This window comes from Motacilla alba, chromosome 6 (assembly GCF_015832195.1).
Source record: "Motacilla alba alba isolate MOTALB_02 chromosome 6, Motacilla_alba_V1.0_pri, whole genome shotgun sequence".
In the NCBI taxonomy this organism is placed as follows: domain Eukaryota; kingdom Metazoa; phylum Chordata; class Aves; order Passeriformes; family Motacillidae; genus Motacilla; species Motacilla alba.
The window spans coordinates 26,164,902-26,386,917 of NC_052021.1; the positions used below are offsets into that span (position 1 = coordinate 26,164,902).

General features: G+C 42.3%; 5 protein-coding genes and 1 long non-coding RNA gene across 18 annotated transcripts; 4 read left to right on the forward strand and 2 right to left on the reverse strand.

The window, feature by feature from the left end:
* Window positions 1–16,759: 16,759 nt before the first annotated feature.
* Window positions 16,760–26,796, forward strand: DUSP5 (dual specificity phosphatase 5). The gene is made up of 4 exons (XM_038141381.1): window positions 16,760–17,396; window positions 21,519–21,661; window positions 23,053–23,272; window positions 25,046–26,796. Exons 1-4 carry the CDS (start codon window positions 16,832–16,834, stop codon window positions 25,444–25,446), a joined length of 1,329 nt encoding a protein of 442 aa, XP_037997309.1. The 5' UTR covers window positions 16,760–16,831; the 3' UTR covers window positions 25,447–26,796.
* An 11,564-nt stretch (window positions 26,797–38,360) lies between these two features.
* SMC3 (structural maintenance of chromosomes 3) lies at window positions 38,361–65,333 on the forward strand. The gene is made up of 29 exons (XM_038140853.1): window positions 38,361–38,523; window positions 42,160–42,235; window positions 43,774–43,812; window positions 44,629–44,696; window positions 45,053–45,124; window positions 45,311–45,390; window positions 45,751–45,829; window positions 47,184–47,301; window positions 47,851–48,026; window positions 48,644–48,724; window positions 48,986–49,150; window positions 49,298–49,419; window positions 49,733–49,946; window positions 51,520–51,623; window positions 51,840–51,939; window positions 52,375–52,535; window positions 53,780–53,921; window positions 54,219–54,369; window positions 55,367–55,519; window positions 56,430–56,581; window positions 56,796–56,954; window positions 57,647–57,754; window positions 58,142–58,250; window positions 58,753–59,000; window positions 59,122–59,334; window positions 60,040–60,231; window positions 60,394–60,571; window positions 61,104–61,210; window positions 61,522–65,333. Exons 1-29 carry the CDS (start codon window positions 38,509–38,511, stop codon window positions 61,591–61,593), a joined length of 3,654 nt encoding a protein of 1,217 aa, XP_037996781.1. The 5' UTR covers window positions 38,361–38,508; the 3' UTR covers window positions 61,594–65,333.
* Window positions 65,334–82,860: 17,527 nt separating this feature from the next.
* Window positions 82,861–84,401, reverse strand: LOC119702311. Its single transcript, XR_005257320.1, has 3 exons — window positions 83,725–84,401; window positions 83,578–83,624; window positions 82,861–82,929 (listed from the first exon to the last, which is right to left on the reverse strand). It is a non-coding gene; the product is annotated as an uncharacterized LOC119702311 (long non-coding RNA).
* Window positions 84,402–87,419: 3,018 nt separating this feature from the next.
* RBM20 (RNA binding motif protein 20) lies at window positions 87,420–186,525 on the forward strand. Of its 10 annotated transcripts, none has more exons than XM_038140158.1 (15): window positions 87,420–87,941; window positions 91,714–91,818; window positions 163,109–164,276; window positions 165,905–165,966; window positions 166,124–166,215; window positions 166,564–166,661; window positions 170,495–170,638; window positions 171,562–171,693; window positions 173,492–173,571; window positions 174,376–175,057; window positions 176,913–177,011; window positions 178,420–179,089; window positions 181,463–181,582; window positions 182,282–182,403; window positions 186,290–186,525. In XM_038140158.1, the coding sequence occupies exons 1-15, from the start codon at window positions 87,808–87,810 to the stop codon at window positions 186,398–186,400; spliced, it is 3,819 nt and encodes a 1,272-aa protein (XP_037996086.1). In that variant the 5' UTR covers window positions 87,420–87,807; the 3' UTR covers window positions 186,401–186,525. The 10 variants fall into 10 exon arrangements, with proteins under 10 accessions (XP_037996086.1, XP_037996089.1, XP_037996085.1 ...); XM_038140157.1 differs by having other exon boundaries at window positions 87,423–87,941; window positions 174,373–175,057; XM_038140159.1 differs by having other exon boundaries at window positions 87,425–87,941; window positions 166,564–166,655; window positions 174,373–175,057.
* A 14,026-nt stretch (window positions 186,526–200,551) lies between these two features.
* On the forward strand, window positions 200,552–219,421 carry PDCD4 (programmed cell death 4). 4 transcript variants are annotated; one of them, XM_038140914.1, is made up of 13 exons: window positions 200,552–200,682; window positions 204,582–204,729; window positions 205,906–206,002; window positions 209,280–209,576; window positions 210,135–210,229; window positions 211,869–211,982; window positions 212,246–212,467; window positions 212,729–212,826; window positions 214,330–214,444; window positions 215,287–215,394; window positions 216,467–216,577; window positions 217,333–217,472; window positions 218,685–219,421. In XM_038140914.1, exons 3-13 carry the CDS (start codon window positions 205,963–205,965, stop codon window positions 218,743–218,745), a joined length of 1,401 nt encoding a protein of 466 aa, XP_037996842.1. In that variant the 5' UTR covers window positions 200,552–200,682; window positions 204,582–204,729; window positions 205,906–205,962; the 3' UTR covers window positions 218,746–219,421. The 4 variants fall into 4 exon arrangements, with proteins under 4 accessions (XP_037996842.1, XP_037996840.1, XP_037996843.1 ...); XM_038140912.1 differs by lacking the exon at window positions 200,552–200,682 and adding an exon at window positions 200,746–200,984; XM_038140915.1 differs by lacking the exon at window positions 200,552–200,682 and adding an exon at window positions 200,746–200,931.
* BBIP1 (BBSome interacting protein 1) lies at window positions 219,412–220,491 on the reverse strand. The gene is made up of 2 exons (XM_038140916.1): window positions 220,340–220,491; window positions 219,412–220,264 (listed from the first exon to the last, which is right to left on the reverse strand). Exons 1-2 carry the CDS (start codon window positions 220,383–220,385, stop codon window positions 220,089–220,091), a joined length of 222 nt encoding a protein of 73 aa, XP_037996844.1. The 5' UTR covers window positions 220,386–220,491; the 3' UTR covers window positions 219,412–220,088.
* Window positions 220,492–222,016: the final 1,525 nt, after the last annotated feature.

The window sequence follows — 222,016 nt, forward strand, 5'->3', positions numbered from 1 at the left end:
AGGACTCACCAAGCAGGAGGTGTGGAACAAATTCAGCCTGCTGTGAGGCTCCAGGGAAAACCTCCTCTCCTCTGAAGGGGTTGTAGCCCTGCTCTGGGTTATTGCTCAGTGCGTTGCTGGCTGTCCCCTTGCTGAGAGTGAGGGGGGAGCCGGGTGGCTGCATGCTGCGCACCTGGACAGGCACTGCAGAACACCTCTCAGAGCCAGAGCTCTGTGGAAAGCTGGTTATCTTCAGGTGGTGGGCAGGGTTTGAACCACTGCTCCCTGTCCCCCACACACCCTGCCCAGGTACTCTGCATGGGGGGGAAGCATGGGGTGCCCCTACAAAGCCCCACACATGGCAGGCTGGGACAGCAGCTGTGGGTTCACATTGTTCCAGTGCAAAGCAAATGGTGGGGGTTGGTTTCTGGAGCTTTTCATTACCTGAGCCCTGCAGTGTTTGCACAGTACTGACCTCAGTCCGGGTTCAGCTCTCCCACAGAGCCTGAGTGCATCATGAGTTTGTAGACACAACTGCCTGGAAACCAGGTACTCTCAGGAGCTTGTTGACTTTGCTGTGTTGTTCGTTTTGAATACCAGGTTTAAAAGGCAACCCGTGGCTTTGTGCTTATTTCCAGCTTCTGTTTACCTACCACATTCTTTCAGCTCTGAGAGCCTGTGTTTCATTCACCTTGATCTGCAAGTCTCCAGGTGACAGACTTGTCCCCTTCCAGAGTGCTCCTCTCTCTGCTAAGGTAGCCCTTTCTCTGCAGCCACTCATTTGCCCTGTCTCATCTGCTTTCAGAGACCTTCCCCATGTCCTTTTTGGCTAGTAAGTGTTGTCTCATCTGGGGTTTCAGTCCCCTGATTTAATTCTTAACACAATTGGAGCACGCAGAAAGCTAGACCACCCAGGAGATGGACATGCTGCCCTTACTGGTCCAAGTGTTGCCCTGGAGAGCTGTCAGTGCAATGCAAAGGGGCCCAAAACATCTCATTTCTTTGGGCAGGAGAGCTCCTTGGAGGGAAAGGACCTGGCTTTTATGGTTTGTTACTCTCCACTGTGCTTCACTGAGGAGGGGGAACCAGGAAGAGATCCTGCAGATCTGGGAAGGTACTGAGGTACCAAAGAGACATCAGATGTGCACTGAACTTTGCAGGGCCTGGGTGCTGGTCAGGTGGCAGTGTAGTTTTGATGAGTTAGGAAAAGGCATTTTTCAATGTTCAAACACGTTGGGCAGTCTGCTCATGGGCCAGCAGAAGGTGGGTCCTGTGGAAGACGTCATGCCAGACACCAGGGCTCTGCCTCAGCCAAGGCCCCAGTGCCTGAGGAACAGCCTCTTGCCACGTGGGGCTTCACAGGGTCTTGACTGGAAGAGCACTCAGAGAGCCCTGACACACAGCATGGCCTAAGGCAGTGTCACTGCTTGCCCTTGTGTTTAGGTACATCCATCAAGGACCAGTGGGAAGGGGATGCAACTGGCAGGAAAGAGTTGTACACACAACAGAAAAACACAAATCTCAGCAAAGCCTGAGACAGGAAATACTAAAAGAGAATATAAAGCTTATTTGGGTTTTGAATTCTTTAGTGGTGCGTTTCTCCATCTAATTAATTGCCCTAATGAGGGTGAGGCTGTTATCAAACCCATGAGTGAGTCCACCTGGGAAGAGTGGGGGAGAAAATGGAGGGTTGATTAACATATAAAGAGTGCTAGTGAGAGGTAAAGATTGTTGTTGACCACAAGCAAATTCAATCAGGCTGTGTCTTTTCCTCTTTGCTTTCATGTTGAGAGCTGTTTGCTCACTGTGGAGCTGTTGGGATCATGGCTGAAAGTGTGGAGGAAGCAGCATGCATGGCTCCTGCCTGTGCTGGTGGCATTCACTGGGAATGCTGCATCTGCACCAGTGATGTGACTGCATCTCTCCTCACTGGAACGAGGACTGAAGTTCTGGGAGCTGAGGGGTTGTCAGTCCCTATTAATAAACAGGTATAAGCAATGTCTCTAGGCCCAGAACTACAACAACAACAGCAGAACTGGTGATGCACAAGTTTGTTCTCTGTGTGAGTGTCCCACATATGCTCACAGCCAGAGCCCAGCCCCCCAAGTTGATTCTCAGCAAGAGCTCTGGTCCCCTGGGCAAGGAGGAGCAAGAACCATTTTGCCTCTGCCTTGAGAGATAAAAAGCCCAGGTATGAATGGTGAAAGATGGCAAAGGCTTCTTTCTCTTTCTTATATACTTCAGGGTTTTTTTAAAGAAGGTAATAAGGCTGTCTGACTATGATCTGTGTAAGTGCCAAGAGATGCAACTGTGGGCTGAATGCTCCCAAACCTGCTGATGTTTGTCTGTGCTGCAGGCGTGCTGGACCTCAGCAGGTCAGGGGCAGAAAATGTAGGTGGTATGTGGGTGTATAATGAAACCCCTGCACCCTTGTGCTGCTGTCAGGTTGCATCATATTTGCAATCAGACAAACAAATCAAGGGGCTGGGGAGCCCAGCCACTCGGCCTGCTGACTAATCTCCCCTCCCCACGCCTCTGGTTGCTGAGCCCTGCCGTTGGATTTTGGCACACAGGAGCCCTATGACTTGGTTTGCTAGGAGCTCAAAGGGGTTTGACTGCCAGGAGGAGCCCCCAAGATGGGGACTCTCCACTAATCCTTTTTTGCCCATGGTGTTTTGAGCAGGGTGTAACAGCAGCGAGAGAATCTCTGGAGAGTGTGATGTTACAGAATAAAAGTGTGGGTGGCAGGGGCTGTTAGCGTGCTGGCAGTAATTCCCAGCTCCATGACAGTGAGCCACTGATATCATCACACATGCTGGGCCAGATCCCACATTCCTCCTTTTGCCTGAGTACCTGATGAAAGCAGTGGGAATTGCTATCCAAGATAATGATTGCAGGATCAGGTGGATGATGACACCCTGTTTTTCTTATCGCTTTATCTCTGGCACTGCCTCTCTCTCTCTCCCTGTCTCTTTCCACTAGAAATGTTTTTATTCTGTGCTCACAAAGTGTAAGGAGAGCCCACTGGAGAGCTCCAGTATGCATATGATCCCTGGAAACTCCAAGAACTTTTAGGGAAAACACTCTTCTGCTTTGTGTCCAGCAATTAAGTTGCATCAGAAGATTCACACAGCCGTGTAATGTCTTGTTGCTGTTGCCCTGGGTAAGCAATTGCTGGGTGCTCTGTAGTGAGGAGCAGCTGAGGAGGTGGCTGGGCAGCAGCACGTGGGGAGGGGGTGCAATAAGATCTCCTGGAGATTACCTTTATTTGCAGACCCCCTTCATCTACACCCTCGAGATCCCACTCTTGACAGTTTACATGGCTGAAGAGATCTTATCAGGCACGATAAACTGATTCAAATGTTTGTATGATTGCTGCTGTGTCTGTGCCCCTGCCCTGGTAGGACTTCCATGTTCCAGGACTTCTCCCTGGATCTCAGCAGGCTGAGCTTCTCTGGCTCTTTTCCAAAGTAAGAAGACAAAGTGAATTTGTGTCATTTGGGAATCTGAAAGAGCCATGGGAACTAGGAGTTATACACACTGTTCAGACTCCAGCATCCCTGCAAGTTGAAGCCTTGGGGGCCTGGGAGAGCATGTCAGCCCTGCTGACAGGCACCCTGAATTAAAGTGAGGAGGGTTGGTGTTTGCAAAAAAACACACCAAAATACGTGGTCTAGGAGGTGACACAGCTCTGTAAGTAACACTGAGCTCGCTTGAGTGAAATCAAAGGTAACTGAGGTATCAGTTGTGGCCTACCTAAACTGGAATACATGCCCTCACAGCTGCTGGCACTGGAGGAGCCACAGGCTGGGGATCTCTTCTCCTGTGTGCAGGTTGGCCATGGACGAGGGATGGAGGAGGGCAGAGCTGCAGAGGTGTCTTGGTGCAAGTGCAGGAGCACAAACGTGGCAGCCAGACCTTTGGGTGGGTGTTAGTCAAAGCAAAGTTGCCCTTTATCCTGTCTGCTGGCTGAGGCTTGGTTGGAAGTGTAACCATAACCCAGCTGGGTTTTGTGTTTGTTTCTAGTATGGTAGTAGGAGATTTCTCCTACTTGATAGAGGAGAACCTGCTGAAGGATTTTACATTGGACCCACTCAAATTCTTAGACATGGGAAATTAGTGCAGATTCAGTTAATAGTCTGTGCACTAGTGATCTTTCTGTCCATGGACAGGCAAGAGACTTGTGTGCTCTCACATTTGAGTGTTCTTCACACCAGATGCAAGAGAAATAAAGTTGAGAGCATCACCTCCCTGTAAAGACAAAGCAGTCCTTGGTTTGGTGAAAGCAGAGCTGTACTTCAGAGACTGTTTTGACAGATGTTGGTCTCAAGTGGGCTGTAATCACAAGAGATATAAATATGCAACTTTCCCCCCATTTTTCTGTGTTGTCTGAGGATCTGAACTGCACTCCTCATGTTTGGGCCCTGGGGCTACGGAAGAGCAGGTAGGGGACCATGGGGAATTGTGCTGATGGGGACCTGCCAAGGACCAATCCCCTGTCATTCAGACATGCTGAGGCTGGAGGAATTTTTCAAGTATATTGTGTCAGCTGTATGTGAACCTCATCCTTTTAGGTGACAGTGGCCATAGAGAGGTGGAATCCTGACTTTGTAGTGTCTTTAGGGGCCCCCATTCCCACTGTGAGGGCTGAGGAGGTCAGCTCCTTCTTAGAAGATTGCTTATGGCACTGCTTGGTGCAGAGACCAGCATCAGGAGCTGTAGGATCCCTGACTCCAGCCCCACACCTGATCCCACTTGGTGTCTCTGATCCCTCCTCTCTCTGCAGGATGGTGTCCTTTTCCTTATCTATTTCCTTTCTGTAAGTGCTTTGATCTCTGGGTGGATTCAGTGCCAAAGCCAGGTGTTCCCAAGATACTTTTTTTTTGGCTTGCAAGTTATCAGTTACTTTGATTACATGTTGCAAGTTTGCCTTAAAAATATTGATTTAGTTGAGGACTGGTGTTGCAAGCAGGCAGGAAGATGCCCTGGTCAGCTTTTAAACACTTAGAGCTGTAAACCAGCAGCTTTCCTGGGAGAGCACACTCATCCCAGGATGTGCTCTCCTGCCTCCTCACTGCACACTGATACAGGGGCCAGGCTGAACTGGTACAAACACCTCATTTGTAAAACACTACAGCCTGCTGCTGATAGATTCCAACCAGTGTGTCTGATCAGGGGACACCCTGGGTGTGCACAGCACAAGCAGTTAATGGGTTTTAAGGTGTGATGAACTGGTCCAGCAATTCCTGGTTCAAACCCTGTGACTCCTACTTGACAACAGCATTTTTTGTTTTGTGGACATCAGGGTAGGGAAACTCCTCTGCTTTGGTAGTTTTTTCCAGTGGTTAATAATTCTTCCTGCTAAAAATGTGAGTCTCGTTTCTCATATGAACTTGGTTGACTTCTGCTTCCCATTGTTGTCTTTTATGTTGGTCTCATCCAGTGTGAGCAGTGGAAGTAGGCCCGATGACTGAGATCATCTCAAGTTCAAATTCTAGTAATCCTGCTAAATTTTCTGGAGGACTGCAATTTATTTTCTTCAGGGAAATGATGGACAAAATATTCTGCAGCAGCTGGTGAGAAATAACCCTTCTGACTTTAGAGAATTGACCCCCACGCTCTTCTCTCTCTCTGCCTCCAAATCTGTTCTCCAATCTTTTTCTGAAGCTGATTAAGAGGGAATCCCCTGCTGGAAGAAGAAACTGAAATAGCAAAATCCCTTTTCAGGAATGAGCACTCTATGGGTAATCAAGCTGGGATTGCATTGTTAGGAGGAACTTTTCAAAAATCAGGCCCACAGCAATGCACAGCAAGAGAATCTTTTTAAGGTCTGCAGAATAAGCTGGCTGGCAGCTTTATATAGAGATGCAATCCAGTTCTTGTATTTGGAAGCAAAAGAAAAATGCTTCAATGTAAGTTTAATTACAGTAGTTTTTATAAATCCTTTGCAATGCACATTTCAGCTAAAACAACCTTGCAATTAATCTTGTAGACAAAAGCCTGATGTAACCAAAATCTGTTATAAAATCTATCTCTACTTCCATGTCCCTTCTTGGGAGAAGAAAAGAGAAGAAGAGAAAAAAAAAAGAGAAGAAAAAACTTTAAGGAGCAGAAAGAGAGAATTTCTGTATCTGGATGTTTTTACAGTACAGTCATACAAGCCTGAGCTATTAGCATCCAACAGCAAGGAAATATCACCACAACTGTTGCCTGTTGATGGGCTATATCTCTCACTGACCTGTGCTCACTGGAGAATTGATGAGATGATACTTGATGAGGCAGCACCACTCTCATAGTGTCTCCTAATCCCAAATGTCAGAGTCAAAACTCCTGTCAATAACTATTCTGTTTTTTCTCTGACATATCCAGCTGACATGAGTGCCTGGGAGGACTGGGAATCATTTGCAGCCAAGTATTTAATGATTGTCCACCACCAGACAGGGTTTATTTGTGGCTGTGTGGCCACCTCCTTCTGCACTGAGCTCAGCATGTTACAACACCTCCTGCCTCCCCAGACAACCTCTGCATGGCAGCCAATGTGACAGGCTTCACTGTGCCTTCTCCTGGGGTGTCCAAAATGATCCAATCAAGGCTGACAGCTGCAACACACAAGAATAAATATGTATTGTGATGATCCTGTCAGTTGAGACTGGACTGAAGAAATGTCTTCCCCCTAAGTTTTGAATTTGCAGACAAAGAATTGAAGCTGAACAAATGGATAGAATTGCCTGCTGTGAAAAAATGGTAGGTACTAAATGGTCCTAAAGCCTGGACCCAATTAAATGCTTTGGGGTTGGTTTGGGGTGGAATTTTTTTTTTCTTTTTGGTAGTGGAAGGCTTTTCTGCGTGTCTGTGCGCCTGTGTCCAGGTACAGCCCCCTGGAGGATGTCAGGATCAACCTGTCCAAGCCATCATCTGGTGTGGTACAAAGATGCTCCACTTCTCGCTGGAGGAAGGCTTTTCTCACAACAGTTTCAAGACGCTGTCCATGCCAGATGCCTGTGTAGCTCCCTGAGCTCCTCCCTCTCCAGGATTGAATTAAGTCATCTGTGGTTGCACGTTCTTGCCTAACTTTAGACAATGCCACACTTCTCCCCTTATCTTCCTAATTTCAACCCTTTTTGTCTTTTTTAACCAGAGGTGGTGGAAAAAAGAGTCCTTTTGGCACTCCAGGAAGGCGGTCAAAGAGTCTTTCTTCTGTCACTGACTGACACGTGTGACTTGTCCTAGAAGAAATGGTTCTTTGTTTGGCTTTGGACATGGGTTTCCTCCTCCTCTCTTCTGGTCTGCATTCAGAGGGATGTTTGAATCTTCCCCATAATTCCTGTCTTGGTTATCTTGGTGCGTGACAGGAGGCAGAAGTTTCTGTGGTTTTGGAGCGCAGAAACCATTTGTAAAAAACAACACACTGTACATTGTCCTCTGAAGCAGGCAGAGCACTGCCAGCAGCAAAAAGCTGGAGAATCATATGTGACTTTTCCAAACATCAGGCCCCACTTTTCCTCTTGTGCACGAGGGTGGATATGCAACGCAGGAGACTTTTACTTAAATGCCAAGTGAAACACAAAATGAGTATATTCATGTCTGAAGCATCTGAAGTGCTCCTCTTGTTGAATAAAGCCCCAACACCTCCCACTTCCACACTGTCCCAGAGCACTTCCTGCTGAAGGCAGGCAGCTCTAAGCCCTGAGCACTTGTGCCTGCAGCTGACCAGCCCACTGCACCAAAATCCAAAGTGTCTCAGATAGGGAGAATGGGCTTTGGCTGCCTCTGGCCCCTTCCTGGTTTCCAGCTCTTTCACAGGGTAAATTGAGCCTTTGTCCTGCTCATCATCATGAGGCCAGGCTCCTGCCAGCAGGAACAATGCCCTCTTGTGAAGGAATAAGCCTGTAGGGAGAGGGCTGAGCCGTGCAGCACCTTCCAGCACCAGCCTCTGATGTGAACAGTGCCAAGGTAAGTGTTGATGGAGGGAGGGATTGCCCCCAGTACCCATCCACACCATCTCCCTCTTGCAGGTGTCTGTCCCCACAGCAAGAGCAGCAGAAGCAGACACATCTACCTCTCTCCTGGTGTGGCTTTTTTTTTTTTTTTTTTTTTTTTTTTTTTTTTTAACCTGGGGATTATCTTAAAATAGAGCCACCTACACCACACGGAGGTGAATGGCCAGCATGAAGCAGACACGCAAATTCATCACTCTGGGCTTGGAGCTGCAGCACAGAAAGGGCAAAGAAGGGCCAAAGTGTGAGCTGGTCAAGCTGAGGCCTCTGGAAATGTCAGCAGAATCTGTGTCAATCAGACAGAAATTCCGCAGCCTTGTCCCAAATCTACTGTAGATCTGCACTTGGCAGAGAGGACTCATCACACCTCTGCTCATGGTCCCTGCAAGGAGCTCTGTACTGCTCCAGGACATCCTGAGGAGAGGGCTTGGGCCCACGGTGGAAGAGGGGAGCAGATACTTAAACCTGCCTTTAGGAATGACATTGGGGTATTGCCAAAATAAGCAAATTGGTCTTCTGTGCTCCCCCTGCTGCAATGAGGATGATTTATCCCCTCTTTAAAGACATCAGGAGAAGATGCACAGTCCTGTCACGCTAACCTTGTGACAGAGTCACCATACAAGAAAGCCACGCTGAGCTGAGATTCTCCAGCCTGTCTCAGCCTCTCACTGCCCTTCTGTGGACCCTTTGCTGCCGCACCACCAGAAGGGACCAGGCAGAGGTGAGCCCTAAGAAGCTCCATTGTTTGCACATCTCTCTCTGCCTCTGGAGGTTTGTGCTCAGAGGTGTCACACCATGTATTGTGCTTCCTGGTGGGACACCTGGAGGGGCTGATGGTATTTCTGGCTAGCTAGAATGCACAGAGAGTGCTGTTCTGATCCGTGTGGAAAAGAGTGCCTGTCAGCATACATTCATAGCTCAACATGGTGCCAGGCACAGCCCCAGGAGCAGACTTGCAATATCACAAATGTGTCTTATTCCTGGAAAAGATTTAGTTGTTCCTTACGGGTAGGCACTTCTGGGGTTGTTAGGATAAAAAAAGGAGCGGCAGCTTGAGCAGCCTGTTTCCTGTAGGCTTGAGTAGCAGGACAGGAATGCCATGTCTGTACAGTGAACAGTTTCTCTAGGACTGACCTCCCTTGGTGGAATGATTTCTAAAGGAAAACCTGGGTTTGTGTATCTTTAAGCCCCTTGGATTCAGGTGCCCAAGGTCTTTCCAAATCAGTCTAAATATATATCATTCCCTTTCCTGGTAGATGAAGGATGTCTTGTAAACAACTGGAACTGTCAGTGATTCAGCTGGTGGAAGATGTGTCAGATGTCCCTATTCCCAAGGCAGTACTGCTGAGGTCTTGGTACCTGTGCCAGTAACCAGCCTTCCCAGCTGGGACACTGCCCCTTAATCCGTACTCCTGATACAGCACTGTCTCTCAAGGGGCTCCTGAGGCATCCCTGGGGTGCAGGAAAGGAAACATTCATGTCTGTGCCACGTTCCTGGAGGAGGAGGTTGGTGGGAAAAGAGATGAGCAACTGCCATGGAGGCTCACTTTGCCACCCACTCCTAAACTGGACTTCCAGTATCACTGTAAGCAATGCTGGACAAATGTTCTGGCAAGTGACAAATTGTTTCCCAGCTCAGCCCCGTTCTCTTCCCACCTTTTTTTCCCTGTGAGTCAACTTCTGCCTACACAGATGCTTCCAGAGCAGCCGAAATGCCCTCTTCGTTTTGTGCTGATGGGATGGTGAGTTTGCACTGAGGCACAGTTTCTACCCCTGGATTTCTAGATTTTCCTGCATGTGGGCAGAGAGCAGCATGATGCTGAGTGACTGAAGTCCCTGTTCACAGTTCATGAATAATAAAGACTGCCAAAGCTTGCAGCCCCAAAGCCACATTCCATGGGACCTGCAGCACACAGTCAGGCAGCAAACAGCTGTAGTGATATGAAATGTGATGTCTTTGTGCTGATCTTCAGCCAGAAGTTACACTCCTCACCCCAGAGCTGGAGTGAGGGATGGTGATGGATGGTCCAGCAGCCTCTGGCTCTGCTGGGACCTTTCTGCTGATGACTTGGCAAAGGAAAGCAAAGCTGAATCTGTTGGGTACAAAAGGGGTGGAGCAAGCAGCAGTCTGTAGTGGGAGCATTTTCCTCATGCTCTGAAGGAGTGGCTGTTACTTTCTTCATCAGGATTGTTGGAGGGGACCCTCTGCTAGCTGTAGGTTATAAGGCAGCCCTAGAGATTCTTCACTGTGAGCAGTCTCTGTCAGAACAGTCATTTCCCAGGAAAAACTTCAGCAGGGCAATGGGAAGAGCATGACTTTGAAGGTTTTTTTCTCTTTAATAAACAAGAGACTCTTAATAAACCTGGAAATTCCCTTTAAAATTTGATACACTGGCCTCTTCCAGACTCCCAAGCTTCAGGGAGGAAGTAATAGGAAGTGAGATTAAATGGGCTGGAAGCTGAAGGATCACAGGACTGAGGACCCAAGCCCTGCTTGCTGGGGTGCAGCTTGCACACCGATGGGCAAGGCGGTTTCTGGTGCAAGAGCTCCTGTGCAAGAGGCTGTTTGCCATAGCTGCAGAGGAAATCAGCTGCGTCACCCCAGAGACTTTCCTGTCACTAGGAAACTGTGGTGAAGGCTCCTATTATAAGCAGCAGCATTGTGTTGGCAAGGGTTCCCAATACAAAGTTGACTTAGAAGAAACCAAGGTGCTGCAGTGGTACAAATGTGTGTTTGATAATACCAATACAAATAATTCCTCATGTCCTGCTGGTCTCAGATCTTGTTCTCCCTACAGGACAGAGGTGAGCAAAAGCATGGCAGATATCAGCCATTATTTTTAACTTTTCTGTTTTTAAATGAATGGCATTGTTGCTGGTATTTACTTTCATTTTACCTTACCTTAAATATGATCCCCTCTTACTCTGCCTGTGACATACAGGGGTGGAATGTAGTCCTACTTGCACTAAACACTTTGGTGCAAAGAAAACTATAATAGGCCCAACGTGATGGGGAAGTCTTATTTTATAAAGATGCTCAAGTGAGCTATGCCATCAAAAGGATACAAAGTCGAAGCCACATCCTGCTGGCTTGGCTAATCCATAAAAGAGCTTTCAGTGTTTTCCCTTGGAGTAACAGCTTTAAATTTTAATAAGCTGTGGTGTACTTTCACCGGATGTAATAAGCTGATACAAAGTTTAAATGGGGTTAAGTAAGTAGATACCTAGGAGAAAGGAACATAAAAGACATAAAGTATTTCCTCTCTTTCAGAAGTTTATTTCACTGGAAAAAAATATTTTGTTCAAATTATTTTTTTTGTTCTCTGGATGATTCAGTGTCAGGGGAGGGAGTAATATTTGAAGTAACCACAGAGCAACATGAGCAGAGAGGACACTCAGTAGAAAGAAATAAATTTATCAAGTTATTAATTCAGGTTACTTTGCCATTTAATTTTAGGACAGTTACCAAGTCACAGGCATGTGTGCCTGAATGTGACCCACATAATCCTGTAAAACAGGGATTTGTAGGAAGACTCCTTGAAAGGTCATCCAGCCCACCTGTACCCCAAGGCAGGATGGGTTCTGTTAAGTCTTTCTGTACAGAATTTTGTTGAGCCTGTTCCTGGAGCCCTCAGACATGGAGAACTGCAGCCGCAGGGAGCGACCCCAGGGCTGGCACTCAGCTTCCCTGCTCCTGCAGCAGCTGTCCCGCCTTCCCCATAAGCCATTGCCCGTGTTTCTGCTGGAAAAGGCTTTATCTGCTTCAACTCCACTGCTCTGGGTGGCCCCAGCCTCCCCCAGCCCACGGGCTCCAGCTGCTTCCTTTTCCCCCACAGCTGCCTTCTAGACACCCTGAGCAGACCCAAACAGCACTCAGAAACACCATCTGGGCTGATGTCCAGAGGGCAGACCAAAGCCAAGATGTACTTTTTGTGTGTTTTCTGTTTGCAAAGGTGGGATAAAGAGCTTTTTGGGCATGGGATGTGCAATGCCGTGCTTGTGCTGGAGTAAGTGAGGTGGTTTGTAGTCTGCACCATGGCCCACTGGTTGCCCTGTCCTGACCGTGTCTTGCCTGGGGACCCCTGAAAACAGGCAGGGGCTGTAGGGTGGGAATTTTTCTTGTTACTGGAAGTGCTATTGATAACAGAGGCATATGGGGGTTTACTGAATGTGTTTGTTTGCTTATATCTGTGTAGCCTACTGAAATGGCTCCAAAACATTCTCAGCTAAGAGCGTGAGCTGTTCCATTTTGAGCTTAAAAAGTCATTTCTGTACCCAGGAGCTGTACTCATTCTCGGTGGAGTGGGCATAGTAACACACACTGTGCAGTGGATTATACTTATGTGATTATAGCCTCCAGGCAACAACCTGGTGCTTAAGAAATGAGTCAGTCAGAAAGACCAAGGCAGAGGGAATCAGATTCAGTGACGATAAGATTTGCTTCCAAAAGAGCTGGACTGAAGCACACAGCATTCCTTCAATATATGCTTGTCCTAATAGCCAATTAAACAGCATATGGAGGAATATTTTACATTACTTGGTGTCTCACAACAGTCTAAAGAAGCAATAGTCACACACAAGGACTTGCAGTATGACAGGTTAGTTGGGTACAGAAAGGCAGGAATAGCTGGGAGAAGTGAGTGAAAGGCCAGCCAGGCTGGTGATAGCTGTGTCAGTGCAGGGAGATCTGCCTATGCAGAATAGGAGCAGGTTTCTGGGAAGTACATCCAGGAAAAGGGAAGAGACAGGATGAGAAGACAAGAAATGCATGTTGGGAAGCAGTGGCAGGAAGAGAAAAGAACAAATGAGAACTGGCAAGATGATAAAAGAACAAAAGGGCTTTGTCTCTCATTAAAGGCAGCTAACTACAGAAATCATTTTCCCATGTAAGCAATTACTGCAGCTACCCCAGAGATAGTATGTGGTTGGGAATGGGAAGACAGGTTCTTTACATTCATAACTTGGTCTGGCAAGTGCTCCACCAGTATGGCTCATGGTGCTGTGGGCCATATCAAGCAAGCAGAGAAACTGAAACTTGGTTGTGCAGATAGATGGATTCCCTGTTTTAAAAATTGACCTCCATCTGTGTGCAGGGTTAAGCCACCAGCCAGTGGAACAGAAAGAACAGAGGCTTCTAAAAGGTGACAGGAGGTTTGGTTCATTCCTCTTTCACTGCTGACTGTGGCTGTTGACAGCAGCTTTCAGCAGTCAGAGCAGTCACAGTCACACAGGCATGAGTCAGGTAAAAATCAGACCAAGACTGAGATTCCCTTTCAGCCTGATTTTCAGACATGCTGAGTGCAGGCAACTCATGTCTGTGTCTGATAATGCTTTTCACCCTGTAGAATCAGCTTTTGGCAACAGGTGTTCTGTTGAGACTGAGAGAAATTCACAACGAGACAAATTATCATGATCTGATCTTAGATCCTAGACTTTATTTCATGAGTGACCAAGTCATGACACCAATGAGGTCTCAGGCTGACAATCTCCTGTTGCCACTGCTCAGCTGACCTTAGCCCTGGGTATAAATTTCAGTGTCTTGAGGCTCTCCATTTACTGGCACAAACCTTTCTCACTGCTTGTCCTGTAAGTGTTTTGACATCAGCCACTCCAAAATTAGAAACTGATGATATGGAAAGCTTAATAATATTAAAGAAATGCCAACCCATCTTCTCTGCTGCCTTGTGCTGTGCTTTGTTCATCTGAGGAATTTCTTGCATTTCACAACCAACAGAAGGATGTGGGTTCAGGATTGTTCCTCAGCAGGGATATGATGCAGCTCAAGCCCCAGACTAGGACCCCATGGCATTCAGTTACTCTCTATAACACCTTCCTGACCTACCTCCTGTATGATTTTTGGTCTTCTCCTCGTTCTCCTTTCCAGGAACTCACTGGCTTTCTCTCACCTTCAGTCTTGCTAATGTTTGGTCTTAACTCTTTGGAGTTACAAGCACATTTGTAACATCCAGGACAAGGCATCCCATGTCTCAGGTGAGGCAAGTCAAGCCCTAGAAACTTGGCTGAGCTTTTTGCTTCTCAATAAATGGTGTTCAGTTATTCATGTAAGCCTCCTTTTAAAACTCGTTTTGAGTTTTATTCTCTCCAAAAGGCATTTTTTTACTCTTGGGCAATACCTTCTGGATGCTGTTCCCTTTGCAGCGCTGAGAACAGGCAGAAACAAAGAGCCGAGAGGAGGTGGGGAGGGGAGAAGGGAAGAATGAAGCAGGTTAGGGAAACACAACCCAGAAGAAAAGGAAAGGACCAGCTGATCTGAAAGCCCCGATAAAGGCCCAAGACAAAGGCCGAAAGAGCCTGGGAGATTATCAGGGGAAGCGGGAGGAGGAGCAGAGAGATGCAGCAGAACCTAAGTGGGAATGATGTAAAATGCTGCAGGGAGGAGGGGAGTTTCCTACCTAAAGCAGAGAGTGGTTTAATTTACTCAGCCACTTCCATTTACAGGAACCCAGGTCCTTTCTTCTGGCTGGGAGCACTCGACAAATGAAGGAGCTGTTCCAGCAGGAAAGAGTATCCATGTCCATCCCATAGCCCTGCCAGCGTCAGCCCCGATTGCTCATCTGTTTCCAAGTACAGCTGAGACATTTTGCTGGTGGGCAGAGAAGTCAGGGACACTGCATCCAGCACCCTGCAGCAGAGGAAGCATTAGTACTGCTGTTGTTAGCCTTGTTATTTTCTCCTAATAAAAAGGTGGTCGTGACTCACTCCATTAAGAAACAAAAGGAGAGTTGTAATCTACTGAAAGGCAGTTGTTTGGATGCTCAGCATTAGGTGTGTTAAGGAGGAAGGTCAGCTGCAGGTCAGGTCTGGTGATATACACCCTGCCACCGGCACGGGCCAAACTTCAGGTACTCGCCAGAGAACCGATTTTCAGGGCTGGGGTAATTTGCCCTGGCTTCAGAGGTATCACTTCAGGCAGAAGTGTGGAAGGAGAAAAAGCTCTTTTTCTCACCCCTCCACATTTCAGTTGGGTTTCCTGAGAGGAAATGATACTGTGACTGTGCTGGCCCCCTCCTTCCTCTCAGGAGGGAGGATCAGGGCAGCATCTGCTCACAGCACCTCTTCCCCTCCCTATGCCCCACTGGGACCAGTTTGCCAGCAGAGCTGTTCCTGGGGTCTGAGTCCCAAGGGAAGCAGGCTGCTTGTCAGAGAGGAAACAGTGGCCCCTGAAGCTGGGGGCTGAGAGGCAGGAAAGGCAGGTTGTGTCCAGTGGTGTGGAGGTTTCTGTGTGAGCAGGACTGACTGGGTCACAGCACCTCTGCCGATGCCAGATTTCCCATCTGGTCCATGTGAAGGCTTTTGGCACGGCTGTGGTGATCCAGTTCTGACAGGAACCGTGCTGGCACGTGGGTCTCACCCAGCCATGTGGCTCTGACAATGCCCAGCTGCCTCCCAGGGTGGGTGCAGGGCAAGGGAAGGAGCCAGGCTGCCGTGGTGGCAGTGGCCAGGTGAAGACAACACCCACGCTGAAATGCGCTGTGAACATCTGCCCCTACCCACAAGCTACTTCTATTTTTGTTCCATCTCATACCCTAGCTGACTCAGAGGAGGGGAGTGGGGGGGAAGGGGGGTCAGGTTAGAAGGAGCCAGATGGGAGGACTGTAGGGGAATTGAAAGAGGAAGAGGAGGAGGAGTTGCTTCAAAACCAGTAGTTGCCATTCTTTCAATCAGCTTTTCTTTGCACAGTCTCTTTCGTGCTTCTCTGTTTCAGCTGCAGGCAATTTGAGGCAGGGATGGCACTTCCTGCCTGCTGTTGAGGTGAGCATTCTTTCAGGGCACCATCAGAATAAATGACACCCTGCTCTTAGATAGCTCCGCTGTAATCTGCCTGGGCTTTAATGAGCTTGACAGGAGTTCACCCTTTTGCTTAACTTCTTCTAGGAATTTCCACTCATCGTTTTTGTGCCTTTACAAAACTATCTACAATGAAAGGGCAAGTGCCTAATTTCCTAATTCCTGTGCATCTTAGTGTCATGACTTCTGGACACAGGCACAGTCACTGGTCTGTGGTGTAAATCTTGCAAGTCCTTGAGACATAATCTTGCAGCCACGTGGAAAGGGACCCTCCCCTCAAACAGCAATTTTTGTATCTTGAATTTATTGAAGCTGGCCCCCTCATCCTTGTCCCCATTGCTTCAGAGCTTTCACTAATTTTGCAGTAATGGCACATCATGCTTTGTCCCAGTCCACTACTCTTTCTTTGTCCCTTAGGCTGTAAACCTTGGGCTAAGTATCAGCATCCTCGGGGGTTGTTCCCCAGGCAACAACCTGGGAATCAGTGTTCTCGCTGATCACTCAGTTGCCAAAGCTGCCTTAATGCAAACCATGGCCTAAGCAGGGGCCCAACTCTTTCCGACGGGATCCAGGAGCGGGCAGCTCCCATCCCTCGAGCAGCAGAGCTCTCGCAGGCAGGTCTGCCTGGGCTCAGGCTTTTCTGGGGGTGGGGATACACAGTGAGGGGGGAGTAAAGGGAACTGAAACTCCATTCGCAACCCGGTGCTAGAAGCCTGTCCCAGCGCTGCCCTTCCTTCCTTCCTGCCTTCTTTCCTTCCTTCTCCTCCGTCCCCCCGGCACGCTTCCCTACTCTCCTGACGCGCTGGGGAGGGGGCGGGGGTGATGTCGGGATGAGCCCCAGCCGATGAGTGGAGAATTTTTGCAGCGTTTTTCAGCTTCCTCTGCCTCCGATGCTGACCCACCGCCGCTAGGGAGGGAGGGAGGGAGGGAGGGGATCCCCGCCAGGGGGCGGGCCGCGGGGCGGGGGATGTCCATGTTTGGGAGGCGGGCGCGTCACTCCCCTTATATGGGCAGTGTCGTCACGGCCCGGCCTCCCATTCATATAAATGCCCGGCGGTGCCGGCCGGGATTCCCTGCCCGGGCTCGGCGCGGCCCCGCGGTGCCTCCGTCCCTCCCGTCCCGTCCCATCGCCGCCGGCTCCGCGCCAGCACCGGGCACCCTCCTGCCGCTTTCTCCGCTCCTGCCCCGGCTGCGGCGGGGCGCGACCCTCGGCCGGCATGAAAGTCACGTCCCTCGACTGCCGCCAGCTGCGGAAGCTGCTGCGGAAGGAGCCCTCCCGCTGCCTGGTGCTGGACTGCCGGCCCTACCTGTCCTACTCGGCCTCCTGCCTCCGCGGCTCGCTCAACGTCAACCTCAACTCGGTGGTGATGCGGCGGGCCCGCGGCGGGGCCGTGCCGCTCCACTTCGTGGTGCCCGACGCGGCGGCCCGGGCGCGGCTGCTGCCGGGAGCCGAGGGGGCGGCGGGGGCTGCCCGCCTGGCGGCCGTGGTGGTGCTGGACCAGGACACGGGCCACTGGCAGAAGCTGAAGAAGGACAGCACAGCCCAGATCGTCCTCAACGCCCTGCTCTCCAGCCTGCCGGAGGCCGGGGCCAGGGTCTGCTTCCTGAAAGGTGAGAGGGGTCTCGGGGACCCGAGGGACAGGGGCTGGGAGAGACCCTCAAAACTCCCCTGGCTGGCGGTGGCCGCCCTGAGGTGCTCCCGTCCCCTCTCCTTCGCCCTGCAGTGAACCTGATTATTGGTGGAGGGCAGGGAGGTAACACCGGGATTTTGTTTCTTTTCCACCTACTGGAAATAAATCCCGGATAGATTCTGCGGGCTGAGCCGAAATGCCTTTCCGCTCACCCCCGCCACCCGTTTAAGAGGCCGAGGGGGAAAGCCGAGAATATCAGTAAAGAACAGCAAAAGTTGCAGATTATCAAAGGGGGAGAGACATCGGCGCTGCGTGGGAAACAAAATCAGCCCTGCGGATATGAGAGACGAGGCCACCGCTACTCGCTCTCCGCCCGGTGACACACGGACGCCCGCGTTGGGCGCCCGAAACTCTGGGACCGATGCCTGCCCCTCCACCGAGGGCGGAGAGGTTTCTCTCCGTCGGGCACATCGGGACTCTGACAGGGAAAACCTAGAGGCGAAACTCCGGGTCTCGCCGGGGGACAGAAATACCTCCTCCCCTCACGTGTATTACAGCCCTTCGATTGCGGTTCTTTGTTTTCCTTCCGTGTAACCCGGGCTAATAAAACGATAAATAGTATAGCGGGCATAGCAGCCCGCCCTTTCGCCGTCCTTCCGCCCCTGCCTCCCCCCACTTCTGGCAGCGCCTTTGTCCCTCTGCCCTCTCGGTTTTCCCAGCGCAGCCCCCACCTGCTCTGGGAGCGGGGCCGCTCCCGCCCCAAGCCCCGCACACGCGGCGGCCGAGGAAGGAGTTTCCAAAGACCCCCCCTGCCATACCATGAGGACATAAAAGGGAGGGGAAAACCAGGCGATGTTTCTTAAATAAAGCCTGCCCGTGTGTTCTGGCGGGCCAGGGTTAATTCCCTTTTAATAAGCCCTTTATCACTAGTTTTTGACCTGAGGTTTACCCAGTTTTAGCCTTCTGTAACGACCTCCCGCTGGGGCAGAGGCACCTTCAGCCTGGGTATTGCCTGGTAGGGGGATGCTCCTCGGCTGTTTGCCACCACCCTGGTTCTGCCCGGCCACTATCAGCCTTTGCTGGACCTGACAGTCACCCCAAAAGCACAAATTCTGCTGCTGGAGGGTAGGGATACTGGCACGGTGTCATTCAAATCCTTAGGGACTACACTAAACTAGAGATGAAATATCTTCAGGGTCATGGTGGGAAGTCAGTGGTAAACTAGGAGCCGAGTTAAGCTCTGCTGACTCTCAACCTGCTTGTTTGGCCACACGATCATCCTTTCCTCTTCATGTGCCAGCTCCACACTTTGAAGTGGTGACTGTGGCTGTGGGCAGTTTATCCGGAGTGAAGGGTTACTGTAGGCTCTGCTTTGTACATCTTGTGAGTTGTGAAGTGTCTTATCTTGAAAGCCTGTTGATTCGAGGCTAAAGACATTTCCTCTCAGTGTATGAGAAAGTTTCCTGCTGCAGTTTCCTTTTGCTTTTCTGGAAGTGCTTGGGGCAGCAGGTTCAGGCCCATGACTCAGTGGGCAGCAGTGGTGATTCACTGGGGCCACAGACCCCCAGGAAGCTGTTGGCCTGGAGGAAGATCCTTGGCACAGTGGGGATATAAATCACCCTGGAACACTGTGTTCTGATCAGGAGAAAGGGTCCTTTGGAGGCCTCTGCTACGAACTTTGCGAATAATAAGCTATAAAACCACAAGGAAAAATCCCCCCTTGAGGTTTCCCCTTATATTCCTGCTCTTCCTAGGCATGGAGAGCTGGGAGGAGGTGTTGGCTACTAAAGTGCTTAGGAGGTCTCGTGGCAATAAGATATGAGGAGGTCATCAAGACCACCAGGTCATCAAGATGCTGAGGATCTGGTCCCAGAGAGAGCAGCTGGAACTGAGGCATTGCTTGCCAGGCCCTGTTCCTTCCGTTGCTTTCTGGCTTGCAGGGTCACATTTTTCATCTGTGTAGGTGCAGTTTCACTCTGGGTGAGCTCAGCCCCAGCACGGTGAGAGTGGTTGTGTGTCAGGGGAAAAAAAAAGATAAGATAACGGATCCTCCCTTGGTGCTGATAACGATTCTATTATTTATCGATTAAAAGGGAAGTGCAGCTCAGCTCTCCATGATGAGCAACCGAGTATTTGCAGAAATGACCTCAGGGAAGGTAGGTTGAGTGGGGAGGGGGAAGAGAGGAGATTGCTGGAGGATGGGATGAGCAGATGACTCACTGTAAGAATGGCCTGCAAATATCCTGATCCCCAAGGCTTGTAATTAACCATTCACCAGCTGCATGTGTTAGCTGCCCCAAGAGACACAGACAGCATGTCTGTTGGAACACACATGCAAGTTTGGCTTGGGCAGATTTCTGTGTGTTCATTCAAGGGTAAAAACAGCAACACTGGGTGTAAATGGGGATCATGGCTGTTTATATAAACTGGACATACTTTTCCTATGTGATGGCAGTGACTGGGGGTTGGGGGAAGATAAGGTCGGCTATGCAAAACAAGAGGATTTAAAAGTTCACCCCATGAAGGGCAGCTGGAGATCAGGGAATTCTGTAGAGCTTCTTGTGTTTGTTGTTTTTTCACGTTGTGAGTTGCTAGGCATATCAGTTTTTCAACCCAGTTGTTGCGGATATCAATTTATCAAACACCTCCCACCACCACCATGGTCTCCACGGTGACCTGACTGCTTGGACCACTGCCTCATGCTGTGAGCTCTGGGATGAGCTGGCAGAATGTGGCTGGAGCTAGGAGGAAAGGTGCAGGTGCCGAGTGCCCGTTCGCTGTAAAGTCGCTCTCCTGCCCTCTGTCATGGAAAACAGACTTTCCTCACCTTAGCGGGCTTGGATCGTGCTGGCCACTTGCAACACGAGGACCCCACGGCAGGAATGAGTAGGCGACAGCAGCACGTCATGAGCTTGAGCACACAACTGCTCAAACATTGCAGACAGATGAGACACCGGCTTTGTGCGGCTGAGCTGTCAGAGGGGGCTGTAGCGGGCAGCCCTGGCAGTGAGGCTGGTGAGGGTCCTGCAGCTGCTCTGATCTTCTGCACTTCCCTTGATTCAAAATCCTCCCTTGCACCCGGGCCCCCACACCGCAGCTTATCAGGGTGAAACAGTTGCAGGTGAATGAATCACAACGGGAGGCTTTGCCTCCCAAGCCTTGTTTACTTGAGGGCCACACTGGAGATTATTGAATGGCGCTGCTCAGGAGCCGTTCATTTCTGCTCTGAGAAAGCACAGGTGGCAGACGTGTGGCACGCCGCTGACGTTTCTGGGCTGCTTCTGCTACCTGGATATTCCAGGTACTTTTTGGAGATGATGTTCTTCCAAGCAGAATATTCCCAGCCTGGAAACAGACAACAATTTAGCTGGCGACAAACTTTGATTAACAATGTAATAATAGGATTAATTCCTTTTCATTAGCAGCACACTGAATGAAATGAACGCAGTACTTAGCCGTGCAGAATAGCTCATGTGGGGCTATTCAGTTGTCAAATGCTGTCACAGGATTTCATTAAGTTTTATAGCTGTTATTTAACAGATTGGTTTCAGTGGGACCATCTTCATTACTTCACTGTCTTCATGCATTGTGGTGATTAATGAGACACATGCAAGCATCCCCCTCTTGTGTTTGTGTCCATTTAAAAATGCAAATAAAATATTCTGTGTGTTGTTGTAGTGAATATATTAATGACAGGTTTAGAAAATATGATCCTGAGTACAGAAATCTCTGCCTCCAATGCTGGAATTAGTGCTCAAGTGTAAAACCTGGGGGGAGGGAGTTTAGTCCCCACTGCACAGGAGTTAATGGTTGCTAGACTCAACAGAATTACATTTGCTAACAGCTTTAGTCTGGATTCACTGGGTTTTGGCAAGTTAATAATTGTCAGTGGTATCAGAGGTTTTTTCTTGGGTGCCCAAAGTCTTTTAAGCAAACCCATTTTCCCAGAGGAGCACTATCCTTCATTGACACTCCCCTGGAGCTCATTGCTGGGCACTGCTATCCCACTGCATTGCTGGAGCTTTGTTTGTCCTTAACTTGAATAAAACCAGTCCTTAGGAGGGCAAATATTCATATTTTCTTCTTTTTGTTGTTTCCCTAGGGGGATATGAAACCTTTAACTCTCAATATCCTGAGTGCTGCGTGAATGGAAAACTCATTTCCCCAGAGAGGACGGAAGCAGAGAGAAACCTTGCCAGCCACTGTGAGAAGCAGAGTGCCAACCACAAACCTGCTTATGACCAGGTGTGTGTCATGGTTTGGTGGGTGACCTTCCCCTTGGGACTTCTCCCTGCTGCCACCAGGCTCTCTTGGAGGCTGGCAGGGTGTCCGTGGGCCTGGTGCTGCCGTGGGCTGTGAATAAGATGTCACAGTCCAGGCTGACAGCCTGTGAGCTGAATAAGTTGCCCTTGTGTGCTGCTGATCACCTCCATCTGGCTTCAAAATTAGGCAGAAGGAGGCAAAACAGTCATCTAGCCCCCAAAACTATTTATGGACTCTCTTATCACACACCCAGAGAGCGTGAGCTGTCAGCAGTCACAGCTCCAGAGGAGACTGAGAATGGGCAGGGGAGAGGCTGCCAGGAGTGTCGCTTTTCCAGCAGACAAAGCAGCACATTTTGCCCATGACTCCTCTGAGATCTCAGGAAGAATTTGAGGCTGGCTAGGGGCCAGAGCCTCTGAGAAGCGAGACCCACCATTGCACTGGGGAAGTGGGGTTTCCACAGGGGAAGTCATGGTGTGCCCACCCAGCCCGGGGATGATGTGTGCTCCGAGATGTCACCCTGCGGTCAGGACGCTTCCGCCAGGGCGTGCATTTCCTGCTGCTCAGGGGAGTCCCCTTGTGATGCCTCCCTGCTCAGGGGAGTACCTCCTACACCAGGTGCCCTCCCGCCACCGTGGCTGGCTGCCAGCTGTCCCTGATGCATGGGAACCCACCACGTGGGCAGGTCAGGGGGAGCGGAAAGGCACTTTCTTGCAGCTGGCGGGTGGCAGCAGCTCCTGTGCATCATGGAAAATTACCTGCCAGCTCAGAAAGCTGTGTCACATGGTGGCTTTTCTTTGCCATCTCGTCATCCAACCTTTCCTTGTGCTGAGGAAGGAGGAACTGAGATGACATCTCAGGGTGGGTGATGCAGCAGAGGGGTGTGGGGTGAAGGGGAATGGGGAACCTATGTCCAGTTTATTTGCTTTGTTTCACTTTTGAAGATGTGACCAGAGGGGCAAAGCCCTGGCTGAGCCAAAGCAGCCTCTTCCTCTGTCCTAATCTTCCTCCCTGCTGGATGTGGCCTTGCCCCATTTCGGTAAAGCCTCAGTGGGAATGGGCACCACCTATGAAAGCACTTTGGGTGCACTGCACAGGGCAGCACTTTAAAGAAAGCCACAAACATCCTGCACATGAGTAGGTTGGGTCTGACTTTGTACCTTGCAGTTATGGACAAGAAAAGGAAAATGTTTTTCCTGCATGGGCTTGGCCATGGGACTGATTCGTTGGCCCTTGCTGTGGGAGCCACATCCAGCAGGGAGGAAGATTAGGAGAGAGGGAGGGAGCAGGCACTAACATGGGCTCTTTTGGTCACTCTTGTGTCTCAGCACCTTTGAAAAAAGAATTGCATGTTTCTGCTCCTTCTCTTCCAGGGTGGTCCAGTAGAAATCCTGCCTTTTCTGTACCTTGGTAGTGCCTATCACGCTTCCAAGTGCGAGTTTCTCGCTAACCTGCACATCACAGCCCTGCTCAATGTCTCCAGGAAAAGCTCAGAGTCCTTCAAAGACCAGTATTGCTACAAGTGGATCCCAGTGGAGGACAGTCACACTGCAGACATCAGCTCTCACTTCCAGGAAGCCATAGACTTCATTGGTAGGTACCAATAAACAAATTTTCAGATCTTCCTGTATTTTAAACTCATTTAAAACGTGAAATCAGCTAAAAATACATTTAATTAATTTTAAAATGAAATACACATTGAAGTCTGCTGAAGTCCCAGTTCCTTGGACTTGCATGCCAGAGTCAGTAACAACCAGGTGAAGCAGAGTCAGCTTATTACCTTACTGTGCTGAGATATCCCAAAGGTAGATATGGATTTCTTAGAAATCCATTGTCCCCCCTTACCACAGAGCTCTTCACATTCCTCCTTTCCATCATGCTGGTATCTTACCCTTTAATCAAATACCCCAAAGCAAAAAAATGAGGAGGCCTTTAGAAAAGTTTGTGCTATTCCGTTTCAAATCTTCCTCTGTTCAGCTGAGTGGTGAGCTGTGCCAGGGAGCACAGGAGAGAGGATTCTCCCTAAGAAGCACCACATGGTTTTGTGGGGCGGAGAAGCCTTAGCCTGGGTGGAGATCACGTTGAAATCGGTTCTGTTGCTCTCCAGGAATATTCAAGAGAGAAAGAGAATAAAACACAGTTACAGACTCGCTGGACTCATTGCTCAGCTGAGTTTGAATCCTTCAACAGTGCAGGCAGAATTACAAAAGCCTCACCTGAGGGTGCTCTCTGAGTCCTTCTCCTTCCCAGACATCTCACACCTTTCAGGGAAAAAATAATTTATGGCACCTTTCTGTCCTATCCTCAACCCCTTCTGACAGATGTGGAGTCACTTAGAAGTTTCCCAGATTTTGAGGACAACTTTAATTTTCACTTTCTTTTAAATTTGGGCATGTGGTGTAGATGCTGGGGATGACTCAAATCCATATCTTCCTTGTTTTGTGCAGTAGCTAAATATAACTGGTCGTGGTGGCAGTCCCCTGGCAGACAATTGAAGGCAGGCAAATGATAACTTCCTCAGCTCTGTGCGTTTCCCTGAGCACTACTCTCACATTTATCCATAAACTGGAGATTGAACATGTTGCTCAAGGCAATAGAGCAAAGACAAGTCTATTTTTTGAACAGTGTTTTTGTGTGGAAAGGGCTTATTTTAAGCACATTCTCTTTAATAACAATCATTGTGTTGTGTGAGTAACCACAGTGGCTCCTGTTGTGTAAAATGGGTGCTTTGCATAAGCCTTTTATATCCTGACTTAAGTCCAAGCATCCTTTAACCAAGCTATAATTAGCAGCTGCCTACCAGCTCTTGTGTGCTTTGTGGTGAGGCCCCAGGGACTGAGCTCAGCCTCTCCACCCGAGGGTACCTCCTGGTACTGCTGTTTGCTGCCGCCTGGCCAAGCAGGGAGTTCGGATTTTGAAGAAAAATCCTGTTTTTCTAGCAAAGATGATGACAGCCCCTGCAGGTTTTGAGCGAACAGGTAGTGGGAGGGCTGGCCAGGCTTAGCTTCACACAACATTTTGAGCTGCAGGCAGAGAAATGCAGCTACAGCATTGCCTGCACCACAGTGTTCTTGACTGTCTGTTGTTCCAAAAGAGAAGTAGGCACAAGGAAGGAGACAGGGATGGAGTTTCCTGAAAAATGCAAAAAGAACCAAATCAAGATCCACAGGTTCAGAAAGCACGCTCAGGTCTGTCACAAGCTGGGTTTTGTCCTCCTTGCCTTTTAATCTCCATGTCACCCTAGTACCCAACAGAAGAGCAGGCCTCTTTGCTGGTAGATGGGCTGTGCCCCCCCAGCCCTGGCTGTGTCACAGTGTCCCCTCCGTGCCCCACAGCAGCTGATGTCTGCAATGGCTTTTCCCCCAGATTACGTCAGGCGAACGGGCGGCAAGATCCTGGTGCACTGCGAGGCGGGGATCTCGCGCTCGCCCACCATCTGCATGGCCTATCTCATGAAGACCAAGAGGCTGCGCCTGGACGAAGCCTTTGATTACATCAAGCAGCGCCGCAGCCTGATCTCACCAAACTTCGGCTTCATGGGCCAGTTGCTGCAATATGAGTCGGAGATCTTGTCTTCCACCCCCAGCCCCCCTGTCACCTCGTGCAAGAGAGAAGCTGCGTCTTTCTTTGCAGAGGAACTGACTTTAGGCAAAAACTTTGAGGGCTCATGCTTTGCCTTTCCTACCTCAGTGTTGAGTTCTGTGCCCATCCACTCTCCCGTCCACCAGCTGAAGCTCAGCCCAATGACGGCATCCTCGTCCTGCTGAACGCCGTGGGGAGCCTGGAGCTGGTGTGGTCCTGATCCAAACTGTGATCCCCAACGAGAACATTTCATGAATGTGCAATAGAGAAACTTCATCCACTTACTCTGAGATGGAGCGGTTGTCGTGGGTCATACTTCCCATACGCTGTGACTGTAAGATGCAAGAGGTCTAAGCATGGCAGGTTTTCTGAACATTTATTGTCCTTTTTTTAAAAAAAGAATACAAAGTGCTTTTTTAGGGTTTTAACCACACAACGTGCACCCACTACTGTATTTCCAGATTCCTGGGGAACAATGAGAAATCCATTTAGTATGTTCTCAGTTCCCATCTCCTTCCAATCTTATTTTTGAAAAGACCCTTACTTAAAGTTTCAAGCAATAAACGGCAGCAGCAGGGAAGCAAGCAAAATGAAAAGCACTACCTTTGCAAGCACAGAGGTGGTGGGAGTGAATATTTGTTCAAATCTTTCTCTGGCTTTCCTCCTCCCCTCTCCTGTGTCATGTTTCAGGTAGCAAAGGGCTGGAGTGGGGAGAGGGAGCACCTTTTCCAGGACACTGCTGCACAACCAGGTGAACATCCCCTCCTGTGCTCCAGCCTCCGAAGTGCCAGGTATTGTCCACAGTGTAACTGGATACCAACCCCGACCAGTGGGTCCATTCAGGTGTGGCATTTCCTGTACTTCTGTATTTGCCTTTGTACTGGATGTGCTTTTAAGTGAAGCAGGGACTTAAGGTCCATCAGCTACCCTGCTGAGCTATTATCCTCCCATGGTTTTTTAAGAACAGCCCTAGAATACTTGAATGTCTCAACAATCCTCATCACATCCACGTCCCAACTGTAAAACACTGTAACTGCTGGACTTCACACCAAAAAAACCTGACAAGCTTTCAGCTCCAAAACAACTTTTTCTCCATCCCTTCCCAAGTGTTCCCACTGTGTATTGTGTGTGGTCAAGTGGTCTTTTTCAGTGTTATGTGACTTGCTTTAGAGTGTGTGGTCACCTCTAGTCAGCCTTTGTCCAGAAAAAAATTATTTCTGTCTTGCTCACATTGGCTTCTGTGTTCACAGGGAGTTCAGAATGAGTGTCTCTGTCTGTTGACCTTTTTAGTATTTTTTAATATGTAATATGTATGGGAAATGGCAATAATTTCCAGGAGATCTCGTGAATGTGAAAAAAAACCTGCAATGGTTTTTACGGTGTGTGAAAAATAATAAAGGAAAAAAATGCCAGGAAAATAAAGCTGTTTGTTATACTTGGATTGATCTGTGAGAGTGCTTTGGGAGAGCTTGGTGGCAGGAGAGGTCACCTGAGAAAAACACCATGGTGTAAAAGTGGTGTAAGAGGGTAGGAGAGATGGGAAAGTATCACTGTGCTGTGTGCTGAAAAGCCACCAAGGTGCATCACTGCAGAGGGGAGAAGGTGAGGGGGAGGATTGTTTTAAACAGAATGACATGAGTCACGGTGGCGTCACTTCCCAGCAGCCGGGCAGGCACTTCTGTTTTGATTCATGCGTGTTTTATATAAGATTTACCATCTTGCTGAAGATGAAAATCTGAACTAGGCACGGCACCCACTTCCTTCCAGCCCATGACAAGGGATGCTGCTTGCCCTGGTGCTTAGAGCAAAGCTTGTGTGTGACATGCAGCACCTCTGGGTGCCAGGAGCCAGGGCATGTGGGCGTTACTTGTCTCTGAAAAAAAAAAATTTAGAAGAACCAGCATGTCTGATGCATTTCATACCCCTTTTCTTCTGGAATTTTCTAGGCTTTTTCTCGCTCATCACTGCAGCACATTTATAATCTGCAATTCCAAATTATCGAGTTGAAAAATCTATGGCAAATATCTGAGTTACAGAGCATGTGTGCATATACACATCTGTTTGCAACTTCTTACCTCCAGGGAAGTAAATCTGACAGATGAGAAGGTCTTGCTGGAGATGTGCCTTGGATTTCTTACCCAGTGTCAGAGGGATGTGTCAGCAGCCCTGCCTGGGCTCTGGGAAACCTGAACATGGGAACCAGGAGGGAGGTAAGGCAGGTGATCTAGTAAGAGCAGATCAATTAATTTTCTGAAAGACCTGATTGGTCCCCTTGAGAAACTCTGGAAAGGGCTTTCTGCCTCTCAGCCCACACAAGCACCCAAGCAGAAAGGCTGTTGACCTTAGTGAGAGTGGCCATGTCCAGAGTACTGAGACCCACAACCCGGACAGAAACAGAGCAGCCAACAGTTCTCATTAAAACTGCACTAAACCCTTCCTGGGTAGACAACCAGCCTTGTTTCTTAAGGACTGGAAAGCTGGAACCCTCAGTAGAGTCAGTGATGGAATATTTGTAGGGCACAAGGCAGTGGCTGAAGGGGTTAACAGAGGGACTGCTGACCTTGACAGATTTGACCGAGGCAGCTGGAAAAGATCACAGGCCGGGGGAGGAGCCAGGTATTAGCAGAGAGGGAAGGGCACCGATTGGTGTTTGGGAGGCAGCTCTTATCCTGGGCTTTAAGCACGGTGTGTTGGTGGACAGTGTTAGTAGAGGGAGATGCTGGGCTGGGATTCAGCAAGGATAGAAGGCCGCAGCCTTCTCCTCTATGAAGAGGAGCTGTTGTCATGCCTGGACACAGCAGATCGATGTTTATGCTCCTGCTCAGGGCAGGGCTTCCCTCTTCTTGGCTGGAGAGGATCAATTCACCTCTCCTTGCAAAAGGAAGTCCCAGTGTCCAAGTCAGAGTGGGATGCAAGTGCTGCCTCCCAGAGGGTTCCCATGCTCATGCTGGTGCCTGCTCTGCTACCTCAGTGCTAGTGTGAGATCTCTGATCTGAGCCCTAATATATGAAGGTGAGTGTGTCAAATCGGGATAGCACCTTCCTGGGAAAAGGCAATGTGTTTGAAGCCACATATGCAGGGCAGGGCCCCTGGTTCTCTGCTTCCAGACAGCAGCACCCAAAAGATACCTTCATCCTTGGGGAAAAGAACAGTTCCACCCATATTTTGTGGTTTGTGCACTGAGGAAATTTACCAGATTTGGTAGGATGGGAGATTCATGAGGCTTTTATAGCCCAAATGAGCTTGGGTTTGAGTGACTGTTGCTAAGGATGGAAGCTCAGATCAGGCAGGTATGTGGGGAATGTCAGAGCTGAAGGGTGGAAGGCTGAACTGGCTGGTTCAATGTGCCTGTGTCCATCTGCCAGCTAAGCTTCACAGAGGAATAGGGGCCTCAAAAACGAAATTCTGATGGAAAGCAGAGACTCTTGTAGCTATAGCAGCAAAGGGAAGGCTGCTATCAGGATGCTTTCAGACTTCAGAAGAGGCAAATGAGGGAAAGATGGCAGGACTATACTCTGAGACAAAGCTTTAGTTAGAGCTTATCCATTATGATACCAGAATTCACAGAAGATGAGAGGAAATGTCAGAGAAAAGAGGATTTTGCGAGTTCTGTTGCCTATGGAAGTGCTAGCTCAGAGCTGTGCTGGGATGTGACATCCCTCCATTCACACTCCTGATGGAGCACTCTTGTGCCTGGACAGCTGAGTGTCTCTCGGGACCTGTTTCAGATCCAGGAGGGATCTGAACAGGGCTTGTGCCATGGAGCTTTTGGTCCCTTGCTTTTAGGCTTGCAAGGAGCAGTTATGTTGCATGAGAGCAGTTGCTCAGCCTCTGGCTCTGCACATGCTGCCTTTCCTCTCTGTCTCCAAGAGAAACAAGCATTCAAGAAACTGCCACAAAAATACATATCTTTACATCATTGCAAATCAGATTGTGAAGAAATCCAGGGTGGAGTTGGATGAGTGGGTGTTGTCCTTAAGTGTCCCTAAATGTCTTTTTAGTCCATACATTTGCTGGTGTGATTTGCAGTCTATTCTGGTTACAAAGCACAGGCTTTCTCCAGCTTCCTCCTGCCTAAAGAGCTGCCCAATAGGTAGAAATTGCATCCTTACCAGTAAAACCCAGGTAAAATTGACCTGCTCCATGGGGAGTTGATCCTGAGGTGCCCATCCCCTGTCCCTGAGCATCACAAGGTAGGCAGCTCTACTCAGCTTCTTGCCTTATGGTGGGAGCTTCTTTTTTTAGGAGACAAAGCATGAATGAAGAAGGTATTCTGCGGGCGTTTTCATTTGTATGCTAAAAACAACACTTGCCTTGCAGGGAAGTCAAAGGTCCAAATGTGCCTGTGACATGGGAAAAAAAATGTGTGAGGCCCCAGGTATGGTGAGTTTGACCCTCCATCTCCACTTTTCACAGCTTCACGTTAATTGGAGAGTAGACACACTGCCAGCTCACTCTCTGGGGAGAAAAAGGCAGGAACCAATTTGCAGAGCCACATAAATATGGAAGTAGGATTTTTTGTTTTACGTGGGAGGTGTTGCCAGTACCACACATTATGGTTTCTTGGCTTTATCGCATCATAGGCTTTTACTGAGACATGAGTAAGTTTGCTAAATAGGAAATATGAAAATAGCTTGTGAAATAGGTTGAGTCATCAGAGAAAATCAAATGGAGTTCTGACACCAGGGCCTCAGTTGTAAAGTCCTACTTTATTTTACCATTGCATTAGAAACTTTGGGGTCATTTCAATCTTTTTATTTCAGCTTCAAAATTCAAGGTACATTGACATCTAAGTAAAGCTTTCTAAATGCATTCATGTTTTCCATCAGCAGTGGTGATACCTCCCTATGTGTCCTGCCCATGAACACTTGCAGGGAATGTAAAAGTTATTAAGACAAATGGCTTCTGCAGCAATAGCTGAAATGCTCAGCACTTCTTCCAGCCTTGTCTAGCTATTGAGAAGTCTGGCCCCTAGATATCCCTTTCATGTTTCATCCCTTTTTGTTCTAATTGGAGCTAAGATTTGCTCCTGCATTGAAATGGCATTTGACGTCTCCAGGACTCGACTGGAACAAAGGGTATCTCCTCTCTGTTCTAATGCCTCCAATCACATTAAGTCAAGTTAACAGGAAAATCAATTGACACGAATTCCAGCATGACCATTAACTTCCATCCGGCCCCAAGCGGCTGGCCAGGGTGAAGAGATTCCTCACAGGGATGGAGCAGAGCTGTGCTCATCTCCTAGATATGCTTCAGCCCGAGGTCTCCCCAGCAATGCCCACATTGCCCTGAGTAATCACTGCGGCTAACAGAGAGCCAGGGGTCAGGCAGTCTGGGATCACTTGTGGCTCTCCCTGTGGATTTCCAGGGCAAGGGATGCAGCTGGTCCTGCTGGCACAGCCACATTTGTCAAAAGCATAAAGGAAGTGAGTGAGACCTGGACTGACCAAGCTGACCAGATGGGTCCCTTGAGTATATAGAAAAGGACTATAGCAGCAAAACTGTGTTTTCCACAGAACAGCTCACTTCTGCAGAGGTTATTTCTGCTCTGCTGGTAAAACACAGCTTTGCTGATGTGGCTTTGCTCATGCAAGAAGCATTTTGGTGCTAGAGCGAACCTGAAATTCTCTCTAAATGTTTCTCACAGGCTTATCTGTATGTCTCTGGATCCTGTCTTGCATCAGGGATAATGATATCAATCTCATTCTGAGAAAGGCATAAAGCTTTTTTCATATGTTTGCAATGCATATTAGACCCGTGACAAAGACTACTCTAAGCACAAAATCTTGTTACCATGATGTATTTATTGTACTGTGCTTGTAAGTCCATATGTTCCTTATTAGAAGAGAGAGTTTGTTGTGGGGTTTTGCCTTTTTTTTTTTGGTGGGTTTTTTGTTCTTTGCCCCCAGGATATAATGCATTACTTAGTTAAAAACAAAACCAATCGTGGAGCACTTTCAGACAGCCACTACAGCCACTCTGCCAGGCGATGGGAGCCCTGGGTGGGTGGCAAGAAATCTGTGTGCTACTGAGTGCTAAAGCATTGACATGGTTCAGTTTACTAAATCCAGCTGTGAAGAACAGCTGGTTTTCTGGCAGTCAGCATGACAGAGGCAGGCAGATAGGCTCAAGAGAATTGATCAGGGACCACCAGTGGAGAGAAGGGGAGGGTAAGTTGTTCCCTGTGCTACTAAGTGTTAAAGAGGCTCCTGGCAGTTCTGATTGCTAAACCCAGCTGAGAGGAGTTTTTCTGGACTTGTCTGTGAGATCTGGTGGGGATACACTTCACCATGAAGAAGGGGGAAGCAGAAGACTCCTGCACAGCCAGCTACTGCCATACTCAGTGCTGTGGCTTGTGGGATCCTGGGGAAAGGTTGTCGGGACACGTGGGAAATGTCTGTAGACAGCACAGGAGGCTGCCAAGAGGCTTCAGACAGTGTTCCCATAATGGTTTCTCTTCTCATTTCCTTCTTCATCCTCCCTCTGTGAGGGAGCAGGGGGTGAAAGAGGCAGCTGGCACAGCAGGCCAGGGCTAGGAGAGATCGTGTAGAATAAACGACACTTCCTTGGAGGGCTGGAAAAGATAATAAAGATGCCAGTTATCCCGACCGAACGGTGACAATTGCACCGGTGAAGCCTGCCAGCTTGGGTGTGATAGGACAACGTCCTGCTGTGTCCCTGGGCTCTGCCTGGGAAGAGCCTGGGAAATGCTGAGCGCTAATGGGGAGGGAGGCCCAAGATAGTCCCTAGGGCAGTGGTTTCAGTTTCCATGACAGAACTGGAAGTTATCTTTATTTTCCTTTGATCTTCAAAGCACAGGGGGAAATGTCACACTTAGGGGAGCCCACCCGGTGTCAGGTGAAGTTGCTGCAGCTTGTTAAATTCAGTCAGATGCCATAAGGTCAGCAACTCACCTGCCTTAGTGTGAAAATGCCTTGCAGAAAGGAGGCTGCCTTTTCGTGGGGCTCGTTTTGGTTCTCTGGTTAAAAATCACATCTGTTTGTGGGTCCCGAGGATGTAGGCGGATGGGTTAAGGAGGGAGTAAAGCCCAGGCAGTGTGATTCTCATCACTTTAGATATGTATTACTTTGTTGAATGGATGTGGTCAGCCTAAATAACTATTTTTGTTCTAACCTAATTACGAATTTACTGCAGTCATCTCCTTCCAGGGTGCTAATTAGGAGCGGAGGCAAGGGGAAAGGGTTTTTTTTCAGAATTTCAGGATGCTCTGTGGAAGTCAGATATCCAGCCGCCGGTCACCTCTGTCAGACACAATTTTGTTTGTACTGGCCACAAAGACTGAAAAAGCTGACCCAAAATGAGGCAGTCTGGGTCACAGACCTACACACTCTGCCCCACTGTCTGGCTCGTCACATGTGCTGAGTGCAGACATTCAGAGATTTCTCTGCATCCATCCCCCAATTTCTCCAAGCAGTTTCCATGACCCTCAGTCAGTCTCTGTCCTACCACTGCTGGGAACGGGTTGCAAAGTATCCCTTTGGTCAATTAAGTCATCAAACTAGCAACACCTCCAGGGCCAAGACAGGCACCGCTGCTTCCCCTTGGTTCCTCACCCTCTCTTGTGTGAAAGCAAGAATCAGTCCTCCTGCAGGCACGCCTTCAGAGCAAGCAGCCAGCCCTGCAGATGGGGGACATGTATTTATGTCTGTGTGGCTCTCCTACTGTTGAGTTGCATTTACCGCTTGCTTGAACATTAGGAGATTTTTTGGAAGTAAAACTGGCTAATTCACCTCCCTATTTCCTAGTCTTGCACTGTTGTCTGACCTGGCTATCTTTCACCTGGAGCTTGGGACTAAACGGGTCTTTAGATTTCTACCTTTGTTTATGATTTATTTTGATGAGAACCAGTTGATCTTGTCCTCTGTGGGCTGTCCCTCAGCCCTCCTGACGGATGGGCATGTGCTGGCCTCAGGAATGTCATACAGCCCCCTGAAAGAAGCCACCCCTTGCCCTGATGCCTGTGAGCTGGTGCCGACCCAGGCTCTCTCAGGGAAGCCCCTACTGAAGCCAAGGGATTCTGTGGGCTGCCACCCTCACTGCTAGGGCAGCTACTGGGTGCAACAGATCTGTGGGATCCAGCGCCCTGATTCGCTTCTCCTTCGTGTTTATCCATCAAAACCAGGTCTGGAGTTGCATCTATGGGTGCCTTCCAGCACAGCTGACCCCATAAACAGCTCAATGCAGGTCCCTTCCTTTCTCCGGAGTTTAAGGTAGAAAAAACAGAGAGCAAGGCTGTCTTTCACAAAATTTCCAAACGCAACAAAGCTGTTTTTTGCATCGCAGCAAAGGAAAGCATGGCTGGTTCCCCCTTGGGCAGGATGTGACCGGGTGGCCCCGCGGCCCCGCCGCCTGCCGGCCGCGCTCCGCGTGTGCGCAACGCCTGCGAGCGCTGGATCGGCGGGGCCAGGGAAATTCATTCAACCACAACCGCATTTCATTCACAGAGGGGCTCGGCTGAAAGATGATGAGCAAAACAACTGTTTTCCTTAGTAAACCTGCGGCAGATTTCATTTGTAATAACCTACGTTCTTTTCAAAAATAAGCCTTTCTCGGTTGTTCGTTCTATGCTGATGTTTTACACTGCCACTTTCTTCTTGACAAACATATTAGCTTTCCTGAAATGTTGTAGGATTAAAGGGTTTATGGATGAATACTTAACAGTCAACAAAAATTATTTAACTTTACACATTTAAAGGATCATAGTGATCAAGAGAAACTTAAAAAAAATTTTTAAAAAGAGGCTGTCTGATTGTTTTGAGTTGTTTAAAGTGACTAGAAACTGAGTCAGAAAAGGAGAAGCAAAAAAAAAAAAAAAAAAAAAAAAAAAACCCAAAAAAAACCAAACCCTCTGGTGCTTTTCATGTGTATTTTTCATATAGATGCCTCCCAGCCAATTCCCCACATCACCCTGGCACCCCTCGGGCACACTGTGGTCGAAGCAGGGAGCAGGAGACAAAAAACAGCAAGAAAAGGGTCTGTGTGTGGTGGAAACAGGTACCCACCATGGAACAGAGATGTCACTGGCTAATGCTGTGCAGCCAGCATCTGAACCTGTAATTACATCCCCCCCTAATCAAACTGAGATTCTTTCAAGGCTCTTGCAGGCTTAGGGCTCCCACTTCTAAGTTTTGTGGCAGGATGTCATCTCCCCTGGCTATCTGTAGCCAGGTGTGCCACTAATGGCTGACTCTTTACTTAGTTAAAATTTCTGAAATCCTGTGCCGCTTCCCCTTCTTCACATGTAAATGTGGTCAGGCTATGTCTGGTATGTGTATGACAATAGGTTTCCCAACCCCTACGAGCAACTTTCCTTAGCTTTTGGGAACTTGCCTGGACGAGCCTCCTGTGATAGTAAGACAGACCCCGATTTTTCATAACCACCCTTAACTTATTCCATTATTTCCACATCTATAACTATATTAAATTCATCATATTTTATTTTCTTATGAATTTTGACACATTTATAACAAAGACAAAAAGAAATTGTTGGAAAGGAAGACCATGTGTGGTTTCCTTGCATTTTTTTAACCATAAGTACTCCTTGTCCTTCAAAAGCTTGGTGGGTTGTCTTCATTGAGATGGATCTGTCAAGAGCGCACTGGTTTCTCTCACGTTGCCTGCTGGAATCTCTAGTGAGTTCAGAGGTGAGAGAAAGATGCAATATGGCCCTGCTGCCTTAGGATTCAGGCTTGGGTGTTCTAGGAGGAGAGGTATTCTTGGCTGTCCCACTGTTACCCTGCTTGACTTTGGGCAAAATACTTTCCCACTGCCTTTGTTCCCCAGCCTGGAAGTAGAACATCGGAATATCTGTGAGTTCCAAGTGCCATTGGACACTGGTTTCTGCAGAGTCTAATCAAAGTGTCAACCAAAATCCAAGTTGCCCTGTTTGCTCCTGAGATTCTGCTGCAACACCGGCGCTAAGAAGAACTGTCTCCAGGAGTTCTGCCTCCCCTAATGCTTTCACGTGATGGAGCACAAGAGATTGATGTTGCAGTGAACCTACTGATTTCTACAGGCATTTGAAAAAGGCAGTAAATACCTCAGTGATTGCAGCCATTCATGAATGAAAGCAGCCTATACACGTGTTGGTTCACAACTGAAAGCGGTAATAGAAGAGGTTAATAACACTTAAAGTGCTTTGTCCCTCCCCACAATAGGTTTAACATTTTTTTTCTGCGAGAAATTCTACTATTGGAGAAGAGAGAAAAAAATTCTACAGAACTGAAATCCCAGCTATGTGTTCCCATTAAGTTTCATGAAAGAAACGCTTGACATATTTTTATGCTGATGAAGACTAGATGAATTAAAGAAGTGCTCCCACTTCCTCCTTTCTGATGCTAATGTCTAATTCAAGCATATTTATACAAAAACTCTGCTTATAAAGCAGGTCCATGGAAAAAAAATCTCTGCAGCACCTACTGAAGCGAGGTGAACTCCTGGCGTAGCAAGCACTGATTATATGTTTGCAGGTTCTGAATATAGAGCGCTGTTTTACGAGCTGCCAGCTTTCTGCACTCCTACAGCCACAGCAACTTGACAGAATAAAAATGACATGCATCACACTTGGGCTGGAAGCATATTTTCAGCAAGCACTACAAAACCGAAAGAGTAACAGAAAATATAATACCTACCCCACCACTCCACTCCCTCAAGTACAATCTCTAAAAGCTATGTGGCAAAACCTGTGAGCAGGGGCCTCACTTGAGTATTTGAAACACTCTTTGAACCAGACAATCATTTGCCACTTAATCCTTAATGAATACTGTTGCTATTTTTGCAAGCACGTCACACTGGTGAGAATGTTTGCTGATGGAATATCAGTGGGAAGTGATTTTATTCTTATGAACAAATATAATGTGGTGTCTGTGCGCATTTGTATGCACACGAGCCCTCTCCAAACTGCCGGAGTGCGCTGTATATCCAAAGTCCTCAAGAGAGAATGAACACCTGGGGATAAAAGAGATCCCAGGTCCTTGTTTGTGCTTGTTCATAACAGAGTGGTGCACTTCTTGGTGCACCTCGACAACAGGAAGCTGTCTGGAGCACAAGATGTGGGTTGTTTGGCTTGACACAGAGTTTTCAAGAAGTCTTGGTGCATTCAGGCACAACAATGGCATTGCAGCAGTCAAGAGGAAAGGCAAATTTTCCTCAGCTGGTTTCTCTGAACCCCTTCTTTAGGGCAGGAAGATTAATTCCTTACTCTGGGAGTCGATGATTAAGTGAAAATAAGCTTCTGGACTACAAAGGAAATCTCTAAAACGTGACTCAAGGCGTCCTGTACCTCTAAAAGCAGAAGACAAAGAGGAATAAACTTTAGAACCTGCCAATTTAAAAACATTTCCATGCCTATTGCTGCCTTGAGAAACAGGGATGGTCTGTCCACATCCACCCGTGTCTTTAGCTGGAAAAGATTGTTAGTGAGGAGATATCCTGGCACAGGGTTTTCAAGAAGACTTGGTTAACATAAAAATGTTAACAACAAAATAGACGTAAATAAATCTTTTAACCAGGTACAAGATTGTTTAATTGTGTTGTAAGGAAAAGTGGGGAATCTGACTGTCGTTTTTTTTCCTTAAATTCTCTTCTCCCGCCTGCCAGGAGTCTCCTTGGATGGTCAAGGCATCTGGGACCTGAACTACCAGCATATCTAACTCACTTCACCCCAGAAAAAGCGAAGAAGAGTAAATTTAGTATCACAAACTAATCCCAGAAAGATGCTGTGAGACTTATTTGAGGATTTAAAATTCCCTGAAATCTTAAGATGAAAGGGATTTTGAAAATGCAAATAAAGAAAATATTTTTCCCTCAGTCACATTAAACTAAGCTATTTAAAAGCCAAATAAGACAGGCAGGAAATTTTCGTTTCGAATTTGTTTGTGGAGCAACCATTAAACGCTTTAGTTTTTTAAGCCCTATGTTTTCTGAAGAAACAATGGACCATTTCTTTATAGGTGCTGGTAAAATCTGTTACAATAGCCTTTTGAAGGGCTGTTAGTAAAACCATTTAATTACATGGCCCTTAAGAATGCCTGAGACTGGTGAGATTTTCCCATTAGAGAAGAGAAGTAATTCATCCATCTATTACTCTAGGAGAGGTAGAAACTAGACCTTTCTGTTTAAATGTAGTTTTTATTAGCGTTAAGAGGCTCAGAGGAGGAATTCTATTGCATGTGTTGAAGCGCTGGCTACAGCTGCAGTTTTGCAGGAGCACTGTCAAATCGAAAATTGCATTTTCTCTGAGATGTCGCACCCCGACTGCTGTCACAACAACACCTGAAATCAGCATAAGTGGAAGAGATTAAGTGAAAATTAATGTTTCTCTCCCACCATTTTGCTTATTTTCGTGTGTTTGACAGCTCCTCCGGGGAGCTGGATAGTGGCTCGTGAGGTAAAGGAGCGGGCACGGGCTCCAGCCAAGCTGTTTTTTGAGAATATTTCGCACCATCGCCGTTCGCCCAACTGACCCCGGGCACCTGTTTGGCTTCGCCCGGAGTTTTTCCCTGTGGATGCGGAGCTCGGCTCCCAGCCCTACACAGCCAGGAGCTGGCTGGGGGAACTGGGGCCCTGGGGCAAGGGGCGCGTCAGCGCAGCGCTAAGGTTGCTGATGCCTCCTTTTTATGAACATTTTTACTTTTAGATCATTTTTAGATCCTCGAACGGAAGCCGGGTCTTCAGACCGAGCCTTTCTTTGACCTCCCGCGCAAGCGGCCCCTCAGGGCGGCCCGGACAGCGCCCCCTAGAGGCGCGCGCCGCCACTCGCTCCGCTCGCCTCAACTTGCCTTTGGCGCCCAATCCGCCCCTCGACGGGAGAAACCACTTCTGCTAACGCCCCGGGGGGAACCCGGCACCCGGGAGGCAGAGTGACCTGCCTTCCTCGCTATGTAGCGCCCTCCAAAAGACCTCAGAGGCGCTTTAGAAGATCGCAAAAAGGAAATTCCCGCTGCTCCGCGTGGTGTCGCTTCTTAGGCGGTACAGGAGCGCGTTCTCTGCTCCGCAGTTCTCCCTCCATGTGGCGCTGAATGGTTCGCGCCAGGACGGGACGGGGAGGGTCCGCCGCCATTTTGTTTGCGTGAGGGGTGAGCGGGCCCTGTGCGGGGAGCGGGGGCGGCTGAGGGGGCGGGAAGCGGCGGCGGAGACCCGCGGTCAAGCCGAGCGCTCGGACCGGAAAGAGACGGCGAGGGCGGGCTGAACGACAGCCTGGCGGGCCTACCCCATCGTCGGCAAACATGTACATCAAGCAGGTGAGCCGGCGGGATTCGCGCCGCCCGCAGTGTGCGGTGCGGCCTGTGCCCGGCCTAGGGGGTTGGCCCAGCCCGCCCCGCTCCGGGGCTGGGGGCTCTGCACCTTCACATCTGCCCGGCCCGCAGCAGGGGACCCGCGGGCTTGCGGCGGGCTCGGAGGCCTTTGCTTCGATCTCTTCTGTCCCGGGGGGCGGATCGAGGTCCAGGCTGAGGGGGCTGCTCCCGGCCCGTCCATGGGTCAGGTCCTACCGCCGGCTGGGCTGGTGGCGCTTTCTCTCCTTCTTTGCTCCCCTTTCATTCATTGCAGGTGTGAAGTGGCGCTGGGATCTCTTTCGTGGACCCGAGACTTGTTCGCGGGGCCCCCTTTGTACGCCAGCCCCGGTGTCCCGGCCGCGGAAGGCTCGTAGCCAAACAAAGGGCTCTGCTCAGCTGTCAGAAGCATCTTTCAGCTGTTCAGGTTGTGGGGTCCCTGCCTTGGGGTGTTGTCTCAGGCCCCCGAGCATGAACCATTTCACCTGTTATGCTTCACCCTTGTCAAACGATCTGTGGCTGGTGCTCAGTTTAAAAGATCCTGGTATACACCTTTTTCAGTTTTTGAGGTCATCATTATATTCCTTCTGCAGTTTCCCTGCAGCTGCTTTAGCAGCAGATTTTTATTCCTGCTTTCGTGTCGCCGCATATATGTGTTCATACAAAGCCTACCAGGATTCTCATTTCCTGGTGGACTCGAAATTGCCCTGTTTCTCACACCCTGCGGGGGTTTTTCTTAAGAAGAATACTTTATTAGCTTTGAAGGTGCATGTTCTGCATTGATACCAGGTTTTCATCTGCTGTTTGGCTGACTGGGCAGTGTTTCAAACGCCTTTTGATCGTACTTTTGTAAATCACTCTTGATTAATCATCATAGATGGGCACATTGCTGTGAAGACTTTGAATAAGAGTTTTTGTTGTCTAGATTTGAATTACTTGGAAGCAGGCAGTAGTGGAGATCTATAGAGTAAGTGCAAATTAACTCAGAACAGGGGAAACGTTTCATTTTGAGGAAAACAAAAAGAAGGAAATTTGGGTGCCCAATAACCCATACTCTTATAGGAGCAATAGAAGAATGTGTGACAATGTGTGGATGTGAGAATAAAAAGGACAAGAATTAATTTGAGTCCATCAGTATCCCCAATTTTGTTGCTTCCCAGAAGTTGTTCCTGGAGTTTGAACATTAAAAATGTTTAAGTCTCAATCTGAGTCGATACAAGGCAATGAAGAAGTCTTGAGGTTTCAGAATGTGTAGGATGGATGAAGTGGTAAACCATCTAGGGGAAAGCTTTGGGGAGAAGGTGATGGCATTCAGAGTCTGCCTGTATCCCCCTCCCGTGGTGCCCCAGTGTGTGCCTGGTAAAAGTTTGTGCTTCTGTAGCAGTATTCCAGAAATAATAACTGGATGGGTTTATCATTCTGTAGAGACTCCCAGGTTCTTATGAGAATGAGGTAAATGAATTATTCCAATCCAGATATTCTTTATCTATTGTGTGAAAAAATGAGAAGTAGCAAGAGCAACTTTTTTGCCCATTTTTTAATTTCTCCCTTCCCCTTGAAATCTAGTGAGTTTGGAACCAGCGCTGTCTCAAAACGTTGGGTTTTTTAAAAAAACCTTTTTTTTGTTAAATATGCTAAATCAAAATGAATGAACATAGCTGCTGTGGCCTAGGGTCAGTGGCAAGACCTGATTGAGATATTCCATTCCTGCCTTTCCTTTGAAAGCTGGCACTGAGCTTGCTGCAGAAGTCTCCATCTGGCAGATGAGGGAGGCTGTTTTCCTAGGGGAGGTCGGGTGTTAGTGTTCCCAGCCACAGGTAGTCTTCAGTCCATACGTTGTCTTAAACTTGCTTTCTGTAGTTCGGACCATTAAATTCTGAAATCCTTGGTTGCTTCCAGTGCCGTGGATCCGAATACACTGCGGGTTGTTAAAGAAAACTGTATGTGGCCTAAGGAGAGGCAGCACAGACACTTGCAGTTCAGAAGGGAAAAGTTTAGGTAGGCAGAGTGTTGAAGGAAGCTGTATTGGAATGCTGTTCCTTTTCCAAAACAGCTTCTGCTTCACTCTGGTGTTTGATGGTCAGGGATTAGTAATTTGCTGCCTACCTGTATTCTTAGCTTCAGATTCCAGTAATGAAATAATTTTGCAAAGAAAATTTGACCAGAAAGCCATAGTGCCTAAGAAGAGAAGGGCTCTTGAGTTCTGACTAAAAGTTAGTTAATGCCTTAAAGTTTTATTTCATTTTGATTTTTATAAATTCCAGTGTTTGATTTGCTATCTGAAATGGCATTTTCATTCAATATTAGTGAGATGTTTTAATCCTTTAGTGCAAACAGGTGATAAGAAGAGTTTTCCACAGCAGTACTTGATAGTGGCCTGTCACATAATGGGAGAAAGACTGAAGATCAAGCTTGGCATGAATAAATATGGGCATTTTCTTCTCCCAGTCTTTTGTCCAGTACTTTTTGTGGGCAGGATTTTTCCCCCACTGTTTGTGGAACAACATGTTCAGAGAAGTAGAAAATGGTGATAGGACCATAGACCTTACAAACAAAAAATCTAAGTAATTTAAGATCTTAAGCTTCAGCACTAATAATATTGAGAAGTATCTTGCAAACTGTTTTTGTGTCTTCTTAAGAAGTAATTTTTAGTGTATTGTAGCTGTCCTAGTGAAACACTGTCAGTTGTTTTAACTGTATCCTGTTTCTGTTGGGAAAAGCTGGGCAAAGAACACAGCTATTCAATGGGAACTGTAGTCCTGTTTCAAGGGTTCTGCTGAGAGATCTGCAGATGTCAGAGCTTCAGGTGGCTGCTGCCTTTGTGTCATACTGAGCAGAGCAAAGCTGCTGTGCTTTCACTGCAGCTTTGATGTGTGGAACAGGTTGCTTGGTGCTGGAGGTTGGATCGGTTTTGTTGCTGTGCAGAGCTGAAGTTTTAGGATATTGTAACTGCCGGGTGTATTGCTAGACCTGGCAAACCTCAAAACACTGCTGAAGTTAAAGAGGTAAAGTTTGATGTGCTGCTTTCAGATGACTGTTTGCTGCATAGCTCTTGAAGTTTTTTGTGTACATTTTTGCCTCTTTAGGCTGTGAATTGGAGCCAAGACAAGCTTGCTTTTTTATGTTTCCCTTTAGATTTTATAGTAAAATGTGACTATTGCATGTGAAATAGGCAGTCTAGTACAGTTTTTGCAGCCTGCAGTGGCACTGCTTGGAGAATTTGCCAATAAAATTCTCACCCTGTAAGTAGATTGCATTATAAAAATTAAAAATAAGTGCTTGTTATACTCAGTTTTCTTTCCTGTATATGATACTTTAGCAAATACTTCTTTTTGTCTAGTTTGTTACAAAAAAACTTCCTGGAACTCTCTTGCTTGCCGTGCTTTGGGCTGCACAAGTACCAGCATCTCTTGCTGGGGAGAAATCTGTCCCTGAATCGATGCTTAGGTGGGGCAAGTTTGATGTAAGTTTCTGATCTCGAGCCAGAAAGTTGAGTGTGTGCTGGAAGGGTAGGCAAACAATAATTGATATAAATATTGTGTCAAACCTTGCAGTAGAAAAGCTTGAAAAGTTATTTTTGTTAAAATAACTCCCTCTTCTCCCCAGGTAATCATTCAGGGCTTTCGAAGCTACAGGGACCAAACCATTGTGGACCCATTCAGCTCTAAACACAATGTCATTGGTAAGTTCTGATACTTGTCTTTTATCACTAGTTAAAATTGCACTTTTATTTTAGATGATATTAATGTTAGTCTCCTTTATAGGTTTTAATATTCTGGTTACGTTTGACGATTATGTTTTCTGTTTTGGAAACTTCTGTACGGGTGTCTGTAATGTACCACAGCGTGTGTTCCACTTACAGCAAACAACTATTAACGTTCAGTTTTGCTGAGTCTTCAGAAACTGAGCGAGGTTCATAAACTCCTTCCTGGGTGCACATCTCTGTATCAGCCAGACCTCCTTTCTAGATTGTGCTTCCAGGAACAGCAGCAGAGAATTTGTATGGGATTCTTACTTTTTTTGGTCTGGGCAAATGTCATCATTTTTATAAATAAACACACCAGCAATTATAAACTCCTGCAGAGAAAGAAGATCATCTTTCTTCCAGTTTTAAAGGATTAATTTCTGGACTGTAGACTGTCAAAAAGTACCATCAAAAGTTTTGAAGTGCAATTTCTTGAATAATTCCTATTTTAATAGCAAGCTGTTGTCCATCATTCTAACACCTCTTCTATTTCTGCCTGTGGATGCCTGGGCCTGCCTTTTTTGTTTGCATTGATTTTAGTGAATGTGCAGCAGCTTTTGAGACTGCTGACCCAACAGCAAGCAGTCAATTTTGGGCATAAAATCTTAGTAGCCAGGATTTAAGTCTGGCACTAGGAAAAAAAACATGCATATGACATGAATAGATGTCTTGCTTAGTTATATTATTTCTGCAGGAGCTAAAACTTTATCCAGGTATTAATGTTTTTATAATACACTAAAAAATCTTTTCACTGAGAGTTTTTTAGCTTTTTTTTTGAAGACTCCATAATAGTTTTTGGAATGAAGTGAGTCTGGATGCTATGTAGGCAGGCAGAGATGAAAAGCCTGGGATGTTCACTGCTGCTGGAAGACAAATGGATTTGAAACTGATCCAGCAGGTGCTGATCCTACAGAGAAGACACTGGGCCTTGCTGAAACACTGCGGTATAAACATTGAGATTATATTGGTGCAGTGCTCTGTTCTTACCTCTTCAGTGTTCTATATAGAGATAGTTCTTACTCCAGTCTTCTCTGATGAACGAGTGGAGTATTACGAGTTAATGTGCTGCATGAAGTTCATACTGAAGTCAACCTGAATGTATAGGCAAGTGGTTTCCTCTGGATAAATGTTCTGGAGCCAGGAGAATTTGATTAAGGTTTACTGTTCTTATCCATCAGATTGTCAGTATAAGAACAAAAAAGATGGCAATAAGTAGGATTGGTTTAACTATTATTCTCATTGTGGAGTAGTTTTGGAGTTTGTAAGTCAAGGTAATGTGTTTGATTGGGCAAAGGGCTGCTGTCTTGTACTCAAGTGATCCATCTACCAAGTTCATCTCATTCCCTGGAGATTTCATTTGGCTGTGTTATATTTGGGTTCTGATCTTGAATATTTTTGTGTAGCATTTAAGTTACGTTGCACTGTTAACCTATGTCAGCTGTAACTTATGTCATACTTTGTGTTTTAATTTTCAGTGGGAAGAAATGGATCTGGGAAAAGCAACTTTTTTTATGGTAAGCATGGATTTCTTGTTAGCTAAGGGATGCTGAAGATATGAGGTTTCTTTGCTTGTTTTTGCTAGAACTTGGTTTAACAAATGATCCTCCTCAATAAGGAGTGGCAGACTGGAGATTACTTGACAGTGATGAAAGGCAGATCTCAATGCACTTGTTAATTACTTAGTCCAGGTTTTTCCCTAGAATTCAGCTTCTCTTACTAAGGGCCTTCTAAGACTTTCAGCTGGCAAATGTATTTACAGGAAGAAACGGATTCTAAAAGTTGCCCTCCATGAAAGATGATTATGATATTTGCAGTTGTTTTAGACATCCTTAGTGGCTAATTGCTACTCAATAGCAGTTTGGCACAGCTTAGACATTCTTTTAATATAAAGGTTATGAGGGGGATTTTGTGAGGTGGGAGCATTAATGAAGGAGCAAAGATGCTAATTAAAGGTGTTAGTAGGGTTTGTGACAGTTGTGTTTATAAATTGTCTGATGCTAAGTATTTTAGCAATATTTTTAGCCTAGCCTGTGTGCTGTGTATATGTAGAAGGAAGCTCATGAATCCCTAATTGTTCAGCATTGTTAATGATTATGCAGTGAACCAGTAATGTGGCAACAATGACTTCCTCAGATAAATCCTGCTGTACAGCAGGTTGAGGGATAAAGATCCAGCAGATTAAGGTTTTTAATGTAGAAATAGTGTAAGATTTAGCAACAGCTGGGTTGTATTATACAACAGTAAACCAGTGTGTTTTGAGTTAATGAAACTGTTGCATGTCTCCCTGAAGGAAAGAATAAATTTTCTGTTTCTTTCCTATTTTATTACAGCAATTCAGTTTGTCCTCAGTGATGAGTTTAGTCATCTTCGCCCAGAGCAGAGACTGGCTTTGTTGCATGTAAGTGAGCGTATATAGCAGCAAAACTAAAGAGTAAGCTAATGCATTTGAATGGTACAACAAAAATGTTAACTTGCTGGGCTGTGGATATTTTAAGCCAATTATTCTGCAAGTAATTTTCTTTGTTTCAGTTGGCAGAAGGGAATTTATTACACAGTAGTACATTATGTTGATAATGCACACCAGTGAATGTGTAGCCAAGATTATCAGAAATAAAAATGTGTGCTGGATCTTATGTAGATGCTCTTGCATCTCTAGTGCTTGAAAGTAAAGGGGAAGTGGGATTGTCAGGGAAAAGAGGAGAAGAATGAGTTCAAAATCTGGCAACTGTCTAACCAGAACATCTCTTCTCTTAGGAAGGTACAGGTCCTCGTGTTATTTCGGCATTTGTGGAGATTATATTTGACAATTCCGACAACAGATTACCGGTAAGTTCAGTCATCTGCTTTGGACAGAGATTATCATTTCAGATTCAAGTGATCTCAGTCTTATGGAAGGCTTCAGCACAGTACCTGCTTTTGAGTCATTTCTTCTAAAAAGTGTCATAAACATTCTGGGTTTGTTACAGCTGCTTGCAGTGGGTTTGTGTACTTACTGGGTTTTGTTCTCTTAAGATTGATAAAGAGGAAGTCTCACTTCGCAGAGTCATTGGAGCCAAGAAGGACCAATATTTCTTAGACAAGAAAATGGTGACGTAGGTACTTCTTTTCCTTGTCTGGATGAGAACAGTAGTATTTCTGTAAAATTCTATAGGCAAACCCAACACTTGCATCCCTAGCATGAAATAATTTATTTCTGTTGTGTAATACTGAGTGCCAGTAGTCTGATAGCTGGAACATCAATCCTTGTGCAATAGACAGCAGACTTTGATATTTACCATTTTTATTCTCTCATTTCATTTTGGAATTAGCCATTTTCAAATAAAGAAGGTTGTTCAAACAGAGCATGCATTGCACACTGTGATATTATGTGATGTATATTGTGATACTTTACTGCATTTTTATAGCTCTCACTTTTACTGTAAGTTTTTAATGGATTCATAATAACATTTCAGGAAAAATGATGTAATGAATCTTCTTGAAAGTGCTGGATTTTCTCGCAGTAATCCCTACTATATTGTCAAACAAGGAAAGGTAAGGTTCTTTTTCACAAAGTAGAAGAATCACTGTCAAGGCTGTCATGTTTCCCAGATGCCAAACTTAGTTCAGTTATTTCAGAAGTAAACCGAAATCTAAATCTACCTCAGTTTGAAATAGTTCTTGTATGTCAATGCTTTTTTGGCAGATAATAATGTTTTAGTACTTTATGTTGATTTAAAAAAAATCATGTCTGTAAGTGTTGATATTTAGCAGAGGATTTTTTGTCATGGTGATCTTTACAATCAGGTTTTTTTTCCATGTACTTAAATACAAAGCAAACTTGATTCCTGTGAAATAGTTCAGTATAAATGCAAAGATCGCTGGGCCTATAGATGAGGCAGCAAAGTAATGGTAGAGAATTTTAAGAGTTTGAAAATACTGTCAATGGAGATTGAGTGGAAAATGCAGAAGTACCAAAAGTGAGCACACATTAGGAAAAGGGCTCATGGCATGGGCTGTCTTAACCGGTCTTCAAGACCCAAGCAGCTTTCTAGAGCTTTCAAAGGACGCCCACCTCTGGAAACAAAGCACAGACTACTTGTAATGGCTCACAGGATGGATCATCAAGGAGACCGGGAACTGTCATCTACAAAGGTTACAGGAAGGCATACTTGGAGAGGAATGCAAGAGGAGAAGACTTGAGGAGTACTTGATGTCAGGAATGCTAACCCATACTACAGTCTGCCAGATTTTTATCAGGATAAATTTTCCTATACAGTTGATTGTGTGCCTTTGAAAGAAACAGCTTGAGCTGGAAAGTCACTCGTAGTGGTGCACGCTACTTAACAGCCAAAATACACAAACTGGTTTTAATATAAGACAAATTAGAAACAGTTACCTTCTTAGAAAAGCATGCAGCCACTGAAATTCTATTGAAAGGAAGGGAGTTTTATGTTGGGTGTAATTGTATGACTGATTTGATGTCATATTAATGAGTGTTTCATGATGTGAATTACTCTAAGATTTATAACCCCTGCATTTTAGTGTGGTTTTATGGAGGCATTTAAACTATTTGATTTAGCACCAGGACTTAAAAGCACAATCTTGAGTTTCTCTAAATACAATTTTGAGTCGTTTATGATTTTTTCAGTGTACATAGTACTTGTATCCTGAGTTTTAACAACAAATGGTAGCATTTGAAAAGCAACAAATTTCATTACAAGCAGAATACTTGCTATCCTGAAGTAGTTGTCTCAAAAGGAAAGCAATGTTGTGTATGCTATGTGTCTGAATCTTCCTGCCAAAACCTCAGGCAAGCAGGCAGAGCAAAAGAGTACAATCTTTGCTCTGTTGTGGTCAGCCATACATCCAGAGCAGGTTATTGAAATCATAGATCTTGAATTTTCAGATCAACCAGATGGCCACAGCTCCTGACTCTCAAAGATTGAAGTTGCTACGAGAAGTAGCTGGTACCAGAGTGTACGATGAACGTAAAGAGGAGAGTATTTCACTAATGAAAGAAACAGGTAAAACTTTAAGAAATTATTGCTTTATGCCACATTAATTCAATTAACTCTAAAACTTCAGGCTCTTTCAGTAAAGCTAGATAGATGTTATTTGTGGTATGTTAAACAATGCAGAGCTTGTCATATTTCTTCCTTGAATTTCCAATATCTCAAAAGGTTTAATAAGTTACTTTCTGTGTGCTTTTAGTAATAAAACCTTTTAGCTAAGCTAATACAGATAAATTTACTGTTCAAAACATATGAGTGATGTCAGCTGGCAGTGATCCAGAAATCAGGATGCCTACTGCTGTGCAAACACTAAAGTTCATGTTGTGCAGTCTGTATCAAGTGTGTGAGCCAAGAGAGTACATGCTTGTGTTGCCTTACATAACAAGTATCAACAGTTCTGCTGTTGAGATGTTTTTTTTGAGAACTTTTGGACATGGGGTGTTTTTGCATTTCATGTATGTTGACAAATTGTGAATCACTGGAGTAGAGTCAGTGGCTGTAAAGATGGGGGATTATATTACAGTGTTTAACTGAATTTCAATCGTGTCATGTTTTCTAAAGAGGGCAAGCGAGAGAAAATCAACGAGTTGTTGAAATACATTGAGGAGCGATTGCATACTCTAGAAGAGGAGAAAGAGGAGCTGGCACAGTACCAGAAATGGGATAAAATGAGGAGAGCATTGGAATACACCATTTATAATCAGGAACTTAATGAAACCCGAGCTAAGCTTGATGAGGTAAAATATCTTGGCTAGTACAAAATGTAATGAGCTCTTGGTTTGTTTTTGCTACCATCTCCTTGTGATCCTTGATAGAATCCTGGCAGTGTTAAGGAAACTTTCCTGTCCAGCCCTCCAGGAGCCACTCTGGCAGTCAGAACTGTTCCACCTGAGCTGGGACTGAAACCCCTTCCTAGCGCAGGTGCCTCGCTTGACTCCCTGCACCACATTCACAGTCAGACTGGGTTTCCCATAGCAGAGTCTCAGATGTCTTGATCCTTAAAATCATTTCATCTTCATGCAATAACTAAATAACAAAGGAAAGTGGGACCCCCAGCAAAGGAAACTGGATTTTTATCCCATCACAGTAGAAGCGTGGGTCTTCTGTTGCTGCTGTGTCTCTGAGTGCCACAGGTTCCCATGCTCTTTGTTTTGCAAAGGGACATTAGTTCTCTTGCCTGTGGCTTCCACCACCCAGAACTTAACTTGCAGCAGTCTGCAGCTGCACACTGAACTACCTGCACTGTATGTACTCCTCAGCATCACTGTTCTTCACTAAATAAATTATTTTCTTTCTGGAACCACTGCTAAAGCAGAATCTGGCTACTTAAGCTATTGGTGATATTTCCATACAGCTTTCTGCTAAACGAGAGACAAGTGGAGAAAAATCGAGGCAGCTGAGAGATGCACAGCAAGATGCTAGAGATAAAATGGAGGTAAAGATACTTTGAAAAGGGCTGACCAGAGGTGTTTTGCTTTGTGGTTTTGGGGATTTTTTGGAGGAGGTGGGGAGGGAGAGGATGAGGGCTGATGGTGTCTATATTAAATTCAGTTGCATGCTTTTATCCTGTTTGGAAACTTGGGGTTTTTCACACATCTAATGTATTGTGATCTACAGAATAATGATCTTGTGAGTTTTGATTAACAGTGAAATGTTCATTCGGTGTTTAAGATACTGCATACTTAAATTTGCATAGGAAATAGAACGGCAAGTTCGAGAACTGAAGACAAAGATTTCTGCAATGAAAGAAGAGAAGGAGCAACTTAGTGCTGAAAGACAGGAGCAGATTAAACAGAGGACTAAATTAGAGCTGAAGGCAAAAGATCTACAGGACGAATTAGCTGGCAACAGTGAGCAAAGGGTACGTAACACCAGTGAAGTCTTAAAATGCCATTGGAACAAGGAAGTGTTCATGTACACTGAAGTTTTGGTTTTAGACTGGAACCTGTCACTATTTTGTAAGGTTTGTTAAATACTAACTTTAAATACTGCTTTGTTTGACTTTCAGAAAAGACTGCTAAAAGAGAGGCAGAAACTTCTTGAGAAAATCGAGGAGAAGCAGAAAGAATTGGCCGAAACAGAGCCAAAATTTAACAGCGTAAAAGAAAAAGAAGAGAGGGGAATTGCTAGGTTTGTGGCATTTTATGCAAATTTTATCAATGCTGTCCATCTGCAGTTAAAAACTTGGAGATGGTCTGTAAAAAGCTTGCTTTATGTTGGTTGGGGTGAAAACAGTACGTGGCAAAATGATTTTCTAAGCTTAACCACTTCTAGTGGATGATTTTATTGTTTATACATGATCCTTTTTGCTAGTGATTTGGTGCTCAGATTTGAAGGCCTGGTATGACACTTCCTGAAAATTCCAATAGTAATTCTTAATGCTTGCTCTTAATAAATTCAAGATTTCTTTATAATACAGCATGTCTTTCCCTTCTCAAAACAGACTTGCACAGGCTACACAAGAAAGAACAGATCTTTATGCAAAGCAAGGTCGAGGGAGCCAGTTTACTTCCAAAGAGGAAAGGGATAAGTGGATAAAGAAAGAACTGAAGTCTTTAGATCAGGCCATCAATGACAAGAAGCGGCAGATTGCAGCTATACACAAGGATTTAGAGGATACAGAGGCAAACAAGGAGAAAAACTTGGAACAGTACAGTGTAAGTCTATAGCTTATTCTCAGTCTTGTTGAGAGAAGGGTTAAATACTCAATCTCGGACAGTCAGACTTCATTGTCTATTTATAAGGGAGATGTGACTTTGTGGTTGGATGTGGTCTTTGAAAAATGCTTTGAAAACATCTACAGATAAACTTGAAACTCCTTTAGCATTGCACTGTCTTCACTCTATTTGTTGGCTTTGCCTTCTGGTGCTTTCCCCAATGTGTTTTGCCTGAGTTATCAGGAATAAGCTTCTATCTGCCTTGCTCTTGTCTACGTTGAACATAGCCATTTCATAGAAAATAATTTGTTACATTCTTATAGATGTCTGTGTTGGTTGTTTTCACTTCTCTCATTTTCCCCAACCAACAGGATCTTTTTGACTATGAAGCAGGCACTGCACCCTTGTACCATGGTTGCAGCTAGTTAGAAGATACATTCCTAGGTGTATTAGAAGATTAATCTTTTACCTGCATAACTTAGATTTTAATTTCCATTCAGAAACGGCTCTTACATTGCAAGTACAGCAAAATAATCCAAAGGTAGCATTCTTGCTTGGAGCTCTAGCTGTGAAAACCCTGCTTTTGTACTGAGAGAACAGACAGTGCCAATGCTGATGGGCTTGCTCTTTGTGTAATATACCTACTGAAATTGAGGGTCAGTCTGACACCGTGTGGGAGTGTAGTTGTACAAAGATGGTGTTCTGCTAAAATACTGCTTGATTGGGACCCGCATTAGCAAACTTGTGCTTCTCTGAGTTGGTGAATGAAGAAAATAGCATTTACCACTGACTGACTGCAATTGTACTGTACAGCTCAATGGTAATTCTGTAGAATTGAAGGGATTGAATTTGTTGTAGATTTTGATTCCTTTCTATAAGCATGTCTCAAGTACGGTTGATTTATGCTTAGGTGAGAAGTTGTATCACTTTGTTATTCTTGGATGGCTGGGATTGAAAGCTTGGAAGGTTAGTTTGGAACGAGCTGGCTGTGTTTTTAGAACACAGTTATTCCTCCTTGTACACATGTAAATACGTAAACACTGCGAGTGCTAGCCCTGAACTGCTTTGAAAATGGCAGGTGTTAAGTGAGCAAAGGGGGAATATCTGTGCATTGGCTTAAACAGCACACTGTTGACAGCAGCTGTCTTGAAAGTCTAGTACTGCTGGAGAGCAGGTTAAGGCTTTTGACTAATAGCAGGTTGACATGGTACACAAGATTAGTTGTACTTATCACAAATGTCATTTCAGAGCATGATTACACAGAAGTTAGATGTATGTTAGTGACTGTTTTGATTCCTGTTCTTGCTGTGACTTACGGGGATCCATTTCACTGTAATGCCCAGAGGCACAGTTGAACTCGGTGCCTGCCTTGCCATCTGTGTGGCACCTAGACCTTGTTACTCCTTCTTTACAAAGCTGTCTTTATTTCTAGTGCTTTTGCAGTTTGTTGTAAGCTGGTTCAAATGTTTGTAGGAATTTTCTGAATTTTTAGTAGTTCAGTATTGAATAAAATAAAGTTTTTTTTTAAAATATAGAGAGCTGTAGTTTCATACTGTTCTTTTCTTTGTATTAGAAACTGGACCAGGATCTTAATGAAGTGAAGGCTCGTGTTGAAGAATTGGACAGAAAATACTATGAAGTGAAAAATAAAAAGGATGAACTACAGAGTGAAAGAAAGTTAGTAATTAATTGAAATATGTCTCAGTCTCACTTAATGTGAAGGACCCCAACTGTGTAGTTGTTAACATGGCATGTAGGTATGTTTTTTAAATGTGGCCATGTATGAACTTCTGCACTTTGCCTTCCCATTAGATTAGCAGTCTTTTAGAAAATAATAGTAAAACATTCAGATTGCATTCACACTTAAAAAATTTTACTGGTTTTGTTCTGTAGTTACCTGTGGAGAGAAGAGAATGCAGAACAACAAGCTCTTGCTGCAAAGAGGGAAGATCTAGAAAAGAAACAGCAGCTTCTCAGAGCAGCAACAGGAAAGGTAACATAACCTCCCTCTTGATAATTCCTTGTGGAATCTCATTCTTAAAGGACAAGTCAGTTTTATCTGACAGATATGATAGTTACTTTTACAATTATGGTCTTTCTGTCATAATTAAGATGGACAAATTATATTCTGGGATGGATTTTTCAAATATTTATAGTCCTAGCACTACTTGAAAATGAGTTTTGTGAGCTCAATGAGGAGACTAGGCAGAAATGGAATATTTTTAAAATTTCCTCTGATATTCTTTTGATTAAAAAAAACCCAAACAAACCTAAATAAGAAACCATCACTTTTCAGTTATCTTCTGTTAGAGATGTAGATTAGTTAACAGGAATTTGGCAAAAAAGGAGGGCACCTGTCACAAAGCTAGGATGAGTATTATGCCCACGCATTTTAACTGCAATACAGTAACCAGCTGTATTTTAACAGGCCATTTTGAATGGTATAGACAGCATAAACAAAGTTTTGGAGCACTTCCGTCGAAAGGGCATAAACCAGCACGTTCTGAATGGCTATCATGGAATCGTGATGAATAACTTTGAATGTGAACCAGCATTCTACACCTGTGTTGAAGTCACTGCAGGGAACAGGTAATTAAGTGTGTGCTATTTAGTGCAGTGTCACAATTTAGTTGTTGTTGCAAGCTTCTGCTGAAATTCTATTCTTTTGAACTTGATGTCTTGCCTTTTTTTTGTCAAACTGCTATTTCTTTGTGAAGGAACTAAGAAGAATTCTGACTATTTAAATTATAATCATTGCTACTCCTGATTTTGTCTAAAAAAACCTTAAACAAAACCAGAGAGAAAAAAAAAACAAAAAAGGCCCCAGACCCACACTCCTGACACTTGCCAGGGGGATTGGTGGTGACACTGGATTATATTGAATAAAATGGACAGCATCTTCCAGTGTGAGAATGCTACAGTGAGCAGGGCTGATAATTCAATAAAAGCAAGAATTATTTCACTTGTGCTAGAAAATCTCATTGTTCAGAATGGTCTCTAAACTGTCAAAAACTGCTGTCTAAAAGTTATCTGAAAAGATGCTGAGTGTTAATGAGTCTGTGTAAAATGTTTTCTAGAAGTAAATGCCTGTTGGGTGATCCACCACTTGCTGCAACATCTAACACTTCAAATTAATTAAGATCATCTTTTTGTGTGATCAGTCCCTGTTCCAACTCATGAGTAGTCATAAAAGGTCTTGTTCTAATGAAGTGTAGATAATGGCATAAGAGCAGGAAAGAGGACAGAGGTGACATGGTCTTGCAAATTGTCACATAGAAATGTTGATGCTACTACAATTGGAATTGCAGTCTCTTCTGAAACTTGTGTCACTGTGAACAGGGGTGTCTCTTCCAAGCTCTTCACAGTTCTCTCTGAATCCTGTGTCCCATAGTTTGGAAAATGCTGTAACAAGCAGCCATAATTCAACTTGCAAAGGCAAAATCACTTATTTCAGTCCCTCATAGTGCACAGGGAAATGAGGTGTCTGTGTGTGGTGTATGGAGGCAGCAGAGGCAAACTTTGGAGATCCATGCAGGGAGCGGGGCTGAATGTTGTGTGATGGAAATGCAGGACAGGTGTGGACACAGTGGCACTGTACACATACTGAGCTGCTCCTGGCGGGACAGTGGAATGTGAAGTTGTTGCCTAATCCTATTTTAACCAAAGTGAAAAGAGTATCCACTTGCTTTTTCTAAGGCATGGAATTGGAAATGCAATGCAACTTTATAGTGATGTGTTATGTAATGATAGCTGCATGAATACTGTCTGTATACAAATACATTTGTCCTTTTAGCATAGTAAAGTTTTGCCTATTTGTTTGGCTTGTTAAACAGGTTATTTTATCACATTGTGGATTCTGATGAAGTCAGTACAAAGATCCTTATGGAATTCAACAAAATGAACCTTCCTGGAGAAGTTACTTTCCTCCCTCTGAACAAGCTGGATGTTAGAGATACTGCTTATCCTGAGACTAATGTGAGTTAGAATTACTGTTGAACTTACCTTTGCTTCATAACTACAAAGCCTCATGTTTTGAACTGTGTACGTTGCTTATTGCCCACCACTTGCTTTTCTGTCTGCAGTTAAATGCTTCTTCAAATGTATACTTCTGAACATAAAAAACTATGCTTAGAAAAACTTTTTTCTACAAGGTATCTACTCTTTATTAACTGCACTTTACAAGTCAAAGAGCAATACTAACAAGTAGAGTTTTATTGTGACCTGATACTCAAGAATTACTTTAATTGCTGATTTGTAATTCTCTCACTTTAGGATGCTATTCCTATGATCAGTAAACTGAGATACAATCCAAGATTTGATAAAGCTTTCAAACATGTTTTTGGGAAGACTTTAATTTGTCGTAGCATGGAAGTGTCTACCCAGCTGGCCAGAGCTTTCACAATGGATTGTATCACTCTGGAAGGTAAATACTGCAATTTTTTATAGGTTATTTATTGCAAAAAGAGGATTCCTGGCAACATGGGGGTCTTTAAACATGGTCTGTTCAGTGCTGTTGAAATAAGATTATTAAAAATAATAGTGTACTTGACTGAGGTGTATGTACAAGGTTGCACTTGGTTAAGTACAGTGCTTAAAAGTACAGGATTTCTTGACAAGGTATGGAATTTTATTATGCTCTAAATTTTAGTAGCAATGTTTCTCCATCCTGAGAATTACAAAGCAGATTAGGTTTGCATTCATCCAGGTTTTTTATCCAATTTAACAGGTGTTTGTTTTCCTTGTTTATGGTGTTTTCCCCAAGCTCAAACCAGTGTTTAGGGTGTGAATGAATGGCCTTAATTCCTTATAAAGGCAATGTGAATTCTTCTGTGCAACAGATATATTTACATCTTATCTTCTCTGAAATAATCTATTTTTTTTTTGTTAATTGCCTGTATTAAAGAGGGCAGATTCCCTGCAGGCTTATTGTTGTCTCTTTATGTCTTAAAGTCAATCTGAAAAAATTCCTAAGGGTGTCTGAAGAAGAAATTACTCATTTTTCAGTATCAGCATACTCTATAAGCCACAGATGCTGCTAATTACTTCATCTCTTTATTTACTCATAGACTTGAGATTTTTTTCAAACTGGTAGTGCTAGGCATTTGCATTTTCCCCTTAATATAAGTATTTTTTTCCTTCAGGCTACATGTTTTCAGAAGTTAATTAAAACCAACAAAAAAAATAAGCCAATGCTTAAAGGAGATCCTAGCCATGATGATCTTGAGAAAGGAAATAGCGCTTAAATTGAATATAGAAATAAACATTCCCTAATTACTGGAAACATACGTGAGACCTTCAGTGTTTTTGTAGCTTAGTTGAAATGTTCTGGTTAACCTGCTAAGTTGTGCTGTGGAGTCTGTGCTGGACTTTATGGCAAGCGTGTAGTGAGCATTTTACATCTCATTCTGTTCTGCTCTTAGGTGATCAAGTCAGCCATCGAGGTGCTTTGACTGGAGGTTATTATGACACCAGGAAGTCTCGACTTGAATTGCAAAAAGATGTTAGAAAAGCAGAAGAGGAACTTGGTGAACTCGAAGCAAAGCTCAATGAAAACTTACGTAGAAACATTGAAAATATCCTTTTGTTGTTAATGGGGAAGGTTGTGTGATGACAAAGCTTTTCTTTTGTGGACACAGTAATAGGTGGAAAACAGGAGACTGACTTGTTACATATTATCTGTGGCATTTGTTTTGACTGTTTTGTGTGCAGCCTGGTTCTTTGTGTTACTGTATTTGATATTGTTCTTTAAAGCTTAGAGGTGAGGTTAAACCCTAGATTATGAGGCTTTCTATTCCTTTTAGAGTCTGTTGTAGTAACTGCCATAACCAGATATTCTTGTTATCTGTGTTAATCTTCACTGCTTCTTCTGACTCAGGCTATATTTTTAGTACTTGTCTCCTGAGTTGTTGTGTTACATAGTCCACTTATGCTGTGGAGGGAGGTGGGACAGCATTGTGTTGTAATAAGCTCTGAGTTGCTTGACAGTTTGGTCTTTCCAGTCTATTTGCACTGTGTCCTTTTGAGATCCAGTATCTACAATGCAGGGGTAAGGGAGGTTTATACGCTTTTCTTGTACATCACCCTGGTTATTGTGTCCTTCAAACTGAACTTCTTTGCTTTTGACTTGCATCAGTGCATTAGAGACATCTGTTCTGTATTTTCTAAGATCTGAACTTTCCTTGTTTGTTCAAATGTATCCCGATGGTCTTCCGAATATCATGTAGTAAAATAAGCAAGGAAATCTTCAATTAGCTTAGTTCCTGGTATTGATAAGTTACTTGATAAGTTGATAAGCTGCTCAAGCTATTTTTGTTGATGATTCTTGATTTTTCCTCTACAAGTGATCATTATGGTATGGTGGAATTTTGATTTGTTTCCTATTTTGATGAAAGATTAATATGTCAAATAGAAAAAAAATGAAAGTACTAGTAGGAATAAAATTATTTTTAAAACAAGGACAGAATTTTCCTTAGCCCACAGTATGGATTAATAATGAGATTGACCAGCTAATGAACCAAATGCAGCAAATTGAAACACAGCAGAGAAAATTCAAAGCCTCTCGAGACAGTATTTTGTCAGAGATGAAAATGCTGAAGGAGAAAAGGCAGCAGTCTGAAAAGACATTTATGCCTAAGGTTGGTATGGAGATATTAAAAGCTGTTGCTTGGTTTATTTTAATTGTTTCATTAATGTTACTGATAAACTTGCATTCCCTTCTGGTTACCGTCATAATATGAAATATGAAAAGATAACTAGAGATATGTCACAAACATATGTTGGTATGAACAGGTGAAATTCATATAAATCCAGGGATTGCTTTGAGGAGTGATTCTGTCTATTTGTCCACAGCAACGTAGCTTGCAGAGCCTGGAGGCAAGTTTACATGCCATGGAGTCAACTAGAGAATCGTTAAAGGCAGAACTGGGCACAGATTTGTTGTCTCAGCTCAGTCTTGAAGATCAGAAACGTGTGGATGCTCTTAATGATGAAATTCGACAACTACAGCAAGTAAGGAAATGAAAATATCTTGCCACTAAATGTGGTTCCTTTCTAAGCAATAAACTTTTGTCCTTTTGTATGAAAAATCACTTATGAATATAGTGTCAGTAAATTAGGGCTTCATCAGTAGTAGGTAGGTGTGTTTAAAGTTCTGTCATTTGCAAAGGGTATTTGCAAGCTTTTCTCGAACACTAGGTGAATTTTGCCAGTTGACTGTGTGAGAATTAAGGCTATTTGTGTTGGAATCATCATAATTTTCTTGCTCTTGCTATTGACTTTCCAACAGTAAATACAAATAGATATCATGTGAAGGGAGGATGCACAGTATGAGAAAGGTAAGTTTCTATATGTGGGTGGTAGGTGAGACAAAGCTAAGCTTTTGATTGACACACATGTTGCTGGAAAAATACTGCTTCTTAATGTGCTCTCTGAAGCATTTCTGGGTTTAAGAATTGGGTTCAGATACAAATTAAGATTAATAAACTCACTGTTCTGTACACTTGACTTTTACACATGACACCTCTTGTTTTTTTTCTGTCAGTTAAAATTAGAGGAACAGTCCAGAGAATGGTGAGATTTTAATACACAGAATTGTGTGGAGAGGGGTTTTTTGTTGTTGTTGTATTAATTTCTTTTCTATAACAAGGTAAAAATAGTCCTAGTCAGATAAGGCAACTACTATACTTCTCTACTTTCTTCAGGAAAACAGACAGCTTTTGAATGAGAGGATTAAATTAGAAGGCATTATCACAAGAGTTGAAACATACCTCAATGAGAATCTGAGAAAACGCTTGGACCAAGTGGAACAAGTAAGGATTTTCTTTTAAATGTACTTTTGCAGTCTGGGTTTGGTTTATTTCTAAGGCTAACACATATAAATTATAAATACTTATTTGTTACACTCATTATCTGTGGTGGGGTTTCCTCCCATATGTAGAAACTAAGTATTCATTTGAATTTCAGCAAGTTTTTGACAAAAACTACTGTGAATACACAGCCTGTGTTTCAATAGGACTATAGTAATGACAGATCTGTTTGAAAATCTAACTATTCTCTTAAAACATCACAAAAATACTGAATAGTATATGTATGTAATAGTTATATGTAGCTATACGTAGAGTAGCAGAAGATAGCTTGTTTGTCTGGCTTATGTTCCCATTCATGCTGAAGCCTGGTGGCATTTATTTATCCCATAGGAACTGAATGAGCTTCGAGAAACAGAAGGTGGCACAGTTCTTACTGCCACAACATCAGAACTTGAGGCTATCAACAAACGAGTGAAGGATACACTGGCACGGTCAGATGGTTGGTAACATGATGTTTTGGAAAAAAAACTCTCCAGGGTTTTGAAAGTTCACACATACCGTATTTGATTCAGAAATAGACCACAATGTAATTAACTTGTGTTGGTGGTAATGGGCTTCCAACTTGAGGGTGTGGTACTTGTAAGGCAACTGTCCTACAGCAAGATCTTGTATAATTGTTCCTGAATTTTGTCTAGCCCGTTTAAAACTCAGCTGCTGTCAAATAAGCTATCAGATCTGTTTGGCTTGAAACTTTGCTTCTCTTTCTAGACTTGAACAATATGACTGTAGTACATTTGTGTGGGGTTTTTTTAAGCCATATACTCATGGGGAAGAAAAGAGGGATTTTCAGCCTTCTGCCTGAACTTTAGCCTTCTGTTTCTTATTAGATCTTCTTTAGTTTATCTTTTTGTTTCATAAATACTTTATTGGATAATTGCTGATCTTATAGAGGCGTGTAAAACTTACAGCTTTGGGTTTTGTACTCTTGCTCAATATTGCAGATCTGGATAACTCTATTGACAAAACAGAAGCAGGAATTAAAGAACTTCAGAAGAGCATGGAACGCTGGAAGAACATGGAAAAGGAGCATATGGATGCTATTAACCATGATACAAAAGAACTTGAAAAAATGACAAACAGGCAAGGCATGCTCCTCAAGAAGAAAGAGGAATGCATGAAGAAAATACGAGAGTTGGGTTCACTTCCACAGGAGGCTTTTGAAAAGTATCAGACTCTAAGTTTAAAGCAGGTAAATAGTGTGCTTGGTTTCAGGTTTTATGACCTGAAACATTAGTGTCACCTGCATGTTGAGTGTCAAGTGTGGCTAGAATTGCAAGTCACTTTGATGTGTTGATGTTTTCCGTTTACAGTTATTCCGCAAGCTGGAGCAGTGCAATACTGAACTGAAGAAATACAGTCACGTTAATAAAAAAGCTTTAGATCAGTTTGTGAATTTCTCAGAGCAGAAGGAAAAATTGATAAAAAGACAAGAGGAACTGGACAGGGGCTACAAATCCATCATGGAGCTGATGAACGTCCTTGAGCTCAGGAAATATGAGGCTATTCAGCTGACTTTCAAACAGGTAACAAAATAGGAACAATTATAAAGGCACTGGTGCTGAAATCAATCAAGTTGTCCCATGGTGTTGCAGCAATATGAGAAGAAGAGGATGCTGAATAAATCTGTACTAAGAGAAGGCAGTGTCACATAACTTAAGGCTTGTGGGTTTTTTAGATACTGAAAAGTAAATAAGGCTACCATTTTCAGTATGTGCCCATCTCCAATACAACTCTAGGTTTGCTTTAAACTTCTTAAATATTTCCTCTCAAGTGAGTTCCTATATGCTTATGTACAACCCTTTCTGGGAACTGTAGCAAAAAACTGCACCAAATCCCTTCTCCAGATTTAGTGAAAGTAATTCTAATGTTAACAAAGAATCTTAATTACAAAATGTGGGAATTTTTCTCTTTAAAGGTTTTTTGTTTAACTGAAGGTTACTAAGTAAATCTTATTTTTGCTACAGGTCTATGTTTTAATTGTACCATTTTCTTGAAAAAAAAATTTGAAAATTCTCACACTATAAAAACAGTGGTTTTGACTCTTGTTTTGAGCCAAGCTTTGTACAGCATACATTTCTCACTTCTGCTTAAGAACATGAATCTTTTTTAAAGCAGATACTTTCGGTGTTCATGCAAAAGCACTTGTCTGCATTTGATTTCACTCTGTAAAAATGAGTAGGTTTCACTTTGTTGAAATGAGTAGGTAAAAATGACTGTTTCTTTTTCAGGTGTCAAAAAATTTCAGTGAAGTATTCCAAAAGTTAGTACCTGGTGGCAAGGCCACATTGGTGATGAAGAAAGGAGATGTGGAGGGCAGTCAGTCCCAGGATGAAGGTGAAGGCAGTACTGAGAGCGAAAGGGGATCTGGATCTCAGAGCAGTGTTCCATCTGTAGATCAGTTCACTGGAGTTGGCATAAGGGTAAAGAAAAATATTTGGTTTTTAGTCCCTTGAATGTTTCTTTGGGTTATCTTTTAATTATGATTTTAAAAGGCAGCATTTAGTTGATCCTGTTTGTTTAATAGCAAGTGATGCTGTGGTTTAGTGTTTTGAAATCATCTTGCTGTTGCATTGTTTTCTTAGGTATCATTCACAGGAAAGCAGGGTGAAATGAGAGAAATGCAGCAACTTTCAGGTGGACAGAAATCTTTAGTGGCCCTGGCCCTAATATTTGCCATCCAGAAATGTGATCCTGCTCCATTTTACTTGTTTGATGAAATCGACCAAGCCTTAGATGCCCAGCATAGAAAAGCTGTGTCAGGTACTTGTCTGCCTTTTATAATCTTCATTGTGGTTGAAGGTGATAGTTAGTCTTCTTGTCCCTGATGTTTAAGAAGAAAGCTTTTGATCATAAAAACACATTTTTGAGAAGCCCAGTGTGTGTTTGGGGAAGTTCTCATGAACTTGATTTTAGGTCAAAGCTCTGTTCTGTTACTGCATCTGAAAGGTCTCCTTACTGCACGTCAGTGTGTTGGAAAACAGTCCTGTTTTGAAGTCTGTTTTAATTTTTAAAATTAATAGAAAAGTGCTTACGCTGTTTTCATCACAGAAGTTTAATATCATACTAGCTTTGCTGAGTGGCTGGACTTGTCAGAGCTCATACTGGAAGTAATGAGAATACTTGTATGTATTGTCTGGGAAATAAAACTGGTATAGATACTTCCTTGAGTTATGGGGTTTTTGCTTCATTAACCAAAACCTCATTTTGAATAAGGCAAAGAGTTTGCTATTTTTGTCTGTCTCACTTTATTGAAAATACTACATTAAAAAAGAATTTGTGTGTTCTTTTTTAGATATGATTATGGAACTAGCTGAACATGCTCAGTTTATTACAACAACTTTTAGGCCGGAACTGCTTGAGTCAGCTGACAAGTTCTATGGTGTAAAATTCAGAAACAAGGTAAGTAGTATGATAGGCTTCTCAGTAAACACCATAATTAAGATAAGTTGCACATTTGAGACTTAGTAAGAATTCAGAGTAAATCAGACTCACTTCAGCTGATTCAAATTTCTCTTTGTGATACAGTCTTCTATAAAATGTTCTCTCGTTCTTGAAAGAGAATTTAAATACCTGCAAATGTCCCAAATGACATTCTTTAAAGGGGTTATAAATTGATCATAGACCTGTTGCTGAGTCCTGGAGCCTTCAGAAATGTCTGTCTTATTCTGCAGGAGGTACTGTAATAACAGAATGAATCTTTGTTCCACCAGGTCAGTCATATTGATGTGATCACAGCAGAAATGGCCAAAGACTTCGTAGAAGATGACACCACGCATGGTTGAAGGAACTTGTAATTACTGCTTATTTGGAAGATGTGTATAGTGCTATGTTTATGCCAGGGACCTGTACATTTAAAAGATGAAGTATTTAGTCCTTGTTTAAAATAGTTTTTGAACACACATTTTAACCAAGACCCCAGAAGGCTTAGTTTCAAATGAGCTTGAGTATCCATTTTGTCTCTGTTGCTGTATTTTATAAGATAATTGTTAATGTTACCTTTATACAAACCTGTAGTTTGGAAATTTTATTCTCTTCCTTCAAATCTTTTGTAAAGTGTTTGTTGCTGTTTTAAAGCTTTTCAGAAAGTGCTAGCTATTTCTTCTTAAGTATAGTTTTATCATTTATATTGCCTCACACTTTTTTTTTAATGGCTTCAATTAAAATGGTTGGTTTTATGGCTGTAACTTGTATATATTAAGTTTTTGGGCTATATTGTCTTTCTGAAGAGGAATCCACTGAGATGGAGTAAACACTTCAGTCATATTGAAGTGGCATATTTCAGGATATGAGACAAAGCAATTCTCCCAAGCCACTCTTCTTATTTCCCCTCTTCTGCACATTACCAGTGCCAGAAAAAAACTGCCCCAAATCTATGCTTGTCCAAATCTGTAGTGTTCTGGTTATTGAACTGAAAAAAGGTAAGTATCAGAGAATCCTGAAAAGTCTGAAAACACCCTAGAACTGTGTCAAAACAAATCACAGCCCCTTCTTTTCCTGCACACTGTCCCGTGTAAAAAACCCTCCATTACCTCCCATTACAAGACCAGCATAACTTGAGCCAAGTGACAGTCCCCAGTCAAAAAGTGAAATAGTTTCCTGTTGTCTACGGTTTTGGCAAAGGGATATTGAATAGTTTGATGTGTTCTCCTGGAACACTTAAGGGTTTACCACAAACCATGAATTTTGTGGGTAGCAAAGCAGTTGTAAAAAGAGAATGGTAAAATAGTACACCTATAAAAACATAATAACCTTAAAGAATAGCTTATGTGACTTTCAGTAGTACAGTGAGAAACAGTGAATTTGTATGTTGCATTTATTCTGTGTAGGGCATGTTCAACAAAGCAGAGGAATAGAGCTCTCTGATAGGTTTTGATCTGCACACACTGTTGCTCCCCACTGAGAACTTCAGGAAGTGCAGGAAAGGAGAGCATGAACTGATGGCTGGACTCAGGAGTGCTTATCCTTGCATCACAAGGTAGGGTGAGAGAAGAGTACTGAAGCTGATATGGAGCAACTTCCCCAGGCAGTGATAGACATGTGGGAAATTCCTATTTGCAGTAAATCTTAAACCCGGAGGATGTTGTGACATAAAGCTTTCTATAGTTCCAGGGACTCAATAACTGCAGAGAAGACTCCTCTCGGTGAAGAGAGAAGTATAAAAGGTGAAACAAAGTGTCCCAAATGCCCCCAAAATTTCTAGCATGGAAAGAGTCTATATTTGAGAACCCTGAAGAATCTGAAATTTGTCCTCTTCACACAGAGCTCTCAATATGCACGTTAGGCTGGCTGCTGCAGACCAGATTGTTCCTGAATTACTCAAAGCCAGTGAGTTCAGAGAAGGACCCAAAGAATGTGGCCAGAGGTTAACACCTCAGGTTACTGATTTGGTGTTGTTTGGTCCCGTGTGTGTAAGGACACACTTGATGTGTCTAATCCATGACCCCCAGATACATAACTTGCTGTAGTAGTAGCAGGCTCTGCTCTCAGCTAACTGATTCGGCTTGCTAGTGCTAGGATATCAGCACAACAGTTGTTTGAATTTTGGAAGAGAGAAGTAGTTCACATGCCATGAAGCTAATTACTGTGCTTATTAAGAAGTGTCGTACTAAATCCATCTAAGACTGATCATGAATTTTATCACATAATCTCATTAAAGTGGAAGTAGATTAGAGCAAGGGGTTTTGTTGCGGTAATGTTGGGTTTTTTTCTACAATGCTCAGCCTAGAGAAGCCTAAATACAGCTGAGTAACTTGAACAATTTCAGCTGTGTTAGGAGATCTCTGGGTTGAGCGGAACATTAAATTGGGTTAACAAGCACAGTAGGAAAATGGGTAACCAGCAAGGTGGTGGAAACAACACTATGTGGGTAACAGTGCAGAGGAAGAGCAGGCCTTTAGCTATCATTCAGTTTCTCATCTGCTAAAGAATAAGGTTTGAAATACTTGTACAAAATTTGTGAGATTTATCAAGATTTTCAGGATCCCTCTTCAAGGTAAGTTTGGAGGGAGGTGGTGGTTGTTTTTTATTTTTTTAAGTGCTGCTAAACTTCATTCTGTCCTTCAAAAGGCATTTTTAGAGAGGCTACTTTCTAAGTTGGCGCTTTGCTGCCTTGTGAGTATACTCCTTCCCACGTGCTCCTTTTTAATGCTGTGATGTCTCTGTTTTGTAGCCAGTGTGAAAAAACATGAGGTCACCAGTTGTTTCATCTGGTGTACTGAGTGTGTTGTAGTAAAATTGGTACATATGGGACTGGAATGGGAAAGGCTGAAATAACAGCACCTCCTTGAGATGTCTGAGTAAAGCCTCTAAAGTGCTGTGAATGCCCTGCAGTGAGCTTGGGTTGCTAAATTAGAAGCTACAGTTAGAATTAAAGAGGGCCTCAAACAGGGATGGAGTCAGGCAGATTATGCAGCAAAATCCATGTCAGCTCACTGTATTGAAAAATTATTTGCATAGGAGAGAATGGCATGAAAGTAGGAAAAGTAGAACCTCATTTGTTGCTGAATTTTTTTAGGAAAGTTCTTATACAAAGTTGAAGGTATTGTTGTGAAAAAAATACCAGTACTTATAACCTAAAGGAGGTTTTCTTTTCCCCTGGACTGTTGTTAAAGTCAGGAGCAGCAGAGAAGTTTTCCTTGCTGTTTGCTTCAGATTGCTATGGAATGCAGTGATTGGAGTAACGTTTCCAAGGTGGATGATCCTGTGTTCTCTTTGTGATGGTTCATATCTGCTCCATACAACATCAGAATTTATAAGATGCCTTTTCAGTATGTCAGTGCTTTAAATTTCCTAGAGTTTTAAAAATAAGCTTTTTTGAGAGTTACTGCCTCCCTGAGTTTCTTCCGTGTCCTGTTTTTTCCACCTGTAATTTTTAAGGCAGAATTCAGTGAAACTACACACTTGCTTTTAAACGTAGGACATCTCAGGAATTGTAGATATCCAGAGTGCCACTAGTTTCACCAATATAGGTGTTCAGTTGTTCTTTTTCTTAATTATCAATATGTGAAACTTAACACCTAAGTCACTGATCACTTCTAATATCTTAGGATAGTTTTCATCTCTAGCAAACATTCTTCAAGTACTTTGTAAGATTAACACCTTTGAGGTTCATATTTTTAAGCTTATCTAAATGTTACAATATGTAGTTTGTAACTTTGAGCAGGAGATGGAGCCAAACTGGACTAAATGCAAAATGGAAGTTTGCTTTATTGTTAAAGTTGAGGGTTAAATCATAGCTTTCCTATGAGGATTTTTGGAGTTCCAGAGACTCTTACAGTTGTTGTGAGGATTCTGAACAAATTGAGAAATATTAGTTATAGATAGTTTTACATGGACATGAATGTAAGTAAAAGGAAATAATTCAGCTTTTGCTTTTAAATTTTATAAAAGCCTTTAACATTTTAATAATTTGCTAAAATGTCCTTATTGGGTAGAACTTCGCCAATCTAGAAAAAAGTATATATAAATTTATGTAAAAATAAACATTGTTCAAATAAAAATTGGAAAGAATATCACAAAGGTACATGATTCTGGTTTCTCTATGAGACATTACTAATAATTTTTTCTAGTGAATGAGATCCTTGTTCTCTTCATGCTGATGAGTTTGTGGGTGTGGGAGGTGATGATTCCCAAGGCACCGATGATCAGAGGGGGTGGGCTGCTCCTGGTAAAGTTCTTCTGTCAAATTCGAGGTATGAAATGAGTTACCCTGACTGCTGAAGTCAGTAACTGCTGGGATCTTCTCACCTGCTCCTATTTGAGTGTATTTTTCCATAGGCACACAAGAGCATAGCCAAAGAACAGCTGCTCTGTGCTTGGAGCACCAGGTTCTGATGGATAACAGTTCTTCATCTGGGGGGAAATAGTTGTTGACTTTGCAAGCTGAGAGTCTTCACTGATCTTTATTTCCAGCATCTGCTTGCTTTCTTCCTTGGACACAGTGGATGCTTTTACAGTCTCACTAATAGCCAATAAAAGTATTCCCAGTAACAAGATGAAAATATTTTTTCACATGTGTGCTAAAGTTCACTTCACCAGTGATAGCATTTTAACTTCCAGGAGGGTAATAAAAGAGGGGGTTTGGTTTTACAGAAAAGCAAATATGTTGCCACTTCCTTCAAGTGCAATTATAAATGTATTTGGGGACTATTTTAGTTGGAGGTATTTCTCACCTCAGTCCTGGCATTGCATCCCTCTTCTCCCTCTTACAGTCTACTGAAGTGTAGAGGGAAGCCAAATTAGGCTGAGATCCTTATTTCTAGTTACTCTGCTTTTTTCCTCCTTTAGTGTCATTTTTACTCTTTCCTTCTCAATCTCTTTAGTTCCCCATATTTTGACTGCAAGAGGACAGTTCTTGGATTTGATCACCTTGACTGCCTTGAGTTCAGCTTTTTGATTTTAGTTTTCTGCCTATATATTTTGTCTCAGGCAAATGTTTCTTACATAATGCAGCAGTAGTGAAGAACAAAAATCATTGTTCAGTTGTCCTTGACATTATTTTAATTTTTTTATTAATTAAGTACCTCAAATTTCTTTTGGCTAATGCAGATAAGAGCTTGTAATTTCTTACTGTACTCATGGCTTGCATTTGGGATGGCTTAATTCCTCTGTGGGGAAATGTAATGATGAGAAATGACATGCAGGTTCTCAGGTTCTGATGCCTGACAGTTCCCACCATTCTAAAAATGAGATTTACATCGGGTGGGATGAGCATTTCGACCTCCCTTCTGCAGCTATGCCTATTAGATGTTTGTTGGGTTACGGGATGTCGATGATATAGAATCTGCGTGTACTGGGCTTTAAATAAGAGGCATTCCAGACAGAGCATGTGTTTGAGTCAGAAGTACATCTAATTGCTGTTGATATCGTTAAAGGTTGTAGGCAGATGCTGCTGGAGCTTTGAGCACAATGAAAATCTGCCTCTGTTCCTTCAGAGGTTTTTCTGCTTACATTTTGAAGGATAAAAATGCATCTATGACCTTCAGTGTTCAGATCTGGCCAGCTGGATGCAGGCCCTCACAGTGCAGAGGAAAACACCCCCTTGCTTAAACTGGGGGAAGTCAGCTTGTGAATGAATTTCTGGCCAGTTTTAGAATTCACACTTGTAAATATTGAGTAGCTGGGATCTCTCAAGTACAGCTGTAGTTTGCAGCACTGGTTACTTGGGAATAAATTTAATTCAGTCTGACAGTACAGACACAAACAACTTCTGGGGTTACTCTATGTTACTTCCATGACAGCTAAGAGGGATTTCTAAATTTCATATATAAATTATAAAATATGTAATATTAAAAGGTATAAATATATAATATCTATAAAGCCATCTAGAATATATAAAGACATAGTATGGAAATAGTCTTCTTAAGTTTAGCCTACAGCTGTATTCAAAATTTTGTCTGCATTTGGACAGAACAGCATAGGATTTGCTTAGATGGTAAAAGCACTCTTAACGCAGAGGAGGCATTCACACAGTTCTCACAATGCACAGTGGTGGTATCTATGACCTACTTTAAAAACCACTTTTTATTTAAGAAGGCTCAAAAAGACATGTGCCATGTCAGTTCTGGGTTTGAACATTTATTTCCCAGTTGTGCTTGCCTACAATACTATCATGTATATTTGCCCCTAGATAACAACTTTGGGGATATTTGATGAGTTATGTTGCAGATTATTTATCTTGAGAGGATACCAAGAAAATCATTGTTATGGCTACAGCCCCTTTCAAACAGTCTTTTGTCAAGCTTCTTTCTTTCATGCATGACAATTTTTTGACCACCTTCTAGTCAGTGCTCCAGGATTTTTGATCCCTTGTAATTTTGTGTGAGCCATACCAGACACAGGCTGAGGATGAGGTTCAAGCTGATCTTCCTTGATTGGTGCTGTTCTCTGGTTCATTAAGAGAACAAATTTCCAACAGAAAAATACTCTGGAGGACCAGCCAGTGCTTGTGAGACCAAGTTTTAAATTACTCAATCTCATTGCCTTCATGAATCCTCTCTTACCCCACAAAGATATTTATGCTAAAGCTTGTCAGTTGGCTTTGATGCTAGAAAAAGATTCAGATGGGTACCTGGGTAGATGCATGCACAACTTGGAAGTGTGGCAACATTAAAATCTCTTGTTTAATAAGGGACACTCTAAAAGGTGTGTTCACAACTGTACTTTCAGAATATATCTCAAAGCTTTCAATAACAATGGTCTGTGTATCTAGATGAAAGGTGTCTTGCAAATCTAGTAAAAGGCCTCTTGCAAATTTGAGGGTGAAAAAGAGAGGGGAACCCCTACAATTGTGCTTCTGCACAAGAAGGAGGGGAAATAAAACAACTGGGGTTGTATTAGTGTGAGGCACCTGAATCCAAAATTACCCATTTGGTGTCATGTCCTGGGAAGACATCTCAATCTGCTACATCAAGGGTCCAAGCCATAAGAGAACCATTCCTAGATTGGATGTCAAGGTTGATCACATAAATATTCCCTCAGTGTCCAATATAAGGGTAAAGCAGAGATCACAAGCTGAATGGAGGAGGAGGATTTGTTTTCATGAAGAAATAATCTGGTGGATAGCTAGAGTAAGAGGGAAAACTGGAGAATATTTGCCTTCTTTCTGTCTTGCAGTTCCTCCTCCCTCTTCCTCAGGAGGCTGGGTGTAGAGCAGTTCTTCAGTGAATAAAATGTTCCCTTGTCAGAATGGGATCAGCTGGTGATATTCAGCACACTACACCTGGGCTTCATTGTATAATTCCTCTGTTTGAGTTGCTGAGTGATGCAGCTTGGGCTTGTTTCTGGAATGTGCAGTGAGACGAGGGAAAAACATGGATGCATACAGCTGGTGTGATAAAAGGAGACAGCCAGGTTTTCAGGGTGGTTTTTATCTTGACTGTGTAACAGTTCAGAAGAAGTGTCTGTGGTGGCTCTGAGGTAGCAGGGGGTGTGTTGTGCTGGTTCTCTGACTCAGAACCAGCTTCTAGGAGACCCACCCAGAACCACAAACTTGGAGACTGGCAGTCAGATAGGGATACTTGAATTGTTAAATGCATTTTTCTTGTGGAACCTACTTGTACAGAAGGGAATTCCTTCTCCTGTCTGATCCCTCCAAGGTCACCTGGCAGCAAAAGGAAAGGCTGCTCCGTGGGTTGCAGTTTCAGATTAGTGACAAGAATTTGCAGAGTTATCCATACCATGTGCTCCTAAGGAACCCCTGAATGGAGCCCTCGGATCTATGTGTGGGTTTTTACAGTGGCTGAGTGTGGAGGTTGTATTAATAACTCTGTTGTGTAGAGCACAGATGTTGGACTGTGTAGAAAGAGAGCTAAAGGGCTGGATGAAGGCCATGGTCAAGCTCTCTGGCACTTGCTTGGTGACATTCAGTAACTCAATGGCTGCTGTTGTCTTTGTAGGGAAGCTGTGCTCACGACTGAGCACAGCTCACTTTGAGCAGTCAGCCTGTGCAACAAACACCATTACTGATGCCACTCTATTTCTTTCTCTCTGTGGATTTCTAGATGCCAAAATTTGAAAGACAGCATCTGGGATGCTCTATTGCTCTTTCTGCAGAGAAACCAAAATACATGATCTGGGAAAAGCTCTAGGTGGTTTGCATTCCATCCTCCCAAAGTGGCATCACCAGCCTTGCCAGTTCCTATGAGGTACTCTGCTTGGTGACAAGAGAACTTTATTTAGCAGGACATGCCATCAAATAGCTCCAATTTGGAAACTATTAAGAGCAAAATAAATTTTAAAAATTATTACTGAAAGAAGCTTATTAGGTATAAAATACTTAGTATCACATCCACAGACAACTTATGCATTGCATTAAGTGCATTGTTTATAAATAACCTGTAATATCACATCAGTCACAAACTTCTGCATGCTGTTTTTCCACTAGGGCTTGGATGATCATTTTATGAACCAATTTCCTGAGATCTCAGCACACTTCATGCTTTGCAGTTTCTCCTGAGCTCACCTTTCAGGAGCTATACCCAGTGACTGAAGTATGGGTATGTGTATAATGGCTTGGCAGGTCTCCACAGTTGTGGAATTTACAACCATTGCTGTGCATGTAAAGCTTGGAGCAGCTTTTTTTTTATTGCTTATTTCTGGTGTATGATGAATTAGGCCATCTGTCTCCAATGTCTGCTGACCCTTCTCCCCCACTCTCCTCTTGCCTGGTATGTTGGCACTGTCACACAGTCAGCCAAGGTCAAGGTCTGGAGGCTGGGTCTGTGACCTTCGCTGCTGAGCCCTCGAGGGCTCAGTCCTCAGTTTCCCAGGGTAATTCTCCAGTATGTTATGCACCCACTGGCCTGAGATGCCATGCAAGGAGCAGGGATCTGTTTACAGTAACATTAAGAATGCGATAATAGGAACTTCCTTCACACACAGAGCCAGTGCTTGCAGAGTGCTTTTTTTAAGCCCAAAATTAACAAGAGGACTAGTTCTTCAAATCATAAATTAGACATTTCCTGGTTTGCATCTAAAATGGCAGAGGACACTTGACCAAATGAACTGAACATAGGTCTTAAAATGTTAAATGCAGATGCACTTAGACATACTGAGACAGAGGCTAGCTTTGATGAAACAAAAATAGAAAGCCAAGTAAAATTATCTTGGCTTATCCCATTGTGCTTCTTGCCTGAAATAAAAATATATGATAGTGATATAAGTATCAGCAGTCAAACAGGTATGAAGGTCAACCCTTATAAACTAGGCTAGCACTAGTAACTCTAGAACTTGATCCAAAGATTTCTGAGATTAATGGGAATTTTTCTATGGAATTTAATTGTGCTTTACATTAAGTGTGTAGATGCAAAAGACTTTATTGTAACAGTAAAATGTCTGCAAGTACTTGGGGAATCTTTTGGAAGATTTCCTGTAAACAGCTAGATCTTTAGTATGAGTGTAAGACTGGAAAGTTTATTTACTGCTCTTGGCAGCCATCACAGGGATATACAAGTGCCTGGGCAGCTCCTCAGGGAAGTGACTTTTGTAGTATTGCCAGTGCTGTTACAAGATGATGAGTCAAGTATTAAAAAAAAAAAAAAGTGAGAGTGTATGGAAATGATGGGGCTTTGTTTTTAAATAGAAGGCTGTAGGTCCGTTTTGTTTGATGCTGTAGGTCCTTTTTGTTTGATATTTCCCTTTTGGTCTTTAAAGGTGCCTGCAAACCATATTTCAAAGCAGTTGTATGTACCCGAAAGGGCCAGGAACAACTTCCCAATCAGAACCTGAAATTGCCATGCAGTGGTATGACTAAAAGATGGTACAGAGCATTGTGGATTTACATGAACGCCTCTGGAGGAGGTGATACTGAGCTAGCAGAGGGATTGGTGGAATGAGATTTAATGAAGTTGACCAGCAATGAGGAAGAGGAGAAAATTCCTCCATGTAGAAAGTAGATGACAGAGCAGATGTAGCATGTGTGGAAAATAAATAACTCTTGTGTTATTCTAGAGCAGGATTACCTCTGAGAAGGAAAAGTTATGTGTAGTGCTATGTGAATTCTATGCACAATATAATTTAAACCAACAATTCCAAAGAGTTGTTTATTTTCTCCTTTTTTTTTTTTTTCCAGCTTGACTACATGTCTTTGCAACTGTTTTGGCTGCAGTGTTCAGAGGTTTGTCTTGTGGGTCCAAGCAGTCCTGTCTGGATGTGAAGTAGCTGAAGAGGTTGATGCTGAACGCTAATAATCAAATACAAATAGCTGTTCTCACCCCTGTTCTCACCCAGCCTCTTCTAAAGATCAGAGCCTGCCCAGACTCAGCTGTGTTTGTCTATTAACAGATGAGATTACTGCTCTGAGATGAGGTCCTGCTTATGCTGCACTAAAAGGTTGGTCTTAGAGCAGTCACAGGTATGTGAGGCCACATGACTGCCTGCCTTGGCACATGAAGCTGGATGCTGTGCCACCCCCTCACATGTGGCCCAGAGTGTACATTCACAGGCACTTATAGGACCATACTGTAGAGAATTAGTAGATCTGCCATGAGGGAGCCTTGGCCCTTCTGTAACAGGCAGCACAGACATAGCCTTGGTTCTTCCTGCTGGACTTTAAGTTAAAAGTCTCCTTAAGTCTCTCTCAGTGACTTTACCAGGAGTTATTATGGAGCGAACTAGAGGAAGAGTAAATGAATCTACTGCATGTAACCTCACTGTGGGGAAGTGGGGGTTTGGTGGTGGAGTGACTGATAAAAAGTTTAGTGTATTTTCCTGGTTCTTTTTTTAGTGTTGAAGTGTTAATGAGCCTTGGAGACAATTTTTGATCAGTTCTCGGTGTATGCCACAGCATAAGGGATCATAGTTTCAAGAACAGAGATGGACTTATGAGTTGAAATGAAAATCAAACATTCCCTTCATTGTTGTTATAATAGTTCCTCTGTACTAATAATCCCTCAAAGACCAAAGCAAAAAATTGTTTGCTCCTTGTAAGGGAGAAAAGTTCAGAACCATAAAATTCAGATTACTTTGAGACTTCTGTCTCTCGGACTTTACCAACTGGCAGAAAATTAGATGACATCAAAGAATTACTGGAAAAGAGATCATTTAATTTTGAAACTAATTGGAAATTGTCACATGTTTGTAATGCTAACAGCTGTTTTCATGCCACTTTACTGCAAAAGAGAGCAGCATTATGCCTGGATAAGGATATAGAAGATGAAGCTGTGAACTGTGATAGAAATACAAGTCGAACTTAATGGGATGCACAGTCAGGTATTTCTGCTGCCTGTACTGCACCTGTTAAGTGTTTCATTTTCCTTTGTTTTGGAGATTTTTTAATAGTTAACTGTTAAAATGAATAAAATTAATTCTTAAATTTAAATAAATAATTTTACTTCAAAACCATTCAGATGAAATACGCAAATAACAATCCTGTCCTAAAAAGGAGTTGGAAAAATATCTAGTTTTTCATGATTGTTTTTGTAAGATGATGAAAATACCTCTATGGGGAGCTCAACCCTTCTGTAATTTCTTACACATTGATCTAGGTCATATATTTTTAGGGAAGGAAACAAAGACAGAAGGTAGTTGCAGTAAAAATCAGCTGCAGGCAAACATGGATGAGTGTTGGCAATGAAATCTACTTCAGAGTGGTTTATTCGTCCTTTGCTACCTCTGATTAGTGTGGCTTACCACACAGCTATTGGCTGCCTTGAAAGATTTTTGGTAAGAAGACTGAAGAAGTATGGTTCTAATGAAGCAACATTTGATGCTCAGTGTACATCTGAAGGATTATCACAGGCCTTGGGTGTACAGTGAGATACAACCCTGTGGGCCAAGTGCTTTCAACCCCTATCAGTGTAATAATTAATACAAAATGTGCCATTTAACCTATCTAATCGTAGAATTTGCAGGGAAATGAAAGAAATCCAAAATAAAACTCTTCAGGGTGTAATAATAGCTGATGTGAAAAGCAAAATTATTTCCAGATTTGCATATCTGCTCTGACCTAAAAACACAATGCCTTAAAAAACACATTTAAAGCCAAACAAAACTTATGGAAGCTAACAGTTCTTCCTGCAGCAAGACTTTAACATTATCCAGGGTCCATTAATCATGTTCATTGGTGTGATCCCAATTGCAGTTTCTGAGATGGCTCTCTGGGTTTGGGACTTGGGTGTTCTCTTTGTTTTAACCTTCTTTCCACCAAAATGGACATCCTTATAAAGGCACCACAAACTGCCCTTATGAAAAATCTTGTCAGGATCATGGAAGACCTTTTTAAGGCTAGTTATTTGTTGCTCATTTAAAAGAGTCCCATTTCTAGCAGCAAAAGTCCTGTCCTGTAGCCCTTGAGCTAGACTCGTGAGAGGAAAAGACCTCTCACCCACTGCTTAGACTGTCAGGAAAATAGTCTGGGTTGTGGGAGGACAAATACAGATTGAGAGCAGCCTGGGAGAAGGCCTGCAGCCACACAGTGCATTTGTCATAATTTTGTAGTCTGCCCATGCCTTGCTGTTGAGCATAGGCTGTCAGTACTACGGTTTCCACTGTCGTGGAATATTTGGTGAAGATGCTGAGAAAAACAGCTTCCCTGAGTATATTATGCAATCTATTATGCAGAATTAGAGGTGAAACAGCCCATTCAGTGGGAATGGGTTTGTTTTATGTCATTCTTCCAGCACAGGTTTATCTGTGTGGACTGGAAATTGCAATATTAAATGCCCAGCACAGAAATTTTGTGTGAGGATTATCAGACCTAAGTTTTCTCAGTGTACTGCAGTCTGGGCTTCCTGCTGGCACAGGAGCTTCCACTGCCAAGGTTTTCAAACATTAATGCCTGGAATTACGAAAGGAGGAATAACAGAAGAGAATGTTTTCTCTGTTTCACTCCTTCCGCACGACAATGGCTATTAAAAACTTTTGCTCTTCTCTTACTTCCCTCAAGCAATTTCTTTTAAGTTTCCCAGCTGAAACAAAGCCATGGCATTTTTCCACCTGAGTAAAATTGCTCAGTTTTCTTAAACATAAAGACATAAGCCTTGGATACCAAAAAGTTATATTTTTAATGCTGCTTTTATTTTCCCTTCTCCAGATTTACACATAAAATACATGTACACAGAAGATTTGAGGTGTTTCAGATACTGAGTGTATCAGCTTCCTCTCCTGAGCTGAGTCAAGGATGGTTATCTTCAAATGAAGCTGAGGGAGCTGCACAGCTGCTGCATCCTCTGAGTTGCTTGCTGTTGCCATCTCTCTTTTGCTGGGTGCAGCTTGGCACATTCAAGGTCAGCCTTTCTCATTCTCACAGTGTGGTTGTGAGCGCTTGCATCTGACTCCTCTAGTGCTGAGAACTGTCCAGGGGTGCTACATGTCTAATCTTAAAATAGATCCACCAGATGTTTAGTATCTGAGTGCAGTGTGATTATTTAGTGAGGATTATATTTCTCTAAGTTTTAAACAGTAATGCAGTTGTGCTGTGTTTTTAATTATTTCAATGAGTGTAGCCAGAGCTGCAGTGGTGGAAGGCAGTGTTTTTGAATCCATGTGATGCATCACCACCACGTGCTTGGTGCCTTGCTGCTGGCCTGATCTTGTGAGGTGTTCATCACAGTCCAAAAATAAAACTTGCTCACAATGTGATGTATGGAATAGTCTTACAGGGGAAGGTAAGGGAGAGTTTTATTGCTTGTATCACTTGACATTGGGACTGCATGGAAACTGGAAAATATTATGCCACAGCAATAGCCTTTCAAATTGCCTCTGGCTTTGCAAGAAGCAATTACAAACAGTTATAATCCATTATATAACTTTCTTTTCTTCATTCCATTAGCTTAGTCCCATAGGATTTCTTTCTTTTGGTGAATGCCAAGTAATCCCAAATGGTAAAGGATTTTGTTGGAAAAACTGTTGCTCACATTTCTATCTTAATTCTGATGTTCCATTAAAAAGTTATATTAATAAACAAATGATTGTTATAAACAAATGAAATTCCAGCACCTAACTTCACAGACCCAGCATTTCACTGCAATCAGTCTGAGCTACAGCTAGACCTCTTCAGCCTCCCTTGCCTGAGGCTGCACTGCTCCCACTATAAAGCAATTGGTCACACCTCATTATTGAGGTTATTTGCAATACTGTGCAAAGGACCAAGTAACAGATGTTTTGAAATGGCTAATCAATTTTTATAGATTAAATTAGGTTGATGCCTGCACATATTTCCAATGTGCTTTTTCACCAAAGGTAGGGAAAGGATCTTAATTACAAATTGAGTCAAGACTTTGTGTGGCTCAGGCTTCAATGTTAGAGCATAAGTATTGCTTGCATGCTATTGCCATATTCTATTTTGGCCACTTACAGTGGAGATGTTTGTCTCTGAACTTCACTCTTAGAAAGTTACATTTGGACTTAGATGTATGACACTTGTTGTTTGGAGTGACATACACAAATCCCCATACACCAGAATGAAAATTCAGCCCTAATCATCAAAGGGAAGTGAGGACTAAATGAATGTGTCATGCATATCCAATTTCTCCACTGATCATCCAGAGAAAATAAATCACAGTGGATGTCCTTCCATTTCTTCTTTGTTTCAAAAGCTAGAAGGAGTTCTCTGTTAAAGTCACCCTGGGTTTCCCTAGGGAATACTAAAATAAATTAATATTGTCTGATTAAATGTTTTGACCCATATTTAAACCACTGGAAAATGATAGGCCCATTTTATCATGGCATCAAGCCAGCTTTTTTTTTTTTTTTTTTTTTTTGGTGTGCTACTGGAATCACAGGATAAAACTGGAGGATCACATCTTAACTGAACTAATAACCAATTTCATTCTTTTTTTTTTTGGAACTGTACTTTTCCAGATAGATTTCTCATGTATCAATCTCTCAGCAATGTCTGGTGTCATCTGTGCTAAGATCTCCTGTCTTCTTCCCATTATACATCAGAAAATACTGCAAAAGTGATCCACAGAAAAGAAAAGAGATAAAAATGGGGAAAGGCATTGCAGAAAGGTGTGGCCTGATTAAGTGGAAAATTTTAAATGGCACACATTGCAGATAGGTATCCAAGTCACATTGATTTCAATGAGAATAAGATAGCTTACAGTCCCTCATCTCTCTGAAATGTTCCCTTGCACCCTAAGGCAATTTGGCAATTTAATTTGGAAAGAATTGTTGGAAGAAATATGATAGGTGTATACAATGAGCAGTATAAAAAGCATGCTACCACAGCAAGGGCAGCGCCATGAGATTCAGAACCTGCTCAGAGTTAATTGAAATCAATTGGAAAGACTTCTGTTGACTTAAATAAGCTCTAGATCAGCCCTTGTGAGAGCTACTTTCAACACCCAGGTCTACCACAAATTTTTTGAATGGCTTAAAGCAAGTCATTCAGAAAGGGGGCCAGATATTGTAATGGGATTGCTCCAAGTGAAGAGAGTGTGAAAGGTTCTCTATGCAGCCTCACACTAGGGCTCTTTTCAGAAATGTGTTACAAGCTGCTAATGTAAAAAAAAAAAAAGATTTGTATTTAACCTGTGGTGCTAAAAGTTGTAGGATGTTGTCAAGACAATTTAAAAACATTGAAAATATTAGGAGTAAGCATTTAGGATTTAAAAAACAGCATCTGTAGTCAGATTAGTTTTGATAAAATGTCACAGGCCACCAATCCTCATGTTTCCCAGCATAAACTCACTAGCAGCTGGAATAATGAAGCAGATACCTCAAAGGAAAAATAGGTTACTGTTAAGCAATTTATTGTATCACTTACATATTTTGTTATCCAGCCTTTATGTTGATCAAAAGGGGATCTGTTCTCACTGCCTGGAAAATGGCAGAGTTGTTTGTAACTTGTGTAACTGGGGCCATTGCCTTCAGGTGATGGAGGTTCCTGGTGACTTCTGCACTCTTCAGACCCAATGAGCTGGGTCTTTCTGGCTGCTCTAACCCTTCACAAGCTCTAGCAGTGTTTTTGGTGCAGTCAAGAAAGCTCTGTAAGCACAGGAGCTGGGCAGTACTCTGTGGGATGGAGCCTTAGCCATCTGAAATGATGAGATCAGCTCAGATGGTCAGAACGTGGTGTTAATAACACCAAGGTTGTGGATTCAATCCCTCTATGGGCCATTCACTTAAGAGCTGGATTTTTAATACTTTGCCCTCTAATCATATCCTAGGAAAGGACAGACAGTTTAGCTGGAGATATTATAAAATCTCATCTGGAAGCAAACATTTCAGCCAAATAACTGCTTCTGATCATTGTTCAAATTCCATTTTGTTTATGCTTAACCCAAACCAACTTTTATGTGAATATTTTGAGAATTGAAGGAATTTGTTTTATGTTTACATGTTTACTCCAAAAAAAAAAAGAGAACAAAAAATAATCACTGATCTTGTGAAACCTTCTCCAGAGTCAGACTTAGGGAGAGGTAACTTGCATTTGAACTGAATTCATATTACTTTGCCTTTTATATATTTATATTAGCTAAAGTAGCTTCCGTACAAAAGAAAGAGACCAGTCCCAGAAACTCAGAAGACTGGAAATTAAGGTAACTTTGGAGAGATGGAAACATGCAGTTCAACCTCATCCTCTGAAAAGGCAGAGGAATTTGAACTTTCCTGACATTTCTCTTTACTAAGAATTTATTTTCAATTACTTAGAATTTTATTGAACAGGAACTACTCAAGTTTAATTTTTCCCTTTGGATTCCATCTTACCTTCCTCCTGCCTGGCCTTATTAATGGGGTTTTTTTGGTTGTTTTTTTTTTTAATCACAGGGATCTTGAGAAGTTGTCTTGCTTCTTTCAAGCGTTGACCTCACTTGTAATGTCTGTTCCTCTGCTTACAGTTTTAGTGTCTCTTGAAACTGAGAGGGTAAGGACACAACTGTGCTTGTGAGAAAAATCAAGACAAATTATGTAATTCTTTCAGGACTATTACCTTTCTCCTGGGCTGAGTTCAGCGTGAGCTGATTGATAGTTTGCCTGAGGCTACATAATTTTTGGCAATTGATCAGCTTACTGGAAAAGACTGGGTGACATGTCAAGTTCTCTATGAAAAAACAAGTGGAAAGGGGAAAAAAGAAAGAGGAAAGATAAGATTTTAAAAGCTTCTTTTTCTTTTTATAGCTTTTTGCCCTGTTAAAGAAAAAAACAAAATTGATATTTGTAACTATGGCCTAATAGATTTCTCTGTCAACTGTGAAAGGTAAGGGAGCTTTCAGTGCCCAAGATGGATTATGTGTTCTTCGGTTTAAGGAGACCACTGTGAGGTTTTCAGAAATGAGCATTTCCAGAAAGCAGAATTAATTTCATATGTTATTTTCAGTAGACTTTAGGCTTTAGCATTTTCCTGGCTGAATGCTGTTTTTGTTTTCCCTTGTATTCCAAGCATGAAGTAATCAAATGGCTTTGCCTTGGTCTGTTTGCAGACTGCATGGTAGTCCTTGCATTCCAGATTGTATGTGTGCAATGTTTGGAAGATTAGTAATGATGTGCTATCACAGCCAAGGGCAGTCCAAGTAAAAGCTTTGTGGACTGTGACTGATGGGTGGGGCTTATGCCACTTCTTTAACCCTGGCATTGCTAGCCACAGTCTCATCACACATCTTTTTTTAACAGTGGAGGGAAAAGGGCCTGTGTTTATGAATGGATTAAAGCATCTGATTTTTCAGACATGACTCTTTAAGTGCAAAATATCCTGATATGATCAAATTTATTTTATATTTCGTATGTAGAGACATGCCTTCTTCAAGACTCTTACTTGAACTGTCTATTAGACAGCCAAAATATTTAATAACTTGGATTTAAACTGCATCAGTTAAACTAAGATTTCCTTAGCCTCTGGTTCAGGGTTTCCTGAATGGGGCTGAATTTAAGGGTCACTCCACATGTGAAACCTTATTTTCTGTTTAGGGCCTGTGTTTGTAACGGCTTCTGTGTCTGGGAGAGTGATGCATTCATTCCTCACAGACATTATATGACTTCCCTTTCACTAGGAACAAATACAAACATTCAAAATGTTTGTGTGATCTCTGCTTCTCTCTCTCTCCCTAAGAAAACAGCTTTTTCTTCTTCCCTACTTTGACTGTATCACTTTCAAGACACTCTTTAGGTGCATGGTCCTGCCTTTTATTAATATAAATTCTTGGCCGTCTTCAAGCCACCTGAACCATGGACCTGTGGGGACTATGAAGACTTGCTGGACCTGCAAATTACATAAGTTATATTAACGTTTGTACTTCTTGCTTTCCAATGGATTTTTCATTGCCATTCCAGAGTTTGCTTGCTTCAATAATCATGAATAATGGGACACCTAGGTGTATCTAATCCTTCCTCTTGCCCCAAAGTTGGATCATGTTTAACTCATTCCTGACAGATGGTTTGTGCAACCAATTTTTAAAGCTGCTATGTCAGGTGTTTCAAAATTTGACATATTTGCAAATAGCAGATTTAATCTGAACCTCTCTTTCTGTGATTCAAATCCACTTTCCTCTATCTTCTTCACCCTGGGGATCAAAACCAATTTATTCCATTCTTTTTAAATGCTATTTTCTGCTTTCAGTCTTTTCATTTCTAGACCAAACAATGCCCTTTCCATCATCCATTTTTTGTTACTCTTCTTTTGTAGGCTTTTGGTTAGTCCTATTCTTTCTTCTGAATTTTTCAATCCATTTCCTAGTGAAAGTACCACTGCCAGAATGGATGTAGTGTTCTTACTGAGGCCTTATCACCACCAAGAAAAATAAGGGAATTATATCAGACAAAACTCCTATTTATATAGCTTAGGTTGATGGATGCCTTCCTTGCATGATATTGTTGACTCATGTTCAGCTGTGATCCTCTGTAATACCCCCAAGCCTTGTTCAGAACAATTGTTTTCTGTCTAGTCATTCCCCATCCTGTACTTTCCCAGACAATATTTTCCTTTCCTAAGTACAGGACTTAACACCTGTCCTTCCTCAGCTGAATCCTGTGTTCTTCACAGTTTCTCTGATCTCTCCAAATTGTTCTGAAGACTCTTTCTGTGCTCCAATTTGCCCATAGCACTTTACCCCACACGCACATTTCAGACGTGTGATCTGTACCGTTACCCAGACCGTTGAATAACAATACAGGAAAAGGAATTAACCCTTCCAGATTTCCAAATTATACGCCTTTCTAGTTTGACAGCAGACTACTCACACCAGCTGTGAGTGAAGGTTTCCAAGAAGCTATGCATTCATCTTCTTGTAGCCTCATCTACAGTATGCTACTAGTTCTCTTTTAAGATTATTTTCTGTGATGGCGGAGCTTTTGCTGTATTACCTGTGAGCATGAGTTATTGCTCTTTAATTCATGTTTATTTTTACCCCAATATTTATCTTTGCTGTTTGTTTTCTATGCCTTTCCTCAAAAGTTGCTGATAAAGCGGTAAACTCACTACTAAAGTGGGAAGTAACAAAGGAGAAGCCCTCCAGAGATCAAGTCAAAACATTTTTATTTTTAGTATTTCCCTATCCTAGATGGCACATTTCAATAAACTAATTTGACATTACAGTAATAACAGTTACGTGTTTTCCTCCATGGTTACAATAACATTTTTGTGGTTTTATCCCTCCATAATTTTCTTTCAATACTGCTGTTTTATTTTTCAGTCCCTATGATAATTATTTACAAAATTTATTTTACAATCATATATATTGCATATTCTTTGGCTTCCTAATAGGGAAACTACCTTGAAAGTCCTTGTAGATTTTCTAAGGGGAAGGAGCATGAGAAAGGTTAGCAGCTGTGGTAGTTCAGTGAAACAAAAAAGAACTGCAGGTTCTAAACTGAAAGGCTGATTTTAGATGACCTCAACAGGTGAGCAGATCATTTCAGGTAACTTCAGAGTCCTTTGCTTCTCTGCATTAAATGTCAATGTGCATTTCTCTGTTGACTCTTACCCTGAATATATAGATTGCAGGAGCTGAGTTAGATTCCAGATCAGCAAGATCATGTTTTCCACTGGAAGTATTCCAGATGATGATAAACATCATCAAATAACTTTGGGCTCACCATGAATGTTGATGAAAGCATATCTCAGACTTCAGGGACACATAGTTTCACCTACCTTATCTAAATGCCATGAGAGTTGTTTGAAATCACTGTAGTATCTGCACAGCAAATGCTATGTAGCTTTGGCACACTTTTGCAAGACTTCTTTTCTTTCAACTGTAGAGCTGGCCTTGCTGCACTGGACTGGTTACATGGCTGCAGGTCAGAACGTCAGTGGATTCCCCACTCCTGTTCACTCAGGGCCCACGGTTCCCTCAAGAAGGTTGTCTCAATGTAATGGCTCAGAGCCACTGTCTGGCATGCAGAACATTCCTGGTTTGTCTCCGGAGATCCGCGCTGCAAGTGCTGACATGTAACACCACAGCTGTGCAATTTGTCAGCGGACAAGGGGGAAGGAGCCCTGCCTCGCTCCGTCAGGAGGCAGTGCAGCTCTGGCCTTGGCTCTGCGGAGCCCCGCAGCCTCCCGGAGTCAGGGCACCTCGGCAGCTCATGCCAGCAGGCGGGGCTCGCACATGTGGTCTGTCAAAAACTCAGTCCTGCAGAACATCTTTCACAAGTGAGAGGACCCAGGAACGGATTTGTTTGCTATAGAACAGACCGCCATATCCTCACCATAACCAAACATCATTTATAGGAGTGTAAATTGTGCAGTCCTTGGTGCTGTTCTACTTAAGCAGACTTCCAGAAATCACTTGTTTTCATATAAAATATTAAAAGACCCTACTTTGTAATCTAATTTATACTCAGTTTATCTTTGTGTGTCAGTAGTAGTTATCATTATCAAATGATACTCAGCAGTTATGCAAAAATCAGTTTTTTACAATGGACAAAGACACCATTACGTTTAGACTTTACCTCCAGTTATGCATATACCCTTAGAACTTGCATACACATAAAGAAGAGTTAGTATTTAAAGGCTTGACAAATTAAGCTTTTTGAGGTCTGGATATTACTTCTAATATAGAATCTTTAAAATTAAAAATTACTGAAGTAAAATCTGTACTAAATATATTACTTATGGGTATTTTTATTAATAGTGAAAATGTGATAGTTATTACCTACCACTTTGGCGATGAGAGGAAAAACTCCCCATGCATACATTAGAAAGGAGTGGGGTAAACAAATAAGCAATTATTGTTAATTGTCTTGTGCTTATGGGGCCACGAAGGATGAGAACCAGAAGTGAGGATGACTGGAAGCAGACCAGTTACACCATGATACGAATGGAGGTATGTAATAGTGAAGGCACGGAAAGATAAGTCAGGTTATTAACATGCATATTTCAGTTATCTGAAGAGATGAGAGTAACATCAAGGATTGTTTTAAAAGTCCTTTTTTTCCTCAGAGTAGTTTAATATTCATTTTTTACTGTTGCCATTATGTTTTCTTTAATTACATTCTGCTGTTCTTTAAGCAGCTAGCTAATATAGTTAAAATAGCAAACATTTGCAATTTCTGCAGCTAGAAAAGAGCATGACACAAGCCATTAATGACAAAAGCCAGTATTCTGGGATCAAAGAGGGTGTATACTTCCTAGGTATGATCAGTTGCACATTCCAATATTTTCTAAATTTATAAAATGTGAATTGAGGATTATATTGTCATTGGCTCAAAGTGCTGAGGGAATACACAGCTTCTCACAGTACCTGCAAAAAGACATCATTAGTTTATTCCACACTGTTCTGCATCAGGCTTAAAATTCTGCAATGTTTGCCTTTCATTAGCTGGCTGTCCAAGCATATTTGAAAGTCTCAGCTATCCACGATTGCGTGTTTGATAGCTTATCTCCATAGGTTATCCTTCAGCATCTTGATCTGCTTGACTCTTGAAAGCACATGATCTGCACACTGCAGCATCCAGAATTTTGTTTTTCACCTTTCAGAAGTCTGGAACCAGGCTGTATCTCTTGGTGAATCATTTGTAAGTTTCATTTTCTGGTTACTCATGGGTTGATTGTTTTGCTCCTAACGTAATGTGCTTAATCAAATTCTTCAGGTGATTCTGTTCTCCTACAAAAACATCTGCTCTATAACCACCTAATTCTAAAGGACTAGATCTCCCCTGTATTTTCCTTTCAAACTATTAGAAAACTTTCTGCTTTCAAAAATTTTGAAAGAAAATTTTGTTTGCTTGCTTATAAAGCAACTTGCAGGCTTGAGCTAAATTTTAACTGGTCCTTTATAAATGTAGCCTGGTTTCTGAACACCACCATTTCAATGACAGGCAGTCATGAGCAGCAGAGCCCACACAGGTGCAGGAAAATGCAAAGCCAGAGTAACTGCAAAAGAACCTACCAGTTGTGGCCACCTGTTGCCATTCACATCCAGTGAAAAGAAAATCACTGAAAAGAAAAAAGTCAAAAGTGGTGCTGACTGAAATATTTTTCAGGAGAAGCTGATAGAAGTAAATAGAGACTTACCCAGAAGGCAAATTTCACATACCCAGGCACTGGAAATTTCTGCTTCAGTCTTCAGCTTCTCTATCCAAGCAATGATTGGAAAGAACAAGAAAACACGTACAGCAAGCTCCAGAAACAGGGTTCAGGGTAAGCTGGGAAAACCTGATACATTGGTAACCGTAAACTGACTGAACTAATGTGTTTTTCATTTTTTTAACCTGAATTTTCCTTCATTAGTTTTGGAAGTTGGGTAGGAGAGGGCTTTTCTACCTCTCTCCGCAGTCTGTTAAGGAGTACGATGTTGCCATTCTTCCTAGATGAAGTCTTTTATTCCTGCAACTGGATACTTGTGTTACTTCAGTCCTATTTCAGAGATGACATCTCATTCTACATGAAATCATGTTTGTATTTTAATGACTATTGCTGCTGCAAAACCATCACAACACTATCTAGATCACACTTTATAAATATGAATTGAAGTACCTGTGCACAGTAGTAACAGTAAAAATCAGAGTTTATTCTCCATTGAGTCTGGGTCCCTTACCCACTTGGGGAATAAACCATGTTAGACATGCAGTGGTACCTAAACTGCTGCTGCTCTTTGCAGCTTAAGTGAGCAGGACATTTACACCAGGGCACAACATGCATGGCTGGGCCAGCCCTGACCCTGAGGTACTCACATTATCTAGGTTTTCCATTTTTCATTTTTTCCCAACTACTTCTTTTCCCTGACAATGAAGAGTTGATTATATATTAATTTTCAGAATATTAAAATTAGGCCAATTAATTCTCCAAGGATTAAATTTCAGGTCACAGAATAACAGATTTAGGCATGAACTAATGAAAGGCCTTAGTCAGACTAAAAGGCAGATTGACATCTTTTATTCTTAGATGTGTTTCCTTGCTACTGTGTAACTCTACAGTTAAATAAGCTCTTAAAGCAATGAAATCATTGCTGTTTTTGTTGTTTGATGCTGAACTATTTGGGGACACAGTATCTGTGTGTGCCTGACTCCATCACTGCCCTACTTTATGATCCCTTTCTTTTTCTCTGGGTTCTGCCTGTGCCTTTCTTGATCTGCTCCTAAAAATGGAATATTCTGGGTGTCAGTTCATTTACACCAGAGAGCTGCTTCTGATTTATCCTCATGCCAGTTAGAACAGCAGTTAGATCAGGACTTCAGTTTTAGCATGGAGGCTGCTACAACTGGAAACTCCAAAAAGGCATTGTAAGAGGTGGGGTTTGTATAATTGTATTGGGAGATGCAGTAAAAGTATTAATCTCAGCTGAAATTATTATCCAGGAGTGGTTTTTGCATGAGCTCTCATTAATACCCATGGCACAGATACCTAAAAAAAAAAAAAAAACCACCAAAAAACCTCAGCAGTTTTAATCTAAAATCATAGATATTTATTACATACAAAGTCAGCAACAGGAAAGTCAGTGTTTTGCCAATATTTTTAACAAAATCTCTATTAGCTGACAGTTACACAAACACAGAATATGTCTCTAGCCAAGTGGAAAAAACCTACAGTTCTAATTTCTCCATGTGCATAACTATGTTCCATATTAGGAGAATAGGAACTTGTATAGCTGTTAGCACTTGTTCAGTTCTACTGCCAAACCTAGACTCTAAAATTGTGGTTTTTGGACCATCCACTGTTGTTTCTCTCTCATGGCAGTGCTCCAGAAATACTGTAAGGTTTGGCCAGAAAACTGCTTATATTGATTTCTTGAATAAGAGAGTCCATGAACATCGGTCAGTCTGTGCCTGCTCATACCCACCCACTTATTTCACTGTAGGACAACCTCTGAGGGAGCCTTTGCTACTGCCTTATGGTAAGGCAGGCACCAGCTGGTGCTGAGGGGTCAGTGCTTTTGTCACACCAGATCATGCCAAGCCAAACACTGGGATATATCAGAAAAAGAGAAAGAAAACCCCCAAAAAACCAACAACAATAACAACAACAACAACAACAACAAAAATCTTGATAAGAAGCAGACATTGGGGTGAGAACTGTTAAAATAAATGGTGAAAATCTTTGCAGAGTTTTAGGACCCCATGCTGAGACTGAATGCTGAGTTGTACAGTGGATGTATTAAGTGCAGAAATAGTAGTGCTTAGTAAAACACACTTGATCCATTATTGCAAGTGATGTAATACGTCTGTGCGAAGTAACACGTTCTTGTGACTATCCACCTCCTAATCCAGGGCCGTGCATTAGTGTCATAGCTGTGCTCCCGTTGCCCTCTGAGCCATGAGTCACCATCTTTCACTTCCTCAAATAATTGCAGGCAGCAGTTGGCTGTTGCGTGGTCTCAAGGGCTTTCACTGCTGCTCAGGAAATTTACACAAAGCCACTTTTCTGTGGATGATCAGAGGACACCTGGATTTGCTTTAAACCTTGGGCAGAGATGGTCCGACATGTTAAATATTTTTTCCCATGAGTTGCCTCACCTGTCTGTGAGACCATACCTTTCCTTTGTTGGAAGATCAGGCATCTTGTAGCTACACAGTACTGACTACCCCTTGGTCCTCACTGAACCAGAAAACACATAGTTGCAATTTTTTTTCCTTATAGGAAAGGGTGTGAAGCTCCATTTTTTGTATTTCTCAGAATATAGTGTAAGTCAATGTGTCTAACCAAGTACTGATGGCTATTCATTTTTAGAAGGTGCATTTGGTGTTACATTACCATTAAGTAACTGTGCAACTGAAATCTGGCCCAATTCTCCACTGCCCTGCACCTGGTTGGTGCTCTCCATCTGCAAAGTGTAAAGTACGTGATTAATGCAACTAACTTAAAATTTTCCAGTCACCGGAGGTGGCATTTTGTTCCCATTTAGAAGGCTACATATTTGTAAATGACTGTGCCAGGTGCAGGGGAGGAGAACCTGACCCCTTCAAAATTTGTCTTCCTGAATTAGGATTAATTTTTCAAAGAAGCCAGGATGTTTCTGCTTTCCTCGGGGGGTGTGTGTGTGTGTGTGTGTGTGCATGCTGGGGGGAGGGTGTGCGGCAAGCAGAGGTAGTGCAGGAGCAAGTACTGAAATGGTCTTTGACTTGTCCGTCTCTAATAAACAGCGCCTTACAAAGGGAGCAAGATCTGGAGGAAACATTCTCAGTGTTACTTGTTTAATGCAAGAGTGCAATTTCTGCTCCATTGGTCATCTGAAATTTCCTCCCAAAACATGCACAGGCAAACCTTTTTTGGTCACATTTCAGGCAGCAATTCCACTCCTTAGTCTTGTGTTTTTACAGCAGCAGGTAAAGCCTTCCTGAGCAGGTCTTGATCGCACAAACGTATGTGTTTGGAAGCCAGGGAGCCCAGGATCGACATCCTTTATGAAAAGCCCATCGTGGTTGGGCCCAGACGGGGGGGTCTGCTGTAGAGATTACTTGCTACTCGAGAAGGTTTATTAATTGACTCTCCTCTCCCGTTTTATACCAGCCGACAGAGCCTATGTCTGATAAACGTCTAATTACATTTCTTCAGAGCTGCTACCAGCGAGGAATTAGAACAGTACACACGCTTTTCCCCTTGTCCTTGGCGTTTGATGATGGTAAGTTATTGCCGGAATGTGAAGGGGCTGGTACTGCTCACTCTCTGCTGTACAGCCCGTCCTCTGCCAAGTGCGGCCCCCGGGACCATCCCGGGCAGGGCCAGGTGCGCCCGAGCTGCCCTGCCCCGAACAGGTGCGCCCGAGCCACCCTGCCCCGGCTAGGACACAGGGCAGAGCCGCCGGGCTGTCGCGGGGCGTGGGTCCCTCCCGTCGGGCAGGTGCGGGCGGAGGAGGGAGGGAACGGGCCCGGCGCCCAGGTGGGGCCGGGCCGGGCCGGGGGCTCCGCCCGCCCCTCCCTCCGGCCCCGCCAGCGCCTCTGGGGCTCCGCGCAGCACCGGCCGCCCCCGCCGGTGGCCGCAGCCCTCCGGCAGGGCGGGCTCAGTCGCAGGGGGTTGCCTGTCCCGCCGTCGCCAGCCCGGCGGGGGGGCGCGGGGGGAGCGCGGTTGTCTCCAGGGCCGGTCCTCTGCCCCCTCCCTCCCTTCTCTCTGCCACCCTCCCTCCCGCCGCCGCGGCCGAGGGCTGCGCGGCCACCCGCGCCTCCCGCCGCAGGGGCCGCCCCGCATGGTCCCCGCCGCTGCCATGAGCCAGGCCCCGGCTCCCCGCGGCGCTGACCCGCCGGAGAGCGATGCCCGCAGCGGGGCCCCCAGCCGAGGGATGCCGCCGCCGCCGCCCAGCCTGCCCCAGCTCCTCCACAAGTAAGAGCCGCCCCGCGTTCCGCCGCGCCGGGAGGGCGGGCGGGCAGGCGCGGGTCGTTCTCCCTCCCCGGTGGCGGTGCCCCCCTTCCCTCCCCCCTTCCCAGACTGACAGCCGGGCGGGCGGAGGGTCGGCCCGGCACCGGCCCTGGCCCTGGCCGAGCGGTGCCCCGCGGGGCTGAGCCTGGCTTCGCCGTGCGTGTGGCGGCGGGCCCGTCCCCGCTGTTAGGGGCACGGACTCCCCTAAAGACCGGCAGTGGCCTCGCTGCCCTCAGAAGTTTTCTGCCCGAAAAGCCGCTCGTGTCGGCTTCCCGACTGTTCGCCCCGGCACCGTGTCTTCCGCGCCCGGGAGCTGGGCCGGGGAAGTTTCCGTCGCTTGCCCCGCGGCGGTGCGTGCCGCCTGCCCGGCCGCCGTTCCGCTGCTGCGGTCCCCCCGGCAGGCCTGGAGCGAGGGGCTCGTGGGGTGCCAGAAGCGATCGCATCTCTGCAAAACTGTCACGGGAAAAGTAACCTGTGCGGCTTTGGAAGTCTCATTAGTGAGTGCAGTGATGCGAGTGGTATTTTGCTGTTTTGTTTTCCACCCAGAAAGAGGGGGAAAAGCACGTCTGCTACACAGATGCAGTGGTGCCAGTGATACTTATCTGGCTAAATGAGAAGCTTGAAGGCAAACCGAATGCTCTGTAGCTAATAGGTGAAGCATGAGTAAGGCCTAAGCTGATGTCTCTGCTGATTCAAGGTGGTTAAGTGCATTATATCTGATTTTTCCCCAAGTCATAACGTATTAGAGAAGGTAAGGGCTTTTACTCTGCTAACAAATACCCGGCTATGGAGCTGTTAGAATTGCCTTCTATTACTTTAAGATTTGAGTTGACGAGCAGGACACTGGGTGCTGCGCAGTGCTGAAGGTTGAGAACCGCTTTCGATATCATGTCCCAGACCGCCAAGTGGACTGTGCGGCCCTCAAGCAAAGCGCGGGTATGACAAAGCACCGAGGAGCTGCCACGGCCTTGACGCTGGGCTTGAGCTGCCTTCCTGCAACAACTCCTTCAGCAAAGGCGCTGGCTCAGGCATCTCCATTATCACCTTCTTAACAAAACCCAACAATGTAATTAATGGAGGAAATGCTTTCAGTTCTCTCACGTTTGCAAAATACACCCATGTGTAGAAATACTGAAGTGCAATGTGTTGATGTTACTGCACATTTAACGTGTGAACGTTATTTTGAGTTAGGAATCACATCAGCTTTTAATATGTAAATAACTGGACTTTCAAACTTTCTGCAGAATGTGGCCCATAAATTTGATGCTCGATTTTCTTTCAGTCTGTTTGTTTTTAAATCATGGTTTGTAGCTTAATCGTGGAAACATTCAAGGTTCTTGTTACCTAAATTTTTATTTCTGATTGGAAATACAGACTTGGAGATTTGCACTGAAATTGAAATACTAGCTGTCTCTTCCTAAGTCCACTGGGCTGTTGCTGTGGTACATGTAAATTATTGTGCAACCACAGAGTAATTTACACTTACTCAAAATCAGTCTTAAATTTTAAACTACATTCTCTAAAGATGACCCTTATTTTCTCACAATTACCAAGACTATGTGGCTGTGTATTGCAAGTCAGATAGGTAGATCTGTTGAGAATACTTCACAATTGCATTTCTCATGTGGTGTGTTACATATGAGGGCATCACATTCTTGCTAGTCACGCTTCCTAGCAGATTATAGATAGGAAAACTTGAAATGGTTTCCTTTTGACCTTACCTTTAATGGAAAAATTTGAGAGAGATGCACTGTTCTGAGTGTTCTTTGTCATGTTAATGTGACGTAGGGTGGCCACCACCGAACATCTCCATCTAAGGTCCTGCAACTTGATCTTACAGTTTTGTAACCGTGTGGCGTAATTTGGTGTGCGCCCGTTTACCTGACAATTAATAAATGCACTGATTTGGAAATGCAGGCAAATTGTACTTTGTTTTTCTGATAATAACTTGGTATTTTATTATCTAAACTGAATATACAGTGAATAATTGAAAGGGAGATGTTAGGGAATATCCAGAATTGCTCTTCTAAGTTTATTTCTGACATGCTAGAGCAGGTATTGCAACTGGTAGAATACAATGGAAAGGAAAGCAGTGATTCTTCTACAAAATGAAGTCATGGTTTCATTATAGGAAAGAAAATACTGATCTTGTTTTCTGAGCATTTTGTTTTTCTTGACTTTTTTCAACAATTGCCATCTTTTTGCTTTCCGAGCTGCAGTAAACAAATGTGCAGTTGCAGAGCCAAGCAGATCAGAATATTCTGTGGTGTTTAACAAAACACCTCCCTGTTTGAAGTCTTTCATTATAATGTCATATAAAATATACATTTTTCATTATTCCATTTAAACTTTGAAAGCTCTCTGGATTCCTTCTTTCTTCCCCTTCAGTAGTTTTGCTAGGAAGGTTTACAGATGTTAGGGGAAGAGCAGTGTAATTTTTAAAAATGGCTTCCTACATGGGCAGGTGATAAAGATTCATTGTGAGTGCTGAGCTTTGAACAAGGATTAAAATTTAGTGAAACCGGAGATCTGAAATGTCTTAGCAGCTACATTGGCTGAACTCATGCAACGCAGGTAGCATGTACTATATTCTTTAAATGCCCTTCTGCTTTAACAATTATAATGTAATTTTAATATAAAAGTATTACTGAACCTCTAGTTTGAAATTCTCTGCTGATAGTATCCAACTACAATAAAATATAAATTGAAATATGCTCTCTACATGTTGTACTTTTTCCCCCTGAGTGACTACGTCAGTTGCGTTGATAGTAAAGGTCCAATGATAAGATTTACAGAGTTAAAGCATTCTATCTATGCAGGTTGTTGTGATGTTTGATGGGAAAATACTTCTTATTTTCCAAAACTAAAAGCTTTATTGCAGTTAAAGCCCTCAAGCTGTAGAGCTGAGAATGAGAAATTGCTGGGAAAAGGAAACCTGAATTTACATGCTTCAGAGGATGACTTATAAAAACATACCCTTCTGTATGAGATAAAGCAGAAGACTGTGAAGAACGGTTGTAATGGTACTGGCCAGTGTTCATAACTGGTTTCTGCTGCTGTTGTGTGGAAGGAGTGGAAATGCAGGGTAGGGTCTGTAGTGTCAACAAGTGAAACACGTATTGGATATCTCTGCAAAGACCAATGTGTGTTTGGAACTGTTTGTTGGCTTGGGGTTTTTTCCCCCTCTCTCGGTAAGTCTGCTCTTATGAGAAAATTTATATGGTTTGAAAGTTTTGTTTATAATTTGCGGTTGCACTGCAAAATGTAAGTTTTAGATGACAGGTCAGTGTGTGACAAATTTTAGTACCTGCTGTTAGATTGGCTGGAGTGGCTAAGCAGCATGAGAGAGTGGAGACTCCTATTAATAATTCCAGGTGTGTGATTCATTGCAGTCTGACAGAGCAACTGGCTGGAAATAACTGAGAGAAAGAACTGAATGGTGGCTGTGGGTTAACTATAGAGATGTTGCATGAAGAGTGCTTTCTATGAGAGTTCTTGCTGAAAACATTTGCTATGAGTAAACTCTGTGATTGTAGGAGACCTCATTGTATTGAAATCCAACTCTTTGTATGCTTTTGGTTCTAATGATTTGTCATGGGTCATATCTGTCCAGTGAAAATAGAGCAGTTTTTAACTCCCTGTGTTGATATAGGAGTTATGTTTGGTTTACAAATTGAACAAAAGGCACCTTAAAACAATGGGAGGAAAGGCAAATTATTTTTTTTTTTTTCCTGAGGGGCTGTGCCCTGGAGATTTTGAGCTCCTCTGGAAGGAAGATGGAATTTCCAACATCTGCGCCCAAGTTGTCATCAGTTTGTGCCAGTTCTGGGGGCAGAGAGGAGGAAGCAGGCTGGTGCTGACTGCTTTGTGTCCTTTATTCCCCTATAGCAGCAAGAAGAAAACTTGCTGAGAAAAATTATCTCCAGTTTATATTTTCTTAAACTCTAGCCCATTATGTTAAACATGTGGTTTTTAAATTTGCATCGTCTGTTTATTTTGTGTAGTGTGAGATTTTCTTTTCCTTTCTTTTTTTTCCCCTCCCCAACTCAAAGTCTCTCAGGAGAGATAAAATATGAAATGTACTCCCATTATATACATTAGTCATGGCAAATAGTTTGGCATATATGGCAAAGGCTAAGCTGATACTTAACAAGGAGAAACACTGGTTTTACTGTTTGTCTTCTTACTGTTACTGATACAGGCTTTCCATACTTATTTGCCTTTTAAAGTACATCTCCAAAATCTCAGTTTCTTCTCTACCTGATAGGGCTCTGAAAACTCACGGAGTTTGTGTTGAAACAAATCTAACAGCCCTGACTGGAGATGAAAACAAAACAGAGGGGGCTGTAGTTGTCTTAGCTGAGCAGCTTTACCCAAACAAGGGACAGGAGCTGTGAAAGCAGCATGCTGTGGGACTCGCCAGGGAATGTGGGAAGTAAACCCACATTGTTAAGCTCCTCCTTGTGTTTGCCATTTATTGTCTCTGTATATTATGAAACAGGCAGTGGGGGAAAATGCAGTTTTCCTGGAATTGTCTGGCTTCTTGATGTATAATTACTGAGACTTCTTACACCTCATCTGAGACTAGAATCAGGACTTAAAATTCCAAATGTGTGTATCAAATGTGTGTGTGAATGGAAGGGGCATGGACAGGGACAAACAGAGGGGGATTCACTTTTAAGTTTAATCATTTTCCAAAATCAGCATCAGTGATTATAATTATCTTCAAGTCATGTAATTCAAATTTCTTTTTTATTTATTTCTTTTAAAATTTATTTTCTTTTTTTGATGGAAAACAATGACCCCTCCTTTATATCAGCTGTGACCCAAAGGTTTAAGACTACTTAATCACATGTAGGTTCTCTCTTTTAAACAAGAATGACTGAAAGTGTGGAGTTTGGGACTTGGGTTTGTTCTGTTTGGTTGATTTTTTTCTTTAATCTCTGATTTAAAACCCAACAGCTTACTGGCAGAAAGGCAAAATAAAAAGATTGAAGAGAGAGCACAGAGGTACTAAAACAGAAAGGCGTCAGAACAAAAAAATTTAGAAGGAATGTGTTGCATGCAAACATTTCCAAGTAATCTGACTTTTATTATCAGTTATCAATCAATTCTTAGTTGCCTAGAACTGTCAAATTTTAGTGGAGAGAGACATAATAGCAGTGATTCCAACTTTAGTCAAAACTTAAATAATGCCTAATTAATAAGAAGAAATATACTAAGTGACTTTTGGAATACAACACATGACAATGGAGTACTCTTTAGTAAAACTCAGTTGCCTGGATGTTGCTTTTTATTGGAAATTTAATATACTGTGTCCATCAATGGAAAGGCTGGAAAATATGTTCCTTTAGTTTTCCTCTTAATTCACCACTTGTCTTTTCAGAGCTGTGTGCACTTAACAGTAAGAGTTGTGTGTGACCTGCTGTGCTACTGCTATTGCTGTGGTGCTAAAATCTTTCTGATCTAATTTGGAGGAAAGTAAAATGGAGATGGGAAAAACCTCAGTAACCGGTTCTGATCCTTTCTGGTGGCTATCAAAATGGGAAGAACTAGATCTTCAAAGATACATTTTTGCTTCATAGAGACTGTAGAAATTTATTTAGGAGGGAAAAATGGGTTGTTTGCATGAAGTAATAATGTCAATCACTTTAAAATACTCCTTCAAATAGAATCTGCTTTCTCAGAAGAGTAAGTTGTATTGATTTTTCTCTTATTTAAATGAATTCATTTCATGTGATTTGCAGTTAGACACTTTATCAAACCGACTTTATTCCCCTGAATATACTCCTCCCTTTTTTCCTCCTCTTCATCCTTTGTAACATTTTATAGTTGATTTAGGGATGTAATCGCTCTGTTAGCCTCTGCCCCTCTCTATGTCCAGCTGCTTTCTCTTTGTCACGCTAATGACCCATCACAGTGGAGCTGTCACTTGACACAGAGGGGGAAACCAGAAAACGTCTCCCTTTGGGCTTTAGAAACGTTTAATATCTGTTCTGTTCTGACAGCTCAAGCCTAGCCCGTTTTACAAATGCCTCTTGCCTATTTAGAAGAAATGTGGAATGAAAGCATCGGGTATTCTGTTGCAGGAAGGGAGCAAAGGCTTGTTTTCTTAAAGGATCAGTAGGTACAAGTGCACAAGAAGTTACTTTGTATCAGGCTAACTGCGTTTCTGGGTGTGTGTATGCAAACTTGTGACATGGGAGTTTAACTAATATTGAATATGCTGCTTGTGGTACAATTATCTTGTGCATCTAAGGGACTACAAGGAGGATGAATTGTTGTTCGTTTTCTCCATGTCTGTGTTGGGAGATGAGCTGAACAGGCAACGAGCAGGACCAGGGTGGAGTTGCATGAATGATGCAGTTCAGATTCATTCTTTGTCATCTTAGTTGTTTAAAGATGTGCAGCTGTCTCAGCAGCTTCTGCAGAGTACTCCAAAGATGCCATGAGAGCTGCCTGATCTGGGGGTGGCAGGAATCTGTAGGTATGCTGGTTGTGAGGAGCAGTCTATCTCCAGCACACTGTTAACTCTAAAGCCTGTGTTATGTGAAATCTTAATGACAATCACTCCTTGGAGAGAGATTCCACTTCTGGATTACTTCTTCTGAAGAAGGCAGGGACAGGATAAGGAAGTCTTTAACTTGTGTTCCCTTGAGTAATACCTTCTGCTGGCCAGGAAGAACAGAGAAAATGTCATTTTGGGCAGGTTATGAGCAAGCTCCCTGACAGCTTTCTGATCACCCGGTCCCTTCTCTGACTCAGCAGCTTTTGAGATAACAAAAGCATCTGGTGTTATCTAGTCTTAGCTTTCCTCAACTTGCCATAAAACTTGTGATTTTCTGTAGATTAGGATGCAGAGTTTTAGAATTCAAGCAATGTCAAATGTCTTGAATTTGGCAGGGTCAGAAGCTACAGTTTTAAGTGTCATGGCTTTGCTTTTTTCCTGGATGCACAGACATGTGTGAGTTGATGGTGTCTGTGAGTTGGGGCCACTTGGGAAATGTGCAGGAGTTGTAGTGCATTTTTACTTATATTTTAATATTTGTCTTAGGAAAACGGGCTTTAAGTACCTCTTCAACAAGTGGTTGATGGCTGGCATTGCCTTTACTGAGATAACAAATACTGTCTGTTTCTGCAGGAACAAATCTTATTTCTGTCTCTGCTGATTAACATGTTTTCCCTCTAAGGGAAGATGCACCAAGTAGTTTTATTAGGTTGATGACACATGCAGTCGCTCACGCTGACAAACTTCTACTATTCTAATTTTGGCTTCATTTTAAAGAAAATATTTTAATAATGTCTTTCTCACCCTTCTTTCTGTTCTTCTTGGATATAGAGTGAGAGCAGATCAAATTCTGGTACAGAGAAGGTTGCTCCAGTCCCTCCAGCAGAGCTGGGCACAGCTATGGGTATTTGTGGAGTTTGAGGTTTGGATGCTATTCCAGTGATTGTGAGAGGTCTCCTCCACATAAAATTCTGTCTGAGATTATGCACAATTCAGACTAAGGATGGTATTTGGAGAAAAGATGACTGTCATCTCCTGAAACCATAGAGAGAAATATTAGCGAACTCGGATGATATTTTTTTCAGCCCTAGGCTCCTCTTATCTTTCAAAGTCTTCCATTAACACGTCTTAACATTCACACCCTTGCTATCCATGTACTCTGCACCATCCATTTGTGTTCCTCTCATGGCACATTCTTTTAAGGTCACCTACAATTTTCCACCGTCCTGCCAACTCACAACCAAACACTGGCCTCTTTTCTTTATTTACTGCTTCATTCAAGGTCACTGTTGTGTTGTGTAGCAACACCTTCTCATGGTGCAGACAGGGCTGACCCTTTTGTTGGCATCTTCTGTTGACTCTCAGATGAACCTCAGGTCTGCCTCAGGTTACTCTGCCATGCATTACACTCAGCAAAATGTCATTGTTGCATCTAGAGATGGACATGTTTGTAAGAACTACAGAAGAATACTAACTGAGATGGTTATATAGGTACCTCTGTGGGTGGCATGGGCAAAGAGGTTCATAGGTAAAGTGTTGTAATAAAATAATCAAAGTTCTGTGGTACTAGAGTTCAAGTCAGCTCATTTTCTGCACTTGAACGTACCTCCTCTTTCCAGCTTCTGGTGAATAAAAATGTGCTAACTAAATACTCCAAATTTGACAATGAAATTTAAATTAATCACATGTCATCTATCTTTGGTAGATCAGACTTCTACAAGGCTTGGAATCATTACTGTTCAACCTAGGTTTTGTGCACTGCAGATTACTAGAAGATTGAATTTCCTTCCAAGAAAAACAACAATGTTAAGTTGAAATTTGCAAGGGCTAGAAGTGACTTCGTCATCTTGCATAGGTGGTTAAAGTATATCTGTGCAGAGTAAAGCAATATGTCTTTATATTATAAATATATAACATAATTTATAGCATAACAATGTTATAAATTGCATAAATAATGTTAGGTGGCCAAGAGTTTGCTTGTCAGTGGTAAATAGGACTTGAATTCCTCTTTGGATATAGTGAATATGCTTCTAAAGCCTTATTCATACACATGAGGATTATTTATGTGTATAAGGCTTTAAAGGATCAGATCCTATCATCTAAATTTGCAAGGCTTCATGACTCTTTACTGTTTGTTTTTTGGGTTAATTGCTGACAGAAGAGAGCTAATGTAGTTGAAGCCAAAGTAAATATCAGAAAGTTGACTTACACTGAAACATTAAAACTTCCATTTTTAAAGAGTATGGATCTGTGCAGGGAGGAGTAGGGGACTGTGCTCCTTTGTGGTGCTTAATAGCATATTAGAGGTCTGACATGTTTTCAAACCAGTACTCTGGAGTGTTGAAGCCTCACCAGCTGCAGGGATTTGCAGAGTTGGAGGTGGAGAGGGGTCTACAAAGAGCCCATCAGCTCCTCTGCACAGTTCTGCCCTTGCAGGGGGCCATCACTGCTGTCTTCTCGTTTGTGCTGAGCATTTGGGAGAAATAAGGCATGGTCTTATATCTCTCATCTAAGCTACTTGCTTTGCTTTCTGTGTAAGTTCTCAGGATTTTTTATTTGTTATTTTTGCTGCCCTTTTAAAATGGAATGACATGAAAATAGCAGATACAATTTCAGAGAAGCTTTTACAAATTTTATATCCCCATCCATGTGGCAGAAACATAAAATACCAGCAAATAATATTATTTTCTGGATCCCTGGCAAAATGTATGGAGGGAATCTGCTCTTAAACTGGAAGACAGCAGTTTGCAGTCTTTTCTGTACAACATACTGTCTCTTACTGTGTATTTTGGCAGCACTTGTAATCTCCTCCTGCTCTGTAAAAATATAAGACCCTTTTATACAAAGATACAAACATTCAGAAGGGAGCCTCTGCATGCTTGTCTTATTGGTCTGCTTAGTATGACAGATTTTTCTGGTACCCTTCTCTGAAGCATTAAAACCTACTGTTTTGCTTTGACATTTCTGTAATTTCAAACTGTATTATGTAGAAGTTGGTAGCAGTGTTCAAAGCCAAGGACTTGATTGGCAAGTTTTAGCTGTGAGTAAATTTTCACAGCTGATCCATAAATCCCCAACAGACCATTAGGAGCTTCAGAGCGGCTCTGGCAAACTCCCCTACAATAATTGTAGTTTTAAGTTTGTTATATTTAGTTTTCTCACCTCTTAGCTGGATGCCAGGGGGACCTCACTAGAAGTAAACCAGCTCTGTATTTACTTTTTTTCTCCAAGCTAGCAGTTTGCACAAATAGCACAGTGTGGGAGGAGGGCTTGCTCGTTGGCTCTTGGTGGACGAAACAGAGACTGACCAAGAGTGTGACTTGTGACAAATGGACCCCAGATCTGAGGTTAGACATTTTAGTAAGTTGAGGAGACTTGGAGTACATAATTTTTAGCCTTCCACCTCCAGCCCCTGCTCTTAAGAAATAACAAAACCATCAAGGGAGCAGGAAAAAATGCATCTTCAAGCTTGAACATGACAGAGTTGTATATAACTGTGTGAGACAGAGAGGCAGCTCTTAATTTAAGTTCCTTGAGGTAATTGTTCTTATTTATCTGTAGTGAAGCTGGCAGAGTGACCAGCTTTTAGGAGTTAGCACTGCTCTAAGAACAGAACTGCATGGGTGGCATCGGCGGGGGCAGCAGGCGTTGATGGTGGGAGTATTGCTGGATCACCTGGAAACTTGGCTTGGAGGACACATCCCCCTCTCATGCAGGAAAGCCAGTGCTGTAGGGACTGCATTGCATCTTTAGTAAGTCCTGGAGAATGCTTCTTATATAGCACTGCCAGACAGCCTAATAAAGCCAGAGAGATTCCTGTCGTTCCCCTGCATTTAGATCCTGCTGGGCAGGCTCTGAAGCAAACTCAAGACTTGAGTGCTTGTTTGAGCAAGCAATGAATATTTTGTATGTTTCCTTCTGAAATCAGAATTGCTTTACCAAAAATGTACTTGTCCCTTGATGGAGTCTGGTGTATTACCTTGAGAAGGAAGGTGTGTCTGCATGGTAAACTCTTTCAAAGGGTATTTTTCGTTTTTCAGAAGATAAAAAAATAAGTTGAATGTCTCTATCTTCTGCCGCAGAAAACCAACCTCTCGTACCTAGAATCCATGAAGGATTTGTTTACACAGGAGAGTGAAAGAGAAGCATTATCTGAATGATTTAGGAAGGGAAATGAAGAAGAATTGGTCTTTGAATTTTCAATTTTTTTTTTTAAATTTAGAGCAAGAAAAGCAGAAATCTCATTTATATTAAAAGCTCTTTCAAACAAAAATGACTTCATGTTACAATTTTAATTTAGGAGGATCAGAAGCTTTGTTGATTAAGGTCTTGTTAGGATAACGATAGAGTAAGTAACTATAAATAGTGATGCAGTGAGTGATGATCTCTTCCTACAAACTTCGTGTTGAACTTAAGCAGGAGAAAGTAAAAATTTTAGCCGACAGCCTTCTTGCAAGGAGCATCTCTGAAATAGAGGGGTCTGCAGTAAAACAAAAGGACTTGGTCATCTCTTCAGGCTTTAATTTCAAGTGCTTTAACTTCATTTGATGCAAGAAGTCAAGTGGAAGTTGTCATTCCAATGGTGGGGATAGAGTGCTCTTGATGCCTGGGCCTGTTTTGGTATCTGACACTTAAACTAGAAATGCTAGGAGTGATAAGAGTAAATGAGCTCGTTTCATGCGTACAAATGAAATGCAGAGCATGCTTCTGCTGGGAGAAAAGACAGTGACCTTCATCTGAACAGCATAATGGAAAAAAGTTTTCAGAACTGTATGGAACTTCTAACATAAATTGGGTTTGGGTTAGGTAGGACTGTGGGAAAAAAACACATTGTGGTAATTAAAAATGCCAAACTGTGTTAAGATTAAAAACAAAAGGTATCAGTTATATGGATGTAAACAAACTACACATCTTCCTAGGCTCAGCTGCCTAAGTGTTGTGCTCTGCTTTATTTCCTCAAGAGCTGAATGGATAGGAAGCAGGTCACTAAAAGGGATGGCGTGGTCCTTCTGTGCTTTTGGGGACACGGTTCACTAAGGCAGTGCACTAAAGATCATAATGGCAGGGCATCCTCACCTAGGAAGTGCTGACCGGCAGGTTGGTAATGCAAATTTCACTGACTTGCATTTCACTTCCCTGGCAAATAACATTTGCAAATGCTTGTTCACAGAAGGAGCTGGAGTGAATCAATGACCAGTATAAATGCATAAGAAATTTTACAGGTGGAGCCTCAGATGAATCTGGAAATAAATGCCAAACGTAAGAGGGGGGATGTTTCTGATTATTGCTCTAAAATACAGGCAAGGGAATGTAACTGTGGAAGAGGATGGCAGACTTTAGCAGGCTTGTTCTCACTGCAGGATTAACTTGGACTCCTGCCTTGGTTTTAACCACTATCATCTATCAAGAAATTGAGTCTTACTTTAAAATGTGCTTTTGTGACCCCTGAGGATTTGAGGGAGAATCTGATCTTCACTTGCATAGCTGACACTTTGGGAAGAGGTTGTCAGAAAAATAATCTACAAGCTGGTTAGCCTTCATTTCCACCATTCTCTGAAGGACAGAAAAGTTTTCAATGTGATGATATTGAACAAGAAGAATTTCAATCCTGCCCTGCTGTCAAAATTTGCCATCCTGAAACAGTGTTGGATGGGCAGAGACCCAAAAGGGGGAGCTTTTGCTTGGATTAGGTTAATCAGAGAAGTGTCAGGAAGGTGAAATGTATGAGGGAGCCATACCAGGAGGAAGAATCTTCCTTTATGTGGGAAAAGTCTGTGTACTTCTCCCAGCTTCTTTGGGAGTGCCTAGGCATTATGCCAGCATTAAGTCAAACAACATATCTTCCCTCCTGCACCCACCCACCTTTCTGGTTGGTGTTGACATTTTTTTCCCAGCTCTTAATTAAAATGAGAATGAAGTTAAGGAGCAAGCTCAATCATTTGCTTTCCCCTCCTCATGATAGAAAACTACAGCTTTAGTAATTGCAATAAGTGACTGATGGGAAAACAAAATGTCTGTCCTGTGTGGATGTTATTTACCTGTGAAGTGGCCAGAGCAGTAGGGACATTCTCTAACTTCTGTGTTTGTCTTTGAAAGTGAAGTGATTTGAAGAAGCAAACCAGAATTTTTTCTTGGTTGAAAGGGTGCCTAGGCTTATGTACAACCACAACAGGATATTAATAGAACATACAGCATTTCCTTCACATAAAAATACGAAGGGCACTTTGCTGAGAAAAAATCCTGCTGTCCCTTTCTGTCTTTGGGACCAGCTCATCACCCAGCTAAAATTAAAACATGAAGTCAGGCAGTTCTTGCTCTCTATTTTTAAACTGCTTCAGCATATGAATGTGAGTGTGAAATCTTTCTTTAGGCCTCTCTTAACTTAATTACCTACTTATTCAAAATATTCTCCTCTCAAATTGCTGAGCTATAATTATATTAATCTTTCCTGTAGACACACTTTTGCTACTTGATATTTGTTTAATTAGTTTTATACTTAATTTGTAGTTTTGTTATTATTTACAGTGATGGAAACCTCATGGTAAGTGTTTAAAATCTATTTTGATATGTTAAAATTTAGCAAGTAGATAAGGTTTTTGTATATATGTTCCATGTGTTCTTCTGGAAAATATAATGAGAAAGTGCACTTCAAAAAAAGGTATTCAAATTAAATTAAAGGGAATGTCTTTTTATTCTTTCATTTCTTCACATCTTTTGCTTTGTGCGAGCTTATTCCTGTTTTATTTTGGTTTTATGTCTTGTCTTTTGTTTGTGTGAAAGGGGCGATGTGATCCCAGAACAGGAAGTGTAGTGGAACTGCTTAAATACCATAGATTTGTAGCGTTTTTCTGCTGATTTAGATATACTGATTTTTTCTTCCTGCGTTTCAGTGAGTTTGATAAAAATCCGTGCAACTTCCTTTCAAACTGAGCTACCTTTGCTTGCCTTGAGCACTGCTGTTTTCCAGTGGCACAGTCTCAGCCTGCAGAGGGTGTGCTTCCTCCTGCAAACCCTCTGCTCCCAGCACAGTGCCCATAACACCCCATCCATGAACACGGTGTTCGGAACCCAGCGTTGCACCCAGAGGTACCAAGGAAAAGGCTGTCTCTGTTCCCTGTGGCATTTGTCCCTTGACTTCTTTGACTTTCAGCTGCTTGAAGCACAGGCTGTGTGGCTTATTCCCAACTGACCCCTGTCACTGGAAAGGACACTCCTGAGAGAACACAGCGCTTCCTTGCGTACTCGTGTAACTGTTCTTGATCCTAACCAAAGTGCTAAATGGAAGAAACCTTCTCAGTGTTTTCCTGGTTCATTTGCTTTTGTCAATGGGGAGTAGCCGTGGTGTCAGAGATTTTAGGAAGAGTTTTCCCTGCAGTTTCCTGTGTCTGGCTAAGCAGTGAACAGGCTCCACTGCGCGGGGTCTTCTGTGTTCTGTCAGGTAGATGAAGTTGGGTGAGGTGATCGGTTTCAAAAGGCATCACCTTCAACATCCACATACTCCTGCAGCATGCATATGGGAGACTATTTGCACTCCCACCCTTGACAGCTTAATGAGTGAATGGCCTGCTACAAACTGTCTTTAGGGTGGCTGGTACCTGGGCATGGCAATAACTGTGATTACATCTGCCCAGGCAAATCCCTCTTTGGGATTCAGCCTGTTTTGACTGCTGGACTTTCACACATCTTCTACTTACCAGAAATACTGGAGATTTCACAGATTTGGGTATTGGATGACAGCGCATTTCTATCACTGGTGAGAAACATGTTGCTATTCACAGTGGTTCGTGTCAGTATAGTTAGATAGCCAGACAGTGATGTTAAGTAACACAAACCTGGAGTCACAGTGATTTGGACACGTCTTCCTGTGCCAATCTTGGTGCTTGGAACAGTTTGCCCATTAATTTGTTCCAAGCTTCCACCCCCTCCCTGCCCTCTCCAGAAAATCCTTGGCAAACCATCTCTTCTGTAAATCCTCCTGCCTTGGCTGGCTGCTGTCTCTCTGTTCATGCTCTCCTGTACTGTTGCCCATTTTTTACTTCGGATTGAAAATTTGTCAGCACAAAGATTTATGTGAGCGTATTACGTCCTGTAAAGAAATACACAGACCACTTATTCTTTGAGAAATGTAAAATTTAATTTTCAGACTTCAATACAGATGTGATGTTCACCTAGACAATTAAAAAAAAAAAGGTAATTACATTAATAGATTGTCTTTTCTCCAACTGAGACTGTAGTCCAATGTTAAAAATGCCAAACTAATAGTACCTGCAGAACTTCTGCTTCTGTCATCTTTGTCTGCATCTTCAGCTGCTGTTTAGCTTTCTAAACTGATTTGTATTCTATGTTTATTTTTGTAAATGAATTAGTGAAACACATGCTTGACAAAAGCATCTTGGCAAAATCAGTGGGTTTTAATGGTGTTCACATACTTCTGTGCTTGAAATGAAGCCTGAAAAATGTGTCCTCTGGAATGTTACATTATGTTTTGGCCACTGGAAATGAAGCACCTGACAGCATTAAGCCATCAGAAGGATTTCCAGTCATGGGCAAGCAGCCATTATGTATATGTTGATCCACAGTAGGAGATCTGGACAGCTTTTGATTTACTGGTGCTCATCTGTTCAATATGAGCTGGCGATCAGGACAGCAATTACTTTCAACATTGATTGAAGAGTACTGAAAAGGAAAGGAGAATTCTATGCATGCAAGTCTAGAAGAATTGTTGATTGTTCTTCTAGATTATCTTAAAAGTGCACTTCTCAAGGTGGCAAAAAGAACTATTTTTGTTATAGCTATGCCTGTTTAAAAATATCTTACCAGCTTTATCTTATTTTGAAGCAGACACTTTGAATTCTCTAATGTCCTTTTAAATAGACGGGGTTAAATAACTGGAGAATTAGAAATTCTATCTGGTTTTTAGCAACTTGAGCATTTATCCATTTGTTTGAATGTTGCAGAGTTCAGATGAACAGATTTATTAGATGAGCTAAACATTTGGTTTTAAAAAGACTATAAAAATTCTAACATTTTCTTCATATTTGGGCCTTAAATAGTTGTAATAGTAGCCTTAATTTGAAGAATTTGAAACATCCTCCTTTTTATTCCAGAAATGGCGCATGATTTTTATTTGTTTAAGTGGGTAATAAAACTAAGGAGCCAGGTCATAAAGCACTTTTCACTGAAATGAATAAAAATAATGGCAAAAGCCCTGTCATGTGATGTGATAATGAAAGCCGACTTTTTTGTGTAGCATATCGTGCAGGTGGAATAGAAAACATCTATCTCAGTAAAAGAGATGTGTGTAATACATTAATATTTTATGTGTGCGTGTGTTTTTTAGGGTGTGTATTCTTGTGCACTTATATACAGTTTTATTTTTGTAAGGAGCTCTTGTTTTAGAGATTATGCACAATTTTAGCTATTAATATTACTAACCTTTCCCAATGTATAAATACTCCTGGTCTCCCACACAGCTGCTGTGTCATCCAAAAAGGCCTGCGCTCCTTTCACCAGTCAATTGCCTAAGATCAGTGGTGGAACAAGGATGTACATGATAAACTACATTGTCCAAAAGATCTCTTGGTTTCTTGCCAAATTTCTGAGGCTGCCTGGGTCAAAGCATTGATATGGTGGAAACTGACTTTATATTTTTAGGGCACAATTTTAGAAACAAATGGTTTGCTTTTCTCCAGTTGAGATTTCAGATTTTTGCATGACCTGTCACATAATCTAACTTTTATAGTAACTTCTAGAAAGTACTCCTTCTATAGGTTTTACCACATTTGTAATAAATTTGTGACAAGTTTAGCATGACCCGATTGTTTGAAGAGCTGGAGATCATGGAAGAGTTGAGATTGTTGTATCAATGTGGCTTTGTATGGAGAGTGTGTGTGTTTATAAATATATATATATACAGACAGAGATATAGTTTCTTCAACTGTGGATAATCACTCTGTTGAATATCTCCTTAGGGATACTGAAGTCTTGGAAGTAAAATGGGAATGGCTGCCTGGGAAAGCCAATCCAGAGGTTTCATTTACTGAGTTCTCTGCAGGTTGCCCTGTTAAGGGCTTGGCTTTATCTTACTGGAAAAAATATCTTAAGGAGCATGATGGGATTTGTCAGTCCAGGGCTATTTGTAAAGGGGATTCACTGTGAAACTAAACTGCTGCGTGCTGTTGACCCCTGTTGGCTTTCAGCCGTGGAACAAGTTTCACAGAAATGGATCTAAGGGCTGTTGTGCGCTTTGCTTCGCGTGTCAGAAACTGTGCTAGTCCCTTGCTGGCAAGGAGCAAGGCTGGCTTCTCTGGTAGTGAGAGCGAGCCCTGCAGCACGTGCATCCTGGGCCAGGAATAAGCTAGGATGCTGGACATGCATCCTGGGGAAAGTGGGTGACACTAAAGGCAACTGTGACCATACAAAACACAATGTCTGCTGAGTTGCTCTGTGGTGCATTCTTCGGGCAGCATTTCTCTTCAGCAGCTGACCATGAGCTGCCCATCAGCACAGGGGTAGTGGATAGAGCAGGAATACCCTATGGCCCCTGGGACTGCAGTGGCTCTGCCCACTGCCAGCCCGTCCCACACACTCCCTGAGCTGTGACCCAGCTTTCTGTGTTGTCTTACACCATCACTCTTTAGAGTCTCTCTGTTCACCTAATAGAGGATGCTAAGCAGGCCCTGGGGAGTGTTCAAATCACCTTGCTGGCCTGGAACGCTCTATGCCTCTATGGTTTCTCTGAGCTAACTAATCCACTGCAAGAATGGATTTAGCAAGAAAACTTACCAGTGGAGATATGCATTGGTACATAATTGGTTAAGGATATAAGCTGAAAATTGAGTTTGTACTTAGGTATGGTTTTTATTACGAACAATATCCACTTAGGATTTCAGTAACATATTTTACAAATCACTCTTCAGATGCTCTTTCTGGAACTCAAACAGTCGCGTTGTAAATGAAGAACGGATTCAGGAGGCTTCACAGTATTAGTGATTATATTGTAATGCTTTCCAGATGGTAGAACATGATGTAATCCATACTGCCCAGTTTGTTTCACTGCACTGGATACTGTTATACTCAGTAAGTAACCAAGAGACTCTAAGAAGCTCATCAGGTTGTTATGAACAATAGCTGGTTAATCCATGTGTTCTTTATTATGTTATGAAAACTGCAGATTAACAAATCACTTGGTGAATGCAGGAAGATTGATTGCTACTCAAAGCTCTTCGAGAACTGGGTATGCAACTCAGATTAGTTTAGCTCAAGCTACACATTGGTAAATGAATTCCATTTTCCTTAGGGCTATGAAGTAGTTTGCATCTGTTCAATTGCAAATTCCCCTAGCTGCACTGGGTAGTTTTGATTCCTCTTTGGAGAAATGGCAGGAATGTTGATTTGATGCTGTTTACATTGATCTGAAATAAAATCACAGCATTAGCATCACTGGTTGTGTGGGCATGGTAGCTAGGTCAAATTAATTGCAGCTTGCAGTTGCTCATAATTCTGCCAGTGTTCGTGCAGTAATGTTGTTTACTAACTGGTGCTTTTATTAGGCTGACAGACCATCATTTGAATGGCAAACCCATCAAATTTAAGTAGGCACTTAACTCAGGATTTTCTCAGCATTAATTGAAGGCGCCAGGGGTACTGTGCTGGGACAGGTGCAGTGTTGCTGTGAAGAGGGAGGATTTGAGGAGTACATGGGGAAGGAAAACTCCCTGTGCATCCTGACATTCAGCTGTGTAGGGTTTCTCACTTGAACCCACATACAAGAAGTGTTCAGGGGAGATTAGGGCTGGGGTAGGAGGTTTCAGTCTGTTGGCAGTTATCCTGTGGAGTGGGTTTTGTAGGCACTTCAGGCTCTCCTACCCTTTGGTTAAATCCAGAAAAATGGGATGGAGAGAAGAATAGCAAAAGAGACATAAATATATGGTTTTAACTAGCTTCTGGAAACCAGAAAATTTCCTGAGGTGGGTTTAGTATCTTGTGGTTGTCTAAATATCCATGGACCATCTGCCCATAGGCAGGCTCAGATCATTGGGTTAGTTGATCTGATCTGGCATAGCACTTTCTACCCTGTCTGTAGGCTTTCAGGCAAGAAGGGTTGGAGCAGGAGCTGAGAAACACTGGAGAGAAGAGCAGTTTCCAGCACAGTTGTTTTTTTTAATGGTTGTGTGATGCTGTTTTACCCAATGACTCCCTCGTCTGGTTTTTATCATGCATGGCATTGATTAGCTGGTATCTGTTTTTACTTCTCCTTTATGAAGTCTCTGGGGAATTCCACAGTTCAGTGTCAGATCCATGCCTTGTAAGGAAGGATGGAAAGAGGAGAGATTTGCATGATGCACTTGTCTCATTTTATGGTTTCCTGATGATCTTCAGTTGCTCCTTACAAGCCGGGAGCGTTTGTTGTTTGTAGTCACTCAGCCAGGCTTGTTTATTGACTTAGGTTGTCTTTGCTCACTGCAGTGTTGCTGGTGATTGAAGCGCTTTGCCATTCTGATTGCTTCAGCCTGTCCTCTGAAACAAAATTAATGACAGTGGCTTTTGGAAATTGAAGGGTAGCAGAGGCCTAATTACAGTTTTCATTAAATATTCCTCCGAGCCCAGGGGAAGAGCTGTGATGCTCAGTTTCATGTAACCTCTTTGCTTCTTTTTGCAAAGAGTTTGTGGTGAATGGGCTCACCAGTGATTTAAGGGCTGAGAGAGGGGACAGAGGTGGGAAAAGGTCTTGAAAGGATGCTGTTTTCATGCCCTTCTCCCTTTCTTCCTCTGCTCCTCAGCAACTTTTTCATCAGGTTTTCTCCCACTCAAAATCTTTTTAGTCTTCCTGATGTCCTGCCATGTCCAAATCTGCAATATTCCTAGTTTCTTCTCCTTTACCAAGCGTTCTTTGATTTTAGATTTTTTTTTTGGTGTAATAGTTGGCTGCTTCTTCCTCAACAGCTGAACCTTGTATATAAAGCACAAAGTAGAAATATTCATTGCTTCTTCCTGTTTGCAAGAAATGCCATAGAGAATCACAGCAGATTGGACACCTGGAAGAGTTTTTGCACAGAAATCCAGCCCACTGAATTGGTTTAAGATGGTAGGAATAGAAATTCAACATTTGTTTGACTGAGAGAGACCAGAGATTTTCAGACTTGATAGAAAGAGAAAACTTTATGTTCTGTAAAGGTAACATTCATCTAAAGCCTGAAAATGCTCTATTAACAGCAGCTTTCTAGCATTACAGGGTCTCTCCTCAAAAAAAAAAAAAAATTGCTTTCTTGATCAAGGAGGGAGCAACTGTGAAAGACATTACTTTCCTGAGGAGTGGGGAACCTTCTGTGATTCCAGGAACCCTTTGCTGTATTTTAAAGAGGCTATAACCTAAATGGGGATCCTGCCTGGGAGGATTGTTGGTGTGCAGAGCGCTGCTGTAAGCATAGATTTTGTGTTGGCTCAGCGCACAGACTGCAGGGCTCGCAGCCGTAAGCGCAAAAGGTCAGGATCACATTTAGCCCATAACTATCAACTCTGTGATACACTATTAGTCATAGAAACTTGAGAAATTTGTTAGATACCCTGAGTTTGATTTGGATATCTCAGGACAGTTTTTAAAATTCCATTGCAGTTTAAAGCGGTACTGCCAGTAGGAAAATCAGTTGATCAAAAGACATTGTTTTTAAAGAATTTTACTTCTCTTCTGCTTTTCGTGTATTTATTATCATCTTCTAATTTTAAAAGAAAAAAGTTATATGTCAGTGTAAAAGCTTCTGTCTAGAAGTAAATTCTTTAGGCATAATATGGCTAAAATTCTTTCATGCATCTATTCAGTTGCAGTAGTAGTACAGGATCATTTTAGCACAAATAGGTTAAAAAATTATTCAGATACAAGTGAGGGTTTTTTTTTTATGGTGCAAATGTTCCTTTAAAATTCTTAACTACATTTTTCTTCCCGCCTCAGCTCTCAATTTCTAATTAATCCAAATAAGGCAATTTTTGTTAATCAGTAGTGCGGTACCGTATTTTGTCGTTGTTTCGTAGGAGCTGTGTTTATCTAAATCTGCCATGTCAAACTGTAACTTTTATAGGAAAGCTACAGAGCAAACCATAAACCATTTATCCTGCATAAATCACTTCAGTCATTAAACATCAGGTTGTGCATATTAACCTTGCCCTTTTTCTGTTTAATGGGAGTGGCTTTTATGAAGCAGTCACAGGATATGGTCTTTTGTTCTACTTACAGAAAAAGCTTTTTATTTGCAGAAATCGTAGAACAGGATATCAAACTATAGTTTATTTATTTCCATTGATAATGGATAAGATCAAACCAATAACCATGCAGAAGTCTTGTCCTATGCAGAGACTCGTTTGAGTAGGTTAGTGGGAAGTGATGTGCAACTGCCGTGTGAATGGGACAAGCAAAATGGGAAAATCACTGAAGTTTATCCATTGGTCAACAGTAACATACTGTGGCACATCAGACAATTTTGTTGTAATTAAATATTTTCTATTTAGATTTAACAAAATAACGTCTCACATTTGTTAATATTGTAGCTCATTCTTGCTTACTCTATCAGTGTATTTCTTCCCTCTAAGACGACTGCAGAAATGTCCCATTTTTGTGCTTGTTCTCTAGATATCTAGAGCACAGAAGGTGAAATCATTAGCTCAAGAAGCCAATACTTTATGAGTAAATTTAAAATTGTTTCCCATTCTTGGATATATATCTGTAGTGCAGAAAGAGAACACATGTTTTTACTTGTATCCCATCAAGAAGATCGCGTGTCACTGAAAAAACCCTCTTCCAAAAGCTGGAGTTAATTTTTCTAGCAAAAGAAATTCCTGTAGGGTTAGAATCTCGGATTGGAGACAGGCAGGTCAAATTCTTTATCACTTCTAAACTAAACATATATAATATTTCGCTTAGAATTTAGTTTAATTTATATAATGAAAGCTACTTAGGCATGTCTGAATCGTCTTAGTGGCATTTTGAATTATTTTTTAGAGTATATACAGGAAAAACTTTTTTTTTTTTAAACATTAAATGACTCTTCTTTTTTTAGGTTAGGCTTAGATATAATTCGTGAATTTAATTTAGTTCAAATTTGTGAATACAAATTTTTTACAGAAGATGAAGCCATCTTCAAGAACAAATGTAATTGAATAATGTTAATTTCATTGGTTTAGTGGGTGTTTTTGTTCTGTTCTACACACTGATACTTTGTCAAATGTGATTAGTTAAATACTACTTAATAATACCTATGCTTTCAGTTACTATTTACACATAATTTCCCCCCTTGATTTAGTGAAATTATTGTTCTCTCTGCAACTATTCAATGTCTTAGAATTCCATTATACCTGAAGATTTTGAAAGACAAATATTAATTATTTTCTGAAGCTTTCTGATCTTGAATTTAAAGCATATTATGAAATTTATGTTTGTGTATAGTATTGGAAAACAAGCTTTCAGTACTCAGTCTATAGAACAGATGACTTTAGAATATATAGTTTTAAAATAAAAGCAAAGATTTTCCTTAAAAAAGAAGAAAAAAAGTTTCTTATGCAAGAGAGCCTTCCACTGGAAAATGTTTTTCCTTCTGTTGGTTTGCAAGGAAATCTGCATGTCTCAGCTAAAAAGCATCCCACCACTTTTTTATTAATCAAACTGCATATTTCAGAATCTGGTTTATTTAATTTTATTATTAAATTATGAAATTCTGTAGTGGAGAAAGTGTGGATCCAAAATCCCCCTATTTGAATTAGATAAAATGAATTGATTTGTAATTGGGAACACCTAGTGGAACCTGACAGATAATCTTCTTCAATGCATTTACTAGGTCCTTCATCTACAAACTCTAGTTTACATTTACTTACAGATTGTCCTGACCTTAAGTTCTGTTTTAAGCACCCTGTTCCCTTTCAAAAGATAAATTTTCCGTAGCCAGTGCTTATCTGCCTGGCTTCCTGGCTGACTGGGATTTAAGCTATACTGGCTTGGACAACACAAGCAGTTGAACCATGTGAACTCACATGAGTGCTCAGCAAGAACATGGGGAATTACTGAGTTTTTATCAGAGGAAAGCAGACAAAATTTTGTAAGAGGAGAAACGCAAAGCCAAAGATAATGAATCAGAAAAGGTAGTGTATTCATTTGACTTGATGATACTGGCTTGTTAAAATTGCTTGGAATAACATTTGGTAGTTAATGCTATTTTTTCCTCGATAGATAAGAAGGAGAACACAGTGTATCTCACTGCTGTGTGGCTATCCAATCCTTTGTTAAGCATTTATGCCTTCAGTGTGGGATATTGTGTTGAGTAAAAAAGGCAGAGGGTGGTCTGTGGTGTTTTGGTTTTAATTTGCAGTGGAACGGGTTAGTGGTGGTTTTGTGAAGACACAGATTGAAACCATAATGTACAAGAGAAAGGACTTCGGGGTAGGATTTATTTTTCTTAATTGCTTCTATTGCTCTTGAAAAACATGCTTTTTCTTAAATATCTTAAACTTTTAAATATCTTACTCATTCAGAGTTATTCCCAAATGATTCCACAACAGCTATGGGTGCTGTTTTTCTGAAGTGCCTAATGTGGTTTGCAAAACGACTAAGAATGAGATAGCTGTGGAAATGTTCTCTGCTGCTTTCAGATGCAGACAGTCTATTTTTGACCTGGAGACCAATATCAAGCCCTGGGTTTTTGTTAGGTCAAAGGGGGGGGCACAGAAGGCCTTATCTCTTTTTTCCTTTGTTGACAACATATCCTTATCCTTCCTGGGTCTTGGGGTGTCTGCTTGATAGTGCTGGCATTTAAAAGACCTAGATAGGAGAAGTCACAAACTTTTCTCTATTTTTAAGGATGTTCATTAAAGTCTCTAGCAAGGCTTAGTGAGCTACAGGGCTGTGGGAGAACACTGCTAGTGAGACCAGGAAGCCATAGGAAACCATGCTTCCTTAAACAGATCTGTTAAAAGAATTAGCGGAAACAATTTGGAAGTATAAAATTTTTTATAAACATCTTCATGTGTTTATTTATTGGTTTCGTTCTATAGGTGTACTTTCAAAGTGTATTTTTCTGGTGCATTTGGGATTTTTTAAAATTAAGCACTTAATTCCCGTTAATTCCTTTTGAAGAACGGTCACTGCAATTACGTAATGGTTTTTTTAGGGAGAAGTTATTTATGTGGATTATTTGAAAGATTTTTTGTTAGATAAGTGGTAAAAACTTAATACAGGCCCTCATAAAGGAAAGACATTGAAGGAAGCTTTAGAAGGATCACATCAAATTCTGTGCAAACTGTTAGAATGCATAAAAAAGTGCTTTGTCTGTGCTGGCGTGTAGTGGGCCAATTCACTCACATTATGTTAAATGATGGGTTTTGTTTAAACACTTAGTGTTTTGGCTTGACACTGCCCCCTGCCCCAAATTCTTGGACCCTGCAGTGTTGAAAGAGCAAAGCAGCTTAACTGCAGTTGCTACTCTGTCTCTGTTTGTGGGTTGATAATAAAGAATTATATCTCTGAGAAACTTCATGTTTTGATTGGCTTTATTTATGTTGGTATTTTAAAATATAATAGAATAATGTAAATAAAATGTAATTGTGAAAATTTATTTTTTATTTTTAGCTATAAATATTGCACAAGAAGAAAATCCCATAAGAGACTGTGCATTGTTATCACTATGGATAAATACAGGTGGTTTTGGCAAAGTGGTAGTTTTTTCTCTGTTTTCAGTCTCTTACATATTATAGCAACTTCTTTTACTGGAAGGGAAGGGGCAAAGAGAAGGAACAATTTATTCAATATAGGCATTTAACTGGCGAATGGTTCCCTATCTAAAGACACATTTGCAAAATTTAAGCAGAACTTTGAAGGCGGCAGTGAGAATTCATGAATTTCTGTGTTAACAGAAAAATGAAATGTTCTTTTTGTGTATTCAGACTGTATAAAAATGTAATTGTTAATAATCACTAAGTTGCCTTTGTCTCTTCAACTTAATCATACCATGGAAAATACATTACAGGAATACTTTCCTCATGGTAAATACAGAGGTATTTTCAGGGGTTATGCCAATTGTTGACATGCCTACCAACATGAGCAATTGTTGTGTGATTGGCAATAGTGGTAAATTGTACCTGAAAAAGAATATTAAAGTGACAAATAATATATATTTGACCTTGTGCTAGTGAAGCCTTGCAGAAACTAGTATTTAACACCTGCATCTATGTAATTTTATTAGTCAATGGGTGAAAATCTCTGTATGAGGGGAAAATATTGCTGTGAACAAAGGAAAACTGAAATTCTTTCAAAATGAGTTCTTAATCATAGAAAACATAGTTATCATAGAGGCAGTTCACACAGTCCAGTAGTGCCTGTATAAGGTCTTCTCTGATCATCTTCAATGTATTGACTGCTTTCTGTCTAAATGTTATTTATCTGCAATATTAATCTTATGGACCTGGGCACACTGTTTTAAAACTATTAGAATTAGTTTTATGAAATCTATCTCAGAGTATTTTTGTACCAAATGAAAAAAAAAGTGCTGCAAGTTGGAGTAAAGTTAAAAAGTAATTAGAAGAGCTAAATAGATATTTCCTTGATATCACATTTCTTACTTATATCACTATATAATTTCTGAATGTCAGGTGAAAAACAGAAGTTGAAACTATGGAATAAATCGTAGCCTAATTAAGCCCCTGTTTTTCCCGAAGCCACAAAGATCTTCATATCCTGCAGGAGAAATTTGTTGGTGTATCTCATTAATTACTATTACCATAAATAGTTTCTGTTGCTGTCATCCCCACAAGTGATACTCCTATATTAACTACAAACAGTCCTAGTTATTAGCTAAAAAATCCGAATCAGACAATGCGGTCGCTCCTTGTCCTGGGAGTTTGTAATTCTGACTACACAGATTTGTGAAATGCTCTTATAAAAAATTACAAATGTAGCAGCATAGGCTGCTCTGAAGCACTCCCAAATCCTATGGACTGTAAATGCAGATTAATGCCCAGTGACTCCTAGGACTCGATGAGCAGATACGAAAGTGTTTACCTGTTGAATACTGTACTGTCGCTTTTCTCGGTGGATTGTACGCGGCTCCTGGTTAGAGATCTGTGGAGTTGTCGAATGAAAGTGTCAGCGATTTTTAGTGTCATTCACCACTATTGCAACTGTTGAAAAAGGAAAAAAAGCATAGAAGAAAAATAAAAAGCTGAAAAAATGAACTCTGGTAAATAAAGAGCTGTTTTGGTCCCAGCCAGGTCCTCTCCACCTCTGCAGTTGGAGAATTGGGATTATTTCTTTAAACCGCCTATCTTGAAGGATTTAAACAGCCAAAATATTCTGCTTGACTAGTAGAAATGGCTTAACATCTGCAACACATTGATGTTTTTTATGTTAAAATTTGTCATGGTGACTTTTAAAATTTTCCAAACCCCAGCTTTCAGGCTCTTCATGTATCAAACAGGTAATACAAGACAGCGGAGTATCAGAAACAGATTCCTTCAGTGGTATTTTGCTGTCCTTTACTTGGAGTTTGCTTTCTAAAGCAATGACCCATGTGTTTTTATTTTAGCTGGAGTAAAAGCTAGAAAGGTTACTTTTTAATCAGATCTAACTTCTGGTGTACAATAGGGTTTGAGTAAAATTGCTTCCCAGTAAAATGGAGTAGCAAAGAAAACTCATAGTCTTGTCACTGTTGCAGCATTGTGTGACTGAAAACTGGAGCTGCTAAACTGGAGCAAAACTTTTCAGTACTGGCAGTGACCTGCTGTGTCCAGCACTGGGAGCAAACCTGTAAAGAAAGGAGTTTAAGGTGCAAATTATTCATTTGCACAATATATGAAATACCACATCGATGTGACATGAAATTTGTTTATCTCAAATACTCCAAAGCCATTGTTAAAGTACACTTAATAAAATCAGAATGGAATTGTATTCTGTAGGAATAATTAGTTCTTTACATGTGCACTTAAAAAGTGCCTTTTTACTCAGTGCATATATATTATAGACATATAACTAAGCAAACCATGCTGGTTTAGAACTCCAATAAATTACCAAATTATCCAATAAGTTATACCAATAAATATACCCTGTCTTATTACCCTCAAAGAGCAGGAAGCAGTATGAACCTTTCCATTTCAGGGGCATGAAAATACATGTTTTTATTCATTTTATTATCTTCATCATATCTCTCAGTGAGATTGTACCAAAAATTAATATTTTAGAGACTTCTGTTCAACTCTCTCAGAATTTTAGTTTTATGCCAAGTTTCAAAAATCAGTTGGCTTGAGGTTTTCTGTATATTATTCATTAGTCCCCCTGGAGCTTAAAAATTTCTATTTTAGAATTAGCAATTCTTTCTCTGAATCTTTCCTTCAGGAAACCTCCCAGGGAATCCTCTGCATGCTCTCTGGTATCTAAGCAAAATAGGTGTTCATATCCAGTATTAAGTTTGGTTAGACAAGCAGCAGAGGGAATAAATGCTGTATTTCTCAATAAAATGGCTAAAGAAATGGAATGTTGGTTTTGTTGCATAGGAAAATTATCTTATTGCACTCAGATAGTGATTTCAAATACTCCTTTATGAGTAGATGGCATGAGACAATTTAAAGCCCTAGCCCAATTAATTCTCGTCAATAGATCTTCAGTCCTAGAGACGTTATTCATGAAAATCCGTTCACTTTGTATTTTTGGGCTTGAGAGAAAAACAATACAAAAAGCACCTGAAAATGAGCCAACTGTTAAACCTGTGGAGATGTTGGTAACCTTGACCACTCTTATCAAGAAGAACCCCCTAAAGAGCCAATGGAATTAGAAATTTTCCTTCTTTCCTTCTTTCCTTCTTTCCTTCTTTCCTTCTTTCCTTCTTTCCTTCTTTCCTTCTTTCCTTCTTTCCTTCTTTCCTTCTTTCCTTCTTTCCTTCTTTCCTTCTTTCCTTCTTTCCTTCTTTCCTTCTTTCCTTCTTTCCTTCTTTCCTTCTTTCCTTCTTTCTACTGGGACAGAGAAACCCCGTTTTCTGTAGCGGGAACACTTGGATGCCCTCCAGTCAACTGGGAACAAAGAGTTGTCTGTCAGGGTCCAGGGAGCCCCCACATCTGCTCTTTAAACAGGATGTGGGGAAGGGTAAAATCCTCTCCATTTGTGACGCTAATATGGCTTTGAGAACACCTGGAATTACTGGACCCAGCATTTGAATCTTATCTCTGGAGCTGATTTCTGATAGACTAAATCCCTTTAGAGGCCAAGTTTCTGTGTTGTGTGGGAGATTGGAGTTTGGGCAGATTTTCCACTGAAGGTCCTGAACCCTAAAATCTGAACCCAGTTCTCCCTTGGAAAACTGTAAAATCATTTAAACAAATAACTTCTGGGAGACTGTTTAGCCTGATTCTAGTTTTTATTTTAGAAAAACCAAAACAAAGGATAAACCAAAATAATCAAACAAAATCTTTGAGTAGTTTTTACTGTATTTCATTGTCCACTCAGAATTTTGTAAGCAAAAACAAATTTATGGCTTCTTTTTTTGTTGATTGCTTTTTGTTGATAGCTGATTTAATTTTTGTGAATGTCCAGTGAAACAGAGAACATTAAACACATAATCAGGTTCTTTAAGGAAGTTCTTTCTATGCTTGAAAGAGTGCTAAAAAATACCTGTGCATTTTCAGTGGAGCATGAAAGTATTTCCTCTGGTCAATGTGCAGTGAAAATGGCCCAAGTACATCATATTAGCAGTCAGCTTTTAGCAGAATGTATTTCAACAGTTTCTAAGATAAATGGCTAGTTAATAAAAGGAAGAAATATTTTGGTAGGCAATTGGTATTTCTATGCTTCTTCATATTAATTCATCTCTCTCTTTCTAACTAAATATGCTGTCAGAGATTGCTGTCAAAATTTTACATAATAGTGCTGTTTGCCTTTGTTAAATTCGGGGGGGGGGGGGGGTTCTTGTGTATCATGTCAAAAAGATTTGTTGGGTATATATTATTTTGTTTGTTTCATTTGCAGTGAGGAAACCATTAATGGGCTACTGTGGCCTGACTCCTAACACTGCTAGACTTACGGAATAGTTGTTACAAAACTTGTCTGGAAACTCAGAGAAACTCTACTTTCTATTTCAAAGATTTTTTTTTAAATTAGTGGCCTAATTGCCTGCGTATTAAGTAGTAATATCAAGTAAATTGCAATATAAAAATAAACAATCTGCTTCAGAATACACATAGCGGTAAATTTTACAAAACAGTGGTAATAAAAAGATGTGGTTACAGTCATCATTATTTCAGGAATTTTAAAGTTTGTAAGAAAGCTCTGAAAGTAAAAGGTTGACAACCATAATTGAAATTATGTGTTAATGAAACTAGTAGATAAGCATATTAATGACTGCTTTTTGTATTCATTCCTCATCATGTATGATAGCATATAATCATAAAAACATATCAGCTTGTTTGTGATGTTTTTAGTATTGCAAAAACCCTGCAATTAAGGGGGTGATGCAGTACTTGTTGAGGGGCAATTGGGTGTGTTTATTCTTGCTCTTTCATTTTTGTGGTAAATCCCAAAAGTTAAGAATACTCATGGATATTTCAATCATCGGAGTTTCTGCTGGTTTTCTTGAGTACAAGTCTCAGTGATGTGCTCAGAGTATTAAAATTCGTTTGTATTCAGCTTTGGTTACTAAGAATGAATGCTCAATTTCACCTGTTGTATAATTGTCATCTTAAAAAAATCTTTAAGAAGCTACAAATTACAAAAGAGTTAATGTCTCAGATGGGTTTGTTACATCCTTCTTAGCAGAGAAGTCTGCAAAATGCTGAAACTATAGCACTGGACATATCATAAGTTCAAGTAAAGATAATTATAAGATTGAAGGATTAGTTTTAAATCTAAAAAGAAAAGAAAAAAAGTATTTTAAATGTAAAAAGTTAGGTGCTGGAAGGAAAATCCTGGTGACAGCATTGGTGTTAATCTGGCCGGTTCACAGTTTGCCTTCACTCTTTCTTCTGACAGTCTTAATGCCGTGTAATCCTTCATAATCTAAAACTGGCTATGCACTTCCTTTTGCTGTGAAATAAAATATCACCTAGAGGTAAAAAGAAAAGAAAGAGTAACTGTTATAAACAAAAACCCAATGTAAATAACAGATGTTTTTCTAATTGCTTGGGAGAAAGTATGATAGTTGCTATAACTTGTAGAATCATTTTCCATTATTATGCTGCTGGCAATCTCTTCAACATTTAAGAAATTTGATTTTCTGAATTGCTGTTCTGAAATGATTGAGTTGCACATAGCAAGAAGCTGCTATGCTGTTGGCTTGTTGGAATAAAGCACAATGAAAATAATCCTAGGTGTTGGCTGTCATAGTAGGAAAATCTTATTTAAAACACTCATTCTTTGTGAGTGCTCTAATAGGAAGTTTTCTTATGTTAGAAGCTTGTTTTTAAAAATAGTGATACCTAGCTTGAATTGATGTTACCCTTTTCAAGTCAATTTTAAAACTACTTTTTTAGTAAATTTTAAGTATATTTCTAAGAAGGACAGTATAAGGAAAGTATAGCAAATATGAAGGACCATTGATTGGTAATAAGGGAAAAATTATATGTGAGAGTAGTTAAAATGTTACATGATTTCTGTGTCTCAGAAGTTAATATATGTGTGTCAATACTGGCAATGAAGAAATTTTCTTGAAATTCTCACTGAGCTCAGAAAGTTCTGTGATGTCCAGAGTGTACAGGGAACAAGTGCAAAAATATTGTACTACAAAGATTGAATAATATAAGCTTTTTGTGTCAGAAAATTCTTTGATGTGTTTGACATTAGATTTTTGTGGGGGATATATATATAAAAGATAATCACATAAATATTTTTAATTACTACTAGTGCACATTATAAAAGAGAAGTCAACTAATGGTTATGCTTAACTATTACAGTGGGTTTAAGGGTACATTTTAAAATTTTTAAGGATATAAATTTGTTTTTCTTTGCATGTGTTTCAATATCTTGAAGGTAGATTGGTTTTCATTCAGTTGTATAACTGTACTTCTTCAAGCCATTTCTATTCTTCTACCTTAGGGGAAAGTGTTTGCCAAACAAAAAATATCGTAGTGTGTTACCCACACACTTGAATATGAACTGGAAATAAAGAGGAGTCGTGTGTATTATGAATTCCCTGTCTAGAAACACACATATTGTGCAGTCTCTCCTCTTTCTTTTTTCTTTGAGTTTAGGAGGCTTGAAACTAAATGGCTTTTTAAAAAAATAAAGTTTATATTAGATTACTTTCAATTTTTATATCCAAACCAACTACCAGTGCTTTCTTTTCAAGTACTTTTAAGGAACATGCCAAATAAAAATACCTGACAATTATTTTGTAACTCCTGTAAGATCTGGAAAAAGTAATGGCTGGAATATAGGGCAGATGAAATTACTGACATGGCAGTAATCTACCATGATACTGCAATAATGAATTAAAAATGTAATAACTAAGTCAAAGCATGAGGATGTTCCGTTTCCCACGGTATTTGGGGCGGGAGCAGCCTGTCGGTGCTAGGACAGGAGCGGGCAGTTGCGGAATGTCCCACCTGGCTCAGCCGCGGGCGCTGCTCGCCCCTCGCTCCCCGGTGGCGCGGCCGCCGGCGGGACAGTCCCACGGCCACCTCGGAGCCAGAGCTGCCACCCTCGGCACCGCCGCGGCCCCGAGAGCTCCCCGTGCCGTCCCCCTGCGCGCATCTGACAGCGCTGGGTGTCTCCACCTCAAAGACTTTGTTAAGGATTAGAGGGCTTTAGCGTGGGTTCTGTGGTTTCATTGCCCCGAGCGCTGGGAAATGCAGTTGCAGTTTACGCGGGTAGAGGTTACAATCCGTTTTGAAAAATGAGCTACTGGAGGTCCCCATTACACTGTGGATTAAATAATGTGATTTGAAGCACCGAAAAAAACAAAATAAAGGTGGAGAGAACAAAGGGGTGGAATAACACCGACGGGTAAACTGGGCACACGGACTACTTCTGGGAAGTACTTGGGTTGCCTTGACACAAGAGTAAATAACTCAATAGTTATTTGCCAGTATATATTTGGCTAGTGGCAAGGCTCTGCAATATCTTGCATCCTTTTAAATTTACATATTAATTAAAAATGGAATGTATCATTCCCATGTGAATGAACTGGGATGCTCTCTGAGTGCAGTTTAAAACATCAGTATTAAAATTTAAGCCATAGAAAACACAGGTGCAGAGAATATAAATAAGATTGCACATGTTTTAGCCATTCCATATCATGAACTGTTTAATTATCCTTCTTTGCTTGTAATTGAATATAGCCAAACCAGGCTTGTGTTTATGAACAGCAATGAGTGATATTTCTTACAAGGTTCCTTTATGAGATTGCCGTCTTAACTGACACTCTTGACCAAAAGTCATTTTATTACCTTTAAGCCTGTCAAGATCAGTAGGTGATTCTTTTTTTCACAGCTTGATATCAGATGAAATGAGTGTGGCACATGGAAATATTATTTGTGCTAAGATGTAAATGATTAAGTTTTATAGCAGAGAGTCAAGAAAGCTTGCAGCTTTTTCTTTTTAAATAGGCATGAAAAGCATTGATGTGCGTCATCGATGGTAATAGTCATCTCTAAGGAAAAAGCACCTGCCAGGAAGCTTCATGGGGCAGGGAAAGACTGTCTGTGTTCGCACCATGGTTTTTAGTGTAAAGCCCAGTTGGAAGTATGAGCTTGGATGTTTTTGTTGACATCTGCACAGCTAACTGATATGTCCGATTTTTATTCCCAGTGAATAAACATCTGTAGCACCACGCCTACCCGTTGTTCTCAGCAAACGGAGACTGCATTTCTTCAACCTCTGGAAGAAGTCAGCATTACCATGGTGTGGAAGCTACATTTGTTTACTTTATCCAGTTCTGGCTGTGTTGCTGTTGCTTGGTGCATCAGTAGGATGAGGGTGGTTGGGATGGCTGTATTTTCCAGTAGTCTGAAGACCTCTGGGTTTCAGCTTTCTTGACAAGTGGGATTATATGTGGCTTTTGGTGGCCTTCTCAAGCTGCTAAAATGGCCACATTTTGCTGTGAGTTTGCCCATCTTGGTCATGTAGAAACTGTTGGATGGAAAGAAAATATGAAAGGGGTGAAATTCAGTGTCCGAATTGCAGTCAGCATGTTTACTAGTAATTAAGAATAACACTTTAGAAATAACCATCCCTCAAAACAGACTTGCCATCACAAACAAGAAAAGAAAATATCATTTTTCTTGACGTTCACTACATGGAAGCAACATACAGAGTTTTATATGCATTTTTCAGTTTGGGGAGGAGCTAGCTTTTTTCAGGCCAGTGTTAGGCTAGAGAGAGGTTTTCAAAGAGGTCACCAAGCTGTTGGAAGGATTACTCTGACATTGCTGCAGTTAGTGAGTTTGTCATGTTGGGGCACTGGAGTGACATTGAGGCTGGTTGATCTCTTCCAGAAACGTCTGAACTCTGAGAATAAGTTTAGAGGTGATTGTAGTACGCTGTATCATTTACATAACTTATCTATCAGTAACACTTCCCATATTGTCAAGTGTGTGTGTTTATATATATGCCTGCTGAAAGGATTGGGTTCAAAGGATAAACTCTGACAGTGATGTGGACTCTATTTGACCTTGTCAAAAGGTAAGTACCTCCTCTTTGGTTGTACTGCTTTTCATAAAAGAAAAACTAAATGCCTGCAGGATCCATTTCTTATTCCCCTACACAGGCTATGCAGGACTTGTAAGAAAAAGGAGAAAGTCTGATTATAACCCTTAAGCTTTTGATGACAATCTATTTTAGTTTTTGTTTATAAGCATTTTATGTTGTTAAAGACTTTACTCAAGTTTAGGATAAAGGACTGAAATAACAGGGATTTGGGTCACTGTTGATAGTCAGCAATGTCTGTAAGTGTGGCTTTTCACCAGTTTTCATGCTATATTAATCACAAAATTTGAGAGCAGTGGTGGGACCTGTCTCCTTGCCATCAGTCCTCAGCCTGTGTGCCGGATGTGTCAGCACAATGCCGCTGGCAGATGGAAGAGTTGCAGTAAATATGCACAGTTATGGTTTAAGTGAAAAAGCTGTGGGAAAGGAAATACATTAATCCACTGCGGCTGTTTCTGCTTTTATGTAAGCCTCTGTAATAAATGGTGAGTTTTTCCTGGAGTTACCCTTTAATTTTCTAGATTCCTTTCTTGATTGGAGGAGGGAGTAGAGTAAAAATTGAACTCTAGCATTAAAAACCTCCCAAAAACCAGAAGCAACTGAAAATTAATTAGGTTGTGCAGGTGGAAAGAAGTCCTCTTCCATGTGGCCGTTTTCTTGAACACACTTCAGGAAATCTTGGTGTAGCAGATCATAAAACGCACTCTTGCATACAAGTGCATTGTTTGTTTAGGTAGTCTTGTGGACGTGATGCTTAGGAAGTGCTTTAAAGCCAGAAAAGATCACATTCCTGAATCTGGGAAGAGATAAACTTGATGAGGGATTGAGTATGAACTTGATGTTTGAAAGTATACTAAATGTTTGGTCTTTTAACTCTTTGCGGTTTTGATACTTTCTTCCTACATAATCAGGAATTTAACTGAAAGAGTGTATCTGATTCTCTTTCTTTGATATTTGCAGTTTTAATAACATTTAGCATAAAATTGCTCAGGCCAAAAAGGAGAGGAAGGAGGGGACATTGAAAATTTTACACAACTTTTTTTTTTTTTTAATTCAAAAGTATTAATATAGTTTTGTGTCTCAGACACCTAATTTTTGTTCTGATTCTTATGTCATCATCTTGTTATTTTTTTCAGTCTCTACAGTTTTTATATCCTGAAAGGACCTGGTATGCTAAGAAGGAAATTTCATGTGCCATACAAATTTGGAGGAAAATAGCTTTTCCTGTCCCATTTCTCCTCCTCCACTTGTTGTAAATCACCTTGGAGGTACATGAAATCTTTATTCCTTACTTTTAAATTGACACCTGCCCAGTGTGGCAGCAGTGCCAGGATACCAAAGTGGTTGTTCCAATGCAGGGTCTCCCGTGTCTCCATAGGGTTCTGAGGGAAGGGTTTAGACTCCTGCTCTCTGCAGGTGCCACAGCTGCTGTTGTGGCATGTGGCATGGCTGGTTTGCCTGTTTGATGTTGGTGTGGGTGTTGCTGCAAGGGCTAGTGACAAGTGGCTATGCATGGAGGACATGGGTAGCAGGAACCTAAGCTTTCTCTGCAGAAGTGCTGTTAACATGGAATAAAATGCCTGCTCAAAAAGGGGCAGGAGTGGCAAAGGTCGGCACTGATCCAAGCCTAATGTATCTGCAAGCTGTGCCAGTTGCTTTTGGTACTTGTTGGGATGGGTGAAGCTGTGGGCAGAGCTCTGTGTTGTTACATCTCAACCCATTTCTTGTGCTCAAGCCAGTTTATTTTAAGCTATCTTGAAATATCTCTATGCTGCACCATAGTGGGTAATGTATGCAAAGTCATGCATCTCAGTGCTATCAGTTGCAAATTACTCTCCTATCACATGGAATCCTTACAAGGAAAAAAAGATAAATAGATGTAAATAGTGTAAGACTCAAGTTAAACTGTTGCTGACTTTTAAATATTGCTCTCTTGCTTTCCAGAAACTTTTGTGGAAGCTGGAAATACTCTAGGAAAAGGTGGCACCTAAGGACACTGCTGAATTAAGCCATGGCTTATGTGTGTTCTGTTGTGTCAGTAATTTCATATCCTCCTAAGAGCTTGTCGATCTTACCAGGGTTTGATGTGAACAACGTCAGGGCAGAAGCTGATGTAGAATATGTATTACACAGCCAAGTCATGCACAGTGAAATGGGTAAACCCACATGCATATGGCCTATGGGCGCCTCCTCACTGGTTAAATGTTATTTTTGTCAGGTCTCTCTCATGGTGCTTATGTACATGATCAGTTTTTTTCACCTACTTGTGGCTTTTCACTGAAAGTGCGTGGAAAAAATGCAAATATTACCATAATAAGCTAAAGATCAAGAAAACTGCATCAGAGATAATTTTTAAAAAATGTTATTGAAGTACATTGTAAGCAGAATAACTTCAAGTTCAACTCTCAAAGCAGCTTTTGTCCTTAGGAAAAAATCCTTTCCAGAGGAAAATTTTGTATTGGCCAGCGCTAGCTCTGATGCAGATGGGGCACCTAATTCCCTTGTGAAGGAGACATTGTAGCCATGTAAAAAGGAGAAGATGCAGATGTTTTCCTTGTTCAGATCCTCTCCTCAGTTAATGCCATACTATGCACCATGTGTGCACGGTGCCATGTGGATCCTGCAATTCTAAGAAAGGCTTTCTTTAAACAACACTGCAGCATTCCAGAGCTCTGGCGACACGGATCCCCATCACAACCTTTCTCCTTCATGCGTCTTTTCTAGTGCTTGACCCGTGCCAGATCCATAAGTATCTTAGGAATTAAGTTTTACGGACTAATTTCCCTTGCTGCTGTTTCTCATGTAAGAGGTCTTTCTTTTCCTGCATGAGTTGCATTTCTTTGTAGTTAGATAAAAGGTACAATTTCTTGTTCACAACCACAGGATAGCAATCCGAAGTTTCATCAAAGTTGCACAACTTTCTGCCACCTTTGCATTTTGAGATACAAAATGTGAATCTCTTTTACCCCACAAGCTGACAGATTGCTTTTCTTCTTAAGTGTTTAATTGTTCTGTGACTTGTCAAAGTGAAATATCCCAGATGTTTCCATTCTACTAGAGTAGGGAAGAAGTTTTTTGACCTCAAGAAAACAGACTGAAGAACAGCCTAATGTTTAGTTCAGGCACTGTGGATCCAGCCTCTTGTCTGAGTGCCTTGTAATCCGTGTCCCTAATGGAAATATCCACTGGCATATGTAGAGACTGAGAGGACGGATTATACCGTTTTACTGAGTCTATTTCAGCATCAAGTAAACGAACTCATCAGCTGGGGGAATGAATTCCTCAGTCTGTTGTGTTTTAGAAATAACCTATTTCATTACTTTAGAGCATTTTTAAAGTAACCTTTGTTGCATCAGAGGATGATGCTGTCTTTGTGATAAATGTCTCTACACAGACTACCACAGGCCATGACATTGTTCTTACCCCATCTTGATCATCTGAAAATCATCTGTGCTGGAGCATCTGCTCCAGGACAGTTACATAGGAATATCAAATAAATTCTCTGTTTTGTTCCCTGGTGGATACATTTGCCAGCAAGTTATACAATAAGATTGTGTGAGAAAAAGGCGTTACATCAAATCCTAATGGGATCTCTTCCCAAGGAATAAGAAAATATATTAATGACAGTGCAAAAAGGTATTGATGACTAGAAGAAATGGGACTGACTCTTGACATAATTTTGTTATCTAAGAAAGAAATCTTACACTAATCTTCAGAAAGAGTATTGGAAGGCCACTGTTTAATCCCTGTACATTATATCAGAACCCTAGGTCTGCTGCACTTGAGCTGGAGAGCTTCCATTCTCCTGGGTTTGTAGCAGCTTTTCTTGGGCTGTCCTGAAATTTGGGGCCTGATTGCATAATGAGATAATTCTTCTAAATTTGGGGATCATCTGCTGTTTTGTTTCCCAAAACACACAGTTCCTCTACCATAATTTTAATTCACATTTTACTGCTTTTTTTTTTTTTTTTTTTAATATGAACATGAGGGAGTAGCGCCATTTTTCTGCTCCTGCCCCAAAAGCAGCAGGAACCGTGCATGTTCACCTGTATAGCATTGTCCCTTTTATCTTTACCTGAGCAAAACAGAAAGCTTGAAAATGAGTTTAAAGGGGACTAGAGAGGCAGGGATCTGATGTACAGGAGATACAGATTACCCTCCACATGCAAAGGTCACACTGCCAAAAGGGCTTTTAATCTCTCTTCAAGACATCGTGAGAGTCTGAGGAGATGTGCATCAGCCAGTTGGACATAATCTTTAAACAGCCAATTTCAGTTTCTTACCTTTGGTTATCTTGGTGTATTTTAGCATGTTCATCAGAGGGCTGTGAGGCTTTCAGCCTTCCCCTGAAGAAGTGATTATTGCTGACAAATGCAATGGAAGGTTTGTTCATCAGTAAGTGAATATTCATCGTGATGAATGACATTAAGTATGCTGATTAAATAGTAGTGGCAATCAGTAAGTTCTGACAAAATTAGCACAAAGTGCCCTGTTTTATCTCTTGATGACTCAGATCTCTGAAAACCTTTTAGAACTCAATCTCTTTCTAAAGACTTTCCCTGATTGTTTATGAAAGCGTACCTCAAGGCATCAGCGACATCTTGTCCTTGTTCACCTCCCCTCTGCTCTGTTAGTCTTCAGATGCTCTCCAGAGCTCCAGGCATGGCTCTTCAGGGGGTTGTTCAAGCGTGCTGGAATGCAAAGTGACCTTTGCTATTAACCAATGCTATGGAGATCAGTGGGAATGCAGCAGAATATCCCAGTGGTAAATCTGGAATCCTTAATTTCAGTTGTGTGTTTTTCTAAATCACTTGTGCAACCAGGCTGAAGGTTGGGCTCCCTGTGGCTCAGCAGTGTAGGCTAATTCAAGAATTGTGAACAAGTATTACTTTTCAAAGTCTTCTGCAGTTCAGGCTGCATTGTCAGGAATATGAATTGGGAAGATATTTAGTGGCATCAATAAGCAATTGAATGAAACTGCCTAAAATTTAATTCACTTCAAAGATTTTTGTATCAAATTTGACATCTCACACAAAAGCTTCATAGCACAAAAGTATGTGACAGTGATGCATAATGAAACATAATGTTGTTACACAATCCAAAGTGTTTGCCAGGGAGTAGAGAACTATAATCTTCACAGAAGAGAGAGATAATAAGTTGTTAATCTATTTATTGTTCTAGCTACTACTGTGAGCAAACATCAGATTATTTTGAGAAGTACATATGTATCTGAATATTTGTAATAAATAATTTCTTCCACATTCCATTCCAGGGCAAGATTATTGTAATGTGCTGACTTTGGCACAGAATGTGAAATCATTTAGAAGATAAAGCCAGTGCACAATGTGTCAGCTTGCTTGTTAAAGCAGTGTCCGTCTGTGAAAAAATACAGCAAGTATTGTGTGGTCATAAGTACTGGGCTGCTTCTTGCAAGCATTTAAGATATAAAATTTCTGACTTGTTATTTTTTAATTCTCAAATGAACCAAGTAGGAGCTTCCTTTTTGAGAGAGGCACTGGCTCTGAATCTGTTGCTGCATTGCATCTGAGGTCTTTGCTCAGGAGGCTGAGCTGGAGGAGCTCTTTACAGAGGAGCAGGAGCTCCTGGCAGTTTCAGCAGCATGTGCCTGAGTTCCTAGGATGGAGCCAGTAGTGGAGCCATTGCTTCATGTTCCTGCCTCCACAAATGCAAAATGCAGTCATGCACTGCCCAGCACCTTACTAAGATCCAGCAGACCAGCCCCAAAAGCCCTATCCACCGCCAGCTCTGCCAGAGCTTGCCAGGTTAGTGGTTGATGGTGGAGAAGCAGAAGCCCAACCTTGCAGACTTTAGTGGTCTGGCAGGAAACCCCAGGAGACCTGCCAGGGTTGTCTTGCCCTGTACTTTTGCAAAGAATATTTTGATTGCAAGTGAATTAAAGACTCAGAATCAGAGGCAACATTTTTAAAGCCATGAGTATATAGTTAAAATAATTTATTGGTTTTGGATGTAAATAGAAATCTTTCTATTGGTTTCATCAAAGTTTGGAATAACAGCAGGATAGTTGCTTCTAATTGCTCTGAGTGTGCTAAGGACTGACATGGAGGAGGTCATGGTAGTTATTTACATGATAGATAATCACTGTGTAAAATTATTAGTGTTAGTATTCATCTAGGCATGACAAGTGATACAGACTAAGCTTGGGTTCTCATGGGACATTAATTGCAAGAAGACTTGTGTTCACCCAAATAACAAATGAGAATTCATCTAGAATAATTTGTATGGTGAACTGGAGTTGGTGAGGAATGGAGTGATCATTCTGTTTTGAAATTCAGATTTCAGATTTGTTTTCTGTGCTTAGAGAATGGATTCCAGGTGACACTGTGCACGTGGTTTAGACACAAGATTATTTATGGATTATTTTTCATTAATTGATTATAAAGAGGGGGGGAAAGCTCTATTCTGTTCATTAGGCTTATAAAAAAGTACTAAACTGGTTTTTGTTTCTTGTGGTAAGAAGTTATAGAGAAATGTTATATTGTTCCCAATCTAGGCAATCCAAAATCCAAATTATAAGCACCATGTGACTTTATTTGTTGGTACACCACAGTTTTATCTGTTGACTGTAGAGGAAACCAGGGATAATTACAAATCTTAAGTTTATCATATTTGTATTGCTGTAGGTAAATATAATGGTCGTATTCCCGGGGAGAACTTCCTTGATTTGAAAAACCATTAATTCATTGTTCCATCCTTTCTATTATTACAGGGTAGAGCAGGTTTTCTGGGCTGAGATGCAGTCACTGTTTAATAGAGCAGAGAAGAGCTGCAATAGAGCCACTGAGTCCTGATCCTGTAGATCACTATCTCTGATCAAATTCTTGTATTTGCCCAAACCTGATCAATTAAGATCTTGTTGCCCTTTGCAACTTCCTTCAGCCTCCTACCCTGAGCAGTCAGCAGGGGAGAGGTGGGCCAGGAGACTCTTTTAGGAACAGCTTCATGAATTTGCCACAGGAGCATGGAGTGACAATGGCAGACCACAGGAAACTAAAACAAATATAATAGGTAATAAAGGCAGTAGAGATAATTGACAATACTGTGCAAAGTAAGTGGCTTTGGATTTCATATCTGAATATTTCACAGAGACTTATAATTATATCTACAAGGTTAATTTGAGACTAAATAATACTGAAATTGATAAAATGTGAAGTGGTGGATATACAGTAACATGCAGTTCTCAGGTCTGAGTTCTCAAGTTCTTTCCACTATCTTCTGCAGATGGGCTTGTTTTGCTTTCCAGATAATTTGCCTGCTGTTTCTTGGAGGTTTCCTGAGAGATTTTGGCCCTGCATGGCCAATTGGGGCTTCCCTTTTGATCTCAGCAGTAAGAAAAGCCTCTAAGTCTGAGGGCAACAAGTCCCCTGAGTGTTTCCAGAGGCACAAGGGTGGAAAGACACTCTTGAGAGACACACCAAGGTCACTACTGCAGTGTCCATTCAAGAGCTTTATGGCTCATAGAGTAGGGTTAAATGTATTTGCCTATTGGAGAGTAATACCCAGTTGTCACTGATCATAAATAATCTAAACTGCAGGTGGTCTTTGGTATCCACAAATGCAGACTTTATGACCTATGTTCAAGCTAGTAAACACTTCAGTGCGTCTCTGTGCTAGTTAGGCTAAAAATAGCCCCTAACTCCAGTGACATCTACTTTAAGGATTTCTGTGTTAGAATAGCATTTCTGTTTTACTATCTGCACTGCAAGAGAGAATGAGTAAGAGGCCATAATCAAAATAAGTAAAATCCTTATGGAAAATAAGAAAAATTTAGGAGAGGAGTGGTTACAGCAGCCATGTGTGAAGGCTGAAGGCCAACGCTATAAAGATGTGTTTAGATTTGTGTCTTAAAATTATGGCAGTGCTAGAAGCAAGGAAGCAATATCCTTGCAACATCTGTAAAATCTCAGTCAGCAAGACTGCCATTTGCTTGAAGTTTTTTCTCTGTGTTTAGATTAATTTTATGCTGCAGGATAGTTACTTTTATATGACCATGATTCCAATTAATGATTAGAAATCAGGACTTCTGCATATAGTTATGAGTTGTAGCTGCAAGACAGAGAAATGCAACAAATCCTAGAATAGACAAGCAGTCCACCTTTCCTGGCATGTGTCTAGAATTTGCAGTTATTTAACCTGTGCATAGTTTCAAACAGTAGCTACCTAAGCTTCAGTGAGCAGTGAACCTCTCTGCTGTAGAGCACTATTGATTTAACTTGTGGAAGGCTTACTGAAGTCATGTGTGTTAATCTGTTTAGATTTATTTAAGAAAATGCCAGTGTCATGGTCCTGCTTTGGGTGGGTTTGCTCTGCCTTCTCCTTGCTCTTCTGTAAAAAGTACATTGTACTCAATAGCTGACAATCCAAAACAGCAAAACATCACTAAGCAGATGTACCAAAGCACAGAGGAGTTCTTGAATAAAGAAAATATTTTGCAGATTGAAATACCAAAAACTAATTATGGGGAGGCAAGACCAGCAATAGAAGTCTTTAATGTGGTAAATCCAGACTGAGGTGATTTCTCCCTCCAGCTTTTACAGTGTTGCAGGATGGGAGGGAGCTGAACAGCAAGAATTGCATAGTACATACCAAAACCTCTACATTTTGGGGTGATTGCCAGGCAGTAAGATATGATAAAATATTTTGCCTGGAATTTGTAGCACTGGAAAGTGCTATCCCCATGCAAGCAGGGATGTTAGTGGAAGGCGTAGGATTCACTTGCATAATTTTTCAACATCTCAAAGCTGTTGCTTGTTCCCTGGTGGGAGTGGGAAGGAAGAAGGAAAGTTACTAAAGACCAGTGTGGAGAAATGCTAAGAATATTTCCAAAGAGGTGTTTGGTTTTGATTTGTCATTGGTTTGTGGGGTTTTTTTGCATTATTATGAATTCATATTTATCAAACTGTTTGGCCTGACAGGTAGGTTTGTCTACTCACACTTATTCTGAAAACTCTGTAGCTGCTAAATTGACATTTTATTCATTCCAGTGTCCAGCAGAAGTGAATCCATGTTGTCCCTTTTAATTAATGGCATAGGATACCAGTAGTTTTGGACAAGTGTGGTCCAGTGTCCTGTGGATCTCAGTAATCTATGCCTATCTTCAACCAGGGAGCTAAGTCATTCTTTTGTAAAAGCAGAACAAGCAATAAAAGTTTGTATAGAGTTAATTTAAGTCAGAATGATTCACAATGCCTTTTTTCTGGAAGCATGTGTGCATATCTGCTCCAAGAAGGACCTGTAAGACAGGTTGTGGTAATAAAATTATTCCTTGTTTTTATCTTTGCAGGGTCTGGCTCTAGGTATTGAACCACTTGCAAATGTGTTTAAAATAACCCAAAGGGAAGAAAGGAGGTTGAGTGTTTCTATTGTAAGGTTGGCTACAGAGAATTTTTTGTAAGGATTACTCATACCAAATTGTAGCAGACAGAGTATTTTCTCTTTCTATAACTCTTTTCTCTTTCTGTAGCTACTCTGAATGGGGAAATGGAGAGAGAGGAAAAACGTTCCTTACATACATTCTTGGATTTATGATTTTCGGTGTACTGAGTTAGGTTCTGTGCTATGCTCTGCATCTTGTAACAATCACCTCCTTCCCTTCATGTAGCAATGTACAGCCCAGTTCTGCCAGAACTGTTTTGACTCCTGGGAATTTGCACATCCACACATAAATGTGGCAAACTGCAAATTACACAGGAGCAAATGAATCCCTTTTTGCATCTGTTTCTGTGAAAGGTTTGATGTTCATGTTTATTTATATCCCACAGTCCTTGCCAAGTGTGTGATGTAATTTCCTAACTTGTGGCCTCATGACTACTTGCTGATGTTATTCCATTTCAGAAATAGCATGAATGAAACACAAACTTTGTACACCTAAAAGAAATCTTGTCTTGTCTGCTTCTCCCACCTGTCGTGTCTCTGTATCTAGAGAAGATGCTGCTGCCATTACTGGCTTGAGAGATCATGTGGTGAACTGCTGCTCCAAGGACAGTTCCTGTATAAATAATTTTGTGAGAAATACAGAATACCTTTTCTCTTTTGTGCATAAATATATATATTGTAGCTTCAAGGTTCAAATACATCCCGAGACACTGGTGTAAATGGTTTCATCCATTTACATGTGCATTTAAGTTGGTGCAATAGCCTCCCATTTCTTCACTTGAAGGGCTTACGCAATTTTAAATCCACTGCCCTTGTAAAAACAATAATTTTATGGTTTGGAGCTATGTGGCGTGTGCACAGTAGGCTAAGCTGATTGGTAACACCAAGGTTTCCCGTGAAGCTGGTGGGATTGACAGCCACAGCTTGATGATGAAGACAGATGGAAATCTGCTGTGTCTGCAGGCTGTCGTGCCCAGCAAATCTTAAGGCTGCAGCTATGTGAACACCAGGCACACAGCAAAGCCAAGGCCCCAAACCCCTGGTCCCTGGAACTGGTGGGATATGGAGGAATGAAGAGAGTTTTCCCTAAATGCCTGTTGTTGTTAAGCTTCTTGGCTTGCTGCTTTGGAGAGCTGATGCTGATATTAAGACAAGCCACAATTAGTGCAGCAATCCCATGGAGACGAGGAGTTAATCTAGGTATATTTCTTGTGCTTTCCCCAGGGAAGGTCTAAGCAGCATCTATTTCACTTGGTGCTTCTGCTGAGTGTGTGTCAGGTAAAACTGCTGTCAGTTGACATTGCTTCTGTGGAATGGCTGTTCCCTCCCTCCATCAGCTGTGCCAGGGCAGGCGATGGCCAGGATTAGTCAGTGGCTGGATTTGGTCTTGTATTGTGGTTGTCTCTCCTGAGACAACTGGGATCTAAGTGCCAGTTTTAATCACTATGAAGAAGTTTTCCCTTACTTGTCTGTTCCTTTTCTGACAGATATCTAGAAGTGGTACATTTTTTTCAACCAAATATAGAGAAAATGTTGTTTCATGCTCATCACTCATGTGCAAGAACATTTAGAAAAATATGTCATTCTCATTTTCCTTTATGTTTCACATATTTTTCTTTTTATTTTTTTCCTTTTCACCAGTTTTAAATCCAAGTATGGACCATGTAAATATCAAATATGTGTTTAATTCCTTTATATTATGTCCTTTTTTAATCATGCAGGTGTAGTCACTAAGTATGAGAGAGTGTAATACAGTTGTTACCTTTACATAATAATATCCATGTTTTGGTAGCTGGCTTTAGCTTCTCCATCACAATTTAACTTTAGGTTTGGAGTTTGGACTTCCTTAGCTTTTTACTCTTACCTGTACAAGATGTCTTTAGATGTAATTAAGAAAAACAGTCCTTGTTTTCATTTTAGTTCAGAGCTATAACCAGAAGATGATTGTCAGGGGAAGGAAGAAAAGTATACAGCACCTTATGAGCTGTTTTCTTATAAACCAATAGAACTTACCCTAATAGCAGAGCCCTGGCACAGCTCTGGGCTGTGTTCCAGGGAGCTGCAGAGCTCTCTGCGTGCAGCAGCCTTGTACCTTGCAAACTGGAAGGCAAAGCATGTCTGACATTACAAGAAGCAGATGTAAAGGCATTGAATTAACATTTAATTTACTGCACTGGGTGTTATTGCTAAGTCAAATGTACAAACTGAGCTCGGCTTGCAGTGAACAGATTGATCCCCTAATTCAAAATATGTGTGCTCACATAGCTCTGATGGGCTGTGAGAGACCAGCAGGAGGGAGCTGATATTCTCAGTGATTTTAAGAAATGTGAATTACTAAACCCTCAGGGAACTATTTGTGTGACGAGGGTCATAAAACTCATGGGATACTTCAGTGGCTGAATCAGTGCCAGGTCAGGCTATTGTGACTGATCAGCAGCTTTGAGTACTCAATGCAACCCTTGCAAGGGATCTCAGCAGCCCTTGCAGGTTTACAGAGCTCTGTCATTGTGCTTTCTGGTCTCTGCCTTGCTGTGTGGTGCCTGGTCACGTCTCATGCTTTCAAAGGCCCTGGGAGTGCATGTGTGTAGTGCAATGCAGAGTGACTTCCCTCTCTGCTTGTGTGCTCATCCAGACTCTTAGAAAGGATGAGCACAAAAAAAAAAAAAAAAAGAAATCAAGTTGGATGTTATTATTAAAGAACTGATGAGTAATTCATATCCACTGAGTTTTGACTGCATGAGGATTAATTTGATAATCAAGATCTGGAAAAGAATCAATTAAATAAAGCCAGAGAGCAATGGGAACTAGTCTGTTGTATGGCAGTATGTGGGAGGAGAAGGAAAGCAGATATGGAATATTTAAAAATGGGCCATTCAATGTGCCAGAGATCTGATGCAGCCAATAATAACTCACTTAGCATTGCTAAAAACAGATAATAATCTTCTAATGCAAAAACCACAGTACACAATACCAGCTGAACCCATTTCAGACGTCATGAAGAGGGATGCAGATGCATTGATCAAGGGAGTGAGATTTGGTGGTTGCTTAGGGACCACTGAGCCTGATCTACTTCCCAAAGAGGAGGCATATGCTGGTTTGGATGGCTAACATGCTGATGTGGCATTTCAGAAATGCTGAATTTCATCTCTCTGGGGAAAATTCTTCTGAGCAAACTTGATTGAGAATAAAAAATTATAAGTTAATAAATTAAATTGAGATTTTGTAAAGAAACCTTGCAGAATATTTACTGCACTCTTCCCACTCAATAATAGAAAAATCAACAGGGGTGTTCTCTCTGGGAAGTTTAAAATAAAATCTATGGCTGATGGAAGAATTTAGATGTTTCAGGAGAATGTCACAAGAAAGGACGGAGACCCAGTACCAGATAAAGACTGTAAAGGAGCTAGAATTGATGCAAAAAAAGCAGAACTGTTTGAGAAATATCTTGCTTTCCAATAAGTACTTAATTTCTCTTTGGAAAAGAGCAGGATAATCTTGTTGTATCGAATCAGAAGGATACAGTACACTGAAGTCAATATTTAGTGAGAATATGGTAATGTTTTTCCTAGTAGAACTGCACTAAAAATCAACTCATCTGGTTACCAGCACCAAAGAACCTGAAGTTGGATCCAGAAATTCCCAGAACTTTTTGCCATGAGAATTTAATTAAAAAATCATGGAATGTGGCAAAAAAATTCAAACTGAGGAAGAAGGGATAAGTGTTGGAAAATGATGACTGGAATTGTTTGTGTAGCTCTAGTGTGATTAGTCTGATACAAGCAAGGAACAATATTACAGGAATTTTTAAGATGAATACAATTGATAAAGACTGAAGAGGATAGAAGTGTAGTTGTTTCTGTCAGTGTAATCTTCTGTTAAAAGGAGTTAGCTGTTTTTTTCCCCCCAAGATTTTTAGTTCTGTTTGTTTACATTTGTATATAGATAATGAGATTTCATGTTTGCCATGTATTTTGCTTCATATCTCCCTGGCCTTTTATTTTTAGGGAAGAACCACATCATCTGTACAGCAAATTGTTACTGTATTAAAAGCCCCAAACTCTGAAATGTCTGAGAAACATTGGCAGTAGTGAATTTCCTTCAGATAGAAGTCTTTTCACAGGGGCTTGGAAACAGTCTTATTCAGCAATTCCACCAACAGTTTGGAGTAAACCTAGATGCTGCTCCCTAGAAGCATAAAAATTGCTGCAGTTTTGAATAACAATATTGTAACCTCAGTTTGTGCAGCAAGCTGGGCCCTTGTTAACACAGTATGTTCTAAAGCCAAATCCAAACTAGTAAGTACAGAAAAGGATATTTGAGTTAAAATTGCACTGCAGTAGTAAGGGAAATGAGATCAAAACAGTGGTGTTTTGCAGAAAGTCTTGCTTCCACTCAAATACCTGTTACTGGGTTAACAAGGTGAAGCCTCCTAGGCTGTGGCATGCAGGGTAATGTGGGGTAAGCCAGTGGCGTGTCCAGATTTGAACTTGGCAAACCTGTGATTTTATGCAGCATAATGAGAGGAGGAATGGAAAAGGCTGATGAGGCAGTGTCAGGATTGAACCAAAATTTGCAAAAGGAGAAGATTGAAGAAGCAGTTTTCAGGTAAAGATAGGAACTCAAGTTGCATTTATGCATTAGGGAGGCAATGAAAGGATTAAAAAGGGAGAAGTGGTGAAAAGTAAAATCTCTCATCATTCCCAACTGCTTTGCTCTCTCCTCCACTTTGATTTCTGGCTCATAAGCAACCATTTTTGCTAAAATCCTTTTTCTGTTCCTATTTGTGTCATGGAAATAATCTGATCACCAGTAGTCAGCTGTGAGTACTGGCTCCTCACTCATACCATGGCATCATTTCCTTTTGTGTGTCAGAACTAAAATCAAGGCAGGTTGAGGATAACCCTGATTTGTCTGTCTTGCTAGAGCAAAGTGAGCACCATGTGAGGAATGCTGAGATATTTGATGGTTCAGGCATGCTGGGCTCCAAGCTCTCAGACAGGGGATAACTTGCAGGGGTTTGATGATGCCATAAATAGGGTTGTCCACATGCTGGTGAGCAGCCTGTGATGGGCTGTGATAAAGGTCACAAGTCTGTGAGCGTCTGGATCCTGTGTGTTCACTGTGGCAGTATCACAGGATTGCCTGTGGTTCTTTCTCAGGCTGAAGATATTTAGGCTCTGTAGGGGCATTGTCCAGTGCAGAAGTGGACATCCTGTAAATACTGCACATGACTCAGCTGTTTTGTGGTGTTGTCTTTGACGTGGAGGAGGCTCATAACTTACCGGAGTGTGAAGAGATGTTCATCTAGCTCATTTGGTTCATACTGAAAGATTATCTTCTCCAAAGTGAGTCAGTACATGTCACCACAAGAATTTTTGCTTTCTTTTCTTGAACACTTTATCCTATGGTGAGGGTGAAGCAAATGCTTCTTTGCAGTAATGTGTAAATATAATTCCATACTAGAGAGCTTCATTGATGTGTAGTGTCTGGGGCTTAAACTGACCATGGAATTGCTTATACTGGAAGCAACAGAAATGGTTAATTGATTTATTCCACGACCTTAAATCCATCAATAACCCACTGAAAAGCAGACATATGCTTCAGTGGCTGGGCAGAATTAGTGGGTAAGAAAAGAGTGACATGATTTGATTTTTTTTAAAATTAATTACAGTGTATAGCCTTTTCTTCAGCAAGTTTTCAGCTCTAATCATGGATTATAATGCCTCTTTGAAGATACTAGATTATCTTTTGAGGGGGTTTTATAAAAATTTGACCAGGAAATCTTAAGTTTGTGGCCCTATTAGGTGTCCAGTTCAGCATTTGAGAAGGGAGATGTTCGTATACTGTGAAACATCAGATTACAGTTGATAAGGTTCCTCTGTGCTTCACCTAAATCAAGTTACATTGAGCTGAATGAGAGTCTTGGGCTGAAATTGCTCTGGTGGTATAGAGGATCCTGTGCTTTTGCTGAGGATGTAGATAATGTGAAATAGTTGAAGCCAGTGAGCTTTGCCCTGGGGCTGTGAGGTGAAGCATTTGCTGTTGATAAACCAAAGAGGTAAATTTTAATTCAGAGCTTTGAGACTTTTCATAGGTACAACCTCAATGTTCTTGTTAGGCTTCTTGAAAACACTGAGATTTTTTGCATTCCCCACTAAATCGGTGGATTTAAAGCAGATTCTTCCTCTTTCTTCTTCTAACAATGCTGTGAGCATCTAAAGGAAAATTTCCTCTTAACTTTTTTCCCTGGGTTCAAGCAGTTTCAGCTTGAGCAGATACTGCACTGCATCCAGCTCATCTGTGTGGTGCTGGGGCTTTTAGGCAGCTTTCTCTTTGCCTTTTCTTTCTGCAGTAAATGGCTGCTAGGCCTCCCCGATGGGGTCTTTTAAAAAATAGAAAAGATCAAATGTGTGTACAGAGTACTTCAAAATCACAAGAGAAATGAATCTACAACATTATTCTGTTGAAGAAAAGTTGTATTGTTGGTAAGCACTCCCCACTCCCTGCAAGAAAGTCCCACGCTGGAGCAGGGAGGGTACAAGGGCAGTATTGTTTGTGAGTCCTGGCATAAATCTCTGTCCTTGCTGCCCCAGCACACTGGAGCAATGCAGAGGCAATTGCTTTAGTGCAGCAGGCAAATTGCTTTGTGCAAGCAATTCAGCTGCTGCTCATGAGAAACAGAACTGCAGGAGCTGTTTGATGGACTTTCATATAAATGAAGCGTGATCAGAAGATGTTTCTGGTGGAGTTTTGAGTCCCAAAGATTTCACACTTCTACACTGCCCTGTGCAGATGCCAGGGTACTGATCCTGAATGCTAGCCCAGAATTCCCAGAGAGTCAGTGTTCAAGTGCTGGATGCAAGCTAAGAGATCTCTACAGATGGTTGCAAGGTGGTTTTTTAAAACACTTTTGGGAATGTGAGAGCTGGCACCAAAATTATTTTGGAATGCAGTCCGTCAGAAAGATGTGATGTAAACCAGATTTCTGTGTGCTGTTACAAGTCAGTACCATATTAATCTGGTTGAATTAGTATCATCATTACTTTACAAAGAGAGACTGTTTTATGGCTTCTCACTGATTTTTATGGAAGTCTCTGAAACATGACAAGGCATAACAATATTTTTTGGAGATGAGCTGAATTTGTACACTGGAAGAGAAGGCACTTAAAGGGCTGCCTTCCTCACTGGTGTGAATTTTACAATTTCACTGGAAAAATGGCCACTTATCTGACTGTGAACTTGATTAAAATGCTTGTCTAGCAAATCTTCATTCATTTTGATGATGATCCAAGAACCAAGGCAGGGAACTGGAAATACCTCTACCAATTCATGTCCTGGGTAAAACCCTCTATGAGTGCCATTTCTTGGCTCAATTTTTATGGCTTCATGAGTCCTAGAAATTACTCAGACATATTTGTAGCTGTAAAATTATTTAGCAAATGTACCTTTTGTGAACTGGGACGTGGAGTGTTTTAAAACTTGAGATGGCATCTTTGGTGGAAGAGGTTAAATGCTGAACATTAGAGAACTTCAGGGAGATTCAGAACTTTGCGGAGGTTTGGCAGGAAGAGGATGCTCTTTTATGGCACAAAATCTAAATCAAGCTGTATTTCTGTGTCCCAAAGTGTCATCCAAATCACATGCTGCAGCTTGTCTCTTTCCAGTAATGCTGTTTGACATATTGTCAGTAACACCGAGTATGTTTTTCCCCTTCCTCACTCTCTGTGTGTCAGCACATTTACAGCTGTGATTAAGAGTCCGCTGTTTAACATTTCATAAGTTTTTGGGTTACCTCACACTGAAATAAGCCAGTCTTCATCTGAGAGCACTAAACTGCATGTACATCCCATTGCTTTTTCAAAATAAAAGAACTCTTGAGAATGAACCATGTGTGAAATAATAGGATCATGTGTGTACACATAGGGAAAAACTTGGTGAGAAGGCTGAAGTTGTGTAGCTGAGTGGGAGTTTACTTCTACAGTATGTTAAAAATGTCATAAATATATTCACAAATTGTTTAAATTCTTAAGTGAGGCTGGAGGGTTTCTAACATGGCATGTGAAGATTTACTGCCATCTACTGTGCAGTTGAACACTAATTATGTGTAACAGATAAAACAAAAGGAATGAATTGGGTTAGTGTACATTTTTTGGAAGGGGGACATGGGTTAGGATTTCAGGTATTATCCCAAACAGACTGTGGGGTTTGAAGTTCTGTCTGAGCAAGGGCAGGGCGATGATGCAGAGCAGAATCCAGTGCATCAATTTCCAGACTGTGTGTATGACCAAGTGGCCAGGCACAACCCTGGGCTCTCCCACCCGGCACTACAGCTACACAACCGAGGGGTTTCTTTAAAGATGCCCTGCAAGTGTTGGAAGAACCTGCAGCTGTTTCCAATGGATCTGACTTTTATTATCTTCATAAGGTAAGTACTTATTCCTAAAAACCCTCCTGGAGGTGATACCTCTTAGCACATTTGTACGAAATAGACTCTTAACCAGAAATAGAGATTTTTAAACCCCAAGTAGGGTGGTTAAATTGCTTTAAATTTCTGCATGTTTTGTTAAGGTAAAAGGCAAAATGCTGAGTGAGAAATAGTTGAAGTATCTCAATGCTCTGGCAGGGAGGGGAAACCTAGTAATTGTTAGTTACTGCCTTCCCACCTGTAATAAGGAGCTTTTGAGCTTCTCTCACACACGTTTTGCCATGATATGTGACTTTTTACTCCAGTGTGAATCTCTCCTTAGTACATAACTGAACGGGCTTCTGAGCTCTTGCATACTGCAGCTGGGGCTGTAGGTCCCTTCATGTGGGCCAGGAATGCAGCCCTTCAGATTGCTGAATTCCCGTGCCACTCTTAGGCCAGCTGTCTGCCTCCTTAAACCTGCTTCTGGTTCTGCCCTGCCTCCTGTTCCTGCAGGCTTGCTCCAAAATTTGGAAGATGCTGGTTAGGTGTCTGTGCTGGCTGCTGAATCCATAGCAGCTTGGCAGTGGAGGGAAGCAAGTGGGTGTTTAGATGTGGGTGCTGCCATTGAGACTTTCCTTTCAGGATCATTATTGTGCTTCAAACTTTTGCTAGACAAGTCTTTGTAAGCTAAGAGAGAGATTAAATGGTCCTCCAGCATTAGTGGATCTTTTCCTTACATCAAAACCATGCATTTCTTTTAAGAATTAAGCCTACAATTAGAATTGCAATTTAAGGCAGTTCTAGGCAATGAGGAAGCGGTGGTGAACTGATCAAGAAACTCAGGCTGTTGTTAAATCCTTTTCTTTCCCAAGCAGAAAAGTCCCAGGCCTTCTTCAATTAAATAGGTCTTCACCTATTTAGATTCAATGTTATTTGGGATAAAAACTTAAAGCTGAGTTTAGTATATAGAAAAAAGCCCAAATACGTTTATATTGCTGCAGTAGAAGGAATCATTAGGGAAGTATTCAGAAGACTTTTTCTACCTTTTGCTTCTTGCAAGATTGTAATTTTTTTCTGGAAAATTCTTACACTAGAGCTTGCAAATGTGCCATACCTCAGTGCTGTACCTTGTAGTGTTTTGGCAGTGTGGGGAGTTCTAATTTTCTGCTGTATAATTTTCTTCTACTCTATAGGATCACTGGTGTTGGTCTTATTACAGCTGTGTACAACCACAGCTCTATTGCATCTAGTTTTATGTCCTTCACTGTAACAATGCACTAAATTCTGATAGTAATAATGCTAATTATATCAGGAAGGAAAACAAACAGGGTGGCATTAGTGAGGAGTTATTTTTCACACTTAAAGACATCATTACAATTATCTGAAATTTCTTATTAAAATGCCTGAAAAAAATTGCATCTCTCTCTTCTCCCCCTGTTTACCATGTTGTATTATCTATTCATCATAATTTTTATAGCAGTTTGCTACAATTAGGAAAGATTTCCAGGAGGATAAAATTGTCTGATCTAACTGAGGCTGTTCCCTTCTTCCTATAGAGAGTTGAATGATATGGATATGATCTTTGTAGTCCTGTTGCTGAATATATGACAGATACAGGTGCATGTCAGTTGTTAATTTAATTTGTCTGAACACACTAGCAAATTTCCTGATAGATCACCCCTGAGGCCTGTATGTAAAGCATGTTTAAAAAAATCCCACTGCTTATAGAAAGCAGATCCTGGGAGACTGATGACACATTCAGATCATTGTGAATCATGATGTGGAAAAATAGATTTTTCTGGATTGCTTTTAAGAGTTCTGCTCAGCTTTATCATAATTAAGGCTTTTCACTGTGGTATTGGAGTTCAGTGAAACTACACAATAACTAGTATATTATTAATGCTGTTTCCTCTTACTCTGTCAAAAGAACACCTCAGGGTGCCTGCCATAAATGAGATCCTAAGATCATGGTAGGGCTGGTGCCTTTTTGTTTATAACCATAAAGGAACCAGTATAGTAGAAGTGCCAGTGTGTATTTTTTGCTGGGTGACTTAATATTGTGCTATTTCAAATAGTGCTACTTCAAATTGATGGGTATTTTCAGTGGCATTTTGAGTTTTCACATTTAAAACACAGCAGTGTGGAATTTGGTCATTTTTGGGGAGGATCTACAGCATCTGCTTATCTTTTCACTCTTGCTATGCACCCTGCTGCTTTAAAACCTGTGATTCCCTGGAGCAAATTGGGGTTGTAAGATCCAGATGTAGAAAAGGGACAAGGATTCTAATCCCAAAGGAATTTGGCTTTTTGGCAGTCACTATAGGCAGACAGGTGTGGATGACTTTGGAGCTGGCTTTAGGTCTGTCACTTGATAGGGCTGCTAATGAGCTGTTTTATGCTTCCTTGCTGTAGTGGATGATGTTGTAATTCCGAGGATAGAATCAGGTTTCCTTTCGGGAGTATTGTCTGCAGCTCCTCAAGAGATCTCTGCCCAGGATCTTTCATGGAGCTGTAGTTAAAGTCTTTTCTTATGCACACATATAGTTATTCTTTTAGTAAATAGGAGTGCCCACCCAGATACTGGTATGCTCAAGCATAATGCAATGAATTACTTTCTTCATGCCTGATAGGAGGGAATTCCACAGCCTAATTGGCTGCACAGAGCACTGAGCAGGACCAGAGCATGGGGAATGCTGTCTTACAAATGACAAAATGCTCCTTTACAGTCAGATGCAGAGCGTGTCAAAGTCTGTAATGAGCCAGACTGAATGTTCAGCAGTGCAAAGGCATGGAAATTTTAGAATTGCATTGAAAAATTTAATTCTGTCACTAATTCTGTCACAGTGGTGTGACAGAATTACATTGTAAATGCACTGAGGCTCCCATGTGACCATTAACAGCATTTCCTCAGATCTTGAATATGTTACAGCAAATACCCAGAGGAAGCTGAGTCTGTACTGCTGAGATCAATAAATATTTTATCTTTGGGTGAAAAGAATGGTGGTGAGGAATAAAGCCTGCAGTGCTTTTTGTATTCACCTTTGCTTTCCAGTAGTTGAAAGCTATGACAAAGCATACTGGACATTGACTATTTTTTTTTTGCTTGTTTACTCAAGAATTTGAAAGCCTGACTAAATATGTGTCATCTCTGAAACACAGCTTTAGAAATAAATCAAGATTTTGCCCCTTAAGTTGAAGGAAACTTTTTTAATAACTTTGTTTTTTTGTTTTTTTTTTTTTAGTTCTGTGCCATTTTTCACTCTTACACAACAGTGTTTTAAAAGGAGATGGCCAGCTACTTTCAAAGCATTGAACAGTGGTGTTTTGTTTGTAACCTTTTACCTTGGGAAGAAGAAGCAACAAATGAAAAGTTTAAAAGGCTTCATGTGTTTTTTTTAATGTGAACAAATATCAGTTAGAAAGCTTTTATGTGAGTAAATAGTTTTCAGCTTTGGAAAAAGGAAGATCCAGTTTATTTGGAATACCCCCAAATCTGTCTGTATTCCTAACAGGGCTCCCCAGGTGTCTTCTGTAAAATAATCTGACTTCAGAGTGCGTCCTTCTCTTGACATATACTGCAATTTTCAAGTGATGTATGAAATATTTAAGTATCTCTGAGTAATCCCCTACTGCTCTGCTGCTCTGTGATTATTTATCCCTCCTGTCTGGGGAGGAGGATAACACTGGAAGAGATGATTTGAAGGTGGAAGGAAAAGGGGCCTTGGATTTTAGTGCAGAAGGCATTCCACTCACAGGGAGAAAGAGGGACAAGTGAGCAAGTGGACCCCAAAGCTAATAAAGTGATAAAGAAAAAACATTTCCTGTGCTGTGAAGAGTTTGAGGGTGAGGACTTACAAGAGAGGCTTCAAGCCCTGGGATCTACAGAACCACTTGAAGAGCTCTGTCATGGTGGAAGGGATGAGGGCCATGCACATCTTATGAAGGTGTGGGTCCCATTCATTTAGACAGGAGATGCATATTGAAGTTCTAGCTGTAACCTGATGAAAAGGCATGGATAGGGGAGTGGCAGGATTTGGCAACCAGATGCTGGAGGGAAGAGGAGAGGATCCATGTGGATAGCAGGGTGGAAAAAAGGACAAGCAGGTGGAACTGCAAAAGATCCCTTGCCAAAGAAGAGAGATGGTTGGAAGTGAAAGAACCTGCTAGAAGGTCAGGGAGATACACCAGGAGTTGCTCTTGCCTGGATATTTGTTGAAACTATTTTCAGGTCAGTTTGGAAATATGCACATTGATCTGATACTGTTTTCTCCCTGTTTTCTCTTGTACTGTTTATCCCTTGCACCATATGGATCAATTCATGGTCTTTAACTCAATCCAACGAAAAACATGGAGAAGGCAAGTGCATGTGTTCTCTGTTTCTCTCATTCCTTTTTTTTCTTTTCTGTCAATGCTCTGAAAAAGCTTTATTGCAGTTTGTTACACTGTTTTTAACTCTTGTCTCTTTAACATTCTGAAGCCAGACATCCCCATCTAGTGGTTATTCCGCCTTCACTCACCAAGTACCACTTTGGGAAGGAGGATGCCCTGAACACACACACAGAGCAGGAAGACCAGCTGTAGCCCCTCTGTTACTTCAATGCATTCCTTATGGGTGTCTTAAACTGCTGTGAGTCCAGAACAAAGTACTTACAATTTTTTTCCCAAAGGAAATCTTTTTAGTACATAGTGGGAAAAAATTTGCTGATATATGGAAGGGAATTATTTTACTACTGCTTATGGCACAGCAAATACACATGAAGATGCTTGTCATCATAACTGTATGCAGAAAATAAAGCAGGATTAGTCTTGTTTATTAACAAGAAAATGAAAAAACGAACTAGTTACTAGACATTGTTTTGTGAATTAAATTATTGCATTAAAGTAAAATTGTTGGGACCTTGTAGCGCATGTAATAATGCAGAATAATGTTTCTGCTTCATGCAATCCTTTGTAGTCTTTCAGAGAAAAACAAAATCTCTTGTTTTTCTTGTTGGAGTCCTGCTTCCTGAAGGCTTCACCATAACTCCCTGTTGAGTGGCTGATGGGTGTTGGTGGTGGCTGCAAGTCAGGAGCAGTTCAAGGCTGGTCTTTGTCTGAGAGGTGCCCAGGCTGGGGCTGTAGTGCAGCCATCTGACCCTCCTTGGCTGTGAGAGAAATGGTGCCAACAAATGCAGTCAACCTCTCACAACCTGGGATGGGGAAACATTTTCAGGACCACTTGGGATGGGAGAAAGAAGGGAACTCCTCTCTTATTCAATGGCAAAATCAAGGTGTGCACCAGGTGTAAACTCCCATCTTCTTCCTCACAGGAAGCTTCATTGTGCTTTCCCCACCATGGGGTGTCCTCCAGCTGTGGGCAAAGAAATCTCTCATGGACTTCACTGCAGGAATGGAAACAGAGTTCTCTATTTCTCCTCAATCTTTAATTAATTTTGCTTCTCTTCTTGAAGGCCCTTTTACTTTCTCTACATACATACATAAATATTCAGAGATCACAAGATAATTTGTTGGATCCCTCCCCATGCCCTGAATTACAAGGTCTTCAGGGCCAATCAGATTTGCTTTATGTCAGGAAGGGCTAAAATGTAGCCAGAGCTAGAAAGCCAGAGAGGAGAAGGAGAAAGAGGCTCTTTATCTCTTCTCCTGCAGTGGGGGACCATCTTCAGAAGTGCCTGGCTGCGGACTGGGTGCAGAAGCTGGTGTCCATGTCAGCTGAATAACTCACCCCTGTTTGTTGCTGGAGGTGGTAGTAAGAATATTCAGCTGAAATTCTGAGAATTGGCTCCATTTCCACCATCCTCAAATGAGTATTTTTGTCATGTATTTTATATGGTCATTTTTTCAGAAGAGCTCTTTACTGGGAATGTCCTACTGTGAAGGTGCTTTCTGTTCCTGTAGCTGAAGCAGAACTGGTTCTGCATTACATCTGCTTTGATTTTATTTTTTGTTATCTGTTAATGTCTAAAGAACCATTGGGTGGCAGTATCAGCCAGTGAGCACCTCCAGTAGTTGCTGAGCTAAATGCAAAAGTCTAGGCAGGAAAGATGAGAAATTACAAGTTTCTTGAGATGGAAAACATGCATTGGTTTCTGTTTGAAGAGGCTGTGTTTGACTCCACACCATATATGTTTTGAAAATCCTTTAAAATTAAGTATGATCTCTTTGCTCAACTTTCTTCGAAAGCAGAAGTCTTCATTTGTAATATGAAGTTTTTTTTTAGGAAGCACCTATGAATGTAGAATAAAATTAATCTCATGCTAAGAATAAGGGAAACTGCAGTGCAGGAGTTCTGGTTGGTGTGTGCCTTTAGGGTTTGCCTGCACAGGGGTTTGGGTGCTGTTTGAGCTTGGTGTTCCTGAGCTGAGCACACACATCAGGGTAGTAGCATCTGGGATTCACATCATACATTTATTTTCATTTTAATTTTATTCACTTTTTTGGTTAATACGAAGCTCACTTGTGTATTCAGCTTCATGACTGGAAAATAGCATTTGTGGTGACCTGCTGTTTAATTCTACATTTGAAGGCAGCAGACTTAAAATACCAATGTATTTGTGATGATGTAGAACTTGCAAAACTGAGTAAGAGTGCCTGCTTTTAGGCTCTATTTCTAGCTAAGCTTGTGTTTTCTGTGATAGGAATTGTAATTATTTTTGTCATGGGGATCATGTCAGTTCTATTATAGGCATTTTCACAGAATTACTGCTTTATACATTCATGCTGTTAGCTCTCAGCACTCTCTCCTAAGTTCAAGGCTGGCAAGACCATGAAATCTGCAAGCAAATTTTAATTTGCTCATAATATCCTTCACTTCACAAACCCCATCCTGATCCTGAACAGGAGCATTTGAGAGATACCAAAAAAAGCCCCCATGATCATGTTGTTCACATCTTGCTTTCAAATGCACCAGATAATGCCACTTGTTTAAGCTTAGTCATGTCTGGGGGAATGTCAGGAGTCTGCATCACATGAGCTGCTCCTCAGATTTCCCAGCCTGCATCAGCATGTTTTCCTGGGTAGAAGCAGAGTGGAGATGTTATTAAAATGGTTCATCCTAGGTGATAGTATTGATATTAACTCTCAGGCTTATTCTGTGATTTTCATGCAATATTTCACATTTACATTCAGCTGATTTATGTGAAAATACTTTAGTATCTTTTTTTCCTTCAGGTATGTGCCTCAGATGGGAGAACATACATTATAACCAACCACCCTCTTTGTGTTTTTGCTGACAATTTCATCTTCTGCTCAACCCCCAGACTTACCACCTTGGGGCATCTTCGAGCCAAAATTTAGCTTAATTTTAAACATGTGTATCCTTTCCATGATCTGTTTATAACCTAGTGTTGCTTGTCCTCTTTCCCTCCTTGGAGACCAGGAGGCCAAAGGGACCATTGGCATGTCCTTGCTCATGCTTCAGGTCAGCAACCTTCTCCTGAGCAAACCCAGCATGCGACAGGCAGGGAAGCACCCGGTACAATCTGGGTTTGTTCCCTCCTGCCTTTGCAGCGCTGGTGATAAATGCACCCTGCCTGGAGATACTCCAGACTGGTGAGATCTTTGAGCCTTTCCCCCGAGCATCACTTCAGATGCTCAAGGGCCACTGTACTCACCACACCAGCTGTGCAAAACCTGAAGAGGATGAGAGATGAGGAAGCAAAAAAGGCTGGCAGCACCAAAACGCTGGGTTGTCTTATGCCTTGCCATCAGGTGACTCGTATTCAGGACAAAATCTGCTCAGTGTGTTCAGCTCTGCTCCAGGGCTCTGTTCCCAGGGTCTCTGATCCTGTTTCAAGGGTCAGGAGTAGATTGGCATTGCTTCCTAAGGCTTCAAGCCTGTGTTTTGTCTGTCCTCTCCCTGTAGTCCCTCCCCCGTGGTGCACATGGAGTTGGATGCCCCTCGTGTGCCCATATAGGGCAGGGTGTAACTATCTTGTTGACATTGGCTAATCCAGGCAGGCATGTGAAGGGGCAGCAGAGTGTGATGCTCACATGTAGTGTGGCAGATGGCATTGGGACTGGCTGTCTCCATCACACCCCTCAGGACCGACATATAAGACAGGGAAAGAGCTTTTTTGCGTACCTCTGCATGCTCCTGACAGAGTTGCTGAAGAGCTGGGCTGTCTAGCTCCATGTACTGAGCCACACTCATTCCTTGAGGAGAAAATTAATGAATCTTTCTGGTGCTGCAAATTAATGGCAGTTCTGCCATAGTTTTAATTTCCACATCATCAATGCATTGTGTTAGGTGAAAATAACAGCAGGACCAGATGTCTTGCAGAAAACACCATCCTGTATTGGTGAAAGCCTAGCTGACCATGCCCTTTTCCAAATGTATGGCCAAATGGGACAAAACACAACTAAATTATTTGTTACTGAGTTTTCATCAATGATATCTAGGTAGCCGTCTGAGTTATTTGTATGTTAATGCTGGAGTGAACAGCCGAGCTTATTGTGTGTATTATTCTCTTTGAAGCTCCAGTGATGAGCAAAGGCTTTGCTTTCAGTAGACAAGTCAGAGGGTGAAAGTGTCTGAAAGTATTACCAACACAGACAACACAGGCTGGATCATAGCTGGAAGACCTGACTGAAGGCGTACTAAATCTGACAAGAGACTTTGAGACTGATCTGTTGTGCAGGGGGATTTTAGGTAATCCAGTTAACTGACTGAAAACCAGTGCACCTATGGAAACTGCTCAGGATCTCTTTATAATGGTGCTGAGCACAGAAAACTGTCTTCACCTGCTGTCCCATCCACCAGGTTATTTCCCTGTATGATAATGAACCACTGCATTCACTGTGGACTACAATACAAAACCTAGTAGGAATAGCAGAAAAGTAGGAAAAACATCATTAAAGCAGGTGACTGTGCTCTGGCTGTAGATGGAAGCAGCCAGCAGTAGTGCAGGAGGCCAGCATTTCTCTGCAGAAAGAAGGCTTCAGCCTGCATTACACATCTGGATAACTGGGGATTTATTGGTCCCACTTAAAGTATATAACTATCTGCTCTGCTAAATTGTATTTTATGTGCAGCAAAAATACTTGTTAGAGTATTTGATTAGCACAGTCTTTGAGCCAGGTGGAAAAGAAGTGTGAATGCTGGACACATGAGCAAATCTCATCTTGGTAGAGGTTTTCCTAGCTAGAAAAAACCACTAAACAGTCGAGTCTGACCTCAGGTGTAACAGATATTTCATACTGTGTGACCCAGAGGGTCGTTTATCATCCCAAACCCAGGTTTTACAACTCATCCCATCTGATACCAGGATTGACCTGGACTCTGGCAGCAGTGTTTCACTGTGATATGTATATTATCAGTAGTATATATTGGCAGATAGTATATATTGGCAGATAGATTTGATGCTGCCAGTCTTTGAAGCCTCAATCTCTACAGGCACTTGAGCATCTAAAAAAAAAATTAGAAATATTGATGTAGGCCTGTTTTATTATCGAACAGTGGTTGCACTTACAAACCCAGAAGAGTATGTTAAGGTCTGTCATTGTTTCTTGATGTCATATTAAAAAGTATTTATGAAGCTTGAATGGTTTTGCTAGTGGTTGTTCAAAAATGTCAATGTCCAGATACCCAAACACTTTGGAATCACAGTTGTGTGGAATATTTCTGGTCTTCAACTTACTAGTTTAGAAGTAGACATTCAAGACTGATGTTCAGTTTTCCTGTCTATCATAAAGATGTTGTAGATGAAGTTGTCTGATTCCAGTCCCAGTAAGTAAGGTGGTTTCCTGTCCTGGTCTGTAGGACCAGACTGTAATGCTTAATTAGGCTGTAGTGCTGCCTACAAAAAGAATTGTAGCTTCCATGTCTAAAATAATTTGTTTGAATATTGCTATATGGAGCCAGATGGGAGCTCATGAGGAGTGACTGGCTGTGAGTAAAAGCAGAAGAAATACATGTGAATTTTCTGCATGCACTGTGGAGACAGCTTATTAAGGTTTTTTCTTGGGTGAAGAAGATAATCTCTGTTTTACTGTGCATTACATTGTAAAGGTTAAGATGGATGACATGCACTCCATTAAAAAAAAAAAAACCAACTTATTTGATTGTTTTAGAAATACGGGAGTTCTTACAGCAGATCCAACCACAATTCTGTCTGCCAGCATCTCCTTTCTTGGGTGTTACAGAAGCATGACACTAAAGCTCATTTTTGTGGAATATGGAGATAAACTTCTTCCAAACCCCACTCTGTAGAAGGTGGTTTATGGCAAGAGACTTTTAGGCTCATATTCCATCCAAATATCAGGATGCGTTCTTTATTCAGTAATGTTCTCTGAGTGGGGATGCTCCCACATCTGGAGATCTTGGTCCAATTCTTTTTCTAAATTCTGCTGTTTAAATATTCAAATTGATCCGTCACATTTCTGCTTGGCTTGCGTTGATGCATCTGACTTCTCAGGATGTTTTCAAAATGACGTACTGATGTTTTCTGTAACAGTAAAACTATGATCCAGAAATTCTGGAGACAGGGGCAGAATCTAAATTTTTTTGAAGCTTGCTGCAATAAAAAGAAATTTTTGAACAAGTGAAGAGACTTCAGAGCCCAAAAATTATGCTTAGGTGATTTATATAAAAAAGATTGACTGCTAAATTACAAAGTCAAGTCTAAACAATCCCAGATTAGAGTGTTAGAGAGCAAATTTCCTGAAAAGCTGCGTCACAGGACTTACAGCTCCTCTTCAAATATATTCTTTCCTTTGACTCGATATCTCTCCTTGTATGCCAACTTCTCAGCTAAAATCTGTTCTCAGCTGCATTACTTCATCTATGCTTTTTCATTTTTTAATCCAAGTGGTCTGAATGGTTTTTTCCTTACTCCCACTAATATTTAAAGACTGCCAGTGAGCCTTTCTCATCTCACCAGCCCCAGAGAGCATCATATTACCTTAGCAGAGGGCATCAGGCAGTTAGGAGGCCTTGCATGTGCCAAAAAAGGGGGGTATTGGGACTATCTGAAAACAATGAAGATGCTCCCAGCTGAAATTGAACCAGCTGAGAGGCTTCACGGCCTCTCTCTGAAGTGCATCCACTTTCAAAATTAATTTTTTTTTGGATCCCTTCTGATGACTTTTAAGGTTGCAGAAAAAGGTAAAACGGCACATAATAGTGACTGTTAACTGATTTATTCTGAATGGCATGTCTTTCCTTGTAGGCAAGAAGGGAAAGGACTAGCTGCTGGTTTCTTTCTATTTCTTCTTTCCTCCTAACTTAGCAGATAGATGAAGTGAGGACATGCCACAGGGATGAGACTTGCCAGACTGCCAGGAACACCACAGTTTTGGGGCACATTCTTTCCCTGGGTGTGAAGGGAAACTCAAGTATCTGATGACAGGTGAAAATGCAAGTTGGGGAAAACCCTATAACTGAGAGAGTGAATTTTTTCCCTCTTTGGAGAGATCAGCAGCCATGCAGCCTGTGTGTTAGGCAGTGTTTTCTGAAATCAAACTGCCTGTGTTACTCTCCTTGCTTTCCTTCACCGTTGGCTTGCTCTGACTCGGTGGAAAGAATGCCAGTCCTCCTGCTGACAGGGTGCAGTTGGCTGGGCCGGCAGCTGCGGGCAGGGAGAACCTGCAGCGCTCAGTCACATGAACCTCGTGCGGGCAGTGGTGGGGATTAGCTCTGCTCCTGGCCGGAAAGGTCCCCGTGCGGTTCCCAGGCTGAGCTCGCCATATGTGCTTCACATGATTGTCCTGAGGGTGACACGAAGTGGAGAGTTCAGATTCGAGTGAAAGTTGGTTTGTGTTTCTTCACCCCGTTAAATGTAATGCAGATGCAGAGCGGAGCGTGAGGGCGCCTGTGCCGGGGGGAGATGTGACAGGCTGTAGAAAAGCCCTGTAGCTTTTACTAATTCCTTCTCCTTCCCCTGAATTTTACGCTGTTTCCTGATGGGAGTTGTATGTGTGAAGGAACCCCATTGGACCACCTGTTAGGTGCCTTTCCCCTTTCAGTCATGGTCTTTGCCATCTCTTAAACGTTGGGGGTTTTGTATTTGGAGAAAAGCCAAAAACTTGAACAATAGTTTCTCCTTTTGAGGGGCGGGGAGAGCTCTCTGACGCGGTGCAGGAAGGAAGAAATAAGGCAAGAAAAAATCAGAAAATATGGATGGAGAACCCTCTAGTCTCCACTTTGAGTGAGTGTGAAGTATTGCAGGATTATAATTTTTTTTTTTTTTTAGGGTAAGAGGTGTGCACTTGCAGGCTGATTTAGTTTGTGGTTTGCCTTACTGCAAGGTAATTTTGGAAATGGCATCTTCCATAGAAGGATCATGTCACATACACAGTGCCAGTGCTATTGCGAAAGGTTTCCAGACTAATGCTGGAAAAAGGAAGTTTAACAAGCTCTTGTTGTAAGAAACATTGTCTGATGGGCTGAAGAGGCTCATGTCCCTGTGGCAAAATAGGAATATTTGCCTTATTTTGAGCTTTCGATATGAGAGAACAGCTCATTTGTTTATTAATATTAATTTATTTCTTAATTGACATATATGCTATGTCATGTTAGAAGCAGAGACAGCAAAATAGAAGGTTTTCTGTCTATGTTAATTTTTTAATAGTGTGAAATATGGGAAAGATCCTCGATTTTGCACCCAGATGCAAGGCTTTCGGTTTATGGAAGTGCAAAATTTGTTCTTGGAAAGCTTTGGTTTTCAAGGAAAAGGTGGACCAGCAATAAGAAGAAGCCTGCTGAGATAACTTGCCGAAGGCTGCATGCGGGTGTGCGGGCTCTCTGCTACCTCTTGCTCTTGCTTTTGGGGTCCCAGCAGAACCTGTGGCACAGGTCAGCGCTCATACACTTTTGGGGCAATGGATTAGTGCTGGATGATGACTTTTCCTTTCGCTGAGGGTTTCCAAGCGGGCGGAGGGCTGATTTGAGCGATAACACTGCTCAAGCTAACAAATATCAACAATGTCTTTCCTCAAAACCTCAACTGTCCTTAGGAAGCAGCGAGCCTGAACATGGACAAATTTCTGAGGGGATAAAATGTGATGTATTTGAGTGCGTGTTTTAAGAAACTGTTTAAACTTCAGCTGGGTAATGCTTGTTGCCTTCCAAAGCAAGGGCTTGCTTTGTAAAATTCAGTCTCCCTCAGTCTTCATTAGTGAGCCGTGTTTTTTCCGCAGTTTGCCTAATTAGACTGTGACCCTCTGCCCAGTAGGATCCCGTGGTATTACACTGTACAGAAGCAGGATTTTGGTGCTGATACTTGAAGAGATCGAGAACATATGGCATAAACATCAACCGATATTGTTTGCCATCCACACTTGCTGCGTGTAATGCAACAGGACCGGCTTCTGGTGGCCACGTGATCCGCCTTCCAGTCCTCCATTTGGGGTGGGTTTTTTTGTTCCTAAAGTTGTGACTTTCTGGAAGGAAGCTTGTAAATAATCGGGGTGCAGAGAGCAGGTAGAATGTCAGTGGGATGTTACTGGGAGGCATGTGCGCAACGCTGACATCGGCTCCTGGCCGCGCTCCCTCCGCACCAGCTCGCTGCTCCCGGCAGCCCTTCATGTTGCAAGAAGGTAAGATCACGTCGTGTCACCCGTGTCCACCCACCGCCGTGCCGAAATGCCTGTGTCCCTGTCCTCTCAGCAAGGAGGGACACTAATATGCCAAGTGGAGTATCTTAGCAATCTCTAAAATACAATTTTGAAGTTCAGCTCTTTCCGTAACGAAGGGAAAAGACAGGGAAGTGCAGCTCTGGCGGCAACAGCTAACTGGGTTTTCAGATTAAAGATACGGTCTGCTTTGGGCAGTAGCCTCTTATCGTGCTTAGCTTTTTGTAATAAAGGGCTTTTAGACTTTAAAAGACATTCCACACCCAATTGTATCCTATTGATTTGCCATGGTTAACCACCCGGTAATAAGCCTCATAGTCTGTGTTAGTAGACACAAAGCAGAATTATATTAGTACTGTTTACAACCAGTGGGCAAAGAATTATTTGTGAATCATGGAAGAACTCAAAATACCAAAATTTTTTGAAGATGTTTGAATTTGGAAATGCCTTCATTAGGCTATGAATAGAGTTCTTTGGAATAAAAAAAGAAAAAAAAGAGAAATCAAAGCATTATTATTTTTGTTTGTTTTGTCATTTTATTGTTTGGGGTTTTTCTAACAACTGATATTTATACTTTGAGAGAGCTTTTTATTTTCAGAAGTAAAGGCTGGTAAAAAAATCCGATAATATTACATAAAATAATATGTTTTTTTAAAAAGGCAATAGCAGTAATAACTTTCTTAGATATCTTTCCACACAAAAATGAATCTAGGTCCTAGGGTGTTTTGCAGTTAAAAGATACATCAATAACACAAGGTGTAACATCTACTGTGCAGGCCAGTGTGATAAGTAAAGACTTGTTTTTTTCCAGTCATGTAAGCTCCATAGACATTTAGACAACAGCTACTCAGCAGAGCATGTGCATTATAGTAAAAATGGACAGACCATCAAGCAAAAATTAAGAGGAAATAAAGCAGTGCTTAACCAAAAAGTAGTGGTCGACCGTCTCCATTGACAGTTCTGTCAGCAGGACTGGGCAAATGCCCAGCTCAGTGTTGGGGATAGGTTAATATCTTCACACTTTTTCCTTCCTCACAGCTGCCACATGCAGTGCTCTGAAACCTGATATTTTTCATCAAAAACTGATTCTTATTTTCTGTCTTAGTATATTAATCAATTTTACCATGCAGAGCTTGGAGCATATTAACTGTCAGTTACTCCTAATTAATACTGAAGGCAGACAGAAAGAGAGAACAAAATAATTGATGTTATTTAATACAAAATGCCTCTTCCAATTTTGTTTCCTTTGTGGAAAACTCTTTTGGTTCCTGTTCAAGATTTAAGCACAGTCCTGTTTTATGTTTTGTTTCACAAGGTTGATTGAATGGCAGTTTATTATTCAAGACAATAAATTAAACTTCTCAAAGCCAAAGAGTTGCAGCAGTTCTGGCACAGGCTGTTTTCTGCCAGAAGAAACATGCTCAGGTCTGATTCATACAACTGTTGCCCTCTAACATAAGAAAATTAGAGAAAACCTCTTATATATCTTTTAAGATTCACATTAAATTTCTTTAGCATAGAAATTGGAATTCATTAAAGAAAACAGTGAGCAACATTCATTGCAAAACAGATAATGAAAGCTTCTGGGCTAAAATACACTGCGTATTACTTCTGTGTAACAGTATGAATATTATGACCTAGTATTAAAGGCTGATTTCAAAGAGATCATGGAAAGAGAGCAAACTTCTTTGATGTTTTGTGCTTAAATTAAATATAACCAAAAAGGGATACAGAAACATTGCTCTTGTTACAGTGAAATCAGGAAGGCTTTGCAACATGCTTCAGTAACAGCAGAATTAGACTGGGGCTTCACAAGATTCATGTATAATTTATATACACCAGTAGCACGTGAGAGTACCTAAACAATAGGAATTTATAACATTTATGTTGTTTTAAAATATGCATAAAAGGAAAACCAAAAAATAGGCTGAAGTATATAGTCATGTAATATAAATATCTTTGGAAATCCACAGAGGTTCTGATTTTCTAATCATAAATCTGGTTGAAAAAATAGCTGAAGCTTCAGGGGCTTTGGTTGGGTTTTTTTTGGTTGTTTTTTTTTTTTTTTTTAATTTATTATTTAAATTGCCAGCATTTCAACATTAGCAGTAAAGAGAAAGTAAATAATCTCGGCCACTTCAGATAGGAGCTATTCCAGCACTCTGCTCCTGCACTCATGTGCTATGTTGGTTAGTAGCACATAGCATGTAAACAGCTTTTAGGGGAGATGGTGATACTAGATTAATTCTGAAATTATTGTGATGCTCCTGAGTGACTTGTGGTCACAAGCTGTCACTTTTCAGCTGACCTAGGGTACAAACAGAAGAGCTCAGGTTTGCATGTGATTTCTGCAGCCTGTGTCAGTAGTATTCTGCCAGAGACTTAGTTTACTAATATGCTTTTTCATTAAACTTTTCAAATGTATCATTGGCACTAATATTTAAAAATAAAAGGAGAGTTTAATTTTTTTTCTCCCACAAATGGCAATCCTTTTTTTTTGAACACAAATGAAGCTACTTTAGAAATAAAAATCCTTCTTTGTACTCTATGCTTTCCACAGTTATATGTCATTTTCCTGTCAACAAACTGAAGATATTATCTTGGTAAAAGGGCTTTTATATTGTCTTATGTTACTGTGAAATAGGAATGGCTTATTCAAATGAGGAATTATCTGCCTACCACATTATGGCTCCTACTTTCAACATACAAATGAAAACAGCTGTGCCTCCAGGCATTGCAAGATATTGATACATTCAAACTTACTATTATTGTAGTGGTTAACAATGTCATGCAGAGAATGCATTACCATGAGGTGTGTGAGATATTACTGTAATATCTCTTGTAGTAAATACTATATGTCAAGGGTTATTTTTCGGTGTGGCATTTGTCTGTGCACTCATGTAAAAACCTTTAAAGGGTTTCTGACTTGTGTTTTTTCTTTTTTAAAGTCTTCCTTTTTTTTTTTTTTTTTTTTTTTTTTTGTTACATTAGAATAAGCTTTCCAGATCCTTTCCCCCCAGAATTCTGTTCTTTCTGAGGGGAGGCCGGGAGCAGCGCCGGGAGCACAGAGCTGTGTGGCAGAGCAGCAGCGCTCCGGGGCAGGGGTGCATCTGCGGGAGCCCCTGCCCTGTTCCCGGCAGTTACCTGGCTCTGCCGATGCTAATCCTTGTCCCTGCCTTTTTGCTCACCCTATGGATTTGCATTATGGTCCATACCACCTTTTCTCCTGCTTTTCATCCTCCCAAAGAACTTCTTGCCTCCTTGGCCCCAGGCAAGTCCCCAGGGCTGTTCTGTTGGCAGCTTGGGGCAGGAGCAGGAGGGGTTTGAGCACTCAGCACCCCAATACCACCACCTGCACACGGCCCATGGCTGTTGGGGTCCTGAGTCATTGGGGTCCCTCAACACCCCTCCTTACAGGACCCCTACTGAGATGCTGGTTTGCAGGGATTACCCAACCAACCAGGACTTTGGTCAGTAAAGGGTATTTGAAGCCTACTTGATAAGAGCTGTTGCAGGAAGGGTGCTGGGGAGGCAGGCACAGGCAGCATGGCACTGCCAGACTGTCATAGCAAGCCCTGAAAGCTCCCCAAAACTGACACGATTTCTCTGCTAGTGTAGAACTTTGCAACATGTTACTGAGAGCACTGATCTGGTGCTATAGCTATTTCTGACAGGTTTTAGCGTAAATTTAAAATAAACTTTGAAAAATATTGTTCTTTAATTTCAGTAAATAAAGGATTACATTTCCTTGGGAAGCAGTTCCAGCTAGATACTTGCAGTATAACTAAAGGAATTAGTATGGCTGCCTACTGAAATTCAAAATATAGACCAATGTTCCTATGTGCACACTAGTGCTCAGAGACATCTTTGACATACTGTGAGACATCATCAAAATCAAACAAAATTTAAATATAAGGAAACAATATTATAACTTTTCCAGCTTTTGGAAATAATGATTTAGAGCCTTGTGTTTATGTAGTACATTTGCTAGACTATGTGCCTTACTTGAAAAGAGCTGAACTTTACCTAACTAAATATTTATGGGGAGACACATTGCATGGGGGAAAGCAGAAAAAAGCCCAGTATGCCATCTGGAGTTTCACACAATATAAGAAGCATATTTTCAGGATAAAACATATACTGAATAACATATACAGGAAATGTGATGGCCAGCACAGACCTTGGTGGTCCCTGGTATTATTCTTGTGTTGTAAGTGCCAACTGTTTTCTATGGTCCTGCATTCAGGAACTGAAAGCAGCTAGAATAAAACAGAAGTAAATGTTGTTGCAAAGAAGCCAGAACATGTAGTTGATTTTAAACAGCAATCTGAGATAACTTCCCCAGAAATATAGAGCAAGAGTTGTTAATAAGAAAACAGTCTCACCAGAGGTGATCCACCCTTTTATTCTTGCAAATGCAAATATGTTTTGTTGGTTTTTTTTTTTTTAATCAGAAGTGACTGTCAGGGAGGAAAAAACATGGTCTCCTAAGCATGCAAAGCAGAGCTTCAAGGTGGATAAAATGTCCTTGAATTACTGGTGTTTGGAGAGCAAATGGAAAGTGCGCCATAGTTTCTTTATTTGGAACATCCTTAGTTTATTTGATGGCTTCATTGATAACTTGGGTGAGCAAAGTATCCATTTGGTGCCGAGAGGAGAGGGTTTACAAGCGCTCTGGAGGCACCATGGGAATTCAGAGTAATCCTGACAAACCAGATCTGACTTAATGTGGATGCAGTATTGATGAGGATAAAATGAAATTGTGATACAATTCATCCTTTGGACAGTCAAAAAAAGCAAGGACTGAGCTAGTCCTTATTGTGTGGGAAGTCAGACCAGCTGAGCTCCCAAGATTCCTTCCAACCAGCATATCTGGGCAATATCCCTTCAGGAAAGGGGTCGAGTGTAGCAGAGAACCACAGGGCTGTGCTGTTATAAAGAAAAGCAATCAACCTGGGATTGCAAACAAGTGCAGCACACAAAATGTGTAGAGAAGGGAGCTGGGATGATTGCAAAGAAGATATGATAGCAGCAGCTACAGGTAAGAGAAGCCCTTCTCTGTGGGCATGGGATGACGGGCTTAGGGTGTCAGCAGACAGCCACCAGAGGCTTCTGATGAGTTTTATAAAATTAAGGGGATTTGAGCAATTAATTATCCCCGGAGGTCATGAAATATCCACCAAAGAAGCTTCCTAAGAGCAGATTAAACAAATATGCCCTGAGTGGTTGAGTTCTGCTTGATCCTGCTTCAGGAACTGGTCTGACCATCCTTCTAAGATCACTTCTAATTTTATTTCTGTGGTTAAAACAAAGAACTGTTATCCAAAGCTACTGTATTTTGCCCCTTTATCTTGTTCCTTTCTCAGTGAAAATTGCCTGGCAAGAGAACCTTTTGGCTTGAAAGTTTCAAGCCAAAACACGAGCAGAGGGACTCTTGGTACGAGGCAAGCACTTAATTCCCATTAGCTTTGTAAACATTAGCAGCTCTGTGATAACATTTTACATTTCATCTTCTAGATAACTGTTAGGTTAGATAATTGTCCAGTTAGTAGAGTTTAGCATTGCCAAACATACAAAACTCACTTGGCAAAGCACATGTATACATTGGCTGATGTTTTATTTTCCTGTCTCAGTAGTGTAATGGAAGGCTTTAGAAATCATTATTTGGGATAGGAAAGGATTTACTTGCAGCTTATACATATATTAAAGTAGCTTAAGGATTTTAGTGCTCCCCATCATTAGCTGAACTTACTGGGAAACATGATCTCTTTTTTTTTATCATTTCTAACCAGAACTCAGGAAAAAAAAGTTTGGTGGTAGATGATTTCAGAGCTTAAATTATGAAGGTGAAGGGTTTTCTTCTTTCAGCAGTCTTTCTAAGCTTTTATGACCACGAAATTCATTTCACTTAAACAAAAAAAAAACCCAACAAAGCAACTTCTTGTGGAGCTGAAGAGAAAATGAACAGTTATTTAGTATCAACCAGAAACTATCTAAGGGTATAGGGGAAAGTTCCAGAGTTCATTTTTTAACCAATGCTCCAGTCTTTGTTGGTGTAAGTGCTGGATTTATTCAACAAGGAAAAGTTAATATAGACCCTGTATTATTAATAAGATCAGCAAAACAGCATTATATTAAATGTAATTATAATAATTAGTTTTTATTATAATTAATATATGTTGTGGAGTTTGCTGAACTTTGTCTTTACTCTGAACAGTGTTTGAAATATGACGTTGTAGTTCCCTTGTGTTCAAGAGGCTGGATTCTATCCTCACATACAAACGTGCAATTTTAATGAAGTGCTCTCAAATTATGCATTTTAATTTGGAAACTACATCTACCCCTATCTTGCCAACTGCATCATCAAACAGTTCATTTGTATATTTTTAAGGCATTTTTATTTGCTTTTTTAGTACAGTGGCAATTGTTTTGGATGAGTTTAGAGAAGGCAGCCCAATATATTTCTCATAAGCAATACATTACAGGGAAGGGATATGTTCACCTTTCTGCTTAACGGAATGATTTTGTGCTTGCATAATTAGGAAATGGTTCTGTGTGATGTATTCAGGAGTCCTGGATCATTAATTTAAAGTTTGCTAACTGATTCAGAAGCCGCTTTAGAAAAACTAGCCTGCTACTGCACACATTTAAATCTAATACTGTACTAGTACATAGTGATGATACATTTAGGATACTTGGGTACATTAATGTCCTTGTCATTTTAATTGTGAAATTTTAACATAGTAATACAGACTGCTTGGGGGAAAAAAAGGGCACACTCTGGAACAAAAATTATTAAAAATTTCTCGTGCTAATATTTTGACAGGTAGGTGTAATTATATGTAAAGACATGTCTCGGGGAGGGAACGCAAAAATCTTATAATATATGCAAGATTCATGGAAGATACAAGAAAAATTCTGCACTGGTATGAATTAGTTTTTTTTAAAAAGTATTCAAATTCACACCTTATGCAGCATTTCACATATTTGTGAATATATAAATAATTGCAACTCAGAGCTTTAATTTAGCAGTCCAGATTTTTTTTATTTCTTTCCTAATTTTGAAAGGTGCTGGACAGCATTTTGAAACCCTTAGTTTTGTCAGTTGAAAATCAAGCTCCAGGTTGTTGGTCTGTTCTAATAGACATGTTTTGTGGTCAACCTTTTCATCACTCTTGTAGACAGGATTGCTCAAATAATCCAGCCATCTAGATACCTTACCTCTGACACTGTTCCTGGATACTAAAAGCATAATAAAGATTACAGGGATAGCAGGTGGGCTGAATTGATTTATGGTGATATGACCTTGCCAGTGTTTGCAATCCCATTGTGAGTGCTGCCATATCGATGTACAATTTCAACTCCCGTCTCTCAGAGCTGTGTGAAAACTTGTCTGGGCTATGGATTTCTTTGTCGAAACTGTGTGGCAGCACTCCTGCCTGGCATTATTTCAGCAAAGAAAGACCATTTCTGGCCTTCCTCGTGGTGCTGGTGTAGGCCAGCTGTACAGCGGGTGTTAAATAAATAATTGCAGAGGACGAGTTCTGTTTACTTTTTACATTGCTGACCTTATAATCGGGAATGTTTTGCACGGGATAGAGCTAACTCTGTCTGACGCAGGCCAATTCCCTGAGCGCTTGATGCAGAATGAGAGCTTCATTCAGCTGCTTTCAATCATCTTGTGGCAGAGACCCCCCACGAGCAGGTGGGGGCTGCCTTTTGGTAACCTGAGGATGAGCTGGGGGTGGGAGGTGTGTCCAAATGGGGAATGGCACCCACAAAATACCTTAGCTGAGTGCTATCCTCACCTTGTGTTTGCACTTTCCAGTAGGTTAGTAAGTCTGTAACAAGATTATTTACAAAACTGCATTATCAAATACATAAACATTGTGGTAGTAGAATAGAAAGAAAGAAACTTTCAAAGCTGTGCACGCTGGCCTGGTGCATCTCTTGCCCCATGTATTTCTCAACAGAACAGAAATCCTCAAATCTGGGTATCTCTCTAAAAGATGCTTTATGCGCAGCTCTTCTCCAACCTTCTATCTGCATATCTGCTTTCCCACTGACCCAAGAACAAGCACTTCCTTCTTTGCCTTGGTTGGATGATAAAATAGTCTATTTCTGCTGTGGGATGATAAACTTAGCAATCTGAAACACCCTGAAATCTGGAAATTCATAATAGACATAGATTTTGAAGGTTTGGCCATTCCCAAACCTATTGGTGCATAGGAACAGCTATTCCTTCTTATTCTGTTCCCTCTCTAAGTGGATTGGAGGCTGTGGCTTCTTCATACAATGTTTATTTTTGGTAAGGTTTCCTGCAGCCCCAGTCTTTCCTTGGTTTGGACTGCTAGCTTGCAATCCAGGGATGAAGCCAGCAGGCACAGGGAGCTGGTGCTGCCCTGCTCCACAGCAGGGTCCAAAGGCTGTTGGTCTGAAGTGGCCAGAGCATTTTCAGTGCAGCTGTGCAGGGCCTTGCCTTCTCCATACCCAGCAGCAGATCCCTGGAGCAAGCGCAGATCTGCAGAGAGCCAGCACCCAGGGGTGCAGGTTCTTAGAAACAGTGTTCCATACTTGGTCAAGACATGAGGCAGCTTCAGGGCTTGTGGCAGTGTCAAGTGAGATGGTTTCTCTGGAGAGGGAGCTTGTGCCTGCGTCCAGCAGGTAGCCACCAGAGCTGGGAGGTGGCTGCAGCTGTTGGGATAAGCACACTGCTGCGTAGGCTTGCAGCACAGTGGAATTAGATTGCTGGGAACAGGAGTCATCTGTGGCTCCTGAGCTGAAAACATTATATGCTGCTGGCTTTTCTTTTTGAGACCACTGGGCAGGTTTTATTTGCATGCTTTGTAAAAGTTTTTAAAAGAGTTTTGCAGCTACTTAAAGAACAAAGGGTATAACTAGCTATAAAATGAAACTGTTGTCAGGACTGTGGTAAATGCCAGAAAACACACCATGAGTCAGGACACTCCAGATGCTGGTGGCACAAAACAGCTTAGGCACAGGGCCATGCCATGTCCCCCTGGGTGGCAATGACAGTGCGTGTGCCATTGTGGCATCCCCTGCTCGTTGAGCCCCTCTCACACATGCTCTCCTCAGCAGCTTTTGTGGGTCCTCAGGATCTCCTGGCCTGGGGTTTGTGAGGCCCTCCGTGTTGCTTTGACTGTACTTGTACCCTGACTCTCAATCCGTAGTCAAATTTACAGCAAACTGGGTTGTAAGTGCAAGTCAGAGAGTAAGTGATGGAAACCACATGGGGAAACAAAAGACACCCCAGCTCTGAAGCTGAGCACTGGTGTCAGCCTGTGCTGGCAGGGAGTCGTGTCATTACATAATGATGCATTTATCCAAACGGTGGTTTGTGTTTTGGGAGACAGATGTGCCTTGCAGTTGCTAGTAGAAGTTAAATGTTAAATATGAAACCCATTCATTTTCTCTTAGTCATACTTTGAATTTAAGCAGATGTTTTCCTAATTTGTGGTTTTCAAATGTAGCATGCTGACAAGACATTTATCATTAACTACAGCTTCATCCATGCAGTTTAGCAAATTGGCCAATTATTAACAGTGAGGGTTGCGTGGTGGTTGATGCATAGTTCCTGCTACTTTGAAAGGCCTCAATTGAAACTCAATACATTTTTACAATATAAATTAATTGAGCTTTGGACCACATCCCTGTTGTGTGAGTGTTCTCTGCTCTCACTGTCAGAATGAAAAGCCATTTGTAATGCAATGAGTAGCTGTGCTGTCTGTGAGCAGAGGTGGTGGAAAGTGAAGGATAACATTTTACCAGTAGGAGCATGAAAATGATAGTTTGGTGGTGGTGCTATGATGTCTCAAAGGTGTTTCCCAAAACAAGGAACCACGATATGCCTGAAAAATTCATCTTCTCTTTTCCCAGCTCTGGAGTTCAAGCAGGCAATTCAGTCATTTATTCATCCCATGTGTGAGACTTGAAGGACAGCACCGTTATTTCTAGGAAGTATGAAGACCTTGATTTTCACCAGCTGGCACTGCATAAATTTTGTCTTAGATTCCAGCTGAACAGGGAAAACTCTTGAGGACAGCTTGTTTGTAGTTGCTTCTCATTCAGTTTTTTTCTTCCTCTATATTTGCATTTACAAAACTATAGGCTTTGTTACAGAACAAGCTGCTGTGCAGATTAATAAAACAAGGACGGTCAACAAAATAAATGCATGTGGAATATTTTCTCTTGCTTTATGCAGCGAGATGTGCTAGGTGGGAAATATCTGTGGGGCTGGCTTTAAAATCCTATTTGATGTCCTCTTCTTCACGTCTGCCTGCTTTGTAGGAAAAGGGAATAATGATGGTATCACAAAATCAGTCAGGATTAGTGATGTCTCAGCAGAAAGGCTGGAGGTTGCATGGAATGCTGGGGAAATTGCTGATTTGGGGATGGTGTGGGAGGAGGGCCTGTACGGCCTTTGCTTTCCCTGGGTTTGGATACACTAAACCTCTGGCAGTGGCTGTGTATCCCATGCTGGGCTTTCACAGGAGGTGAGCGTAGGTAGGCGCGGGGTGAATTTGGCTAACCCAGATGCTGATCCTTTGCAGTGCTGCCAAGCTCCTGGAGAAGAGTCCATTCTCTGTTGGCGCCCCGAGCCCCCTGCTCCCCTCGCCGGCGAGCCTGCAGCTGGCGCAGCTCCAGGCACAGCTCACGCTCCACAGGCTGAAGTTGGCTCAGACTGCTGTCACCAACAACCCGGCCGCTGCCACTGTCCTTAACCAGGTGCTCTCCAAAGTGGCCATGTCGCAGCCACTCTTCAACCAGCTGAGGCACCCCACGGTGATGAGCGCCCCGCAGGGCCACACCGCAGGCCCACCCCAGGGGCCCGGCATCACTGGCACGAGGTTCCCCTCTGGTGGCATTGCCTTTCCTGCCCAGAGCCCGGCCTTAGCTGCCCCAGGGGGAGGTCTGGGAGCCGTCCAGTCTCAGGCACCCAACGCAATTGTCATGAATCCCTTTGGAAGTGTCATGGCTCCGACGTCTGGCCAGCAACCCGTGGTGGTGGGTCTCAACAAGGCCGGTGCTTCCACATCTACTGCTGCAGGGGGTTTTTATGAGTACAACAAGCAAAACACCGTCACTGCCGCCTCTCAGGCATTCGCCTCGGAGGGGGAACAGTCCAGCCAACACGGCTTCCTTGCTGGTGGCACCCCAGCAGCAGGGCCGCGCTACGAGAGTCACTTTGGGGCTCCCGGCCAGCTGCAGCACGAGGCGGCAGCGACATTTCCCAAGGAGTCCTATGGGGCAGCAGCACAGCATGGTGCAGCACGGGCCTTCCCCAGCGACCCACACACGGGCTCCCATCCGAAAGGAGATCCCGGCCCTGTCTTGCATGGCAGCAGTACAAGCAACCAGTGGGAAAATATCCCTAATTTCCCCAGCCAAAACAAGCCTGACCTCATGCCCGGCGACAGCCTGTGGCCGTCAGCGAGTCAGCAGCAGTATGAAATAAGAAACGAGCTGTACAACCCCGAAGAGCCGACACCTGACACAAAGTTCAGCACGGCTGCCCCCCCCGCCTTCGGCCGCCTCAACCACAGCGCACAGAGCTTCGGCAGCCCTCGCATGAGGCAGAAGGAGGAGCGCAGTGGCGGCACGCCCGAACTGCCCACCCGCTCCCTGCCGCCACACCAGCTTGGCGACCTCCGCGGCGTGGCCCCTCTCCACTTCCCTCACATCTGCGCCCTGTGCGACAAGAAGATCTTCGATCTGAAGGTGAGTGGTTTGAGGGCGTCCCTGGGCATGGTTCAGACCCTTGAACAGGCTGTCAGATGACTGATCTGGCCACCAGCTCCTGCCACCCCTCACTGCCAGTGTCCATCACCACAGTCGTGCCCTGACAGACACAGAAACAAAGGGCCGTAGTTCTGCTGAGGGCATGGTACATGTGTTTCATGGCAGTTACTGGGGCTTCAAGATCTGGATTTGTTCCCCATGCTGCTGTGAAAGATGGTGAGGTTACAGCACTGATGTGAGAAACGTGAGGTCTGAGCAGAGGTCCTAGCTCACCTCATGGGCCCGGAGCGAGGCGGGGAGGAGCTTGAAGCTGATCCCCCGATACTCAAGCCAGTGTTGCAACCCCACGTCTGTAGTTTCATCTGCTTCTCTTTTTCTGATCCCAAAGGCTTCCCCCTAACACAACCTCATGGAAGCAGCTTGCTTAAACAGACCAGCTCATTTTTTGGATAAACTTATTTTAACTATTCCTCTGTAGGAATTTTTTCTTCCTTGTGTCTCGCAGGAAAATTTAGGTCTCAAGGTCCCCAAGGACTTTGACCTGAAAGCAAGAAGCTGCTCAGCGCATGTGGTACAGACTGTGCTCTCTCTCACTTTTCTGTTCATACTGCCAAGGGAGCTCCAAATTCAACCTCACCCTCAAGAAACAGCTTCCCTGTTTCCCAGGCAGTGTGTTGTAGGTCACGTTATTTAGGTCAGGTCTGGAGAAGGCCACTTAAGTGGCCCTCTGAGCCCCACAGCCATCCGTGGTTGTTCTGGCCTCCTGATAAGCCCTGCTCAACAAGTCCTTATGACCTTTTCTGTCACATCACAGGACCAGCACCTAACCACAAAGGCATGTGTTCTCATGCTGATGGTGACAATAAAATTATAACAGCATATATGTAAGAAGGAAAATGGCCAGCAGATTAAATAGTACCTGATCCCTACACACCCTGGCGATTTGGGACATTTGAATATATTTGCTTTCATGTTTACCTTTTACTCTTTTAGCAACTGCTTGCAGAAGGTTTTGCTTTGGTTACTGCAGCTTGTGGGGCTGGGCTGAAGCAGACCCTGTCTAGAGCATGCTGGGCATTTCTTTTTTTCATTAACCACTTAAAAAGTGCAGGGGGAATGCCATTGCAGTGAGTTTCAGGAGATCTGTTAGTTGGTGTTTAATGCACTGCCTCAATTGGAGCATAGAAATGTAAACAGCTAAGTGTACTTCAACAAATGTTGCTGATCTGGTGAAGTAAAAAGCACTGCCCTGGCTGCCTTGAATACTGAACACGTTCTTTATGGACATTGCAGGAATTGAAGGTGCTTAGCACCTTGCAGGATGAGGTCTTCAGCAAGAGTGAAATAACTTCATTACTAGAAATACACTGAATTTAAAAGCTAATACAGAGAAGGTTTCCTTTTGTAAAATAATTGATAATTTAACATTCAAATAATGAATCGGTAAATGCATTGGTTGAAGGTGTGTTTGGCTGTGACATCACATGATTTGATCTTTAGCATCTCAGTATTGTTTTTAGAATAAGGTAAACTGAATGGAAGAATAATCTTTTGTAAATTTGTCTCAGGATTTTTCCTGTGTTCATCATCTCTTTGTTTCAACATAGGACTGGGATCAGCACATTAAGGGAAGTCTTCACATTCAAAAATGTATGGCTTTTTCAGATAAGTAAGTATTATTTTAAAGTGAATTCTTCAAACTGAATTGCTAACAGAGTAACCCTTACTTCAGTGATTTTTCGCTAGGAATTTACTGCCTAACAATGCAGCTTTAATATTTTTGGTACATCATGCATGTCCCTAAAGTTCTTTTCTTTCTTTTCCAGCACTGGTATCCGGTGTATGTTGAGCTCAGCAGATGGAACATTGCATTTATCACCAAACAATGCAGCAGTTTTCAATCCATCTAGTATCGAAGGTGAATGGTTGTATGTGCAGTAGTTAAAGAGACTTTTTTTAATTGAAAGGGAAATCAGTCTCTGAGGCGAACTGTGTTTTTAAAATGAAATGTGATAAAAGTTTCAAAGGAAAAATTTTGACAAGTTGTGCACAAAAAAAAAAGAAAGCCAATACGGTGCCCTTTGAAATATTAATTTATTTTTCTTTCAAACAATAGCTTGTTTTCATACTACAACAAAACCGTGTATAATTTGGTGTAGAGACTATGAAATTATTTACTATGTAAATGGGGCATTGCTTACTGAGCACATTAATGCAATTAATATGAGCCAAGATTTTCATGAAATGTGTGTAATTCATTATTTAGATTATCCACCAAATGTTGGCGCATCTTTTATCGCTACACCAGCAAGATCCTTTGGACAGCCAGGTCCTACATTTTCTTCTCCTCCATCAGGGGTAAGAGTGAGTACCTAAGCAAATTGATATCTGTGTTGAGATTCTTGTAGAAGCCACTTCTGCTTACTGGAATTAAAACCCTGAAGGCTTTCTTTTAGACAGTAGTCTGAATATTCAGTCTGCTATTTCAACTTCCCTGAAGTTCTTTTGATTTTGAGCAAATATGAACTTGGTTGTAGTTTTTGTTTTACTTTGTTTTTTCCACTGCTAACAGTCGTTCGCTTGTCAGAGTTAGTTGGGGAAGTGGGTAAATAGGTTTGTGTGTGTTTTCCATTGACTTTTTTCCCCCATTGTCTGAGGTTTTTTTGATCCAGGAAGGTCAGCTTCAGCTTGGAATGAAGATTTGGATTGATTTTGAGTTACCTTCAATATTGAGCCCATCAAGCAACCTTCTGTCTCTCTGGTTATTTGTAGCAACTGCTCTCTGCCTCTCTCACACTGAGGTCCTTCTCCCAGGTAGCAATAGGGGCTGCAGCTTCACTGTTATTCTCCTGGAGGTCCCAGATCAATTCATTATACTAGATTAACTTTTCCTTAGTTTATTTTAGTGTAGTATTTATATCCTCTGCTGTCACTGGTAGCCTTTCAGCAAATTTGTTTTGATGTGAAGCCTTCCATGGTTGAGGTTTATTAGTCCCTGCATTCAACACAGGCACCCAGTTTTATATTGCTCTCATGCACACTTGAATTCCTAGCTCTATAGTCAAAAAAATGCCAGAAAAAAGAACTAACATTAAAAGGAGTTCTTACACTGACAAAGCAGAAACATTTTAGAAGGGAATAAAGGCAAATAAAAGTAAACCATATTTATAATGAAAATACAAAGTTATTAGGGTTCAAATGAAATTCATCACATATCAGAAAGCTACAACTAGACACACCAAAGACTTATGTTAGGGCGTTCATGGAATAGCAGCAGTAATCCAGGGGTTCAACTTTTCACCTTGTTAACTTTTATGTATATATCTTTCTTGATGTGGTCTCAGACACTCTGAAAAGCCAGGCTGAGTTGTGTCCCTGTGGCACTCCGGTTCACATCAGGCACTGCTTGCAGAAAGTTCACTCAGATTTCCTTAATCCAGCCAATTTTCTACAGTGGAGTTTTACTGTGCAAGAGGTTATTTGAAGGGGTTTCAGCTTCTGCCTGTCACAGTGAGTGCAGGCCAGCAAAGAGCAGAGCTGCTCATGACAGCTGCCTCCAAGGTCAGAGGTGGACTAGTAGTGGGTGCAGAGGAATGTTCCTTTTCATCATGTCTGTCAACTTCGCAACAAATGAAATCACTGCTAATACCAGTGTCATTTCTCTTTAGAATCTGTCACTATTTATCATTTAAGCTGCCTGAAGAAGTCCCCCTTCTGAATGACCTGCAGTATTTTGAGACATAAAAGAAACAATAACTTTGATTTTCCTGGATGCTGTAAATCCCTTTTTTCTTCAGAAGCCTATTGGATGAACAGGGAGCTATATTAGAGGTGTTAAGACTGAGTTTGCCAGCTGTCATTCACTCTGCAACCCAGGTGGCTTATAATTTATTACACCTTTGCATGGTAGTATTCACTTTCAGCTAAGCTGCTGCCATTTAACTGAGCAGTAGGAGATTACACTTGACCCTGCATGTAATCATAAACAAAGTGTTCAGATTTCTGGAAGAGCTTGCTCTGTGCTGTCCATCTGCAAATAACTCTATCCCTCTGTAAAAGGCAAGTGCTGCTACCAGTCTTCACTTGGGCGTGGTGAGTCATTAGCAATGGAGGGAGGAGATTGGCAGTTTCTTACTATCTTAAGAAAAAATTTCATGTGAAGCTCGAGAAAGGGATAAAGAATTTGAAAAGCAAAAAACAACAACAACAACAAATGTAAGAAAACAGCTGCAAAAAATAATTTAAAAATCATTTATAGAATCACCAAATAGGAGGGGTGAAATAATATTGTAAATCATATGAGGTGCATTTTGCTCTTGTACATAATTTTTTTTAGACTTGTTTTTTTTTTTAATAGCCATGCAGCTGCACTGGTAATCCCTGGTAGATGTTGGTTGCCAAGAAAGTTAACTTTAAGTCTTACTGAAAATTATGTTCAACACCTGGCATGCAACAGCCTCTCTAACTTCCTGATTGTAGATATGGAAGGTGTATATTCCTTTTCTGGCCATGATTTACAGCTCTGCTTAATGAATGGATCCAGTTTAACTGCAGTCAGCTGACAAGATTATTGCTTGGTACAGCCTGTTGACTTCTGGCATGAGTATGTGACCACTTCTTAATCAAGAACTACAGCAGGTTTATGGCATATCATTTTAATTTAAGCCATTGCCAATTGCGGGGAAGTGGCAATGTCTTACAGTTGTTTGATTTCATGTACTGAGGGCTGTGTGTGGGAACATGGGCTCTGGAGCCAAGGCACTGAGGAGCTGAGCCTTTCTAGTCCAACAGACTCTTACATACCATCTTTTAACAGATCTAACAAAACAAACAGAAGGTGACTGGTGACCTGGGGTGTTCTTACACTGGGACTGCATTTGATGTTTCCTTTTCCTCTAGCTGTAGTAGTGTTCTTCTGTTCTGTGCTACATGCTGCCTTGTCAGATGTGTGCAGACATCACTACCTTTTCTGTTCAACTGGAGTTGAATTGCTTCATCTTTTTTTCAGGATCAGGTCTTTGTTATTTTTCTGCCAGGATAAAAACCTTACTTCTGGACTTTTGCACTTCTTTGACTTACCTTATGCACCTGAGTGGGCTCTGTGAGATGCAAGCTCAGTAGCAGAGCACTGTGTAATGCAGGGTTCTAGTGCAGTAAAAATACACAAATGGTTAAGTGGTGAAGTCTGGAGGAAGGCAATAGGATGGAGGTGTAAATAAGATAACATTAGCTCTGTAACTTGTGAACTTGCTGACAAGCCAAACATTTGTGATGGCTCTGGTGAACTTGATCCCGCAAGATTACATGATTTGCATCTTCCCTTGAATGGCACAATTTTAACTGAAGGTAGAGTTACTTCTTCAGTAAAATCCCAATGCAGAGGTCATAAACATGGAGGTAGTCTGGAAAGATTTAATCCTGTGTGAGTGACGTTTTGCTTGTCATTAGCTATGGTAAATTAACATTCTCTCTGGTTGTACCCTGATGCCTTTTGCACAGGGAGAGTAGAGCCTGCTTCCCATGCCAGGGAGACGGGCAGCTCTTTCGGAACTGCCCCAGCACTCCAAAATAGACTTCCACCCTTGGGAAGTGATCACCACTCCAGTGCTCTGTGCCTGTGCCAGCCCAGTTTGGGAGCTCTGCCTCTCTGCATGTTCACTGCTCACTGTGCCCCTGGGGGAAGTCCTCCTTCCTGTGTGTTTTTGCAGTGAGAGGGAAAAGTAGCTGGTTTTCTAACCCCAGGTACAGCCGTGTGTCCTCCCACAATCAAATTGGATCACTTTTACCCCAGGCCCAGTCTGTTCCATGAGCAAGGATTTAAATTTAGTGCTTGCTATCCTGAACACCCATGTAGTGATTTCCAATATCCATAGATTCAGCAAGGACTGCAGTGAGCAGTTAGTTTTTTTAGGAATATTGTTGATCCTGTTTGAAGGATAGTCTCCCTTCTAGAAATCCTCTCCAGACATTGCAAAGTCCAGGGATGGAGACTGCATTGCAGCCTGCACTGCAGCTAAACATTTCCTTTTCCATTTGTACTTCTAAACCGGGATGTTAAAATACAAGTTTTAAAGAATATTTTTTCTTAATATCAGGTGAACAGAGCATTTAATTTTTTTCCAGAAATGTAAGACATTATCTAGTGGAGAGAATATCTAACATAAAGACATTGGTTTGCGTTGGGCTTTTTTCCCCAGTTTCCCCAGAGGAAATCTACATTGGGTCGAGTTGTTCACATTTGCAACCTCCCTGAGGGAAGCTGCACAGAGAATGATGTCATTAACCTGGGCCTCCCATTTGGAAAGGTCACCAACTATATCCTCATGAAATCTACTAATCAGGTACTGTACATTTGGGGTTACCAGTGTTGACATCTGTTGGCATAAAGACATAGAGATAGGGAGACATAAACACGAGTCTTTGGGGGGAAACCTCTTATTTAGTAATAGAAACTTAAATATATGAAGCCTGCTCTTGAAGTGAAAAAAAAGTTGGTGGTCACTGAATTAGATGAGGATGTAAACATGACCACATCTAAACAAGTTCTTGTGTAAAAATCCTGGCAATCTCAATGAAAAAGTGTTGTGAAACTGTACTTCTACTAATTTTTTTAAAAAGTTAATCACTTCCTGCCTTCTCTCAGCCATTTGTTAGGCTTACTTTCAGACTTCTCTTGTTCGTTATAGCAGCTTAAGTATACCCTAAGTATCTTAAGCGTACCAGTGGCGTAAGCTGGTAAGATTAGAATATCTTCTTTCTCATTCCTGCAGCAGACAAAATGGACGGATGTAGAATCCATGCTAGTGGAAAATGTTTGAGGTGGTAATGTGTAAAAATCACAGAATCATGGAATGGTTTGGGTTGGAAGGGACCTTAAAGACCATCTAGTTTTAACCCCCTGCCATGGGCAGGGGCACTTTCCACTAGAACAGGTTGCTCACAGCCCCATCCAGCCTGGCCTTGAACACTGCCAGTCAAGGAAGATTAGATACCAGTCATTTAGTTTTTAACAGAACCATCTTCTAAGGTGACATATTGGCTTGAATAGCTGGTTTGAAACCATTATTTGCAGATAAAGAAAGAATCAGAAATGGACTGAGTATTATCATTTCAGCTTCAGGCATGGAAAGGTACCCAATTTTGTACTACCAAGACATTTTGTATGAGAAGCATCCAGAGAAAATGTATTGTGCTGCCTTTTCTTTCTTTTACTTTGTATTCTTAATTATGTAATAGATTGTAAAGTTCTCTCCATTTGTGCTAGGCCTTTCTGGAAATGGCTTACAGTGAAGCAGCCCAAGCCATGGTACAGTACTACAAAGAAAAACCTGCTATGATAAATGATGACAAGTTACTTATTAGGATGTCTAAAAGATACAAGGAATTGCAGCTGAAGGTAAGATGGTCATTCTTGATCAAATTATATGAGTTCCCATGGCACATCTGGAGAATACATTTTGAAACATTCTTGCTGATTACTGATTTCTAATTAATGCTTTAATATGATGGAAAAATAAATAAAGATAAATTAAGGAGTGTATATTATCGATCTTTTACACTTGCTCTTATTCTAAATTGTAACTCTTGGAAGAGACCCCATTTTCTCTGATCCTTTCATACCATTATTTCAAAAATCTCTTCTGAGCTTCCTTGTGAGCAGGCTCCCTACATTGCTTGGTCTAACAAACATCTAAAACACAGCCATGTGTAATATACAGCATGTCAGTGAAAATAAGATGGTTCTATCCTTTTAGTCAGGCATTAAGCCCAGAACAATGCTTTTTTCATTGCTTCCGTGCTTGAGCCATAGCACAGCCTTGACACCAAGCAGTGGTAACAGGACTAAACAGCATTCTGATTTCTTTTTATTTCTTGTGAATGACCTAAGTTATAAAGCAAGATTTTTTTTTTCTTTTAGCATAGAGTCAAACCAGAGCGATATTCTTTAGACTTTCTGTAGAGTGTGTGACACTTCTGTTCTGGACACTTGAGTGATGTCCAGAGATCACTGCTCTTGTGGAAGTATTTATAGAGGCTTATATACTGCCATGTAATGCTAAGAGAGTAATTTTATTTCATGGTGGCTTGGACCAGAACTGGCAATGCAGAGCTTAAGAGCTCCATATTGTATTACCTAACACAGCACAAAGTTATTTTGCAGAACAGCTCTGTAATGTTCCAATTTAATGTTAAGAGTCCCTTTATGAGCCTTGGGGAAAAAAAAATAAAGGAACTCGGATGGTTTGGCTTGACCTTTGGAAAAGCCTCGTTCTCTCCTGTATGTGTATACTAGCTTAAGGAGACATAAAATGAGTTGCCAAAAGTTCATAAATCAGGGTAGACTTTCCTAATGTGACTCAGGGAGGGCTTCAGATGTTAGGTGGTGGAGATTGTGCATCTTGACAGAGAGGCAGGAGTTACCCAGTAGAATGTGATAGTTTGCCTAGATTCCAGGAAGATTTTTCTGCTTTTCCAATGGCAGCTTTTCATGTCACGGAATTATCTTGCTTTGCAAAAGGAAGAAAGCAAATGAAAATATAAAGAGGGAAATATGCATGAGCTAGCATATACTGCTACAAACTGCTGAGTTCCTGCACGATTATGTTGCTCATCAGTGTGTGCTCCAAGTGTTTGAGGAATTGCGAGCACTCCAGCCTGCGTAGGGCATCCTACCTAGGAGTAATCAACACCCCAGGATACATCTTGCACTTAGCTTGTCTGTTGCTCTCCTTGTCTAAACATAGTCCTTTAGAGCTATACTCTAGAATTAATAACTCTGAGATCAAGAGAACACAGTTCATACCTAGAGGATCAGAGATAGGCTGTTATACGTATTTGATTCTGTATCAGAAAAATTGTTTCCTCTTAGATCCAGTTCTTAGAAAATGCTCTGTAGTGATTGTGTAACAAGGTTTGAAAACAAGCTAGTTTTCAAAGCCTGTTAGAGCAGCCAAATATGAGCAGAGAGTGCTACAACGTAATGGAGCAAATTTTCCATTTGTATCATTTTACTGCTTTGATCGTGCAGTTGAGAAGGCAACTGCAGAAGAGAGTGTAACCACAACCCTGAAACTAAGTATTTCTAGTTCTAGAATAATGGAATGAAGCATGGATACTGTTTCTTGAAGGAAAAATCGCCTGTATCAGCTTGGAGAGTAGAGCGGTATGCTAAACAGTGTCTTTGTTTTTATTAGAAACCAGGTAAGAATGTGGCTGCTATAATCCAGGACATCCATTCACAGAGGGAGAGGGACCTGCTGCGTGAAGTGGACAGGTAAAGTTTCTCCAAAGTTTGGAATTGGAAGTCTGTAAACCTACAGGTAGAAGGAGCATTATCAGTGTGCTTCCCTCTAGTTTTTAATTTGCTTTCCTAATTTGGATTTCACTTATAAAATAGTATATATTTTTAAATAGTTCAATAGTTGATACAGGGCCTGTGTAATGAGATCCAATTGAAACTGTGCATGTTATGAAAATAATTCTTTCCTACTGATTATGTCTCAGTATGTCTGGCATGTGAAGAGCATAAAAATGAAACTGTTCCACTCTCCTCCCTGTTGACTGAAAAGCATAAAGGCTGGGGGTGCTTTGAGACCAAGTGGGAAGGAGGCAGTTCAGATAAATATGTATTTGGGTACATTTCTGATCTCTCTGACTTCTGGAACTTTCAGCAAAATTGTAGAGGAATCGCAGTCCTAAAACATCTCTTTTAAACAGGTGGCCTTTGTCACTTCTGTGTCAGAGATGCCCTAGCTGAGTGAGTATTAAGGGTATACACATTAGGGTCATTGTAAAGGTATTAACATATTATAAGCTTTTAATGCTAAACCCCTATGAGATGCTTTTAAGAATGAATGAATATATTCTTGACAGTTCTGTGGGGATTTAGTTAAGCTCTGTGGCTATGACACTGCCTTTTCTCCTGTTCACTGTTTGCAGCTGTGCAGTGCATGCCTATGAAAGGCCTGGGGTCTCAGGTTCGCAGTCCCCAGGGCAGTCCCCATGAGCTTCCAGTGTACAAGGATTGGTAGACAGCAGTGGGTCAGCCAGTTACAGCCGCCTTTTCCCCCTGCAGCAGGTATGGCGCTGAGAGGCCCCGCTCCCGCAGCCCCATAAGCCGCTCGCTGTCACCTCGGTCCCACACGCCCAGCTTCACTTCCTGCAGCTCACCACACAGCCCGCTGGGGACCAGCAGGACCGACTGGGGAAATGGGAGAGACGCATGGGATCAGTCCCCCTATTCTCGACGGGAAGAGGAAAGAGATAGCAGAGAATGGCGAGAGAATGGGGACGAGAAGAGGGACAGGACTGACACGTGGGTACACGAGAGGAAACATTATTCCCGACAGCTGGAAAAGTTTGATTTGGATGAACGGCTTGAAGGAGGCAGAGGACACCGAGAAAAATACTTAAAGACTGGTTCCCCTGGGTCCCTTCACCCTTTATCTGGCTACAAGAACAGGGAAGATGACTATTACCGAAAATCCTCTAAGTCAAAATCTGACAAGTTTCAGAGGCAGCTGCAGGATTTACCTGGGAGATCTAAGAGGAAGGAAGAGGCAAAGTTAAGAGAACGCAGGCATTCTTACAGCGAGGACACTGCCAGGGAGGAGGCAGCTGAACAGAAGCACAGCAAAGCATCTGAGGGCTCGAGGCAAAAGCAAAGTGATAAGAATAAGGTGAAGAAAGCTGAAAAAGACCAAGAAGATGCTACTGCTGAAGGCAGTGATGTAAAGGAAACTAAACCTCCTGAGAACGAGGTAAATAGAGACCTAAAAGTATATTTAAGAAGAAGTGTAAGTGGTGAAGTAATACATTCTCTGAAATATCTTAGAGAATTTGTTGTGAGTTTGATGCCAGCAATATGAAATGTTTTTCCATGATAAAATTAGGGAATGTAGTCATAGGAGAAGTCTTGGGAAGCCATCTTTCCCGTGTTTTTGCCCCGACCATGCAGATCTATTACACTCTTGTGGTGTTGGGTATATGGACATTGTCATTTTGTGTCTAGCATAGAACCTTTGGGTAACAAATGAGAGGATGAGGTCAGACAGCTGAAAATGAAACCAAGTGACAGTCTGCTATTTGCATTCAGGTTGTGCATGAAGAGGCAGTTGTCCTCCTGCTAACTCTGTGCAGAATGCCCCATAGCTGTTCTTTCTGCATCCATCACCTGCTTGTGCTGCCAGTGAGGAGGAATGAGTTATCTGGAAATTAAGTGATACTTTACAGAGGTGCACAGTATTTATACAGGGAAGTGGTTTCTATACTATTAAAATGGGGAATGAACTTTTAATGAGAAACATTTCTTTCTGGATAACTCAACAGAGCAATTGTTTCTATTAATCATGTGTCCCTATCCTCAACTGTGGCAGAGATAATTCACACCACTCCCTTCAATGTTCTGGCAGAAATATCTTCCCATGACAGAAACCACTGAATCAGCTCACCTATAAAATTATGCAATCTCTGGAGAAATACTTCCAGTGGTAAAATGGCAATGTTTGTGGGTTTGATTCTCCACTGGGAAGTAGGAGGGGGAACACATCCAGATACCTCATTTGCTCAGTCTCAGTACAGCCCATACTCACATCCCCACCCCCCGGGGATCTGGTTACTGGCTCTTGGCCACCTTGCTGCCCCTGGAGTCCCCCAGGGATAGCTGCTGCCATCCACCCCCAGGTCTGTTGGCACAGGAGGCTGCAGAGGTGCTTGGCTGACCAGGGCTCCATCTCTTGTTGTGCCTTTGTGTTGCCAGAGCCATTGGCGGTTGTTTCCAGTTGATCTTCTTCTCCTGTGGGGCTAAGTTGGTGGAATTTCCTAGATTTGTAACTCACTTGTCTGTAACCAGCACTGCTTCATGCCACAGATAAGCGTGTTTGTACCACCTTTTATCATCTTTCTCCTTTGGCTGGTATTTCACTATGATGTATGGTTCCTTGGGAGGAGACATCAGAGAGAAATGTCAGACATCACCCTAAATCACATTCCTGTGCATGTTTTCCAAGTTGTTTTACAGTGGTTTTGCTAAAGACATTCCTCTCTGGGGACTATTGCTAGTAATTTATTTTAAAAGGAAGAAATAGTTTTGTATGTCTTGAACTGGCTTTTGCTTTGTCCCTCTTTGACTAAATACGAGGTAGTACTGTGGTTTTGTTCTTCCCAAGTATGAACTGTACAACCAATTCCATTTTCAACTGATCCTGTGTCAATAAACAAAACAGTTGAGGTCTTCTGCAGAGTTTAACACTGCTGCTCTCCTTACCACATCTGAGCCAACATAACAGATGTGGGTAGAGAACAGAAGAGTGGAGGCTGGAAATTTTAATGAATTGACATTCTCCCCCACCTGTCTTTCAGCCAATTCTGTCATATAAATTACACCTCTAATTTTGTTTAAAATTCTTTTTCTTAATTCTTATTTGTACAGCTCTGCTAATGGAATTTATTGTTGGGTCTTTTCCCACAGCCTAGTTGACTTGCATAAACTTTAGAAATAAAGAATGTGACCTTGTGAGTGACTTTGCTTCTCTAAACCCAGAATAGAAACATGCTAGAGCACCACTGTGTGTGCTAGAGCACTGCCATACATACGTGTGTATGTATTTATTTTAGCTTGAAAAAGAGGAGCAAGTTCCAGTGAAGAGCTCACCTTCAGATAATAAACAAGGAAAAGAATCCGGAGAGATTCTGGAAAACACAAGGAAAGAGAAGGTTGGTGACACATTGTTGGTGTAGCTTCTTTGAGAAAATGATTGAAACCTCAGGTTTGGTAGAACGTTCTCCCAAATGGAATATTAACCCCTCATGAAAAACCACATAAAGGAGTTGGAGAAGGAGGTTATCTAAATTAGCTTGCCTTATCTTGACCTCTGCTTTAAGGGACAGCTTTTCCTGAAGTCTCCAGAACTCTTTTTTTAGTTACTCTTTGCTCATGTACATTGCTTCACATACATAGTGCTTGGCAGTGGCAGCTGTGAGGAATGTATGCCCAAGTGAACTGGGTAACTTTGCAAACCGTGCCCAAAAATAGGAGATGTGGTCACTTAGTGTGGAGAGAGGGGAGACTATGATGAATACTTTTTAGAGCATTGGCCTTATGAACTATAGATAGCAGTCTTCTGATTGTTTCTGATTTTAATTAAATAATGCCTTTACAGCACCCCTACTGCTGCATTGCAACTGGGGACAGCAATGTCCCTGGAATTCCTCCAGCTTCATTTCTGTAGGGTCATGGGTTGATGGTCAAATATGGAAGATATTGATATCTGTTGCTGCAGAAAACTGATCTCCTGGCAAGAGCAGTGCCAGCTCACAGAGTTTTCATGCTGTTTTAGGATTCTAGGAGGGGAAGTGTGGGAATGGCCAAACAGGAGGAGAATACAGATTATTAATAGATTATGTGTACACAAGGAGTCTGGGAGTTGAAATCTAAGATGCAAGTGTGTCTTAAATGTAAGATATACCTTTTAATTCTAAGACTTCTCAAGTCCAGTATTAGTGCCTAAGTCCTGTAAGTCTGAAACTGCGTGTATGAGGTACTTCAGAATATGTGTTTTGTGGTATAACTGTAAACCTGCTTTTTCCTAAGGTTTAGGCCAGTGGCTCCTAGCATAGTCCCTGCCAGAGGGATCTTGCTGGTGGAAGGAAATGACTGCAGAAGAAAGCCATGTTTTCTCAGTCACCATGTGAATTTAAAGGACCTGGTCCAGGAAAGTGAAAGCCACAGTGGCTCGAATGGTGTTCAATATATTTTCATTGCACTGAGGAGGCAGAGGAAGGGGATCACATAGTAGCATCAATTGCATAACAAAGTGTAACACATTGTGCCTTGCTCTACTGCTTACAGAAAAGCAAGAAGCAGGGGACTGGAGAGACTGCAATCCCCAAGGCACTTACAGAATCTTCACAAAGAGAAGTTTATGTGATAATTCAATAGAGATTTTTTTGTCCTTGTGCATAAGGTTTAAAATCACAGCACCAAGGCATATCACTCTTTGAAACTAAAACACAAGAGGAGTTAGACATGGCCATATCAAGGTTCTTCCTGGTTTCAAGGACCACTTTTTAACAGTGATTATCTATAATCACCAATCTCTCAAATGTTTTACATCCGTGACAGGACCGAGACTGGGAGAGTGGAAGTGAAATAGAAGGTGAGACCTGGTATCCTGCTAACATGGAGGAATTAGTGACAGTAGATGAAGTGGGAGAAGATGATTTAATTATGGAGCCTGATATAACTGAGCTTGAAGAAATAGTCCCAGTTGATCAAAAAAATAAAGCTGCTTCAGAAATGTGTCCCTGTGTGTCAACCATGTTAGAACTGAAAAACGATCACAGCCACTTAAAAAGAAGTGAAGACAAATTTGCCCATAAAGCTTTAGAAACAAACTTCAGAACAGCAAAGGGCAGTGCAGCTTCTAGGGGATGTCAGGAAGATGATGAGGACGATGATAATGATGATGCTGTAACTGAAGCATCAAGCCTAAATCTGGACCCTGAACAGAAGCCAGAGGAATTGAAGGAAGACCAATCTGCTAAGGAGTCTGATTGCCAGCAGAAGGAAGGAAAAATTGATAAGAGCTCTGACACTCGTTTAGAGCCTGAAAATCACCATATACCTTCTGTTCATCTGAAAGAAGAGACTCTCCAGCTCTCTGATACATTTATAGATGATTACAAACAGATGGGATCACAAGGAGCTGAGAGCAGAGAAGTTACGGAAACGCTCATTAAAAACGCTAGTGAAGAAACAAGACATGGAAGCCAAGAGTGTCCAGAGGCCAAGGGTAACTGCTGCTTTTTTTTCTCTTCAGCCTGCAGAGAGCCTTGCATGTTTTCTCTGAGGGTAGACTGAAATTTATTGCTAACGAGAATAAGTGTCGTTAATAGTATCAAGGCTTGTCCTTGGAGCAGCTTAGTAAAAGAACCCCAGTGCCTTTGGCCAAGCTAAATCATTAGAGCCTCTTAGATGAATAGTGTAAAGGAAATATGATAAGCAGCTTGCAAGCTTTCTGAAAGGCATAAGCTGCTATAATTGTCATGTCAAGGTTCACATGAGTTTAGCTGAAGTCTTTCAGTGCCTTGCTAAATTTATTTTGAATTGTCAATGAAATGAGTGACAGTCTCTGAAGGTCAACAGAAAAGTATCTGTAATGTCTGGCTGGCTCCTGGACAAGGTGGGTATTCTTACACACTGTACTGAAGCATTATTAACGTGGATATCATGCATAGATTGTTACTTCTCAGTCCCTGTTCATGCAAATATATGCCTTTTGCCAGGACTTGCCTTATCATGTCCTGTTATCTACTGCATGCTGCCTTTAATATAAGTGGTAGGACGTGCTGTGAGATAATGTCAATAAATGTAATCATAGCTACCTATTTATATTTTAGCTGTCAGGAAAAAAGAGATCTTGAGGTCTGAAAGTCAGTTCAGTTCCTTGTCATGATACTTGAGCAAATGGGCTGTGCACAGTGAGATGAAGTGAAAAACTACATTGAGTATGTTGGTCAGAAATGCCCTTTTTTAATTGCTGCCAGATCCCATGTGATGGACAGGGGCTTTTGAAAAGAAGCTGATGGAAGATCTTTGAGAGTGCAATGCTGGAAACATTTCATGTGAACATCTGATTTTGAGCTAACTTCTCCTGCCAGGACAGAGATGAAACTCATTGGTTTTTAATACTTACCTGATTGGCCTGAAGACACCTTGCCAGACTTTGCATGTTTGGAGATAATATTGCCATGGGACTGGGCAGGGCAAAGTTGGCTCTCCTGGGCTTCCTGGGCAGGCAGCTGATGAAAGAGTTGGGTGTCTCAAGCGCATATTTACTAGTGTTTCCAGCATCTCAGCTTCCAGCTTGTCAGCAGGGAGCCTGGAAGCTCCAGGGCCTCTCATGCTTCCTAGGTTTCTGACATGGACTCGTTATCTGGGATCTGCTGTCCAAGGCTCTAGGCCCTCTACAAATGCAGCTGCCAGCTCAGAAGCACAGAAATCAGCTGAAGTGGGACTTAAGTTGCTGCAAAGGTCCTGGGTGTCTAAAGAAAAGCTTACCAGCCTACTGGGGGTTTTCCAGGCTCTCTGCTGCAGTATTGGAATCCTGGGGTAGGTTTAAAGTTAAATTGAAAGTCAACCAATTATGATTTTGTATTATTTTCTTTTAAATCATGCAATAGGCATATTTAAAAGTGAAGAAAAATTCATTCTCATAGCCAGAAGCTGCAGATCTTTGAACTACAGACTTGAAAGACAGGAAGGGTTTGATTTGGGCAAAATATGTTTGTTTTACAAGAAAATATATCTCTTATTTAGGTGAAATTTGCTATGCAATAGAAATTTTGTCAGGGCAAGTGAGGTAGTTCTTTGATGTAAGGACTGAAAAAGAGGAATCAGACCAGTTTATCTGTAATTCTGTAGCTCTGTGATAGCAAATTCCTCTTATTTTAAAATAAAATTAATTCATGTGATAGCAATCATGGGAAGGGACATCATCTGTTCTTTTGACTGGCTATATCTACCTCAGCAAATCAACCCAGTGTTTCCACATCTTGAATCTCCTGCTGTGTCAATTAATGTCAGCCAGCAGGGACCAACCATCCCATCCCTACTATTCAGAAACCAAAATGTTTTAGTGTGTGGGTGACATAAAACAGGAACCATCCTTTGGAGAGATGAGGATGGGAGAAGAGTGGCTCCAGGGAGAAGATGCCAATGATGCTGCAGGGATCCTACAAAAGGCAGGTTTGGAGAATTGTATTCATCAGGTCCTGCTGCCCCCACCTTCTCAGCAGCCCCTGTGTCAGCCCAGCTGCAGCACTGATCATGCAGTAATATATGTGGTTACAAAGCTGCAGTCAGGCCGTGCTTCTGCCAGAGGTGTGTAATGTTATAGCTCTATATAGAGATTTAAATACAAAACCCCCTCCAAACATAGCATTAAATTAGAAATAGAAAAATGGTCTGCTGGGAGAAATCAGAGTGACTGCACATCATAGTACAGCTGCTGGAGTTGCACTAAACAGGCCTCTGATTGGAATGGAAAGCATTTTTTTCCCAATTTTACTTCATTTATAGATCCACCCAGAAAGTGCTCCCAAGAAGCTTACAAACGTCTCTTTAATAAACTGTTTTCATTCAATACATTTATTCATTTGTTAAGCAAATTCTAGGTACTTGGAAATGAGATCTCTGGAATACCCGGAGGTAGAGTCTAAACAGAGGCCCTCTGCACCAGGCTGGGAACAAGAGGACGTCTTCACCGAGCTCAGCATTCCCCTGGGTACGTCGGGCCGCCCACTGCAATACCCAGGGCTTACAACAAGATGTCACTTTAAGGCTACTTGCTATATTTATTTTTCAGAACAGATGTGAGGAGAGAAGGAACAGAGTACATGACAGACGGGTAGCTGTTGAAAGAAACAGCCTTTTGATTCCAGATCATTGCTAATTCATTCCAAATGAATGGCAAAAGGCAGCTGATGAGATGAAATAAGTTCTCTTGGACTAGATATGAAATACATATGAAAAAATACTTAGTAATTTAAAAGCCTTTGGCATAAAGTATAAGCAAAAGTAATGGCTTTACTGTGTAAATACTGATTATGAGCAAAACACCTGGAAGAAGTACATCCTCAAAAGCAATCTGTGTAACTTAAACATGAATTTACTGCTAAAAAGTATTATTGCTTCTCTAGCCCTTGAGGTTACAGAGTGAAGTTTCCAGTCAATATTATGACAAGATAGATTTTAAAGCATGTATATCTAAGACAGAAGAGAAAAGGTATGCTTTCAGTGCACAAGATTTTAAAGTGCAGCTCAATATTGCAAAATTAGGGAAATCAGAGAAGTGAATCCAGGATTCAGTCTTCCTATTCCTAATGTTTAACTAAATAGCACATTTTTTCTTTGAAAACAAGTTTATTATGGGAGGGATAAGATTTCAACTGACACTTTAATGTAATTCAGAATTTCTCAACAGGCGTGGAATTTGTGGTGCCTAGAACTGGGTTTTACTGCAAGCTCTGTGGACTCTTCTATACAAATGAAGAGACAGCGAAGACAAGTCACTGCAGGAGTACTGTTCACTACAAAAATCTCCAGGTAAAAACACACCTGAAGCTACCTAACAACAAGCTTATGGAGTGGTTTGTGTGTAAGGTAGATGATGCGATAAAAAATTGGTTTTTAGTCTGTGGACAGAATTCAGACGGAGTGAAATTCAGGTAAACAAACTTTTCAGTAGTTCAAATCATTAGCATGCTAATTTCTCACTCTCAGGTCCTTGAAATCAACTCCTGGATCGTAGGTAAAATGAGACCAGGTGATATTTTTATCTTCTCATCTGCATTTGGTTCTTGTGACCAACGCAGCACACAATTCAGATCTTTATATCCCTGTTTCAGAGGGTCCCAGATGTTTCTGTCCCTGGGAGTGACCCCAGTAGTAGCAGTGTTCAGTACATCTTCATGTCAGGGGCATTAAACATGGCATGTGTCTGATAACACAGCCAGACCCGTCTCTGCGTTGCTGTGGGTTTCTCAGCGTGTTTCAGCCCGCAGCTCTCTGTGACACGCGGCCTCTGCGAGGCATTTCCTGCGACCCGCTGAAATCCCCTCCCTGTGTGCAGAGCACCGCTGCTGAGTAATTTCCAGCAGGATGTGCAGGAGCATGTCTGTGCTTGTTGCTCCATAGGAATGTAACAAAAACGTGTCAGCAGTTGATAACAGCTCAGGGAGACCACGTGTGCCTGCAGTTCAATCAAAGACCCGCCTTTGTCACTTTTGAGATGCACCATCAATAGAATCAGTCACAGTGGCCTGAGCCTTACCTGTCCCGTGCTCAGGGCTCCTCAGAGGAGATGGCCTTGGCTCCCACCCCCAGTCCCTGCCTGTGTGTGCAGGGTGTGAGCACTGCACGCACACTCCTGCTGGCATTCTCATACTCTTAGCAAAACTCGTGGCAGAGCAAAGCAGAGCTGCTCCTCCTTTCTCTGTTCCTTCCCTCTGCCCACAGTAACTGCAGTAACTCTGCTTCTGTTCAAGTAATAGTTCTCTTTCCTTAGCTGGCTAGTAGGCAGCAACGCTCACAGTCAAGTAATTTCTCTGTGAGAATTTTCTTCTTGGCTTTCCTGAAATTCCATAGCTGTAATTATACAAAGGCCTCTGGCTTCCAAAGGCTTCTTACAGAGCTCTGATGCTTGCTCATAATGGACCCTCCAAGTGCAAGCTTGAAAAACAGGTGCCCAGTTTGCATTCCTTTTTTTGCTTCATACAAAAAAACCCAGAGGGATTCACCAGAGGTGGCACCACTCTGGCTGTGTATCCCATGCAAGTCTGTCCCTAAGAAACTCATACTAAAGAAAGATTGCAACTCCTGCCCCTACCCCTAGAAACTGGTTCCAGAGGGATTTTTCTTTTTTAATTTTCTAACTTATTTTGTTAAAGTCATAAGAAACAGGCCCAACTAAAACTGACTTAGTGTGAAAATAGCCTCTTTTTCTCCCTATTAAGACATTTCCCATGAGTACTGTGGTAGATAGCTAACACTGACTTGAGATAAAAGAACAAAGACTATAAAAGCTGTTAAAATTAAATCTGCCAAATGCAGTAATAAAAACAGGCTGTTCTCTCGAGCCATACCTCTTATCTTGCTACATACAGGAAGTAAATGTTTCGTCCAACTTTTGCCTGTTCAAATGGAAACCTAGCAAATTTCAAATCACTGTTCTGTGTTGCTAGAACCCTTTTAGTCTCCATAATGATCATTTATGCATTCTGCAAGGAATATGAGGCTTCTCCTGTGATGATGCAAGTTAACCAGTGTATCTGCCAATGTAGGAACTAGGGACTCTGACTGTAGTGGAGTTGCTGCAGTGTTCCTGTTCTCCTTCCTGAATGCCAAATGCCATCATCCAGTGACAACAACAGTGTCCCAGATTGTGTCACGGCTTTGAGTCTTTTATAGCTGATTTGCTACTTGTTGTCTCTCGTGATCTCCTTGAGCCACATCCAAAATATATGTTCAGTGTTTGGATTTGAATGCCACACTGAACAGCTTGTTTGCCAATGTTCTTCCAAAAGCCTTGTTTATATGATGATAGTTTTGTCTTGAAGTAAGTTTAGTCAACTTTATCTAACTGTGATGTCCCTCAAGTAACATCAATCACTGATAAAAAAAACCAAACAGCTGTTTCTTTGTCAGCCTTGCAGACTTTTTGTAATTTTTTATTCTCTTCATCATAATAAATTATTTTCCCAGGTGATATTTGTATTTACAGATACACTGCAATTGCCATGTCCAAAAAAATCCATATTTTTGCCATCCCTTCTTCCACTTCCTCCAGCTACAGAAAGCTGTCACCATTCATCTGGTGGAAACTACCTTTGCAACTTAGTCCAGTATTTCATCCTGTTTTCCACTGGCTTTATGAAGTATTTGTCAAAACTTGTATTTAAATGAAAAAAACCCACATTTTTTGCTTGACTGCCATTTTGCTATATATTAATCTGAATCTGCAAATTTCAGATCTGGTGTTTGTGGTACTCATGATAGATGGCAACATCAGCTAAAAGTAGTGGATAAAACTCAGTCTTATTTTGGTCGGTGCTCATGAAAAGCCCCAAAAGCATGGGTTATCTGATCCAGGGACAAGTGTTAGTGATTTATTACAGTTCATGCTGTACAGAACACGTCTCCCAGCCTTTATGGTCCCTATATCTCTGTATACTACTGTAACATTTACTCTGGCTTTTTGCCACGTGGAATTTTGCACCCAGAGATCAGGACTGAGAGTTGTGTAATTTCCACAGCCCAGTCTCTCTAGTCAGAGTAATAAGGGTGCAGTGCATGGGTATGTCCATTCATTACCATTGCTGAGTAACTTCCAGATGAACCTCTTGTATTCAAAACTTGTATTTGCCTGACAGAATGTGGCAATTCTAACACAGCCCTTAGGATTTTTACAGCCATTTCTCATTTAATCTCTTCCCCAGGCATGCCAAAGAGTGAACTGTACTCTGCAAGTAGAGAAAATTTTGCAGTGATGTGAAAGGGTCTTTTCAAAATAAATCAGAATGAGTAAATAGCTAGAAAAGGAGTTTTATGATCCTAATAATGTGTAGGTCAGTTATTCTTGAGTGTGATGTATGTGATGTGTGTAAATCATTAAGAATACCTCTACATTATTATGTTGGGATTTCCCAGGTGTGTCTGCACTAGCTGCTGCTGAAAAAGCTTCTTTCCATCCATTTCTATGTCGGCTGACCTTAAATAAAGAGTTTGAGCACTATTTTGAGACCCATACCCATTCATCATCCATTTTGTGTGCAGCTCTGCCAAGTAAGAGCACTGCCAAAAGGCTGAAAGCCTCACTGGCCATGTCTGTTCTTTTAAATCCCAGTGAGTACCCAAAGCAGTGAAAGGCTTTATCTTAGAGAAACACAATAAAGGTCAATACTCTAGCCAAACTGCTAAATTGTGTTGATTATTACTGAGTGTGATTATTCCCTTAAAACAAAATGTTCTTGTACAAAAGGTGTATCTCTGAACTGCACATGATGAAAATATAATATATAAACTTTAAATCAAGACTCTGAAATCACATTTATGTTCTGACACACCAGTACTTTCCTGGCAGAATTCAGTTGACTCAGTGGAGTTAGTTCCTGCCCTGTAGCACAGGGGAGTAGAGAAGAAGTGAGGTCTGCTTACACAGACTGGTGGGGAGTAGAGTCCTCCTGGTTCTGTTACCAGTTTCCCCCATGGCACACAGTGGCCCTCTGAACTTCTGAGGCTCTGCATGTATTCAGCTAGTTTGCCCGACACAGCCAAATTTTCTAGCTTGAGTTTTCATCAAAATGGTGCTTCTGTGAGCTTTCTTTCCTTTTGAGATATTGGAAGAGTTAAAGCTCTGAAGAGGCATAAAGAATCCTGTGTTGAATATTTTCAGTTTTGGTAACAATGCTTTGGTTTTTTTATGTGATTGCAGAAGTATCTATCCCAGCTTGCAGAAGAGAGCCTGAAAATGAAGGAAGAAGGCAGCTCCCTGCCTCAGGATGACACTGGCATCGTTCCTCACTTTGCAAAGAAAAAACTATGATGCAGATGAACTGGAAGAGCTGTAATGAGTGAATGCTGATACTTTTTTTTTTTTTTTTATTTCTATGATATAACTGTCAATTTGCACTGTACAGAGGAGGGGAAATAAAGAGCATGTTCCATGCATCTATGCCCAGAGTGCCATTAAAAACCAAAATGCCTGAAACTGTTTCCCACGGTGAAGCAATGCTGGCATATCTGTTAGAAGTGGAGCAATTCTTTCTCACACTCTGCGTGCTGGGAGTGGTTTCCTAGATTAAATCAGAATTCTCAGGGATTCTTAAAGTTTTAGTTCTGATGTAACATGTCAGGTCAGGTGGAGTACTTAGAAGCACTCAGCATCCTCCAGTGGACGCTGGAAGGAAAGGAGATGTGACTATTTATAGGCTTTAATGTTGCTTAAAATATCTTCAGCCATTTGCCCCAGTGAGAAGTAGGATTTGCATAGGATATCTAAAGCCATTTTGCTAAAACTAGTGAGTAGATGGCATAATGTAAACCCCATCAGCACCCACCTCCATGTCTTAGAGCTTGGTGAAATGACAAATGTTTATGTTGTCAAGCACTGACTATACACTGCCAGTGTTGTGAGAATTCCGGGGGAGCCACAGTCTGTCCCAGGGACCTCAGAGCCTGAACCCAGCACAGCAAGAGCAGGTCAAATGCACGTGCTGACAGCCAGCCTGCTCTGGTTTCAGCATTTTCCATGGTGTGGTCAGGGTGTTCTCCAGGGACCGTTGTGTTTGAAACTCTTCTTTTTGATAACTCTAAAGGGTGCCAACTTTGAGTCTTACAGACTTGAAACTCTCATGAGAGGCTTTTTAAAGTGCCACATGTTTGGACCATGTCTCTTTTAGACATTTTATTCAAGATCCTTGCTTTTGGGGTCTTTTTGTTTTCTTTAAAGCTTGCTTTTCCTCAGCTTGGCAACATTGAATTTTCCTGGTTTTTATGGAAAGACGCCAGATTTCTGATATTGTTTTTGTATTTTATTTCCCTGAATTTTTTAAGGTGAATACAACAACTGATGGCTCATGGAGCACTGCACTGAGAACACAGGATGCACCAGCAGCTCTGGCATTATTATGACCTATTGTTTCTGCACAGTTGTTGCTTAGTATTTTGCAAAGTCCCTTTGAAATGCACTGTACAAGTTTCTGGTTCATTTCAATAGGGCTTTGTGTACTAAAGTGAATACGCATGCAAACCATTGCCAGGATTGATCCCAGAGTTTATAAAATGCCCTGTGCAATCTGGGCAGATGGGGATTTGCAGGCATTTCCATTCTTTGCCTGACTCTAATATTCATCACAGTATGTTTTGTAAAAATTGCTGGTACTGGATGTCCTCTCTAGATGTTGTGCAGAGGAACGAATTTCCCAGAAGGTTCTAGCTTTCCCTAAGAATGACAGGGATGTTGCACAATATTGCAAAGTGGCTAAATTGCCAAAACTGCTTCCACCAAAGTATTTGTTCCATTATGTCTTTGCCAGCAGCTGTGCTCATTCTCTGAAGTACCCTGTAGCCAGGCAGTGTCTCTCAGAGGTGCCTGGTGTTGTTGCCTGAAGCCCTGTTCCATTCCATGGCCTGTGCTTTCCACTCATTTTTACCAGAGGTAGGTTCAGATTTCATAGTTGGAATTCCTGCTTCTTCCAAGTTGAGGATTCTTTGCATCCCAGATTCAGACAGAGCCTACCAAACGACAAGGGGAAATGAAAAACATTACAGCCTAAATCCTCCTTTGTCCAGGCTGAAGTATGTTAAGACTTGTGTCCATCTGTCATTTAAAACAGCTAGTTTAGTTTTAGTCTTGGGGTTTTTTTTTTGTTGTTGTTTTAGTGGGGGCTTTTTTTTGGGTTTTAGTGGTTTCTTTTGTTTGTTTGTTTTGGTTGGGGTTTTGTTTTGTTTGTTTGTTTGTTTTTAGTAGGGGGGGTTTAGTTTTTTTTCTCCTCTGGAGAAGAAAAAAACCCACCAATATTGCAAACCAGGTATTTTTCTTTCAAGGGTTGGGTTTTCCTTTGACTGTTTGCTTTTCACATTGCAGTGAAACTTGAGCGCAGGGCTATTAGGACAAGAGCTTGTATTGCAGGCTGTAAGATGATGAAAATGGCAGTAAAGATTGTGCAATTGTCTTCTAAAGTGCAGCTCTCTAGCTGGTCATGTATCATCTGAATATGAAGTTCCCTTTGTGTCCTTCAGCACAAACTGAACACAAGGGAAGGAAATCAAGCATCAAATCTTTGAAGCTAACCCTGCTATCAAACTGGGGCTCTCACCAGCCTAATGGGAGCTTGTTAGACCATGTGGTTAAGCTTAATTGGATGTGAGACATAGCTGACTGTATATCAAAGTCATATGCCTCCAGCAGCTTTATCCCCAGGTAACCTCAAATGAGAAAAGTATCACTGTTATTATTCTTTATTTGTAGTGCAGCAGAAGCTACAGGTCCACTGCCTTTATTACAGGCAAGGCACAAATCCACAACAAAGACTTTCCCAGGCCAAAGAGCTTTAAATCACACTTTCTGAAAACAGACAACAGGTGGATACAGGCAGGCAGGGAAAGCAGCAGGTAACCATGAGATTTTGACTGGCAGCAGAGGAATAATTAAAATGAGTGTTTACCCAGGGGCTTATTTTTGGATTTATGGGAGATGATTCAAACTGCTTTCCCCCTCCTCTGGTTCCGAACCAGGTTCACTGCCTTTATTCACAGCTTGCAATTAAGCTCCTTTTTTTCCCCTAGACAGTTGGATTAGGAATACAAAATCCCTTCTTGATACAGTGGGTCTTGGTATCCTTTGGTCCCCAGCCATTTAAGTTTCAGTCTCCAGAGGTGAAGTTTTGACCGAGGCTCAGCAGGAAATGTCCTGGCTCCAGACACCTTGTTTGGGTCACAGCTACAGGCCCTTGCTTGCCACTGAGGAAGGAGGTGGCTCTGGATGGCATCTCTGCCCTGTGCAGTTTCCTTTTCTGGAGGGAGATGACTCAGGTGAGCAATGCAGGTGCAGAGCCCAGCCCCACAGCCGTGAGCAGAGCCAGACATTTGTAGAGGTGGTTTGGACACCCCATCCCTTTGGGCTCTGTCCTGACAAAACAGCAATCTGCAAAATCCTGGGAACAGCCAAATGGGCACTTCCCCTTCTGAGAAGGTCCTTTCTCCCCAAAACCTCAACAGGTGAAAGCAATCCCAAGTCTCAGTTATCTCCTAATGATGCCCATGATCAGTTTGCAGCCTGATGCACTTTGAGAACTCAGAGATAATCTCCTTCCCTCTCCAACAGGCCATCATGCAATGCTGACAGGCACTCCTCAACTTGTCTCTACTACCTATTCTGCTGAGAAAGAATTCTGCTGTAGGCAGCCCCTTACCTTCCTCAGCTTGTGTAAAAATGTGTTGTTTCTTTTGGTTTATTATATTAAAATCTTGACTTTTTTAGTTGGCATAATTCTTTATCATTATAATCCACGCTCTTTATTTTTATATATATATATATATATGTATGTATATGTATATAGCACAAAGCAGGCTCAGGTCTAGCCAAACAAATACTGACATTTAAAAAGGAATTTCCTTAATATATCAAAACCATTTCAATACATCTCAACCAAAGATTGCACTTTTATAATAGGGACTATGTTTTTCATCTCTGTGAAATCTGCATGGATCTCAAATAGTCTTTAATGTCAATCTGCAACCTACTTCCTTTGAAGAAAAAAATGAAAGAATTAAACATTTGCCCCATTAGATCAGATAAAGTTTCACACTGGCTTTAACACTAAATTAGTGTTAGGCTGGTTATATTCAGGGATTTTTTCCTGTTCTCTAAGGATTAAGGCTGTGATTTGTTGAATTATACTTGAACTGGACCAGATGTACTATTTATTGAGCTTATATAATCTTGTTAATTTAAGTTTTGGTTTGTAAACAGTTGAAATTTGTTAGTACTTGTTTAATTATGTAGGACCTGTCACCAATATTAACTGATCTGTGTAACTGATTGCAAAGTGTTTCAATTTGTGTTTCTTAAGAAGAAAGATTTTAATAAAGAGAATTATAAAGCATATACATTGGTGGGCAATTGTCCCAGAAACAACATGCTTCTAGCTTCCCAGGGGTCTGTTAAAAATCAAAATGAATAAAAAATAGTTTAAGGAGTAAGAATTAAGCAGGGGCGTAAAAGGTTTGCTTTTAAATATAATTTTTACAAGTTGTGGTTCGTGGTTCTTGCCAGGGAGCTCCCACTGTACAGATTGTGAGTGATTGCCATCAGCTGGTGCTGAAGTTGAAGTGAGCACATCTCAGCAGTTCACTCTGTAATTACCATTAATTGTTATCACCCACTCCTGTGCCTCTAGATATGTCCTTACTTCCCTTTTTCTCTTTATTTCCAAATGAACTGGGCAACCTGTCTGTTCCCACTGGCTTTTTGCTGTCTCCATCCAGGTTGTCTTCTCAGCCTTCTGAAAGCATCACATGAAATATTGCCCAGCCAGGAACTTTCTCCATGTCATCTCAACCTCCATCCCTTAAATTTACCTGATTCTTTTGTTTCCCTTGTACTCTCCCTCTGCCTTTCCTGATTTTTCTTCTTTTCAGCAGTGTCCTCCCCAGTGCCACCGCAGATATACAAGGACCTTTCCCACTCTGGCCTTCTCCCTGGCTCACCACCACTGCCACCAACCAGAGCTCCTGGGAGGAAATAGCCTCAGCCAGGGTCATGTAAAGACACTCTTGTACTAAATATTTAAAGAATGCAAAGAGGACAAAAGCTGAGGGGAGACTTTATCACCAGATCTGATGAATTCATTCAGTGGAAAATACAGGGAGGAAAACTGAGACACCAATGCCTGGTCTGTGTGCAAGGCATGGCATGGGGCACCATCAAAGCATGGGCTACACCTCCCACCCTGCTCTCTGGGAGGGAAATGGGTCCTGTCTGCCCCACTGAATGCCTGGGGAAATGGGCAGAAAGGCTGGCAGTCAGTTTTCTGACTCTGCAGCTCATTAAATCAGTGTCTTTTAAGTAACTGTTTTGCAGGTGAGGCACATGTGTCATATATTTTAAGCACAGATGGTTTCAGTTCTTCTGTCCTGGATGTATTGAAACCTTTGTTCGTGTGATACCATCTCATTGGAGCTGTGAATCTCTCGCTCTAGAAATCAGGCAAAGGAAATCATATATCCATACTGAATGAAAAAAAAATCAAAACGGTGGTGTTCAAACGCAGTGTTTCAAGTCCAGGTTTTGTCACGCTTAATATTCTTGGTGGAAAAGGGAACTCAGGTCTGGAAAACTTCACAGGTGAACAAAACATCAGCTTGGCCTTTCGACACAAGGCTGTGCCTGACCTCACTTGGACAGCCAGGCTGTGAAACAGCAGGGCTGTCCAGCCTGCCCTGCAGTGCAGGTCAAGGCTGTCCCAAACCAGGAGCCCTCTGTGGGAAGCTGACCAGGAGGGAGGACAGGGGCATGCAGGGAGCTGGGGATGGTGCTGCCTGCTTTGGGCCAGGCTGATGTGGGACTTGCCTGGGGGACACTGCCCTGGCACATCAGCTGGGCTGGCAGGCACTGTGTGGAGCAGCCTCCCCCTTCCTGCTTTTTCAGTCCCCTGGGACTGTGCTGTGTTTGTGCAGGTGGCAGCGAGGACAGCCCAGAGAACAGATTTGCCTTGGCTCACGTTCCCACATCCAACTCCACCGGCCTCCACGGATCTGTGTCAATAGGTCGAGCTCTCCTCACGTGCTTCGCTCACTGATGCAATGCTGCAACACGAGGCCATGGGAACATACGGTGTGTATTTGTGGAGGGGAAGTTCCCCTGGCTGGGGACAAGAGGGGCACTCAACAACAGACAGGGATTCTCCCTAAAACATCTTAGTGGAACTAGGTAATGCAGCAGTGAAACAGAAAATACCTACAAAGATCTGCATTCAATGCCCTGAAGTTGTGTCAGGGGAAGTTTAGGTTGGATATTAGGAAAAGTAGTTCTTCACCCAGAGAGTGGTTGGGATCTGGAACAGGCTCCCCAGGGAACTGGTCTCAGCCCCAAGCCTGACAAAGTTCAAGAAGCATTTAGACAAACAGCATATGGTGTTAATTTTTGGGTTGTCCAGGAGTTGGACTCTATGATCCTTGTCGATCCTTTCCAACTCAGAATACTCTGTGATTCTGTGATTGTCGTTGCACGGCCTGAGCTGGTCTTACTGACCTGGTGGTCAGCAGTCCTTCCCAGCTCTCCTGCCATGCCCCACCTCCCCTTTCCTTGCCTTCAGCCGAGTTATGGTGCATTACAGCACTGGCAATCTGGCCCCTATCTTTTTGAACAGTCTTGTACTAACCTGACATTCTCATGGCACCATGGGAACCTCACTCCCCAGATGCAGAAGTGAAAGAAGCAGAGGTAGTTTCCATTTTTTCCTTCCTACCTGTCCCCTTTTGCTGCCAGTGTCAGGAGGGCCCTGGTTGGTGTCGTGGGGGCGTGGGAGCAGGCAGGGGAGCAGTAGGGCCACCAGGATCCATCTCCCACACCATGAAGATGGTTTTCTTAGGGCTGATCTGCACACAATTGCATCAGCCTTCTGCAGGGTGAGATTTCTAATCAGATACCCAAAGCCAGCAGCTCTCTCAGTTCACATCAGGCCTGTTCTGGTTCAAGGGCTGCCTGTCAGGAGCAGCACTCAGCTAGCTACCTGAACTAGCTTCCTTTAGACTGAAATAGGAGCATACATCAATTTTTAATTAACTGGATCATCTGAATGAGTGGGCACGTCCAAAAGCTTTTTGTGAACTAGAAAGCTGCATAGGGCATGCTGAATTCAGCCTATTAAATGTTTAAATAATTGCCAGGCAGAGTCTTGGACACCATTCCTCAAGGTAACACAGTAAATTATCAGCAGCACAGCCCTGGGTCAGGAGGCAGCTTTCTCAGCCTAATTTCTTCCCTGTGCCTTAGAAACAAAGGCTCTTGTTTAAAAGCTGTCCTCCCCTTGTTCCCGAGCCTTGTTTGAGGACACGCATATTAGTTCCACCTTCCTTAAACACTGCCTTGGTGTCTTTAGAGAACACAGGAAGCCTATTTTGTTTGTGGGTTTCTTCTCTGGCTGGGCTGCTTTTGCATTGCAGCTGGTTTGTCTTTGGCAGATAGCAACGTGTTCTTGGCAGCACATTTTCACCTTGAGCTCAGGGGGTGTAGCCACACCGTGTTTTGCACACCTGTGGTGGAGAACTAGGAAAATTTTGCCTGTTTGTGTCAGTGCTGAGATGTAAAAACCGGTTTCCCAGCAGAACTGTTAGTGCATTGTAGAGGTTCTGGCTCCCGAGGCGTGGGCACATGGGAGGGTGGGTGTGCGTGTGTATGCATGAGCAAGGCTTGTGCTGCCTTGCATGGACTTTAGCACTGAGCAGCTGGCAATGGGACGTGCTTCACCATTACAATCAAGTAAAGTTGTTTTGGTGTGCCCAAGCTGAGTTTCTGACCTGCTTATCTACCCTGTTCACTGTCACCTCCCACAGCACTGTCTGTAGGTGGAAGCTGTGGTGACAAGCTTGCCAAGACATGGCCACACCAAGACATTCAGGGACTGGTGTCCGTGTTCCTCACGGTGCCCTTGCCACAATCTACAGCGTCTCTGGAAAGAAGGGAGACCTCAAACAGGTGTGCTCAATAGCAGAGCGAGAAGAACACTGAGACCAACAGCAAGAGCAGCCCAGGTCTGTCTGATGCTAATGGGTATCAGCAGCACTCCAGCTGAGCTACTCCAGTGCCTGATTCCAATTGGGAAGATTAACTCAGGCAGCCAGGATGGATATGCTAGATATTAGTCTTCCAAGATCTCAGCAGGCTGATGTCCCTGTGATTGCATGTTCACAAGCTGTGAGTTACATGCTGCTCTGCTTTTCTCTTCCTGCAGAGGCAGGTGCTGATTCACGAGCTGCTGCTGTAGTTCGGCCACCAGCACATCTCTTCCCAAACCCCTTCTGTGGGGTCTGATCTTAAAACCAGCAGTGAGAGTCTAGTTGAATTGAAAATTACTTGAGCACTAAGATAAGTTAAATACTTGTTTAAAACAGCAGCAGATTTGGGCAGTGTGAGGGAGCACTGGGCTCTGCCAGCCTGGTAAAAGGAGGAAAAAACCAAAAGAAACCCCTCAGAAATATTGTTTGTCTATGTTCCTTCCAGGAGCTGCTCCATCTCTCTGCACTTGGGGCATGTTCACACCATAGCAAGGAATGGCATGAGCTCACTTTCATTAATCACTTCTTGTCAGCCAGGCAAAGTGGGAAGTAAATTCTGTTTGCTGAAAGCACCATGCAGGTGGTCTGGGAGAGTGGATGCTGGCTCAGCAGAAGCAGGGAGGTGTGAGCATGGAGTTGGGGTGGGTCAGCTGGTACCCAAACTAGAGCCACTGTGGTGTCTTGATTGCCTGTGAATGAGCCTGAAGATGCAGACAGGATAAAGCAGAGTGATGCTTATGAGGGTTTTAAAGCTCACCTTTGCTCTTATTTGGTCCTGGAGGCTTTCAGCAAAGACCACCCACTGAAACAAAGAAGAATAACTTTCCTGAAATGGAAGGGACCAAGTCATGTATTCAACCTCTTTCAATACAGTTCTGTGATCTTCTGGAGCCTTTGAATTCTTCTTTACCTACAAAAGGTTTACTACAGAACAAAATGAGTTCCCAGAGCAGAAAGATGCTCCTTTTCCAAGGGGATATGGGCTGTTGAGGCTTCAGGTAATGCTTCAAGGTGAGCTGTCATACATTTCTAAAATAATCTTTTCCCACCACTTTCCTCATGTCAGCATTTCTAGAGTTCTGGTGCGTTGTGGCTGCTGTTGTTATGTAAGGATTTATGAATGGCTGCAAAGTTCAAAGGCGTATTGGCAACCCCAAGTCCCAAAAACCAGGAGTCAGCCCAAGCCCTGCCCCGTTTCCCAAGACAAAGTTGTTTGCTGACTATTTCTTTTCTTAAATTTTTTTTTAATTAGCCCACAAACTTCAGGATCTCTTAATTCACCTCCCAGGGTTTTTTTTTTTTTAGCTTTTAGGTTGCACTAGTTTCATGGTTTCAAATCTTTCATCCACAAAACCTTGAGGGCTAGGGACATACTTTGTTTATAAATGAAAGCTAAAATTCCCTTGTTTCAAGGAGCTGGGATTTTAGGATATAATCCCCAAAGCATATATATTGTGATAAAATCACAGGAGTTTCCAGCAGTGCACCGTGTTCTCTGTTTGGAAGAGGAGGTATTGGATTGCAGTGAGCTGCAGGCATCACTAGCTACTGTTATTTAGTGAGTCAAATAAAAATAATATTGTGGTTAAACATGAGCTCTGCAGGCCTAACTAAAGAAGATAACCTCATCTATCTGCAGTGCTTCACAAAAGCGCTGCCTTTGTAATCCTCTGGATTAATGTTCACACTTAAGCACTCTGCCCCAGAAGCCTCTGCATCCCTGGCAGAGTGCATTTAAAAGGATAAAGGCTCTCTGGGATGCAGAGGAGGCTGGTGCCAGCCAGGCATCTCCTGGGACACGTGGTTGTGGCTGCTTCCAAACCAGGAGCATTTCAACCCAAGTAATCCTCCTTTCTTCCCTCTCATTGCTCTTGACTGTTGCTTTAATTTCAGTGTCGTGCTGCCTTTCACGTAGCCCCCCTCAGCCTGAATCAGATCCCTATTGTCTGTGTTGTCAACACAGCTGTTTAAATCCCTTCCCCCAAATTCCCCTGCTTTCCAGAAAGCTCCTGCCTGCAAGGCCCAGGCGCTATTCTGAGTTTGCAGCTTTCTGTCAGGTCCTGGGCTGAGCTCAGATTCCTGTTTGGACCAGCACGAGGTAAAAACGGAAACAAACTCAGGAAAACGCTGCACTTGAGCAAAGCCTGATGCTCCCTGGCTGCCTGCTGGAGGCTGCTGCAGCCTGAGACTGGCAGTGCAGAATGAAGCGAATGATTAGCATTATTAAAAATGCTTTGCAATTATGCAGCACCTTTTCATCTAAAGATTTCAAAGCTTTGTAGCACTCACGCAAAGTTACTTATTATCCCTGGCGTTTAGCAGAGTCAGGAAACGCAGGAAAGCAGCTAAGTGACTTGCCTTAGGTCATGCAGTAAGTCGGCGTCAGAGGTGGGAGCCCAGCCCCGAAGTGCTGACTCTGTGGCTCATGCCCCAGCGAGAAGACACACCCCACCTTCTGCAGAGAGAGTGCCAGGCCAGCTCCTTGGGGTGGGCAGAGATGGGGGAAGCACCCAGCCCACCCGGAGCAACAGCACAGCCTGGGCAGTGCCCTGGGAGTAGCACCCACCGTTCCCCAGCTCTGCTCCATTCCCCAGGAGCCCGGTGGCTGAGGGGCTGTCCTGGGAGCTCCTGTGCCTGAGGCTGCAGTCCAGCTTGCCTTGGCGTGGTGTGGGGTGGGTGAGTGCAGCCAGCGACCTGGAGGGCCTGGAGGGCAAGGTGTGATGGCCCTGGGCTGAGCACGGCCACTGCAGCCCCATCTCCAGCCCGATCCCTCCAGCCCACTGGCCATACACACACGGGAAGACCACAAGGACCTTCCTCAACAGGAGCAATTCAACCTCGACACCCTGGGGGACACCACTGAGGACCAGAGGGGGTTTTCCCTGTATCAGCACTGCAGCCAAGCTGCAGTTCTCCCTCTAGCTCTGGCTATAGTGAAGGTGCAGCAGCACTGGCTCCCTCCAGCCCAGGTGGTCCAGCCTGCCAAGGAGCCTGGATACGCATTCAGACACCTGCCAGGACTTCAGGAGGTGTTACACTCTTCGGCCAGCTCAGTGGGCTGGGCTGTGGGAGGCACTGGGTGCCAAACCTTTATGCCCTGCAGCAGCAGAGCTGAAAATGTCAAGTCCTTGTATGCTGACATTTTTCTGGCTTCGGGCCAGTGGTAGGACTTAGGGACAATGTCCTGTTTTCTGGGAGGAAAGTCAGAAGGAGGGAGAAGAGAGGTGGAGAAAAAAGTGGACGTGAAATGCAGTGAAGAAAAGCATGCAGACATTTAGACCTCAATGGTCAGGAAAACACCTTGGCTGAGTCTCTTGGCCCCAGTGAGGTAAAACACCTTGTTAGTGTTTACCACAAAAGGTGACTGGCACAGTTATATTTATAAGGTTAAAAAAAGAAAATTCTAAAAGACCAACTACTTCTGTTCCACCACTGAGCTACTTATTTTTACCCTAGAACTATAATGAAAAGCCACTCTGGTCAATTTTTTTCTTGGAGACTTGAGATGCTGCAGTTTTTTTAGTCATAAACAGTACCCTGTTCAAAATATTATATCCCATTTATGAAGGCAGGCGTGACTGATACAGCTTCAGAGTTCCAAGGGGCATATTTAAATAAGTAACAGGAACTAATCCATATAGGCAGCTTTCCTTAGGAGCCTGGGGATTTACATGTCTAAATTTCACTGCGATGAGACTCCAGGATAGGGGATAAAACTCTAGTTAACTTCACTGGAGATAAAACCCAGGCAAGGGGAAAAGCTTGGAGACAGATGCTGCAGTTGAATGAATTTATACCTCAGAAATGCTACTTAGAATGAACGGGCATTGCAAGGAATCATTTTAAAAAGCAAAAGAACCGATTGGGTATAAAAGCTATGTCTCAAAAGGGAATCAGAGTTTTGTCTTTTAAAGGACATTAATAAAAAACGGGGAAAAGTTTTTCCTCACTGCATATGGCTGAAGAAAACAGGAGGAAGAAGAAATTATAGGGGATAGAGGTTAATATTCATTGGGTATGTGCAAAACCTGAGCTCACACTTTGCTTTAACTTTTGCTGAGGATGGTAATCATGTGGCTGCAGATGGGAGGGATAATAGGATGGGAGTATGGAAATGTTTGGGGCCAGGATAGAAGCAAATCTCAGGGCTGCTTCCTGTGCTGAAGGCAGAGGAACGGGCTAATCCACATGCCAGAGCTCTGGAAGAACTGGCCCGATGTCTTTAACAGGTCCCTCAGCCAGGGACAGGAGCACAGCAAACCTGTACAGAAGTGAACTGATTTGGGCAAGAAGAGGCATGAAGATTTCAGCTTAATAGCATAAGAACAAATTCAGAAAAAAATGGTGAAGGAAAGGCTAGCAAAAGAGAGGGAGGTAAATGGCATGAGATGAAATGGCTTTATCAAACCCATTTATCTTTCTTGGGTAAGGCAAGCTGCGAGCCATTTGCTTGTGAAGGAAATTGGGTGGATCTCACCTCTAGACTTACACTGCACATTTCATATGGTGCCATGTGGAAAGTTCTTAAGAAAAGGAAGAGGTGATTTTGCACAAGCTATAACCCCCTAAAGAGCTGGTGTAAGAGCAGCAGGGCTGTCAGGCTGGAGGGCAGTTACCAGGGGAGTGTTAAGCATCACTCTGCAGATCTGGCAAAGTGCTTTTGTAAATGAGCTTGGCACTAATGTTACTGGAGAACTGGTGAATTTGCTGATGACAGAAAATATGAAGCAACCTCAGGAGAAAGGAGGCTTGAAATATTACACAGAGAAAGGTAGATAGCAGAAAGTGGTGGTCATAGGCACAAATGACCAAAGCCTTTCCTACAAGCTCCCTGGCAGCTCACGCCTTGATCACCAAGTAACTGACTTGTCAACAGTGGAAATAGGAAGTGAGAAATGCAATCCTGGAAGGTACCAGGAGAGGTGCAGCCCAGGCTGCACTGAAGGCTGGGGTGAGCTTGAGGAGAGGCTATCTCACTTCATTTTGCAAAGCAAATACTGTGAGCATGAGGCTTTCTCCGCATAAACACCCCCAGGAAGGGAAGAGAGAAGAGCTGATGGTGCTAAGGGCCAGTGCTGGTACAGAATAAATGATCAAAAGGAGGCATCAGACATTTTGATTACCAACCATTCGACAATGTGGTTCTGGAATGGCCTCCCCACTGCAGTTGTGCATGCAAAATATTGAATTGCTTTGAGGATGGAACTTGGCAAGGTCACGATAAGGATTATATCACATGGTGCCTTTGATAGGAGACCAGATAGCACAGAAGTTCCTGCCAGTCCTAAGCACAAAGGTAAATGTTCTGTAAGCCTCTGTCCATATAAATATAGAGCATGTGATTATATACACACAAAAAACAGGCACATGATTTATTAATCACAGGACCTCAGCTTGTCAAATAATAATTACAAGGCAATAACACACCTTGTTTTAATAAACGGCTCCCTAAGATTTTCTCCCACAGTAAACCAGTAAAAAGGGACAATTATTCTGAGGTAGAGGCGGCATTTTGTGTTTCTGGTTGTAAGCTTTTAAATGAACTCACTGTCTGGAACTCTTAAATCAAGTACTCCCATTTTTCTGCACATTTCACAAGTTCAGCCCTTTCCAGTAAAGCGTCTTTTCAGATGCGTGATTGCCCTTTGTTAAGGCAAGAATGAACAGATGACAGCGGCAGCACGGAGGAGACATGCCTGGCACAGTTGAACGGAGCAAAGCCGCCGCTGCCGCTGCCAGGAGGGTGCACTCAGGGCCCTGAACGGGGCAGGCTCCTTGTGCGATGTGAGGGGCAAGCCCTGGGAAGGCACGAGAGGAACGGGAAGGCAGTGATTCGGGAAAGTGTTTATGCAAAGCCACGGCAGTGGGTGACTCTCCGGTCTCCGTGCTCGGGCAAACGCAGGGCGATCCCTTCTCCACCTCGCAAGGGAGCCCAGCCCCGGCGGGCGCTGCACACCCAGGTCTGCGGCACAGCCCCGCTCCCAGCTCTCGGATGGAGCTGCACGAGGATGTTCCAAAGCAGCTCCAATTACTGAGCATTAAAAAAAGTGAAGGCGTGTTTCAGCACCCTTTCAACCTGGAGCTGACGCTGCCTGATGAAGAAGAGTGAAGAAGAAGGGGTTCGCTGTGTCTGCAGCTCATTTCATGAAGGCACCTTAGCCGAAGATGCAAAAATAAAAGTAGTCTGAAGGGAAAGAAAGCAGAAGGCCAAGAGACAGGCAACTGAACAGAGCAGATTGATTTAACAGATATGATACATTTTTGCTGTCTGCATTATGTGTGGAAATTCTTATTCCAAGTGACACAGTAACAGACTCGACTGTAATCAAACAGCCCCGCTGAGGTGTCAGGAGCACAGATGCTGCCTATCGAAAATATTTAAAACAGAAAGTAAAACTTTGAAAACTCCGCAGTGGGGAGCGCAAGGGAAATGTTGGGTGGCGTTTCTAACCCAAGGCAACTTCTGCCTGCTTTTCACCGCTCTCTCTGGTGCGGGAGGTGGGAAGCCCTGCGTGAGTCACCCGGCGACAGCTCCGGCGGAGCTCGGTGAGGAGCGGAGGCCGGGCAGGGCAGCGCGGAGACACGCGGGGTCCATTGTGCACGGGGGAAGGGAAGGGCTGCTCCACGCGTTTGGGGCAACTCCAGCCAATGGATTCCTCCCCTGGGTGTTGCGGGAGGGCTTGGCCTGCCTGTGAGAAAGGGAGGGGAGAGTTTGAAAACAACCCAGCAGGCTCTAAAGGAAGGAAGACTGCTGGAAAGTGACCTGCTCGCCTCCGTGCAAGCATTTTGCTCCAGGTGATCGGCGACGGTCGGGGTGGAAGCGCAGGAGGGGCCGAGGCGCGGCGCAGGTAACCCGGGATGCAGGTGTCGGGCAGCGGGGTCCGGCTGGACACCCCCACTGCTGCCTCGAGCTGCAAACCCACCAGAAACGCTCCAAAGAATTTGGAAAGTTTTTTGGTTTTGTTTAGTTGTTGGTGGTTTTTTTGTTTGTTTGTTTTGTTTTGTTTTTTTTTTCCCATGTGAGGAGGAATTTTGCTGTTTTGTTTTCATGGGGATTTTGGTGGTACGTTTGCTATTAATACGTCTGGGGGAGGGAGGGAGAGCAGGAGCGAGCGAGCAGGTCTCTACAGCTCGGAGGTTAGCATGTGATCAGCTGTTTTCTACTTATTGCAGGCAGCTTTGAGGTTAGAAAGGGAAAAAGAGGTGATGTCTTTTAGTAGGCTGGTTGATGCAGTGGAAAAATACAAAATATCTTTCATGCACATCGGCTCTTTTTCAAGTCATACTGCTTTAGAAATCAGAAAATATGTGCAGATGAGATTTTCAGTGATTGATAACCCAGCTGCTAATAGAGATATTCAGCAAAAGAAAGAAAAAAAACCCACACAATTTTCTTGTCTGGAGGTGTGCTGGATGGTTTGGGGGTTTTCATCTTCTTTGACTACTGACCCAGCTTTTAGGCCTCTTGGAAGTGATCGAGTCCTAAACTTTAGCAGAAAATCCTTTAGCAATTTTCCATGGTGCTTTAAAAGGTGTAATTGGCATGATGCTGTATTTTGTGCCATCTTCTCTTGTGCAGGTTCTGGTTACCGTTTCAGTCTCTCTGTCACCTCTTCTTTACTGAAAAATCTCTTTAAAGCCCCACTCTGCCTTGCAGGGAAAGCTGAATTCCACCATCAATGTTCATAGATGGAATTTATTTTCCAAATCTTGGAGATGACACTGTGATGGTTTGCTTGGTATGCACGAGACAGCAGAGGTGCAGAGAACAAACTAGGAACTCTTTTTTGATTGATGGGGAAACAACATCTTTTAAAGCTGCCTGTAGGTCGCGTGTGAAAAAAATCTTGTGTGAGCACGTTGGACTGTTCTGACTTGAAAAATCTGCAATTTAGTGTCTTCATGAGCAAGAAAGGTTTTCTTTCTGTCATTTAGCTGATGGGGAAAGTATCATGAAAACATGGCAATTGTGCTGCACATTCTTTTAACAGATTGTTGTTTTAGATGTTAAACCTATTTTGGATGATTCATGCAGAGCCAGGCCAGTAAATTAATTCTGAGGCTCTTACACAAGGGAGCTTTGGCTTTTATTTCAGTCAGAAGTGTACCAATCTGGAGTGGAATTATACGGCAAAAATATTTAATAATAATACAAAAGTCAAGTCATAATCTGGTTAACTGAGGAGATTTCTCTGGCTGGCAGCTGGAAAATCCTAAAATGCACAAGTACCAAAGCAGAAGAGATCTGTATTTGCTTCCCTCATTGCTTGGGCTCTCTGGAGTGACAAATTAGGGAGAGAAAACAAAGGATGAGCTGAGTATTGAGGAGACCTGAATGGAGGCAAAGCGCATGACAATTAGAGGAGACTGTCATCTCTAATTAGGTGCGTGTCCTCAGGCAGTTCGTGTAAACAGGGTAAATGTAAACTGAATCAAGGTGGGAAGTTTGGAAGGCTGTGGACGGGCACGCACGGTTTGGCTGTCAATCCTAAACCTAACCCTTAAGCCTGTGAAGCGTGTCAGCAGGGGAGAAGGGGCTGCGAGCAGCAGCAATCCCGCCCGCAGCTCCGCTCCCCGGCCGGCCTGCGCCGAGCCCCGGCCCCGCGCCGAGGGACGGGCTTGTGCGGCCCCAGGCCCGAGCTCCCCCTCTTAGCAGAGAGAGACATACAGCGATAAGAGGTACTGGATTATTTTTTCTGATGGCTTTCTTCAGAAAAGGCAGAAAAATAGACTTTTAATTACAGATGAAGGACAGCACGTGAGGGAGGAACCAGGCACAGCTGCCCCGTTCCCGCGGCTGCCCCGGGGCTAGCACCGGGCCCCTCCAGGCGCGGTGTGAGGAGCCGTTCTCCCACATCCCGGGGGCTGCCGCTGCACACCCGCCCGCTCGGCGGCGGGGCTCAGGCGATGCCGTCCCGCTCGGGGCCGCGTCCCTCAGGGCAATGAGGCCCGGCTCAGGTGCGCCTCAGGCCCCCCTCCCCGCACCAATGGCTCCTTCCCGCTCCCGCCCCCCCGACCCACCCGCGATGGTCTCGCCCTCCCTGCTCTCCCCCGGCCTTCCCTCCGAGCCGAACGCGCGCCGAGCTCCGCCCGCCGATTGGCTGCGGGGCGGGCGGCAGCCAGCCAATGGCGGCGCCGCGGGTGGCCGTGTCGCTGGGGCAGAAAACTCAGGCAGGCAGGCGGCGGGCGCGCGCGCGGGGGCGGGGCCGGGTGGCGGGCGCGCGCACGGCCGGCAGCGGGAGCGCGCGCGGCGGCGGCTGAGGGGACTCGGGCCGGCCCGCGGCGCTGAGGGAGCGGCGGCGCTGCTGCGGGCGCATCCCGGGCGCTGCGGGCGCTCCCGGGCCGCGGCAGCCACTGCCAGGCCCGTGCCTGTGCGCCAGTCCGGCCCCGGCGGCCTGAGCCCTCGGCGCCGCTCCCAGCGGCCTGCGGCCCTCGGTCCGGCGGCCCGAGCCGTCGGTCCCGCCCGCTCCTCGGCGCCGGCGCTGCGCCGCCGTTGGTCCCGGCCGGCGGCACGGGTTTGGTAGGAGTACCGAATCTTACCGTGGCTTTTGTGTGTGTGTGGCTGCGGAACAGCAGCTGGTGTTGGCAGGTCTCCAGAGCTTCGGTAATGGGGGGTGCTTGCCTAAAGTTAGCGAGAAGGGAAAAAAAGTGCATGCTCTGTGAAAGTTGCTCTGGGATGCTTTGCACCTCGGGAGGTCTTGAGAACTTTCGGAAGCTTTGTCCTGCTGCGTGTGTTGTTTGTAAAGGTTAATGTGCCTGCTGAGGTAGAGTTGCCTGTTTAGATGAAGTGAAAGAAATGGCAGTGGGTACAGAGTACTGAGCATGTTTCATTGTTGGATTTCAGTGACTTAGAAAAATACCCTTGTTTTATGAACTATTTTAAAAGCACTGTTCATATCACTGATTCATCTTAAAAATTGCCATGGCGTTTATGCTGCCTAAAGTGGCTTCTGTCCATTTTGTTCCTGTATTATCTCTTCCAAAATGGATTCTGATGTTTTAAAGGCACTTCTGCAAATTGAGTTCCATAGTTTTATCGGTAGTGCTGTGTGATGTAAGTCTGCAAATGAGAAGATGATGGGTTTTGGATACAGTGATAAATCCCAGCATCCTGAAGCTCCAGAATCTTCTGGTTTGAGTTAGTGAGAAGGTGCATTGCTAAACTGAGAGTGTATCTCCTGTCTCCTGATCAGTGTGACAGCAGGACTTGTAAGGTTTGGATATTCCATTATGCTTGTCATAATCAAAGTGGGATGCTGAATCTCAGAGTGGTACTGCATGGAAGCTGGGCTGTTATTTATTAAGTTGCCACAGGTGGAGGATTTCAGCTAGGGTCTTGTACAGGAAGAGCGTTTCTCCCCTTGAAATATAGAACTTGGTTACAAATGATGAAAACTGTGATTATTATTTAACACAGGTTTTGTCCTTTTTTGTCTTTTCCCAAGAGGTGCACAACTGATGGAACATTCCACTGGGAAGGATAAAACTGTTCTTTCAAGGTAGTTTGCGCGGATTAGACTGAGACCTGCAGGGAAAAATATCTCAACCGACAGTGACTGGGAACACTTGAGAACTCCTGAATGATTGCTTGAGGTAACTCACGAAAAATATTCATTCAAAAAATGTGTGGGGCAGGGAAGGCTCTTATTGCACAAGGCTGGGAACTGTTTAGTTGGCGTTAGGAAATACAAGACCATAGCAGCTGAATGCTGTGCCCCAAACCGGAGTTTCTTTATTGCCAACGGTCTGTTATGAATCATTTGCCATTAATGGGTCTGTGGCAGGCAAGTGGGCATGAAAGGGGAAAACCAGGGAAGAGAAAAGGGGAAGGGAATGCAGTTGTTTGGTGTCACAATCTTGCCACTCAACGGTGAAGAGTTTTCAGGGCAGCAATGGATGAGATGGGGAAAGAAGGGCTCCTGAATTCTTATGGGACAGACACAAATACCAGTAATATTCCGAGGCCTATGAAGGGATTTGTGAAAGTCTTGCAGGTGAAGAAGTGTATGAGGGAATTCTGGGACTGCTTAATTTTTTGTGTACATAAAGTAAAGATGGATGACGGATGATCCTCTTCACAGTGACGTGGGGTGGTTTGGAGAATAGCAGCTGCTAGGAAGGGGGAGAAAGAGGAGCAGAAAAAGAGAAGTGTTTAAACGAGAACTTTATCCCTTGCAGATTGAATGGTGGTTGCATGGAGTGTTTGAAGGGTGCAGAACACAGATGTGAGAGCTTGATAGCTGTGTGTACACATACAGTAAAACAAACACTATGTCCTTGAGGGGAGGATCAAAAATTAGCTTGTTTTCTAAGGGCTGGGCTGAACTCGATAAATTGGTACCATTTTATCAGCATCATTCACATGAAGAACGTTTCTCTCATGGATGCAATTACAACATTGATATTGTACACTCATACAGATAACCACTTGGCAGAACAGGACAGTCTAGGTTGATAGAAGTGGCTTTTATCAGCTAAAAAAAGCTGTGTACATGGGGCTTTTGCACTTAAAATAACGGCTTTTGTCCCATTTATAAGCAGCAGAACTGACAGCTGCTAAGGCATCCAGGCTTGGATGTGTTGGAGGGTGGTGCTTCTCTCTTGCTACACCATTTACCTTCCCAGGAACTTTACTGGGAAGTAAATTAGCTGCTACTAATAGTTAATTATAGCTGAAGCTCCTCCATTTTTATATTTTGTGAGTGAAGCCTTTGCATTTGACTTTGATCTAGAGTTTTTTGTTCTTTAAGCTTTTCTGTTTCTGTTTAGGCCTTGGAGGGAAAGCATTAAGATTTTACATTTCACAGTCAGCTCTGTTAAGCAGCTATGGAAATAGAAAAGGAACACATTTATATTACCCCAACAGGTAAGTAGTATATTCAGTTGTTTTGGTTTTTTTGTAAACTTAAAATTGCTTAGCTCTCCAGAAGGGTTCTCTGTAGAAAAAAATTCATCACCTGATAATTTTTTAACAACACTGATTTAGAAAAAAAAAATCATCAAAAACTTACAGAACAATTCCTTCAATTGTATATAAAAAATCCTGCTCTATTATGTTTATTTAAAATTTATTAAAATAATAAAGTTAGCATTTCTCTAAGTTACTGGATAGTAGTTGCACTTGTCTCCTTATCATCTGAGTTCAGGTAGTGCTGGTGTGAAGAAAAGAATAAGCTTAAAAGTAAAATCTGTAGGTGTGTTTAAATTCTGCTTTTAAGCAACAATTTACCTTAAAATTAAGGAAAACAAATGTTGAAGGCCTTGACTGGAAGTGGGCTGGCATGGGAAAATTTTAGGAAGTACCTGTTAGAGAATACCATGAGATGGACTGCTTTATCCATGTCACACATTTATTTTATGATGCTTAGTCAGGGTAACGCAGGTTCATGTTGTTTTCTGTATCTTCCAAAGGTTGTGATGGTCTGCACTGACTCTTTCAGGTCAAAGAGGTTTTAAATGCTTTTTAGAATAACATGTATCTATTTTAGGATGGTGGGTAATGCAGTTGAGGTGGAAGTATACTCCATGTGATTTCCGATATTTAAGCGGAATTAGGTTAATGCAGAAAACACCTTGGTTCTCAACGTTTTAGAATTATATTTGGCTGACAGGTGGAAAGCTGCAGGAGAGCTGGGCTGGCAGAGTTTGGACAGTTAAAATTGGTAGAAGGTAGCCCATAAAAGCACAGATTTTAAGCGAGCCTGCTAGGCTGAATGGCAGGGTAATGAGATAAATTTGGATAACTTCTTAATGTATTGTAAGCAAAGTATTAAAGTTGATTGAAGACTGTTACAGCCTATCTACGTATATGTTATATGAAAATAAGAAGCTAGAAGGAAGACCTGCACCATTTTATAGGTTCTTCTTTATTTTATTTTATTATATAAGTTTTTGGAAAATAGTTTATGTGTTCAGTCTTTTTTTTCAAGCCTAAGTAGGTAACTAATAGGGGAGGACCAGTTGGTTACCATATTATGGAGAAAGAGGCTGCAGCTGGAAGTTACAGTGTTATATAAAAAACAGTGTAGTAGTGCAGTGAGAAATATTAATTCTTATGGGTTTCCTGTGGAGGATTTCCTTTAGTCTTGAATCTGAGATCAGGATTGTGTAAGGAGGTTGGACTGTAGCCTCCCCTTTAATCCTTAGCTGTCAGAGTCAGGACTGACTTGTGTTAATTGTTGGCAGTTTCCTTTGGATCTGAGGAAGAAGTAACTGGTCATTGCAGAGTGGAGTTTCTGGACAGCCAGAACTCAGGTCTAAACTGGAGAAATTGATGGGAGACTGAGCATGAAGAAGAATTTGAGTGGATTTGACTAAGAGGAGCTGGTTGTTGCTGATGGGCTCTCCTGGGGAATGAGAGGAAGGAAACCTGTTTGGGTTTGCTCTTTTTTTCCTCTCTGTTAGCTTTATGCAAATCTCTCATTGTTTTATTAAAATGTTAGACAAACAGAGAAAGCCACTTGTGAGAAATCTTTTCCTGGATGTGATGCATGCTTTTCGTTTTTAGCTTGCTGCAAGCATAAAAGGAATGCTTTTGTGGGAGTAATGAGTGGAAAGATGGAGCTTAGCCTGGAATGGCTGCATTATTGCTCAGCTGTAGCATTCGCATCTCTGAACACCAGTATCTAAATGTTATTTCTTTGATCACAAAAGGAGGCAGTTCCGTCAACGTTTGCTCAGTTTAATATAATCTTTGGTGTGGGTAAATACTTGGAGATTAGCAATATTTTACTAGTCCACTTTGCTTTAAAAACAATTTTTCATGAACTTGTTTCCAAGTGAAAAACCATAATTCTGAGAAATATTGCCAAATGCATGTTGCTGATGAGCAGATATTGAATGGGTGAACTAATATGTTAGCCAAGTTCAAATGTAAATTTTGAATATTCTTCATATTCTGGGTTTATGGCAGTGAACTCTTCTGTAAAGCAGTTTTGGAAAAGCACCTTCTTCTGAGTGCCCTCATATTGCCCTGCTGGTGTTGGGGCTGTGGGTTGTCTGCTCAGTTCTGAAGAAATGGAGAACTGTGTAACAGAAAGCTGAGGCTGTTGTCTGTCTGTGTGTGTCTTCTAATTTGCAAGGACTCCCAGGGTACTCACTGGAATGTAAACAGGTTCTCAGGTGCTTTTTCTTTTTTTTTTTTTTTTTTAATCTTGATTAGTTAAGAAGGGGAGGAATAGCTTGTGAAAGCTTTTGTTTATAATGCTCTAAATAAGACATTCTGCTGAACCAGGCAGTGCGAGTGGGGGACAGCTTAACTTTGTGAAATAAGACTTTGGACCTAGACATGAAATGTGCTTCCTCAGAGGGTGAAGTTATTGTGCTTCTTGGTGCTCTGAGATATTTACAGATCCTTAAGTAGTGAGAGAGTTTTTTGTTGGGTACAAAACAAGCCTATTATATTTGATTGTGTTGTGTTTAGAAACAGTCTTGACAGAAGCTACAGTGAGGGACAATCCACAGAGAGGAGAGATCCCACTGATTCAAAGGACTGTATATTCTAGGAGTCTTCATTACCAGGCTTCTCCAAGCTTTGTAGTGAACAGCATTTTTCCCCCCATAACTTCAAAAACAAAAAATAAAATTAGTAATGTTTTTATATTCTTCTATGTCTAAACTGTTGCTTTTCTTGCTAGTGAGCTGTGTTTGAAATTCCTTAAATTGAATAAGGGGAATGTTAGTCGATGATTTAGGGACTTAATTTCACTTTGATGACGAGTCTTGTAACATTGGTGAGTTCCTCCAGAATTTACTGTATCGGCAGTTTCATTTGTTTCTAAATCAAGAGAAGAGTGGGAGGAGTGAGAACGAGGCACTTAGATCTATGCACTTAGGAGTTTGGATAGTTTTTGTTTAACAAGGGTGGGGTTTTCTGTGGTTTATGTATTTATGTACGGTTTTATTAATTTGCTCTCCAGCTCTTGACATCTGCTCTGTTTAGGTTGTGGATATTTTGTGCAGGGGAATAAGGAAGTCCTTATTACTGCAGTATGTAGACATACCTTAAAAACAACATTTACCTTTACACTGTTGAAAACAAGAGTCCTGTATGATGTTATAGTCCTTTCTAAATGCAGTGTGTTTTGGTATTCTAACATAAAACTGTTTAAAACGATAAGGTTTTTTTCTGTCTTCTTTTTAAGAACTTGAGAATCTAAATGATGCTCCATTTTCTGGTGATGAAGAAAATGGTGGGTCTGAGGAACGAAAAACTGAAATCAATGGAAATTGGATCCCTGCAACCTCAATTACTGAAGCCAAAATAAATGCTAAAGCAAAGAGACGGTTGAGAAAAAACTCTTCTAGAGATTCTGGGAGAGGAGACTCTGTTAGTGAGAATGGAGAGACACTGAAGATTGGAGTTGTACCAACGAGCCCAAAGGGCAAACTCCTGGACAGGCGATCCCGGTCTGGAAAGGGAAGAGGTCTACCAAAGAAAGGTTGGTGTATCTTAGTGGAGAGAGTAGAATGAGAAAGATAAAGATTAGTTCAAAGCACAGTACATTTTTTTTCTGCTGGGAAATGATTCTGGGAATCATTTTCATAAACCACAGTCTCTGTGCAAGCATTTGGCCCTTTGTGTTATTTAGTGGGTGGCAATAGCAAGTGGCAACAAATCTGTCTGTGATCAATCAACATCTGTCTTTGAGGGAAGTACATTTCCTTAGCAAGCTTCATACATAAATCTGAGCTATTGGTGGTTCACGGGACTGTTACTAATGCAAATTTAAATCATGGTTGTATTTGAAAATACAGTTTCAACCTTCAGAAATTCTTGTGCAGTCCATACTGCTTCTAGTGTCTTCCTGGAAAGTGATGAAAAGTGGCTGAGGAAGTGGGAACTTGTCAGACAGGCACACCCTCGTCAGCATATATTGTTAGACAGGAGATGGGCACAAGCAGTGACAGATCACTTTTAAGTGAAAGAATGTTGTATTGAAATCAGAAGTGCTGTTTGTAAACTGGTGGTCCTCACTGACTCTCCCATATTTTGCCAGGTGGAGCAGGTGGTAAAGGAGTTTGGGGAACACCAGGTCAAGTGTATGATGTGGAAGAAGTAGATATTAAGGATCCTAATTATGATGATGACCAGGTATGTAAATAGTTTCTTTGCAGTGTTGGTTTATATTGCCTTTAATCGATTTCAATGGCCTTGTGAGTTAACATGAATGTCAGCCTGGCTACACTCAAATGCTCATTTTTATGCTCAAGAATAGATTAATGGCTAGTAAAAGGTCAGCTGGTGTATACGTCACCATGTAATACTCACAAATCTTATCCCCAAGCCCTCTTTCTGTGCCTGAGTAAGCAGCATCCCTTTCCCAGGTGCGTTCTCCACTGCTATTTCCCACGGAGGTGGATGTTGCAGTGCTGCTCCATATTGCACACAAACACTGTGTTAAAATTGCAACACAGACTTGCTCAAGTTGGGAGGTTTGTGGGGACAGTATCCTTTATAATTATATAACAATCCCTGTATTTCCAGCCTGCCCAATGTCTTGTCTGCTTGGTATAAACACTTCATGAAGTTGATAGCTTGGACATTTTGTTGACGTATATTTATTTAGACTGTGTTATGGAAGATTGTATCTTACAGCCATATTAGTGGGAGAAGGGGAGAGAAAGCAAATCTTATTGGGCAGAGGGGCTTTCTGTCATTGAAAGGGAAATGGTGATTAGGAACACAGATTGCTGAAGTCTCTGAGATCAATACAATCGCAAGACTGACCATCAGTACACTCGGTATGACATAAGCAGAGCAATGGTGGTGTCCTTTGAGTAGAGGCTGTTTGTAGCTGCTGATAGTATGGTATGTGAGGATATCAAAACCTTCTTCCAGGATCATTTTCCCCTAAAATTTGACACTTTACATTAACAGAAATAGCCATTAAAATGGAGCTGACAAGTGCATAGAACCAAACTGAATAAAGAATTAACATTTTTTGTATCTTTGGTATGATGGAAGGATAGGATTTTTGATTTCTACTATACTTCTTGATCATGCAAAGTTTATTTCCATTAAACATTGGTTGAAAAACGTCTTTGATCAGATGTCTTTGTTCAGCTCTGTAGTATTGCTCTGAATGTTGCTTCTCTAGGTGCAGAGTAGGGAACTGAATTAGAGCAGGGAGATCTGGTGCTGCTGGAGCTCTGCAGGACAGGTGATACATGAGGCAGTTGCTGTGTGCCCCTTCTTTTCCCTCAGGGAACGCCTTTGCTGACAAATATTCTGAAAATGCCTTTTCTGCGATTGTGCATGGCACCACCCGTCTGGTCACAGAGTCACCAAGGAGGAGGGAACAGGGCAGGGTTCCTGCCAGGGACAGCAGTGCCACTTGCAGGGGAAGGTGCTGTGGCACAGCCAGCTGCTGGGCTGAGGCAGGAGCTTCTGCTGCTTTCCCTTCAGTATGGAGGCACTTGACCTCTGCTCCTGTGGTATCAGTTGAATCCTAGGAACAGAGTTGGGTGTGTTTACCACTGTTTTAACAGTTAATTCGGCCTTTCAGTTGAATTCAGCTAACAGTAAAGTCAAAATATGAAGAAGTATGACAATTAGCCAGCATTGTCCACACTTTATTAGTAGAGATAGAGTCTAATGTTTTTTGGTAAAATATTGACTACCAAGAACAAAGCATTAAGGATTAAAAAACCACTGTTTTGATGCTATTAGTGCTGCATACAGTGCAAGAAAAGACAGTTAGGATATCTGCTTCTGTTGTCTTTTATAACAGGAGAACTGTGTCTACGAAACAGTAGTTTTACCTCTTGATGAAAGAGCATTTGAAAAAACTTTAACACCAATCATCCAGGAGTATTTTGAACATGGAGATACTAACGAAGTTTCGGTATGTTATGTGCCTTTTTATTTCTTTGTTTTAGGGGTCAAAGCTGTAGCATACAGGGTAATGCAATTGCCAGCTCTGAATGAATTTATAGAGAAGTTGGCAAGAAATGTACTGTAAGAATACTCAATCAGTTATACTAATTATGTGAGCAGAAGCATATATGTAATTGTATAAGCACATAAATATTTATTTGAGGTCTAATTATATATTTAAATTATAAAAATGATGAAATCTCATTGTTTTGTTTTTCAAATCTTATCTAGGAGATGCTGAAGAACTTAAACCTTGGTGAAATGAAATACAGTGTGCCAGTGCTGGCTGTTTCCTTGGCATTAGAGGGGAAGGCTAGTCACAGGGAAATGACATCTAAGCTTATCTCTGACCTTTGTGGGACAGTAGTAAGCAAAACTGATGTGGAAAAATCCTTTGATAGACTGCTCAAAGAACTGCCTGAATTGGTGTTGGATTCTCCCAGGGCACCACAGGTATATTTGTAAATCTTTATGCCAGTAGTCAAAAGCTTTTTGTGGCTAAAATAGATCAAATAAAATGAAATAGACTCTGTGTTTTGAAAAATATCTATTGATTTTCTTACTGTCTGTAATCCTCTCCCAATTACCCACGCTGTGTTTTCACTTTGAAACAGCTCATTTAAATAAAATCTGAAAATCAAGCACATTATAATTATCTACTCAAAACTTCTTTGAAATTCAGCATTTAATTAAAATGCTTCTGTTTTGTTGCAGTTGGTGGGCCAGTTCATTGCTAGAGCTGTCGGAGATGGGATCCTAAGCAGCACCTACATAGATGGCTACAAAGGCACTGTGGATTGTGTCCAAGCTCGGTAATTTCCTTGCTTTCTCTACAGAGACAGTTTTCTATTCCAAATGTCAAAGATGATGATCAGGAATTCACAGCTTCAGAATAAATCATGCAGTTCTTTAACTTCTTTTTTTATTATTTTTAATTTGAAATAAAAAAACCCAACCACAAAACCTGCCACAAAACCAACAAAATCCAGAATGACTCAAGTCAGAGGAGAAATACTGAGTTCTGAAAAAGGAATTAATATATTTGAGTTGAGTTTGTCATGTTTGTTGTCCAGCTTATGTTCGAGGGTGAAAAATGAGCTGAAAGAAGTGGTTATGGAAGGTTTTGTCTTAGAAAAAGCTTTAATGTGATTAAATGGGTAAATATAGCATCAGGACAGCTGCTGTAAATATGTTGTGAAATACACAAGGGATTAACTGTTTTGCCTTACAAAGGTTTGCAGCCTGTGCAGTGATTTCCGAGACTTTCTCTGTAATGCTCTATTTGTCAAGAAGTACAATTGTTTTCCATGTCAGTGTGAGAAGTTTGAAGGAGCAGTCTCTGACAAAGAGGGATGTTTTAATAATGAGTCATGTTTTATTTTTCTTACCCCCATAAGTGTATGTTTCAGGCTTGATATGGAGGTGCTGAACTCCTGTTTCTTCCAGAAGTTGCATTTGTACTGATTATAGTTTGGCACTTGCAGGAGGAAGAGCAGTTCTTAGCTGCCTACCTTGGGGGCTCAAATTGAGAAAATTGTCTGTCACTTATATAAATTGTCCTGTGATTTGAAGGATTGTAGCCTGCATTCTGCACATCTGGGATGCTTTGCTGCCTTTGTTATTTCTTGGCCAGTCTTTCCTGCTCATTAAATCTTGGTGAATAGAGTTATTGTTATTGGCTTGCCCCCAGCATGAGGACTGGGAGAACTGTTCCTCCTTTACATGGACGGTACATACTGTATCCCAGACTTCTTTTTTGTCACCTCACTTCCCTTTTTATACTTTTTTCAATAAACTGGCAGGCATCCCTAGCTTGTGCTATTTTTCCAACTACATATTTACCTTCTGAAGTGTTTTCTTTGGCTTAAATTCTAAAGGTTTCATAATTCTTCAGACCCAAATGGAAAATAGTATTTCAGTAGAAAACTGTTCTTGAGTGTGGCAGCAACTCAGGCCTTTTTTGTTTGAAATCTACCTGCCAAGCTGCATTCTTGGAAGAGTCTGGATACAATCCATTTCTGCATAAGAAAAATATTCAGGTGTTTTTTGTGAGGATGTTTCAGGTTTTGCATTGGTGATTTAATCTTCTGCCATTGTTACCTTATATGAGCAGGAGTGTAAGGGTGACAGAAGGACAACGTGGGGAGCTTTTTTTGGCTGTTTTTTTTGATCTGGATGGTCACTTGGAGCTGATAACCCTGACCCCTTCCCAAAGATCTGGCAGCTTTGTCTGAGGAGATGTGGCCGCAGGAGAAGTTGCAGATGCATGTAATGAAGTTCTGTAATCAGGTTTAAAGCTCTGCCTTTGCCTCTAGAGCTGCGCTGGACCGCGCGACGGTGCTGCTGAGCATGAGCAAGGGAGGCAAGCGCATCGACAGCGTGTGGGGGGCTGGAGGGGGCCAGCAGTCTGTGAAACACCTGGTCAAAGAGGTAATGACAAAACTCCCCACTCTCCAGTGGGCTGTTGGTCTGAGCTTGCTTTGTTTGGGGTAGAGGGAAGAGGGACAAGTATCCCATACTACATGTCTTACATCATGAGTGTTGGTTTAGTTCTGTTGTTTGGACTTTCTCTTTTTATATAATTGATTTAGGTGAAATAGTAGAACTGATGTAGATAATTTACTTGATTTTGTAATGTTTGTCACTGGTGGGAGCATGCTAGTACAACATTCTGTATTGCAAGTGTATGTTTATTTTTGCTTCAAGCAAAACTTGTAAGCATTCAGATTTTTAAGACCTCACAGTATAAAGTGATAAACTAATTAAAAGAGCCAAGATGAAACTGGCTAAACTAGATAAACTAATATTTTTTGGCATTGCTGATCAAAAGCACAGTAATAACTGAAAAAAAGAGAGAGGAAGAAAGGAATGTTCAGAGATCCATGCTATAAGGTAAGCAGGTCTAAAGGAAAAGGCCATGTTACAACTTCTAGGTTGGGAGTCTAACAGATGATAGGAGGAGGCATTCAAGGGAGAGGATAAACTTAATGCCACCCACATGCTCCTTTTATGGTGACACACAGCTTATAAAACAATGATTGTGGTGCTTCTGTATCAACACTGTGGATAGGTACTTGGCTTACACTGTGTTTCAGGTTACTGATAATGTCTCAATTTAATTAATGCCTAAATTTAATTACATTTATAAAAGCATTGGCAGCAAGTTTGAGGAACTAACTTGCTGCTGGATTGCTAGTGGATCATCAAAACGGTTGACAGCTTTTACATTTTATATCTAATTATTGTTGGGTTTTTGTTTTAAAATTCAATAGATTGATATGTTGCTGAAAGAGTATTTGCTTTCTGGAGATGTATTGGAAGCAGAACGCTGCCTTCAGGAACTGGAAGTACCCCATTTTCACCATGAACTTGTATATGAAGTAAGGAGAAATTAGAGTCTCTTTAATAATTGTTGGTGTTTTGATGTGGGCATGCAAATAATATTACTGGCATCTGAAGCTTAGGTTGCTTGTTCTGTTATTTGAATAACTAAATTGTTTCATGTAAAGTTAAAGGTTTGTGTGCTCATTTGTGTGTGCATTGTGCAACAAGCAAGCTGCTGCTGACTCTGGGAAGATCCAGAAGTAATTTCTGGGGGTTAAATAGTTGAATTCAGGTTATTATAAGTTCCTGAAAATAAGATCTCCGTTTATTTTCTGCTGAGGAATAGCAACAAAGAAAATCCTCCCATGCTTTGTTTTTGTGTTTATTTCCTTCTAGTTTCAGATATCTGGGTATTCTAATGGGTGTTACCTGTTTTTGTTAAGTTACAGAGTTTCCTCTTTCAGGGTGGGATTGTTTCACCCAGCACATTTGTAAAAGCTTACAAATGTGCTGGGTGAAACAGCCTATATGGGAGACTGTTCCCATTTTTACTGTTTTATCTGCCCAATTGGGAAATGGTTGCTTACCAATAAAGCTGAACACCCACAATCTACAAAATGTCTTTTTTAGTAAATTGACTTGTTATAGAAAATTCCTTTACAATGGAACTACAGAATAATTTCTGTTGATGGGGGTTGTGCAGTATTGTAGATTTTAAGCTTCTGAGTACTCCTAAAATCACAGATAAGAAACCCCCATGGATACAAAATTAAAACCCCATGGATACAAAATTAATTTCAGAAAATTAATTAATTGCCGTCTGTACTGCAGCAGCCATATGGATATAGTCATGTAGTGCTGAAACCAGAGAGAGAAAGGCAATGCTTTTCATTCTGTAAAGTCCTTTCTGGTTTTTCATACCTTTTATCTTATCCAAAGAATTCTCATTAGTTTTTCTTTCCTAATAATAATAATAAACTGAAATTGTGAGTGCATGTAGCAAATGGGCTTTTTTCCCCAGGAAATTCATAATAACACATTCACTCCTTTCCGTACCTCATATGGTCACACACCTTTTACCTGAGCCAGTTTTCATTTTAGTCAAAACACTTGCATGGTTTGTTTTAGGCCATTGTACTGGTTTTGGAGTCAACTGGAGAAAAGACCTTTAAAATGATACTGGATTTGCTGAAAACTCTGTGGAAGTCTTCTGTCATTACTGTGGACCAAATGAAAAGAGTAAGTGTAGCATTTAGAGAACTTTGCATAAGGTCTTCCAAAATTTCCAGCTGCCTTTATGCAGTTAAAGGGTTAAAACTAATGATCTAAAATGCTAAAATATTGCTTCATCTTTTAAATTTGTCTTCTTATCTGTTTATCTGGTAGTTCTTTGTAACTGTAGTAGTACAACAAAGGCCTACTAATTACAAATGTCAAGTAGAGCTGTATAAAATCCAGTATTTTGCACAGATGGAACCATCTGTGACTTCTCAGGATGAGTATAGGACAGCAATTCTGTCCCAGGGCAGACTGGGGACCACACCAACACTTACATAAAAATTGACCCAGCTGTGTTGCCGGTGGGAGGTGATGAAATCATCTCAGGTTGTCCCCAGTCTCCCCTGCTGCATAAACTTGTGTTGGTCATTTGTGGCCACATTTTGTTCACTTACATGGAAGACTTATTCATTTTCTTCCCATGTCACCTCCCTTGTAGTAACGGGCAGGTTACATACAGATTCCATACTGGCTGTATTTCTGACTTCTTCAGAAGTTAAAAGTTCGGGTTGTGTTTTTATGTAGATAGATACTCGTGTAATGCCATGGTATGGGCTGATGTTATATACCTTATTTCTCTACTGACTTGTAGCTGCAATGCTTTAGGTTTGTGAAACCATATAAAAAATAAATCCTCTGGAATGCAGAAGGGTATTTAAAAACATTGTAATAAATCATAGAATAACCCAATGATTATTTGAATCCTTACACTGCAGGGCTATGAACGGGTTTACTGTGAAATCCCTGACATTAACCTGGATGTGCCACACTCCTATTCTGTGCTGGAGCGCTTTGTAGAGGAATGCTTCCAGGCTGGAATCATCTCCAAACCGCTGAGAGACCTCTGCCCTTCCAGGTACTTCTTTCACTGGAGATAGGCAAAGGCACTGCTTTGCCTTCCTGTCGTAGGGTACAGAGAACTTTGGGGCCAAAGTGTTGCTGACTGGAAACTGGAGGATGGACCAACAGTTGGTATGGTAAAATGTGTGTTAAGAAGCTGCACTGAGTGAAACCTGTTGAGGCTGGGATAAATATTTGAGGAAAGGCAGCCTCCTGTGAATCCCAGGCAGCACCTCTCAGTGCTCCTCAGAGAATAAAGGCTGCCTCTCCTCTGGTTTCCTGATTTGCTTGGTTGGAATCAGTGCAGCACCAGCCTGGAAGATCCAGGTGTCACAATGGTCCATGTAAATGACAGTGGAAAACTGTCAGCTGTACTGGGGAAATGAAAAAATAATCCTTAAAAAATGGTTTAAACTTACCAAACAGTGTGAGTAGAGTTCTGAGATGAGACAAGCAGTCCTGATATTTACATAAAAAGGAACAGGACACTAATATGGGATAAGCTCTGCAGACGACATTCCTCTTATCTGTCCTGTGATTTTTGTAATGCTTTTTTTTTTTGTTTTGTTTGTTTGTTTTTTTTATTATGGCTTGGTTACTTGCAGCATAAATAATGCTGTGTGAACTGTACCTAATCAGTATGCTGTTACCTCCTTACTGGTCATGAAACAGTTAAGAAGTTTCATTTCCTCTGGGGAATATATGTAATTTTTTAATAGGATGTTAATACTAGTATTCATAGTTTTATGCATTGGGAACAGTATTTATTTGACAGGTCTTTTCTATTTTGGGTGTTTTGTTACAGTTCTTAAATGTGATAAATTTGGATCTTGGAATGTTAGCATCTTTATCAAGAGCAGCCTCCATTTGTGGACTTCACACTTTAAAACCGTGTGTGTGCGTCTTGGCATGAAACGTTTTGCAGGTTTGGGTGTGTGGGAGGATAGAGAGTCATCACTGCATCAAAAGCTTGATTATGCTTTGGTTACCAGTTATATGTTGAGAGGCATTTTTGGTTTGTGTACTTCAGTTTTAAGTAGAAACCCACCATTCCTAGGTTTCCAAACCAGCATTTTTAAGCAGCTGAGCTGACATTGTGATCACTGCTAACCCTGCTGAACTCAGACTTTATTTGACTTCCAAGACCTGAGAGAAGATTCTTCTCAGAGACAAAAAACAAGCAACACTGCTCTAAATTACTGAAAAGAGACTTTCTGCTTTGTTCCAGGGGCAGGAAGCGTTTTGTGAGTGAAGGAGATGGAGGTCGTCTGAAGCTGGAAAGCTACTGAATGTGAGAGCTGCCTCCTGAAGCCTTACACGTTGAAAGGGAACATAGCTCGCTATCGATATATACAGCACGCATGCTCCTCTGGTGTGTGTATGGACACACATCTAGGACAGACCAAATTTAAGAGTTGCTTAGCACAGTTCGTATTTTTTTAAGAGCACATGTTTTGGGTACAAATTGTTTTCTTTTTTTTTTTTTTTAATAGTTTTGTAAATTTCAGGAAGAAGTGTTCTTTCTTTGGGCATATAGTAGAACAACTAGCCACTCTGCTGTGGTGGTGCCTTGAAATAAGCTATCTCTGTATGTGCCATGTTTATGACCTAATCATTCCACGTGTGCATCCATGTCTGACTGCCGCTCGCTCTTTCCAGGACAGTGCTGTCATCATAAAATCACTGGTTTATACAAAGCTTTATTATAGAAGGGTCAAGTTAAGCTGCTGTGATCCCATTTCCATTGCTGCTAAAGAAATACTGTGCTTTGGGAGTTTAAAAAAATTAGCAGTTTCTTTGTTTTAAAGAGCCCAAAAAAATACAGCTGGGGCACAAGACGAATTCATCTGTTTCAGGGGAGAACACTGGTTGGTTTCAGCCCCCATGTACCAAACTTGTCTTTTTTTCTATGTAACTGGAAAAGTGAAAAGTTCTGGTAAAACATATTAAAAATATTTTTTGTGACGCTCTTGTTTCTGCCTCCTTTTTATTTATTTTGAACAGAATAAATTAAGCAGTACATCTAAAGCTGCCCTTTAGTATTGCGATCAGGAGGAGAGCACAGAATAATTAAGCTCATGGCAAGTGAGTATTTACCAGATCTGTTTTGGAAAACACAACTGACTCGCGTAGGAGCGTCCAGGCTGGCACAGATACTGCGAACATGTCTTTGCAGCACAGCTTCGTCAAGCCTTTCCTCAAGAACAAGATGGATCTAAGGATGGCTCGCTTACAGGAACTCGGTAGAGCTTCTCCTTTGTTTTTCAGTTTCACGTCAAGAGTTCAGCTGTTCCGAAATGCTGGGAACAGCCATTCCCAGCCGGGAATGGGAATATGCTGTGCTCTAGGAGCCAAGCGCTTCAATGCTCCAGCGGGTCTGGTAAGGCCGGCTTGGAGCAGGGGGTTGTGGAACTCGGCTCCTCCCGCTTTCCGAGGGCTTCTGATACCTCTGAAGACGCGTTTAAAGCAGCGCCAGGGCAGCGACCAGCGCCCCTTCTACACCAACAGCGCCCGACGCGCGGCCTCCCCGCCCGGCCGCCACCACCGCCGCGTTCAGGCCCCGCTAACCCGCAGCCCCGCTGCCCAGCGGTACCTCCGATCGCGGGTGCCGCCGGGCCCGACCCTCCCCGCGCTACTGCCGGGGCGGCGCGGCCCCCGCGGACGGCGGCGGGGCCGCCTCGGGCGCCTGGGCCGCGTCCAGCGCCGCCCTCTGCAGCTTCTCCAGCTTCTCCAGCGACACCGACTTGAGGGGCAGGATCTTGGGCTTGCACAGCACCATGGCCGCCGTGTCCTCCACCGACAGCTGCCCTGCGAAGGGAGAGAAGGACCGTGAGCGAGCGGCGGGCCGGGCGGGCCGGGCCGGGCGGTGCTCGCCGCCGGTACCTTGCTTGGGCAGCACCTCCCGCAGCGCTCCCGTCCCCTCCGGCATGGCGGCTGCGGCGCGGCACCGTCCCCGGGGGCAACTACAACTCCCAGCTTGCACTGCGCGGCGCCACGCCCGCGCACCCCTCTCGTGTTCCCCCCGGTGCGTGCTGGGAGTGGTAGGCCTAACGGGGCTCCGGCTGCCCCAATGCGCGCTGGGAGCTGTAGTCCTTGGCGGCCTGCGCCGGGCAGCCCCGGGCGCGGCGGGAGCGGCTGCCCCGGGGCTGTCCCGGTCCCGGGATTCCGGGATGCCGCTCCCCGCCTCAGCTGTGCCGGGCTGTGCTCTGGGGCGGAGCCGTCCCACCTGCGCGGGCCTGCCCGGCCCGGCGAGCCGCTGCCTGCCCGCCCGCCAGGGCCTGCCGCGGAGCTCAGGCTTTGAGGCGCTTTTATGGTTTATTTTCTGCTTCTGTAAATAAAATCCCCACCAAACACCGTCCGGCAGACGGGCGTGGCCAGGGCGTACGCGTCCCGGTTTTCGTTTCCAGGCAGCGCCTCGGGATTCGCGCAGTGAATCATGCTGCTGTTTGACATGTAAACAGCAGTAAAAGCCGCTGTCTTTCTAAACACCGAGCGCTCAAATGTCGCCGAACCTGATGGGCCAGTGCACCGGGATCCCCCACAGGGGTCCGCCTTCTGCGGGATCTTTGCCGCCGGGAGCAGCTTCCCTGGGAAAGCCCCGCGGGGAGCCGCGGGTGAGCCGGGAGGGGCCGGGAGGATTCACCTGTGCTGTGCCCAGCGAGCCCCGATCCGGGATGTGCTGTCATTTTAGAGCTTGCTAATGAGCTTGCCTGTGTGCCCCGCACACCCTGTGCGCCTGGGGACCGGCAGCTCAGGCTGGTAATCCTGCTAACCTGGCCTTGGCACGGGGAACGCTCCTTTCAGGGGGGTGGGATTGAGATCTGGCTTCTTGCTGTGCACAGGGATGGCCGTGGATGAGTAAAATGAGGGGGGAAATGATCTTTGCTAATAATTGTTTTCCATTCTGCCTTGGTGGTGGCTGCCTGCGGGCTTCCTTCCCTCTGCTAGCTCAGGTGGGACCTGTCAGCTGTGGGATCCAAGGCTTGCTGGGAGAGTAGTGATAAAGCTTTTAACTTCCAGTAAGCAGCACCTCTCTGACAGTTATTTAAAGCCTCTGTCTGCATTGTTCCAGAACTATTTCCTTTTTCCTCTAGGCAACCTAGAGTAGGAAGCTGACAATCCCTCAGGTACCCGGTTCCACCTCGCTGGAAGCCTCTCCTGATGCTGGGTTGGAGGCCAGCAGAGCCCAGAGAGCGTGAGAGCAGGGCTCCTCCTCCCTGCCTTTGTGGAGCTGGCCAAAGGTAACTCTCCTGGGCTGCTCCCGGGCAGCACAGAAATGGGCCCTTCTTGGCCTTACTCACATATTCCACTTTCAGGTCAGAATATCGGTGTTGGTGAGGCTGTAAAATGGATGTACCTGCTAGGGACATCCTCCTCTACCCTTTGAAGTGCTCAGAAGCATTCCCACCGATTTCAGTGAGAAAAGTTCCTTTGTCTGATGTGCTTTTCCATGTGCCAGTCAGTATTTTGTGCTAACTGGAAGGGAAAGGACAAGGCACTGCTTTATGATGGATGTTTGTAGACCAGGGCATTTTAAACAGTACATGTAATTTGCAGATC

Coding starts and splice junctions, on each gene's coding strand:
- BBIP1 (XM_038140916.1), bottom strand. CDS start 220,385: ATGCCGGAGGGGACGGGAGCGCTGCGGGAGGTGCTGCCCAAGCAAG. Junction 220,265..220,339: donor GGAGGTGCTGCCCAAGCAAG/GTACCGGCGGCG, acceptor CTCCCTTCGCAG/GGCAGCTGTCGGTGGAGGAC.
- SMC3 (XM_038140853.1), top strand. Junction 42,236..43,773: donor CTCTAAACACAATGTCATTG/GTAAGTTCTGAT, acceptor TTTAATTTTCAG/TGGGAAGAAATGGATCTGGG. Junction 51,940..52,374: donor TCAGAGCAGCAACAGGAAAG/GTAACATAACCT, acceptor GTATTTTAACAG/GCCATTTTGAATGGTATAGA.
- DUSP5 (XM_038141381.1), top strand. CDS start 16,832: ATGCCCGGCGGTGCCGGCCGGGATTCCCTGCCCGGGCTCGGCGCGGCC. Junction 17,397..21,518: donor CAGGGTCTGCTTCCTGAAAG/GTGAGAGGGGTC, acceptor TTGTTTCCCTAG/GGGGATATGAAACCTTTAAC. Junction 21,662..23,052: donor ACAAACCTGCTTATGACCAG/GTGTGTGTCATG, acceptor CTTCTCTTCCAG/GGTGGTCCAGTAGAAATCCT.
- RBM20 (XM_038140157.1), top strand. CDS start 87,808: ATGGTCCCCGCCGCTGCCATGAGCCAGGCCCCGGCTCCCCGCGGCGCT. Junction 175,058..176,912: donor CTAAACCTCCTGAGAACGAG/GTAAATAGAGAC, acceptor TATTTATTTTAG/CTTGAAAAAGAGGAGCAAGT. Junction 181,583..182,281: donor CGAGCTCAGCATTCCCCTGG/GTACGTCGGGCC, acceptor ATTTCTCAACAG/GCGTGGAATTTGTGGTGCCT.
- PDCD4 (XM_038140914.1), top strand. CDS start 205,963: ATGGAAATAGAAAAGGAACACATTTATATTACCCCAACAG. Junction 209,577..210,134: donor AAGAGGTCTACCAAAGAAAG/GTTGGTGTATCT, acceptor ATATTTTGCCAG/GTGGAGCAGGTGGTAAAGGA. Junction 212,827..214,329: donor GTGGATTGTGTCCAAGCTCG/GTAATTTCCTTG, acceptor CTTTGCCTCTAG/AGCTGCGCTGGACCGCGCGA.